This window comes from Archocentrus centrarchus, assembly GCF_007364275.1.
Source record: "Archocentrus centrarchus isolate MPI-CPG fArcCen1 chromosome 18 unlocalized genomic scaffold, fArcCen1 scaffold_23_ctg1, whole genome shotgun sequence".
NCBI lineage: Eukaryota > Metazoa > Chordata > Actinopteri > Cichliformes > Cichlidae > Archocentrus > Archocentrus centrarchus.
Genome location: NW_022060145.1, coordinates 5,928,955 through 6,178,578, shown reverse-complemented (window position 1 = coordinate 6,178,578; position 249,624 = coordinate 5,928,955). Strand labels below are relative to the sequence as shown.

Sequence of the window (249,624 nt, the reverse complement as noted above, 5' to 3'; positions counted from 1 at the left end):
GTGCTGTCCTAATTGTTGTGTGATCTTGTAGGCTGCCCAGTAACAGGTAGATCATTTCCAGGTAGCCCACATTTAAAAGCACATAACAGTATACAAAGAGTTTCAAATGGCACATGCTAAAAACAAAAATTAAACCAATTAAAAAAAAAAGAATATATTTTCCCGAAGGGATTTCAGCGCAGGTACACCCCCCCCCCCCCCCCCCCAAAAAAAAAAAAAAAAAATCCACTGTTTGGCAGCAAAGGGGAGAGAAAGATGGCAATTTGGCGGCATAGCAGGGTTTTCAACGCAACAGCTATGCCAACATCTTGCCTTCCTTCCTGAACCCATGTTCACACACACACATCAGCACGGTCCAAGCTTCAAGGTCAGGTCCGTGCTCTTGGCTATCGGCGAGCGGAAGATGAAAAATGCTGCCGGAGATGCTTTAAAGGTTTGGGGAGAAAAACAAAAGGAAGAAAAAAAAAAAAAAAGAAGGTGGAGGGACGGAAACGACGAGTACAAGATCCACGCTGATCTAACAGGTAGGGTTACTCCATTTCAAATGAACTTCAAAAACATTCAGGGCAACATTTCAAAAATATGATCTGCGTGGTCCTAGAGGAAAACGAGTAAACTCTCATCACAGCTTCAGTTGAAAACGATGAAAACAGAAAAGCCGAAAAGAAAGGATCTCATTTCGTGAATGACATTAACTGCAGACCTATGTTCCTCTTCACTCCAAAGGCATAGATTGCCCTATAGGTGTATCATCACATCTACCTGTTGCGCTGCGGGAAACCGCAACAGCCAGATCAGGCTCTCTCCCGCGTCCTTCCAGGATCCACAGCCTGTGTCGGGCATCAACACGTCAAAGTAAAAGTCGGCTGCGGGCTGAAGAGATAAGTTTGCCTTCCGCCACCCACTTTTGTAGCAGCAGTGTCGGTGACTGACTATGGCAGGAGGTGTGTTCTTTACCCCAAAGTACTTTGGTGTGTGGCTTCCGGCACCTTCGGGCGCTGGCAAGGAATCCGATTGGTCCAGTAAATAAGGAGGACAATCTTCCCAGGAGAAATCTGTCCAAACCTGTCCGGTCTGAAGAATCTCCCCAAATCCCCAAGTACTTCCACTGTAAAATAATGTAACGACTTTTAAAGATAACAATAAAAACCGCTTGCAAACCTGTTCTTAAACTCTGGATATTGCTGCACAGGCATGCAAGCCGGTGGGCGTCTTCCATAAATTCAAACAGTCCCACTTTAGCAGGAAATCTGACTTGCTGATCTACACGCAAAAATAAAGCAGACTACAGGATACGGTTCGTTAATGAATCACACAGAATGATTCAAACACCGTCTAGACCAGAAAGTGGTCGCCATCCACGACAGGAAACGCCGTCAGTGTATGAAAGAGCACTTTCTGACCATTCATCATCATCATCTGTTCCGTGCATACGCGCCTTACCGTTGTTATAACCTGCACCCTAGTTTCATTCATATTCCTTCAGCAGCAACAACAACGTTTCTATTCCTTCTTCTTGTTCTTTGTTATTATTTAACATTATCACTCCTTTACAGCCGTTGTAAATGAGTGAATCATGATGTGGGAACAGTCACCACCAGTCAGCAAAAAGAGGCATGTGTGTTCCTCCAGCACAAGTACTTCACTACAGACAAACAAACAAACAAACAAACAACAAAACAAGCATCTGTTAAGCTTAAGATTGCACTTACTCAAAGCATGTCCAGCTGGAGCTTTTATGCTTTACATTTGTGAGTGCTCCTGGCGTAGAAACATCTCCCCTAGTACCTCAGCTACTGATGTCAGCTGATCCAAGAACATACAATTATCCTGTATTTCACACAGAAAACACACAAAAAAAATGTGTCAATTAGATTTTTTTTTCATCCTCTTTTTTGAAGGGACCCAACCTGTGCTAAAGGCACTGAACTGTTGATTAAGTACATGATAATTTAACACTCGCAGAGTTTTTGAAGCACTTCACTGCTGCGCTTCACAGGCAGAACACAGACTGCCCTCGCAACATTTAACTTTTTAAACTTTTTTTAAAAACTTTTTTAAAATTAAAACAAAGATCTTTAGTTGACAAATGATCAAATCTAAGCCGGTGAACAGATTATGATACTCTCTTTTCACGCAAATGCAACAATCCTGGTATTGATTTTATTTATGGTTGGCACTGATGACTCACTCTCGAACTTTCAACTCCGGACACACCTGTCAACTCCCAGAGAGCAAATACTTTAAAGGAAAAAGACATTTCGAGGATTTGTCAGGGCCAGTGTTTCCATTTCGTACAATAAGCAAATGTTTACCATGGTAACCACGCTGTAAATAAAACTTAGCAGTAGAAAGCAAATGGATGCCATATGAAATGTTAATTTATCCAAAAAGGTAGATCCATTAAGGTGAAGGTGCTTATTTGCAGTAGTTAACAACAAAGCACACTGAAGGAGTTAATTCATACGGCCGGGGTAATAATTACAGGAAAAACACAATGAGGCTCATTCCTCTGAAAAAAAAAATGCTCTCACATACACTCTAAAGAGAAAAGATGGGGATCAAATGGAAATCAGTGGTGAAGTTAAGCATCAAGATACAAGTTACTCTTATAAAGCATAAGAAAAAAGGTTTAAACATGCAGTCATCTGTGTTCAGGTGCTTGGGACTTTTCCACAGGGAAACTGTAAGGCAGGTATTTCCTTTTTTTATTGCTCTTTTAGCATACTAAATTAAAGATTAGTCTCCATAAATATTATAATGTCTATGTTTTTTATTAACTGCTGATTACTATAGGAACTATAGGGTCTTATTTGCTGGTTTGGTTAAGTGGACATCAACAAAAATAAAAAAAAATAAAACAACAATACTAAACACACCATTTCACAAATACCATTCAAAATGTTGTGAAAATGCTTTCACTTCTTTTTCTGTTTTATATTATAGTTTTGGGCTTTAAAATTAATAACTGCCCCACATTTTTAATTCATCCGTTGTGTCAAATGGATCAAATATGTGACCTGCAGCAATATTACTAAAATGTATTCCAACAGCAAAATTTCAATAACAAAGTTAATTTTTCTCTTTTGTTAAAAGTTACATAGTTGTGTTTTAACTGCTATTAATGAAAAAACTAATACACACACACACACACACACACACACATATATATATATATATATATATATATATATATATATATATATATATATATATATATATACTGACATGACACAAAAATTCCTCAAGGACTAGAAAATGATTTTTTTACATGACATCTTTGTTTTTCTACTCCTTTAGTGTCCACACTATACTCCACAGAGTTGTAACCCTTAAAATCAGTTCACACAGTTTGAACTGGCAACTGTGCTTTGTCTGTACACTGTAAACCCAGATTTTGATTTGACTTAAAAATATTGAGTTCATATTACTTAAAATTGCCTAGTATGTGAATATTACTTGTTAATTCTGAGTAAGCTGAACTGTTTCGTGTCCTTTTTAATGTAATTGTGTTTTTAAGTCCAATCAACAGCGCCTACTGAAATAAACTGAGTTTATATTACTTAAATATCTGTCATTTCGCAACATTACTTATTAATGCTGAGTAGACTGTACTTTTTGATGGTCTATCTTATTGTATTTATGTGTTTGAGATCAAACAACTTAATATCATCAGGTTTTGCACCCACTATCTAGGTGATACCGGTTTTAACAGACAGGATTAATGAGCACGGTGGCGTGGTGGTTAGCAGTGCTGCCTCACAGCTAGAACGACACCTAAAAGGTCTAGGTTTGATTCCACCTTGGTCCCAGGCCTCTCGCTGTGGGGAGATTGCAGTAGTAGATATTTAGTGTTTTTGTTCACCCTCTGCTTCTGTACTTGTACAGTTTTTCATTGTTCCATGTACCAGTGTTCAGCAGGGCTGACTTGTCATGTTTATCTATAAATTTAAACAGACACAGTTCAACATTGTAAAAAATATATTTGCTACAGGCAGCACAGTGGAGTGGTGCTTAGCACTGCTGCCTCACAGCTAGAGTAACTATCTAATAATCTGGGTTTGATTCCACCTTCGCCTGGGCCTCTTGCTGTGTAGAGTTTGCATGTTCTCCCCGTGTCTGTGTGGATCTGAAGACATGGAGTTAGGTTAATTGGTCACCCTAAATTGCCCACAGGTGTGAATGGTTGGCTGTCTCTCTCTGTGTTAGGCTAGCAACCTGTATGGGGTGTACCCTGTGTCTAATTGACCAAACCTTAAGTTTGGTCAATTAGAATATACAGATTAGTTCAATTGGTAATGGAGCAGTGCTTTGTTAACAAGCTGAGTTAAATAAATGGGTGGTGAATGATTGTTTAAACTAAGTATCTTCAGTTACTGAAACTCTGACATTAGTACATTCAACTTAAATCTTTCATTCCATTAAAAAAGGGCCTCAAGTACATTGAACATAGTCCACTGCACTTATTCAACTGATGCTCATTACTTTAAAAAATTAAGGCAACGAGTTACCTTGGTTTTTTTTTAAGTAGAGTCAACTTATCCGGGTTTACAGTGTATTTGCTGTTTTTCCACTCTTTCTGACTCAGTTTGAAATCTCATGCTGACATATCAGTGCATGTCTGCTTGCATGGTTATTATTATACATCATTTTCTCTGTGTTGCTAACCAAAACCCTCTTCCAAACCCTTCTCATGCTGAATCACACGGCCACATGTGCAGCAGTTACAACTCAGATCATCAGAGGCCCTGCTGTGAGTCATTATCTCAGGTCCACTGAGACCCCCTTTTTTTTTCTTTTTTTTTTAAATTTGTGACCTCAACTCCCCACGAGTTCCCAAAAACAGCTAAACGGTGCAGTTTTAGTGGTGACACGCCTGAGTCTGACATATTTTTGAAACTATGCTCTCCCTCTGTCTGCCTCAGACGAGCTTCTGCTGCCACGCTTGTAACAGGATCGAATGAGTGTGCAGGATTTGGCTTGCAGTCTCTTCTGAGGTGTATTTTTTGCTGAGTCAAATGTAAGCACACCCTGTAACAGTGAGCAGATGAAGTCACCGAGCAAAGTCTGGTCAGTAGAAAAATTACTTGCTCAACAAGCCGCCCTCGGTGCTGCAAAGCGTGCCCTCAGAAGCACGTGGAATTTATTAAAAGCTGGCAAATGAGCAAGAAAGTGAGCTGGTCTGTCGTGAAATGTGAAAGACAAGAGGGGAATTCCCCACTGACGCCAGCACTGCCACTGACTCACACATTTAAAAGGAAACATAATTAGATTTTCTGCAGTCTTGTTTTTTTTTTAAATATAATTTTATCTACCTATATAGATTATACATATCAGTATACAAATTATTAAACACACGTGTAAGGAAGTCCAGTTTTATTCTAGGGAAATATTTTAATACTTTTGCATTTATTCTAGCTAGTGCACATACAGCTACTCAATTATGCAATTTAAATATGAAACAAATCGTCTAAAATAAAAAATAAAAATCTACAAGTTAAATTTAATAGCAATCTTTTCCTGCAGTGATAAAACAGATATGCCACCTACTGTTACAGGCAAAAGGTTGTGAAAGGTCACTAAAAGGTGTTTAAGTAAAAGTAAAGTATTCAACAGGAACTGAAACTCATTTGAGGTAATCGTAATCCTTCTTTATGCCTTTATAAAGCTCTGGTAGAGGTTTATACTATATTACTGTTACTATGGTTTCATTATTACTGATGCTTTCACATTCAAGTGTTTTGGGGTGCAGCTAATGTTTACCTTATACACCGTGCTACCTTCAGGTATTTGAATAATTTATGAAATAGAAAAGTAATTAAGGCATGGTTGTGCAAGTAAACATCTGCTTAAAGCATTCACAGTATTATTAAAATGACAAGCAACAACAAAGGCAATGAAACCAGACGTTCAAGTTCAACTAAACAATGAAGAGAGATTCCCATGAAGAACGTGAAAAACGAAGCTGCAGCAGATGTTTTCCACAGAGCTGGGTCTTCGTTAAAATAGCAAAAAACACAAACAAGTGCAAACAAGACTGTTAGTGATCTTGATGGCTGGTGACATACATGGCTCATGGCACTTGATCTACACGTGAAAATAAAGCAGACTACAGGAATGTCTGTGCTCTGAACTGAATGTCCCCGTACTTATGAGAATGAATGAGACTAATTTATTATGCAGTGAAATAAATCTCTAGGGTTTAGTCCTGACACCTCCGGTGATTGTAAGATGTTTATGACACTTGAATCAGAGGTGATTTATAGTAGTAAAGCAGACATTGCACCAAAGCATCTTTGAAATGTAGTAAAAATTTATTGAATTTAGTTGAGTAAGTTGAGAAATTAATTATTAATATCTGCCAAAAGGCATGTTCTGTGACCTTACATCTGTTTCAAGCTGAGAAACTTTGACTTCATTTTTTTAAGTAGTGTAAATATAATTTTTGTGCTTGCTTGATTTTTTTTTTTTTTTTTTTTTACAAATTTGGGGCATTAATTTTCAGTTAGATATTTGACAATGGCTATTTGACCACATACTAACCTGCTTTTGCTTTTGTTTAATGTTTTTATGACTATACTGCCTTAACTGTGAGTGCTAGGATATGATCTGATGATATGCTCACCCTCCTGCCAGTGAGCGTTTCCACGAACAGCACAGCTCAGTCAACACACGCATCAAACACCCACCTCTGAATAAGCAACACTTGAAAGATCTCCTTTACATTATTTCATCAGACTCACCACGACATCTTGTCTTTCAAGTCAGAGCTTTGAGTATGTCCAGAAAAAGGTAGAGGAGAATATCTGGAGGATCTTCTCCAGAATTTTGAAACAAAATGCCATTAAAAGCTCAAGACACAAGATGAAGAGTGCCACCACTACATCCAGTCATATAACTCTTCTCCAGGGGAATAACACGTTCAGCATCATAAACTTCCTGAGTAAATTACTGAAGTGATGATTCAGGTTGACTAACATTTTCCAGTGAAGGGTGCAGGAAACCACTCAAAGGGATTACCATGAAAAATCTGGGAATACTTGGGAGAAAGAAACATGCTTCTGGGGAAAGATAAGAGATGGTGTTAGGTACATGATTTCAAAAAGTCTGGAAAATCATGAAGTGGTTGTTTTAGGTGTTGCAGTGACCTTTTGTTTGCACATCTAATTGATTTCTAGAGAAAACTCTTTGATTTGAGTGTGTAGAAACACCAGGCTCTGTTTAAGTGTCTTAGTCAATTTAGTAGGAAACATCAGGGAAATTCTTGGTCTCCTGGAAACACATCAAACAGTAGCCAGTTCAGCATGCTTTGCCCCCATCAGCGTTTGACTTTACCTTATAGAATCTGATGCATGTCCTATCAAGTTCAGTAATCCAAATCTCTCACTATCTCTCATCTCACCCACATACTTGTATTCCTTTTGAGAACCAGTGTCTCGCCAGTCTGCGCCCTGCATGTAACCAGGTGGGTCTCCGGGCCATGCAGAGCTCCACATTTGCGCTTCCTTCACGCTGGCACTGAGTTCAGGCTCCTGGGTTCAAATTCTCTGTGTGGAGTTTGCATGTTCTTCCTGCGCCTGCTCTCCAGCTTCCTCCCACAGTCCAAAGAAATGCATGTTAGGTGAACTGGCAATTTGTGTGAATGCGAGCGGGAAGGTTGTCTGTCACTTTGTGTTAACCCTGCGATAGACCAGCGAGCTGTCCAGGGTGCACCCTGCCTCTTGGCCCAGGATAGTTAGGATCCATTCCACAGCAATCCTAGATTGGATATGTAGAAGAAAAAGGATGGAGAATATAACATAGTTTTTTTCACAATAAAAGCAAAACACAAACAAACAAAAAAAGAAAAACAGCTGTTGTCGTTTGCGGTTGTGTTCCATTTTACCTCAGAAATTCTTTGTGCCTCACACACGACTACTTTTCATAATGATAACACTCATCTGAACTTATCAGAGGAAAAATAAATATACAGTGGTCAGAGAAACGGGTTTCAGTTTTGTTATACAAACCAGTTATAATGAACTTTGGAAACTCACAAAAACTAAATATAGAAGTTCATGGAAAGCTTTGAGACACCCTTCTGCAGAAAGCCAAACACTTTGTAATTCAGTAGAAACCTCAATAGCTGGAGGACAATTTTAGGTGGGTGGACTACATGATTGCGCAACTTTGGTTCTTAGACATTAGGCATGAAGAGTGAGGCTTTGAACAGAAGAGGGCGCCCTGTATCCACAGTTTATCTAGACAAACACAGGAAGGCACATTGTGAAGTGAAATAAAGGAAATCAGGGCCCTTGTATCAGGCTATGCTGAAGCACAGTAAGCAGAATTATTATCATTATTGATGAGCTGAAACAGCGATTGGAAATAATGGCAAAAAATCACTTTTTTTTTCACTGAGGCTGAAAGGGCGGAAAAGCTTGCCTTTGTGTAAGAGCCGTATAGTATTCATATTCATTCTTTGCTCCTCCAGAGGAACTGGAAGCTGCAGCATGCAATGGAGAAAGGATGACAGACAATGGGGTCTATTCTTTTACCAGCCTCAGCAAGTGTTGAGAAGGCCATTCAAAGAGCATTAAAGGTATTACATAAAACTATATAGACAGGCCATTGCCACTCCCAGGGCATTAAAGACTGCTGCTTTGACAAAGATAATGCACAAGTTGCACTTTGACTAGCTGATGTGACTCACCCTTTGCAGTAAAAGTGAGAGGGATGTCACTCCCAGTTTGTCACATGTTGACACTCCTTCAGCAGGGATGTGTCTAAAGAGAGGGTCATGGGGTGGCACGGTCCTGCTGATCTTACACCACTGAATGAGAGCATGGACATGACCTGTGGTGACTATTTTTGTACTATTACTAAAGTAGGATTATAACTATTGCACAAGTAAAAAGTCCAAATACAACAGTATTTATTCGTGATCAAATGCGATTAATTTCCTGTGTATCTGTTGTGGCACCCTATTTAAGAAAAAAAAAAAAAAAATGCTGGACACACCCCTGTTGTTCAGGGTGCTTGGCAACATAGCCACAGGGTAGCATTTTTTTTTCCCAACATGCACAGTTAATATTATGAAAGGGAGTACTTTAACCCAGCCTGTAATATTTTAGTTTTACCCACCCTGTCTACCTCTGGGATCAGAACACTTTGTGCACTGAAGCACATTTATGCAGGTGAACATTTATTTTTACACACATGAGAAAAGTAAGTAGGCTACACCCCTTCATCACACCTTCACATCCATAAAACTTTCCAGGTTAGAGAAAATCTATCTTATTTACACCTCTGACATCTTGGGTCTGCTAATAAGTATGTGGTGTTTTAATGCACCCGACATTTGGATTTTATTTCTCAGTAACCAATTGATTAAAATTACATTCATTTGTAAATTCAGCATAACTCCACAAATTCCCAGGCTTAGGTAGTAATGGATTATGGTGCGACTTAAACATTTTATTACCTTTAATCAGCCCACACTGCATTAAAAACAGTGTATTTACAGTACTTTGTAACATTCCCATTACGTCTTACGTATATAAACAGAGACATTCGGGTGTTGGCATTACTGCTAAGAAAGGCAATTTTCTTTCTTGTGTAACAAACCCTGCATGCCAGGAGTGCCTTCACGAGCCAGCAAAACTGGTTGTCGAGAAAGAGTTTCACAATTTCAAAATTCATGTTGCAAAAGTCCAGAGTTTGAAATGTATAAAGAAGAAAAAGATACCCAAAAAAAAAAAAAAAAAGACATTTGTAAAACTTTTGAGGCTCCATTTATGTTTTAAATACAGCTCAATATTTTAATTTTGATTTTTGAAGCAACCCAAAAGTACTCACATTACACAAGCTGCTGTGTAATTTGCATTCAGTAACCCTGCATGTAACTAGTTATTCTCTAACAGCTCTGGTAAAGAGATACACCTGCAATTCAGTTTTACAATTCTATAAAGTTGTGACCTTACAGAGGGCAAAAAAATTAAAAAGTGTTCGGAATTAAGGGGCACTTTGATGCTCTAGTGTGGAGCTGATATTTCCCATGATGCAATATAGTATTTTTAATTAGAACTGCAGGCCTACTAAGTGGATCTAATGGTGAGAAACTTATGTGTTTATATTTGATCATAACTCCTCTATGAAACATCCATTATTATAAACACTAAATATTTCTGAATGATTAGTAAATTAATAAAGCTACAAAAGATGAACGATATCAAACACACTGTTGCATATTTGAAGCATCTTTATTTGTTTTTATTGTATACTTTGTGTTTTTACATAAAGAGACATTTTCTTTTACACATATAGTTTATATGGTTATTTTGTATCTGTATATATGTACACCTTAAATAAATCTTACAATAACACCGAGAAAAGAAAACATTTACAGTGCAAGAATGTTCATTAGTGGTCAACTTTCATGGTCGCTTACCCTGGTAAACCACAATCACTTCCAAGCTCATGAGCTAAGCCAGTTTGATTTTTCTTTTTTTTTATTAATTTTTTGGTTTGTTTTCTTTTTCCTCTCACCATTCATGCTTTCACTCAAGAAAGGAAAAAAAAAAGACGTAAAAAATTTTGGAAATTTGCGGACTTGACGGAAGGACCTTTGAGTAATGGAAGTGAACACATGTACAACATGACCAACCAAATTCAAATGACCTGCAAACATGTTAAAGCAATAGATTGACATTTTAGGAAACTGGCTCGTTCGCTTTGTTGCTTGTAGTTACACGACTGATGCTAGGCTCCTCATTATAATATAAATGGGTCAAACGGCTACGTGTAACCTCCTCTAGCTTATGACTCATCTTCTTCGTGCTTTGGTGTGCAACGCTTGGGCAAATTGTGGCATGATCTCTGAAAGCTGCCTCAGCTCGCCTGAAACACTGAAGCCGGCTGCTTCTAAGCTACAAACGCCTGTGCCAGCTTGACTTTTTTGAAAGTTGAAGCTGCGTTCCTGCTCATGAGCAAACATAATTAGTATCAAGCAGTTTTCTCATTATTCCTTCTATTTTTCTCATTTGTGGTCTTCGAGTGATGCTTGAGCTGACATGGGATCAAGCTAGATAAAGAGTTGTAGCAGTTTGGGCCTCATTTGCCCACAGCCACATACCTTTGAAACCAGAACCACCAGAGGAAAAAAAAATGATATGATGTCTCTATTCAGGGTCATCCAATCAACCTGTATACCAAGATTTGAGAAGAGTGGAAGAAATTTGCAGAATAGAGTCCATATTTTTATGACACAAATGGACAAGGCCTACATACAAATCTTCTAATTAGGAAGGTACTGGACCTGCTCATCTCTGCGAGTAACTAATTCTCCTGCAATGTCAAACTATTCTTTAAAAGAAAAGGTGTTTGAAGAAACTTGAGGTGAGGTGTGATCACATTAACCGGAGTGTGTGGGCGCTCTGAGGGAAGAGTTTAATGGCAAATGTGCGCAGGATGATTTCAGAAAGTACATGAGTCATTGCAGAGGCCATAAACCGACTGTTTTAATCCGGCTGGTGGAAATGTTCAGAGAACTATAACGTGAGAATACACCAAGCACAGCAGTTTATCGTGAGTGTGGTTTGAATAGGCATTGTAGTTGTGTTTGCCCTGTGCATCTGTAACGGTGGCAGCATCACTCACTTCTACAGATGCTGAATCAGAGGAGGCAATGCGGTATTTAAAGCCCTCATTTTCTGAACTGAAGAGGAATGTTTGCAGTGCAATGCCTGCTAGTCTGATGTTGAGTAGCCTTAAAATGAATACTTATGTTGATTTTGCAATAATATGACACTCAAGGGCCACCAGCCTTTTCTGTCCACTATTCAAAAAATAAATAAAATAAATATCAGTTCAAATAAAAATACATGTGTGAACCGTCTGCAGCTTCAAAAACAAAAAAACAACAACAAAAAAAAAATAAAATACAGGATTTCATTATTTACAAAGCAAAAACCAGTGAGTTCCTAGAGTTCCTCTCTGAATGGGTGAACGTGTATTCTAAGCTTAGCTGTACAGTCGGTGGGTAACCAGCCCAAACTCCTCGCATGCATTTTTCCGCACACATTCAGAGAATCTATTTACTAATATTTTACAGGTAACTCCTACTAAGCTGCTGTACAGAGGCTGTGTTGAGGTAAAGCAGGTGTTTCTGGCCAGCTCTAACAGGAAGGGGTTCATTTTTAGGAGAAATGGTCGCTCACTATATGAGGTGGCGTTTTTTTTCTTTTTGGACAGGACAGCAGGGGGGTGGGGGGGGGAGTGGGGGTACTGATGCATGATTAGGCTGGGGAGGTGGGCTCTCAACAAGACACATGGTATATTGCTGTTGAGTCAGTGATTTCCACATTCTAATGTAGCTTAAAGAGAGTTTGTGATTATGATTTTCTTTTCCCAGTATAAAACACAGATTCGTGTGTATATATATATATATATATTTTTTTTTTGCAGTTAGTTGCAAAACACAGGTAGTATAACCTCTATGAATGGTCATTGTGTCATGACTTTAAATGCAGATTGCACACATGCACACAAAAGCACCTTTGATTTGAAAAGAAATTGCACAAGTTTGATAGATATCGTTGACCATACAATGTTGACATTTTTCTACATAGAGACTGAGCACTAATTTGCATTAAGAAGTTATGAGAGATGTCTGGAAAAGTATACATTTTGGTATACAACTTCTTAAATGTTGACTGGTATAATTCACCTCCAAGTGGCTTTTTTTTTCTTTATCTTTTTTTTGTACATGCAGTTGACTCATTGAAACTTCTACCCCAGGAGCTTAACTAGCCGGTGATTTGAGCCCAGTTCTACTGTGAACAAAGCACTACACACTGACTAATCTAAATCAATCATGATGCTCTAACACAGTAAATTTATTTTCAAATGTATCATTTTGACATTGACCTTGTTATGGAACTTTAATGAGCCTAAGTAATCATGCTTCCCCCCCCAGCCAGTACAAGGTATTGAAGGCTAGCATATATTTTGAGAGGCTAAACTTCATTTAGGCCTTTTTTTGTTCTCGCCTTTGTCCCTCAGTGCACGTGAAATGGAAATTTCTGTACAATCATAACATTTGCTCAATGGGCAAAGGAAAAAATGGAGCAGATTGTCATGCTACAGGTTATCTAATGCTACTTCTAATATTTCATGAAATGAATCTGAAAATTTATAAAGAATAAAGACATCCTACAGGGGCAAGGGGAAGCTTAAACTCTGACTGAGCACAGACAAATTTGCAAAAAAGAAATAAGAAAGTAGAAGTTCATCTGTCCTTCACTGCATTCCTTGTTGTTCAGGCGCAAAGCCCACAAGAGTCTTTTTCATCAACCACCAGACATGCTTCAAAGAACGCTGCCTTCATCCGCACGGCGGTGCCATTTCCTCATTCATTAGTTCATCCAGATCACGATTCGCTCACGATGTCTTAGTCTGTTGAACCAGTTTGTGCTTTCAAAATGTGATCACAAATTTGAGCTCAGCCACCATATCTGTTGTTAAGAGTTTTATACAGTGCATCTCTTGTTTAGGTTTCCCCCCCAAAAAAACTTCACAGGAGGTCATTCTCCTCAACCTACCAGGCGTAGTCTTGATTTCAGCTCATCTAGTGAAATTAATGGCATGCATAATACTTCTATATTTGGCATACACCCATAACCCACCCACCCAAAAACCCCTACCCTTCTCGGCAGCCAGTGAAAATAATAATATATTGAAATCCACTCTGGTTAGGCTTATGTTAAAATAGCCAAGCCACAGTCTTGTCTTGTGCCCTTGTTGGTTTAAGCACTCCCCACCACCACCTGCTTACTGAAAATAAAGGTAGATCCCATAGTTTTTATTAACCTCTTGTACAATTCTTCTTTTTTCTTTTGTTCCTGGTGCAAAGGATCACAAGGGTCAGGTGAGGGAGACAGCAGACAAGTAGGATGGTTGTGGTGGTGAGAGTGACGGAGAGGATGTAGGTCCCTGAAAGGTCCTTAAACAGACACCGGACAGCTAATGACCTTGTCCTCTAGCATGACACTGACCACCAGGAAGACGAAGTACAGCATGAACATGATGAAGCCGAGCAGCTTGCTCATGCGCCACTTGCAGGCGGCGATGGAGATGATGACGAAGAGGAGCATGAGGAAGAGGAGCACAATTGCACAGAAGAGGCCATTGGAGCTAACTTGCACAGGTCTCAAGCCGCTGAATAAGGACCACAGGAGCCAGGGGAACGGCAGTCTGCAAGTACACAAACATGCAATCTGTTACAAGCAGACCATATAAGCTGCTGCAAGTCATTGGCAGGCACAGTACAGGGATACATGTCTACATCCTGGATAAAGTGACCCTTTATATGATAGCTGCTTATTTGTAGTTTACATTAATCCAGCCATTTTTTTTGGTCATCATTAAAACAAAGGTCTTAATTTTTTCAAAGCTTTTTAACAGCACTGCATGAAGTTACACTTGCTTTTCACCTTGCTTATATTACTCTCTATAGAACAAATGACCAAATATATAAAGAATTAGCCATGAAACCAAACCTATTCTAATGTAAAGGCCTTGGAATTACAAGAACAAATACATGTAAATCCTTCATTATACCCTGAGCATAACAGAGACATGTGGAAAGCCATCACTTGTCATGCATATGATGCTACAATAAATTAAAAAACACCTTTCATTCCAGGCTTTGAGAAGATCCTAGGCACTGACAAAGTAAGAAGTACTGCTTTCTCTGTGCTTCTTTTAAACATCACCATAAAACTACTTCAGCAATGGTAGATCCAGACTCAAATCATGCTCAGATAACATACCCAACAGTAATGTCAAAGATGTTGGAGCCTACAGAGCTGGATACAGCCATATCGCCCAGCCCCTTGCGTGCCACAATAACACTGGTGATGAGGTCAGGGATAGAGGTTCCAGCTGCTAATATAGTCAGTCCCATAATCTCCTCTGTAATCCCAATGGTCTCTCCAACCTGCAAAAAGAAGAAGGAAAAAAAAAGAAAGTTAAGCTTTAGGGTAAATAAAAACTAATCTTTTGTTCCAGCTATTTTTAATTTCCTTGTGCTTAGAAGCTGAAGGAGGTGATAAAAGTATCACAGACAATCTTTGTTTTAAACAAGACAGCTGTTATTATGTATGAGTGGATGGGTCTTGCAATACTAGGCCATTCTAAATGTCAAGAATGAGAAATGAAGCAAAATATATTTTACGAGAATTATTCTTATATCATTAGGTTGTTGGAGGACTGCTATGATCTCATATACTGTTTCATCCTACAAAGTAGACCGTGAGTTCTGTGTACCTGATGGGCCCACCACACCATTAGGTAGGAGAATCCTGCAATCCAGCAGATGGCACCCAGGAATGTAATGGGGAAGAACTTCTTTGATGACTGGAAGAGAAAGAAGAAGGAGTACTGAGTAGCGTGCGCACGCACACGCGCACACACACACGCGCACACACACACACACACACACACACACACACACACACACACACACACACACACACACACACACACACACAAAATTCTTGTCCCAAATGCTAAGGAATTAAATTCAGTGTTGCATACCGTTTTCCTGACATCAGGCAGCGTTAGCCACAGGGGAAGGACAATAGGCATGATTAAGAGGTAGGTGAAGCGCTTGCGGGTAGATTCAGGCCAGGACAGGCTCAGAGGCTGGTCCTCTTCCTCTTCTTCCTCAGCCTGACCAAAAAAAGACCAAAAAAAGGAGATGCTGGTTATAAAACACTAATTAGAATGACTATTTCACCTTAAAACAAGTGTTGTCTGAAGCCTTAGTGTTTGGCTCACGGGGGTTAGTAGTACTTGTACTGAGTATTCACCCCTTTGCCAAAACAGCCCTGAACTGTCCAGACATGGACTCCACTAGACCCCTGAATATTTGCTGTGGTATCTGTACCAAGATGTTAGCAACAGATCCTTAAAGTCCTCTAAGTTGTGAAGTGAGGCCTCCATGGATCAGACTTGTTTGTTCAGCACATCCCACAGATGCTCGATTGGATTGAGATCTGGGGAATTAGGAGGCCAAGTCAACACCTTGAACTTGTTGTGCTCCTCAAACCATTCCTGAATCATTTTTGCTTTGTGGCAGGGTGCATTATCCTGCTGAAAGAGCCCACAGCCATCAGGGAATAGTGTTTCCATGAAACATGTGTAACATGGTTTGCAACAATGCTTAGGTAGTTAGTACATGTCAAAGTAACATCCACATGGATGGCAGGACCCAAGGTTTCCCAGCAGAACATTGCCCAAAGCATTACACTGCCTGTGCTGGCTTGCCTTCTTCCCATAGTGCATCCTGGTGCCAGATTTGCCCCAGGTAAGCAACGTACATGCACTCGGCCATCCACACGATGTAAAAGAAAATGTTATTTATCAGACCAGGCCACCTTCTTCCATTGCTCCATGGATGCTCACATGCCCATTGTTGGTGTTTTCATCGGGTGACAGGGGTCAGCACGGGCACTCTGACTGGTCTGCAGGTATGCAGACCCATATACACAATTTGAGCTACAGTAGCTCGTCTGTTGGATCAAACCGCATTGGCCAGCCTTCGCTCCCCACATGCATCAGTGAGGCTTGTGCGCCAATGACCCTGTCACTGGTTCACTGCTGTTCTTTCCTTGGACCACTTTTGATAGATACTGACCACTACAGACTGGGAGCACCCCACAAGGGCAGCAGTTTTGAAGATGCTCTGACCCAGTTGTCCAGCCATCACAATTTTCCCCTTCTCAAACTCACTCAAATTGCCAATTTTTCCTGCTTATAACACATCGACAGAATGTTCACTCGCTCCCTAATATATCCCACCCACTAATCACGTGCCATGTTGAACAGATAATCAATGCTATCTACTTCACCAGTCAGTGGCCATAATGTTATGCCTGATGGGTATAGATAACATAAATAAGAAAACACATAACAGGTCCCCTTAAAGAGAGAGGAGTCTGGTGGCTGTGATTTCTGAGACTGCACTGAGCCTGAAGGGCTCAGTCTCAGCAGTCATCAGGGGCTCATCACTGCTGACTGCTGATGTTGGCTGCACTGGCAGACCCCTGGGGTCTGATTGGACCTGCCACTGGAATGCCAAGTGAACCAAAGGCTGTCACTTCCCTGTGATTAACATGAAATGAGATTCCAGAAAAGATGAATAAATCATCGTTTTATCTACCTTACAGACTCTCAGTTAAACATTTGAGTACTTGTAAAATAGTACACCAACAAAGCCTTTTCTATTTGGAAAGATGCCATGGTCCCTTAGCATCCAATTAAGATGATAAGGAGCCATGGGGACCAGCAGAGAACAAGTCCATGCATGCAGGCCAGACTACAACATATGAGTGATCTAGAATTTATCTCCTGCCCTTGTCAGAATAGCAAGGTGCATAAAAACATGCAGTTAAAGGGTCCAGAAGATGCATTGGGAAGAAAAACATACAGTAAAACCGATGCTGATAACAGATGTGGTACACTGGATAATAATTTTCTCAAGAAAATCATTTCAGGACTTAACAAATTCAATCAGATCAGCTAAATAAGGCCAGAGTGGATCAGAAATCTTTAAAGATAGCTGCTGCACGAATCACAAATCATATGGAGCTTATCCTGCTGTGACAGCTACTGTTGTTGAGTATTGCCTGGTAACCTTGGTAATCAGAGCTGCCAAACAAAAGGGCTTGCATCACTTATGTTCAGCATTCTGATTTTTTCCTCCTCTCCATATCCAGATGGCTGCATTGTTGTCTGTTAAAATGCTCTAAAAGGAAAAACCAGAAGCTTTGCAAAGATCAATTTCGGACCAAATCCACTGCTTTTAAAAGATCCAAAGAAATTACAGATTGTTGTTTGGCTCACTGCAGAATCCAAAATGCAGTAAAAGTTTCTTCTTATATTCTATCACGATACTGACAGTCCACACAACACCGTTTGCTCTGCAGCTCTTTCATGGACATGTTGACTGCATGCAAGCTACTGTTTCTGGCTGACGCTGCTCACCATGAGTCCATCACTTGCCTATTTATGATTTGCTTTACTTGCTTTCTGTGCTTAAGTACCCTATTGAGCTGGTGTTCCCTCGTCTAACTTGGTTCCTAAATGCCAGCCCCTTGGGGGCCTTTCCTGCCCTGTGGTGGCTCAGTTGGTAACACTGCCAACTCTGTGCTTAAAGGCACTGACTTTTATCAGACACCACAGAGCTGCAAGGGGAGGTGTGACATTTGCTAATTTTTTTTTTTCTTCCTGGAGGGAAGCATTTGCTCTGGTACCCGGTGTGAGGCAACAAAGCTACAGTACAAGAATTGAAATGGTTGAAAAAAAAAGTGCAGGCACAGATGAACAGCTGCAGCAGCAAGCCTGCAAGTGCAAATGTTGTGTTTGCATTAGTTTACCCAGAGGAAAACACTGCATGCCTCTGATTGCTGATCTGACAGGTGCTCTTCCATGAGGCATGCAAAACAAAACAAAATAAAACAAACAACAAAAAAAAAAGTACAATAATAGGAAAAAACATCTTGGGACTTTGTCTTCAAATAAAATAAGGTCTCAGTCACTTTAATCAACAGATTATTGTTATTTTCATCAGCAGTAATTTCTGGGAGCACACCTCCCCATCCTTCTATGTGCATGCACAGAAAGCCAGAGCAGCCATCAAAGGAAACTACCACATTAATCAAATCAGACTCAGAATTAAAAGGAGCAGCTGGAGGTGAAAATGGGTTGCAAAGCAGCTTGCAACTATGGGCAGGGTAAAGCAACTTAAATTGCGTGCTGCATAGGTTATTGGGGTGCATAGAAGGCTTTCAGATGAGTCATATGCTGACGTGAGCCGGTATTGAGATCAGCCGATTTGCCAGCTGAGCTTGACTTTGTGGAGTGTCTGAACTAAGGCTATGCTAAACCAATTCTTTCTTTTAGCATATTATAAAAAAAAAAAATACCAAGGATTTTTGGTTCAAAGTGCTTGCATTATTTTGTAACTTTTAACTTTTAGTATGAAGGAATCGACAGAATGCAGCCATCTGTTTGAAAGTGCACGTATTTCAGAGTAAGACGCCTTTACGTCCTATGTGTAATTTGGAAAGAAAGCCTCAAATATACAGTTTATCTTTGAAACTTCACCCATTTCCATTCACTATTAGGCTTTCTGACAGCAGTGTCTCATTCTTCACATGAAACATTCATCTTCATAGATGCCGTAACAGCTGCAATGGCATGAATCCCCCCACCCCCACCCCACACACACACAGGATCCATCTGGATATAAAATTCTCATCCTATTTAGGAAAAGAAAAAGCAAGCAAATCTTCAAACTGAATGTTACTTCCACCCATAAACCTCTGAATACAATGTTTTTTTGTTTTTTTCTAATTGCTTTAGCTGTGATAGAAAAGGTAGGATGAGTCATGAGATCCCGTGGTTATGATTTTCTTTAGTTTTCCCGTATGTTATTTAAAGAATTGATTACAGGAGCTTTATGCTCTCATAAATATTCAACATGTAAACTACTGAAAGCAGAAAATCCAGAATATGTTGTTGCAGAAAGACAATTTGCTGTGAGTCATACCCTGAACGTCCTCATAAAACCAGATACATGCACGCATATATGCATATGCACCATGCAATATTGCTTTTATTTATTTATTTTTAAATCTGCTGTTTTAAGAAAAGTATATGACTATTTTTGTCAACTCGGTTCTCATGTGGTTAGTCAGTAAACTGTGTAAAACTCTCCTGCAAATTTTAATATGACCTTAACTATTGCCTTATTCCTCAGTCCTGGTTGCCAAGACATCCTGGAGGAATTGAACAATTAGTATGATGGGGCCTCTGGCAGCAATATGAAGGTGTGAGCTGTTTCCAGCAACTTCCACGCTGACACAGGCAGGTGCACTATGCAGGATCTAAAAATAGCAGCATGCAGGAATCAAGAATGCCAATAAGCATCCAGGTCTTTCAAAGTTTGTGATTCATCACCTGAAAATGGTGTTTTTTAAGATTCCTGTTCTGCCTTCTGCCTAACATTAATCACATTCATATCATTTTTAGCATCGTATCAGGTTATGATGTTATTCTAAAAATGGGCTGAAAGAGGCTGTGTTGCGTTCACAGAAGCAAATATTTTCAGCTTCAGGGCAGTTGTATGAGTAAAAGCTATTATTAACCCAAAGAAGTGAGAGATCAATCTGAAAACAACTTGCAGAAAAGTAGATCAATACAGTCATGTGGGAAATAAGAGCTGTAGCTTCAGCAGGTTTTTTTGTGCTGTCTGAAGCTTTCCTAGGTAGAGTGCTGTGTGCCAGTATCTGTTTTAGAAAAGAAAAATCTTTATTTTTCTTTCAGTAGCACAGCATACTACAACCTCAATTTAAAAAAATCTTAGGATGTTGCATAAAATGTAAATAAGAACAAAATTCAATGATTTGAAAATCTCATAACCCCATATTTTATATTTTATTCATAATAGAACACAGAAACCATATCAAATGTTCTTCTTTTAACAACAGCCCATAAATATCTGGAAACTGAGGAGACCAGCTGCTGCTGGACTTCTGGGAGAGCAATGGCATCCTGTCTTGTCTGATAAAGGATTCAAGCTGTGTAACAGTCTTCAGTCTTCTTTGTTGCATTTTTCATTTCATGATGTTTTCAGTTAGTGAAAGATCTGGACTGTTAGGGGGCTGGTTCAGCATCTGGACTCTTCTACTATGAAGCCATGCAGTTGTATTAGCTGTATGAATTGCAGTATGTGGTTTAGCATTGTCTTGCTGAAATATGCAAGACCTTCCCTGAAAAAGACTTCATCTGGATTTGTTGCTATATTATGTCCACAGTGGAAAAAAACTACTTCCAGATCATGCATAAATTGAATATCTGGTTTTGTTTGTGTAATCTTCCTGAGAACATCAACATGATGTTTCCCAATATTATTTCCTTATTTCAATTTTTCATGTATTTATGAAGACAGATCCAGAATCAGATTGACACTAAAACAGAATCACTTCTAAGTCTTACCTCTGGTAACCTTTTGACTAATCCTTCCAACTATAACAAAAAACAGACAATAATTTGCATTCAGGTGTTTTCAGTCCCATTGCCACAGGTGTATAAACCCAATCACCTAGTCATGTTCACCTTTGCAAACATTTGTGAAAGAATTGGTCAGGATGCCACCACTGCAACAAGTCAGTTTGTGAAATTTCTTCTCCTAGATATTCCACAATCAGCTGTGATTGATCTTATTACAGATTGTAAGTGTTTAGAAACCACATCGACTCAGTTACAAAGAGGCAGACCACATAATGTTACAGAGCGAGGTTGCCGAGTGCTGAGGTTCGCAGTGTGTAAAAATCGCCAACACTCTGCTGACTCAATAGTCAAGAGTCAAACCTTCTCTGGCATTAACAGCAGCACAAAAATTGTGCGCTGGGAGCTTCATGAGTTTCAAGCAGCTCCTGAAGTTGTAAGTGTAGGCGCCTCAGTATTTTTGTCCATATAGTGTCCTTTTATTTTCATGTTGATGCCAAAATCCATGCTTAATGAAGTGCATCATAACTGTGCAGCTGAAACCAATGTCTCTTTTTTTTTTTTTAACATTTGTTCTTGGTAGCTACCTTGTTTGCACGGTCACCTGACATTCCCAGATAAACTCAAAAATTGTACAGGGATTTCACCCAATACAATAAATTGTATTGGGTGAAATATTTTTTAAAGTTCAAATATAATTTAATAACAGGAAAAACTGAAGATTCATTTGGATTTAGAGGAAACCACTGACTGTGTAATAAAGACGGACAGAATCACAACACCCACAGGTTTTGAACTCTGCATCTTGAAGTCTCAGCGTCAGTGTTCTGATTGCCGCAGTACTGTTTGAATGCCACACTTGACCATGTTTAGAGGTAAAGTTATCACATCAGGCTAGGAAGCTTGGGTACCAAATTGGATCCATAAGCGTTAAGAAAATTAATGCATTGCCTCTTTAAGCAGATAGCTATCAGCTATAGTTGTCAGTGTTGGCAAAACTGTCAATCAAAACTGCCATGCCTCTAACTGAGTGACCCACCAGACAGCAGTTGTGAAGGGGGAAATTATCCACACAGGCCAAAACTGTATTTTTGTATTTGTCTGTAAACATAAAGTTGGCCATTTTAACATGGGAATCTATGAGAACTGACTTGCTTTTGGAGCCAGTCTCAAGTGGCCATCAGAGGAAATGCAGTTTTCTGGCACTTCGGCTTTGGCTTCAATTGATTGCCACTTGGAGGAAACACATTATAGTAATTAAAGAACACAAGTACAATCAGCTGATTGCCTTCTTCTGTAGTAAGTTGTCTGCCCCAAGAGAGTTACAAGCTGTGTGATTTCCAGCATCCAGCAACTATCTGATGTGTATTAAGACAGTTTCAGCATTACCAGTGCCAAGATGAGCAGGAACTGATTTCTTATGGATTGTAACTTCATAAACCTGAGTGATTAATCCCCCTGTGCTACACACTTTAACACAGAAAGAGCAGAATTTTGCAGCTTGTATAAAATGATTTGGTCATTTTTATTTAAGTTTGCAGCTAAATCTCTCTTTTTTCTTCTAATGTTCACCCTGATGAAAAATTGTAGCAGGTTCCAGATTGTCTTGGGACTACTCTTGGTGATAGCAATTTAAAAACTGAAAATCCAGCAGGATGACCGACACCCCCGTCTCCTCTGTCTGTTCTCCTCTCAGTATACGCCTTTTGAGCCATTGCCCGCTTGCCCCAGGACCGTCTGCTGGCTTGGCGGGTTGCTGCATCCTACTGTCATCGTTAATGCCAGCAGCTCTAGCGCAGGTGCCATTCTGAGTCTCTCTGAGCCTGGCCACGTGTCAAAGACCGAGTGCGTGTTTGTGTTGAAGTGTGTGTGCGAGTGTGTTTGTTTCAAGCATCCAGCGGCGGGGAGCAGCAGGTGAGTGAGAAGTGTGATTACAGAACTCAGTGGGAGAAGGCGGGTCTTTGGCAAGTCTGGCTGAAGATGGAGGAACTCGCCCGAGTGCATGCTGGGAAATTATCAGCAGTAGTGACCTGTGCCATAGTTGGTGCAACCTTTGCATCAATCACACTCAAGGTGGAACACCGACACAGATGAGAGGCATAAAATATTCATAAATGCCTCTCTTACTTTGATGTTCGCCTCACAGTTTCATTACCTTCTCACCCAGTTAGGTGGACAGGGGGATGAACTGGTATAAATAGATTTTCCCACATACTGTGGTTTGTGCTTGCTCTTTGATTTCTTACCGTTTCGCCCTCTTGCCCTGCCGTTCCATTCATAGGCGGGGTCACCTCCACTTCCACACTGGAGCTGTTCGGAAGGTTCTTATCTGTGGGAAGTTTGAAAGATAATGAATTAGTATAGGTGCCTCTGAAAGACAGTGTTAGTTGTTATGATCTGAAGAACTGTAGACACAGCACGTCTGCAATGCTGTGACTCTGCATCTTTTTAAGGCTTGGGGAATTTTCACACTGTGCTGTTGCATTCAGGGAATTATGAGGTGTGATCAAAAAGTTCCAAGGCTGCATCTGTTAAAAAAACAAAACAAAACAAACTATACCTGTTTATCCTCATTTTGATTCTTTCAAGGTGGTGTCCTTGTGCATTGCTGCACAAGGACACCACCTTTCTGCTCTGTTTATATTTCTCTCTAGAAGCCCCATTCTGGCAACTTGCAGGTATGCATCTGCGTCATTTGAACTTCTGGTTGCTTCAGGTTGAAATTTATTTTGAATGTTGAAAAAAAAACACAGTATGCTCCTGCTCATGACCTGAAGTACCACCTCTTGGCATGAACATTATATAAGATCTTCTATGGAAGGCGATGTTTTCAGGTCTCTCCGTCTTAGCCATAGACAGAGGTTGTTATTTGCTTTCCATGCAAGCAGTGAAATTGCAAACGTCCAAGTGCAAGGGATCTGAATACAAGTAGTGCAGAGCTGCACAAGGAGATGACCTTGAAGGGGATAGTTTATGCTATATACTAACTGATTTAGCAGTGCTAAGATCTCTTTCAGCCTATCAATCTTTTTTACTTAATTTTGATTTCTATTTTGTATTTAGTTGAAATAACAATTTATGGAACTGGTGGAAATCTACATATCAATGCCACGCATTTAAAAAAGTTCTAACAATGAAAATTGTGATAAAAAAAGTGTATTAAGACACACCCATGTGTGTGAACATATATGTGCATATCTGACACTAATGCTATCCTCCCTCATCGTATGCTAGTACCTGGTATAAATCCATTTCAATTGAGGCCAGACTTACTTAACAACCCTTATTAAAATACAAAGAGCCAAAAGCCATGTAATCAGATGATTAAACCATAATTGCTGTGGAAATTGCTTTAATCCAAGTATGGCTGTGACACAATTAGCAGATTCTCAGACAGATAATGTGCCTTGATACCACTTTGGTCCACCACCTGACCTCACTCCCTCGCTAAGATGTGGCAATATTACAGACAAAAACGGGACAGGAATGTTATCACATACCTGCACTGAACTACTGTAATGATAGTAAATATTCTTTTGCAAAAAACAATATAAACTTTAGATATGTGAGGCCTAAAAAGTGAAGTTAGCTGTGATGGCCACCAGTCAAGCACTTTGATTAAGAGGGTATTATGTTAATGTGGTGCGGTTAGCATAATTTTGCCTTGTTGATCAACAGCTATTCCTCCCTTTGATTTTCCTGCTTTGCCTCCATTGTGGCCATGAAAGTGCTTCCTCTGGCCTCCTGTTTGTTCTTTGGTCCAGTGCTCTTTGAAGTGAAAAACACATAAATTACTCTTGGCAGTGACTCTGATTGATTAAATGCTGCTTGAAGACAACACTTGTAATCAGTTTGGCTACTCTTGGTCATGTCATGTTTGTTTAACAACAGATGATCATTTCAGTGGGGAATCTAATAACCAATCCACCTAAGCTGGATAATGCTTATAGATGATGCTTTAGCAACAGCAGATAGATACAGCTACACAATCATCTTTTAGCTATGCCCGCATATCCTGGCAGATTATCAGGGGCCAAAGCTGATCAGAGGTGAGAATGGCAGTGAGCTGTCTGAATAACCAGCTAATACAGTAATGTGCAAAAGTCTTGAGCCACCCCTCATTTCTTTATACAATGCTCAAAAAAAAAAAGGAACAACAGCATCGAGTCAGTTAAACTTCTAGGATGTTGATCTGGTCAGTTAAACAGCAGAAGGTAGTAGTTAATTAGTTTCAGCTGCTTTGGTGTTAATAAAATTAACAACAGGTGCAACCCCAAAACAGGAATGGTTTTACAGGTGGAGGCCACTGACATTTTTCCCTCCTCATCTTTTCTGTTTTTTCATTTAGTTTTGCACTGGCTAGGGTCAATGTCACTACTGGTAGCATGTGGCGATACCTGGACCCTACAGAGGTCTATCCATGGAGGCCTCTACAGGCTAGGCAACAGTACCCTGACTGTCATTAGGTATCGGGATGAAATCCTTGGACCCATTGTCAGATCGTACATGGGTGCAGTGGGTCCTGGGTTTCCTTCTGGTGCACAACAATGCCTGGCCTCATGTGGCGAGAGTATGCAGGCAGTTCCTGGAAGATGATTGGCCCCCACATTTGCCTGACCTGAATCCAACGGAACACCTCTGGGACATTATGTTTCGGTCCATCCTATGCTGCCAGGTTGCACCTCAGAGCTCCTGGACAGGAGCTCAGTGATGTCCTGGTTCAGATCTGGGAGGAGATCCCCCAGGACACTATCCGTTGTCTCATTAGGAGCATGCCCTGACATTGTCAGACATGCAAAAAAGCATGTGGGGGCCATACACACTACTGAGTACCATTTTGAGTTGCTGCAATGAAATTTTGGCTACACAGACGAGCCTGCTGCATCATTTTTTCTTTCACTTTGATTTTCAGGGTGTCTTTGAATCCAGCCCTCTGTAGGTTGATCATTTTCATTTCCATCAAATGATGTGGCATCCTTTCATTCCTAACACATTGCCCAGTCCATATCAGTATAGATATCCAGCATTCTTTTCCCATTGAGATCATATGTGTTCTCAAAGTGTTACTTCAGTTTTTTTGAACAGTGTATTTTGCTATAAATTTGGTTTGACCACCTTTATTCTTCCACACAGCCTGAACTCTCAAGCAGCTTTCTTGTCATTTCTTTCAGTAATGATCTATAGAGGATTGGGTAGATTGTATCTTTGGGTACTTTGGTGTGGGTAGGTGTGTGTAGCCATGCATGCATGCGTCTGTGTATGCATGTGCATAGGCATGTTTGGATAATAATATAACTAGTTTAACTATGAACTTGCAAAATGACATGGGGACAGGACTAGATAAGCTATTGCTTCTTCCTGCTCCCTTTTCGAACACCTTGAGATTTGTTTATAAAATACATTGCTGGTCATTTTATTTATTGATGTTTGTTTTGTATCTGTTGTATATGTAAATATATGTGCATATGCATATATACACATATGTATGTTTTATTTTCCCAAACGTTTTTTCTTTTTTTTTTTCTTTTTTTATTTTGATTGTTTGAAATAAATTCAATAAAATAAAAATAAATAAATAATCTTCAGGAATAGATCTCCAGGCTTCTTGAAGGACATTCAAAGCTCTTTGGATGTTTGCTTCTTTTTGCTCTGGTTTCTGTAAAGATGATCCCATAGTCTCTATGGCTTTGTGTGTAACAATATTTAGATAATCTTGAGGTCTGGGAAGGCCAATTCATTGCTGTTAGTGTTCCACTGCATATTTTTCTATGTAGGTATATTTTTACTGCTTTTGACAGTCTGTTTGGGATCATCGTGATGCTGAAAAATCAGAGGCTTTCCACATGGTATTTCATGGTGGATGAAAATACTTTTCTACGCTCATAATTCCATCAATTTGTTTTGACAAGATCTCCAACGCCACTGGCTAAAATGCAGCCCCAAACCATGACAGAGCCTCCACCATGTTTTACAGATGGCTGTAGATGCTCACAGATGTATCTCTTTCCTGATGTCCTCTGTGCGTGCTGACAATGATTTGAACAAAAATCTTTTAGATTTATCATTCCAAAGACCTGTTGTCACAGATTTTTAGACCAGTTCTTGTATAATTTGGCAACCTCAGTCTTTTCTCCCTGTTTCTCTTCCCTTCCCTTCTTGGCAGCCACTCTTCTACTGAGACCTGATGCACCTCTCAGGTCTTTGCTGGATTTTTTTTTTTCGTTTTCTTAAGAACATTATTTTCAGATACTGTTGTCATATCCAGATATGCCATGCTTTCAGCTAATAACTCTTTCCAAATCACCTTGATGGTGGAAAAATTGTTTTTTGATCCTGTCAAACTGTGTTATATTTGGCAGATTCAACTAAAGAAATGGGGAAAAAAAATTGTGTGGCTTTGCAACAGATTGCTAGTTACAAAGTACCTAAGGATACAATATAAAATTGGTTCTTTATGAAGCTGTCTTATATGGAGACAGAACACAGGCTCATCCCTTGAGTTAGGTGCCTTTTTAGGCTTGAATGATTCATTGTTTCCTCTGAAAATTATCAGGTACAAGGACTGGAAAGACCTTCAGAAAACCTAGGAAACTACTGCTCGAGGCCATTTTAAAAAAATTACAAGAAATTCAGGCTCCTTGGAAAGAGAATACAAAGAATTAAGGGGTGGATCAAGACTTTTCCACAATATATTTAATAAAGGGAAGACACATTTTAGAAAATATCACACTGATGCCACTTAGTCAGTTGCTGGTTGGCTTAGTGTAACATAATGACTAACATTTTGATTGCACAGACAATTTTCAGCCAGAAAATAAATGTATTTCCCATAATTTCAAACTACTCACTTAAGACCTAAGGAATATCAAAGTCTTGTTTACCTGAGCGGCTTGCTACTCCATTGGCCTTTTCACTGTCCTCCACTTGGCATTTCTTTTTAGCAATCTTGTGAAGGATGGATGCCTTCTCTCGAAATTTACCTGCAAAGAAGAAAAGAAAAGGAAAAACACAGCAATGGTTAAACAAAGCGCTGCACACCGTAGCATCTACAAAGCCTTTCGGCCTCATCCCAGTCAGCGCTCCTTCGTTGTCACCTTTGACCCAAGATGGGTCACATTTCAAAAGCACAGAACAAACAGGGTGGTGGGTTTACACAAAACTGCCATTGCAACAACAACACAGTCAATATGACATAGCATATCATATACTGATGATCCTGCAATGTCCTGGTCCTTGGCGGAGGCAAAGCTGAGAGAATCTCTTGTGAAAAGATCTGCCTTCTAGAGCTCAGATTCATTCCTGGTCTTGTTCAATTCTCATTTCAGATCAAAAAAACTCACAAGAGATGTCAGAGGCTAGCAGGGAACTAAAAGCAAACAAAGGTTTGGGACAGCATGTTACAAATAACAAATTTAAAGGTTTCAGGGACTGTGTTCAAAATTTTAATCCAGGGAGCACCTAATTTTATCATTATTATTGCCCATCTGTTTTGCAACAAGAGACAAAAGAATAACTACACACTATGGCATGTGTGGCACATCAGCTAGTTGGAGAACAGGATGTGAATAAAACTGCTGGTAAGTATTAGTTTGTTGATAACATTAATTGATTCCACAAATCCATTCGTAATGACGTGACGCAGTAGACTGTATTGAACCATGACCTTGTGGCTTACATAATTAGCATGCCTTCGTGATATTGTAAATAGTGGCTTATGCAAAGCAATTTTCCCCATGTTTTAATGACTAGCAATAACTGACTGCTGGCATGTGCAGCAATGAGTTTCAATAAAACCCTTAAAGCCTGCAATCCCCCAACAACACACAGACAAATAAAAATATATATAGAGAAATGTGTTTCTAATACCATATTGTGCAGATTTCAGGCTCCTCTGTGCTATAGGTTAGAGTTTAATATTTGTCAACTCAGCAATAGTGGCTGCTGTTGGTATTTTCTTTTGACACCACACTGTAATATAAAAGATTTTGTCTGTAGCACATACTTTCTGTGTGAACCCTGTCGTGCATTCGTGCTTAATTTAACTGTGCGTGTCAATCTTTGCATGCGTCTCCTGCCTCGTCCAAATCACCCAACTGCAATCAATGTAAAAGATTTTTTTGTTTCATTTCACAAATGCATGGCTGATTCGTCAGTGCTTGGCACAGTGATGCGTCAATACGTACTCCGCCCAGCCATGTGAACGCTGTCTGTGACCTTCTGGCAAAATCATTAACCACCCCAAGTCACTGTCGGCCTTCTTCATGTCCCTTCTATCTCACTCTCCATTTTTCTGTCACTTCAGTTTTTCTCACTCGTTCATCTTTGGCAAACACAATCCTTCTCTCACTTTGTCTTTTTGTTGTTTGGCAACGTTCAGCCCCTCTCTGCCTCTCTGCCTCTTTTTTTTTTTTTCTTCCAAACACACATACACATACACATGCACACAAAGACACACACATACACTGGCGAATTTCACATGACAGCCTCGCACATTCCACTGCCTTGACATCACTCACCTTAGGCGGTCACTGTCAGTTAGTTGTGTTAGCGAGTGTGTGTTTGCATGTGTCTATTCATGGATAAGTGAGTGTGACATCATCATCAGGTTACTTGGGCGTAAAAATGGCAGGGTTGGGCTTTCAGCTGTAGGTATTCAAAGGAAATGCTGAACAAACCCACTCTGGCATGACGTTTCAGTTTTAACTGTGATCATACTTTGACAAAGACCTGTAAAAGCAAAGAGTGGTTACTACAGAAGCTGCAAGAACAAAGAAGTTTAGCATTTTAGTCACACCATATTCCACAGCATCTGAGATCACCTGTTAGCTTTACCAGGAGTTTAGCTAGTTTTTCGTCTAAGTTATAACCAGCGTTGTGAGTAACACAAAACAAAGAAACTTGTTAGGGTACTCTGATTATTTTTTGTTTGTTTGTTTGTTTTAACCAATGACACGCAGTGTTAAAGCATAACAAGTAATCAGATAATTGGTCACTTCTTCAAATGGTAAAGATGACAGGATTCACCTTGTAGAAATATTTGTATTAAATACTGCCATGGTTATAATTTTCACATTTTGAAAAAGCAACTGCAAGCTAAGTAAGGCCTCAGTCACACAGGCCTAGAAACCAGTCAGCGACCTCTCGTTGCAAGGTTAAAATGTGTATTCCCCAACTGGCTGACAAGCGGTTGCTGATTTTCATCAAGTGAACTCATTCAAAAAGAAGGTGCTGTACCAAAACCCTCCTTACAACTGCCTTTGTCAGAAGCAGATTGCGACAGTCGCCAATAGTTTGTGTGGAAAAGACTGACCTGTCTGCAAACATATGCCATCTACTCTCCCAAACCAGAAATAAAGACCATTCACCATCAGAGTAAAAACCGTGCCTTAACATGGCAACCACCAATGCATGTCAAAAGGCACAATTTTTACTTTGAAGGTGAATGTTCTCCTTTTCTGGTTTTTGTTGCACTTTTCACAGTTTTACTAATGCTTAGCAAGTAGTTTGCAAGTATTTGCAGACAATTTGTCTTTCACGCAAACTACTGGTGACTGTGGAAAGCTACCTGTGACCAAATCAATCACAGGGAAGTTTTTGGTGTAGCACAGTATACATCTTTGCAACCAACTGGCAACTGCCAGGAACCTCCAGCAACTACTCACCAACTGGTTGTGGATTACACACTAGTGACAGGCTGTTACCAGAGTGTCACTGAAAGTCACTTGGCCTGCTTGAATGGGGTTTTAGCAATTGATTTCACAGGGAATGCATATTTTTCTGTAGTGAAAGCCAGATGTTCGCTGCCTGAATGACTCAGGCCTAATCTCAGCTAGCTACACTGGTGCTGAGGCGCTGTTGAGGAGGAGAATTATGCAAGTGCCATAGAGCGGCTGGCTTTTAGTTTAGCAAAAGCTGTCATGGGGAAAATTAACAAGCTCAAGTAATGGAGTCCCCATGAAATCACCATGAAATGAGGTAAAGTACGCTTAGAAGATACACTCTGGACAACATAACCACACAACTCAAGTTAACTGTAAAAAGGGTGTTAATTTCTGGCAACACTGGCAAATAACTAACACATTACTTTTCTTAGTAGCTAATACTGTAAGGCAAAACATTACATTCTAATGACAGTGATATTGGAGGCTACTTTTAAAAGTAAAGATACCTGATACATTATTTAGAGATAGCATTTTGCCACTTCTGCCCTATTTATAGTTATCTGGAAAAATAGAGCTTTTACTTGATTAAGTATACTTTTTTCCTTTTTTTTAAACTCCAAATTTAAAAAGATGTTTTGTGTGGTTTTTTTTTCTTTCTTTTTTTTTTTTTTTTTTGCATAATAGTTATTTACACAAATATCAAAAAGTCACACTCCACCAAAGTCATAAATATGTATTTACAACAATGTGCTGTTGGGAGACTATAGTGTAAAATTACATTAAACAGATAAAATCCACTGTTAATGTTTAGTTATATTCTTAAACTTCAAAAACATTTAACAGTCCTGATCAAAACAATGACCAGTTTGTGAAGTGTGGGTTAGAAAATGTTGTCATTTCTGCCTGTTACACAACCACTGGGTGGATTAGTCACTCCAGTTTGCCAAATTCAGAAACGTCGCTTCTGGTGCAAGTGCAACCTCCAAGTAAGTGCTGAGGAATGGATGATGTACTGTATTGCTCAGAAACGCAGATGGGCAACAGTGAAAAACAAGCAAAGAAAAGAAAATTTTCCAAAGACCTTGTGTGTTTTCTGAATGCAACATATACAATGTACGTGTGTTTGTAGTTAAACCTGCCCACATTATGCATGTCTTAATTTTCACAGTCAAACAGAAGAAGCATATAAAGCATATGTAAATTTTGAGATTTTCTTAAAATATATAATAAATAAAAGTTCATAATATCACTACACACAGTAACACACAATATGTATGTACATATTCTAAGGGCAGAAAAAATATATATAAAAAAAGCCAAAAAAACAAAAATGGAGACAAAAAGTACACTTAAAAAAATGGCATGGCTACTATGATTTGCACTTATGCCAGTGAAATCTCAGAGAGGTTATCAACTTAAAGCAAAACTATGCAAACTGTGTATCACAGGCAACGAAAAAAATGGGGCTGAATGTGTTGCTTCATGATAAAGATGGAGGGATAAAAAAAAAACAAAAACAAAAAAAAAAGGAATGGTAGAAGCTGTCTCAAAGAATCAAGTAATGAAAACTTTCAGGCTTACCTTCCTCAGTCATTGAGTGATAATATTTTAGTTTCCCATAAGTCCCAAGCTCTACAACATCACAGCAAAAGACACGGGTAAGGCAACAAACACACAGAGAAAAGGAAAAGAGTGAACATGACAGAACAAGACAGATCTGCTGATTCTACGTACATCACATTGTGTACAAAGAGTCACACAAGCACAAGAAGTCACATACAGAGAGACAAAATCTCCCCAAGTCATCACTGCATAAGTGCAAAAACAAAGCAAGGATTGAATTGCAAATAAAAAACATTATGGGTCTTACAGTAACTCAGTCTGATAAAGAGCCTGCCAATGGCATAGGGAGGGGGGAGGGGCAATCAATATACCACCATTAAAAAGAAATAATAATAATAAGAGGTTCATAAAAAGATATATTGAAAACAAACAGAAGAGGACAGCCGGAAGAGAATATACTGGGTCAACATGCAACAAAATGATGAGTCCTCCTCTCCTCTGCACACAAGCTTATTCAGGGGCTTGATGATTCGGCATTTTATTTCCACAATGAAACCCGAACAATTAATTTGATTCCCTTACTGCTGCAGTTCTTCCATGCTACAGTAAATAGACAGTCAGCACATCGGCATGATGAATTAGCTGGGAATTCAAACCTGCAGCAACAGCTGAACGTGAAGCAGCTGAGCAGAGGACACTGGACCACAGACTTCTGCCTCCCACGCCGTTTCAACAGTAAATGGCTAATGAAGCGGCAATTCAGTTTTTAAACTGTGCTCTATTCAGTTTTGTTCATCATAGATAGATAGATAGATAGATAGATAGATAGATAGATAGATAGATAGATAGATAGATAGATAGATAGATAGATAGATAGATAGATAGAATTTATCTTAACCTAATATCAGAATAGTAGGTTTATGCTAGATTAACTGTGCAGAAGGCATGGGATCCACCCATTTGTTTTTGTTAACTCCTTATCCAAGGCAGTATTTTAACATATCCACAAAAAGCCCCCTTAACATCTTTTGCAATCATGCAGACAACTACCATCACAGCCCCACCTCGGTGCATCACTGTTGAGACTATACATTCACTCTTAGTAGTCCTGGCACCCCCCAAACATGCTGGATCCCATCTGAACTAAGTTATCTTGCTGTCATCTTACCAGAGCATGTCTTCCAAATATTCAACAGGCTTCTTTGCAGGATCTTTATCAAAGTTTAATCTTGCAGTTTTGTGCCAAAAAGCAAGTAATGCTTTTTTGTTTGTTCACCAAGGTGGGGCTTGATGCAAGGGCCTTCTCGCTGTCTACGCTTTTCCAGTGAGCTCTGAATTCCTTTGCCAAATATGAAGCACTTGCCTTGATTTTCAGAGCTAGACTGTACAAGTGCTGTACTGTCCTTGGAGTGTTTTTAGAAAGAAGGCCATTGAGGCTCTGATTAGTGAGACGGAGGTTCCCTCTACACCATTTGATTACTGCCTCTGTATCTCTACCTATTTTTAACCATTCACTGATCATCCTATATCCTTTTCCATCTTCATCAAATCTCACAACCAGACATCAATTCCTGTGGAATTATGTCTGTGTAGGTTCTCAGTCATCTAGGTCATAGTAGTTTCTGGAGCTTGAAAAAAGGGCGACTGGACTTCTTTTTTGTTTTTTGAAGACATTTCACCTCTCAGCTGAAAGACTTCTTCAGTTCTCAGACCAAAAGGTGGAGAGACCCAGGTATTTAAACCCTGAGCTCCCTCCCCAGGCGTCTCAACCCCCATTTACACCTTTGTTCTGGTGACCTCATATAGGTCACATGAAACAATGGAGCGAAGTCCCAAATTGGCTTCACCTGAAACCACTGATTGTAATGACCCACATCTCCTTTCACACCTTGGCGCATGTGATTATGCACATGAACAATAGAGGATCACAAATTCCTCTGGAATTGTTGGACAGGTGTTCCAACCTACTTTTGATTGCTCATAAGAGGAAATACGTTAGATGTTTACATTTTTATGCATCATGCAAAACACATCAGACTTGTAGCAAATTCATTCTACATGGTGACAATAACCCCAAACATGCAGTCACAAAAACTATCCTCAGCACCAACAAGAACAAGAAGTCCTGTAGCAGATAGCCCCCACAGAGTCTGATGTTCACATCATGGAGCCAGTCTGGGATTACATATAGGCAGGGGAGCACACGAGACAGCCTGATTACTGAATCGCCACAAAAACTAATACTTAGAACAACCTACCTGCCATATACCACAAAAATTTGTGAGCAAACATAAGCAACTGTTTTCAGCAAAAGAAATGCTTCCTATAAGAATATGTTCTAGTTACTATAGTAAATTTAACCAAACGCTTATCATTGGAAGGACCTCACTGGCAACAGAGAGGTAGAACAATATGTACCTTTTCATTAAGCCTATTCTTGGAAATCTTTCTGTCTGCTGCTGTAAAATCCACTCTCCTGTTTCCAACAGACATTAGACTGAATCATCAAGGTGGTTAATCTCGCTGATGGAGAACCAAGAGGCTGTTTTGAACACTATTTTTTTTAATATAGTACAAACAATGAGCTTGGAACAAGAAGACAGACTTCATTTTAAACACTACCTTTAAACCACATGCCATTTAAAAAGAATTTAAATGTTTTAAATAGCATTCTCCTTTCATACCTTAGTGATTGTGCTACAGGGTTTTTGTCTGACCTTTATCTGACTTCTTTATCTGATTTAACTGACTATAATAACTTGGTATTTTTGACTAGGTTTACCTTATAAAAGAGCTCAATATAGACTACTTTTTAATTAAATAAAGGTTAATCAAAAGGTTTATATTAAATTTGCAATTACTGGTTTCTAGTTTTGGACATGTTATTATGTATCAGTACAATAAGTACCATGTATGTTTCCACCCACATGCCTGCATCCTTCACACTAATATCCAATAGTGGGCGATCACTCTGTTAGCGTGTGAGAGGATTATGGTGAAAATCTCAGGCCAAATGTGAGACTTGGCAGCCATGAAAACACAATCTAATGAGATGAAATCACATTTCATTGCAAAACGTCTTGCTCATCTGCAGCACTACCCGACAAGTGTTTCAATCCCATATGGTTATATGATTTTGGTTTGAAGTGCACTGCCACTCCAAGTCCAGTCTCTGCAAAGCTGCCCTGAGGGCAATTATCCCAAGACACAATCACTGCCTGCACGTTCTGCCCGCTGCAACTCGAGAGAGAGTGAGGCTTGTTGTCGTTTACCAAGGGACCTCTTGTCCTTGTGGTGTGACCTCTAAACCTCTGGTGAGCCATATGTGAGAGAGTGTGTGCGTGTGTGTGCAAGTCCGCTCTGTCTGCTGGGCATTGGAGTGTCAGGGAAATTCACAGCCTGTGCAAAAGCAAAAAAGGCTTTTAACATTGATTGTCTCACCCATCCAGAGTGGGGTGGCTCAGAAGGCACGGGAAGGGGTGTGACATACGTGGAGGGTTTGGTTATTTTTGAACAGAGGCGGATTAACTACTTGGTGACAGTTTTATGATAAGCTTAATTACCTTAACTTCATATTTATGGGTCATCTAGGCATCAGCAAAAACTCAAAGCATATGTGAAACAATATCTCATTAATGTCTCCTCATTTGACAAACAGTATAATAGTGATTATATCCTACAGTAAATATGCTACCATTTCAGCATCTTGGTGTGAGCTTACTGTATGTGCAATCTTTTGCTATAAATGTTTTAAGAATAGTGTTAAGTTGATACAAAAATCTAAACCAAAATATCAATAGGCTATATCTGCATACATGGAAAATATATTTCCGTTGCCTAAGGGGTGGGAGGTCATTGACAGTGAGTGCATTATTGAGCCATGTAATCGATGGAGTGCTGGGTCACCGTACAGACAGTAGTGCTGGCAGGCAAAGCAGCATTGTGGGGAAAACTGGACATGCTTGCTGGAAGAATGGATTAGCCCTCATAATAAATGGCCGTTAAAATAATAATTGCACAAAGAATTCAGACCCTTATGTAATTTAAGGGTCATTTTCTGTTGTTGCTGTTTTGGTATTAACATCCATGTGGACCTCATTTGCTGCCCTTTGCAAATTTTTTTCCATGCCAGCATCTAAAATTTGAAATAAAGCAACGAACCACACTCTCTTTGGTCTCACTAGTTTACTGAAAAAGCAGGTTGTCTGCTGAAGTGGGCGTATTTTACTCACCCAAATTTAGTGGGTGAGCTTGTCTATTATTTGCTCAACCTATGCAGGACTTTTGTGTGACCTATGCTCAACTAAAACATCAACAATGACGTCTAAACTTTCCATCTGAATCAGGAAAACAAGATTATGCCTCTCCCATTGTTCATGTTAATATATGCTACCACATATTTTTGTGCTGACATATTTGTGCCGATTCTCTTCTGTACTGAGGTCAACTTCAGCTATGGATGAGCACAGACTCACCACCACAGTTCAGATCTCAGAGTGGTAAATTTTATCGACAAGCTTGAGCCAAAGGTATGCACGCAGCCTGAATTCTGAGTACTGTTTTGAGAAGCTTGTTTCAGCAGTCCGCTGAGGGCTCAGACAGTAGAGTTAGAGACACTCTGCCCTTCTCCCTCCCAACCTCTCTGTGCAGTTCAATATTTGATACCACTCCTAAGTGATATTGTTTGTAGCTCCACGCTGATGGAAAAAAAAAGAAGATGCTGGTTCTTGTGCCGGGAACTAAGTGTACCAGACTAATACAATGTTCCCTCCAATGAAAAACATGCACGTTTAAAGGTCTATTATTAAACTGTAGGAGATTCACTTCAACAAGATCAAGAAAACTGCTGTTTTGTTTACTTTTTAGCTAAATTTAGATGCTGAATAAACACCTGAATTATAGTTTTTTGGCCAAAACTAATTATAAAAAGTTGTAGAGTGAAACACTTTCAATCTTTACATTAATTGCTCCATCTAGCTTACATAGAGTTCTGACGTCGGAGATGTAAAAACAGCTGACAGCATTTCTCCCTCTTCCAGTTAGGCCATATCATGATCTAAGCAAAAAGCTGATGTGTTTACTCTCTTTCCTACAACAAAATCTGTGTGCTTAAATATCTGCTTAGCCTCACAGACTTAAACTTGGCATACAATGTTGACAGGAAAACCCAAAACACTTATTTTGGGCCCCCAACCTGTCTCACAAAGAACAGCAATATAAAACTAACATCACAAAGTCGTTCTTAAGAGGAGAGAGAGGATTAGGGACAATGGGGAAAACAATGTAGAAATGGTCACAGAGGGTTTCCAGGAAAAATGCATCCACAAGAGAGAATGAGATATTTGAAGAAGAGAGTCTGCAGGGATGGTGCAGTACAGAGTTGACATACAGCACGTCGGCGCTTAGGAAATGTATACATAAGGGACACACTGGGCACAAGAGTTGCCTCCAGGCTGTTGAAATGAGAACAAACAAATTTTTTTTTTTTGGAGTAGGGGGATACAGAAATTAGAGGAGTAACTCACCAGAGTCAGCAAATTCTGAAGGAACAGTAAACGAAAGAGAAATGAGAAGACAGAAACAGAGACAAGATAAATCCAGGTGATATTTAGTTTGAGAGCGAACATTTTATCATTGATAGGCATCATTTCCAAGATGAGAAATGTGAATTAAATTAAAAGTCAACAGCTCTTTATGCATGCTAATAAATGACTCAAATAATTTGAACTTAAAATAAAAAAACATATTTTGGAAAACATCTTTGCAGAGAGTTAGATGAGAAGCTTGGTACTGCTCTTCTATCTTGTAGCTAAGCGTTAAAAATGGGGCAGGAAATGCTAGTTTAGCTTACAAAGAAGGGGGGAAAATTTGGATTTTATGCTTACCGGCACCAACAGAGATACCTTAAGTGAGTGTAATATGCCATATATAGCTGTGTATGGTTTTTAGAAAATATATATGAGTGAGGTCATTCTCATCTAACTCTGGACAAAAAAAGTGAATAATCATATCCCCATGATATGATAGAAAGACATGCATTCCCACACACACACACACACCCTAGCCATCCATAAACGTGAACAGGGTTTTCCCTGCATGTCAGATTTTGCAAATCACTAAGCACCTGCGTTGCATCAAATGCACTTTGCAATCATGGCACAAGTTGAAGACACAACACAGAAGGTTTATATTCAAAGTACCATTGCCCATCAAAAGCAAAATTAAGTTTGTGTGGTCACTTTGGAGAAAATAGTGCAGAAGAAAGGAAAAAGTGTAAAAAGTGAAGAGTCAGAGTGTTTCAGCCAGGATAAACCCCACAGACAGGCAGTTACGCACAGACCCACTGATTCAGAGGACACGGCATTGACTTGCACTAAACTCATCCAGCCCTAACCTTAACCAGCCTTAAGCCAAACCTAACCATATCCTCAAATAAACTTATCTTCCCTTGAAAATATGATGATTCACATCGTCATCGTCATCATTATTATTGCTTTTTGTCCCCATAAGGAAGAGACGTCCCCGTCATGTGTAGAAAAACATTCTGGTCCCCGTAGTCCACACACACACACACACACACACACACACACACACACACACACACACACACACACACACACACACACACACACACACACACACACACACACAGCTAGCAAACTCTAAATGGCTAAAACTCTAATAACCAAAAGCTAGCCAGTTCTTAGTACTAGCACAGCAGCCTTTCAGGGCTGAGGCCTGAACAACTTATTTTGAGAAAAACCAATGAAAAATGTATGGACTGAGCCCTGCCAGCTCCCCACATGCCTGCTGAACTACACTTAAAGCCTAAGAGCACACAAGGACACGCAGCACAAGCGTCCAACTTAAATGGATGGACCCGTTCGTCTTTCTCTATGCTGTGAGCTCACCCTCTAAGTGCTCCTTTGCGTTAATGTCAGTAAATGTTTATAGAACACATTTGCTCATCTCCCAACAGGGTCCAGCTTGATTGGGCCCTTATAGTCCTGCAGCCAATGAAATTGTGAAGAACTCCAATTTTTCAACTGTACTCGAGTCTTATATCATGGTTACATGTCCATTAGATTATGAAAAAAACTTTCCAGTGTGCCACATGGAAATTTCAAAATAATTCGTACAAATCATCGGAAGCTGAATGTGTTGCTTTTGTTCTTGACAGTAATTAATTCATCGATCGTGTCATGTCACACTGTAGCTGTTGTTTCAGTGAATTCATTTCCAGTCGTTAATTTGCCAGAAGACTTCATCAATCAAATTTGGTATGTCACGGCACATCTGCTGCTTTCACACTAAAGTAGGTGCCTGTTTGACCATTTTAAATCCATTTCAGTTATTATTTCTTTTTGTTTTGTTTTGTAAATAGAAACTTATTTTGGACATAAATCATTAGAAACACAAAGAAAGCAGTAAAGATTCAGTCCAGATCTTGTGCACACAGTATAGCAGTGAATACTACTATGAGATGCCTTGAAGAAGGCACCAGGAGAACAGATCTACAAAGAGCAGCAGGATGGATTATGTAGAACCCTCCATTGTGCATATATGTATAAATAACAGTGGCCATACAGACTTGCACTCAGGCTGTGATTTACAATTAATCACCGCAATGGAATGATGAATACACTCCAGAAACAGAACGCCTTGGATTGAGTGTACGACGGCAATTTGATGCATGTTAATGGGCACTTTAAGGCTTATTAATCTCTCCTGAGCTGAATCATTCCAGGCTTGGCTTTCAAGGAAAGTAAAGTCATTTCTGAAGAAAGCTGAAATGGCTCTGGACTACAGAGCAGCCGTTTGCTAATGCATTCCTATCAATCCAGAAGGGAAATATTTAGTGGGCTGACAGATTGCTCTAGGACCTGTGTGATATTTTCCTGGGTACTGACAGTGACACTTTCTCAATCGAGCAAAATAAACTGAATGCAAACTTTCATAAAAACTTAAAAGGGGGGGGGGGGATAAAAAAAATGACAGTGTCTATTAGGTGGAATCAGCATTTTACATTAATATTCATTTTTAAGGATTAGGATTTGTCACTCTCCTCAAACCCCTGGTGCCTGTTTGCGCTTCCTAAATATGCATTTTTCAATTTTTTCTTCGTCTTTTTCAGGGTGGGCTGAGAATGGGATGACACCGCGTCACCCCCCCCAGCATATTAACACATTCATCCCCTGTGCCGAGCACTGACACTGCTGATTTTTACATTTCCTTCAGCTAAGCTAATGGACCTTCATCTTGGATTAAAGGAAAATGATGTTTCACCTCAGCACTGAGCTCTCCTTGTCTTATAGGGACCTTTTTTTTTTTTTTAAATGGGCAAACAACACAGGGACAGTTCAAGTACATTTCAATGTTAATAGTGGAGCTTTGGAATTTAAAGAAGTATGTAGGGAGCTTGTGAAAAGATGAAAGCCAATGTTTTCATTCTGACGCTCTGCGCTGTTAACGAATGTGAGCTCAGCAGTCGTCTTCCTGTGAAGGAATTACATTTTTCAGTCAGTCCATTTCCACATCTCAAAATTCAATTTTAAGAGTTAAAGACAAGAATCAAGTCAAGATCCAGGTTTGCTCAACCTGCAAACATACATAATGGAAAGTATAAAAAGAGTATCTGTGCTGCGTGTGTGTGTGTTAGAGACTTCTTTCTGTGTGCAGTTTACCTTCACTTAAAGGGTCCAACGTGTGAATCATCAGCTGGAAAATGCTGTTCCTCATCAAGCTGTTGTGCAGTGAGGCAGAACTACCTCCCCTTTGAAGGCGAGGCCGGGCCTGCGAGAGGAGACAAAAACTGTCAGTCAAATATTCTGCTACTGCTGGGAATGGGACTCTTTCATTATCCGGTAAATGTTCTTAATGTGAGCACTACACTAAAGTTATTTCCAATCCAAGGGTATTCAACTAAATGTAGGAAGCCATGCTGTTTTGTAGGCTTGTTCATTTTTACATTATAGGGAAATATCATTTTAGGCATTTGGAGCTTTGAGTGTTCTGAATTCAGAGCATTTTATCACAGAAGGAAGGATTCACGTTACTGCAACATTTGTTCATGAGCATATGATGCGTTACCACCTTCAATTACACTTCTGGTTGAAATATGTTTTTCTAATCCTCTTTTACATAAAAACCCTAAGCGGAACCTGCAACCCAGTAAAAAATCAAAGTACTACAGCTTCTTAAAAATATAAGCCTCGTGGCTTGTGACAGGCATTTATACTTAAAGTGGCATTTTTTTTTTTTTTTTGAGTTCCTTCTCCAAGGTCGCTCCAGCAGTCGAGGCGTAACTTGAGAACTGTGGGAAATTAGGCACCGTTCTAGGTGACAGCTGCTGCGAACATGTCCACTTTTGGCTCCTCAGAGGTGATGCGTAGGCAAAGGAGGTGTCAGGTGCTAATTCACAGGCTCCTGTGGGTGTGAGCGGGAGGCAAGGGAGACAAGCGGAATGGCACGACTTGTGTGAGGGTTAGAAAGTTGTAGATTCTCAGTGTGACTCTGAAGATTGTCCTTCTGCTCTTTTATCTGCTTTCTTTATATTCTGGATGGAAGCTGAACACTCTTGTTCCTGCTGGAACTGCGTAAACAGTAAAAGAGGCTTCCAGAATCTGAGCTTCCTCCTCGATTGCCTTTTACATGCTGTGCACAAATGCAACTGTTGCAAAGGAAGTGCTCTGGGAAACAGACGGAGCTACTCTCTGCACAGAGGGAGGCTGAGGGTTAGAGATAACAGTGTACATGTCTTCTTCACAGTATGGTGGGAGAAACAGAAGTCACTCTAATACATCTACACAGAAACAGGGACAAACACAGAAGAAGACGGGGGAGTGTCAATCAGACAGGACCTACCGACAACTTGCCGTCATCCTCTGGTGTCCCAGGACTTGCCTTCTCATCCAACACAAAGAGAAGAGGAAGTATAAGGGGGGAGGAAGAGGAAGAGAAAAAGAAAACAAGACACAGATGTGAAGCAAGCCTCACACAACCACACAGACAAGACGAAAAGACGATAGAGAAAGACATTACGGCACAGTAACAGTGATGGTGATGACTGACTGTGATGTAAGTGGACAAGACTCGAGGGACAGATTCCTCCCCTCTGCTGTGCCTGCCTACTGTGTCAGTCACAAGCTGAGCAGGATTAGAATGTGTCGACTTGAATTTCCTTGAAATTCATTCAAAAATGTCATTTCGATTTGAGTCATTTAAGTCAAGGGTGTCAGCTTGCATCAGAATTTAAGGTGCTTCTTGTTGCAATGTAAAAGTACAGGTAAAGAGTAAGCCTGCCTGCTATGGTGAGATTTTTTGGTCAATACTGAATAGATACTGAGATTATTAAATATGGTTACTTGCATGTACTGAACTTTAAAAACAATGTATTGAACAAAGAAAAGTACTGTACAAAGCAATACTTAGGCCCACACCATTGACTGTATATAAAAGATGGACGTAGCCACCATGATGTCATTCACTGGCAGCTTAAGTTCTGCTGTCAAGCCTCAAGCTGACTGTTTTCGCATTTCTCCATGTGTTTTATCAAGCAACGGGCAGATCTGACTGAAAAACCGACTCGTAGCTTAGAGATTGGTTGATCACATGGTAACACATACCCTGCTTTATGCTCCTTTAAGACTAATTTACAAAATCGAAATTTTGTTGTATTTAATGAGACTACAAAGCTAGCAACAGAGCCCATAAGCTCATCAGGACAGTTCTTACTGATGTGACAGTCAAGTGGAGTGAGGAATGTTTCTATCCAATCAGAGTACTCACACCGAGTGGCCATTAAAAAGGATTTCAGTTTAAGGCACTTCTTCATTGGCTTCTTTTTTCAGATCCAGAAGCTATGTCCAGCCATTATATACATGCTATGGTCCAGACTAGGGGTATTTTTGGTGTAGATAAGACCCAGGCAGGCCTCTTATATACACCTTGGGAGACCCACAAACACACACACACACACACGCATGCACAAACACAAACTCAAGGCAAAAGCAATCCCCTGCAGGCTGCCTTACAGAAATCTTTGTCGTGACTTTTACTTTAGAGATTATTTACCAAAGGCTTTCTTTCAGTCAGCTCGAGCTTAACAGTGAGTGAGTTTGCAAAGGGCTCTGCTTGATTCACAGCAAAAATTAATGCAGCACAATAATAATTTTACCTCAGTTATTTTGTTGTGGGGGTTAGGTTAATTAGTCATTCTAAATTGCCCGTAGGTGTGACTGTGAGTGTGAATGGTTGTCTGTCTCTGTGTTAGCCCTGCGACAGGCTGGCGACCTGTACAGGGTGTGCCCTGCCTCTCGCCCCATGACAGCTGGGATAGGCTCCAGCCACCCCGTGACTCTGAACAGGATAAGCAGAAGAGGATGGATGGATGGGTGGATATTTTTGTTGTTATAACTGTTCGGAAGCCAGATATCAAAATTAAAAATGTGATTGCACCTACTCTGACTATAGCTATAGGACAATTATTCCTTAATTGTATTTACTTTCTTGCCACTTTTCACAAATGTAAAGGTCAAAAAAATTCAGTTACAGCTGCTTCTCTGTGACCTGTAGACTGGAAAGCAGAGATGCACTGACTGATGATGCTTTCCAAACAATGTTTTTGTTGTTATTTGTTCCCCTTTTTGTGAGTCACAGAAGTTTTTAAGTTTTTCTGCAGTTATTCGCCCTTGAAATCCTGCGAGTCCCTACAGAAGACTAGAGGGACATAGCAGGCTGCCCTGTAATACAAAAAATAAATAAATAAAAAATAGAGGCAACAAAAATCCACCTGCTAGCCACCTGTGTGGCAACTGACACGTTAACGTGAGAAGTTGAGCTAACCAGCCGCTGGCCGGTGCTTCACATTTACAAGTTTGAAAGCCGTACCGTTCATCTCATCTAACTCTCACCAAGTAAGAAAATAAGTGTATTCTGCCAGTTTAATGTGGAAACTTTGCCGGGGGAGAATGTGCCAGATCATGCCAAAGAGACTCCAGTCTTTTAACAATCACTCGATTTTCCTGCCATCGTTCTCAGCAGGCCTTTTTTGGCATGTGCAGCAAGAGTACTGTAACACAGTTTATTTTTGAAACAAAAGCCTTTCATCAACTGCCTGACAGAACTGTGTTCACTTCATCTCCAAAACTGTGTGTGAAATAACAGTCGCTTAAGGCCTCTGTTTCTAACTGCAAGGGAACAAACACAAAGCTTTTGTTCAGATCTCAGAACATCGAGGCTTTGTTTCGCTGCCTACACCATTTCGAACAGAAATGTGTCGAAGGAGGAGGCACTGGTGTGCATTGACAAAGTGCAAGATGCGCAGTGAAATTCAGAAATTGATTCAGTTTGATCTTGTGAGTTTTTAAAAAATGCAGGGCAAATATACAAATTTCGAGACAGGCCCTGCAAGCTTGTCAGCCCACTGATTAATTTGCTAAATGACGCCGCATTGAACTAAAGAAACAAACAGACTTGTGAAGCAAACAGACTTCTAGATTTTTTAAAAAGAGCAATAAATTGTGTTGCTTTAGTTTTTGATAATAATACATAAGTTTTGAACTTTTAAATTAAATAGAATTCACCTTAAAAAAAAACATTGCACTGCTCTATTTATAAGAAAAATCCCCACTGCAGTCACTGTGAACGTCAGTACCCGCCGCGTCCCACCATATCCCACTGTTTCTGTTTAACAGCTCATAATTTACCATATATTAGCTTTGCTGCTGTACAGCAACTGAACAATTGCAGAAATGAGAGGGCTGAAATTAAACATTTGCCTAAAAATTAAGCAGAAGTTGAGCTAAGCCTGAGATTTTCCACAAAGCTGTTCGACTGTAACCCCCTTTTCCCCCCATCTTCAGGGTAATTCACTGCACTGTCTAGTATAATTATTCTATTTAACTCCCTCACATTCAAGTTAGGAGGTTAGGAGAGAGCAGGTGAATGTGCCAGATAGAGATTACGCCATGGGTCGCTCATTAAGCCAGCGTTAAATATTATGACTAATAATCACATAGAGAGATTAGTATGTTCTCTGGAGTTTTTGTGTTCTCTAATACCCCCAGCTCTGCTTTCCAGCTCTTGCGTAATGTCACATCAGGATCATTCTTGGAAGCGGATCAGCTAAGGGAGATAAATGTCCCTCTTCTGCCGTATGCGTGTAACACTGTTTTCTGCGGAATTATCGACGAAGGGTGTGACATCCTGCAGAAATACCTCCACTTTCAACGCTCCGATTGCCCATTGCTGAGGAAGGGACTTTCAGAGGAAATTGAGCAGATGTTGTAGGCAGAGCTGGAACTCCTGAATTTCCAATATTAGTGGTGGATTATGGGTTTTCTAATATGCAATCAGAGAGCACAAAAGTGGTCTATTTCTGGAGAAATTTGATTTGCATTTCCTTTATGCTTTGACACCCAAGCCAAATTACACAGGAGAATAATAATAGCTTTTTATACACTTTCTAGTTTGCCAGTGATAGAGTTTGATTAAATCTATCATAGCTTTAGATGATTCTTTACATCTCTATCCTCCTTATTACACTCTACATATATTACAAAGTGTGATAACAGTAGAGACATTAAATTTTAGAAGCATTAAATTTTATAATTCTTAAGAGCCACTTTTCACATCATCTCCACCTAATTTCCTCAGTTATTATTGTATTATAGTGGATATAATACAGTTTCTAGACAAAATTACACAAGAGAGACCGGCAGATTGATTGTGAAGTTGGTCCCTAACCTATATTTGTAACCATGGTTAAAGACACAAACACTAAATTACATGAATTAAGACCTGTGGAAAATACTTGGCAGAGATTTGAGAAATAATACCACATGAACGCAATGAATAGAAAACTATAAAAAGAAAGCAGTTTAGCTACAAATTTGAAAATTGCTAGCCTGACACTGAGTAATCTTACCAAAGATGTTTTAAAAGTGTTAAAAATTGGTATTGAGGATCATCCACAGCCCAAAGACATGCATGTTAGGTTAACTGGTGATTCTAAACTGCCCATAGGTGTGAATGTGAGTGTGAATAGTCGTCTGTCTCTCTGTGTTAGCCCTGTGACAGGCTGGCAACATGTCCAGGGTGTACCCCGCCTCTCGCCCTGTGACAGCTGGGATAGGCTCCAACCCCCCTGCGACCCTGAACTGGATAAACAGAAGAAAGCAGATGGATGGATGGTTTATCCATACACTGTATGGGTGCATCACACACATACACTGATACCTTATTACACTTCATATAATTGAAATAAAAATGCTCCAAAAGGCATTAACACCACAGTCAAGGCGTGGTTCAGGAACTGGAATTAGAGAAAGCTAATGTCCAAACAGGCCTTTTACATTTCAATTAGTGTCACAAACTAAAGGTGACATCACAGTAAATCTTAGGTTAGCAGTCAAACTATAGTAGAGATGAACATGCTAAAAATAAAGCATTTGTAAGTCTGTCTAGACCGCCCAGCTTGCTGAGTGAACTTAAAAAGTAAAATCTTGCACAGCTCCAGGCATTTGCCTGCAAGTACTTAGAAGGCAGCCTGTCTGTCAGAGCATGACAGAACACCCTTTGAGATTTGTCCATCTAGACTCATCGTGTTAGAGCTAAACTGTTGAACAGCACGACTGAGCAGCATCTCTCTCCCCGTCTCTCTCTCTCTCTCTCTCTCTTTCCCATTTTGCTGGGAGACGATAATGATGATCTTCAAGGAATGGAGAGAAAAGATGCACAACAAGTCAAGAAGCCATCCACTTGCTAATTAGTAACCCCTTCATTTTTCTAACAAGCAGAACTAATTACAGGAGCTGCCACGACACTGATTTCCCACAAGGCAATGCTCACCAGGACTAAGCCAAAATTGCTTCCTCTTCACCCCCCCCCCCCCCCCCCCCCCCTCTCTCATGAACCAATCAGACCCAGACTTTTGGGAGACAAACAGAGCATCAAAAAAAAAACGCTGTGTCATTTTAGCAAGCGACTGCAATCACCCAAAGCTCAGTTTGATCAGACACAAGTACCTTTTGTCATTTTTCTAATATTGTCTATGCTTGTGCTAAAGTCACTTTTTTTGTGTAACAATAATGGAATGATAATGTTCCCCCCCCAAAAAGATTAATTCACTAGATTAAACACTGATTGTGAGAGTCCGATGTAATGTTTTATCTGAATAAATACAAGAGGTGGAATAACAACCTCCTGCAAGACTGATCAAATCTGTGGTTTGTCGTTCCCATCAGATCAGAGCTTGTTTTGATCTGCAGATGGAGAAGAAAACCAAAAAAAAAAAAAAAAAACTGATGTGGGTTATTTGCTTTTAAGACTGAAACAAAAACTGAAAGATTTCTTTGTCTTTTTAGTTGCACTCTCTGGTTGACTTGCAGCCACTAAGAGTTTTTGATAAAGTTTATTCTTGTTTGAGTCAATCTTTCATGTGGACAGATGTTCATTTCACAGAGAGATCTGGCTCACAACCGGGATAACCAGAAAGAACTTTTATACTTGTCCAAATTTAGCTGAACTCAAGCAGCTAAAACGCCCTGCGATGTACATCACTGGAAAACAAATAGAGCAATGCCTGTAAAGCTAGTTCAGGCCGGCAACTCAAACTACACATGCAACATGCCATTGCTCTGCTCATGTCATACACAAAACACAAGCTTCAAATTTGGCGGTCCGTTGAAGGAGCAGAATTTCCAAGTTCTCCCTCTGACACGTCAGCGCCGCTTTTGCTGCCCTGCGTCATTTCCTGCTGTTTCAACCTCCCCCACTCCCCCAGCATACACCTGTAGTCTTTGAGGGGATGCTTACTCATCAGTAAGTAAGTTTGAATTTGATTTTCTCATTGTGCCACTTTTGTTATCACATTGTCCCAATATTTATGCAACATACACAGGAAAAATATGACTACTTTATGTTTTATAGCATGCTGCGTGAAGTCCGGGTATTATACACACAAATTCAGAGGGAGCAGTGGTAGTAGAGATTTTAATACTAGAAAAAAATAATTAAAGAGTAGTCCTATTTGTGCTCCAGGAGCCCAATGTAAACTGAAACCAAGAGACAGCGCCATGCTGCATTAACTTCACCTTTAATGCTGAGATCACTGTCTCACCTGGGATAGTTTTGATAGTTAACAAGCCTAACCTGCAATCTGCTAGTGACCAAAGCAATCATAAGGAGATTTTTTTGGAGCAGCACCCTCTTTGTGACCAGCAGTCAGCAACCTACAGGAACCACTCACCAAACTGGTCAGAGACTTCACATTTTTCCCTTGTGACCAGAAGTTGTATCACAACTCTCAACTCTCAAGCAATGTGCGCATGAGGTCACAAAGGAAACTGTAGGTGTAGAGCTGTAGGTGCTGTGGGACAGGCTGTGTGAACAGCAGGTTTCTTTGTACTTGAAGCTTATATATTTAATTAAATGCAAGAAAGCACAGGCTTGATACTAAGACTGCATTCTTACCGCCAACATACATGCTTGTCTAGAGAATTTACTTGAATCAAATGACCTCCATCACGTGATTATATGTTAATGGATCTAACACATAATCAGCAGTTTTTTTGGCTTATTTTAAAAGCACAAATCTGGCATTATTCTTTTTTTTTGCTGTTGTTGTTGTTTTTTAAATGATATCAAACTAATCTCTTTAGAGGTCCAAAAGCCAACAATGTATTGACCCCATAACTGAGCGCTTTCCAATTTCCTCAGCACATCTGTGGCATTTTGTTCCAAGTCCATCCATTCTTGATCTTCAAAAGTGACTCTCAAATACAGTCTTTTTATTCATTTTTTTTAAATTGTCTCATTTCCTGAAACAGCTGGGCAGTGTCATTTTTAGCAAACATTATTCAAACAGACGTAGAGAGTGGATTTGTTGCAGACTATTTTAAGCTGTGGATTACTGCACATTTGGCACTCTAGTAACATTGACAGAGTTTGTGGGTTCGACTTAAAATAAACTACAGTGATGTTGTTTATGAGGAGCATGCCAAGGAATGCATTGCTGGAACTTACTGATGCTTTTCAATAGTTGTTGTGCACAACGACAGAGCTTTAAGGCACTGAGGAAGGCACAAATTTCTTTTTAGCAGGAGAAATATGTGGCACAGGCGCCTCACAGCAAGAAGATCCTGGTTTTGAATCTTCCGGCCAGCTGGACCTTTCCATGTTGTCCCTGTGTCTGTGCGGGTTCTCTCTGGATATTCCAGCTTCCTCCCACACTCCAAAGACATGCATGTTAAGTTAACTGGCAATTCTAAATTGGTTATAGGTGTGAATCATTCTCTGTGTCTCTCTATTAGCCCTGCAACAAACTGGTGACCTGTCCAGGGTATACCCTGCGTCTTGCCCTATGACAGCCAGGATAGACTTAATAGGCAGTTAAGAAAATCTATGGCTGGAAATTCTTTAGTGGGTTTTAGTCTTATGGGATGTTTTGAAATTAATAAGGGATTTTGTCATTAGTTCGGGTGTGATTTTAACCTCATGAGCAAAGTAATCTTGTCAGGATTGGATGTTGTGATGTCATTTTTTTCCCCATTAAGGCTCCAACTTAATTTGCTCGCACCTCATCCAAATAATATTGGCTACTCATCTCCTTTGTTAGACTGTTAGCAGGCAGTCATCTCCCATCTGACACAAAGCATATACACACATAAACACACACACACACACACACACACACACACACACACACACACACACACACACACACACACACACACAGAAGATCCCTATTTTATAGTGGAGGTGGAGGCAGAAATATGCGTGGGAAGCTTCCTCCGGGTCAGTCCATTTGGCCAGTTGGCATTTAGTGCAGACAGTGTAATATGCTGATAAAAGCCCTTTCAGGTCACCTTGGTGGGACTTGAGTTAAAATGGACTTGGGTTGAAGGGTAGCCACATGTACCATCTGTCTGTGAGTGACGGACATAACAAGTGTCAACCCTCTTAAATGAGAACAGCAGAGGAGAACCTTTCAGCAGATTGACTGAGCCTCAGAGCATTTTCTAATTAGCTCATTAGAGACTGTCTGATTGCAATCACTTCAATTTTAAGAGTTTACTCTCTTAAATTTAGTTTAAAACTCTCTCTCTCTGGTTATCTGTGTGATGTCAGGTCCGTGTGCAGCTGTGAGATCCATACAGCAGCACTGTGTGTGGTGCAGACATCATCAGTCTGGATTTCACAAATTACGGGTATTACATGAACCACAACTCAGAGCTGATGTAATGTTCAGCTGCTGCAGCTTAGCAAGCCCTGATGCTGAGGGTCAAAAATCCCCCTGAGGAAGGAGCTGAGCATGTAAGGCTCGCCAGTCCTCGGCCACCTCCCACCATATGTGCGGTTTCCCTTCTCGCTGGGGTGTGTGTGTGTCATTTCATACACCCATGAGTTAGGCATCTGGATGCCCTTCACATGACATGCTGCTTTTACAGTGCAGGTACATTATTTAATTCAACCCCATTTTAAAAATAGCCCTTGATCAATAAAGGCTTTGAGTTTCTTGCAAGCTTCAGCGGTTCACCTTCAGGTTCTCCCTCAGAAAAAACAAAAACACAACACTCTCTCATATGACATTTTCAAGAACTGCTTTACCCCTATCAGACTCCTGCAGTACTAAATGTGGATATACCTTGACCTTTATGAGCTTTAGTTGTAGACTTAGCAACGTGTGTCAAAATAACCTCGTCATTCTTTTGTAGTGAATTTTAGAGCAAATGCCCTACAGTATAAACTAAAAAAAAAGTGCATATCCTGCTAGCCCCAGGAGCTAAAATTACTCCAAGGTCCACGGGCAATCCACAAAGAAGTGGCCTCCAATGAAGACAGCAGTTAAAGCTGGAGCCAGAGCTATTTAGGCTGTCTAGGTCACATCAGAATATAAACTCATTAAGCATTAAAGACAAACAGCCTCATGTTGCACTCTGTGTCGGCCGTAAAATAAAGCAGCATTCAACAATTTTGTGGTGACATTTTGTGTCAATGACAGTTCTGTAAATTAAAAGGCCCACATTGTGAAAATTCATTTTAACAGCATTTAATTATAAACTCGGAGGTCTGAAAGGAAGTGAAAGTATAGAGGTGTTTACTACCTCTGTTCCTCTCACTGCCTGCTACTTCACTCCCCTAACCCTAACCTTTGCTAGAGCTGCGTTGTCTCTAAACTCCAACTTGAAAATGTCTCAGCTACAAGCAAAGCAAACCACACATTTTGCTGTTGGCTGCAAGAACAAACCCGACACTTCATTCACCCCTGGAACCCAGTTTTTTTATGGCTATTTCCAAACAACTGGAGGAAAGTCTCCTCTCCTTTATGCTGCTGCAATCAGACGACAAAGCCAGTATTAAATAGTGACTGAAACACAGCACTTTAAAACTATGTCTAGCTTCACTTACAAATAATTTCTATAGCCAAGGCTCTGCTAAAAATCATGATTTTTTTTTTTTTTTTACATGCAATGTCATCTGACAAAATTACAATAAATCCAAATTAAAACCAACAGCTGTGCTGTGATTTCAGCTATATTTACTTGTAAAGTAAACACTCAGAGAGAGAGAGCTAAAAGCAACAATTTGTCTTCACTCACGCACTTTTTCATGTCTATGGACCAAACGGTAGTTATACTGCTTTATTTGCTCAGTTGGATTTAAATCTACAGACAGTCTGGATCAAAGCTAAAAAAAAAACAAAAAACAAAACAGGAACATAAAGGCTCGATAGAAAGAAAAATCTCTGGTGGCATTTTGAAATTTGAAAGACACATTTTGGGAAAATGTGAGACTTATATAAACTTGCTCAAAAGGGGCAAAATATGGCAACTTTAAAGAAACCGCTTTGAAAAACCATCTGTGAAAGAAGTCGCCCTAATAAAGATAAAGAACCTCACTGTAGTCACTTATACTTAAGTGTGCAGAAAGAGACGGTGCTGTCCATGGTGCTGCACCATGCATAGTGACTAAACACATAACGAGCCTGTGACGAGCTGCCACAAACGCAGTGACGTGCAGTCAGGGGAGGCAGGTGAGGCACGGCCTCACCTGTCATCGTGGAAATATAAAATTAAAAAATAAATTAAATGGTTATATTCATTCAGTGATTTGTATTTTAAAGTTCTTTTCCATTTAACTACACCATTTTTAGATTAGTTTTTTCAAAATCGCTGAATTTTCGCATTTGCCGGTCAAATACTAAGAGACGAACGGTGAGGCACCAGCCCGGCGAGCCGCACCACGGATTGCGCAATCCGTGGTGCGGCTCAGTATAGTCATTGCCAATGACTACTAACTGTGCTGGCATGCTATGCAGTGAGACCGGATTACTTTCCCTTTGCATGTGGCTATTAAAATGTTCTAACACTTTTACTATATGAACTAAATTTCTATATTTTAGCTGGTGTATATAATGCACAGTTTTTTTTTGTTGTTTTTTCATTAACAACTGTATGTGTGTGTAATGCATTCTTGTGTTGAGCGATCATGAAACTGCTGCGAAGAGACACTAGGTGAGGCACGCAGTTCTCGTGCCTCATGGTAGGGGGCGCTGGTGATCCCAGGGACTCTACGACTCCTCGGTGGCAAGCTACCATAAACAGTTAGCAAGGCCAGTTAGTTTTTCCTGTTGCTTGGCCTTATGTTCAACATGGAAGATTACATAACTCAACTGAAAGAATTTTCTAAACTGGACTTTCAATCGAAGCAGAAGATAATAATTAAAGGAAGACCAACACCGGAGCTAAAAGGTTTGCTTCAGACTATGTTAATGTTAAACAAAACAACTGTTGCCAATCAAATGGTGAATAAGCTATATGTTTGTAAATATGATGTGATGACGTCAGTGCCTCACCAGTCACGACCCTCACCGCACGTCACTGCACAAACGTGGCTTTAAAGTGACTCGCAGAGATTTAGAACCTGAGATCTCGGGCTTTACCGCATGAGCGAAGTAAGAAAGATGAACAAGACGAATGAAAGTGGCAGGTGCAGCACCAACTGGCTACGGCAAACACTGCATTGTTTACAGATTTCTCTCATTCTCACCAGTGCTCAAATAAATTTGAATTTTCACTGCCCCAGACAAACTCTCCACCTGCTCCTCATTATCTAAATAGCCAGATTAGTTTTCTGTAAGTCAGCTAATGGATTAATCAACTAATTTTATGCACTATATTGGAACAAACTTGGTCTTATGAAACTCGCTGCACCGGAGTACAGGGAGAAAATTGCAGTTTAATTACATAAGTGGTCTCTTTAGGTTAAAGCGGAATTGATGTGTGCATCACAGGATGAGATAAGGTAGTCCTGAAGGAGATTTCTGTGCATAAATTAAATTGAAAGTTCTTGGTATCAGGGGCCATGTGCACATTTCTTTTCGCTTTGTGAAGATGTTGGAAGTGGCCCAAATCAGAACAGTTGCACTGTTGGTAAAAATGATAAACTTCAATGTTTCTCCTGTTCTAAGCACACCAGTTTATGCCTTAAAATATTACACAGACACGGTACTGTGTGATGGGGTCACCTTCAAATCATTACCAGCACTGAGAAGGCAGCAAAGAGCCACTGTCCACTCTGATAAGAAAGAAGGGGGAAACCACAATTACCTATTCAGAATGACATTAAAAAAGGAGCGATAGAGGCCTGTGTTGCTAATAAAAACTTCAGCTAGTGCAATTATAACCACTGAATGCAACTAAATTGAGTATGAACAAAAACTGAGCACCAGCAAGGAAGTAGGACACAGCCAAGACAGCTTGCAGAATTATCGCACACAAAGAAACTAAATAGCCCTCCGCTTAAGTCTCTAAAACTTGACAGTGTATGTTTTGATCACTCCATTACTGTCTTCTGAACCCCCCCCCCCCCCTTCTCTATTGACTTGTCTAACAGCCTGACAACAAGGTAAAACCTCCAAAACAGGAAAACTAATTACTGGCTCAACAGTAGCGCTCAGCCCTTTCTCCCTCCTCAGACAAGGAGCCACAGCTGGAACGGATGATAAAACTTGGACTCCTCATCGTCATGGTGAGATCAAAGTTGCAGGCTTTCTATTTTTAAATTATTGGCTCTGTTGTTTGCTGGCTGAGCACTAGCGCTAAAACAATTCCTTCTCTCGCTCTATTTCTGTACTGTACGTGCCTACAAAGGTCTGTGCGTATTACAGTAACAAATGACACGAATGGTTGTAAAAACAGACAGCTAACCTTCCTCAAGGCATTTAGGTATGAAAAGATTGCTGAAACAAAATTTCCTGACATGCTAAACTCTGCTCATGTAGAGTATTTCTACAACTAACACACGAGCATCTCTAACCTTGGGCCTGAAGAGAACACAGAAGCATTATTCTCTTCATCAGTGCCTCTTTTTCATTTTGCTTAAAAGCAAGGTCGTTTCTACAACTTTCCTTTGAAAGGATGCAAACGTAAATCTCACTGCTTTCAAAGAAGAACACCGTGCAGCTCGAGGAGAGGGGTGAGTCGCCTAATCCCCTAGAATCTTACACTTGAAAATGGGGTTAATGTTTCTGGGTTTTACATAAAACAAGCTCTAATTAAAATGCGCATTTCAAGAGGATTTCCCAGAAATTAGCCCGACAACTGCTTTTATTATCCATTCAAGCCTAAAATAGCAATATGAAACAGATGTAGTTTATAATTTGGCATCAGCTCAGCAGTGCCCATCTGGACTTTACTAAAAATGAGTATGCCGCCCGTCATAACGGAAGATAATCCCATGGATACGTAATATCAGGCAAAGATGGAGTTCTCCCAGCACGGTGTGGTATTTCAGTGCAGGAGAAGGAAAGCAGCATACTGAGCAGTGTGCAACAACTGGTTTTCATGTGTGAATATACAGAAGGCGGAGAGAGCGTCATCAGCATGTACAGCACTGGTGCCCGAATGTCCAAATCCGCAGGGAGGAAACGGTCTGCTCCCTGCACAGAACATGCTTTGTAACTAATCTTTGAAGCACATCCTGATGGAAGATCTCGCCTCCGTGACGCTATTTATAGCTTGGTAATGCATCAGAGGTCGCACCTTCCATCTCAGCAGTAGCAACAACTGCCTCGATACACACTGGCTCATCTGACACTGATGATGGCAGGAAACTAATAGTACGGTCGCATGCAGATTCTTACTTTGATTCCAATCTGCAGTATCTGAATGCTGCTGTGATACTTTTTCATTATTATTTAATTATTGACAGCTTTCTATCACTTATCACTCATTTCATGATCTCTGTCGTCACTGCTGCATCAGTTCAGTGGAACAGCACGATGCAGTAGATTGTACAGAGATATTAACTCTAACTGTTTTGAGATGATTTGGCCAAACTCATCCACTGAAAGGCCTCGTCTTTTGTAAAGCCATCATGTAAAAAGTGTTGGCTAATTGGATCTCCCTGAGCCAATATTTTCAAAAGCAGACATTCAGTCTAGCAGCTGAAACGGTGTGAGAGGTCACAAGATAATGTGATAGCAATAAGCCTGGGTTAGCCTGGCACGGTGGTCCAAAGAAGGCAAGTCAGGATGATGATCTGCAGATGGCGAAAGACCCTTTAGATTCCATGTGCAGCCAGATACGTGAATGGTTAAATCAATTACAAATGCTACAGAATGGACTGGGGGAAAAAATGACACTTTTCTATATTCACTGTGGAGTGTGGTTGAGATGCCAGCATTGATTGGCTTGGCTTACTGGGCTGTTTTTTTTTCCCTACACAGAAAGAAAAAAAGAAAAGGGCTGGACAAATGATTGCCGTGGTGGGACACCATTGGCATGCCAATCCAACTCTAGTACACACATATCTGCTGTTTTTGCTGTGAAAAGTAGCCAAAGCTGAGAACAGCACTCATTCATCTTGCAATGCAATGATCATCCAAGCTCGTGAGGCTAAAGAAGGACCCGTTATTTCAACCGCGACCTCGAACTGCGTCTGTACAGTCTGCCCATTGAGGATTTGCTCGATGTGTGGGTGAGAAGCATTCAGATGGGGTGGGAAATTAATCAAGCATGTATGACCTCCCTTAGCCCCAATGCACTTACAAGTGGCCCAGCATTTAGCAACCAGACTGTCCACAGGCTTGAGTTGACTCTGTCACATAAAGTCACCTAATGCAGCGCCACATTAAGAAGCTTAACTGTAACAAAGCATGTAACAATTAACATCAGTGTTACAGTTAAGTGGCCCATCTTTGACCTAAAAACCTTAGTAGCTAAGAGGGCAAATGTGCACAACACTAAAGTTGCCTTTTATAACCATGCTGAGAGGTCTGACTTGTGGCACACAGTATGTCAAACTAACGGTAGCACAAAACATGTACTGAATTATGTAAGCAATATTTCAAAATATAAATTCCTCTAAATTTGAGCAGGCTGTGAGTCAAACGCCAGCAACCACTTGCAAATGGCTGGGGAATATGCACGCCCCCCCCCAAAACCAGTCATTGCCAGATGGTCGCTGATCTGTCTCTGGGCCTGTGTGACTGCAGCCTAAGGCAAAAACAGAGTTTGTACAATTCTAATGAGCTTCATTTGGTATGACCATCTTTGTTCGTTAACACATCCTGAACTCTCTTATTGCTCTGCTCTCTTTCTTGTAATTTCTTTAAGCAGTCTTCAGGAATAGTTCTCCAGGCTTCCTGAAGGGCATTCCTAAAGACACATTGTGAGTTTAAACAGAAATAAGAAGCATAAAACTCGCAGGTAAAGGTCATACCTCAGAAGTTAAGCCTTAAGGTAGGAACCTAACTGTCTGGGCAAGTGTCCTTGTTGTGAGATTAAGAAGCAACTAAGTACTCACTAGGTAAACAAAGGTATTAGGTAACATCAGGAAATGAAAAGGTTAATGCTTCCTTCCAACATCTGCTTGAGTCAAAGTTAAAGGGCATTGACGCACAATGATGTGATCTTACAGTCTGAGTTACTAAGCTTTTAAATCAGTTATTGTAATTAATGTAATGTAATCAGTATTGTAATTTGAATGGAAGGTCGAATATGGTCTGCAACAATGCTTAGGTTGGTGGTACGTAAGAAAGTAACATCCACACGGATGGCAGAAAACCAAGGTTCCCCAGCAGAACATAGTCCAAAGCATCACACTGCCTCCACTGGTTCCCATAGTGCATCCTGGTCCCAAGTGTTCCCCATGTAAGTGATGAAGACACACCCGGCCATCCACGTGATGTAAAAGAAATCACACTTCATCAGACCAGGCCACCTTCTTCCATTGCTCCGTGGTCCAGTTCAGATGCTCACGTGGCACTTTTGGGGGATGACAGGGGTCAGCATGGGCACCCTGACTGGTCTGCAGCTATGCAGCCCCATACACAACAAACTGTGATGCACTGTGTATTCTGACACCTTTCTATCAGAACCATTGCTGAACCTTTTCAGCAATGTGACCTACAGTAGCTTGTCTGTTGGATTGGACCACATGGGCCAGACCTTCACTCCCCACGTGCATCAGTGAGCCTTGGCCACCCATGACTGTATTGGTGGTTCGCCACTGTTCCTTCCTTGGACCACTTTTGATAGATACTGACCACTGCAGACCAGGAACACCCCACAAGAGCTGCAGTTTTGGAGATGCTCTGACCCAGTTGTCTAGCCATCACAATTTTAATGCTTGCCCATTTTTCCCGCTTCTAACACATCGACTTTGAGGACAAAATGTTCACTTGCTCCCTAATATATCCCACCCACTAATAGGTGCCATGATGAAGAGATAATCAGTGTTTTTCCTTTCACCTGTAAATGGTCATAATGTTATGCTTGATCACTGTGTGTGAAAGAAATCACCAAAACACACTGAGCTTCAGCCATTAGCTCTGCAGGCCACTTTGAAAACAGTAAGGTCATTGTTTTTGTTTCACAGCTTGAATCTTTACCATTTTTTTTTCACTTTATTCTCTCATCAGAATTGATAAAAGGCACCATGGACTGTTATAACACCACCATGCACAAAACAACAGACAAGGAAGTTAGCATCGTGCAGTATGGTGAACATAGTGGTGAATTAAGCTGGGGAAGTACAGATATGCTAGCAATATAAACTTAAATGTTGAGCATGGCACGTGAAACTGTCATAACATCTTGTATCAGTTCCACCTGACTGCTTCAATGTTAATGTATATAAAACACATATAACCTCTGTACATATCACCATAAAACATTCTTTACAATCATATTTTAGGTGTGAATGCATCCGTTAACTTGTGCAAGCAGAGTTCATTTTCCACCTCCAAGTGATTCATGCCTACTGGAAAGAGTGTGAAACCGTCCATATGTTTTCACACTCCAAACAATGGGAGATTCTGATCTTGGCAAAAATCAAAAGCTCCTACTCTCCTATCTTACTGCAATTCCAGGTCAGTGTAAGTGCATAGCATTGCAGAGCAGAGCATTCATAGTTGGGAAAATTGGATTAAGAGATTATTGAAAATTACAGGAACTGATGATAAAACAATTGCATGAGTAGAACTTTCAGTCTGTGTTCAGTCTGTGTTCAGTCTGTGTTCAGTCTGTGTTCAGTCTGTGTTCCGTCTGTGACAGAGACAGTTTTGTTAGTGCCATCCTGAAAATGTTAAACCTCAGCCCACAGAATAAAAAAAGGGGGGGGGGGGGGGGGGAAGCCATATGACACCTCTGATTTGTCCAGTGATTGAAAAGCAAGCAATGCTCTCACCAGTTAACGTTGTGCCTGGAAGCTAAAGCATTACTCTCGTGAAAATGAGAGAAACAAAGTCATCTATTTTTGTGTTACCAGGAGCAGAATAAACAAGACACACAAAAGAAACCCTTCCTGACAATACAAACAATCAAACAAAAAAAACCCAGAACGCAATACAAGCAGTTATGTAATGCGATGAAAGGCAGCAGTCACAGACGGTACAAAACTCACTGATGACTTCTAAATGCAGAACACCAGACTGGGGTTCATGTCAAACTCAGAGTCTAATATTTCATGGCACTTACGTCATACATGCATGATTAACAGCCAGCTGCCAATTATCAAACAAGCAGCCTTCAGCCACCACAGGCACCATTTATTTTCTCTTCTATAGCAGCACACAACGGTGACATCCCAATCTCACAAATCATGAAATAATCTCAGGGAAGCCCTTCTAGTCAAGTGTTTCATTCAAGGACATGGGACATAACTATGCACCCTATTGTCCTTCCATTGCAAGACTGGACACCTGAGCACCACTGTATGGAGGATGAGGGACACCTTTGAACACATCCACGCAAATTAATAGATCAGGAGCTACTCTCAGTTCATAGCAGTCAAAGTCACTCGAATATAGAAAAAGAAAAGAAAAAAAAAGCACAAATGAGACTTTCAATCATATTTTGCCTGACATTTTTATGAGTCATCTTCCTCGTCCTTGTCCTTACCTTCCTGTCTTCCCATCGCTCATGTATGAACTTGAGCACACACACGCGCGCGCCTGCTCATATCAATTAATTCTTAAAATAACACTTGTGTCTTGAAATACGCACGACCCCAAAGCGTCAAAGCTTGATTAAACAGGAGTGTTTAGATGATTATGTTCTAATAATATTTGTGTCTTTGCAGTTCTATTAACTCTGTCGACCCAGACTTCAAGATAAAAGGAGGTCAACAGGCAACCCGTATCTAGTAAAATAACAGCATTAGGATAAATTTGTGATTTTCATGCATTTTTTACATCCTTCAAAGGGTGGATGCTGAGATGTCTCGTCGTGGTATTGATGCCCCCCCAATGTATCAGAAAGGAAACAAGCTAAATCTGCTGTAAGAGATGACAAAGGATTTTAATGGAATCATCCATCTTATCCCTTTTTTTTTCTTCTGTCAAAAGTTGTTTTTCCAACAGGCACAACACACATGCTTCTCTTAGCCAAAGTACCCAGAATCCATTGCAGTTCAAGGTCGACTGACTCTTTTCTGGCACTCAGCCTGTGTATTTCTGTTTTCACTCTTTTCTTGTCCATTAGATAATATAGCATAAACAACATACAGGTACAAAAAGTAACTATTAACATGATTGTGTATAACATGGACAGATCAGTTTATTTAAGCATTTAAGTTCTGCGTACCAAACTGTGCTAATGACTTCCTTCAGGGTTTTTCTCAACATTGTGTAACCTGCTGTTTAAATATCCTTTATGTACTTAGAATAAATCCAGATTTAGTGGAAGGTTTACAATGCAACTTTCTCCAAATTTCATTTCCATCTCATGTCACAAAGAAATCTAATTCCATCCGGATAATCTCTACACAAGTATCAAATTGCAGTGCAGTGTCTTTTGCCCTCAAGTGTCATTGAGGGGATGAATGTGAAATGAAGTAACACAGTGATTTCTGCTGTTTATGTCGAGGAAGTATTTGGTGCTTAAGCCTTAAGCAAGGAGCGAAGAGAAAAAGAATTTCCACTTAAGAGTAAATATGAAGAAACTCACACGGCTGCCGCGCCAATCCTGAAGCCATTTATTTCCGTGGTTTACCTCATCAAGCTGTGTGTGCTTTACGCAACACTTCAAAAACTGTTTTTATGTGAGAAATCTTTAACTGCAGGTTAAAAAAAAAAAAAAATAGCTCCAAAGCATTTGGTTGTCAGACTGGGACACAATTTGTAGAGCTTAACCCAGAATTACACATTTGACTGTGTTTTATTAATCCCACAATGGAATACGGTATGCCAGCCCTGCACGGCAGCGACGGGTGAATCATACTAATGTACAATCAGTTTAGCAGTTGAAAGTGCTCCATCCTTAACGCCCACAGAGTCTTGGTTATTTTAAAATAATGAGCGTGTACGACTTAAGCCAGTAAAGCATATGTTTGGCATCAGCAGTTACGTGCTGAAAGATCTGAGAGATATGTGAAGGCTCTGTTTGAAAGAAAGGCGTTAGATTAATGTGATTTAAAGCATGTCTCCACTGACAAATTGGTTTCAAACTATTATCAAAGCAAGTCTGACTTCATTAGAGGAACACCTAAAGCTGCATGGAATGACTGAAAGGGATGAGTGTGCCCACACCAGAGGAGACATCCAAGGTCATTTCTACCAGCCAAAAATACTAAAACTAAATTCTGCACACCTACTGTAACTTTCTCATTGTTTGACACCATATTTTCAACTCACCTTGGGTTGTACCTCTACTTCTACCACTTGGTTCTTGTTCATGCAATCTTTGACCAAGCCCTCGACTGTGCTGTTGAACTTCATGAAGATCACGTAGGCGGCGTAGCCTGAGAGCAGCGTGATACTTTCCCACATGGAGATAAAGTTATCCAGGAAGAAGATGATGAGCATGATGAGATCCAGGATATAGAAGGATACGTCGCGGAAGAGTGGCCACCATGTTAAGTTGAGGATCTCCTTGGAGAAGATGGCACACATCCCAATGACAAAGAGGATGTTGAAGACGGCCGAGCCCACAATGGTCCCGATGCCCACATTGCTGTGCGAGATGAAAACGCCAATGATGGACGTGAAGAGCTCTGGAGCCGATCCTCCTGCTGCCATGAAAGTGGCGCCTGCTACATCATCTGAAATCGTGAGCTTCTCTGTGATGACTGTCAGCGCCGGGACAAAGAACTCGTCGCATACGATGGCTAAAGCGATGAACATGTAGATCATGCCAAACATGTGGAGGGCCACTGCTCCTTGGCGCCTCTGAGCAAGGGTAAAAATGTCTGGTGGGTACTCCCCCTGGCTGTCGTTGCTATCTGCTGTAGATTTCATGGCTATTGGCATGTCAGCTGACACATTGGGGTCTCTCTGGTGTTGGGTAAAAAGTAGGGTCCTGTGTGGGGCCGACTGATGGAGACTCTCCTGGGGGAGCACTGGCTCACCGAGACCTCCCGAGTTCCAGGTCAAGGCACTGAAGGAGACAACACTTAAGGCCACCAGGCTGAAGACCAACCCCAAGATTCGCACGGGCCTCAGCTTTTTTCTCAGACACCGACGGCCAAGCTGTTTACAGGCAGGACCCAATATGGGTCTTGGCTCTGGAGAATCCATACAGGGTTGATCTGAACCCATATCTGTGCAGCTTTTGGTGTCCTCTCTTTCAATAGGTGCGCGGGAAGAGGGGAGAGCGGTGGAGCAAGTTTTACCGGATACAATGCATAATGTCCAGTTTGGTTTCAAATGAGCTGAAAGGACAGTAGGTGCTTTCCAGGGTCTGGTTTGCCAAATGATGTCTTCATATTAGCCTCTGCTGGACAAAAGAAGGAAGAAAAATGATTACTGAGTGAGGAAAAGTAAATAGGTGATCATATATTTTACACAAGCTTTATTTGGTTGGATTTGGTTAGTTATTAGCAGTGCTTGAAAACTAAGATAGAAAAAAAAAAGATTTCAAATTGTCATTTTTGGTCTTAGCAGCATACCATAAAAGCTCCCTACTATTATCAACAGCACCCCACGTTTTCAAGTAAACCAATTCAAACCAAAAGATATGCGAACAGACAGAAAACTTATCTCGCTGGCAGATGATTGCGGCTGACACTGATCTAACCCTTTCAGTTTTGAATTTATCACAACTTGCAGGTGGTCAAAAAAAATTACGATTTTTATTATCATTATTGTTATTATTTATTTATTACCTGGTAAAATATCACGAAATGTAAAAGGCCGACGGTTTGCGGACACCACTCAGCTGCAGTCCACGATTGTAAACATGTAGCCTCTGACGCCGCTGCGCAAGTAAAAGCACATAAAAACACACACACACACACAAACACACCGTGTCCTATTTGACTTTTCACTGATGCTGCACGGCTGTCTGGTACACCAGTTCCACTGACAACTCTTTTCCCCGTCTGCCCTTCAATAATGCATTCGCCCTTTCAGCGGTATCACCACAGAGGAAACAGCTAAAAGCATCATCCCTGAACATTAAGTTCCCTGGCGCGGCGCATGACGCGTGGACAGGCTGCAGACCGCGTCCTTACCTTTGACAGAGGCGTGAAAACAGCCGCACGGCACAGCAGTAGGTTGAATTTAGGAAATCGTCTCCGGTGCCCTCTTGCTCTCATTGAGCAAAGTGTGACCGGTCCCAGCTCTCCGACGACAGAGGAGGAGCTTTAGATTGAGGGGTGGAGGGGCGGTGTGGGGGAGAAACCGCTCTTTCAAATGCGCTCACCTCTCTCCCTCACAGCAGCGGCAGCAGCATCTCTACCGTCTGGGATGAGAGTGAGGGGGGAGGAAATCACCCAGTCGGAAAGATCCCTCTAAAGTGGCAGAATATTATGCTGGGCTGGGCTGACCACGTGAATCTGGCGGTTTATTTATAAAGCCAGGTAAAGCGGCAGACAGTGCATCCCTCCCTCCGCGGATCACGCAGTGGGGGCTTTGGTGATGTTTCATTTTGAGGGAGGAGTTGCCGTGGTTACACAGCAAAGGCAGTATTTCCACAGATCCCCCCACCCCCCGATGGCGGAACAGGTGGACATGCTTCAGCTTCGAAAATGGTTTGCGTGTATGGCTGGGGTCATCTCAAGGTTACGTGCGAGTGATGGATCCATTTCTCAAAGATAACCCTGGAGCCAAAGAGGCAGCAGCACTGATTTTAAAGAGCGTACTTCAGATAGAATTTAGACTTTTTCCATTATACCTCTTTTCATTTTGGGGAGGTTTGGCTTCTTGCCAAGTGTTTAATAAGAGTATTAAGAGTCTTAATGATCTTACAGTGGTCTTAATTTAAGAGCATTGTAACATCTTTATGTTCATCATGTCCAAGGTTTTGTGCAGTATCTGAGCTTGGCTTACCTTAGCATATAGTAAACAGGTGGAAACATCTTCCTACCAGCACTTCTGCTTTCTTTCTTTTGTTTGCAGGTTTAAACTTGACACATGAGCTATTTGTTGGACTGGTTCTTAGTAATGAGCTGGACTGATATATATCGCCCCCGATATTAGCTATATGCTGATATCAATATCGACCTTTATAGTAGTGGATAAATGAGAATGAAAACAGTAAAGAAGAGAGGGAGAAACACCCTTCAACCATGTTGACATTACATGCTTCGTCCACCAGACGGCGCTCTGGAACTTCCCTGTTTGCAACACTGTTCAGAACCACAAACACAACAGCTAGATGACCCAACAGGTAAACGAGGAGTCCACGACTTATTGTGACATTAAAAGAAGACTATTTTTAAACTGCACTGTCATATTACCTTACGACTCATGAATAACTACACATAACAAATTTAGGGAAATCTGTTTATGCTTAGTGTGTCTTAAAGAAAAAAGATATCAGTAAGTGTGTTAAATTTTTAAATCACCAAATATATTGGTCTAAAAAAGCCTATATTAGTCAGACTCGACATCTTGGAGTCTCTCATTTTGTATTTACTAGGCAACAAGGCAAACAATATATTATGAGTTCATTTGCACACTAAAGCAAAGATGGTGACTATTTAATGCCCCTCTAATCATAGTGCTTAACTACCCATATAAAAGAAAAATAATTTCACATTCCTTGAGTAGCAAATGTTTCTTTCATGTCTTTTAAGACTTTTATGTTTCATACAGTGTTTTTCTCATTACTGCTTTTCATTGTTTTATATTAAATTATCACAATTATGTTACCTAAGCAAAACGCAAGAAGAGCCAAGATACATATTTCACAGCACGAGTTATGTATGTCTCGTCCACCCACATCAGAAGCAACTCCTTACCTGGATTAAATATGCTGTATTTATCCTTCATGGTCATCTCCTTGGGCAGGGCTGCACTGCTTCCAGCCTGCCTGGAGGATGACGTTGTAAAGAGACAGTGAGTACAGCAGGTGGTGACTGAAGGTTTTAGTGGCGTGGCCAAAAAACTCTTTTTTTTTTTCAGTGTATAGTAGCGTAGTTGTAAGCATTATAGTTTGAGCTTTTTCAGCTGAATTTTCTCGAACTAGGAATTGACAGCCTGACCCTGAAGAATGTAAAGTGCAGCCCCGTAAATGCCAGAAAAAAACCCAAAAGAAAACCCAAAAAGAATGAGGATGCTCCTAGTCCTGAGTTGTTTGCTGCTATCACCAGTGATGATCTTCAACATGAAAGTCAGGTGAGTTTCACAGAGGTGTTGTCGCTTTGTTTGCTCCATGAGCCAGTTTGAGGTCCACGATGAAATCGTACAAAATGCACATGGGCAGAGTGAGACTTCCATGAAGTGATCTAAAAATAGTAGCTACGCTGGACATGATTGAGAGGTGAATGAGAAGGTGCCCTTAAAGAGGAGACTGGCCAACTTCAAATCAAGTCATGAGAAGAAAGCTGGGAAAACGTTACAGGTCACATGAGCTTTATTCTGGAGGAGACAGTTAAGCAGACCCAGGATGTGCTGGATGGATTATGTCTCTCTGCTGGTTTGGGAAAAACTCAGTGTTGCCCAGACACGACCTGATGAGCTGGAGGAGGTGGCCGGGGAGAGGGAGGTCTGGGCGTCTCTGCTTAGACTTCTGCCCTGCAATTTGGACCCAGATAAGTGGATGGATGGATGGATGGGTGGATGGATGGATGGATGGATGGATGGATGGATGAGATTCCAGTTTGTTATGTCAGCCCATGCCACCTCTTCATCTGACAAACCCCTACAGTCCCCCGAGTAGCCATGTTTCCCCCTCATGTCAAATAACTCCACAGTCACTTAGCATTAGGCAGTGGGACAATTCCTGTTGGACTGACACAGACAAACAATCTTTATACAGTGTGTTTATACAGTGTGACAAAGTATGTGTGACACTAATGGACTGGTGCTGTATGATAAATCATGATTCACTGACCTCATTGACTTCCCCCTCTGCTAACTTCTATTCTGTCCTGTAGCTGTTTCTTGTTACCTAACAGGAAACACAGAGGCACAGAGATTCAACTTACACCATGTTATCAATAGTATATTGCATCGTGACTACTAACCATTACAGTTTTTACTGCTGAGGGGTTTGTTTGCAAAGTTAGCAGATCTAGTAGTAGTAGGTACTGTGTCTTGTGAATCTCCAAGTTCATAGAAGAATGACACAAAATCTGTGGAGTCCCCCTTTGAACTCAAACAAATCTCACAGTTTGAGCAGATGACATGCTGAGAATGGACTGAAAAAGTCAAAACACATGATTTACGTTCACACTAACCTGGACGCAGGTCAGCGTGAAAGTAAATCGAGAACTTGGTGTGAATATTGACTGAATGACACCAAATGGCCCTCACAATAGCTGACTCATTTTTATGCTTCCACACCAGCAGCAGCCCTGGACTGAGGCATCTGGTTTTTGGTTGTCCGTCCATCCGTCAGTCTCATTGGTGGGAAATGGTGAGCCTATTTCATTCACGCTTACAGTCCTGCAGCACATGCAGTAGAGTAGCATCACAGGTGAGCAGATGATGGTGCAGAATCAAGCGGGGTCTTCACCCAAAGTCACAAGTTTGGGAAATCAGCAAACAGTACTGGAAAGGTAAACAATGATCTCATCATTTTCCCTTTAAATATTACATATTGTGTGTGAGTGTATATAGTAGTACAAATGTGAACATATACGGATATTGGAATTCTTTGCTTTTGAAAACTTGCCTGAACAAAATCCAGTATCAGTTTGGCTCTACTATAAACAGGCAGGCAAGTATGTACGTGGTTGATGGAGACACACAACTACAAGGCAGTAAGTCTGCGCAGGCTTTTTAAATGCTTTTGATTTCTTCAGGGTGGTCTGTGTAATGTCTGTGAGCCTGTTTTTCCATTTGTCAATACTATCAGTTGAGATCCTATCCAAGCTGTCAGCTCTTTTTCAACAATAGTCCCGCAGTACACACAGATGCCTCTCCTCTACACCACCGCGCCGAGCGCTCCTGATCTGGCTGCGTTTCTAGCATAAAAGTGATGACTGGTCACGGGTCATTTGGGTTGTGGTGGGGAGGAAGGGCGATGGTGGCAGTTGTTTTGATTTGTCTGAAATCTGTGCTGTGACAAAAACAACAGAATTTTCCACCCTGGAAATGCCACCTCCCCCACCCCCCTCATCCCCGCTCCACCAGGCCCACCCAACCTACCCTCACTTTGGCCTGGCAGCTAAATCCAAGCCTTTGTGTCCCACATAGTTGTATGGATTTGTCAGCAATGAGGCATGGGGGCGGGGGGGTAGATGGGGTGATGATAACCAAGCAAGTTTTCCCTGTAAAGGGGGAAGTACAACTGAATAAAGCAAAGTATTGAATTAGCACTTTTAAGCAATTTTCTTTCATTAATCCCAAACCCAAAGCTTTTTTTTTTCTCTTATAGATTAGGAAAGCAGTGAAACTGGAGAGTCCCAAGATAAGCTTTTTCTAAGAGACTTGCTCCAGATTAGATGCTGAAAGCCCCATATTAATAACCCCACGCATCACAACCACGGGTCTCTAAAAAGAGGCTTGGACAGAGCACCTGCACCTCAGGAAAAGGAGGGCATCTAACCAACACGGACATAGGAATCAATGAGATACTCAGAGAGTTAATAATGAATCAGCGAAACTCATAAAAAATGGCAGAGTACATGTATTCCAAGAAAAGGGTCTGCATGAAAGCAAGATTGTTCCAAGATAATGTGGGAGAGACCATTTTGGCTGAAAATAGGGGGTGGGGTCATATTACCGATGATAATCCACAAGCAGGTTTGACCACTGGGTCAAAGTGACACCCTGCTTTCATGGTGTATGTTAGCACACAGTGCAGCTCACACAGCCCCCTCCAAAACATCGCCAGATACAAACTGTTAGTTAAATGGTTATAATTTTTGATTTCTGATTTCCTTTTGGGTGACAGTGTTACATTGTTAAAATTTAAAGAGTCCCTACACACGGTGTCTGATCGATACACTTACATTGCCATTCTTATTGTCATGTTGGCAATAAAATTCATAAAGAAGACCCAAAAACACCTGACAAATTACAAGGCCAGAGCGGCATGTGGTGAATGAAAAGCTCCTTTAATGCCCTGCAGTGAAAACAAGAAAAGGTGCTGCACACTGAGGCAAGGTGCCATGAAAGCCATGAAATCCAAGTAAACTGGGAACCAAGAGGAGAATGTGACTAGACTCAGTAACACGAGTTAGTTAGAACAAACAACCTGACAAAGACTGAGGGGAAAAAACACAGACTAAACTAAGACACCAGACAGAGGGGTAATTATGCACAGGTAAAGACAAAGATGGTAACAATGAGGGCAGGGAAAGGAATAACGGAGGAAGTTAAAAAAAAAAAAAACGCTAGAGAATAAACTCACACAGACAGAAGATGCAGACAGCGTGAAGACGAGGCCAAAAAAGAGGTTGAAATTAAGGGTAAGAGAATTAAAAAGAATATGGCATGTATTGCCACAGTGCTTTAATAAGACCTACTGTGTGCAACTTTTAATTAGAAAACTGAAACTTTTTTTTTTTTTTATTAATGATAAAATGTGACCTCTCAAACTTAGCTATAGTCCTGAGTGCACCATTTCAATCACAAGGGAAAATGTGTTTTTGTGCCTGGTGAAAGGCATTTAATCTTAAAAAAAAAAAAAAAGCAGTGTTTTTTATGATCATCTTTCAGCACTTTGAGTTTAACTTGAGCCTGTCCTACAGAGAGAATATCAGTGCATTACGGTCAAGATAGGCTTGAGCGTGCACAAGGGCATATCAAGATGCTAAAAATGGAATGATTAAAAACTCAATTTCCTACATGTGCCTTTTATGTCGATCAGTAGAAACTTCAGAAAACACTCCACAGCAGCATTTCGATTTGACTGGAAGCTCCACTCTGCATTAAAGAAAGAAATATGATCTTGAACAGATTTCAGCGCTGGGGTCGTGAGAGTCAGCCGAAGCAAATCCAATCAATCTTTGCCTTTCGTGACCTTACTGTATTTAATAATGGTGGGACAATGCTACAGGAGGACAAGAAAAAAAAACAAAAAAAAAAAACAGTCGCATTGATTTGTTCTCTTTATCCCTCATGTCACATTACTAAAAGCAGCGGGGGGGCAGCATGTGCAGGGTGTCCTTATGACCTTTGGTAGTGGAACATGCCTTTCAATATTTCATGGCTTTCTATCCACGGACATCTGATGAGTGCCGCAAAGCAGTCCAGGCAATGTAAGGATCAGGCTTTGAGCGAATAACAACCTGACAGTGCAGCAAATTTTCTTTGGTTGTTATCTGCTATTGAGAAGCACGGTGTGAAGGGGCACAGCATTGATACAGGATGTGTGCTGCATTATAAGGTTAATCCTTATGTCAACAGACCCACAGATGGACTGACCCTGCTGGGAGTGTGGTTTTTTTTTTTTTTTTTTTTTGGGGGGGGGGTGTCAGTGTCTGTCTGGTTTTGACAAACAGGAGTTAGGAGTGAATGAGATGGGTAAAAAAAAACAAAAACAGACGGCTGAAAATAAATAAATACGTAAAAAAGTCAAAAAATGTTTCATGACCTGATGTCATTAGGAAGGCGAAAGCAGAGCTGTAATCCTATTTTAATCGCAGTGGATTTATTAAACAGGAGCAGCAGGTTTAAATCTCAGCAGATTACACAGACGGCCCAAGGAGATGTGGAGAGGGGGGGTCGGAGAGGGTTGCGTAATCCAGTGCGCTTAAGGTGATATGGTTCATTTTTGAGAAGTCAGGACTGACGGGGGTTGGGGGGGGGGGGGGGGGGGGGGGGGGGGTCAGAGGTATCTTTAAAACGTAAAGAGCCGAGTCCTTTCAGATTGTGACGAGTTTGCCGATGCTTTGTTGGATCAACATCTTAATTTTTAATCTTTTAGGATAATTACTTCTGGCAAAATTAAGACAGACTGCCAGCTGCTGATGTTACCAATTATTTGGGCAGCGCGCGAGCCTCGGTGTCCCTCGGAGTCGGTGCAAATCTTCTTGGCATCCTTTGTAAAAGACTGCGATTCTTGTGAAGAATGGGTTAATCCCAGGTCACGCCACATCTGGGCTTAATCAAGTTGGGCCTTAACAGGTCATGTAAAACATGCTTCGACCTTCAGAGGTCACCGGCAGGAGGAGGTTCCAGAACAATAGCGGTGTGAGTGGCAAGCAAGGAGGGGGGGGGCTATTCTTGAGAGAAGTGGACAGTTACTTCACAAAGTACAAAGGCACCTGGGAGCTACAGTGATTTTCTTACATAACTTACAATTTTTAATATTGTTACTTTAATATAACTGTAAGAAATTCTTTTTACCCATTCGTCTGCAAAGACAGGAAGAAATACTGTGAAACTCGTCACAGGACGAGGCCCAAGTTAAGACAGTCTTATGCCCTTAAAAATGGACTCGTAACATGCCAGCGCACTCTTCAGAGTGCTGTCACTGATCTTTGCCTTTGCCAGACGCTTCATGTAAAAGAATGCCAAGCTCTCCATCTGTTGGCTGAACTTGGCAAACGTCTGTTTGTGACAGAGCACCGCTTTGATGGGGAGCCATTTTGAGCCATTTCTCTCAACTTTAGAGGTCCAAGCAGGTACGGCGCGCTTTCAAATACCTGGACTTTGTTTTCTCACCATCTATGCTGTACAGTCATGTGAAAAAGAAAGAGCATTCAGTGGAAATTGTTGACTTTTTTTTTGACATATTTGAAGAAGCCAAAGCTTTCATCCTCTCTGAAACAGTAACTTCTGATGAAGGTGATGTATTTTATAGTGGTGCTGAGCAGCATCACTAGAAAAAAAAAAAAGTTTTTCAATCAGTGGAGAAAAAGTTCTTCAGTGGAAAAAGTAAGTAAGTCTTTGGCCTGAGATGCTAGCACTGCTCTCATAAGCAGAAATAACTTCCTGTAGGAATTCTGCATGATTTCCCAACAGTCTCTGATCACTGTTTGGTTGAAACATGTTTTCCTCTGGAAAAGGTTCTTTTTCTTCTTCTTCTTCTTCTTCATCATCACTTTTCCTTTCTGACAAATGTCCTGACATTAAGTTCAAGCACTCTCTGCAGTCGTTGAATGAATATCTGCAAGTTGTTCAGACACTGAGGCACTGAAGGCATCCCAAACCATAACATTCCCGGACGGTTATCTTTAGTCTGGACCAAACTGTGACCGGACTCAAATAACAGGTTCCACTTGTCACTCTCTGAAGAGTGACAATGGCACTTTCTTCGTTAGTTTAAACATTAGCATGAGTCACACTAATTCACAAATTCTCAGTCATGTATTGTTCATCTAAACGATTGAGTCAGCTGGTCTCCACTGGCTCTGTTGATCTTGATCTGGAGCCCCTAATTTGAATTTTATGGATTTACTTATCCAGTTCAGGGTTGCAGGAGGCTGGAGCCTATCACAGCTGTCACAAAAGATTTACATTTTACACAGAATCACAATTTTTTGGAATTGGGGTTGTTTGTTTTTGTTTTTTTGCATAATTACACACTTCCTGTTTCGCAGGGTAGCAAAAGGCACATCATATTGTTTTTTTGCTTTGTTTTATTTTGTTTTGTTTTTTTGTTTTTAATTACATTAGAAAAAAAAAAGCCTTTTTCATCAGCTGGGACCTGCTCCAGCACCCCCACGACCCTGAACTGCGGTTGAAAGAATGGATATATAAACCTGTTTGGTTATGTTTTCTTAATAAACTCTGTATACTATGAAGGCATTTTATTATTTTTTTTTTTTTCCAGATGATGACTGACGAAGCTGAAGGACAGACTTACTATTCCAAAAACCACTGCCTGTGCATGTGACCTGTCAGCTAACTACTACCATCTGCTGGATAATAAGTGTATTGCCTTTCCGTTAAACTAAAGCACTCTATATGTACATGTATACATGATGGCTACATTAGAGGGCCTACTGTTGTGCATGGCTCTATATATAACATTTTGCAATAACATATTAAACAGAAATGTAAAAGGCTGCAAATCAGTGTTAATGTATAATACAATTAAATACTGTGCGCCATTTTAATTCAACTGATTTTTGATTAATTTAATTTTTCTTAAAATCTCATTGTGGATATGTTTGCTATTACATTTATTAAGTAGTCTAGGAGTCCCCCGTGATCACTTTATTTCATTTTGTTTATTCACTTTTCTTTATTTTGTGCTTTCCATTTTCGCTTTCCATTTATTGCAGCCTTCAGGATGAAACGTTCATTTCAAATTATAAACATAAATCCGTTTAAAGAACGCATCGTTAGCGTTAATTTCCGCAGCGTGCCGCTGGTAATTACATCATAATTCACTTTATGTGTGTCAGTGCGCGTGTAGTAACAACGAAACACCAGCAGGGAGCAGACAAGAGCGCAGCCGGCATGGAGGCCGTTTAACCTCCATCATCCGCCCGACTCCTTCCTCTTCCGGTTACGGTGACAGCAGGTATGGCCGTCCCTGCTTTCCTCAGAAATATTATGAGTTTAAAATCGACTGTAATCCTACGTTTTAATAAGCAGATGTGGTCGAATTTAAGCAAAGATGATATTCACAGGAACTGTTTGCCCTGAGCTGTGCGGTTATTTCATGATTAATCGGATTTAACGGCACAGTTTTTGAAGCGTCTCCTGTGTTCTGAAAAGGCCGCTCTCTGAATACTGAGCGCAGCCGGCTTATCTTTCAGCAGCGTTTAAATGGGTCCCTAATATATAAACTGGCTACAGGCAATATTTCTTTTAAACGAGGCCGGTTAATGTTTAGTAACCCAGCATTAAAGAAATTGATCGTTAAACACTGTTAGCGCGGTTAGCATGGCAGTGGTGTTACACAGCTCATTGAATATTGTTTGTTTTCAGCTTCAAGATGGTGCAGCGCCTGACTTACCGCCGTAGGTTGTCCTACAACACTGCCTCCAACAAGACCAGACTGTAAGTAAGCTCTCCGTTGTCTGTTCAACTTTCTGCATGCTCATTTATGTAGAGCTGGTAACCTGGCTGTGACACATACATATATGTAGAAATGTGTTCGGCTACCCAGGCACCGTAGCTGGATATGAGCTAGTAGCTAAATCTGATACTGTGCTTCTTCTCTGAGGTTATGTTTTTGTGAGTGGCCCCTCACAATAAAACTGAACTATCCTCTTTGTGCTTCTGTGAAGCTCACGGACTCCTGGTAATCGTATTGTGTACCTGTACACCAAGAAGGTCGGCAAGGCTCCCAAGTCAGCATGTGGCATCTGCCCAGGAAGACTGCGTGGAGTAAGTAAATCCATTGTAACCTGAGGAAGGTGCTTTTCTGCTTCCCAGCACACTGTGTGTATGTGTGTTTTGAAACTTGTGTATTTGGGGGGTATTGTGGCCTTGGATACTGGTGTCCCTCACTGCCAGAGTAGATAAGGTTGAGTTACAGTAAAAAATATTAGTGCAGGAAGCTGTTGAACCAATGAGGCAAATTACCAACAAAACTCTCCTGAGTTTGTCTACATATGTCAGCTTTCACAGGCACAGAGACAAATCACCTGTTGTTGTGTGTTCTGTTGTCTAATTCCTAAGTACAGCATTATCACTCCCTGTAACCACTGTGTAATGGCTCCTGCCAACTCCGTTTTAGAGAGCGCCTCGGTTTTGTAATGGTGCCAGAGTTTGTTTTTGATCTCAACATGTCAGTTCAGGTTCTGCTAACGTTATGGGTGTATGTCACTTATTTTAATAGGCAAGTGATGGAAAATGTGGGTTATGTACTACTTCTCACACTCTGTCTGTAAACAGTCAGGCTGCAAGCAGTTCTGTAGAATTACTGAAGAACTCTTTGATTCAAAATTTAGTAAATGGGTTGCAAATTAACACCGAGGAGGTGACACAGCTGGAGGAATCCACATGTGGAATTTTGAAATCCAGTTAAAAAAGGAATTACAGAACAAAGTTTTAGTTCCTTAATTCAAAGGGGCACGTAAGTTTTAATAAGATGTTAATTCAGCTACTTAAAAATGTTTAAAAAATACCCCTTTGGTTAGTTTCCTCTGCAGTGAGCGCAGCCAGAAAACTGCTGATTGGAGAACTGAATTTGATTCTGGTTTTCAACCTCAGATATGTGGATCATTATCTTCTGCTTTACTGGTTGTCTGTTCAGAATATGAGGAGAAATTAAGGTCACTCCTCTATTAATAAATAGTCTTTATACCTCAAAGTACAAACCTGTTGAGGAAGGTCGTTATAACTAAGTGTTCATACCTAGAAATATGATGATTTCAGGGGTTTTCCTGGTTCAGAAAGGGTTTTCACTAACACCTGTGAATAATTTGCATAGTGTGTTTTAGCCGTTTTTAAAGTAAATAAATAAATAAAATGAATGTACCCTGCTACTGCTCTTCAGTAAATGAAACCCAGACTTGTGATCAAATTTGAGGTTTCTCGATGCAGGAAAATGCTTGGTGTATAAAGTGTAGTACAACTGCAGTTTTAAATCAGATTACTACAGGATCTTTCTATGGTCGTATTAAAAACTCGAGCCCTGCCAGCACTGTAGTGACCGTCATTCGTATAGGAGTGTGTATCAATCCCGCTCTTGCTCCACTTCACCCCTACAGCTTTGTATCATCAGCGCTGTGTGATCCGCTGCAGGCAGGTCTGAATCCAGCGAATCATGTTAGTAAGATAGCAGAATGCTTTTGGCATATAGAAGCAAACACAGGCCACAGTTTGATTGCTTTCAGCATGCAGGTTAGAAACTGTTAACGTGGGTGGCAAAGCTTTTCTCGGGTTGTACCACTAAAAATGTCTTTGTGCAATTACTTGTTACTCTGTTGTTCTCAACAGCCCTGTGTGTGTGTGCTCTTACAGATTCGCGCTGTTAGACCTCAAGTTTTGATGAGGCTCTCCAAGACCAAGAAGCACGTTAGCAGGGCCTACGGAGGATCCATGTGCGCCAAGTGTGTGCGTGACAGGTAAAAAAAAAAAAAAATGCACTTCCCTTCATCTCCTGACTCTTCTTGCAGAGAAAATGGGACTGATTCGGGCGTTGGCCTCGTTTCTGCCCAGACTTCGTTTTGAAGGCGCTGAAAATACAAACTTTTTTTGTAAGCTGTGAACAGCTGACACATTATGTTAAATGCTCTACTTTGCTTTTATTCTTAGGATCAAGCGTGCTTTCCTGATTGAGGAGCAGAAGATCGTTGTCAAGGTGCTCAAGGCACAGGCACAGAGCCAGAAGTCAAAGTAAACTGTGTATTTGTATTGCCACAATAAAAATGTCAAACAAGTCCAATCCCTGTTGTGAGTTATCTTTAAAATCTGCCAGATGACACATGCAGAGCCATCTGCTGTGGTTGGATTAAGTAAGCAGCTGAAATAAACTTTTAGATAAATGTTTAACAAACGCAAAATTGCCACTCAACAATGTTAGAAGCATAAAAAAGGTCACCTGGACAGTCCTTCACAGAGCTGTCACAGGGAGACTTTACAAACATGTCTTTGGATTGTGGGGGGGATAAAGCGAGTGCCTCAGCTCAAACCCCACAGTAGATTTTTGTTGATCGATTTAGGGTAACAGAGGAGTGGTGGTGTGTTTGTGGCATGTTAAGGTGCAGTTCTGCTATGATGGATTGACACTGGTGTAGGTACATATTAACATACGCCAGTGGCAGGTCCCAGCTGAAGTCCCAGCTGTGTGAAGTCTTTTTATTACTGCCTGCATTTCCTGTGATTTCTCTGTACATCTAAGTGCAATATGAGTGTTGGATCACAAGTAAGTACAGCACAAAACATTGTTGCAAAAGCTGCAATTTTTGGGCTCAGGTGCATCCCTGTGCCATCATCTAGATGTGCTACGTAAAAAGTGGCACTGCATGAGAAGAACCTGAAAAATGTTTTAGCATCAACTGTTAACTTCATAATTTAATATTGTGATCATTTGAGTAAAAGCCAAAAACCTTAATTGTACAAGCATTTCAGCATCAAAATGTACCAGCTACATTGAACCTGCACTAAAATGAAGAATTTGAATAAATGTGGCTGTTTCCAACCACCAATTCATGCTGTGATTCAGCAGTGTTGGGCACTGTAAGATAAGCAGCACCCTGGGAGGGAGTCAGGGAGGCCAGTCAGCTTTTAGAGGCACTTCCTGTCTGCGTTTTACATGCCAAAAAATGCATGACTGCAAAAATCCAATAACTGCATAGGTGTCAGTCATAGTAAAGAAAGCAATCGTTTCAATATGCATGTTTCCTAAAAGGGTGCTTACTCTTAGTACATACAACACCAAGTAAATTATAACTGGTCCTCTGCAACTTCCTATGAAGGATGAACTCAAAAAGATTAAATACTTGAATGAAAACCATAAAGCAGGATCATGCTGCCTTTCACAGTGAAAGGAAAAATAAAAACATAAGCTTTAACCAATTAAAGGTGACCTGTTAAATGCACTACAGTGTATCCTATCTGTAAAATGAATGAAGCCGGTTAAAAAGGAGCTTGTTGGTAAGGTTTATTAATAAACTGACGATGGACGTTTTCAAACCCTCTGAAATGTTACTGTCGCTTTAAGACACGACACCGTAAAAACCTCACCCAAAACATGCATTTATTTAATTAATTTTTTTTTACTGAACATTGGGATAATATAAATACAACTACAATATGCTTTTCAAGCTAATGACTCAAAAGTCACGATTAAAAATGTTAACAACAGCATGTTTGGAGAAAAAAAATTATAGTACTTCCGGGACACGTCGACCAAGTGTCTGCGCCTGCGCATCCAGCGGCGGAGAGAAGCTGTCCAGTGGTGATTTGGAAATATATTCATGCGCTATGGAGACTTTATACAGTATACCGTTTGTTGTGCTTGAATGTCCCAACATAAAACTGAAGAAGCCGTCATGGCTGCACATGCCGTCGGCTATGACTGTATATGCGATCGTTATCGTGTCCTACTTTCTCATCACTGGAGGTAAATGGTCCTGCTAAGCTAACGTAAAAGCCTAATGGCTAGCCGGTTAATGCTAGTGGATGTTGTATTTGTTGTATCAGCAAAGTATTTAACGCTAATACACAGTTATGTGCTCTGTTAGATTTTCAGTTTTTTTTTTGTTGCACTTGTAAAACAGCGTGTATTATATCACAAAACAACAAAAGAGAGAAACTAGCATAGCTGAAACTACCTGAAGAAGGTCTGCTGGTTTGCTTTATCTTCATCTTGCAGGAGTTGTAGATCACTTATCTTGTGAGCATTATCTGCTGCCTGTTCAATCAGACCTTATCTTAAACTTTTTATTCTTTAAATACTTAGTGCTTTGTTGTAATTATCTGTGGTCTTAATTCATTGTGAATTAAAGCTTCTTGTCTCCAACCACTGTACAGGTATCATCTACGATGTCATTGTTGAGCCACCAAGTGTGGGTTCAATGACTGATGAGCACGGACACCAGCGGCCAGTTGCCTTCTTGGCATACAGGTGTGTGTAAGATTATTGGCATTAAACGTGATCTAAAGAATTGGCTTGAAGCTGAATCCTGGTTATTTGTTTTCCAGAGTAAATGGCCAGTACATTATGGAAGGACTAGCATCCAGCTTCCTCTTCACAATGGGAGGCCTGGGCTTTATAATCCTGGACCGCTCCAATGCACCCAACATTCCCAAACTCAACCGCTTCCTACTGCTTTTCATTGGATTTGTCAGTGTGCTCCTCAGCTTCTTCATGGCCAGAGTCTTCATGCGCATGAAGCTGCCGTAAGTGAAAACTCATATTCAGATCCATATCCATGCCAAATATTTGTCATTCCAATCTGAGCTTACAAAGTCGACTAAACGAGAGACTGAGTTGTTGATTGCAGTACTGAGAAATGTGTTTTTTATAATTGTTGTCCAAGTTTGTATTATTTTGTCTTTTGTCTTTTCAGGGGATATCTCATGGGCTAAACTCACAGTTTCTCTAGCCGATTCAGAAGAAGACCATATTAAATATGTGGGAAGCTTACATGCAGTTCTGTTAAATTATGGATACAGTCAACCCTTCATCAGCAACAATTAAGAACTGAAAGCACTGACCTTGCTGAAAAAAATTTGACCAAACTACACTGACAGTTACATTGGTTATATCTTTGTTTTGGAACTTCCTTTCCAGTTTTCTCTAAATTTCCCATGAAGCTGGTGCAGCAGAAGGTCTTTACCAGACTTTTGCTTAAATTCAACTCTCTGCCACATAAACTCATCATGACGGCACAGCATCATTACTGATTTTGCCATGCGCCCTTGATAAAAGCAAGCAGATGTTCTGTCAAGAAGGGGAAATGGATCTGGAGAAGAAAAATGGAAAGGAAGTTGGTGAACACTGATGGATGCAGTCACCAGTTTATAATTAGGATGAGCACTGTGTGAACCACTTACATGGGTGTCTGAGTAATATTTCAGATGTACGTTTTTGTATAGAAAACTTTAAACCTTGAAGGCCTCAAACCAGTCACAGTTGCATTTTTGTACAAGATGGTGAAATAAACATTTTCACACCTTCTTTCTGTTGTTATGAACTGTTGAAATAGTTCCTTAATGTTTTAATAGGACAAGACATCGGGAAAAATCTTCTTTTTTTTTTTTTCTTCTGACTCTGAAATTCTTTGATTTGATAAAAAGTCATTACTTTTGAGAAGACTGTTGCACTCAAGTTTGCATCAAGAGCCAATTGTGGTGTCTGAGAAATATTGAATATTTCATTTTCTCTCCAGAAGGTGGCATCATCGGATCATCAGGCAATAGTGTTTTCTGAACCTAAAAGGGACAATGCATATTATGCTTAACAATCCATGCACATTACATGAGGGCTCAAATTCATCATGTAAACATGCCAGATTTAGCCATACAGGCTAATTTTCATCTGCAATCCAAGGCAGCGCTATAAAAAGGCAATACTTGTGATTGCATTTTTTAATTTAACATAAATACAGATGTGATTTTTTTTTTTTTTTTTTTGGTGTGCAATTTTGCCTTAAGTTCAAAATCAGATCTGCTGCATGGTCCTGCAGAGATATTATAAATATTGCGGTTCTGTACTGCATATAGCATATTGCCTTCTGGTAATGGGGTTTTGCAGCTCTTTATATTTTCAAGGAGGAAGAAACAGACTGATCATCCCTACCTGTGAATAATGATCGTTCTGTTCTACAGATGCCTAGCACTAAATAAACCAGCACAAGGCTTTGGCCAGGATGATTCATGTTTCCTCCACTATTAGCAGTGCTTTGCCTTTTGCCTCCAGATAATGCTGCAAATCACTCATTTTTGTATACTCCTGAAGAACACATTGTCTTCTCATATTGAGAAGATCAATAGGGCATGTCTCACAGAAGGAAATTATACAGTTCATAATGAAATCATCATGTGAGTACACATGGTAATACAGGTCACACCTATATGCCCAAGTTGCACTGCTATGACTTGGTCCTACCAAATGTTGCAGCGGCTCATTTTCCTTTTATTCCTTGGGGGGGTTGCTGGTAGCACCTCTCTCCCACTCTGCATGTTGAGTGGGTCCCTGTGGATCCTCTCATCCTTGTCATATTGGACTTCAGCCAACTCTTTGCATCCCGAGCCTGAGAGAACACCTTTATTGTCTTTTACGAACAATGTTTTCCCTCTGCACCGCAAATGAATCACTTTCTATATGAGAACTCCTAACATGCAAGTAATACACTCATTTTTGGAACCCAGTTTAGTATCTGGTAATAAGGAAAATGGGAGCATTGGTAAATAATTGCAGACTTGTCAAACAATGACTATGTTTGGTTGAGGCTCAATAAAACAAAGATCCTATGCAGGTGTATACACAGTACATCAACTTTTCACTTTATTATTTTCTGTGTCTTTGAAGAAGAGCTTCTCCATCTTTGGGTCAGGAATCCCCTTTTATAGCAACCAGATACTACATACAGTATTTTATTTAATACAGTCTAATTATTTCACTGTAAAACATGTAATGACCTATACAAGTAAAGCTGTAGTTTAATGCTAAATGCACAGGAGGATACTGATGCATATTTTGATATATACATATTTTAATGTATTCATTTCTGATTCGCTGATATCGTGAACATTTTACTAAAAATATAAGACTTATGTACCATGCTAACTCACTGTTAGAAAAATTATCAAAGTCCAGAAACACACACACACACACACACACACACACAGCAGTCAGAATAAAGAACAATGAAAGATTTATTTATGTGCACGGGAGCCTTTACATTTTGGTGAGAAACAATGCAAAATGGCTCACTCCGGCAGTCCCTGTTAAGACTGTTGGTGTATTCTTTTGCTGTGATTTACTGTCATACACCAATCAGCTGTACAGACAGGTGCTGGGAGGAGGCATGATAACAATAAACACACATGCTCCAAGTGATTATCTTTTTGGGCCTGCTGCTCTTCCCCAGAATGCTGTGTTCATTTCATCGAGGTCAGCACACAATACAGTTACACATTCTTTCAGGCAAACATCCTCACACAGCACATGACTAAGAGTTAAAAACAGAAGTTTATGGGTGGCTTAGTGGTGAAGCCGGCGAACACATACACATGCAGCGCTGCGGCGCAAGCTCGAGTCCCAGCCTGTCGCCAGTTTGCCAGCGTGGCTTCCCCTGTATCTTTCCCCCATTTCCTGTCTCCCTCCACTGCAGATAAAAGCCGCTGTGGCCAAAAATACAAACAAACCCTGGCAGCACGGTGGTTAGCACTGCTGCCTCACAGTTAGAATACCATCTGGAAGGCCTGGGTTTGATTCGCCCTTCCTCTATCTGTGTGGAGTTTGCATGTTCTCCCCGTGTCTGCGTGGGTTTTCTCCGGGTACTCCGGTTTCCTCCCACAGTCCAAAGACATGCACCTACTGGGGTTAGGAAACTCTAAATTGCCCGTAGGCATGAATGTGAGTGTGGATGTTGTCTGTCTCTCTGTGTTGGCCCTGCAACAAGCTGGCGACCTGTACAGTGTACCCTGCCTCTCGCCCTATGTCAGCTGGGATAGGCTCCAGCCCCCCCCATGACCCTGAACAGGATAAGCGGAAGTGAATGAATGGATGGATGGAAACAAAAAAACCCAGAAGTTTAGCATAATAAAAGCATAATGATTATAAACATTTATACGTTTTCCAACATTCACATAATTAAGTAAATTTTTATGCAGCAAGTCAAAAACATGCTACACATGTTATTATGCAAATATTAAGAAAAAATACCTGAGAAGATAGCGCAATCTAATACACCAATCAGGCATAACATTATGACCACTGACTGGTGAAGTGGATAACACTGATTATCCCTTCATCATGGCACCTGTTAGTGGGTGGGATATATTAGGGAGCAAGTGACCATTTTGTCCTCAAAGTCGATGTGTTACAAGCAGGAAAAATGGGCAAGCATAAGGATTTAAGTGAGTTTGACAAGGGCCAAACTGTGATGGCTAGACAACTGGATCAGAGTATGTCCAAAACTGCAGATCTTGTGGGGTGTTCCCAGTCTGCAGTTGTATCTATCAAAAATGGTCCAAGGAAGGAGCAGTGGTGAACCAGCAAACAGGGTTATGGGCGCCCAAGCCTCTCTCATGCACGTGGGCAGTGATGGCTGGCCCGTGTGGTCCGATCCAACAGACGAGCTACTGTAGTTCAAACTGCAGAAAAAGTTCATGCTGGTTCTGATAGAAAGGTGTCAGAATACAGTGCATCACAGTTTGTTGCATATGGGGCTGCATAGCTGCAGACCAGCCAGGGTGCCCATGCTGACCCGTCACCCGATGAAAGCATCAACAGTGGGCACGTGAGCATCAGAACTGGACCACGGAGCAATGGAAGCAGGTGGCCCGTTCTGATGAATCACGTTTTGTTTTACATTGCGTGGATGGCCGTGTGCATGTTCGTTGCTTACCTGGGGAACACCTGGCACCAGGATGCACTATGGGAAGAAGGGAAGCCAGCAGAGGCAGTGTGATGCTTTGGGCAGTGTTCTGCTGGGAAACTTTGGGTCCTGCCATCCATGTGGGTGTTATTTTGACAAGTACCACCTACCTAAGCATCGCTGCAGACCGTATACATCCTTTCATGGAAGTGATATTCCCTGATGGCTATGGGCTCTTTCAGCAGGATAATGTGCCCTGCCACAAAGCAAAAATGGTTCAAGAATGGTTTGAGTAACACAACAACAAGTTCGGGGTGTTGACTTGGCCTCCAAAATCTCCAGATCTCAATCCAGTCGATCATCTGTGGAATGTGCAGGACAACGAAGTCCAATCAATGGCGGCCTCACCTCACAACTTAAATGACTTTAAAGGACCTGTTGCTAACATCTTGGTACAGATACCACAGCAAATCTTCAGGGGTCTAGTGGAGTCCATACCTGGACAGTTCAGGGCTTTTTTGGCAAAGGGGTGAATACAGTATTATGTAGGTGGTCATAATGCCTCAGTGGGTCAGGACTGTTAAGTCTGACGTCATATCCGGGTCCAAATGCTCCTAAATAAACAGCAATGGCATAACCATTGACTGTTCACTATTAAAGATGATTGTAACATACCTTATCAACTGCAGCCATTTCTGCTTCTCTTTCTCATCGTTAAAATGGCAGCTGAGTGTGTTTTTTTCAAATCGGATCAGTTAAAACAACCAGGGGTACAGCATTGTGGCATATTGATCACGTGACAGTTTGGACCTGGAAATGGAATTCTACGTCATCACTTAACAACCGGATACAGTATTAGGCATAGACATACAGTATACAGTATGTGTATGGTATTAGGCAGGTGGTCATAATGTTGTGCCTGAATGGTGTATATACACAATATATTAGTATTTTTTTTTTTCATTAAATTACGTTCTAAGGCTCATTTCCTTCTAGAGTTGTGCCACCAAAGTTTATACTGCCTTTATCAGTTTATGTCAGAGGCCTAGTGTTTGTTCACAGGCAGCTTTATTTCTTGAGGTTTTTGTTTTGGTTGATTTGTTGAGGAGACCCTTGACAGCTTCCTTTGCTGTGTAACACACCGCCGTGTCCGTTTTCATCAGCAGGCAGCTTCAGATAAAAAAATTGTGAACAAATGAAGTCAAAATGAAAATCAATGACAGAAAATTAAAAAAAAAACAAAAAAAAAAACTTTTTGATATGCAGCAAAGTCAAACTTACCTTCCTTTTATTGCCTCCTTTTTCTAGAATCAATGTGTTATTCAGCTTCAGGCCTAATGCTTCCTCCAGTTCTGGAAACAGACATATTAACACACACTGTATTGCTAAGAGTTTACTAGTCTGTTGCTGCACACTTTGATCCTTTCAAATACACACAAGCCGCAAAGACAATAAAAAGGAAATACCTGTGAGAATAATGTCAATTTTCTCCACGACCAGGTCAGCATCTTCTGTAGTGAAGCACATTGGGGGCTTAAATTTGAGCACATTGCGATGAGGTCCATCGGCACTAAGAAGAATGTACTGTTCCTTTAACCTGGGAAGTATCAAAGTATCAATCATTTAGCACTCTGTTGCTATTGAGTAATATAAAGGTATTTCTCACAGCACATTTTCTGACCTATAGCAGTAAAAGCAGCAGAGGTAGAAGTCATAATATTAACAGGTAAGGCACCCTGATTGGATGCAGCTTTAATTGCTGTTGTTTATTATACATGGGCTTTTCCTGTTGTAAAAAACTGCCAAAATATCTGTTATATCTGTCAAAGCCACGAACTTGTCTCAGTTACCTTGAAGATGTCCTTTGTCAACACTCTGACATGCATCAGTTATAACATTAATGATACGAATACGGGTCTGCCACTCCAAACACATCATTTTTCTACCTACAGTGTTAATGTTGTGAGGGGACGTATTTCAATCCCCCCCCAGCCAAGTAGCTTTTAGCACCTAAACCTCAATCAGTATATTTTATTGCCTAAGCCTAGATTTAGACAGCTCTGCTGCCACAAGGACAGGGCTGGAGTCTCTCAACTTTCATTGTTTGAAAGGTGCGGTAAACCCTGGACAGGTCACCAGACAGACAGAGAACCACACACTCTCACTCTCATAGACACACCTACAGCTAATTACCCTAACAAGCATGTCTTTGGACCATGGAAGGAAGCTAGGCCACTTGGAGTAAAACCATACAATCACAGTATGGTTTACAATCACAGTTACTGCCGTGCCACACAAACTCACCTATATATGACTTCCTGTGCCTCCGCTGTAGCAGGAGTGAGCTTCAACCTATCCCTCACGAGCTCCACGCCAACAAAGAGACCACGGCCCCTGCAGGATGTGACACCATCTGGCTTTTTAAGATATTCATTTTACATTTTTTTTCTAAAATCATTTTCAGGGACACATGTTGTTCTCAATGGTAGAATTAAACAGGAGAGCGAAAACCAAGGAAAATGCGTCATGGATAATCACCCATAAAGCTTGACTACAAATACCTCGCTGCAAGAGCAGTGCTTAAAAAAAGTTTCACAGCTTAAAAACGTTTCACTGTGAAGCCACTCAGATGTGTTGGGCCAGGATTTACAGGAACACAACTTTGAAATACTCTGGTATTAAAAAGTGTCTGATGTAGCAGCGCTGCAGGATTAGTTCTAAAGTACACGGACAGCTTATCAGCTGTTGCACGGTGTCACATGCTGCGTAAGCGCACCTGATATCTCCGATCAGCAGATGCTTCTCTTTCTGCTTCTCCAGCAGACTGGTGAGGTATTGCCCCACACGCAGCGCTTTACCCTGCAGATCCTCTTTCTCAATCACGTCCAGGACGGCCAGACCAATGGCGCATGACACTGGATTACCACCAAACTGAGAACACAGTTAAGCAACAGACAGAGGAAGGATGACACCAAGATCAGGTTGCCATGTCTCATCAAAAAGCAAATCTGCTACACCCTACAATCCATAAAGGTTTTGATACTCTATGTTAATCACATACCTATATGGATTTTTTTTTTTTCGTGTGGCTGATAACAGATCAAAAATCAAATGGAGGATTACAAATCAAAAGAGAAACTCAACTAATGTATTTTCTGACCAAAAACACATCGAGAACTCTTTTTTTTTTCTTTCACAGGAAATCACTACAGTTTGAGACTCTCAATGGAAGAAAAAAGCTGGCCTGAATGGAGCATATTTTCCACATCAGGGGGAAAACAGATGTGTGGATGTGCTTGGAAACTGTAGAAAAATATGTCAAAGATCCAATCTTCTGTATTCTGCTTTTGTATCTTTTATATTAAACCATGTCTTCAACTTTTAGTATACAAAAGTATACAAAAAGTATACAAAACAAAAGTATCACTTGCACAGCTGTTTATTACACTACATAATGTTCTTACTGTATTGAAGTACTCCATCCCAGATGACATGAAGGCCTCAGCCACCTCTTTGGTCGTGACAACACATGACATAGGGTGGCCATTGCCAATGGGCTTTCCCATCGTGACAATGTCAGGCACAAAGTCCTCTCCCTGAAGCTGGAAGGCCCAAAAATGGGAGCCCACTCTACCAAAGCCCACTTGGACTTCATCAGCAATAAAAACGCCCCCTGCCTCGCGTACATGTCTGCAGAGGAGCAGAGAAATCAGCGGGTGCAGAAGTAGGCTCAGGCTGTCAGGAGTGTGATTTCTTGGGTACATACTGTGCCACTTGCTGAAAGTAACCCACGGGGGGAATGACCTGCCCTCCACAGCTCTGCAGTGACTCAGCAATAAAACCAGCAATCTGCACAAGAGAACAAACATGCCGAGTTAAAGCCGGATAAAGAGAAAAACAAGAGGAGACGTCCTGTCATCTTTGACCCATAGCTCTTCATTCAGCTCCACTTTTCAGTTGGCTGTTACAGGAGGTCACTGTGGTGAAAATTAAAACTTCTTGACAATCTCTTGATAGCCACATGTACCATCAGCATAGTATAACAATGTATGTTACCTATAGCTCTCCAGTGTCTCAAAAAGAACTGGAGTCTTAAGCTGCAGTTCAGCTTAAACTTTCATCAGAAACTTCTAAAAGTGTTGTCCTTCTTGCTACTTGGCATTACTAGACATATGATTATATCCACTGACGTGGATATTAAAGGTCAACAAGCTTGGAAACTTGGTAGTCACACTCAAGGAAGGATCTGAAGCTGGGAATCAGGAGAAACTGTGAAAGAGGGCTGAATGGAAAAATCTAATGAGTGCTGATTGAGTAAAGTGTATTCATTCCTGAGGAACTGACATTAAACAATTCAGACTTCACTGTGACGAACGTTTGAGTTTAAATTATACAGACACTGTGGTCCATGCTGCTTTAGAAGCATCTGTGTCCATGCTTAATATCACAGTCCTATAATCATACCATTGCATTTGTATACCAACTCTATAACACTGCACAACTTTCATGATTTTCCTGGGATTGATAGACAAATATTTTTGCTCTCATTAACTGTACCTTGCGTCCTTTCTTGTTGGCTTTGTTTATTATATCTTTGACTTCATCTGCATACGCTTTGGCAGGATCGGGGTGGTCCGCTCTGTATTTGCCTCTGTACACATCTGGACTTGGAGCCTGCAGGGAACAAGAAGTAGTTACATTCCTCAAAGGTACTGACAAATCCTTAATATTCTTTCATTCTAATTGGATTTTAAGTATACAGCACACCAAGTGGCAAGTGGCTAAATGACCTATTATAAAAAGCCCTATGGCAGCAGGGATAGGCTCTTCCACCCCACCCCCGTAACCCTGAACAGGATAAGCGGAAGAGAATGGATGAATGGATGGATGGATGGTCACACAAAAGCAAGTACTCAGTGAGTGGGAGACCGGTGTTGTTCAGGTCACAGGAGAACTCATTTTAATGAAAACTAGCTAGTAGTTTGTTGTGTGGCTTAAAAATGTTATTGAAGAGAGAAGCTGCTGGTCTTCTAACAACATTTTATATGAGCTAGATATGATATTTGATCCCTGGAGATCAAATATGTGAATGTCTTTCCTACTTAGCTGAGCGAGTGGTTCCTTTCCTTTCCTTTATTTTAAACTTCGAGTTTTATCACTGAGCACTACTATCCCCTTACCTAGCCACTTGTCTTTTTTTTCAACCTAAATTGCTCCACAACACAATTCCCCATTGCATGGAGTGTAACATATATATATATGAAATTAAACCATCTTCAATGTGAATGTGTTAAAGATGATCATCCTGAAAATACTCTAAGATATCTGAGTGTTCTAACAAGTAGAATTTAAAATTCCTGTCCAGTATGTGGTGACACATTTGGCTACACTGACCCATCCAGATTTGTGTAGGCATGTGCAGACAAATTTGTGGAAATCTGTGACAGCACAAATTCTGTTGTATTTGTGTTTACATGTCCTGCACAGCCTAAGCAGAACAAGGAGAAATATCAGTCAGCTACTGATATGGCACACAAGATAATCCACAGTTTGATTCCTTGGTGTCTATTATCATGAACAAACTATGCAAGCTTGTGTGAGCAGAAAGAACTGCACGGCCTTTGGCGTGAAACAAGAGATCAGTATTCCACAAGTTGACATATCAAACTACACTAGTGTTCCAAAAGGACAGAGGAGACTGTGGAAAACTTAAATAAAGACTCTGGATGAATAGTTTTGGCGCATTTTGTCACAGGACCCTCAAAAAAGAAGAACAAATGAATCTAAAAATTTGGAGGTACAATGACCTCTGTGTGTGTGTTTGTGTGTGTGTGTGTGTGTGTCACTGCAGGACTGGGCTTTTTTGGTTAATAATCTGCTTTTCTGTACTGCCATTCTTCTCACTGTGTTCCACTAAAGCTACAACTTGACACCAACAACAAGCTTCTGTCTTACAGAGTCACTTTGGCACTTTGGTCTTGTTGAATCTATTCTATTTTTGTGTCTCATTCAGGTTCTCTCGTATCTACACACACACACACACACACACACACACACACACACACACACACACACACACACACACACACACACACACACGTGTGCATGCTGGACACTCAGTAGGCTGCTGAAGCCCAGCAGAGCAAGCTGAGTTATGGTGTTTTAATAGTGTGCATGCGGGCAGCTGAGGCGAGAAAAAACACTCACCACGTGGACAAATTGATTCTGCTCAGCGTCTGACAGCTGGTGGAACTTATATGGACTGATGTCAATGAGTGATGAGACGTGGCCATGGTACGCACTGCAAACAAAGAAAACACAGACTGTGGACCAAAGCAGTCAATTCAATTAAAACACTGACACATGAAGACAAAGCTGCTCTCACCACATGGTGCACAAACCACTAAAAAGTAAGACTTTTACCAGCTCATTATCACCAATACATATTGATCTGGCAGAGGTGGGTGATTTTATAGAACGACTGCGTTACTGCAGCACTTACTTTTCCAAAGTGATGATATCTTTGTGGCCTGTGTATTGCCATGCTAGTCGGAGGGCCAGGTCGTTGGCTTCAGAGCTGAAGTTCAAACAGGCAAGGGTTACTTTGAGTTACTCAGTCACCACAAAATACACAGGTTAAGCTACTGATATCACTTGAACGTAAGCAGCGGTTTGCTGTTTCAGTTTCCACTTTGAGGGTATCCAAGGTTAGCACCTATGTGCAAAAACCTGGCTATGCATGGAGAGCTCTAGGATTTCCTCACCTCTCTGACATCACATGAAGCCATTTTCATCAGTTCAAGCAAGAATGAACCTATTGTGCTATCTTTGCCCCAGTTGTCTGTTATTGTCTGAGACTCGGTGCCTCTGGCTGTTTAGCTCGAAGAGCTCTCAGCGTTGGAAGTAAGGAAGCCAAACCAGAGACTGTCCCAGACTTCTAAAAAACACACAGAAGTGTGTGCATGGCAGTGTGCACATACTTTGGGCCACTGTGTGCTGTAACCAAGTCTGGCTGCACACAGGTGCACTTTTATACTCCTGCACGCATCTTAACAATGTCTGTGTTATGTCACATTTATTTCCCTGTCTGAGTGATAAAGGCTGATAAATACTGTCTGTGTGTATATGGATTACTATCTACAGCGTTATTGCCCTGGAGCGGATAATTCTTGTTCTTAATTGCAGCAAGGGGTGTAAATAGGTCACCGTGAAACTTTGGTTTTCTCAACTTTCAGTGAGCTGCTAAGCAGACTAACAATAGTACTGTTGTCAGTAATGTAGCATCTATATCTATATGAAAATCTAAACAAATAGAAAGCTATAAAACTGTGCGATCCGATCCTCTGCATTTGAGTGAGTCCTCTACTCATACAGGCTTCTTGATTACACTGACAGGACTATATGTTTGCACTTCAGCCTGCACTACTGCAATCTTATAATTTACAGTGCTTTGAGAGTCACAGTAATTTGCGGCAGGACTTTATCGCTCATGTTCACCGCATGCAACATCTCCTGTAATCATCAAAGTCTCTCTCATTATCTGCCTTCACTATGCCTCCCACTGATCCACACCCAAGAATAAAACACGCCTGGCTTATCTTCCCCCATGTCGCCTTTTGTCGTTTCATGAAAACATGTAAACCTACCCAGAGTTGACAAAGTAACAAACAGCCAGTTTGTCGGGCAGTGTGGCCTGCAGCCTCTGGGCATACAGGACAAGATTGTCATGCAGGAAGCGTGAGTTGGTGTTGAGTAGTTCCATCTGCTGAGCTCCTGCCTTCACCACATCTGGGTGACAGTGGCCCACTGAGAAAGGGAAGAAAGAATTAGAATTCCTGACACCCCCCCAAAGAAGAGAGACACACTCATTTGGTTGTAGTTTGTGGTCAAAGAAAAACATGATCAGGCACATAATGAAAGAGTGCTGATTTAGGACAGCACTCTTTCATCCCTGTGTCATCAAGTATAATAAGCTTGTTTTGCTGTTTTGGTGTAAGTGACACCATCAGAGTGTTATTTCTAACACTTCCTGCTTTGTTTCTGTGTAGTTGCTGTATATACCACTGTACGTGTGTTTACCATGAGCCACATTGTTAATGCAGTCCAAGTAGCGCTGTCCATTTTCATCATACATATACTGGCCTTTGGCTTGTACAATCTTGATTGGGTCGTGGCTGAAGAAAATCTTACAAGATGGCCTGCAGCGGAGCAAAAATGAATAGCGGCAAATGCAGAAAGTGTGCCTAAACTCTGGGTCATCTATGGGTTTTTATGTTGTAAAAAGATTCATAAAAAGATTATGAGTCATAGACCCGACACTAAAATTCTCAACTGTTTAATTTGCACACAAACGAACTACTGTTGTTTACAGTTAATGCAGTGCATCATCAAAACTGAATTGCATTATTTTATCTACAAATACAATAAATGTCACAGACATTCTTGAAATTTCCTTATAAACAAAGTTTATGTCCTCTGTAAAAAATGGACTCCTTACAGCTCACATAAAGAAACTTTTTTTTCAGTAACATAAATCTTTTGACGACTGTCACATTCACATTCTGCATTTCGTTGCTTTGTCCTTGTGACATAAGCAATGACAGTAAATTGAATCTAATCTAAAAATGTAGAAACTTGTTGCTGTGGAATAAGAGCAATTATCTTACCCGATGTACCTCTTCCTCAGGTCTATCGTCTCCTTTTTCTCAAATCTCTCAGCAGACATCTTGATGTAGTCCAGCTGGAAAAAGCTCGAGGAACATCTGCTCGAGCCGAAACGGACCTGCTTTATACGCGCGCTCGCACGCGCGCGCGCAATTGCTCAACTGTACCGCAGCTGGCGCCGCTCTCCTCAGCTGCGATCCTGTATGGAAAGTGAAAGTGGCCAAAAGTGCTCAGACTTCACACGCTAACCTACACATTCATGGCTAAAAGTTTCAAACATTAAAAATGCAACAACTTGTAAACAGCAATCTTTCCAGGTCGATGCCGATGCCGTTACACATTTAAAAGGTTTCAGTTTCAGTATGAGAACGAGTAGGAATGTACTGAATTAATCCACTGGTTAAAAAAAAATTTTTTTGTTCATGTGTACATGATGCAGTCAGTTTAGGCGTGAACTAATATGGCAGTTTGCTGCACCTGATCCTGCATTAAGGTCAGTTTGTTTGTAATGAATTAAACACCAGTAAATAATTTACTTGTTTAGAGCAACATTGCAAAATGAAGAGAGCACGCATGTAACGTTCATCCATTCAATAAAAAGATTATGCAGTTGCATTGCATAGATCCAGATAGATCCATGTCGTTTATGCCAAATTCTGACCCTACCATCCAAAACATCACAGAAATTGAGACTCATCAGTCACGGTTACATTTCCCACAAAGTTGGGAGCCTGAAATTGTCCAAAAGACCTTGGCACGCTGAAGCATTAAGAGATTTTTTTCATTGGTACTCCTGAAAAACAATCCCATACCGTGACCACCGCTCCACCAAACTTCACACTCGACACAATGCAGTCAGACAGGTATCCTTCTCATGGCAACCGCTAAACCCAGACTCATCCACCAGATTGCCGGATGGAGTGATTGTGTGATTCGTCAGTCCAGAGTCCAGTGGTGGTGTGCTTTACACCAGTGGTCCCCAACCTTTTTTGAGCCACGGACCGGTTTAGTGTTAGAAAATGTTTCCACGGACCGGCTTTTAAGGTGTGGCGGATAAATACACCACAACGCTCTCTGGACGCCATGGTAACTTTAAACATGCCTTCAAAATAAGATACACCTCAAAATCATGCATACAGTAGAAATCTTCTCAGTCGGGTTCAGATGCCCTATAGAATTTCATCCGAAAAAAAGAAATCCGTCTCAAGTGTAAGTCAGATAAAATCCGATTCTTGGGGTCTAATATCGAATTTCGCTGCAATTGCTTCTGCTTCATCTTTTGATTTGCTTTTGCAAATTTTATAATCTCATATTTTTGCTTGTTAGTTTGAGTTTGTAACTTAAGCTTGCTTCCTGCGCTGCCATGATTGTCTACAGTGAAATGAACTGATCTAGACACTAAAGCGATCTCCAGTCGTTGTTAGTGTGTGCAGTTGTGCATGAACGAGCCGGTGCCTGGAGGTGAGCGGACATGAGCTGAGGAGGGCTTTAGCCTAAACTCATCCGACTTATGGATCACATGTAATTGGAAATGTATTACAAAGGGGGCAGATTTTTCACCCGAGGTAGGCGAAAATCCGACTGATTTAGGTGACATTTTATTGGAATTAACCTCAGGAAAAATCGGGACCTGCAGATGCCATTCGACTAGAGCGAAAATCCGATGTGTGCGACTTCGACTGAGGCGACTTTTGTATAAAATGCATGAAAAATACAACTCACCATAACGCTGAATCAGTGTGAGCCCTGAGCTTGTTTCTCTATCCCTCGCTACCTCGCTGTTTCGCGGGTTTTCAATCAATATTAGTGTAAAATATTTATTGCGGTATTTTCGCTGTTTCTCGGGTTTTTGCGGTACTTGTTCTTCACATGCGTAGTACGTGTTGTACAGTAATGTTTATATATTTTGTGTATAAGTGTGTGGGGAGGGTTTATAAAAACTTAAAATAGTGTATAACTACTAAAATAATGTGTAAGTATTAAAATAAATATAGCGTCCCTACTTCGTGGATTTTCACTTAGCGCGGGTGGTCCTGGAACGTGACACCCGCGATAAGTGAGCGATTACTGTACTAATTTTTGCTGGCTTGTGGGTTGGATGGGTTCGGCCTGCACACACCAACACAAGCTTTGATTTCACATGGAGAGTGGCTGCAGAGCCGCGGTGTCGAGCGCCGGAGAGAGTCAGCTTGATGGCTGGGTCCGCCTTACTGCGATCCCCGTGTTGCTAAATAAAAATGGTAAATGGACTAGTTCTTATATGGCGCTTTTCTACGCTTGTTGAGTACTCAGATATTTAAACGAGCGTAACGTTGATCACCCAACCTATTTCGTTAGACAGGTACGGGAACCAGCGAAGCTTGTGGGTTTAATTTTAGCGGTGACTATCACCTGACCGAGACAAGAGTCCTGACACAAGCCACGTCGAGAGAGTCATAGACGGATGTAACGGAGACAATCCGCCAATTTTTCAAAAATAAAACATGTTCAGCCTCAGATAAGTGAAACGGAAATAATGTAAGTCATTTAGTCTGTAAGCGCAGCCCGGTACCGGGTGTTGTGCCAAAAAGTGATCGGCTGCCAAAAATTGATTGCCAGAAAATGATTGCCCATATTTAAACTGTTGTAAATGACTTGCTGACCTATAATCTGTGAAAAATATGTCAAACATTTCTCTCGTGAATTATATCAAGTCATTTTGAGTGAGAAACAACATTTCTGTCACAAGGTAGAAGCTGCAGTCAGTTTTTGGCAGCGACTTTTATATATTCTTTATTTATCAGGGTAAAAACTGTGATTGGTTTGATTTTAAAGAGAAATCTGGCCAAGAGGGCAGCAGAAATCAGAACAAAACAGCTAATTTCTTCATTTTATATTTAAGCCCTTCATAAATCCTATTGACTACACTCTATTCACCAATATAATCAAAGACATTACACATAAAAGCACATAGAAACATTGGAAATCACTTTATGGCAGCCGATCACTTTTTGGCACAACACTGGTCCGGGGCCCGGGGGTTGGGGACCTCTGCTTTACACCACTGCGTTGTGCTTGGTGATGTAAGGCTTGGATGCAGCTACGTCATGGAAACACATTTCATGAAGCTCTCTACGCATTGTTCTTGAGCTAATCTGAAGGCCACATGAAGTTTGGAGGTCTGTAGCAATTGACTCTTCAGAAAGCTGGCGACCTCTGTGCACTATGACCCTCAACATCAGCTGACTCCACTCTGTGATTTTACGTGGCCTACCACTTCGTGGCTGAGTTTCTGTCGTTCTGCATGCCTTGGTTGTAACCAGTGTTTCCCAGCAGAATATTGCCCAAATCGTCACATGTGCATCAGTGAGCCTTGGTTACCCATGACCCTGTTGGAGATGCTCGGAGTCGTTTAGCCATCGCAATCTGGCCCTTGTCAAACTTGCTCAATCCTACGCTTGCCCATTTTTCCTGCTTCTAACACATCAACTTTGAGGATAAAATGTTCACTTGCTCCCTGATATATCCCGCTCACTAACAAGTGCCATGATGAAGAGATAATCAGTGTTATTTACTTCACCAGTCAGTGGTGATAATGTTATGCCTGATCGGTACATGTATTTGCTTTCAGTGTACATAATATTTTGTGATTCGGTGTTGTTAGGGAACACAGAATAGGTCTTTTTTTTCTCAGGTGTCTGTGTGGGTTCTCTCCACCTACTCCAGTTTCCTCTCACAGTCCAAATGGCTGTGGATCTATTATCCCTGTGATAGGCTGATAATAGGTCCAGGGCCCTATCCTACAAAGCAGGATTTTGGCTTATCCAGGTAACTTCGGGGTTAACCCTGGATTTCACTTCTTACCAGGGTACATCGCCATGGTAACTTATGCTGCACAGGTTAGGTTCCAGATTAGAGATCAACAGGTAAGAAATCATCGCCCACTGACCAATCAGTTCTTCAGAAAACAGCATCACTGACCTCTGCTGGGACAGTTGGAGAGTCTGCATCTGTTCAGTATCTAAAATATTTGGTTTCCCTAATGAGTATCAGTAATAAATATAGATTCATAGACTCAACTTTATTCTTTATATTTTTCTGTTAACAATTTCACTGTTCTATAAGACTTATAGGCTTTATTTATTAGGCAGTGGTACAGTAAGCTTTAATGTTTAAATGTTAAATCACCAGATTAATGCTTTGGTCCGGCATTAATCGCATTGTTGCATTTTACTGATATATTTTTTTTAATGTTCTTTATTGAGTTCTATTTGATAACCCCTCTGGAGTAGGTGGCACTGATGGGGATCATTTTCTGTGGAAGAAAAGCCAACACCCCCTTTTAGATTGGCCAGATGCTACCAACCCCACCCTTTTCATGTGAACGTGCAGGAGAAACCCCGGGTTAATTTAATGAGTTGATAACCAGCTTGCCGAACTCGCTTCCTAGTTCAGGGCCCAGGGTCTATATGACTTTATGAGACAGCTGGGATAGACTGCAGATCCCTGCAACCCTGAACTGGTTTAACCGGTTAAGAAAAATTGATGCAAATTGAGAACAGGCAACTGAGACCAACAACATCAAGGGAAAGTCTGTCATTCTGTGTATTTGAAAGACTGTGTTTATTTGGCTCCAACAGTACAGTCATATGTAATGTCAACTTGAAATATAGTCTGTGAACACAAGGCTCTTCAAAGAAATGTCAACCAAGTGGGCAAAAACACAAGAAATACCAAATGCAGAACAGAAACTGAACATATACCACAACCAAAAAATTAAAAATACAAATCTAACCATAAACTCCAATGAGTCACAAAGTTGATTTTGCTTAATTTCTTTTTTTTTTGCTACAGTCTGCATTTTGCTTTAGAGATGATGTGGCAATAGAATTACTTCAGTAAGGCTGCTGTGCATCGGAGTATATCCACGTTCTCATGAGAAACCAGTGTCTTTCACAATATTAAGGAGGAGCACTGTGGATGTGACTCCATTCTCCTGCTCCTACTCAGGCATCACAGCTCTACTGAGACGCTGTGATGCCTGAGTGAGGGCTCACACAGCCTTCACAAAACCTGACTTTCTGCAACAATGCAAGCTTGCAGATGCTTGAAACTCAATACTGACTCATTCTGGAGCTCCTCGACAGGCCTGTTAACACTGATATGGAAATAAACTGTTTGGCACTTCTGCTAAGAGCAGAATAAATGAAATATTTAACTTCAACAAATGAACACAAAAATCAAACAAAAATCAAATTAAAAAAAAAAAAGGTCTATTAAAAAAAATTAGCTGCACATGCTAAGAATACAGCACCTTGTGAGGACAAATACTGTAACAAAGACTGTAAATCAAAGCATAAAATAAAAATAGACAATTAAAAAACTTAGTAAATATGACACAGTGGAAGTAACTCTATAAAACGATAAGTGGAAGGGCAATTTTAAGCAAAAAAAAAGATGTAAATTGAGATTTACTTATGTTTCCTTGCCTTCTGGTGAATAAACATTTCATTTTTTTTTTAGTGGTATAAAGGGTAGCATGACCGAACAAATGGAGCTACAGAATCACTTTAATGTGATATTTAAGCTGCATTTGATGTTACACACATTAACTAAAGTATAAATTGCACTTTATGTCAAATGAGCACACACAGTACATTAATAATCCACTATACATATATCAAACTACATTCAATGCAAAGAGAAAGCGTGAGAAAAAGGCTGTCATGTTCAGCCGTGTACCGTTGCATTGGCTGTGCCCGTCAACATTCAGGCCTTCAGTACTTTGCTGGGATCGTTAGCTTTTCGACACGCAAAATTAATAAAAGCAGATGCATGTCACGGTAAGGCCTACAAGTTGAAGTAAATGCACAGTGACTACACACCGATCTGTAACGTGTACCATTGTTTTTTGTAACCGCTTCACGGCGCGATGCAGAACTCTCGATGTGAACGGAGATTCGCGGACACCCGCGTCAGAACTGAAAGGAATGCTGTTCAGAACCAAAAATGCCTTCATTTAAGAAATCATAGAAAAATAAATAATGTACCCCTTAAAATACTGAGACAAACACACAAATATATGCACAAAAGAAAAACCCCTTTAAACTGTTACATACATAAAACTCCAACAACAATAAAGAAACTGCTCGTGTAGTCCTTGCCACTGTTGGAGCACATCAACTGCTTTTGACCTACTTATCAGGTAGCACCATAACAACCTTCACTGATGTGCATCCAGTCTTTAAAACGGTGAGATGAACTGCACGCTGAACAGGAACCGCGTGGACGGAAATCCTTCCAGATCCACTGGTGGTTCCTGCTGCATCACATCGGCGCTTACAGTAAATGATTCATGCATATTTCTAATGTTGAAGAAAAATATGGTATTACCTTACACAGCACCTACTATGTCAAAAGGCAATGTGAAGATAGGAAACATGAAAGGCTGTATAAACTATGTTGAGACATAAATCTACTGCTCCAGTCATTTTTTTTTTTTTTTGCTCCATCTGATGAGGAATGTGACACAACTGGCCACCAGTTAGACTGCAGGTGACCAGTTTGTGGTAAATGCCAAATTTTAGCTTTCCTTGCACTGTAGTACATGTTTTCTACATATTTAAGACAATATAAGGTGTTAGAGAGCAGTGTAGCACTAGACTCAACATCATCTGCCTCGATCTGACAAACCAGGGACTGCGTGTGTTCAGATGAAACTCACCGATGAGGCCGTGAAACAAAGCGTCGCGCTTCCTCAAACCGATGCTTCTTTTCAGCATTTAAGAAATCCATATGTGATAAACTGTGAACATGCAGCAAACCGACAACACTGTACAAATAATATCCCATACAACAAGTCCAGAATGAGAAAGTAGCCTATTTGCAACAATGCTGGCTGTGCTTTGTACAAATAGATCGGTGGCTGTACAACTAAGATGAATCTCAATGTATGCTCAGGTGAAGCTTGAAGCTACATGCTGTTTCAACATCCTGGAAAAACATATGTATATGAAAACCAGTGCAGCTTTTCTTTTGTTTTTTTTTACCAAAGTTTTCCCTTCTGAAAACAACAACAACAATAACAAAAAAAAAAGAAGAACAAAACAAAACAAAAAACTCATCGTAATTATTCAAAATGTGATATAAAGTCGTACATTTCTGATAAAGGAATGAGTAAAAGCTTGAGGCACCAAAGGCTATTATACACAAAATACAATGTGTAAAAAATGAGAGGGGAAAAAAAGATAAAAATAGTAAAGAAACAAACATGATGTCTATCAACGCTCTCCATAAACCAGGCGTTGCCCGTCAAGGAGAGGGAGATGCTCCTGTTGATCTTGATGTAGATCGATGAGACTCATGGAGACCCTCCTGCAGAGTTCAATCTCGTGCTCAGAATGGCTCCCGAGCACACCTGTCCGACCTCAGATCTGTGTGAGCCTGATTCATTTTCGTTTCAGTGCAGTGAGCCTGCCAAGTCCCCCACCCCCCACCTCCCTCGTGTCCTGGAGACGTGTGGCTGTTTGGGGGCACCACACTGATGACGAGCGCAACAGTGAAAAACCTGCTGATACTGCACCCTCTGCAGGCATCACCACAATAAAGCAACAACAACCAACAGCTTTACTTTCTGGGGATATTCAGGCTACCAGCCATGGTGTAACTCCCTTGGGAAAATTAAAGGAAAGCAAAAAAATTACTTATTCAGAACACTGGAGGGTTTTTTGTTTTTTTGAGGGGGGTTAGTGTTGCTTTTTCTGCAGAAGCCATAACGCAACCACAAAACAGTGACATGTATGTACAATACATATAAATATAGTTTCAGTACACTACTCATGCTTTTTCAGGAGGGGGCGGGGGGGGGGGGGGTGCAAAATGTTCTGCTTGGCGCAGTCTTTTTCTTTTTTTAGTCTTTGAGTAAATGGTGCTGCATGAATGTGTGGTGAGGTTTGTTGAGACGAAACGACACAGAACACCTAGCGTTGGGTGTTAGGGAGCCAGTCCAGATCCCACCTCATCCACTTCCTGCTTCTCCTCCTCCTCCTCCTCCTCCTCCTCCCACGCCTCCTTCCACCCCACCCCGAATCTGGCCGGGCTGCAACGCTCCAGTCTGAGCCATGCAAAGACTAAAGAGACCAAAGTTCTGCCACCAGCCGAGGATCTGAACTCCTCCACAAGGTGGATGTGAGAGAGCCGACACACACGGGTTTTCCACGCGGCGATGTGAGTAGAAGCAGCTTCGAGCATGAAACTTGGGGACAGTTATCTCTTTTTCTGTAGCATCGTACACACAGATTTTTTTTTTCTCTTTTCGACTTGTTTTCCCATTAAAAAACTATAAATACCATAAAATAAGCGTTATTTACAAACTCCATGCGTTTCAGGTTAGAGTGATCACTGCAAGAAAAACACAACAGAGAGAACGACATGAAGATGGATGTTTTCACAGTGTTTCATGAGTTGTATGCTGTGGTTTTCCACGCAGAAGCAATACACTACTAGGACTAATTTGGTAAAAAAACAAAAAAACATGCAAAGACAGAAGCGGATACACAAGTGAAAAAAATAAAAGCTGACACTGAGTGAGCAAAATATTAGTATGTCTGTCATACTGGAACTAAATATACAACTTTCTCACTTTATTAGATAAGAGATGCTGATTAAATATAAATAATAATATAATCTTAGTGTTTATTATATAATTTTACTCAAGTATGTTCTTGTTTTACCTTCTGCCAGCACCCAGGCATTGGTAAACCATCAGGGCCCTGTTTAAAGAAGAGTAGCAGAAATAAAACAATGAGATCTGAAACACTATAGACAGGTCTGCTGTTAACTTGTGTGATAAATGTATTCACAAAGTGACAAAAAATGATAAATAAGTGGCTTTTATGTCAGAGGTTTAGATTACAAATGGCATCTAGCTTTTTTTTTTGTAGCATTCGGTTATTAAGCACTGATCCCAAAGTGGAACACAGGAACAGAACATCAGCTGCTTTTCCATAATTCTGTCCTTTTTCTCTCTTTGCATACTTAAAAAAATGCTAAGGATGAGGACCCTGTGGGCATCATAGGATACACAGGTAGGTCCGTAAGTTTCTGGAGAATGTTGTGATTTTGCCTCTGTGCTACCACAGTAGATTTGAAATCAAATCAAATAACCCAAAGTGCGACTGAAGTGCAGAATTTCAGCTTTAATTCGGGGGATTTAACTAAAGTGATGCAATAACTGATTACACGTAGTCTCCCATTTTCAGAGGCTTGGATGTAAAGCTTTTGCAGTCAATGACTGGTTGAAGTCTAGAACCCAAAGTGCTGTCATAGTAAAGTCAGCGTACAAATGATTTTTGATGGGTCTAGCTTGAACAGAGTGTCTCTATGGTGTGAACATCTTAGGTGAGACCGTTCTCGAGTTATCGCTTTCACAAGATTTTCTTAAAACTTAACCTCTGACCTTTACCTTTAGGTCAAGGTTGCCGAGATTTGAACTCATCTGAGATTTTTAGTAGATGCATTTCTGGTGTGAATTTGAACATCCTAGGTTCACATCACTCTCATGTTTCGGCTGATGCTGCCGCTTCTATGACACTAGCTCGACTTTTTCTTCAAAAACTAGTTTTGTTTGCATTGACTGTTTAGGTGTTGCACTTCAATCCCATCTTGACCGATTTAAAATCTGTGCTGGTGTACAGAGGCATACTTACAAAAAAACATGTCATTGTCCAAAAACTTAACCTAACGTTACTTTCACAGGTAAATGCAGGATTTCTTGACAATAAGTTCCCTCAGATTTCAAAGTAACACATGGACCTGCAACTAAATGATAACTAAACGATTTACATCATTACGCCTTGTGCTGAAATACTGAATTTGACACTACTGTGACTAGTTTAGAGGAGGTAACGCTGAAATGCAAGTTGCACAACTCTGACCAAGTTATCACAGTCAGGAACTCTACACACAGAAACTACTGGACCTTCCTGGTGCTTAAAAAAATGAGCAGAATAACAGACTGAACTGTGCAACACTTTTCTTTGCTTTGTGTTCAACTGCAACACAGACTATTATGATAACATATAAATTATTACATGCAACGACAACCTCGAGAGCACATTTTCATTCATGCATGTATTTATACGGCAAAATAAAGCTCGGCAACATTTTGATTATTCTACTCCTTCTGATTTCATTATTCGTGCTGCTGCATTTTGGAACATCGGCGAGCTGCGCCAAAAATTGTACGACGTGGGCACGCCATGACATAATCAGCAAGTCTGACCTAAAAATAAAGTGAATGAGGTTGTTTTAAGTAAATGGATGCAGACGTATTGTAAAAAGATGATATTTATGGCATTTGAATGTTTTCGTACATATTCTGGCTCATTCCTACACGCACCACTATGGCAACTTAAAATGAATTCCTTGTATACTTTAAGCACTTAAATTACTCCCCGTAGTGTTAAAATATCCATGCATCACAGAGGCTTGAATAGGTCTAAATCTGTAATGGAATAAATCAGCTCTCATCTTGTCATGGTCTGGCCCAATTGGTACAAAAACAGAAAGGGGTTTGGAGAGTTAACACAGTAAAGGAGGGGGGTCCATGGGTAACTCATCAGTTAAAGAGTCTGTGTTAGCATGAGGTTAAAAGGGAGGTGGTTCATCGAGGAATCAGAAAGACGTAGGGTTTAAGCGTAACGCTTTCTCCAGTTTTATTCAGAGGAATGAAAGGATTCAGTTAGAGGGACAGACTCAAGAATCAATTATTTATTTATTTTGTGTATTTCGCTTATAACTATGTATTGTCTAAGAAAAGAGGCTGCTTGCTGTCAGGATGTTAGTGAAGTATGTGTGTGTGCATGTTTTTCTAACAATTCATAGATGGAAGATGTAACTGTGATGAAAATAAAAATGTGCGCATGCTCGTCAAGCTCTCGACTCATGCAGGGTTTTGTTTCAGTAATGACTGAAGGTGAGCGGCATGCGTGGGAAAGGCGTTTTAGGAAAAAGAGAAATACTGTACCAATTGGCATGGGGCATCCAGCCCGTCCAGACCTGGCTGCCCTGGTTCCCCCTTTTCACCCTTAAATCCCCGGAAACCCTGTTTGTAAAAATGACCTCGGAGTGTTACTGGGAGAGAGGTGGACGACCCTTAACCCCTGCCTCGGTCCACCGCGACAGACACAAGGAGAGGGCGAGGGAGGAGCTGCCCCGTGAGCTTGGGAACCCAATTATATGTTTTCAGCATTTAATGGCATGTTTTTGTGTTTGAACTTAAGAGGTATTTTTTCTTGCAGAGTGATAGACTTGAATGTTATTTTGGTGAGTTTCTTCCTCTGAGGGAAGGAAGCAGGTTCTCAGTGTGCCCACGGGGAGCTCCTTCCTTGTTCAGAGCGACTGCTCTACATGGCTGGGAGGCAACTGCCAGCTCACAGTTAGGACATACCAATGGGCAGGGTGCATCTAATCCTGGAGCACCCTGTTCTCCTTTCTCGCCCTTAGGCCCTTTTTTGCCCTTCTTTCCCTTCTCCCCCTGTGGATACAATGGTTTGGTCAAGTTAAGAATCACTTTTCAACAATAAGGACTTCGATTAGGAGGGATTAAATAAGGGAGGCTATGGGCCACAAAGAGGAAAGACACATAGTCAGTGTTAGATAGGAGGGGATACCAAACAATACTGGCTAGTCTAAATACATTCCTTAGGACAGGAAATAGACAAAAAAGGGAGATAGTGTGGTAGGAAAAATCGGAAAACACTTCATAGCCAAAGGGGTGTCAAGGGCACAAAGGATGAGAAAGTGTAGCAGGGAAAAAAACCTCCAGAAAGACAGAATTAAATTTGACTACACACTGAAAAGTCCAAACTGTATCCCATTAGAACAGAATATTTTCACAAACTGCAATTAAATTATATGAGAAATATCATGTTGGGTACAGTACACTAATGCTTAAAGGTTTGGGGTCATTTTGATAATAAAAGTGTGTTTTTGAAAGAAAAAAAAGAAAAAGCACACTGTTTCCATCTAGTATTACATCGTAAATAAATAAATGTCACATTTGCAGATGACATTGTGAGCTGTAGTGAGAGCCTGGAGGGGTGGAGGTGTGCTCTGGAGAGAAGAGGAATGAAGGTCAGTAGAAGTGAGACAGAAAACGTGTGTGAATGAGAGGGAGACAGGTGTAACAGTGAAGCTGCAAGGAACAGAGGTGAAGGTGGGTGAGTTTAAATACCTGGAGTCAACCATCCAACGGAACAGATAGTGAACAAGAGAGGTGAGGAAGAGAGTGCAGGCAGGGTGGAGCGGGTGCAGCAGAGTGTCAGGGGTGACAGAAGCATAGCAGCAAGAATGAAAGGAAAGGTTTACAAGATGGTAGTGAGACCTGCTGAGACGTTTGGTTTGGAGACGGTGGCCCTGACAAAAAGACAGGAGGTGGAGGAGGCAGAGCTGAAGATGTAGAAATGAGTATATTAGAGGGAAAGAAAAGGGAAAGGCTGAGGTGGTTTGGACAGCACCAAGTATGGACAAACGACGCTGAAGATGGAGCTGCCAGGCAGGAGTACAAGAGGAGGACCAAAGAGAAGATTCATGGATGTAGTGAAGAAAGACATGCAGAGAGTCGATGTGACAGAAGCAAGGGATATTGGCGGCCACTAAAGGGAACAGACGTAAGAAGTTGAAGTAAGAGTGTTCCTGTGAAGGCTTTTCCATGTGGGAAAATGCAGATTTCACACTATACCCTTCACAGAACACCTGCAAATTGGCAGGAATAAGAGCTGGGAGGGCCCCAGTGAACAGCTGCGTTTGGAGGACAAGTACATCAGAAACAGATGCTTCACTGGCATCTTCATGAAATGGTTCCTGTTTGAAGGGATTATCACACATTATTGTATGAAATGTTTTTCACAAGGAAAAGCCTTTTTCTTTTTTTTTTTTTCCTCAGAGTTCAAATACTCCTGATGACCTCTCATTAGGTAACACAATGGAACATGGGTGTGACAGTGTTTGAAAATCAGCCTGTGTAGAAATTCCATTAAATGTAATAAATTATTTATAATGACAAATGTGTTTTCTTTTTAAAAAAAACAAAGACTTTTCAAAGTCACCCCAAACTTTGAAAGGGTAACGTTTGTTGAACTGTGTTCATGCAAGTGTTTCAAAGCCCTTATCAGCACTTATAACTACCACCCATAACTAATTAAAAGCGCAAGTATGGCATTTGATTATTGTGCATCATCCACAGTTTGCCAAATTCTTAGCCGACACTTCCTGCAAAACACCTTAAAGAGAAGCAGTGCTAGAATCTGTTCTGCATTAGAAATACTTGGTAAACACAACGATTCACAGAACACACCACAGAGCAGCAAAGTCTCTTTATATACTGAGCACTAGGATACAGTTTCTCAAAGGCATCTAAGAAACAAATCATGCCTGTTAGTGGTACACACACATACACACACGCACGCACACACTCACACAGGTAACACTGAAAGATACAGACTACTGTAAACACAAGCAGGGAAAAGATTACCAACAGGCTCAGGAACTCAAGGTGAAATGCTTCAAGTTCATGTTCATGCATGGAAACAACAGAAAATAAGTAAGTATGGGTTTTAAGAGCCTGTTGTCAATGGACGTGTTTGGACTAATACACTGAAATCACCTTTAAATGACTTAGAATGATGCTGGACTTGTGATTTTTGAAAAAAAAAAATGAGATGGAACATCATTCAGAAGTGGAGAACAAAAGCTGGTTTGAGAGGACGGGCGATGACGCTTTAAGCAAAGGAGGACTGACATTATATGAAGCTACTATCCAAATGGCTCCACCTATCGAGGAGGCACAACTGCTGTACAAAAGACTGCACCCTAGCAAAACATATTCACAGTATCTGTAAAGGAAGTTCATTAGGGTAATAAGGGCTAATTCAATTAGCAAATTAGAATGCACTGTAGTCAGCCGCTGAGCATGTAAAAGAAGGCGGGTTTAATAATGCCAGTACAGTAACTATTAATATTAAAGCTCTAAAACATCCTGTCACTGTCCATTGACATCAGTCCTCTCTATAGTTAAGGGATATTAATGAGCCATTACAGTATATCTACATCTACCTTTTCTCCTCTTTCCCCAACGTCGCCTTTCTCTCCCTTTAAGCCTGGCAACCCCTGTAAAAGTACAACTCCACATTAAAATGTGATGCACAGGGATCCTGACCAAGGTCAGTATGCGATGAGTTGGCAGTGAGAATGTGTTGGCCAATAAGCACAGACGCAAGAGGCTTTTCTTGCAAAACATTATGATCGAACTAAAAAGAAAAGAAAAAAAAGGAAATCTGAAGGTGAAGGCTATAAAAATTGAGATCAAAAGAAGAAGAAACAGCTGGATCTAGAATAAAAGCTGGCATGATTATGCAGTTAACTTTGAACTTTTAAGCAGGATCTGTAAAAAGGGCTCAGTAACAACTCCCTTGGATCAACTGCACCAGTTTACGCACAAGAGCACTGACTGCACTGAATATACTGTGTATCAGAACAATCAGCCATCTTTCTATCAGTCACCAATTAGATAATTAGCACCAGGTGTGGAGCAGCATTTATTATCCACAAAAGGCAACACAAATGTACAAAAAGGAAAGTGCTTGAGATGACTGATGCTACCATGCTTTAATTTATGATTTTGTGGAACATTTAAAGCAGATTTGATGAGGAATTCCTCCGTTCTACAAAGTAAGGTGTCCTGGTATGGGCTGGCTTTCTTTGTGTATATCACTCAAGAAACATCCTGCCAAAACTCGTAACCCTTCAGTGTGCAACATATGATGCTGCACCAGATTCTGTAGCGATGCTCTTTCTCTGTGTTTTGAGATTTTTGCCAAGTATTCCTGAAGTGGAAGAAGCTGTGTGATTGGTTCATCGCTAATTCTGGTGGGTTTCTTTTTTCTACTCTTTCCCCATAAAAACTGAAGCAAAAAACAGACTTACATCCAAGCCTGGTGTTCCAGCAGCTCCCTGCACATAAAAACATTAGTCGTATTATAATCACAGAATCGGCAGGCTTCTATCAACAAATAGGAGACCTCTAAGCAGCAAAGAGTGCATTTATGTAAATGTAGGTATTCAACAATATCAAACTCACAGGTAGTCCATAAGGTCCTCTTGGCCCTGGCTCACCTGGTGCTCCTTTCTCACCCTAGTTTAAATATATCAGTGTTGTACTTACACAGGCAGTTTAAAATGAGTCAGGGCTAAAAAGAAAACAACACATTCAATGTAGACTAGAGCCCGACCGATATAGGATTATTTAAGACCGATATTGATATTTGTGGATTTAAAATTCCAATATTCTGATATATAGGCCGATATTTTGTTTCTGTTTGTTTCAGACACACCAGACATAAAACAGGTTTACCTAATATTTCTTACATGTAGTCATTTATGAGTTCTTACTCAGATAATATGACAATACAATTTAAAAATAATCTTGTTTTAATGTAACATCAAGTTGTGAATTACTCGTTTGACTTTGTTCAGTTGGTTGTTGTGTTTGTGGCATTCCAAGCAGTGCTGTTAACAGGGAAGTTGCAGAGTGCCCTCTAGTGGAATATCTATGCAACATCAACATTCATAACATGGTTGTTATGAGTGTTGATGCTCCATAGTCTCTTCTTTACTTTTTTAATTTTCATTTATTGATATATAAAAAAGCCAATATGTATCTGCAAATATCTAATATCGGCCAATAAACCTGGTCTACTGATATATCGGTCTGGCTCTAATGTAGAGCATCATTAGTGAGATACAAGATGAAAATTAAATGTTGATCTTACAATGTCACCCTTTGGCCCAGCTGGACCAGCAGGACCTGGAGGCCCATCCATGCCCTGCAGAAAATAGCGTCATCATGATGAGTTTGCATCTTTAGATTTAGCATGTGTTTCAGAATAAAGTAGGTTTTCCAATAAAATAGTACCAAAAGCCACATAAAGTCTCCGCATACATATATAATATTCCTGGTTTGACCTACAACCAGCACACAGAAGTGGTAGACGTGCATTGGCCACAAAGGACGTTTACACTGCTGACACAGTTAATGTATGAGTGTGTGTTAATGCTCAGTTAATGCAACACAGGACAAAACGAGAGCCTTGAAATGCCTGCTCTAACAGTGCTGCGTATGGTCTCTATCCTCTGAGCTAAACTCAGTGCAGACAGTCTTACTCTGATACATAAAAGTCTACAAAACAAAACAAAAATGTCTTTTTGGTAAAAATGACACAGTATGAGGTGGCATGGCTGAATAAAAAAAAATAGGAAAAAGGGGGCTGTATGGAGGGGATACTGTAGAAGTAGATACTGTACAAGTTAGGTGCTGAAGCCTCTTGGTCACATGGCACTCACCCTAATTCCAGGCTTGCCGTCCAAGCCGGACGCTCCCTGTGTGGTTATGGAGGTATGAGTGACATGAACAAGGCGGGATTAGTACCAGATGAACACTGTTATTAGGACAGGTTGATGGCAGGGTTTACAACAACTAAATTACACTGTGTGTTACAGGGCGCTCGGCAAAGTAGTCAGCCCAGGCAAATGAAAATGAGCACAGAAAATGGATTATAGATGCACGCACTTACACACACACGCGCGCACACACTTACACATACAAACAGACACACTCAAATGTGTGTACTAATGCACAATAAAATACAAATGAGGGATCTCTATTGTGGTGTGAACAAATAAAAGGCAGGGCTGCATGGATGTGGCTGGAGGCATCCTGTAGTGTGTGGTTTTACTTACAGGGAGACCTAATGGTCCACGGTCCCCTTTGTGTCCCGGTTCTCCTCGAATACCCTTTGCCCCGTGCAAACCAGGTTCACCCTAACAAAGGCAAGAGAGGCGGAAACAGTTACTACACCCACAACTGCAACCGTGTCTGTTTCTTTTGTGTCTCCCATGCCATCTCTCGTGGATCGCCCTGCTTTAAATCGTTCAGTCATCCACTATTCACTGATTTCTATTCAGCGGGCCTCCTGCCTGCTTGACTTACACTGTAGTTGTTGCAATGTCTATGATTCATAAATGGCCCACACTTAAAGGAACAAAAAGTTAAATCAGCTTTAAAATAGGAGTTTAAATATTTAATCTTGACACTGGAAACAAGAGCTTAACATTTTGTTTTCAAATTTCATAATTAGGTCACAAAATATTTCATCCTCATGACAGCTGAGCAGCACCATCTGCTGAGGAGCTGAGGTTAAACCTCTGGAAACATCAAGTTATAACTATTTAATATCTATTCTTATTGTTCTGCCAAGATACTTTAGAGATTCTATAGGAATAAGCTCAGTAACAACAAACACATATGACAACAAGCTCAGTGTGTATCCAGCACTGACTGAAGGGTGTGGTAGCATTGCTTAAATGTATATACATAATGGACAAAGAGCATCCACGTTCTTACACAGAGCGCTGTCTTAGTTTAATCATACTTATAACAACCTGACTTTGGCTTAATATTGTACATGTGAAGGAGCTGTGTGTTTACTTTCGTGTTGAGATTTACCTTTGGTCCAGGGAAGCCATGGGGACCCTGAGAAAACATTTAAAAAAGTGGCTAACATTAGTTTACAAGTACCTGGCTGAATTCTAATCAACAATTTTCATTTCTGTCTATCCACCCCATATCCTTTCTGTATTCTGCTTGTGGCACGAACCATTGCAAATAAATTGCAGAGAAAGCTGCGATGAAGGGACGGATGAAAAGTAGAACAAGCGCAGCACCGTGAAATTGCTCGCAGCGAGGAATTGACAAGGGCACCCTGTGTTTTATTTTTACTCTGTTCCTTGGTGACTTCATATAAGCAAACACTGCTGTGGAATTAAAGAGAAGTCAAACTAGACTGGGCCACAGACAGATGGGAGATATAATTAGTGACTGACAGTCCATACATGTAGTTTTTTTTTTGTTTTTTTTTTAGCAATTCAAAGTTTTAAAAAGAAAGCCGTAGAGTGTTAACCTGCTGTTAAATGCTCCGTGAGGTCAGTGTAAAAAGGAAGGATTTCAAATTTCCGTTTAACCCCGGGAACATGAACCGCGGCACTCTGCTTCTGTGTTTCTGTGAGTCATTTATTTGTAATGACTACGCTGTGCCGCTGTGTTTTCAGGAATTAAAATGAGTTTGTGAACCACAGAGAGGAGAAACGTTACGAGCCGTCATGCAACGTCTCACTAAGATAGTCGTCTAGTTTTACATTATGTGACTAATTAAGATACTGTATGTATCTGATACAAGTGCAGTCTGTGTCCACTGATGAAAGTAGGTTCTTTTGAGGGCATTACAGAAACTGACCATAGGTCCTGGAGGTCCATGGGGCCCTGGAGGTCCTGGAGGGCCAATAATCTAAAAACATTAGTCAGAGAAATTAAATCATTTAAGTATGACTCAACAAGTTTATAACATTTTATATACATTTCAAAATAACAGTTTGGCATGAAATGTTTTTGTATGCCAAGATCATCATCTTTGGTAAAAGTGAGTGAATTTATGTCATTTTATTCAAACCATTTCTTACAGAAGGACCTTCAGGACCAGGGAATCCTGAATCCCCTTTATCCCCTTTCATTCCATTGACACCCTAGAGAACAAAAGTTTCATTAGATGTGCCATGTCTGCCGAATGGGATGACCGAGTAAATAAACCATTTCAGAGGCTTTTATCTGCATGGGAGTATATCTAGTTCTTACAGGTAAGCCAGGTAAACCAGTTGCTCCTTTCTCCCCTGAAGCTCCGGGCATTCCCATGTCTCCTTTGGAGCCTTTGTATCCCTAAGAGGGGGTGGAAAGTTTCAGATAACGAGGCTCACAAATGTGCAAGTAATCCTTATGAGCCAAAAGCTCAGGCTTCAGGCTGTTTTTTTTTTTTTTCTACTTTTAGATTTGTCTGATGTCAGTGAGAGGGGATATCCTTGTGTGGTCATATGGTCTCAGGCACACAGTTCTGGCTGTGAGCAGAGAAAACCCACCTGCAGTTCAAACAGGGCCAACTAATCAGAAGAAAGCTGGTTTAAAGGGAAAGGAGCTAGAATGGCTTGTTTCAGACAAGGATGACATTTTTGATAGTGAATCATGCAGAGCTACACTACTAGAGTCCAAGAATTAAAATATAATAAGTTCTCTTTGTGTCAGTGATGAGGGTAAACTTTTGACTGGTACATATATGAGATAAACTTACTCTTTCTCCATCAAGTCCAGGAAGACCAGGCAGACCACGATCCCCCTGAGACAACATTTTTATGAAAACAATTGAAATTAAATTTATGCTAGAATAATTTCTTATTGTGACTCATAAAAGTCACCTTTGATGCCCCCACCACCACCACCACCACACACACACACACACACACACACACACACACACACACACACAAACACACACACACACACACACACACACACACACACACAAACACACACACACACACACAAGGACAGCAGAAAACATTTCTTACCTTTATGCCTGGTGGTCCCATTGGCCCAGGAGGCCCAGGAGGACCCTGGACAGAAGAAAAACAGATTTCTAATCAAGTCTGAACACGCCACAGCCGTATTCAAACCTATGAAAAAAATGCTGTGAATTGCATTTAATTAACACTGGAACTGACCATAACACTGAAATGATTTGCAAACCATTAAAAAAAAAAGTTAGCAATCAGTTATGAACTGTGAACAGGACACTCAACTGAAAGACACATGCAGAGGTTGTAACAGTGAGAACAAATGTATGACAGAATTACGTATTGTTAGGATGTGAGGGTCCCACGGCTGTGCTACAACTGAACCATAAATCCTGCCATTCTGCCACCGATTTAGGGTGAAATGGAAAATGTTCATACTATGAAGAATCTGTAGGTTCCTAGCTTTCGAGTAACAAAAATGCAAATGTTTATAGATTCCAGAGTGAAGCTACACATATTTTGCATATTTTTATGAATATTTTTATTTTAGATGTATACATTTTGGAACATACATGGGTATACGTGGCTTACTTACAATTAAACACTAGAATCTATCTCCTCATGTGCCACCTCAGGCAAATTTGAGAAAAAGTTTTCCCAACTCAGTCTAATTGGAACAATATTCATTTTTCATCCGAGCAGCTTTTTGAGCGGAAGGGAAACAACAGTTTGAATTGATTTATTACAGCAGCAGAATAAAGTTAGAATTTGGCATCTAGGTTCTGGTCACATCACTCCCCGCAAATATGACAAACACAACAACTGGGGAGTGACACACAAACCAAGCCTCAACTGAGTGAGTTTTGGAAAACCCTCTTAAGGCTTTTTTTAAAAATTGGCATTCAAGGAGACAACCAGCAGCTCAGGCAGCATGTGAGGCCCATCACAAAGAAGCACAATCGCAGCACTGAACACAGTTTTATTCACTGTCAAGCAAAAAAAAAAACGTCGCTGGGTGAGGGAGCACAGATAGGGCAGCGCAAACGAGTGTTGGAACTGGGTCGGGCCCATGCTCGGACAAAGACGAATCACATTGTGGAGATGAAACAATACACAGAATACACAGAGCCTATTTACCGTAACTGTAATAGTGGTAATCTTCTGCAGTAGGCCAAAGGAGTGGGAGTGGAGGTGAGAGATAAGATTGTAGAGGTCACATAAAAAGAAACCTTTGTGTCAGCACATTTCTGCACACGGACACTCTCAACATTAGTTCTTTAATAAAGAATTTAAATAGTGCTCAAATGAAGGTATTGCACTTGCACTGGATTACATTTTATATATATTTTTGACCCTTTTCAGTTATCAAGTAAACATCAATTTTGAGAGGCAAATACTTGAATTTCCACCCACTGCCTACTACTGTATAGCTCCACAGTTCTACTTTTAATTGGACAAATTATGCAGTGAAAAAGGTCGATCACTTATCGGTAAGTTGTCACACTTTTACTGTTTTACTTCTATACAGAAACAATAAAATGACTGATAAGATTAACAGTAAGTACAAAGTAACCGACCTGTAATGCCTCCTGAATGTTTCCATTGTAGTCGATGATTTCAGTGGCACCTTGCTCTCCTTTCTGCCCAGGGGGGCCCTGCACGTGATCAATACCATTAAACACATTTTTATTTCACACCTGATTACACAATATCAAAGAATAACAAGTTCAACTTCAGTGTAGCTCCCTTTTAAAAACCCTACCTAGGCTTAATTGCTGCCCCCTGATGGTGATGACAAACAGCTACTAACACTAAAGTATGCTTCTTCTTCTTCTTCTTCTTGTTTTGGCTGCTCCCTTCACAGGTTGCCACAGCAGCTCTGTCTCCATCTCACCCTATCTCTAGCATCTTCTCCTGTCAGACCGACCCTCTGCACATTCGCCACAACATCCATAAACCTTCTCTGTGGTCTTCCAGCTCCATCTTCAACAAGCTTTGTCCAATATATCCACTGTCCCTCCTCTGCAAACGTCCAAACCACCTCAGCCTCGCCTCTCTAACTTTGTCTCCAAACTGTTTAACCTGAGTTGTCCCTCTGATGCACTCATTTCTAATCATGTCCTAGCACTGAAGTATGCTACTGGAAATGAAACGTTTTAGAGTATCAGCCTGCGGCATCATGAGATGATTAAGGAGGGCATTAATATTTAATATGCTTGCTTACCCTTGGGCCAATAGGTCCCAAGTCTCCTTTATCTCCAGTCTCCCCCTAATATGAAAGAAAAAAAAATATCAGCGCTCAAGGAACTGTGCCATTATTACTCTACACGATAGATTTCGATAACATGATCTAAATGTTTTGGAATAAAAATGCGTATCTTTAATGAACTGAAGAGCAGCATGTTGTAGTGTTTTATAGCAGCACACAATATGACACTCAACTCAAAGGCTCCTCCAGCATATTAATACCTGCAAATCTGACTGTTTTTTAAGCGTTTGTCTGCAGATTTTTTATAATTAACATGCTTAACAAGGATCTTTATATTCTTAATGTTTGATATTTTCCCCAGCTCAAGATAATGTGATCATCTAAGTGGTAAAAAAAAAAACCCCAAAAAACCCAGCATCACTGCAAAATACATTTAGCTGGTTCTTTCACCCAGGGATCAGCTCATTTCCAGAAAAATTAAAGAAAACAAATCTGCCATACTCACCTTTGACCCTTTAGGGCCAGGTGTACCAGCCTCTCCTTGTGAACCCTGCCACAAGTTTAAAAAAAACACAAGTGAAGAGAATACGCAGAACGTCAGACATGCACATAAAATTGAAAAATATAAAACAAATCCTTTTTTATGGGTTCAGTCCAAATTCCTCATTTAAAAAAAATGATGCATTTCTAAAGCACATTTCCCAAAGGAAATATTATCAGCCTCTATGACTCCTCCTGTGAGAGCCACACACTGAGCTTCACTAAAATAACCAGGTTTTAATATGCTGCAACTGCCAAGAAGTGAAGAAAGTGTTTATTTGAACTCCATCACTGACAAAGGATGGGTTTCACTTCTGGGGCATGTAATAGGATGTGAACCAGATCTCTGTGTCGTCTAAGTTTAGACTGGAGATTAAGCTACCTGCAGGGGCAGTGCCAGACATAAACAACGGCCAACTCATTTATATTTGGTTTACTTTACACGGACTCCAGGGAAAGCCACGAACCTATCACAGACTATAATGTCTTGGCCAGCTTTAAGACAAGAGAACATGAACTCTTGATTAAGCATTACCTTATCTTATAACTCTGAGAACTTCACTGTGTGTGCTTTGACTGAAGAGGCTCTAGATGGCAGCAAAGCAACAAGCACAAAGCTCCAACGATTCACTGCTAAAGGATTACTTTTTAAAAATTCATACCATACACATAGGCATGAATGCCCACTTGTGCCCTTCACTTACTGACCTTCGCTCCAACAGGTCCGATTTCCCCTCGTTCACCCTTCCCCGGTGGGCCGTGGTCACCTTTCTCACCCTATACAAAGAGAAGAACAAACTTCTCAATGACAAAGGTGAGTCTCCTTCAAAAGACCCCCAAAACCCAAAACAGTGTCATACAGAACTGCTGATCAAAGCTAACTTTCATTTTATTGTTAGAACAATGCCTGCGGTGCATCTCCTGAAGAGAAGGCACGCCTTCAGTTTCCTTCATGTCATGCATATTCAACATGACTCCTCAGCCTTTTCATGAGTTTGCTTACTCAACATATTCCATACGATGAAATGAAGATATTTATGCTGAGTCAGCACAAGGTAGACATGAGCTGTGATGAGGCAGAGAAAATCAACAAAAAAAAAAATCATCCAGTTTTCATTCTCCTTTAAGTCGATGATTTAAATGCGCATTTTTATTGCAATGTGAATCCCCCCCCCCTGTTTTGATTTGACTGAAAACAGCCAATAGAGGGAGATGTGGTAAAACTCTGAGCCCATAGTCTCTATTACTTCTTACTGATATTTAGAAACCAAGCTGGATACAACCATTATCCATCAGTATTGATTCAGCAAGGCTTTGGTATTCTCTTCAAAATGGCCAGTTATTGTTTGCATTAGTGTGCTACAGTCTATATGTTACTGCAGTGTGCCTTGAAAAATAAAAAGAGCTAAAACTCAGATGGAATAATCATAATGCCAAACTGTTTTTCTGCATACCATTTTTTTAGCCCCACTCTGCCTGACATTTGATTAAGGAGTAGAAATATGCCAGAGGACAGTGAAACACTAATATATCTCAGTTATCAATGCGCTGCAAACAGCCTGATGCAAAAGGACAATGCGAGCAATAATTCTCACATGTCTGGATTATCACCGCTGGCTCCACAGAGTGATAATGTCAGGACTCAAAGGTAGCGGCAAAGGATTATCTCATTCTGACCACTTCCAAGTGACATTTTGAAGCAACAGAGGTTTAATCACCTCGAAGGGAAGTGATAATAGTAGATAATGAGAGCAGAAACTCAAAGGAATCAGTGATTTCAGTAACGATCACACTGATAGGATGCGATAACAATCCGTCAACGCGTCTGCATCTCATCATTACAGCCTTGTAATGTTCGCCGTGTCATTCGGAGCAGAAAAATACCTCCCACACTGCGATAAACAACATCACAGTGAGAAGCTAAAGGCACCCACCTTAGTTCCTGGGAGTCCTGGAAGCCCTGGCTCACCCTGGGGACCAAGAAATCCAGGCTCACCCTGCAAGCAAAAAAAAAAAAAAAAAATGCACGAGCAACTGTTATTAATTTTTCCACTGGGCATCTTTCATGTAGTGCTCCTAACGAGCACTAAACACACACACAAGATGCATGAACGAATACATTTATAATGACAGGCGTGCACTTACAGCTCGCACACTTGCACATGCACACAAACGCGCACTCATGCATAAATCACACTCCCAGACACACGTTATCAGTGGTTGGCTAATTTATCCCCTGGTTTCTCATACATTAACGATGCTCTCTTATGAATCTTAATAGACGTCACGGCCGACCTTGTTAGAAACTCATCAATACACAGAAGCGTTCTGATTAAGAGGGTCTGTGCCACTTATGAAGACGCATCCATTTCTCTACATTTGCACTTTTGCTCGTGAGGAGCAAGCGTCCAGTATGAGGTGTGATGCTGGATTTGATTTACATTACATCGGCTTGTGAAACTACTTAACTGGAATATATTATTGCACCATCTGCAACCAGAGAGCATCAGGCACTCTGGATGCCCTTTGGAGAGGCGATGGACATTTGGCTTTCAGACCTTTAAACTCTGATGGGATAAACAGCAGAGAATGCAGAGCAGAACAAAGTGCAAGCCCGAGTGCTACGTTAGCAAAAAAAAAAAAAAAAGGTTAGAATCCATCAAGCATACAGGCCACGTAAGTAAAAACAGGAGTATATATAAGTGTAAAATGAAAGGGCTTTTTTTTTTTTTACAAAGCCAGCACATTACAAGCATACAAAAAGAAAAACAAAACAGTAACAAGCGCCATCGTCTGCATGCCTGTGTGAGCATTCCTTACATTCACAAGTCATATTTCAAGCTAATGGTGCTCAGATAAATCGGGGTGGTTGCTGTTCTTTAACATGCACCATTTGTGCATTTAGTTTCACCGTCTGTTCTTAATACAGGAAAAAAATTATAGCTGGAAAAATATGAAATAATCAAATAAAAGTTAAACCTCCTCTTTTTTTCTTTTTTTTTAAACAAGCAGCAGTTTTGACACATTGTGCACCAAAGTCTCCTGATTGCCACCGTCAGGAACCCGACTGAAATATTTGCCTATGAAGCCGGATTCAATCATTAATTCATGGACCTCGATGTTATTCACAAATCCTAATGAGACAGTTTCCTGCTGAACTCTGGCACATTCAGATCAAAAGCGTCGACTGTTTGGTCTTGTCATTTTTTTTGCCTAAACTCCTCACTTTCGCTTCACAGGAGCCACCGCTGCAGACAGAACACCAAAGCTGAGGTACAAATCCCCACAAAGCAGGAGAAGCAAGATCAGACCTTAAAGCGTCATATATGAGGCATGACAGCAGGTCAGACGACTTTTGCTCTGTATTCTGCCACAGACGGACTGAAGCTGACGGACAGGGACGGCACTGGGTGTGGGTGAGGTGGGGGGATGATGACTGGGGATGAAAACAGCGAAGCATTTACCTTTATCCCTGGTAGTCCAGGCAGCCCTGGAAGTCCTGGCTCTCCCTACACAAGAAGAGTGTGACATGTTACAGCCAAGCCAAGCTAAGCTGAGTCAAGCCTCATTTGATTTTGAATAGCTCGACACTTTACTTTCTATTTGTGTTTTCCTCTGGCTATCAAGCTGCTGTACTTCTGAAAAGTGGCCTGCTGTCCAGAAGTGCATTTCCACTGTCATTCACTTGTGGTAAGCATTAGCAGAACGTACTGCACATGCACTTTCATACCTACTCATGCAGCCATGGCTTGACAGTGTGATTAGTATGTGTTATAAAACTCAACCCTTCACAAAGTGCAACGGAGTTTCAATTTTAGTATTTTATTGGTTTGGGCAGGTGTGAAATGTTCGGGTTTCTGGAAGGAAAAACTTTCTGATACTTTGGGTTAAAGTTGCAAGAGCTGTTTGCTGGAAGCTGCCATGGCTTCAAGGTCCTTAGAGTTTGGCAGTGTGAGAAGAGTTGGCGTATTTCTCTATTACCAAGGTCGGGTGATTGTCAAGCTGAGAGCACTGCACTCCCATTACCAATAAGTTTGAGTAACACGCAGTCATTTGATTCGACCGTGGAAAAAAAAATCAGAGTCATGTTCCCCGTGAGAATACTTTGAGACTTTCAAAATAAAAATTCTGACTTAACGGAAAATTACGACCAAGGAAATTTATGGCATATGAATAGAAACGATTAGCGGCGCTCAAGAATAATGAACTGTAATGACACCCGGGGGGATCAGAGAGGAGGCTGTAAACTGCGATTGCTGCTAATGAAAGCATTGTAAAAATTAAGTCCTTCTTGTTGACAGCTGATTAAATGAGTGCCACCCAATGGTAATATTTAATGGGGAACAACAACTCAGTCTTGTGATTGTCATCATTTTTTTGTCCAAGTGTGTCAGCACAAGCAGGATGGATGTAAAAACAAAAGATAAGATTAAGCATTACGAATTAGTTAGGCCACAAGTTTATTTGGCAGCACAACAGGAAAAAAAAAAAAAAAGAGGTATTTGCTAAAAAAAAAAAAAACAAATCTGCCTGGAACCAGTTTGTCCAAATGGACAAAAAGAGAGGAGAAATGAATGTGGTGCAACACATGAGATTAAAGAGCGTAATTTAGATGAGGCACTGGTGCAATGTCAGCACAAGTTTGGTCAAAGGGCGAAGAATGGCTAGTTACTCTTCTTCTACGTGATTGCTTATTAGTTTCTCAACAAACGCTGTTTCTTCAGCAACGTTCTCCTGGCTTTGCTGCCTTGGAAAGTACTACAACAAAAAGTGGTTGGAAGACAGAGGTCATAACAGAGAATATTGCTTGAACAACAAAAACTGAAGCAGCCAGCACAGGATGACCTTGTGGTTTGAGTTTAGGGGGATGCAAGCAGAAACAGGTCACAGTAAAAAAAGAAAAAGAAAAATCCAGATGATTAGTATATCCAGACGTGTTAGTATGAAACTGGAGACCTTACACTGGCTCTAAACAAGAATCCAGCCAAATTAAAGGGAACTGGAGAGCCGTGATGCACTGAGAGTCACCTTCAAATGTCATCTTCTGATCAGTGGGAGCCCCGTGCACAACTATTCTCAATACAATTTAAACAATAAAGTCAGGCTCAGTTTTGAATAAGCATGTCCAAACTTGAGTTTTTCTATTTTGCAGAACTTGTGCAAGTTTAGATGTGTGTACTTGCAATGATGGAAAATAAATAAATATGCAAAACAAAAAAACTTCCATGTTCACTCAGCATTCCTAAACCTGTTCACTGGTGGAAGCACATACTGAATGGACTATAGCTATGGCTAGTCCATATGATTAAAACCATACTACTGTGACTGTTACGCGTAATTATGTACTACTTCCTTTGTGCTGTGTATCGAAAAGCCACGCAGTGTAACATCGTGCAGTCATTACCTTTAGTCCGCTTCTTCCAGGCTCTCCGGGTTCACCCTGTAATACATGCAAACTAGTTCAAATTCAAGTTTACTGACATACATTGTATAAATTGTTGAGAACAAAATTATGTAACAATGATAAGCGGACACCAACACCACCAACCGTTTGAGAGCTGCATTCAAAATCACACCAAAAATCAAAGTGAATTGTTCAAATGTTCCCTTAATTTTTGGAGCAGTGCACGCAGTTCTTTTTGCAGTTGGTTCAGTCAGAAAGTTAATTTGTTGAAATATTGAGCAACAGCTAATCTTCATGTGAGAACTAATTCCTCTGTGTGATGCAGCATCTTTCAAATTTATCAACATGTTTCTTTCCTACATGTAATGCCTGGTGCAACTGACTCCTAATAAGGAGGATAAGGAGCTTCAGCTTAGCTCTCACCTTGATGCCTGCTGCAGAGGAGCCTGCATCTCCCTAGGAAAAAGGTGAAGAAGAAAAATCAGAAAGACACAAAAAGTGACAGAGACTGTTACAAGAATAGATGGGCTTCTCTGTTAGGCCACGAGAGGAGTCAACGTTATTGTGCAATTGCATTTACAAAAACGCTGACTTATGGAAAAGAAGCCCATTTACTGAACAATGCCGAGCATAATTTCACAACTGCTGCGTTTGACTGGATAAAACCGGCAGGAAATGCAATTAGAAGAAAATATTGTTTGCTATTCTAAACAGAGAACGCACCTCTTCACAAAAGTTTGAGACAGCAGTTTTCTGACTACAGTGCTGGGAATCATTTCATTTTTACACTGCAGCTGTGTAGGGGTGATGACATGAGGCCTGAAATCTAACACTATGCACAACAAGAAGAAATCCACAGCAGTATAGGAGGTAAGGTGTTTAAGAGACACACTAACAGCAACCACTGGAAGCTTTGCTCATTGCCTCTCTTTAGGTATGGTATTGAACTAGAAGGAGACAGATCTACTTATATCACATTTTTCCAGGAAAGCTGTCCAGACATCAAGAACCCAGACCCCTTTTTCTATGCGCTGCATCACTACTGCAGTGTACAGTAAAAACAGACATAAAACAAGGGGCCAATAAGTCTAATTATGGGTGGTTGGTGGGAAAAAAGAGCGGGGAGGAGGAGGCTGGGTCTTTAGCTCTGCTGTGGACTCTGTGGTTTCACTACACATACGCCTCGTGCTCAGAAGTTGCTGAAGGAATGCCTCTCGCCCTCAGCTTTTTATGGGAGTCATTATGATGCATAGCACACAAGGCAATGTTTAATTGTGGCTTTTTTTTCTTCTGCGGACAATAAACTGCGTTACTGTTTACAGCTGGGTTTCGTTGCATACTCGAGGGTGCTTCTATCCCAATCTAAAAAATTCATCATTCCATTTTTTTTTTATATGGACATTTTCACAAGTTCTTTTATATTTTATTGAGGTCCAAGATCTAAGTGGATGAAGTTTTACAGTTAACTGCAAAAAAGAAAAAAAAAGAAAGCTCTTCTATATTAGGATTCATGGGAGACAAAAGAAAGGCTTTCACAATCAAATAGAAATGTTTCTGGCCAAATACCTAAAAGTGATAATAAAGAAAGGGAAAGAGGCTCGTTTTCCTGACTTTTTTTGGTGTCTTCACCAAATATAAATCAAACATCAAAGTCAGAGCTGGCTTACACCTGTTGCTTTTTGGCAGGGATGAGAAGGCGTCACGTCTGTACTGAACTGTTAAGAATTTAACAACAGCAACAACAACAACAAAAAAAATTACATTGCGACGCCCATGATCAGTGGAATACATGTAAGCGTCATTAACTGTTTCCACACAATCAATCACAGCAGGATCACAATGTGCTCATATCGTGGAGAAATAAAACACAATAGTTTACAAAGCCTCGCCGAGTGAAGCTGGCACTGAAAACAAGCATGGGAGGATGCTACACGAGCAATCAGCCATTCATTCCTCAGCCGCTAAAAGCAAAAAAACAAAAACAAAACAAAACACACTGACGTTTCAGTCGTGACTGATCTAAAACGAGCGGCACCAAACTCGAGAGCCGAACGAGAGTTTTGACCAAATGAGAGTTTAATCTCTTCCAAATGCAGGAGTATGAGATGGAAAAAGTGGTGGCGCTGGGAGGTGAGCTGAGGTGTGGCACAGAGTGCTGACACGTCCCAACTGGGCCAATTGCCACGGTGAGGCTCCAGAGCGCGATTTAGCCGCGGAGCAGAATAAGATGGAGAGCTGTCACCACAACTCCACTTCATTACAGGCACCCAGACCTGTCGCTGCCCATTGGCATTTGGAGATAATAGCATGAAGGTCTCATAATGTATGACTAGTAAATCATGCCATTTTCCAGCTGTTTGCTCGGGGAATGAGATGAGCGAATTAGATGGCCAGAATTAATCGTTGAGCAATGAACCCATGGCAGAATTGCAACAAATTAATGCCACTGCAGTCATCAAAATGTGACTCTTGCTGCACATTATAGCCATTAGCAGTGATGATCAAATTCAGCGGCCTCTGGCTAAATATTACCCCCCTGTCCCTGAGATGAAATATATGTGAGGCAACACAAATTGTGATTGGCTCCCAGGGCAGAAAGACCTTGCCAGTACTTGAAATGCTGCCAGTTCACAACAGCTTCTACCGGATCTTGGGATTCAAAAATTATACCAACCGCCGTGCCAGACTGGACAGAGCCAAGCACTCATAGCCTGGAACCTCCCAAAACTAAATCAAAAGTTTGCTTTGGTTTATTTAAAAACTTTAAAGAATTTTTCAATTTGTAAAGTCCAACTTTTTCAGTTAGAAGAGTCACAGTTAATTTCACACCTACTTAAATGCTAAGGCAGAATGCATCAGAAGGAAATGGTTTAGAACTAAAGCTTTTAACTGTGGTAATGATTTGTTTTAAATGAGGCCAGAAATGGACATGCAGAGGCTGTTAGAAACATTTCTCTTCGTGCGTAATGATGGCTTATGAATGCAACAGAGCAGGTAATGTGTTATATAAATGTACACTAAATTGTGAGTGAACATAAGTGAGCAGAATTATTACTCAAATGTTTTTCAGAAGTACAATTACCATACCTGTTGCCTGCTACTCTTCCCCTGCTATATTTATTTCATAACTGTATTTAAAATCACTTTTCAGTTCATGATTATATGTATAAATATGATCAGAATCTCCCTGCAAAGTGCAGTATGGAAGATTATAATTATATTATAATTTGTTATTTGAGGTAATTCCTGTAAAGCAAGCTTCAGATATTTTGATGAGTTTTTCTTAATATTTGTATGGAGTTAAGCTGAAACTGTTTCCATTTTATCTTCAAACTAAACTAAAGCCCCAGTCACACAGGCCTAGAGACCAGTCAGCAAGTCCCTGTCACCAGGGAAAAATGTGTCTTCGCTAATAAATTGCCAGACAGTTGCTGGCTGTCTGTGAATTCAATTGCTAAATCCCACACATGCAGGCCTAAAGACCAGTGATTACTGAGGAAAAATGTGCATTCCCCAGTCGGTCGCTGTGAGGTTGCTCTAGGTTGCTGCCAGTCACTAGATGAAATTGAGCTCACATGGTGGTATACGGTGCTGCCTACAGCAACCATGAGAATCGCAAGGAGGTTTTTGGCACAACACCCTCTTTGAAATAGATTTTATCTCCAGCAACCACTTCCCAACTTGTCTGGGAATACGCATTTTTCCCAGCAAATGTGGGGGGGTCACCGACTGGTATCTAGGTTTATGAGACTGAGACCTAAGGTGATTAGTTAGCTGGGTCTAAAAAATTATTCACTGGCATCAATCTTTTCATTTAATACCTGGCAAAGAAGGTATATTTCTGTGCCATACAAATAAGAAACTAAATACTAAATACTAATATTTGGAGCTGTTGGGCCCTCAAGAGTTGATTTGACCAACAATATTAAGAATTAGAACACTAATAATAAATAAATATGTTATGAGCTATTTGACTTGATATTTATTAATTACAACATGTAACTGTACATAATCTAGAAATGTGGTGCAACTTAACTACTAACCAATGCCCGTAAATCTACAGAAAATTCAACTGATGAGCCGCATCCATCAGGTTAGTCTTTACGACGTAAAAAAAAAAGTAAATTTTCTAGCATGTCAGCTTTTTAACCTGTCCTTAAGAGTGAGTGGGCACATCAGTCAGAGTATATCTAACCTGTCATTTAGTCTCTTTCACACTTCACAGGTCCCCCACCGTCAAAACAATCTCTCTTTGTATCATGCAAAGCACAGCCAGAGTGCTCATGCTGCCAATTCTCCCTCTCCGCTCTCTGCACCCCCCCCCGCCCCAGACCTCTCTGCTCACCACACCGAAGCTTTCACTGCTTCACCTTTCACCTCGCATTACCACATTTTCCCCCGCAGTGCGTGCTGCGTATTGTTAACTTTGGCATCTTCGGCACGGTAGACTGAAGATGCCCTCCCGCCCTCCTGTGTCCCTCTATCCTGCGGTTTCCTCTTCCTCCGGTGGAGCAACAATAAGATCATAAAAGAGAAACTGATCAGATGCAAAATTCTGATGACAAGGAGCTCCAACTTGGCAACACATTCCCTTCACTTGCACTGAAAATCAATCAGTCCTCGGTGCGCCTGACATCTGGTAAACTCATCTGGATGCCTGTTGGTTGAAATTCTTCTCGCCATATGTTGCGCGCCACGTTAAACAAAACACTCACTTTTACGTCCTGATGCTGACAGTCTGAGATGAGGTAATCCATATCCATCGTAAACATGGCAAAAAAAAAAAAATCATATTTATTCATAGTCTCGCTTTCACTGCGAAACACATCAGCGCGTACTTGAATGAATGACAGGTGAGCATCTACAGAAGGGTGAATTCACGCAGTATTCAATTCATCTTTTTTTTTTTCATCACTCCTGAAGCAAAAATCCATCATTTTATCCCCTTTTTTTTTTTATTGCACTAAGGTAAATTAGATCAAAGCGGTGCCCGAGCTGCAAAGTTTTTATCACTCTCCTCTTTCCCTTTTCTTCACTCGCTTTCCACAGATGATATCCTGCATCTGTTTCCCTCTGACGGTGTCCTTCTTGGCTGCCGAGTTCGGCAGTCTTTTAAAAAAAAACCACAGTGCCCATAAAATGAGAAGTTATCAAAGTTTTTCTCCACTGAACAGCAATAAATTGGCAGTGACATTTTGAGTACATTGCTTCTTCTTCTGCTGCCGGTCTATCAGTTACATTTTGTTTTTATACCTTGCTCTGTATAAGCACCTCTGATGTATAATACATCACAGTGTGTCTGCTGTGCGGCCTCAGAAACTGCATTTCAGTTTGGTTTTTTTTTTGGCAACTCTGATGAGAATCTTTTTTGTTTCCCACAAGTATGAGAAGCAAAATCAACATTTTCCAAAAATCATTTATTGCCATCCATATTTGAATTGTTTCTGAAATGTTTTACAGCTTATGAAGAGCGAAGAGGTCCAATTTTTGTCAAGAGGTCATCCAATACAAATAAGGCCATGACCTATTTTCATAAATGCTTCTTTAAGAAAATAAGAGCAAAGGCAGCATGGCAAGCATAATGTGTTTCTGGATATGATGTCAGTGTGCTAATATAAAGCAAAAAAAAAAAAACTTCCCGAAAACAAAAGCTTTTTTGGACAGAAACATGAATCTATTAGTTTAGTTCTGAACAATCTGCCCAGCAGAGCTCCACTCTGCCTTTTGTTGGAAATGAATCTCAACTTGACAAGCTGTCTCAAAGATAAATGGTACCAAATTAATGCAGAAGCCATCCAACCAGAAAATGTAGCATCAGCGTAGCATAGCAATTAAGTCCACATTAAATACAAAGGACATATCAACTGCCAGGATGACTGCTGTTTGTGCAGCCTTGACTACAGTACAACTGATGACCCTTGACCCCAGCTGCTTCCACTGAACTCCACAGATCTCCTCTCAGATGGCTGACATTCACATATTTTTTTTTTTTTTTAACTGTTTTCTGGCCACCGCCAGCCTCTCTGCTGGTTTCTCTGTGCAGTGTCCCAAGACATAAACACAAAAGGAACAAAAACTAAAGTGGATTTTACATACCTTCTCTCCCGGTTCACCTTTCGGTCCTTCATCACCCATATCACCCTGTGATGACATCACAGAAACATGTTCAGTCTCTTGAATGCAGGAATGAGTCAGTGCTGACATTTCATGACATAAAACATGATTGCCTAAAGAAGCTTAGCACACAGTAGGACACACTTCTTTTTCTGTGATTGCTGGTACTGTGTAAGATTGTGTGACAGCTGCCTGAAATATGAGCCAAATACAGCGCAGCAAAGACGCCACTTCATCTTCACTTTGGTCTCTGAGTCGTCAGATGTAGTTCAAATATGACTGATTTTATGATGGTTCCAAACTCATGGCCAAACGTCACTTTTCTACATTAATTGGATCACATGCCGTAGCTGTTCCCAGCCATATTCCCAGCTATGATTCAGTGGATGCTATTTGACCGGTAGTTTTTTTGTTTTTTTTTAAATATGAGAAAGGTGGACTTGTTGTTGGAATATCCTTCAAGTGACTTTGCCGATCCAGCTTTTCTTCTACGCCCCCCAAGAAGCTGTCATGTCTCAACTGCACGAGCATTCCCAGGCTCTCGGTTGTGTTTTGTTTTTCCTGTTAAATAGCAACTGTTAGCATACGATACCGAGCTGGTAAATCTATCTGCTCAGCATCAGCGTGTCAGCACGCCGAACTTCGCTCAAAGCACTGGGACTACACGCAGTCTCAGACTCTGTAAAAATGTTGCTACACTCTTGTTTAATCAGTGGATTTTGTATCACAGCACTGCTATAAATCCAGACTGTATAAATATAGTGAAACATTTTGTTTTAAATGAATTTAAATGGGAAACATTTCAAATCATGAGTATCTTTGTTAGATATCCCAATTGTGATCTCAGAATATAAAAAAAGCCAAATGCAAAAATCTTTGTACTTTTCATTTTTATCTGTTAGGAGCCCTACTTTTGTCCTTTCTTATGTTTTTTTTTTTTTTTTTTTTAACTAGCCTACTGGCTAATTAATGAGCAAGCATATCAAGAAACAACTGTTTAATGTTAGCAAGTCTGGCTCATCTCAAAATTAAAAGCTCAGAGTGCTTTGAGCCAAGTTGCCTGGCAGGGAAAAGGTCATTTCACTTCTAATAAATCCACATGATTTTATATTAAGATTAGACTGCGAATCAAATAATGCCTAGCAGTTCCAAGGATATGAAATCAAAGGGTGTCTCACTGTGTATGCTATTAAAAAAGAACTTCAAGAAAATGAGATTATTTTAACAGCTTCTATGCTTCAAATTGATGTTTATTTTTCCATCTAGTAATCTATCATAAGTTAAATTGACAAAGCCAAAAAGCTTTTTTTTTTTTTTTTTGCTAGCAGAACTGGCCTGCCACACAGCATCTATTCCAAACCCGGAGGTCAGGACCCCATTAGTAGTCTGACAGATTTCAGGATGATTAACAGGACTGGAAATTTAAAAACAAAAAAAAAAAAAACAACAGAAAATCTGCAGAACAAATTGTTTATTTTATGGATATTTTCTTAATTAACTGGACGCTGTTTCCTCTTTATCCTCCTAGAACCTGATGAAATGATCTGAAAAAGGTGCATCACTCTTTGGTAAAACTAGTCACGATTTGTAAACATTTAACCTGTGACAAGCCAAGGAAACACAAAACTGGTTTCATACTAATGCAAACTGACAGACTGGATACTGCTGTGCTTTATCAGTCCATTGTGTTCTGGCTACAACTTTCGTGAACTGATACAATCTTGTATCGCAACATTTATTTATTTATTTTTTAATATTTGCACTTTGACCTGTTCTCGCGCATCAGGATAAAGGATGCTCGTGAGGCCGTGAACTGGGATTGCTCGGAGATGGCTTCCCGAGCAGCCATCATCATTACAGTGAGCCAGGTGTGTTAGTGAAAGAGAGACTGCATCTCTGATTCAGCTCAGAGCTGAGATCAACTGCACCCAGGGACAGTTTTGTGCTCAGCAAAGCACACTCAGCTGCTGCACTGTCGTCTCGATCAGCGTTCACACCTCCCGCCCGCTGCCGTCCAACAACAGCAAACAAGGGCACCGTTAAAATTACAGATTGGAGGGACTAAAGCCGCTGTTCCTATGTGTGCCTATTTTATGGGTCTGTCCTTAGGTCTACTTCAATGCCTGGAGTTGGAGAAACTGGATGCAGTTTTGTGACACTGAATAACTGACTCATTGGTGGCTAAATTACAGATTGGAGGCAACTTTAAAAAAAAAAAAAAAAAACAAGCTGGAGCTGTGAGATGTAAAACCAGAGCTGCAGATGTTCTGACACATGGTGAGATATCAGACTGATGCTAACAATAATGTCTGCAGCTCCGAATTAACACCTTACCTTTTCACCTCGTTCTCCCATTTCACCCTGTTAGTGAAGAAAGCAGAGTAACAGAGGCAGAATAAATGAGGATTGGAGGGGAGGTTACTGCACACACTCAGGGTCAGATTGTATCTGGGGTTCAAGTCACATTTGCTTAGAGAAATTCTCTTATGTCATGACTGCTTTTTTCGCCAGACAGACCCTTCACATGAACTTTATTTTTTTTAATTTAAAATTATCATTGCATTATGATTACAAGTGTGAAGTTACAACATCACATTTTATACCATGCATTAAAATTTTCATGGAGAACATATTGTTTCATCTAATCAAAGATGAATAAATGTATAAGCATGTTTTCCACAAAAAAAAAAAAAATGATATAAAAAAATCAAAACAGCTGATGGTTTAAAAGGTAAGATGGAAAATTACTGAAAGCGACAAATTAAAAGGCGAGATGCTTCTGTGAGAGGAAAAGGAAAGCATTCAAAATGACTAACTGAAAAATAAGTGATTATTATATGATTTTACAAGAATATGAGCACACAGAATGTGTGTGCACCCAGACCTTGGCTCCTGGAACACCGTCCAGTCCTGGGATGCCAACATCCCCCTACGGACAGCACAAGATACACACAGTGGCTGACTCAGTGTGCTGTTTAGGCAATTTGAACTAAAGATTCAGGGTCAGGAGATACAATCCCCACCCAAACAAAAAAAAACAACATGTTTGTAATCTCTAAAAATAAGATAACCTTTAACCCACAGAAAAGACCCTGCAGATGGTGCAAGGTTTTGCAGGATAGTTGCTAATGAAGCAAAAGACAGGTGAGATACTTTATACATTATATTGAGAGAAATACTGTAAGTAGTGTTAATGTACAGCTGTATGAATTCTATAACATTCCCCAAAAGTTCAGATGTATCAAATATTAAAACCACAACGTGAATGTGAAAGACGAGAGGATAAACAAGCTGATTAAAAGCTTAATTATCTCTGGTTTGGTTCTGCGTATGAGCAGAAGAAGAAAGCCAAGCCCGTCTCACGGATGCCAGTTTGCTGTTAGTCTCGATCTCTTGTCTCTGCGGCTCGCTAGTCGAGAAACCAACCTCTGCCCATCGGTTGCCAGAAACAATTAACCTCCTGACCTCTACAAACATACCACATCATTACCCTTTCAGAAGTGCAGCAGCTATTCCTCAGCCCAGACGGGCAGCTTTAACCAGATGAAACTGATTAATGTAGCCGGGATGGAAAAATAACGCGGTGCATTACTTGGATTAAAATGCATGTCACTGGGCAGCTCAGCACTGGCCATATTGTAATGAAAATTGTGTTATTAGGTGTCATTTTTCAATATCTTAACGCCATATTTGCTTTTTCCAAAATGCTTTATGTTCATGGGAAACTCAGCATGTCTGATCCACGCTGGGTGTGTCCCTCCAGTTACACACTTGTGGCGATATTCTTCATAAATGCCGGAGCCTTGTATCGTTTATCAGCCCGCATATGGGAGTCATTGACTTAATAATGACACTATATTGACATAATGATGACAGACTCTGATTAGGAACTCCAAAGGTTTGCTTGATAAGATGGCATTAGTGATTTTACTGGATATCGATGTCAAATCAATACGATGTCTGCGAGTGGACCCGGAGCAGCTTTAACTGCTTTAGAGTTCAACTTTCTGCATGAGTGAGACTTACATACCATAAAAGATTCTGCTTTATAAGTGCACCGCACAGCATTGGAGATCTATTTCATGGCTGCTACAAAACCTTACTCCTTTCATTTTGGAAATAGAATTAAACTTTCAGACTTCACTGTATCCAGAGCTAGCATGGATTTGACTTTAAAATGAAACTTCTTTCCTCTGGTTCCTATTACAGCCGTACGTGCCTCTCCTTTTTCTTTATAAATGCATGTTTGAGATTAGAGAAATGCAGCCCTCAAACTGTCTACCCATTCATTCTCCTCACTTATACCATCGTTTCTCCCCCCCCTCCCATTTTTCCCCACATTGTGAAACACCTGCACTGTGTCTTCTTTATCCGGTCTGAGAATGAATAGCAGACATGAGCCGAGTGTGTGAACAGATTCAGAGGCAGCCAAAACGGTACTTTGTGGTTAAGTCTCGAAGAAGCAGCCCAGGGGTATTCTCCTAAGCAGAATAGTGGTTTGAAATTGTCAGAACTTTTTCTGATATAAAAAGCAAAACATATGAGCAGAAAGATTAATGTTCAAGTGTGCCTTTTCATGATAAAGTGCTATCAGGTGTGGATGGAAATGGGCTTTCTAAACTTCATGTGCATATAATTTTTTTTTTTTTTTGGGGGGGGGGGGGCACTTGTGATAAGTGTTGAGGAAAAATTTTTAAAGTGATGAAAGGGACTCACAGATCACAGATCGTTTTTAGGGAGTTGTTTTTTTTCTTCTCAGAAAAGCAGCATTTCACTGATAAATTTCACTGATAAACACTTGCTACTAAAAGCTGTTCTCCAACATCATTAATGTCCTCAGCAAGTGAGAAAGAACTAGTGAAGAGCCAGAAAGTACAGGACTTTACGAGGATTCAGGGTAAATGAGTTTGCTCACCTTCAGTCCATCAACACCAGGAATGCCAGGAGGCCCGAGTGAACCCTAGGAAATAAAAGCAAAGGCTTTTGCGTCATTGCATTCGACACGCTGCTCATACTGGCGTGCCCAGCTCAGTGGTTGCAAATAAACACAGCAGGCGTATCTTCTGTCTAATGTTGTTGCCATCTCCACTGCTGATCAGGGTGTGTGCTGACGTTACAGCACCGGACCAGCATAAATACTGCATATCATATTTTATTATGTGCTCTGTTATGGACAATATAGCCATAAGGCAAGACTGGGAACTGAGCATACTTCTGCCGCAGTTCAAACTGAAAATGTACTGCCTGTAAATAAAGAAATGTTTCATACAGTAGATGTATTCAAGCTTTTGCTGCATTTACTGCTTTAACTTACTAAAAGTTGATTTAGACTCCGAGGACCGAGCATGTTCTAATGAACTCCCACTCTGTTCTTAGTGGTTTGCTTATGTTGGCTATTTGTACTGTTTCATAATAAAAGTGACTTACTGTTACTGGTCACATTTAAAGATGTATTAGAGATGTGTGAGATCGTGAGGTACAGTCGCAGGAAAAGCACTGTATTGTCAGCTTGGGCCTTTTCTAAAAAGACTGACGATGATCGAAAACAATTCTCGCTCTACTTATCGTCACGCAGTGGCACCAAATCAGTCACCGAGCTGATGAAACTTGAATAACCCTTGATGTGGCCCCTCTACTAAACACAGTGCTCCACTAGCAGCAGATCTAATTGAGTAGCCTCCAGGCCTGGCTTATGAGTCATTAACACTGTGGTGTGTCATCATTGACCCCTCTACACACACACACACACACACACACACACCCTCCCACGCCGACGGGAGGCCTTGCCGACAGATGACAGTGCAGACAGGAAGTGTCTGATTGGGTTACACTGAACAAACACTGGCAGCTACCTGATGGTTGGATATAGCTTACATCTGTTCCTCACATCAGCGCCACCAGGGACCCGCAGCCTGTATCACAGCACTTAGCTCCAGGCTCTCTGTTCTCCATCTCTCTCCTTCTCTGTCACCCCTTTTTTTTCCCCTTCCCGTGTTTACTTGCCCTGACTGTGTGTGTGTCTCTGTTGCTAATATGTAGGTAAATATACTCATCAGTTAACACATTTATAGTCATCTGTGCAGCAAGAGTTGCTTTAAAATGAAAAACAATTTGGTTTCAATCAGAATCCAACAGCGGGACTAACCCCCCGTTTATGATGTACTTTTATGTCATAACCAAGTCAAACTCTTCTCATCTACTTTAAGAAAAGTAAGAAATGTCAGCAGAAGAAGAAATGATTTTCTGTAACTTACCTTCAGCCCTTGCGGCCCCTGAGGTCCCTACAAATGAGAAGAGAGACAGAGAGAGATTGAGTGCCAGAGAAACGCAGCAAAAATAGTTCATGTCAGATGAAATAATACAATTACCAGAGCCAACATGGTCAGAGCAGAGAGACTGGCAGAGCTTGTGGTAGGATTTCATGCAGCGCGCACACACCCTTCAGGCAGAATCGAATCACAATCAATCCCTTGTTTTATTCTCCAGCAAAGAATGAAAATCCACTCACTCTGTGCCTTCTTTGCGCTGAAGTGACCCATAAACAGGAATCTCTAATAAGCCCATGAATAACAAAAGCTTTTATGGTTTTATCTTTTATGTTGATCTGTCTTTATTCGTTTTAGCGACTGTAAAAACTCGTCTCGTTTGGCTGCGCTATATTCCGAGTCCACGGTCCAACACATAGAGAGGTTCATTACCGAAATGGGCCAATATTTGGAAAGCTTCACAAAGCTAACAAGTTAGCCAGGGGGGGGGAAAAAGGCGCCACATCTCTAACGCAGATTTAAATCATGGATGAATGTAACTGGGAGGACATTTTCTATTTACAACCTGCTGTTTACCGCAGTGAAACTGGAGGCCATGTTGGATTGTCACCCTCCTCCGCTAGAACCTGCCTAAAACAACACCACTGCATTGTGAAGAAAACGAGAAACCAGGGTGAACGTTACCTCCTTCCATCTTTCTCAAAGACTTTTGAGCAATCGCACCAGCACGGCAGTTCATCAACACCTTTACGCCTGGCTGTTATGACACTTGACGTCGGCCAGCTTCTTTCTCACTTTCGGCCATTTGGCTCTTCACTTGCAGTTGAGTGAAGGCCAGGCAGACCTTGTGCCCCACAAGCTTTCTACAGCAGCGACTTTCCTAGCTTTACTCACGTTGATGCAGCACAACTGGCAAAACTCAAGATATGGTCCCCTGATGTGTGTAAAACCTTTGTGTGCCTGTATTAAAAAGAAGCCGGTGAGGACACGTTCGGGTTGAAAAGTTAAAGACTGTCAGTGCAAATTTCAGTGAAGAAGAAGCCCTGGTTTGATGTTGGCCTACTTGTGACTTAACAATGGTTACATTCTGTGAATAAGCTGATTGTTGGATCATTTTTAGTATTTGTTGTTAAACTGGGCTATCACCAAGTAACTGTACCTCAAAACTTTCCTTTCCCAATTTCCATTTTTCCCAAAATTGGCCTGTTAAAATCCCTGTAGCAACAAGTTCTCACATTTTCAAAAATGGCCCACACAGTTGTAGCTCATTTATAGTGCATTCCATGTGCACTTACAGCAAAAACCTCAATGAACAACTTTCATTATCCAGCCAACCAAGAAAAAAGGTTTTCCTCCCATTTGTCTTTAAAAGCCTTTGTTAGCTGTCCTCAGTAGGGTTTAGTAAACATCTTTATGACCCACTAGGTATGTGAGAGCATGTGCCACTCGCCTGAGCGCTAATTAGCTTGGCTACATCTGAGAACACTCAGAAGCTACTGCTGAAAAAGATTTTTAAGGAAAGTCAAGGGCGTTTAAGGAAGTCTTGGCTCTTTTGTTCTCAACCCTGGATCCCGACTTTGGTAGAAAATGAAAAGGGGAGAATAATCCAAAGATCTTCATGAAAAAGGATCATTATTCCATCTAAAAGTGGTCATCGTCACAGCAGATGTGCAGCATGCACTGGCTTAGCTGCCTCATTTAACATTCATAAAGGAAAAAATTCCACAAATGTGCAATATCAACAGGCTGCCTATTGAAGTCGAGCATCCGAGCACAAATACAAAGCGCTGAATGTTTGGTACTTTCATTCATGATTTGGATGTGACAAACAATGAAGCAGTTACCAGGTCAATTCCCACACTCAATCAGCAGCACTTGAACCTTCAAATGTTGAAAGACTTCCAGAGTGCATGGCTTTTACATTAAAAAAACAAACAAAAAAACTATTTGTCTGATTATAATACAGAAAGACTATATGTTAAAGTTTGTTGGATACATTTTAGGAGCTTCTGTTCAAGGCTTTTGTTTCAGTTATGATGAGTTTTACAATACTATAATGTTAATATTAAATTGTGGTACTTTCAAATTTAAGGGATTTTTTTAACATTAGTCTTTTGTCTTTAAGTTGTAGTTATATGTGCTTACTGTGGATGCGTGCTTTGTCCTTTCTAAGAGCTTTCAATCACACTTTACTGCTGCTGTGACTGTAAACAAAGGTTCTGTATCTTGGTAAAGCAAAAATGCAGAATGGCTTAATTTAAAATATTTTGGTCTTCACCTGCCATGGGCTGAACTAAGGTTAGAGCGTTTTAAAGACGCCTGACGCACATTCTCCTTTGGCTCTCACTAGACTCCAGCTTCTAGTGGAGTATTTTCTGACCTACAGTATGGATGTGGCTTAGCTACCACTGGGGATGCAAAGGCTAGTTCTTTGTCTACTTAGAGGAACTAGACCAGATAAAATTGAGTGCATTGCCCAAGCTTGGCCCACATTAACAGTTGTACATGGGACAGTTTTGGCCTGTACTGACTGTGTTGATTCATGGTGTGTCTTTTGTCCTCTCTCCCTCCCCTTACCCCGACCGGTCGCAGCAGATGGCTCCCCCTCCCTGAGGCTCTTACACGTAAAAGGGAGTTTTTCCTTCCCACTGTCACCAAGTGCTTGCTCATAGGGGATTGACTGATTGTTGGGTTTTCTCAGTATTATTGTAGGGTCTTTATCTTACAATATAAAGTGGCTTAGGGCAACTGTTGTTGTGATTTGGCGCTATTTAAATCAAACTGAAGTAAACTGAACTGGTGAGAATGGCGGCCTCAGCTCAGCCACAGGTCCACATTAAAAGGGCCAGATGTCAAATGTGCTGTGACATTTGCACTTAAATTTAAATTGATATGCTTTACATTCTGTTCAGGTCCAAGAAAAGAAAAGAGAGGCTTTTTAATAGATTTGGTTACTAGCTACATTCCATCTGTAGTCCCTCCAGGTAAACATGATCCAATGACCTCAGCAATTTAAACATTCTGGCTATGGTCCTGTCTGTGGGTTCATTTATCAATCCATCCATCCATTTCCTTAACTACTTAACCATCCCGGGTGGGGCTGGAGCCTATCCCCAGCTGCTACTGGGTGAGAGGAAGGGTACACCCCGGAGAAGTTGCCAGCCCAACACAGGGCTAACAGGGAGAGACATGCAACCATTTACATGCTAGCCTATGACCAATTTAGAATCATTAATTAACCTAGCATGCATGACTTTGCAGCACAGGACAAAGCCACATGCCAGACAAAACCCTGTGTGTAGGTATGCTTTTCTATTTAACAACATAACAAGACCAAAGGCTGTAAAAACAGGAATTCGCCTCTAAGAACAAACAGATTTGTTACACAAAAATTGTTTTGTCCACATTTGCCACAACATTGTTTGATTTCCCCAACCATGTCATAAGCCATTCACTCACATCTTTGCTCCTCATGTTTGGCTTTACAGTAAAGGAAAACTCAGTCAAGAACGCTAAAATATCAGAGGTATGTCTTCATTGAACAGGCTTATTAGACACAGTTACGTATCTACATTCATGCCTGTTGCGCATTTTTTTTTTTTCTTGTGCAAGGTGAGTCACTGGTGCATTGTGGGTAATTTTGGAATGAATAGGTTGTGAAAGGGGATCAGTGAGAGTCTGCTGCATAATTCTAAATTACACCAAAAAGCAGATGGGAGAGGCTTCTCTCAGTTATGGATGGAACATATTTGGACATATTTAGTCTTTTTTGAACAAGCTGAGTTCCAGATGAATACTGAGCGCAAGGCTGCAAGCCACCTTTAGAGAGCTGAAGACCTTCTTAATTTACCCCAGAGAGACCTTGTGGCACTGATGATTTTGAACTTATTCCTGAAAATATTTCCCTTTCTTCTTCTTGTTCTTCTTGTTCTTCTTCTTTCCACCCCCCACTCCCACTCCCACCACCCCACCCCCCCTTGTTTCTCCACAAGAGCTTAATCCTTCTAACCAGCACCATATGTCCTGGAAGGCTGCTGGAAAACTCTGGAATCTACTTTTGCCTCTTTAACAATAGCATCTACATTAAAAAAAAAAAACTAAAAAACTCTGAGCTGTGTCAAGTGGGCGCTAGCTCTGAGAGCACTGCAAAAAAAAAAAAAGCAAAAGTTGGTCAAGTAGTGACCTCAGAATCCCTACCTCAAGCTCACTTGTGCAGATCGAGAAGTGCCAATCACAGAGTATTCTTTCAGCTGGCTGCACAAAGTGGAGACTTGTTGCTTATGCACATCTAATTCAGATTGATTTGAAAAGGCCAACCAAGGGCGGGGACTGCCGCTTTTTTTGTTTTTTGTTTTTGGGGGGGGGGGTTGGATGGGAGAATTTCTTTTTATTTCCTCGCCAGAGGTTTATCAGTAACAGAAACATCTCTCTTTAATCCAATACCTTATCTTTGCTTATATTCACCAAGAGGCAGCAAACATTCTGCTGCTGCCTGAAATCACAGGCCACAAAAACAGTAACTGCACTGTCCCGTCTTTTTTTACAACCACTGGGACATGATTATCTCATCCAGGTTTACAGGGGTGATGACTTTATTCCTTGTTAAAAGTACATTACTGTCATGCTGTGTATATACTTGTGAAAGAGGATGCCTCATTTCAGCAATTACAGTAAGCAGGGCTTAATTTATGTTCAAACGTTTTGTAATTCTCTGTTCATTGGTCATCAGAGATTGTGCAAACACTAGACTTACGTGAGCGCACCTGGGAACATCCATCGCAAAGTGTGCATTCATTACAGAGCGGATTTTCAAACCAGACTTTGCTGCTTGCACGGCTACCCGCCCAAAGTAGGATAAAACACGAAGCCAACAAAAGCAATGGCAACTTAAAAAGCAGAAAGATGGAGTGAACTTTACAGAGGATCGCCAGTTAAGTGGTCTAAGATTGATTAGCACCTTTGAATTCTTTACTTAGTGCATCTCTTTCAGCCTAACTTCAGTTATTTTTTCTGTCCATTTCTCCCCAGTCCAATTTTTTCCACACCACGGAAAAGGTCAGGGGAGATGGAGTCAGAGATGAAAGCACTTGATAGTACCTCTTCTGTCAGCTTCACTACACTTCACTCCCCGCATCCACTGATCTGACATCAAGTGTTTTTCATGTCACGTTTTCCATCCCTGCTCTCTCTGGAATTTGGTTTGACCTATTCATTGCAGCTTTTATGAGGAAACTTTAATCAAATGCTTTATTTACTGAACACCACAAGTGGTATCCGGTTGCTCTTAACGGGAATAGTTCGTCCTTGCTGCGTAAAGGGTTTGTGAGAGAAAACAAACTTTTAGCAGGTTATCATAAAATGTGTCATTCACTGTCATATCTATAAACCCACTTACAAACATCTCACAAATTATATATACACTACCGGTCAAATGCTGCCATTAGAACAACCGAGCCGGCTTTGAGAAATTTTAAATATGAAACATATTTGGCTTTGATGAAACCTACTTGCTGCATAATTTCATTGTTTTTTTTTAATAGTTTTGACGTATTTAGTATAGTAGAGTTGAAAATGGCACAAAGAGAAAAGGCCTTGAATGAGTACGTGTTTTCAACCTTTTAACGGGTACAAGAGAACAAAGAAAAAAAAAACAAAACAGAAATGAAAACTTTTACGTATAATTAAAGAAATACATAAAATGCATCTGCCTGCCCAATGCTTGGACAACTTTGGAAAAGGTTTTTTGGCATTCTGCGCAGTTATACAGTGAGTAATATAATAAATAAGATGCTCATTCGACTTGGGGGTTGGCTTAACTGGAAAACCGGATAAAAGAATCAGCCTCAATCCATTTTGATAATTCCAGCAAGAAAATATATGCACAGAACTCCGCTGTACACTTTGACTTCTGTATGGATTAAACAGAGAATGTCTATAACATGTCAATTAGTGAGCATTAGAGCCAATACAGGCCAATTTCCTTACCTTTGGACAAGCCTAGTCTGGCAGTCCTGCCCCATTTGCAGTCTTCACGCTAAGCTAACTGACTCCTGGCAGTAATTTCATATTTATGAACAAGCACGCAAGTGGTAATTCTTTTCATCAACGTCTTGACAAGAAATCAAATATGTTCATTTCTCAAAATGTCAAACTATTCATTTAAGAATAGTTAAAGCAAACTGTGGACCTATATGGCCTATATTTTTTTAAACAACTCTGCAATGCTACATTGCTAATATGCATGTCAGCGCAACCACAGACTGTGATGAAACTGATTTCAAAAGGTAAAGTTTAGGCTCACCATGGGTCCCGTTTCCCCAGGCTGTCCTGGATCACCCTATAGGAAACATAAAGTTGTTAATTGAAGCAGAGTGGGTTTCAATCTTACCAAACACTACTCAGGGTAAAACAAACCAAATTTTATGGGTTAAATGCTCCTTTTTCCACATTACGTTTGAATTCCCCCATTTTCGTATCAAATAGCCACTATATGGTGCATAGCAGCCAGGTTGAAATAAGAGCTCAGTATTGTGCCCATATACCAAGTTATCCCACTATGCCACCTGTACCCTGTACTGTGTTTTTCCAATTGTTGTTCTAATTTCTGCTTTTCGTTCACGTCTGGCTCGTGGATGTTCCTGCAGTTCTCAGTGCTGTAGGTTCCTATGTCAAAGCGATGCCTTTACATCACTTGATTTTTTTTTTTTTTTACCTCTTAGCGACATTTACAGGTCAATTTTTGTCACGCATTGTTCGTGAAAGGAGATCCAAATCACAAGAGCAATAAAGCAGCCTAGCGTAAGAAGTCCAGTTTTTCGGGAAAACACAACAACTACTGCCACTGGAAAAATTGCAAATCATCTTAAAAACTTGGAAAGAACCAGATAAACAACACTTAATATTTTCACACTCCCACTGTGATCTCTGCCAAGACAATAAAGATCAGCTGGATCCCTCAGAAAGTTTTATAGCTCAATATAACTGACGGCCCCTTTTCTGTTTCTTCTTTCTCTCACAGGCAGAGTTCACATAAATTAGTGTGATGCCAATGACCGTCTTAAAGACATGGAAAATGTTACGTTGTAATGAAAAACAACCAAGTGAATGAAAATCTATACAGTAAAACATTCTCTTGGGAGCCTTTTGATGTTTAGTTATGTAGACATGAGGGCGATAAATTGTAATGTAGTTTGTCTAGTATTTATTAGAAAGGTTTTCATTGGAACAAACCCTCCCAGCAACAAGTCACAATCAAACTGAATAGAAGCACAAACAGAGCTGAACTTGTTTGAAACTTACTGGAAATTATAGCATATTTATTACAGGACGCACTGACAGAATTTTGCTGAATTTTAATGATACATAGAATTAAAAAAACAAAAGACAAATGTTTTTAACAAACTTCCTCAGATGCCAAGCAAAAATCAGAACTCACAGGTAGACCAGTCACACCTCTGGGCCCATCCTTGCCAGTGTCACCCGGAGGTCCTCTTGGTCCAGGAGGGCCTGGTGGCCCTGGGGGCCCAGGTGGCCCTGCTTGCCCCTGATCTCCCTGGGTGGCGAAACAGCACATTAAAGCATCATTACGGTGTGTTAGTTTTGGACTGCTGAGACTGGAGCCACTACAGTGAAATGATAATTAAGAGAGAGTCGTGGAATGTTCTCGTGGGTGGCGATGGGCTGCCTCCATTCATAACATGACGAATGAGCTTTTTGGAGCTAGCATACAGCTTAAGTTAGGAGGAGCTGCAGTGTAATGATTTGTAGCTGAAATATTAATCCTTTAAAATGCATGCAATCCTACAAGGCCATAATGAGTTGGATAAGGACGGTGCTTTAGGTACCGACTCAAAAACGTCCCATTTGAAGTTGACAAGTATTGAGCCACAATAATCAGAGGAAATGTACTGAAAATGTGTGGTCCATTATGATACTGGATTATAAGAAATTCTAAGAAAATATTCCACAATCTAAGTTGCAGGGGAAAAACTTTTGAGTAGTGCCAGGACAGTAATTCATTTTACCTTAATAAAACCTTTTTTAAATGAAGTTTCCATATTTTCCTTTAACAATAACAGAAGGAGCATGAGTGCTTATGACAGGTCTGTCTGAAGGCTTGCATGCAAAGTGGCCAGAGAGAAGTGATTTGGTGAGACTTGGCGCGGTGGACAAAGAGAGAGTGAGGACACACCCACTACCTTAATGAGCCGTCGCTTTATGAGCTGCTGGTCAGCGGAAAGAAAGCCATGATTGATCTTAGGGAAGACCATCTGAGCAGGTGTGTGAGGTCAAGAGGTCGTAGGTCAGAGGTGAGAGAAGGTTGAAGAAGGATGAAGTCCCAGAGGAAGAAGAAGAAGGAGGAGGAAGGCAAATGCAAAAAGAAACAGATTTTGTTAGAAAGGCCTGTGTTCATGAACTCCGGTCCAGCACCTTCACAGATGGGGGGAGAAATCCACACTTTTCCAGCACCGAGGTGGTTTGCTGAGGAAGTCTGGGCTTATTTTTTTGGAGCCAGGGCCCATAATTATCACCTCTGGGGTGCGAGTGTGCCACAACGAGTTCACAGTCCCCTGGAAAAATGGGAATTACTCCTCCACTGTGAAAGTGCCGTCATCATCATCGTCGTGTCTGCTGCTAAGTCAGACCCTGGGAGCTGCACACACTGAAACCAGCAAGGTTAACCCTTGAAGTTTATTTCTAATCTTTTTTTTTTTTTTTTTGGTCTTTCAATGCACACCTTATTCTACTGGTGTCCATTGGTATTTGGCACTGAAACAATCCCAAAGGCCATGCAAGTGGATTGGAGGATTTGTGGTGAACCATGAGCTTGAGCTTGAACAAAAACTTTTGCCACTTTGGTTCATCACTGAGTATTCCTCTGGGAGCTCTGTCCATTCATTTGAGCACCACTGGACACAAGCCAGACCACCTTTGTTTTCAGGATGCTGCTTGTTCCAGTCAGGTACATATTGCCAGGTTGTAACAGGCCACCTTTGCGTTCACTGGCATGTCAAATGGAGAAGAAACCTCTTGAGCAAAAATCTAGTAGCAGCAGTAGTGAGAAGAGGCTAATGATTGACATGCTGTGATTAATTAGATAGCAGTTTTCCTGTGTGTACTCTATCATCGCTCTCTGAGAAAGGCAGCCAACAATGATTCATTTACTTCCAGTGTGTGCTGCAGAGGGGTCGGACTGAGCAGCAAGACAGCAGCACCACCGACAAACCTTGACAGTCAGGATCTGATTGCTGTGCAAAGCAGCCAGCGTAGGGAGACCAGGCAATCCCTGAAGGGACAAATAGCAGAACATGGCACAACACACGCATGATATTCAAACACTGGGTGAACAAAAACAGTTGAAGGAGGAAAGAGACAAGCGTCCTACTTCTAACAGGCCTTATAAATGTTTGAAATATAATATGTGGAATTCTTTGAAATGTATATAAGAGTTTTTAAGAGCCGTAAAAAGCCAACATCAAAGTTAACTGTCAAACAAAGAGTTCTGAGGACCAGACATTTAAATTCAAACCTAAACAAGACCAGGTATTTTATTTTCAATATCTTTGATACAATCCAATTTTACTTTCCTCCATAAAACTGTGTGTATAGTGGCACCAGGACCATCCTGTGTGGGCTACAACGGCATACGTAACCATTTCCTCTTGTTTTCTTCCAGTTATACATTTGTTGAAATAATACTCATACAGTACAATACACTTTGAGCTATAGCATGCTGGTACATTGAGAAGTGGTACTGTTCATTTAGCTTCAGGGAACATAAAGACACTGAGACGTTTGATGGAAATTCAGTCAAATGGTTTCCAATTGCCTTGTCAACAAACTTCATGACAGATGTGATCCAAACATAAAAACTGGACAGAAGAAGAAAACATTGGGCTTTCTCCTTGTTAAAAGATGACAATAGTTTACAGCTGCAAAGAAGAGCTTTCATCTGAATCCAGACATTTTGTCAGCTCAACACGGCTGTTCAAATGGTGCAGTCAAAAATAAATGTATCCCATTAAATTTTGTCATATTGATGGGTATATCAGTAAACTAACACATTTTTATTTCATTGCATTTTCTTACATGTCCATCAAACTAGATTATCTTTTATACTCAGTGTCCTAGAACTATGCACGTAAGTGAAGTAATAACCAGGTTCGTGTGCAGCTAGTTGACTAGATATTGAACTGTTACTGCCCTTGCTAGTCGGTGCCAGAAATACTAGTCCGTTAAATGTATTATTCTCATTTTATGAATGTACAATGACAGCTCCAGATTCAGAAATGTTACGATGCTATCGGCCTCTCAGGGGAACTCAGGCTGACTTGACACCCGAGTTCATCTAGGGGTGGAGGGAAATTGACGTAAACTGTTAGCATGTTTGGCTAACCTGAGCTTTAAACTAAGTTAGTTTTAATTACTTATTTATTTGTATATTTTTCCATAGAATGTATTTAACTAACTACATTCATTTGTGGGGTTACAGCTGCTAATTATAGTACACACCGTACAACAACAGTGTCATATATCCCAACTGTTTGTAAGATATTGCAAGCCCTTTATTGCAGTAGGGAAAAATCAGGAATAAAAAAAACATTAGCCAAAATTTAGCATTTGCCCCACTCATCAGTTCCTCTTCCTCCTAAAAGCCATTAATTTGTATCACTTAAATGGATAACATGTTTAGAAAATATGAGCAAGTTTATAAGTTCAGAAGCCATGCAGAATTATGTTTATGTTTAAAATAGCTAGATGCTAAGGACAGGATTACTGCATTAGGGAACTTGTACCCTAGCTATGATATTATATAGATAGCTAAAAGAGTACATGTTTACAGTCATTTTTTTTTTATTTCTATTTTTTGTTTTTTAACTGAGTCGTATGGATAACAGCATGTTGGAGTCAGTAGTTTTAACCAACTTATGATCAAATAGGTCTCATTTGAGTTGGCAGCAGCTGTTAGCTAAAATGGAAAGCCTTGTCTTTGTGCAGCATTATATGAAACTGAATCCCTACTTAAAATATTTTTTAAAATCAACTTGTACAACTCGAGGCAGTATATCACTGTGAACTACAAAATGAAAAATTGAGAGGTCTAGGATTGGTTACTAAACGGGCTCTTGCTGATATAAATGCCGTTTGAATAACTAGCGTGCGGTCATTTTTTGATGCCGTTCTATGGTTTTGTTATTAAAGCAATCATTGCATATTCACTTGTTTATCTTTATGCTGCAGGTTTGATCCATCACGAATAACCAGCCTGAATGAAATGATGAAAACACACTAGCTGGCACACTAGCGTGAACGTGCCCTGCAAGAGATATATATTCAAGCTGAAGATAAAATCTGTCCTATCCAAACATGGCTTTTGTGCCGTCCCTCTAGATTTCTAAAGATAATTCAAAAAGCATGGCTCATTAAGAATATGGGTTTCAAGGCAGGCTAATTTAATTCAGGTCTGCAGCAGAGCAGAGCAATGGATACTCTTACACTGTATACAATGGCCACGCTGTGCATAACTGTGCGTAAGTATTTCTCAAGTTATTTACAACCTCAAACATTATTTACAACTTCAAATGTCTTGAGGACATAGAGGGAAAACAAGCACTGGATTATGATCAGTGGGAATGGAGAATACAGAAAGTCAAGGCATGAAATGTAGTGTAGTGCATGTGCAGGCTGGCACATGTGACTGCTTTCTGGGATGTAGAGTCGTGAATTTAACTGTACTGTCATTTTGAGATGCCAGCAGGGATAAATGGAAAGAAAGTGGTAGCCATCCTGACAATCTCCCTGACCAGTAAGGAAAAAATAAATAACCAAAAGCATAATTTGGCCTTTCTGAGCAGGAGGTTAAAAAGTAGAAAAGCTTGACTAGGTGTGGGTAAACTCTCACTCTTGCCTCCAAGCTGATGTCAATGTGTGAGAATGATAATGACATGATGGCCGACAGAGAATCCTAACCATTCACAGATTGCCTTGTTTTGCTTTGCTAAACCAAAGCGGATGTTGGTTATTTGGTGAGGACCTTTGTTTCCATGTATTTGCCTGCAGCAGGGTGACTGTAGTAAACAATAAGTCATATATGAGGGCAACAGGCATCCTCAGTTATAGGACACCGGCCAGCTCCAGCATCTCCTCGACCACACCAAACACACAAAACATCCCGAGCAACTGCAGGCTGTGGCATTTTCTGAATATCTATATATGGAGTGAATTACCAGCTCTGTACGCAGATGGCTTTAATACATTTAAGTGTGTAATAACACAGTCATTTGAAGCCCCGGATTTGGCATCAATCGGATACATCAAATTTATCTCAAGTGAAATTCATTTTAATGCTTTTGATTTCACAGACAAACAGACTGCAAATAATTCTTTGTTCATGACTAAAAAGTCAAATCCTGGAAATTACATAATCATGGCCTCTTTATTTTGGAAGAATATTGCACATTGGTCAAATTTGGGCAGTTTTTGGGGAATTTGTCAGGATTTTTTTTTTTTCCTTCAGTGAACCCAGGAATTGTTGAACCTTTGCTTGACAGCTGTAGCTGGTGCCATCCCTCAAAAGGACCACACACCTTTTTCTGTTACTAACTCCTGTTAATTATATTCTACAGTGGTGGCCAAGTATGCGTTTGTCAAAACTGACCAATTTATTAGTCGCTGCTTGGTTAACCTCTTTACGTCTGGAGGTGGCCTTTGACCCTCAGGGCAGACAAATGGCTGGCTCTGACATGTGTGAAACAGGCAGCGGCAGTAAGCATCTATGAGGAAGTTCTCTCAGACACATAGTGAATCTCATACTGTCTTTGGCCACAGAGGGTGACGGTCTAAATTGACCCCCTGATGTAACCTAAGCAAACGCTCAAAAAAAAAAAAAAAAAAAAAAAAAAAAAAAAATGCCCTTAATATTATTTTAAATTTAAATCTGTTTATATCTGAAGGGAATATGGCAAACTGGTGCATACAGGACATACTCTTCACATATTCTCTTGTTTACATGTATCTCCATGTGGCTTTAATCAACTCCCCGCACGCAGTCAATACTGGGCATGAAATTGACTTCACTTCCAGCCTGATAGATGGACTCAAGGTCAGGCAGGACTTGCCCTGTTATGATTTCATTTATTAAGGAAAACCTTCTAATACTGTTACACTACATTTACCTACTAATCTAATGTGCAAAGTCAATATGCTGCTCTGGGAAGGTAATAAAATTTAGTGGTGACCTAGAGGGCTTTTACGCCCCCACAGTCTGTCATATGTGACTACGGCAACGAGTTCATTTGTACCTGTTAAGGGACAATTTTGCCATAACTGGAAGTTAATGAAATGCTCTCTTGAAATAGACAGTTTGTTTATGTAGTCAGTAAGACAAATAGGACCTGGTCCGTCCCTGTAAAAACTCCATCAGCCACACTGCTGTTTCCAAAACATAAATCATTTAGCTGATAGTGACAGATGGCTCCACTTCCGAGGTTAAAAGGTTACAAATTAGGAGCAAAACCAAGAAATTCTATCCAAACGAGGAACTTTTATTCTAGCAAAGATATTTCCTGAGTTTCAGCGCTGCAGCCCTTGCAGCTGTAATTATTATAAAATATCTTTTCTATAACTAAAACTAACTGCGGGGATTTGAGTTGATTTTTAGCGTTTTGTTTGGTTTTTTGGTAGATATTGTGAAAATGGATATCCACATGGAAAACAACAATTCAACACTAACTTAAGGAGCGCCTACATGCAACATTAGATGCACCGCTCGGAGACCACTAATCAAATTTCCCCGAAAAGGTCATTTGTACTGACATTCAAAATCTCCTGCTTTTCTTTTTAGCCTGGAGGTGAGCTGACTAATGTCTGGGTGGGCATCGGCAATCAGCTGGGATCGGATCAGCTTGGGAAATTGATGGTATTCAGGTGACAAGACAAACTGTGTAGTGTTCTCTTGCCCTTTTGTGCCAACCTCAAAGAAATCAATTACAGGCATTCAAAACTACTGACTCCACATGATAAACTCTTGACAAACAACAGCAGACACAGAAGAAGTGAAAGTGTGCATGTGCACATGTGACCCTCAGTTAATGCAATCTACTTTAAACAAACCTGTGCAGTCTGCGTTCCAAACAGGGCTCATTTTCTTAACCATTATTTGAGAAAAATGAGAGCTACGCTAGCTGCTAAGAGGAGATAGAGTAATTAATATCAGAGTCTGTCAAGCATGGAAAAGCACTCACATTATCATCATTTAGAAGCTGCACTTTTATAGAAATGTCAAACGATGGAGCTGGAAATGATTATAGTCCTGAACATGCCATGTCACGTTGAAGACTGAAGTGAATCACAAGTAATTATAGAGACTGAGCTTGTTGGCTTTTGATTATTGCTGAGATTAAGCAGAGCTCTTCTGCTGGTGTGCAAAAGCTTGTACTCATATTCAATTTAACGACAAAAGGTAAAAAAAGTCGGGTTTTTTTTTTTTTTTTGCATCTTGTAAAGGATACCACCCTATGCCTTCCAAAATATTTTGCACATTCGCCTGCCATTTCTTGATGGAGAAATAAGCAGTGCTGAAATGCTTGTTGTATTTGGCCCCACTGGAAGAACACTATCCCAGGAATTTCATGCATCTCAAACCTTTTGCCCACAATTCTGCTGGGGGAGACACACACAGTCACATTCATCTGCTAATCACAAGAAGTCAGAGCAAACCGCATACCCGTGGTCCCTGGTCGCCTTGATCCCCCTGTGGAAAAGCAAGAAAAAGAGTTTGTCTTCAAATGAAAGGGTCAAACAAATACTTCAGTACACACACACACACACACGCGCTAAAGTAAAGCACTAATAACAGACAGACTCTCACCCAAATTACTGAGGTATAATTCAGAACACATTGATAAAGAAAAATAATAGAGGAACCCTCAACTATTCATTGTGGTTGAGAGTAAAATCACTTATGATAACATGGACTGACATGGATTGGATATGAAAGGCAGAAAAGCGCGAGAGCAGTGGTGTGAGGTTTGGTGGGTTTGGTGAGGCAGGGGGGGGCAGACAGCATTGCCAGGCCAGATTTTATGCCCCAGAGATCTCTCAGATGGCTTTCTGCCTTTTTCGGGGGTAAATCCCTGCGGACAGAGAGCAATCCTGAAGGAGAAAACATTTGGTTTCAAATCGAGCTGCGTGGTGAAAACTGAGGCTTTATCACATTAGAATAAAAGCCAAAACAAAAGTACAGTTTTGGTTCAGTATTATTATTATTTTTTTTTAATTGAGTGGAGACGGACCTAATGTTAGACAGTGAAATATAGCTGTAATCTGTCCAGAATCGGCAAAGCGAACATCCTTAAACCATCTCATTTGGTGCTCTTCGTTCTCCTGTTGGCTCAGTTACAGTTTAGCCACAGCGGTAAAACGAGCTGAGCAATCTTTCACACATGGATGGGAATTGTGCTCAAACAAACTTTTAATGCGATGCCTGAACAAATTTCAAATAAAACATCTCCTGGAATTTTTTTGCAATTTTTCATTGGGCCCTCGTTCCAAAACCAGATTTAATGGGAAAACAGTTGTGAATGGCCACGCTGATGCATGCTTTATTCATCTTGGGTGGGAAGAATGCACACAGTTGTTTTTCATTTCATTAAACTGCAGATGAAGCGGTTCACATGAGAAACATGAACGTGCATCTCATCAGCAGGACTCGGTTATTCAAAATGATCATAATCAGTGTTCAAAAATCATAAATCTGCGATTTTTTTTTCTGTGATCAAGCTTCAGGATGTGGGATTTTGGTGGCTCAACCTGGAAAAATAGTGTGCAGTATTCATGTTTCCTCTTAAGTATTCATTTAAATTTTCATTAAAAATCACCTGCAATAAGAATCATCAATTTATATCTACTGCAGCACAGGAAGGATGAATCAAAAGCTGGCTTCGCAGTACAGGCGTTACCAGCACTTTCACACAACTTCAATATATTTCTCCTACAACAGGGCTTTAAATTTACTGGGATATTACCCAAGTTATTGCCCGTTTCTGCATAAATCATTCATTCATGAATGGACTGTAAAAGTCTTAATCTTCCTCAGGAGCACGTTAGATGTTTGCACTTTAAAGTCTCCTTTTCGGGGACTTTAACTTTGGTGTAATTCCTCAGGCCCACATTTTGTCCCCCAGTCCTGCAGACTTATAAAAGAGGCTGTGCGGTTATTTTGCATGCTCAGCTGCTGTTTTATGGAGGAGTGCTCAGTGAGGCATTTAAGGCTTTCAACTGAGGGCTCAAACTTTTGGTCTTTAACGCTCTGTGCTATGGATTTGTTAACTGCAGGCTAATCTCAATACTAGGACTTAAGGTCAGGATGACGTGGAAATGCAAATAATAAATGGCATTCTTTATGGGCAGATTACCGGTGAGAAGACTAAAAGCAAAGATTTTTACTGTCTCGACCTTCTTAAATGGAAATAGGCTGGACATTAAGGGTTTACATTTGACCCTTGAAATTTTATGAAATTCAGTTTATTTCCTCTGATTTTTAGTGTTGCAATGAAAGAAATGCCAAAATGCAACAGGGAATAGTGTCTCGCAGGTGAGAAATTGTTTTGTATGATATTTTACAAGTCTATTTCACAATAATTAACACTAAATTAAACAAATGGTAGCTCATGTCAGGTAAAGGAAAAAAGTTTGAATATTTGTCAATAAAGTATGAGGCGGTATGTGCTGGGTTAAGTAGCCCTAAATTATCTGCTTCTTGGCACTACCACTGACACACCCTACAGTAACAGTTAACTCAGATATGCGCCATAATTGTAGCTACAAATGCATGAAAATATTTTGGGTTTGGTGTGTCGATTCCCAGAAAGTTTGAAGACAGGCACAGAGAGCAGCACTTCTTTCAGGACACGAAGCACAAAAATGGTTTAAAAGATGGAGATATCTTATTAGTTCTTTCTGCAAGAGGACATTACAAAAAAGCAGAATTGTAATTTTCATTTAAAACATTAAATAAAGAAATAATCCCGTTACTTCCAATATAAGATAAAGCATTTAGATGTTTAATCCCTTATCATGAATATAAACCAAACTGCTGAAAATTAAGCTATTTGTGATTATTTAAAACTTCTGTGTAGATCTTCTGCCTCTGCAGCCTTTACATGCATTGGGATTTGTGCTCCAACTGCACAATATGGCAGCTGCACTAAAGCATTTTTGCAATCATCTGTGTATGCATTCATGCTGCACATGAGGGAACATCTTCCCTTGCTAACTAGGTGACTTTTGCTGCCTTTAGACTCTTAACAAAAAAGCAGTCCAGTGTCAGGATTTCTCAAAGTGTTTCTTTAAGCATTTGAACCAAATATCAGATCAGCAGTATAACACAAACACCAAAATATTAAATTACCCACCTTTTCACCCTTTGGACCAGGAGGGCCCTATGAAGAGAGGAGGGGAAAAAAACAGGTTGTTTAAACTATTACAACATTAAAAAAAGAGAATAAACTATGATCCAAGTCACTTGTAATTCTGAAGACAATCATGATGTTGTCAGAAAATGTAAAACCAGGGGGGACCAATCATGTTAAAAAACAAACAGAGCCGCTAAGCGAGGCTTGAACGTCGAGAAGTGAGACACAACTGAAAGATTAATAAACTGACTTTGTGTACTTTCTGACATCTTTCGGGATTTGATTAAAATCCCCTGTCACAGACTGGGAAACGGTGCACTGCAGACAGCAGGGCTTATGCAAACATACAATTAAAGCCTAAAACAGACCCAAATCAAGTCCATGTTTACTTAGAGGATCAAATCCAGCAATCTCCAACCAAGCATTGGCAGGCACGTTCTAAAAAAAAAAATAATGTACCCTGAAAAAGAGGGCTACATTTTTGTTTTTCTGTTTTGGTTTGGGGTTTTTTTGTTTTAAAACAGCAGTTTTTGTGAGGTAGCTTCCAGCATCTGTCAGTCAGTAGGCAGCGCCGCCTGGGTGGGCTCTGTAAGAGATCCCGAGGTTAAATAGAGGGTCTGACAATGAGGTGTGCATCCACATGCTGAGCTTAACGAGTATGTGTTCAAAATTTGTATTTTTTTTTTTTTTTTTTTTTTTTTTTTTTATTCACGTTGGATGGTGAAGGTTTTTTCTTGGGAGGTCAGGCATTTGGGGAAAAAAGGAGCAATATTTGGAAAAAAGTGTATTAGATCATCAACTGACTGACCACCCGCTTAGCAACAATGTTTCTGAGCTCCTGGAGAAACTTAGAAGATTGCTGTGCCAGTTCTATTCTGTATTTCACATACAAAAAAACCAAAAGAATAATAATAATCATACTCACTTTCGCTGGCCATAAATAAAATGTCAATATGAGAACAGATCTGAATCTTCTAAAGCCACATAATTGTCCTCGGGTAAAGGGAACAACTTTTTCACCAGTAGGTTTAGTACTAGGCACGCAAATATGTAATGGTTACCATTCCAGGCTAATCCTGGTCTACCATAGTTTGGTTCCAAATACAAAAAAATACACTGCCACTAATCCATAGATTGATGATATTAGTATAAGACCTGTGTTTGGATGCTGTTCCCTTCAGTCTATGTACCAGTGACCCAGAATAGCAGGCTTGGCCTTCCACTGCGCTGGCACACATGCTCCAGAGGTAGTTCAGCAGTTTTCCTCAGCCAATTTCTGCCACACTGCTGAGAGGTAAGAGAACTGTAGCCAGGTTTCTCCCTGCTGAGTGCCTTTGGATATTATTTTTGATGCTTATTTAACTGTCCGTAACTTTTTAGTTATGTATAGTAGCCCATGCGGTCCCAACTGGATCTGCACAGGGGCTAATTTGCTTCGGTTTGGGGGGGGCTGCGAACCTGTACAGCAAGCTTGTGCACGGCATCATCCCATTTATTCAAATGCGAGGCTTCAGCAAGCCTCAACACAGAGCTTAATACACACAACAAAGATCTAGGGAGGTGCTCCTGCTGCACAAAGAAGCACAACACACTTGTAAACACAAAATGTGAATATTATAAAAACAATGTTTCCGACTGCAGCTCCCTAAGGACGGATAAAGAGGCAGCGCATTGGAATCAAATGTGACTTTTACATTTCTAATGATGCTGAGGCATTCCAAATGGGCTAAATAAGTTTCCAATGTTTTCCTCTAAATGGAAGGCAGCTAAAGGAAATTGATGTAACTTTGCTTGTTTATTTTTTATCAGAGGAAATTGCCTTTGGATAATAGGCGGCTATTGACAGGCTATTACTGCAAACACAAACGGCTGGAACAAAAAAATGAATATAAATATAAGCACCGCGTCTTTTCGCACGAGTCTGCTTAACGTATGATGTTTGGCACGAATAAATGCACTTGGCACAGATAATTACAAGGCTAAATGATTGTGCACCACATTATGGGTAAATGAAGTAAAATTGCCACATTATATGATGTAGCAGCACAATAAATCCAGAACGTAGAGCAACATAATGAAACTTCATCAAGCCCATGTTGAGATGTTATATCTGCATATCTGTATTTTGCTTGTGAGGGAATAAATGAAGAATATGGAGTCAGAAGTGTTGGCTGGATCGGCTGATGTCATCGTGGGGTGTAAAATAATACTCAATATTGTTACGTTTTTAAGTATGAAGGGTCACAGGTATGAAGAGGCATATTTTAAGTCAAATATTAAAGGTTCTCTACATTTACATTAATTTTTTAAGTACCAAAAACTAACCAGCAGGTGAAAGCAGGAATTTAAAAAAAAAAATCAAGTGAAAAATAAACATCAAATGGAAAAATCCATAAATCCAGGTAAAACACAAAAGGGCCCAAATGAGATGTTCATCCTTGCTGATAAACTTGCAACACAACTCCAACCTAATTACATTGTAGATCTTTGAAACATGTTCATTACCTCTCGGCAGCCATCATTCTCATGCAGCTGGTGCACCGAGGCACCGCACCGAAAGGCTTGTAAGTAACGGCAGACTAGAGGAAGTCTTATAGAGGTTCATTTTTAAATTCTACAGATTATCAGATCAGGCCTGTAACTGTCTTTGGAAGCTTTTCATTTCAAATGGCACCTTTTGATAATCAACACTTCTATCATATCAGCATATCAATCAAATAATAAAGACAAGGTAACTGCACTCAGAAGCTTTTTCCTGGTAGGTGTGCAGTTTTTTTATTTTTATTTTTTGTGGAAGTGGAATGGTACTTTTGGCGCACCCGTATCTCACCAAACACTCATTTTACTCTTCCATCTGGACATAAAGCATGTGGAAATGATTTGGCTACACAGCGTGCACCTGCTCATTATACGCTTCATCATTTGCACATCACTTGGAGAGACAACACGTGCTGGAGCTTTTCCAGAAGGTTTAAGCGAGTGCAGCAAGGGTCTTTTATAGACACTATTAAACAGCTCTCTTGCAAAGACTTTTTCAAAGGAGCAAACTGTACTACAGTAGAACTGCAGCGGGTGTCTATTTGTCAAACCATCTCTGCAGCTTTGTGGTTTCAGTCTGCCCTGAGGAAGGTTTCTAATCAGCACCTGTGTATGCTTTTCACATCTTTTTTTTTACTGCTTCTGCTCTGGCTCTTTTTCATAAGCAGCTGCTCCTTGGGTCATCACTGTTCATTAGCGAGTTACTCTGCTGAACACGATTAACCTTCTACGGTGCTTTCAACACCTAGATTGCACTTAACTCATGCCTAGCTCTCACTGCATGCAGAGCTTTAAATAAACTAATTAGGTTTGACAGAGGAGGAGTTCAGCGTTTTCTGAAATACACTTCACGTTGTTCACATTTTCTTCGCTTTGATTTTGAGTAGATGAAAAATATAAGATGCAGCATGTTGACGCTGAGTTAAAAGCTTTTCTTTAGTAAAGCTCTGCCAGAGTTTGAAGCTTCCTAGTTAGTCAGATTTTTGACCGCCACAGAAACTATCTCTTTTCCTGTGTTTCTGGTTAGCACTGTTGCCTCACAGCAAGAAGTTCCTGGGTTCAAATCCAGGCTGTGTGTGGGTTCTCTCTGGCCTCTACAGCTACTCCAGTTTCCTCCCACAGTCTAAAGACACGCACGTTGGGTTAACTGGAGGTGCTGAATTGGCCATAGGTGTGAATGGTTGTTTGTCTCTTTGTGTGTTAACCCTGTGACAGACTGGAGACTTGTCCAGGGTGGACTCCAACTCTCGCCCCATGACAGCCGGGATAGGCTTCAGCCGCCCAGCGACCCTGAACCGGATACGCAAAAGAAAATGGCTGGCTGGAAATACTACAAGAGCTTCTTTTTCTGAGCAGAAATAACCCCCCACTTAGTTTAATGCAGTTTTCTCCTGGTTTAGGTTTGAAACACTGAGAGACACTCATACTCTTGAGTCACTATGCAACCAGCCTGAATGCATTTCAGATGCATCATCTTATATCCTGAAGCCATATTGGTTCAAATAATCCTGGAGCTTGATTGCATTATCTAGCAAACACTGTGTAACGGTACCATCTATATTACTCAAATACCCTATCCCCCAAGAGATATTAGGAGTGGGTTCATTATTGCGGAAGCTTTTAAGAAGAAGAAAAAGCAGCTCTTTTGGGATTTTAAGATATGTACAGTACCAGTCATAAGCTTGGGCACACTCACCCATTCATATGAATGACCAATACTGTATAACACAGCACTCACTCAGTTATAAATGGGCCTAGTATGGCTACACTTATTATTAGCAGTTACCAAGGAGACAGACAGTGAATCAGTTTTGTATTTCTGTCTGTTTGGTTTTTAAAATTTGTGTTTCTATTTTTTTGTCTCCTTGGTTGCCAAAAGTTTTACTTCAACAAGCCGTTTTTTTAACCTTGATGCTTGAGTTTTCATACCTGTGGCCATGGAAGTCATTAGAACACCTGAATTCAACGACTTGGACGGGTGAATGAATACTTTTGGCAGTATAGTGTAGCTCTTTAATTCAGAAAACAGAGCAACTTCTTCTTCTTTTTTTTTTTTTTTTTTTATGAAAATGTTTCACTTAATTTCCAAGAGTATCTCGTTAATTCAGAAATTTTCCTCGTCACGTGAGAGCATCGCGTTTCCGCATGTTTTCACTTTGCGCTCACTCTTTTTTGAACATTTTGTGGGAATCTGGTGTACTGTCTGAGGGATTTCCCAGAAAATCTCTTCCATGAGTAAGATTACTCCCCACATGCGTGTTCCAAAACACTAAACATGTCCTATAAATGTGAGCTGATAAATGCAGTTGCCCCAAAGCAGAAGCTCTTATCCACTTATTGAAAATGACACATATCATGCTGACAGTAAGCCTCACATCATTGCTGCTCAGTGCTGGGCAAACTTATGTCAAATTTCCATCCTGAGATGATTTGTAACAGAACATCCTGTATGCATAATATTGTCAAGTTTATGGTGGACCACTGGATCAAGATTAAGCTTTTTTTTTTTTTTTTTTTTTTTCTGTCCAGACACATGTCTAGCTTCTCATTCAAAGCCAAACCAAGACCACTGTCTCCTGCAAAGGCCTGCACGAGGAAAGCCCTGCCACCTTTAAAAAAAAGTGTGTGGGGGAGAAATATGGAAAGGTCTGCAGGGAAATATAAAAAGGCAAAATGAAGTGAGGCCAAACCCGCAAGCAACATGGAGAACACTGTCATTTAAATCTGACAATGTAACTGACTTCACCTCATATTAGATGGAAAGAATAAATGATGTTCAATAAAATAGTTCTGGCACTGAGGTACATTTCATATGTGCCTCCTGCAGTGGTGATTACTTAGAAGTGAATATATTGTGCAACTTTCCTCCAAAAAGCTTTTCGTCTGTTTGACTGCAGATTGGACAGAAACTGTCGAGCCAGTTTTCATGAAACCTAAAGGAGAGGTGGAGCACAGGCGAAGGAAGAACACATTTCATTTTGGCGCTGGTCCAGATCACGCTCCTGAAAACCGATGAGCAGGGCGCTGACCAGCGGAAGAGGTGCCAGTTTATGTTCTATGTTCTGCTTCCTGTACATTTTGGCCCTGTGTCACTTTCACACTGATTTATTGACCCCCTAATTTATTCATCAGGCAATTTGATTTTTTTTTTTGTTCCATTTTTATGTCAAAGGAATCATTCATATTAATGTGATGATATGACTTCAAGATGTTAGAAACTTTCCTATAGCAGCTGTTGCTAATGTTAGCCACTGAGGGAGCTTTTATTTGCATCGTTTCTATAACAGTCTCCTTTAATATCAGTAATTTTGGTGTTTATAAAGGATCTGGAACTCAGTGACAGATTTAAATACACAAATCACGCAAATGTATTGTTATTCTTGAGACATTTCTTTTTCATACGCCTGCAGTCAGTAAATAAATGGTTTAACCTGACATTCACTATGAATGTCCATGCACAACACACACCAGCACACACACTGAAAAGTACATCTTTTCTGTCAAGCTAATTTTAAACTGTCTTACATAGAAGTCAGGATACCGAATATCCATTCTTCACATTCCTCTTCTAATATAATTTACTCAAAACATGATGGATGAAAGCAACACAAGGCAAGGGGCTGGCTCACGTCCATGGCTTTAGCTGTTGTTGACACGAGCAAAATGACTCTCGTGGGTTTGGCCGCGAGCTGCTTGTACAATCTTGCGAGACAATCCGCGTAATCCAACGGGATGCAAAAAGTCAGGAACGGGGGAACTGCATGCAATCTCTGTCTGGACTTAGTTGTATTAGTTTTCATCACAGTGACCTGTTAAACTTATCAAGGTCCAGGAAATCAATCCATCAAATGGAGCTAATATCCTCTTTGTGGAAGCAAGGCCAACTGGGCTGGCAGCAGTTCCTGTAGCCTGAACTGCCGGCCACATGGATCCAATCATCTCACCCTGGAGCACTGGCATCTCTGAGAGCACAGGCAAACAACTACCGCTTTTACAACCTCTTCTTTACAGGCGTACGCTCCTTTCACACAGCTACAAAATATTAATAAGCACGTGTGTACACAGGAAGTTAAGGAAAGTTATCCTCCGGGCACCAAGTGTTGACGGGGAATGTGTAAGTGAAGAGGTGGGTTTGAAAGGACTGAACCCTGACTGACAGACATGACTCAGCAAAGAGATGCATCGTATTTGTCAAACGCTGAAACTGAAAAGGCTCACAACACTAAAAATCACGTTTAATTTGGCTTACTTAAATAAATCAACATTTTTTGTTTTATTGTTGGTGTGCAATTGGTAGACTTTTTATTCCCAGTTTAACATTTACTTCTAGGAGTTTTGCACAATGGAAGGAATATAATGCAGCATCCCTGCTCTCTGCATTTACTCTCCACAAAGCACAAGCTGAAATTTCCCTTCTGACATCGCAATTATACTCAAATGCAGCAGTGCACGTTTAGCCATTTGCAGCTTCAAGGTGTGCACAGCCACCGCCGGCATTAGAATCTACAGTGCTCTGTTTCGGTTGTGTATAAAGTTGCAACAGAGAGAGACAGACATCCAGTGAAAACACATCTATATGTACACCTCCATCTGTTAGTTCTGCATGAGAACCGTCAATCACACGAGCATGGGCCCCAGGGGAACTTTTCTTCAAGGCAGGAAACTAATGGAGGACAGAGATGTGAGTAATCAGAGCAGAATGGGCAGGGACGAATGACCACAAGTGGCTGGTGCTCGTCGGGGGAATCTAGACGCAGAGGTTAGGCAGGGATAGGAAAACCACACTGGAAAACTGACTTGGGAATGGCATCTGGTTCCCATATCCACAGTGTATCACAATTAGCCGGCATAAGATGACTTTAATGTGTGTGTGTGTGTATGTGTTTGTGAGTGTGTGTCTGCTTGTTGTTATGTGTTTGGATGTTCTTGTGGGAGCAGGGACTCTGTGAACTGAGGAAGCCGATAGCACGACTGATATATTTTATATATATACACACACACACACACACACACACACACACACACACACACACACACACACACACACACACACACACATTGAGATTGTCACTTGGGTAGGATCTCCTCATTCCTGAGGAGGGAGACATTTAAACAGCTTTAACACAAACTGTCAGCATGAGAAGCCAGACATCCAAGCCAAATTTTTCCATGTGCAATAACGTAAGCAAATTTCTGACCCACAAAATTCTTGTTGTGGACATGAAATGTTGAGGAACGGACAATGTTCCAGTTGAAAAAATATTTCTTTCACTTCTTCTGCTGATTCAATCAGAACCACATACTGGCTGCTTTACATTTCTCATCATTTGATGCTGCGAGCAGGAGGGAAATTCCTTTCAATCACAACGCTGTCAAGCTTTTTTCTTAAACTGTGAGCATCGCATTCACACAGTGCTCCTTCAGTGCTACGGTAGTGACATTCAGTTATCCCTGTGAGTGTTCAGCTTGCTCAGCGAGCCAAGGTACACGAATGACTGTTTCAAACCTCGGTGAGGTTGGCCCGAGTGCTGCAGATCGTCATTTAATGACAAACAAGCTCTGCTGATGGGCACAGCGTGTGCAGAGGACTAACATCTAAAAGGTCAAACTCTTAATGTTGTCACACACAGTGCCAGTAGGCTTGTTCAGGCACCGCTGCCCTTATGAGTCCAAATAAACGCTGTCATGTCAGATAGATCCACTCTCAGCTCTCGGCGGGGCCTCTTCACTGCCAAAGCCTGTGTGTGTCTGTGCTCCTGCCCTCGCCTGTGATGTTATGGTTGTTAATGTGCACTTTATTTTAAATTAACATAACTCTGCAACATAGCAAGAAGTGTAAATGAACACAACTTCTGCATATGTAAGCCTTCCTCCAACTTCCTTCTCCTCTGTAGGGCAAAAGTGATCAAAGTCCAGCTGGAAGATGTTTTATTAACAGGTGTGGAGCGGTGGTGCATATCAGATGAAGGATGAAGAGTTGAGGGTGCCTGGACTCCTCTGCTTCACCCCCACATTGCCTCTAATCCCTGTTCTGCAGCTGCATAATTCATACATTGTGACAGATCATCTCCAACCTGCAGCGCTGGAATCTCTGCAGATGAAGCGGGGGTGGGGGGTGGAGGAAACTGCTTGTCAAATACAGAAGCAACCAGATTTATTTACCTCATGGCTAATATGACTAAACTCCTGCGAGGGCCCGTGCTGTACTGTAACTTGCTTGGCCCGGGATCCCAGTGTGGTACGGAGACATGTTTAATGGGCTGAAGCGGGTTTGATGTTCCCAGTTTTGTATCACTTTCAAATATTTCCCCTGCTTTCTGACCAGATTTCAAAGCACGCTAGTTTCTCTCTCTGACTGCATAATTTTAATTTAGTATGGCATTCAGTCTGTGCTAAAAAAAAACAAAAAAATGCAGGAGAGTGTTAGTGGGTACTTGACTGCAGCCTCAGGGATGGTGTTTTATGCTTGATTGGCACTAAATGGTGTGCACACAGAGTGGTGGGCGCCCGGGGTTGATGTTTTGACATGAACCGCCTTTTCAGAGACACAGAAAGATGAGAAAAGATAAAAACTGAGAAGGAAAGACATGATCATTTTGCCTCAGCTGTCATTTCACAGACCTCGAGGATATTTATGTGCGGTAACAAAAAAAAAAGAAAAAAGAAACAGTTCTCTGGCCTCAGTGGCAATGAGAGGCAAAATCCTCTCCATGTAAGCACTCTGAGTTGAAATATCATCTGTAAGGTGTCTCATTTTAACATTTTTCCAATCTGTCTGGAGAATAACAAGGGATCTCCAGCAACACATCACTGGACGGTTGAGTCTGCGACGTGAAACTGACAAATGCGTGCAAATGCTGGAAAAAGACAAGAAATCCAAACAAAGAAAATCACTTTTCCATATCTAAAGGCAATCAGGAGCCGCCAAAGAAGATCTTCCCTGATGAGTTTTGATTGAGGAAAACTATTCTCTTTCTGTCTCTGCAACCACAGGTCCCCGTCCGTTCATCAGTAGCTTAGTAACGATTAAGTCACAGAGATCTGTAATGACTTCTGCAGTGGTCGGTTTGTTTGGCTCACAGGGCTGTGTACAATTTACGCAGTGTTCCCAGAGTTATAGCGGGAGCTGTTGAATATTCATGGCGATGTGTCCCCTGCCATCCACCGAGTGGGCATACCAAAGGAAAAAAAAAAAAAAAAACCTACATGACATCACTGACACCAGAATGGGCTTTTTTATTTCAGAAACAGATCTGGTGAGCTTTGGGTGAGTCACTGTTAGATCACCGCATTTTTTGGAGCCATAAAAGCAGGACCAAACATCTAGAGCACGCTGTGCTACCTATAAATGACTTCATCAGAAAGTGACCTGCTGGCCACAGCTGGAACACTGTGAGGTACTCATGTGCACTCGATTTACTGTCTCACCCAAAGAAGCAGTCTAATGAATACCTAAAAAAAAGAAAGAGGCATCCCATACATTTACTGGGAAATCCAACTTCTGCTATTGTACAAACATTTCAGAGGCACTTCTTGGACTCCCAGTCAACTGTTGAGACATCTCACAGTATGATTTTATTTGTCAGATCTAAGGCCCGGCAAGTGAGGCTGAGAAGTAAGACCACCTGCATTTACTTACGTCCCAGAACCCCAGGAGCGGGTGTCTGAGAAGGCTCGGAGGATTAACTTACAGTTTTTACAGCTCAGTCGGCACACACTATTATACCTATTCAATCACACTAGCCTCTGGAATATAAAAAAGTTTAACAGAGCTCACGCACATGTACACACACACACACACACACACACACATACACACAGACGCAGTACCCGCTTGACCCGGTTTTGCAGTAAACTGTCACAAGCTCTGGCGATTATGTATGCTTCTCTCTTCATCTTTAAGGAAACTCTGAAGTTTTCCATCTGAAAGAGTGAATCCGTGATCACCCGGCAGTGTAATGAGGTGAGATAATCTCTTTGGGTTCAGGGCGCTGGCAGGGACAGATGCTGGTAGCAAGAATTTTATAAAGCAGACTGCACCAATGACGGAGACGTGGGTCCTTCTTAGGGGAAGCCAGTGATAAAGAGTTCATTTTCATAACACAGCCAGACTGCGCGGTGCTGCCGAGATCCCTGCCAGCAGATTTGTCGTCTTTTACATAAATAGCAAAAACACAACTTTGCATTTTGTTTGCTGCACAACTTTTAACTTATTCATTGTTTTTTTTTCTTTATTCTTAAAGTACAGCTACATGTCAGAAATGACCCTCACACACAGTGGACTACTTACCGAAGTCACATTGTGAAATTACACTGCACAGTTATGTCAATCAGCTACATTTTGAGATGTTTAGCTTACCTCAGTGCAGCGACTGGGAGCGAGCAGACTGAAACATCATTCCTCCAAAACTCACTAATTAACATGTTAGGTCTTGTTTGTTTAATCGGTGCAAAACATCAGTGTTTAAACCCCCTTTTAATTGTTTTAAGGAGGATTATGTGCAGGATTATTTCCTGACAGCCTCAAGTATAAATCTTATCTGGCTCTTCGTTTCCTAAAATATCAAACATTTCCTTTAATGTGATCTTGTGCATTTGTTCTTTACAGCACACAGCTGAACCTGCCCTTCTCATGTGCCTTTTACTCTACCATCTTCTATCTTATATAGCAGCATCTTTGTATGCATCTCTGGTGCTCTGTTTTTACCTTCACAGGGTCATCGCAAAACATGTGAAGCAGGCATACTTACAGGAGGTCCTGAAAGAGAGAGGAAAAATACTTGGTTAGTGTGTTTTCAATCAGCGATCAAACGGACACAGATCATCAATATTCCACTGAAACCGCATATCCAAATTGCTAAGAAGAGAAATAAGCCTCTAGCTGAGAATTATTTTTTGGAAAGGACCATTTCACATTTCATCTTTGCCACGATGCGTTCACTGACAGTGAAGAATGGGAAGACGGTCTCTGTCGGTATAGCTCCACTAATCTTTCTACCTTACAGTAGAGAACAAAAGACTCCCAGCTCTTTACCGTGCATTTGGGTCCACAATGGCCACCAGGCCTGGTGATTGCATTTTACATTTGTAAGTGGCTCTGATTTCACTGCTACAAGGTTGTGTGCTTGTTAAAAAAAAAAAAAAATCCCCCCACGTTTTTTTGTGAGGTGACACTCGTCTTTTCTCCAATTACTGCTGCTCAAAGGACTTGGTGCCAGCACATTTCAGGGCTCCCCAGAACCCTGCAAATCATTTTAGGTCTTCAGGTTCTTATTAAAAAGGTACCCAGCTGCTTTAACACTGAAATACAGATTTTTTTTTTTTTCCCGTCCCTTACAAGTCCTATGTCCTTGAACGCTTCTTCTTCATGACTGCTGCAAATTGCTACTACAGCTGGGGATTTTAAGGAGCCGTGTGTTTGAGCCTCACTGGCCTGCTCTTCTGTAGCATTGTTTTATGGATCGTTGAGCTACAGTAGACCACTTAGGTTTTAATAAACCTGCTCCACTGTGTGTGTGTTTTTTTGGGGTTTTTTTTGGACATGTCCCACTGGCGCAGTTCAAGTTTTTAAACTAGTAATTATGGGAAATCAAAGAAAAAGTGTGATAAAAAGGTACAATTTCCTCTAAAGACCATAACAGGCACTTTATTCAGGGGCTACAACTTCTTGATGGCCTGAGTTAAATCAGAAAACACTATTAAATGACGCTGTAGCCTGTGATATCATTTATAATGCACAGCTAAAGCTCCATTTTCTCTCAATCACCAAGGCTCAGTTTCACTTTCTGTTCTCAGACTGACAATTCCAGTCATTTTTATCCACAAACCCTCAACCTCTGGTTTTTCCGTGCACTGGACGCCACGCTGCGACATGGACTTGTTCAACTCGCTTAATCCGAGCATCAATTCCTCCCTTTTTCGTGAGTGCAGGAGTAACAGTCCTGATTATTCACACGGGGGAAAATATGTGAGGAAACGTCTAACACTTTCCAGCATTGCCCACCTGCTAGAACAGTCTGAGACTGTGGCTTTTCAATGCTACAAAACCTTCTTCATCCTGAACTGTCCTGCCACACTTTTCCTTTCCATATGTTACCAGTAAACAAACAAGAGATCCTAATGAAGTATCCCATTCATTTTTAATGCATAGGTAAACATCGCCGTCTCTTTTTCCTATTTGTTCTTTCTGTCAGTGGAGCCAAGTGGTGGGAGAAATCTTCCTCCTACCTTTGTAGATGAGTAAACTGCAAAACACCTCACCGTGACTTTATGGGAAACTCACAACGGCATAGTTTCTTTTGGTTAAAGTGAATCATGAATTAAATATGCTTCCCTTCAACATCCACCAGAGCTGAGAACTTAAAAGAGGGAAATTGGATTTGCAGAAGGCTTACAGTGCAGAATTCAGTATGCCCCTGCCCATCAAGGACTGAATTTCTCCAGTCGCATAAATAATATCTCTTAAATATCTTTTCAGTTTCTCCCCAGTGTAGTTTGTTTGGAGTTTTTCCCTGGGATTCAGACGGAATCTTTTTGACTTTTTCAAGCAAGTCACACATGTCCCACTTGGGAATTTAACAGAAATTACTAAATTATAATTACGCGATAATTTGCAATTACGCCGAGATCATTCAAAGCTGCACGTGAGCACGTAGATACAAAGCCAGTGTGTTAAATCTGTCTCCTGACAAGATACTTCAGTCCAGTTAGTACTTTAATTTGTAATATTATACTGAACGGTGGGACCTGTCATTGCATTTGTTCCCTATTGTCTATTCCTAATAGAGCACTGTACCTCACCAGCCCAGACATCATGAGTGGGCATGATTGCTTGCTTGTTTCCAATTGATTTGTCAAGAGGAAGCAATTCACATTCTCCACATTTGCTCTGGCTGAACAGAGACCAAAAAAAAAAAGTGTCTGCACAATGGTGCCATTTATAGTATGAAAGTTTGCCGGCATGGTGGATGCTTATTGGAAGGTTAAGCACTGCATAACCAAAGCCTGGCGGTATTTCAGATCTGCAGCCGACCGGAACGTTGGACTGTTGTCTGTCTGTCCAATGATTTTGGGTTTTTTTTCTTTTTTATTAATTTTTTAAATCTATTCTGGCTCTCAGGTTGTGGACGGGATCACTCTGGTACTATGAAAATTAGAAGGAAAAGAAAGGAAGTGGGGTATGCCATGCAGATCCACATCTCAAAACAAAAACAGGATCCTTAATTGAACTGAAAATACAGGAGGTAAAAATAATTCTAATACTCAACAAGCAGACCTCAATTGATTTGGTTGAATTCCTGTGACTTCCTGTGCAAATTCTAATGTTTGTTTCTCAGTCTACGAAACCAAAGCAGTTTTTTCAGTCTAACTCACTAAAACTGGTGATTTTGCTTTGCCCCATCTTTCCTCTTTCTTTTTTACACGGCCAATAACTTTTGTTCCAAGCTGCTTTCTGTGCCCTGCTGCCCTGTGCGCTTGATGCAGAAGGCCGACACACTCCAGATCCCATTATCACTTTCCGCCATCAGGTGAGGGGAATGTGGTTGCAGCTCGGCGCCAAGTACATGTTCTCGCTGTGAATTCAATTTGTGGTGACACTTTCTGTGTCTGGGAGTGTCACTGCATGACACGTCCTCCAAGATACTGGAGCCCTCAGCTGAGGATGGAAGAGGGGAGCGCGTGGGAGGAGGGAGGGGGAGCCTGGAGAGCCTGAATACATTACATCAAGTTGGTGCTGAGTTTGTAAAGGCCAACAAACTTGGGATATCATATATACATACCCGAGCTGAGCGTAAGTAAGCCCGTCATGCCTAGAATCAGCAGTGGGGGGACCGGAGTGTACAAATTTTAGTGTAAATGTCAGCAGCTTCAACAGGTTTTTGCATCACTTTTACTGTCTCTGACTTTTACTGTGAAAATGCAGCGTTTCTGTAGCGACCGTAGCTCAAACAATCCAAGCGAACACTGAAACCACCCGGCCACAAATTACACATCTATAACCTATTTTGGCCTCCAAAGATATACAGTGTACTTTTTACATGATTGTAAGTGCAGTGTGATTTGCTCATGTCCTCCTGAATCATTCCTTAAACGTTTCTGAATTGAGACTACTGTGATTCAAACGCACACAAATGCACATACCAGGTTCTCCATCACGGCCTCGTCTTCCCCGCTTTCCCGGAGGCCCTGAAAACAAAAAAGAATACAGTAATGTGATTGTCTTTTTGTTTGTGTAATATGTATTCCACAAGTATTCTCACTTTTGCACACCAGGGTGAAGAAGAGCCTCTGAAAATCTCACATTTGAAAAACAAACATGTCCGAATCTTAAGATATATCAAGTTTTGAGGCTCTATTTATATTGAGGCATAAGTTGAGGTGGAAGAAGGAATCCCAAGGTCTGCTTCCTGCTGTCATCTTTTCATTTCTTTCTCTTCTTTTTAAGGTTTTCTTTCAGCACGAATGCCCAGGTTTTCAATTTGTTTATCTAGACTATGTGTTTCCGTTTGCCATTTTCCTGTCAACACTATCATGCTGCTAAAGCTCAGCTGGAGGAGTAAAACAATTACACGCTTTGGCAGGTTTTACATGTTGAAGGCTTGACCGGATTGCAGGTAATACTTTAAAAAAAAAAAGAAAGGAAAAGGGGAAACTGTGTTATATTTCTTTATATATTACAAAATGACCTTGGGGCAGTACACATAGTCTATTCAAGAGACCAGCAGCTTTCTTGTAACTGGTATTTTGTTGTTGTTTACACCCTAAAATGCATGAATTCCCAGGGTCACCTGGGCAGTTTGAACACTAAAAGCAATTAAAAGCCCCGCTACAATTTTACAGCATTGCCAGGATGAAAGCAAAAGTTCAGATAGGTTATTATTTTCTATTAATTAGCTAACATTATCTAGCTCAGAGCCACAACAGTTAGAATTCATTATATAACAAATCTAGTCAGAACAGTGACAGTTCAAATGAATTATTAACAGCCTGAGTTGCCTTCAAGGAGGCGGAATTCATGTGATGGTCACAGCTCCTGTACAACAGGGTCAGGAGAAGTGTGTTTGCATGCAGTGCTATTTTTTACACTTGGCTAGCAGTTGTGAACAAACAGATTGGCTAGTGTGGCCTCTAGAACCTGACCAATGTAGGATTTTTAAGACCGATACTGATACCGATATTTGGTGATTTAAAAATCCAATGTCTTGATATATCAGCTGACATTTCTTTTCTTTTGGGCACAAGAAACATAGAAATACATCCATTAACATTTGTTATGTGTAGATATTTATTTACTCTGCCTGGTTCTGCTTGGTTGAGGTGGCTGTTGCATTTGTGGTGTTCCAGACACAGGTGTTACCAACAGGAAAACTGCAGAGTGCCCTCTGGTGGACAACATCAACACCTATAACATGAATAAAGAATGTCTCCCCTGTCTCTCCTTTACTTTTTAAATTTTAATTTATCTGTCATAATAAATGCCGATACCAATATATCAGCAAATAGCTAGTATCGGCTGATAATACTGTCCTGCCGATACATCGGTGGTGCTTTAAGTAAGAGTTCCCTTTTTGCCCCCATTCAGTCAAAGACTTGCATTTAATCATGTTAGAGGTTCAAGATAATTACAGTCATGTAACAGAGTTGGTGAAGGTTTCTGAAGAGACTGCACAGCTCAAGATTCATTGTTTCTGACTAGGCCTTCATGTTCAGCTAAACACACGATGAAATCACACTAATTAATAATCTAAATAGCCTAAATTGATCTCCATCCCGTCAGTGCAAACCAGATGCCTTTCTGCATCTGCCAGGCTTCCTTCACACTTCAACATCTGTGTATACATGCCTCTATAAGTAAAGGGGATAAAAGTGACAAAGTCAGGAGCACAATAAAGGGAAAAACCCTGTTTATGCTGTGTTTGGCTGATTTATGACATTCCAGATGTGTTACTGGGGTGCAAAATGCAGGATTATGTTGCACGACTCTTTGTGTGATGCTCAGTCCTCAATTTGATCCCACTGTGTGGCTCAGCCTCAGCGTCCAACTCTGCTCCTTTTGGACCCTTTCCAAGATAATGTCAGCTGCTGCCAGTGACCAGGCAAAGTTTAAAGAATGTAACCACAGGTGGAGTCTGACTCTCACTTTACTATGGTATCAACCATGGTTTCTCTGTAGGTTTGGATTTTAAAAGGAACAGACGGGGGTTTACCGTGCTTGGCAGTCACTTCGTTATTGCTGATTTTGAAATGACACATGACACCTCTGAGAGGAATATTCGGTACAACTGTAAGACATCCTCCCAATTTCGGTAGTATATTTTTGACAACTGCTAAGAAAACACTTCCCTCATGGGAGTGTGTGGTCCAGACAAAATACCCTACATGATTTTCAGATATCATCATGATTCATAATATTCATCACAATGTTTTTTATTCAGATTGTAGACTGTAAGGAGATATCGACATACAACTCAAACTATACATTGAAAGACCTGGTGGGGACTACTCTATGCCAACAACAATATTTCAGTTTATGAAACATTAATGAAAGAATAACATAACAATGTCTATAAGGGCCAGTCCAAACAAGTTTTCAGGTCTATTTAAATTTCCTTAAGACAAAAAAAGTGACCAGAACCTCTTAAAAAAATGAAATCAACAGGGCTCTAACTGGATTCAAGGGTGAGGGGAGACATTAGGCTGCCTGTTAAGGCAAAACATCACTCTTGCACAAAAACATTGTTTTGGCCTGCTGTTTTCTCACAGTATCCCATGTACAGCGGTTTCAGAAAAAAATGTGGCCGGGAATGTCATGACATGGGTCACTAACTACGAACAATCTGTCGAAACCTTTTCAGCAGCTTTTAAAACTGAAAGTGAAATAAATCAGAGTGAATTTAATGTTCATATTAAATGTTTGGCCAGACAAAAATGTTGGTCAGACATAACAAAATGGACCCTGTGGTGTTGAATATTGTGTTTTTACATTGTGTTATTTGGTGGCTTTTATGCTTTAGAAAGGAAGCAGCAGAAAGCCACGTTACAACACAGAATCAGAGAGAAAAGGCAACAGTAAAAGTACGGTTTGGCTTCTTTTTTAACTAGGCTACACTGACAATAAAGTCAGTCAGTTTGTTTTCTATGACTGCTGTACAGATATCCACATTTATCCTAATGGCTGAGGTGATGCCCTTACATATTAAGTAACCAATTACCTGCAGGTTTTTTCCCCAACTGTCCATAAATTTACCATATATATGAAAACTGGGCTGAAAAAGTAAGCTAAAGCTAGAGTGCCAAAAACTGCCCTTTTTAAATGTCCGTCATATCAATGTCTTAAACAGACATTGATATGAAAAAGATTTACCCATACAGTTTATGGATGCACCTTACTAATGGTTCAGTCACACTAGAGTAAACATAGGACAGAAACCTCCTTGTAAACAGGAAAAATCTGTGACTGCACTGAATCTTTTTTGCTTTCAGTGCCCGATTGCAAATACTTACGGCAACCAACCACAGGTTGTTCATGCAACACCCTCAACTCTGGGTGACCACTTTTGATCACAAGGTGATTGCACAGATCGCCTGCTGGGAGGCAACCAAAGAACTGTGGTCTGATTTGGACTGACTGCAATCACTCTGATAGATTGGTGAAAATTTGAAAATAATTGCCATTTAATTTATAAACGCGACAGATTACCAACAAGTTCCAATCAGTCAGAGTCAGTCTGTGCCATTGAGTGCAACTCATTTCTGATTCATATTCTTTGCAAAAGGGGACTCAGCTCAACTGGTTGCCAGCTGGCCGTGTTCTGGTTATATTCCTATATAAAAGCAAAGTTGTCGAGCACCTATGCCATGTCATCCGACAGGAACTAGCAGGAATTTCTAAATTTTTGTTTCAAATCTATGAGGTTCTGACTGGAGTAAAGTAGTAAATGTGAATTTCTGTTTAATGCAAACTTCTGTATATGTAGGACAGCAACAGATTTTCAACAGATGGCAACAAATCTGCTATTTTCACCAATTTATCCCAGTTAATCACCATATTATTACAATCAGATTGCCAACTTGACTCCATTCAGTTGCAAACTGATAGCAGACAGACAGACTTAACATCTTGTTACTTTTTATCACCATCTAGACACACCAAAGGTGCTTTGAAGATGGCAACTGACTGTGAGTAGTTGCAACCATTTCAAAGGCAATGAGATTGCAAGTGCATTGCACACTGTCGCAATGATTTTGCTCATGCCATGGTCTTCAACCACTGTTTTCCTTAGTGTAACTCTAGCTGTAACCAAGCTGCTAGCATCAGGTGATGACTTAAGACTCCACCCTCTTATCCAAACATACAGAGTCAAAAAACGTGGCACCTTTCAATTTGCACAGATTTGTGTAATAATTAGGTAAAGAGACTTACTACATACTCACATTTCAACAATTTAACAGTTCTACTGCTGGATAACAGCAGCACCCACAAATCAAAGCACTAAATGACACCACAAACTATGCAATGTCTGCCGTGCTGTGTTGGATGAAAACATTAGTGGCTATAGCCAATGTTCTAAATGTTATTTGCAGTGTATGTGATGCAGCACGGGAAACAAAAGGACAGAGAATGAGACACAATCAGGAACAACTTTCCAGTATTCTGAATGATGATCAGCTTAACGTCACTGTCTGCAAATATCTCTCAAAACTATGTCTGTAAAATAGTTTACTGAATAGTTTCTGATGCATAAAATCCAAATAAACAACACACTAGTTTGCCCTAAATCCTCATATAGCAAACCTCTGCTAAGAACACACACACAGGTCTAGTGGTGTGAACCAGTCAGCCAGCCAATAAAATTTACCCCCTTAGTGATGCCGGTGACTTATGCAGCTTTAACTCGTGGCGATAACGCTGTGTGGATTGTTCTTGTGCACTTAGTGGAGCATTTTATCAGATATGTAATCATTTACAAACCTGCTACAAGAGACTATTCCACCATTACTGAACCACAATAATTCAAAGACCAGACACAGTTTGACATCTTCAAGTTAAATGTTCCTAGAAAATAAAAGAAGATAGATAAATAAAATATGCTTTACATGTTAATCTAGAAGTTTTGAATTTTTAAGCCTGGGTTTTGCATGCTGCATCTCATATACAGTAGGATATTATCAGTCGTTATAACACACCGTGAAATGCAAGTTTATTGACTAAGATTGTCCTATGGTCATCTATAGGCAATGTCAGTCAGAGCAGACACACTGCTTAAACACAATCACTAGTTCTCCTCACCAGTAATGGTATTGTATTAATTAATCTGATGGTTATAAATTGTGATTTGATTGGTACCATGTTAGCAGTGAGAGCAGCGTGAAAACATCAGCGCAATAATTTTCTGCTTTCTTAGAACACAGCATGGGATTTTTACACCCCAAGGAGTGTTATTGGTCCAAAAATATTGACATTATTAGTCATTTGAAAGCTATTTGGCACAAAAAAAAGAAAAACCAGTGTAATTGGCAGCATTGTGAACCATGCTGTTTTAAGCCTTGGCTGTATTGTTTTTGAATATATCAGCTCATTTTGTTCATTACGACATTATCTCAAAGCTATGCATTGTTTGACACAATAAATTTCTTGTTTACATTTTATGGAATTGAGACATAATTGTCTCTTAGCACTACCCACCATCCATAAAATATAGACTGGTCTGGCACAGCTAACAGTACAGAAAATCCACTTCTCCTCTCCCTCCAAATCAATCAGTTTTAAGTGAACCAGGCCCATTTATAATACTCATTTATAATACCAGCATTGTTACAGAGCTTCATACACATGATCAGACCACTCAAAGCTTCCCTCTCAAAGCTATTCCTTGTACCTTGTGCCAAAAATAGCAAACTGGGTACCAGCTCCAACCTCCACAGTAAATCAGGTTTGACGAGAATTGGCTTTAGATGTCACAGTAAGCCCATTTGCACCATTCCTGGGCACGTTGAACAAATTGAGATGATTTCTGAAACTGCAACCTGAAATCATACACAGTTTGTACTGCACCCTGTTAAAATGTCACCGTGAGTGAAGCTTAAAATTTTTGATCTTCAACACGTTCTGTGTCACTTGCTGTGGTCTCTCTAACTGCAAATGAACAGGAAGGCAAAATGTCCTTTTGAGTGATTATTCAAATGCATCAATGCTTTCTGTTAAAGACAGAACAAAACCTAAAATTGCCCATTCTGAAAGTAAGTAACCTTATTTCCTAATGCTGCGAACAAGATCTGCTTCTTGAAATGAACATACAGTACTGTGCAAAAGTTGGGAGCCACACTGAAACATGTGCAAACCCAAATGGAAATAGTATAATGGAGAATAGTTCTCCAAACTTCTTGAAGGACATTCAAAGCTCTTCTTTGGATGTTGGCTGCCTTTTGTTCCATTCTCTGTCAACATGATCCCACACTGCTTCAATATTGCTGAGACCCGGGCTCTGGGGAGTCCAATCCATGACTTACAGTGTTCCATTGTGTGTTTCTCTATCCTTTTTTATGCTTTTACTGCACTGGCAGTGTGTTTGGGATCATTATCATGCTGAAAAATGAAGTCACTGCCCATCAGACACTTTCCAGATGGTATTGCACGGCGGATCAAACTCAATTTCGACGAGATCCCCAACACCACTGCCTGAAACGTAACCCCCAAACCATGACAGAGCCTCCGATGTGTTTCACAGATGGAAGAGTGAAAAAGCAGCCAATGTCCAAAGAAAAACTTTGAAAGACCTTCAGAAAGCCTGGAGAACTATTGCTCAAGACCATTATAAGAAAAAATTACTAGAAAGACTGGATCATTGGAAGCAAAATATAAAGAAATGAGGGGTGGCTCAACACTTTTTCAGAGTAATGTAGGCATCTGTTCATGATGGATTTTAAGACTATTTGTAAACTGAATTTTAAATAACCAAAAAATATCTGGATACCAAAAGCACCACATACTGGCCTTACTGTTTATTCATAAAAATATAATGTCCAATATAAATATCACATTTTTCCAATACTTCTAATGAGATTGATTCAGAAACTGACATGAAAAAAAAATTGTGGCATTTGGTTCACTTATGCTACATGACACTGGTTTGGTCATGACTGTAAAGTCCCATCACGACTTAAGTCATGCCTGCTTCATTACTGCATTGATAAACACTACAACAATATCATAATGTGGCCCCAAACTGGCCCCAGAACCTGGCTCTCAAAGTTTAGTTGAAATGTTCAGAATAGTTATAATATAAACCTGTTATGATCAATTTATAAAGCATTCCAAGGGTTTAGGAAGATTTGGTCAAAACTGACTTTAATATAGTCCATTTAATCCCACAACATGGATGGATGAGTTTATTAAACCTGGCAACCCTTGGGTATCCAGGTCAGAGGAACTAAAGCTGCACAAAAGCTGGCTTTCTACTGTACAATCATCTGTTACTTTACAAGTACATTTTTGTGGAAACCTCTGGCAAAGAAGAAGACCGTTTTGATCCAAGATCCTCAGTGCTCTGCATGACAATGAATAAATCAATACATGAAATGCTAATTCACGGAACAATGTGTCCACTGTCCAAGGGAGGGAAAAAAATGGAAGTTTAACCACAATTTTACAATCATCCTTGTCCATGAATGTCACTGTTCTCTTCATCTTCGGGCGGATGCGCGTTGTTGTCAAAAATGTGAATTGCAAAATCTAAAAGCATTCACGGAAAAGACTGCTCCTCACAAAAATGCCAAGTCAGCCATTGTACTCTCCTCAATAAAACCAAAGCGCTCAGTGTTAAACCTGACAGACACACGTGAGGATGACTTTGAAATTTTAATAAGCTGCATCTTCCATATTGTGCCACTTTTAGCAAATTCAATACAGCTTGTTGAACTACTGCACTGACCTCTGAAGTCCTTGAGGTTACACAGATGCAGTCCGACGTTAAAGTGCATCTGTGTTCCTCTCACGCAAAACACCTAATTCTAAACAGTGAATGGATTGCTGTAAAAAAAAAAGATAGATGACGATCTGGGTTGTGTCTCCACCAGTTTTATACCCCTCTTGGGGATATTACTCATGGGTATTGTTGAGTGAAATAGGAAAGTCTTCTCAAACTTGAGACCTGCTAAGCGGGCCCCAGAAGGGAGCCCTTGGACTCTCACTGACCTTATCTACTCTTACTAACCCCTCGACTTCCTCAACCTCTTTCTGAGAGAGATAAAGTGGAACAGAGCTTCTTCTCAAAAGGAAAGTTGTTTGGCATAAAAGGCTCCAAAAAAACAAAAAAGGTTGGTACTTAAATGACCATATTACCCAAACGTTGCACAGATACCAACAATAGCTGTACCTGTGGTTGGATGGGCGTGTGTGCATATATTATATGTATGCAGTTCACATTCACACAGCAAGTCTCACTAGTGTCACTAGAAGTTCAAGTCCTGGAAATGAGAGTTAAGGTTCCAAATTCCTGCAATCTGATACAAAGAACAGACTACAGCATGGTCAGCATGTAAAGTTACGCCTTTGCAAAGAGCAACCCTATTATGAGCCGGATTTAATGGTAACGGTTCTTAAACTGCCTTCAAATGGGAGCCATGCTGTTGGGGATATTTTTCTTGTGAGCTAGAACTAAGCTGTGGATTGCAAATGCATGCAGGTTAAAAAAGTTTGTTAACTTGTTTAGAGAGTGCTAAGCTACTAACTCTGAATCCCGACTTCTTTTATATAACAGGCTGTTGAAGGTTTTTGGCAGCTTCACATAAACAGCAAACTCTGCAGAAGAATTTGGGGGCCTATTTTAATTTCCCCAAGACCCACATTTAAATCCCAGCCCGACCTAGAAAAACAGTGTTTGAAAGGATATTTCACATTATTCTCTGATTCTGTGGCATATATCTTCATTATCGTTATTTCCAACTGCATTAACTCCAACGCAACGATTCCCTGAATAAATATGATGATTATAGTCATTTCCTAAATACTTATTTTCAATTATATTTAATTTGTTGCCCCAAAAAGAGGAAGATTGCATCTGATTTTTACATTTACTTATTGTCCTTTCTTTGTCCAGTCACTTTGTCACAGCAGAAAATCTTCTGTATTTATTTATCCAGCACAAATGTTTATTTCCAATGCAGTGCTACAGGGCTATTTCCTGTATCTATTTCAGTTCCAATCAGAAGCTATTACATGAGCATCTTTGCGTGTTTCTCTGTAACGTGTGTATTGTCAAATGTAGATAGATTTGTTTACAAAGTGCTACTCAAGACGGTATAATCACTTAGCTGGAAATTTACAGTAAAGCAAAACATCTCACTGATTAGAGCCCAAATTTAATCGAGTGAGCAGTCGCGAGGAGCAATGAGCAGCGACGCCTGCCTCATGAACTCTAATGAAACTCGGTTCTGTCATTATTAATTACAAGACACCACGAAAACATGTTGTGGTGTTATTATCTTAAAGTTAAGACTAATTTGCAGTACCAACAGCCCACTGGTTAATGCCAGAAAGTCCCGAGATATCACCACGAAGCAATTGAAAACTAATTACACGAAGCAGGATTCATTACTATGCAGAAAGCAGAACCTCGTTTATTTATTTATTTTTTTCCAAACTTAATGAGGCATGTTTTCTGGGAGCATCCCTGTGTACACCCTCAGCAATGGTCAGGGTATGTTGTTATCAACTTCAAATGGATTCATTTCTTCGGCCATCCCTAATGAATAAGGCAATTTTGTGCCTGTGTATGCGAGCGTGCACGTTTGGCTGGGTTCTTCGCTGTGTTTGTCCAGATGCCGGTTATCAGTTCATTAAACCAATCAATCCATTAGGATGCGAGGAATCGTCTGTCGCTGCAGGCTCCATTAACACTGCGTCAAGCAGACTGAAACCAGTATTAAAAATGCATGTTTCTCTCCTCGCACCACAATTAAAAAAAAAATTGCCTCACAGTGTTACACTAGTTAAAGGCAAAGTTGTTTGTTTTTCTAACTTGTGAATCAGTGCAGTGAGCGATGCTCTTAGGACAGTCCTGCAGTTGTCTTTTAAAAGTAACCCCTAAATAAAGACACACTCTCACTCAGACACATGTAACCTCCAGTTCCATGGACTGAAAATCATTGCAGATTTACAGTAAGTAGCTCTTCTTTAGTGCTTTGCCACAGAAGACACATGACATGAATATGACCACGGCTGGCAGGCATGCATGGACCATCTAAGTTTTTGCTCCGGTTCAGTGTCGAGGCCTGAACGCTCCTGAGGAGGAAGCGATGCCTTTGAGAGAACGTTTTCATCACCTTCAGAGATCAATGTGTTTTTCTCTGGCAGCACGCTCAGTTCTGGGATACTTGAGACCCACCCAGTTAGCTGCACACTGCAATTATCCTCCCCACAGAACTGACTGCGGTCGTGATGGAAGCAGAACACACTCCCTGATGAGGGGAGGTCAGTAATAAGCCAATCGATCGGCCAAGTCCTGTCACTTTATGCAAGGAGTTAAATTGGCACAGTTGGCCATCCTGACGACTCTATCAGAAAGCTTCACTGTATCCTGAGGACATTTCTGGAAACATATGCTTGCATTCAAGGGAGTGTTACTTATGGGTAATGTCATAATCGTTAACTATACCACTTCATGTTGTGAAAATGAAAAATAAAAACACCAGGATGAGCCCAGCTTGGCTTGGCAAGGGTGAAGTGTAATTCACAGTGGAAATTAATGGTTTCTTTTCAGTGTTAACCAAGTTATATCTTGGCATGCACCCCCCCCCCAATTGCATGGTGGCTTTGCAATCCACCAGATAAATGAAACCTAATCTAATTGTCATGACAAAGTGGCTGTCTAAAGCCAACAGCCTAGTCAACTTTCATTGAACTACAACTTCTTCCACCTGTGCTTTACAAGAAAACCACGAGGGGCTATTTGCAACTGAAGCTAGGAAAAAAAATAATATTTTTATATATATATATATATATATATATATATATATATATATATATATATATATATATATATATAGTGGAAGAACTAAGGGTCTCAACACTCATCTGTGCAAGCAAGAGTGCAGCAACTTCAGGCTTGCCTGACAAACACTGATTAGCCACAGTCAGAGAAATGATTTAAGCTTCTGATCTGTGTACTCTGGTAGTCAATCATTAGTTGTTATTAGACTATGAAGTGCTTAGGTGTGGATTCTAGCAAAGGAAAAAAAAATCTACAGTGTCCCACATTTATTTAAACACAATCTGACCCCTAAAATGATTTGACTTTTCAGGTTGGGACAGTCCAAATTTATCCTTCTGAAGTGCAGCTCTGTGGCATCCTGTTGAACACCGAGGAAACTGAGGACACATGGAGACGTGGCCAAAACACTCTTCGGGGGATCAGCCAGAAGATACACTGGAAGCTTATGAAGGGTGTGTTTGGCGAGCACTGCACCAAGCATAGTGATGGCGACATGCATAGTAATGCATACTACTCCTTCTTCTGTGTGTGTGTGTGTGCTTGAGTTGCTAAAATAGTCACAAGAGGATTTCTGTAACTGGGACATAACGTGCATGATTAGCTTCAAACGATCCCTCTCTTGTTCAAGTTCAAATGAAATACTTTATCTGTGTTTAAGACGTTTGTGGCTATTAAATGTCACACTGAAATCATGTGTAACTCTATACCTGCTGCTAACGGACGATGTGACTGCTGGCTGACCTTATCAGCACCAGGGATGTGAGAGCCAATATGTATGTGTCTGTGTGTGTGTGTAGATGGATTTAAAAGACATAGGGCTATACAATATGGACCACAGGGCCCCCAAACTGCTCAAGGACAGTTCTTCAAACCAATGAAGTAACTGGAGAAAAGCCAGCAGTGCTCAAGTCAAAAATGTTATTACAATCCTCAGCTATTTTAATAAACTAGCATACAGTTCTCTCTGCCTGAATCACTGACAACACAATTAGCTCAACAACATTTCACAAAAGCTTTAAATCACTTTTTACAGGATATCTGCAGAACACATATCACCTAATTCATAAGGAACTAGAGCTTAATAGAAAGTTGTACTAATTTCAGATATATTGTTTTTCTCTTATAAAATGTGTTCAGATGTTGTAAATGAATCATAAAGATCATATATGATACTTTACAGAGTATATAATATGCAACTTTTATATGGCATAAGGGATGGGTACAGAGCACTGGTATTACATTGGTACCAGTTTCAGACAAACAGTGCTGCTGGTATTTAAATATACAGCCACAGTAAGTAATCCAGCTGGTTACCTATAAACTCTAACTCCAGTATAAAAAAAAAAATCTAAATTAAAATTTCACTGGTTCAAGCTTATAAAATATGATGACTCCTCAAAGTTCACTGAGTTGCTCTTTTATATCACTGTGAATCTATTAGCTTTTGATTTGGAACATTGGTCTGGCACAACAAACTATATATTTTCTTCTTCTTTTGAAATTTAGGTAAACTTATCCTTAAATCTAAACTAACACAATCCCACTGTCTGGTCAGTAAAGCTGCAGTTTCACTCATATGCGGGAGGTTTCCATCCCCTTTGATCTGCCTCTTTGATTGGGACTGCAGTATTGTCTTTTTTTCCTCCCTTCTCTACTGTATTCTGTCTCCCAAGGGCCTTACTTTCGCTATGTTTCAACTTATCGGCCAACATTGGTGGTCTGAAGCTGGTGTTTACTAGAGAGTTGAGCCTTAGTGGATTATCCTGCAACAGTTTGAGCACACAAGCATGACGAGTACAGGCTCTTATGTCACAGATACCCTATCTTGTCAGCAGCAAAGGAAAATGCAAGATAGACAGGCTGTGAGCATGGTGAGCTACAAAGGCGATCGCTTAGCAGAAGAGAGGGATGAAAGATTTAAGAGGAAAATGGAACGTCTACAGTCTAGAGCAACATGTTTTTGAGCCTTCTGCGTGGAGTTGCTGAATTCACTGCCTATATAAAAACTCCTCAGTCAGAGCAGATACTACGGCTGTTACATTTCAGCAACGCAGACTTGACAATAAATCTTTTTATCATTTGAGATTAAAGAATGAGCATGACTCGTATAATCAAAGCCTGAAACTAGAAATGTATTGAAATTAAAATGCTCCACTGAACTCTCAAAACTGGCCTCACTAAAGATGAGTGCCAATTTAGCCCTCTGCTGGGCATGAGCTGCAAAAAAATACAATCCAATTTTTACATTCAGCACTCCAGTGACTCATAAAATAATGGCACACTATGTCAAATCAGCTGCAGAAATATAAAGTCCAACTTGCAGAGAAGCCTCATCTCACCAGACCTGCAGGTGGTGACAGACTGAGAAGGGAGGTTGATGCTTGAGTGGGAACAGGTAAGTGTAGAAGTAGCATAAAAAGAAAAAAAAAAAAAAAATCAAACAAATCATTTGAGATTATCAAAAACTATAGTGATAAGAGGCTGCTCCCGTGCATGTCTGCAACACATCAGATACTATGTGCACCATTGTATCACAAATCCCTTAAGAAGATCGATGAAAACAACCTGACAACAGAATTTCAAGGCTTTCCTAACCGACCAAAATAAACACAGGGTAGCTCAGACAAGCTCTGGCAGAATGCTGAAAGCTCTAAGTGTCTCCCAGCCGTGAATGAGTCCTGAGTGGAAACAAAAATAAAGTGTCATCATCAGGCTGTCAGTCTTAAACTCACTGAAAATCAGCCAGCATGGAGTTTATTTTCCCAAACCCAGGAAACCCCTCTAGATGCTCAGGGATATGCAACATTCCTCTAAAGAGACATGACCAAAACAACTAAATTTAAATGAAACACTCTTATTAGAGATTATTTCAAGCCACAAATCACGGCGATCTTTCCACTATGGACCTTCAAATGATGTGCTGTAAGCAAAAGTAGATGCATCATAACGCAAAACCTTCAGCTGAAAGGGAAATGAGCTGGTACGAAAGCCAAAGCAGCCTGCAAATGAACAAAACTCACATTTTTCTAACCTCAGTAGATCTTTCCTTTTAAAACACACACACACACACACACACACACACACACACACACACACACACACACACACACACACACACACACACACACACACACACACAAACCACTGCACCTTCAGTTGCTTTTGTAAGCCATTAATTTCCCTTAATGAGGGCAATTTTTTCACAAAGCACTCACAGTTCCTAAGAAGCTTCCTCCGGAGCTGAGTCATAGCTGACAACTACAAGCTTTATACATACTTCACTCATTTTACTGCAGTAATTGGTGTTGCTGCATTGAGTCAGGGGAATCTTTATAAAAGTTAATTCCTGCTTCTTACCTTTTTCCCAATCAAAACAAATTGGATAAAACCTACTCACATTACTGCTTAAGCTACAAGAAGGTTTTCTAATGAAAATTATTTCCGTATTAGAACACCAGTTGTTACATTAAGCTTCCATCTTGGGGCAAAATCACTGCTATTAAAGAAACTTGACAACTGTGGTGGAAAATCCTTTTTCATTTTCTTGCCGAAACTTTCCAGGTGCATAGAGTGCACGCCTCAGCCATGGAGAACAGCACTAAGACCCTGATACCAGTGTTAATTTTGACAGCAAATTTTGATTTAGTTTTAATCATAGTCTTTTGATGAAAATGTAATTTAGTTTTAGTCATAATTTAGTCACCTGAATAGTCTGAGTTTTAGTCTAGTTTTAGTCGACTAGCATAAGAATATAGTCGACTAAATCTACAGTCGATTCAGTCGACTAAAATATAAAGGCTGTAAAATGTTAATGCTTTTTCTTCAGTTCCCTTGAATTAGTCATTATACACACACAAAATTAAACATTTATTAAAAGTTATGGAATATTATTAATGCTTGAAAGACCAATATACACACAAATATACTGAACAAACAACATCTTTATTTACCTGACCTTGTTTATTTAGCTTAACAATAAAATATTGAGGAGCAGGCGTGCTCTGCCTGAAAAATTCACAGGCTAGTTTGGCCTTCCCAGGTTTAGATCAAATTTGTGCAACTGTGCGTTTGATTGGATGTTTTCCTAACTTGTCCCCACCTTTCACAAAATGAAATAAGTTCTGACTGGATGTCGTCCCCGCCAAGCATTTTTGTCTCGTTTTCATTCATTGACGAAAGTGTCAATTAATTTCATCATCGTTGTTAATCCTATTAGGTAGTTTTTATTTAGCTATCGTCTCGTTGTCGTCATGAAAAAAAAGGGTCATTGACAAAAACTGTGACAAAAATAGTTCGTCAACGAAATTAACACTGCACGATAAAGAATAGATGTAACACTGATTAAGTCAGACAACTTGAAAAAGAGGAGCTGAAGTGGAGGTGGGTTGCAAAGTGGCATGCAGATGAGCAACAACTGTAGGCAGGTGGTAGATAAGGTTAGCCGCACACTGCTGTATCCTCTACACCAGTGTTTCTCAAACTGTGAACGACCTGGGAGAAAAGTCATGCGGAACAAATGTTGAACATCGGATTAATTCTCACAGTGGAACAAGGAAATTACATTAGCAGACGTTAGCAGGTACATTAGCACAGCAACTAGCAAAACTCTCCACCGTCACAGTCTGCCGTGTACATAGAACCGTCGTGCCGTCCCCAAGGGGCGTTAGAGTTAGCAATTTACTTATGCAAGTTAAGAGAAGGTGGGAGCCTCTTAAGTCATATACAGATCACAAGGTCAATTGGCTCCTCCAGTCTGCGTGTCAAAGTATCCTCGGGCAAGATACTGAACCCCAGGTTGCCCCCAGCGCATCAGGCGAGCTTGAGTGTGTGCCTAAGCTCAAAAGCATAGAATAAAAAAATCAGTGTGAGAATGACTGAACAAGACAAAGAGAAAGCGTGCAAGAGCAGAAGCCACATTAAGTACCAAAACTGTATCAATATTCACATTAAACATTTCTAATTAAATGTGCACTTTAACCCTAAACATCATTTTTAAAAAAGGAACTGTGCAAGGCCAGCGAGATGAAATCGAATCAGATCTTGCTGCCTTCAGACAATATGTCATAAAACTCTTATATCCATGAGCCGTGATATTAATATGAAAGCACCATCCGCCCCCAAGTGCTTTAAGTAAAACCAGTGACACAGACCATGAACCATGGTGTCCACTGCTTTCATGCTCTGAGAAACAACACAATTATGTAAACGCCACCATGCAAATATAATAAAAACATTTGGAAAGCACAACGTAACATGAGGACGCATTAGTGTAATTGTATTAACCAAAATAGTTGGTGCCAAGTAAGACTGTTAGATACCAAAATGACTCACTCATCAAGCAAGTGAAAATAAAGCAAATCATATGTTATGGCCGCCAGCTGGAGGAATTTTCTTCCTTCACTAACAAAGAAATGCCAGACATGGTAACACAATTCCACAAGAGAAATAACTGAAAGAGATTTTTCACAGCCCCTTGAAGTTTGACAGAAAAGACAACAAAGAGTGTTTTTAAAGTGTTCGGGCAAAGTCCCTTCGCATCATGTTTCCTCTCTATGTGTCAGTCAAACTGACCAAGTCAAAGGTTATAGGCGGGGGAGGAAGGGAGCTCATCCTCTTGGGATGATTTATAATCCTGACCTGTAGTTTCAGGTGCTTGCGGGGCTAAAGCAAAGCTGGCAGAGGGGCCCCGGCCTTTCAATCAGAACACATTGTTTCTATTATGATTTTGATCCTAAAGGTTTTAGCAAGGAATCGACTAACAGTGGCCACATTCTTATCTCACAGCCATTAGACGCCTTGATATAAACATTTCCCCCTAAAATGACGGGAAACTTGTTTGGTAATATTGTGTGTATATATGTTAATATATAATAGCTATATAACTAATCTATAGAACTGACTCTTAGTGTCAAAGTAATGTCACTACCTTCATATTGTAGGCATAAGTCATAACTTAGAGTATTTACGTACACAATGTGACAAAGAACAGAATTCTTTTAAAGGCTGGGCTCCTGTACTAATGCATTTCCAGCTACAGAATGTTTTTCAACAAAATGTATGAAGAGAAAGGGCAAAGGGAACAAAGGGTCACATAAAAAAGTGTTGTAAAATCAAGCCTGCATAGTCATTTAGATGACTGCCTGCATCTTCAAACCATCCTTGTACTTCAGCTGTTTCAGTAGGAAAGGGACAGGACCAATTAAACCCAGGATGTAGCAGAATAAATAAGAGGAATCACTTATATAACCAGAGTGTGCATCATCAGCACACAGGAAACTAGAAGTGCACTTGAAAAGGGCAACACCCTAGCGATTCTACAGTAAGTGATCAAAAAAGTCTGTGCTAAAGTTCTTGAGCAACCCCTCATTTCTTTATATTTTGCGGAGGCCTCAACAGAAATGGTCTCGGTGGAAGGGTGGCTGTCAGGAAGCCATTCTTAAGGAAGGGAAACAGGGAGAAAAGGCTGCGGTATGCCAAATTACACAAGAACTGGACTGGAAATCAGTAGCAACAGGTCTGATGGAGTGATGAATCCAAATTTGAAATTTTTGGTTCAAATTGCTATCATTATGTACAGAGGAGGTCAGGAGAGAGGTACAACAATGTTGTAACATACAGTGGAGGCTCTGTCGTGGTTTGGGGCTGCATTTCAGCCAGTGGTGTTGAAGATCTTGCCAAAATTGAGTTTGATCCACAATGCATAGATGATGGAATTGATGGAAGTACCATCAGATTTTGATCCACTATGCAATGCCATCTGGAAACTGTCTGATTAACATGTTTTAGCATGATAATGATCCCAAACACACTGCCAATGCAGTAAAACCAAACCTGGATAGAAACACACATGATGGAACACTATCAGTCATGGACTGGCCTACCCAGAGTCTGAACCTCAGCACTATTGAAGCACTGTGGGGTCATCTTGACAGAGAACAGAACAATACTCAGCTGCTTTGGATTGGTAATGGGGGAGGGAGGGGTGACATTGGGGGGGGGGGGGGGGGGGGGGGGGGGGTGTCAAAGTGCTGTTATTAGTAAAGTCAGTGAACAAGTCAGTCATGTTTGATGATCTAACTTGAACAGGATGCATCTATTGTGTGAATTTGAACACCCTAGGTGAGATCGCTCTCAAATGACCACGTTCACAAGATTTTCAGGAAACTTGGCCTCTGACCTTTAGCTTGAGGTCTAGGTTACCAAGATTCAAACTCCTCCAAGATTTTTTTAGTAGATGCATCTCTGGTGTGAATTTGAACATTCTAGGTCACATCATTCTCAACTTATGGCCAGTGTTACAGTTTTTGTGGAACAGACACCACCAACGTCACCGACATCAAGGCTATGACAGTAGCTCAACTTTTTTTCTTCAAAACAGCCGACTAACAAGAAAGCTGTGTTGAAGAATAAAGACGGTCATACCAAATATTGACTTTCAAGCTCGTGCCTCTCAACTTAATTTGACCACTCAAAGCAGAAAAGTCTGGGTTCTTCTTTTTTCCCCATGCTCCGTCTCTTTACCAGGTTTCAGGAAATTTGGCTTGGCAGTTTTTGTGCAGGCCTGCTGACAAACAAACAAGCAGTACTAAAAAACAACCTCCACCTCAGCTCTCTGGTGGAAACAAGTCTCTTAAGTAGTGAGCACCTAATCTGACCAAGGGTGTATCTGGCAGTGGTACAGAACAATTAGCCATGCCTAAATGAGAAAATGTGGAGAATCAAAGAGGTTATGAGAAATTTGCAGACGTTTTAAATTAAGCTGGACAATCATCTCCTCTTACAACGGCCGTAATGAGAGAGATTATAGCAGATCAAGACTCTGAAACTATTTTGTTCTTTCATAAATCATAAGAAGACATGCAAGAAGATTCAATTAGTCCTGCTCGCTTAACCTTGGCAGCACAGAAACTGCACACCAAACCAGATACGCTGAGCACAGTATGAGAGGTATTTATGAAAGAGATTTGAGGAAGCACTCAGTGCCAGTCAATGGCAAACAAACTAATAAGCAAAGCCAAAACGAAAGGGATCCAGATTGTTATTAGATAAACACTGAAGAAAAAAAAGCAGCAGTGCTTGTGAGAGGGACCTGGATGCTATTTTCAGGCCACCCATTCACCTGAGTCCAAGCCAAATAGAAACCTTTAGAATACAATGTGTTGTGTGAGGCAGTGATAAAAACCTCTTTTTATTTAGAGCTTGTGTTTCCAGCAGGACCTCCTAAGAATGCGTTCTGTTATGGATTACCTTCACCGAGCTGCCGCACTGAAAATGAACACCAAAGCGAGTCTTCTTCCACTGCGGCTGCATTTTTAATGCTCTGGTTCATTACTTTGCTTCTAAATAAGACTCTCATGACTACAGAGCATTGAATGTCACCTCTCACAAAGTTTCTGTTTAATCAAACTACAAAGCTTTTGGTTGCTTCATAACACGACAGAACTAGGCTAGAGATAATGACACTGAGGAAACTTTTTTTTTCGGGTGGAGATCGGATTTGACCAAAAAAAACAGTGATGAGTAAATGTAAGTGGCATCTCTTTGAGTCTCCCGTTGTTCCAATTTCCAAATGCTAATGAAAACAGGATTGGACAGCTTGTGCTGTAGCATATGTGTGTTTCCACATTTAATGTAAGGGACCACTTGAACATCATCTAGGCCACACGCGGGATACGTACACACTTTCCATTTACAGAAAGAAAAAGGGCCGTTCGTTTGGGCGTTTTAATCGTGAGAGATGGAATGATAACAGATGCTCCTTCTTAATGTTTGCTACTTAAAGAAGAGGAAATACATTCTGACTGTTGTTTGTGCCGACTGCTAAAAGAAAAGACAAAAATCTGAATTGTTTGACTGAGATCAAACTGTGTTACCTCTAAGTTGGTTTTATGGAGAGAGAAAAGCCAAACTTCATCTTAATATTGGACACTGTTACGGGAAAGGAGCAGGGCTTGATTTTCTGCAAACAGGGCACTGATTGTAGGTCTGCTGAAGTCAATTACTTGTTCAAGTGGCAGCATACTGTTCACATTAAACTTGCCATGTTACGCTGTTTATTGCTCCCTATGTTCCATGAGAACTTGCACTTTTGGAAGCAGATGAAAGGCGAGGCAATGCGTTACTGTACTCCTAAAGAGAAGTTCAATTATTCAAAGCCTGCGTGTGAAGACGTTCTGCTCCAAATTCAGCACCAAGCCATCCCTGACGACTCTCTGAAATCTATCAACCTCAAAAACCGAGGGGTGCTGCATCTATCTGCCTTCCAAAATGCCACATTCTCACAGCGCTCGTCGTGCACGGCGAACGCTTGTGCACGGGCAGTCGTTGTCATGTGCATGTGCAGCTTGGTTAACAGCATGTAATGTTGTGCATGTAACACCTACTCTGGCAGCCTGCATTTTCCACAAACTCCACTTTATCAATCATTACTGGGAAAGTGCCTGAACAGAGGCCCTAAGCAGTAATTTTGGTGGATCATTTTATGCATGCTAAGGCGGTTGAGATTTACGTAAACACTGAACATTTACAGATGGGCAATATGAAAAACAGGTGACAAAGATTTTAATCTAGTTTAACTCGAGAAGTGCTTCTGCCATGCAGGATTGTAATTATTAAAATATCTTATTTGATTTCATACTAATGTTTTATTTCTAATACTTTTTTAAACTCGCAAAAATACAACATTTTAACGTGAAAGTGAGCTTTACATGTGCTGGTAAGGTGGATTTTGTTGAACTTGGACACAGCCGGACAACTCCGGCGTGATCACTAGAGGGGCATCCACCAATTCGCTGGTACGGCTGGTCTGGATTCAACAGAACTGCACCGATTCAAACAAAAGTCATTCCTGAATCGATGCAGCCTAATTTTGCTATTTACTGGAAGTTGGCAACCGGCTCCTTTCAAATCAATACAGCTGTCTCTGCCAGATCTGGTGGGCCTGTGAGAGCTTTTGTAAGAACAGACAGAGACACACAGTTATTATTCACGGATTAAACACAACTCAATGTCCTGGTGAGCTGATTAAAATAACAGACAGGTAGAAAATCCTCGAGCTGAGTTTGAGAACTTTCAGCAAACTCTCCAGATAGCAGCACCGAATAATCTGACTCCCTTTTTTTCACCTGCAGCTAACATATTAGCAAACATGAGCGGTATCTACATGTTCTTCTATGCTGCCACCGCAGGCAGAATCCATTATTAAAGCCACAACATACTGTAACCAAAAATCCAACAAATATTTTAAAAAAAGCATTTATTTTTCCTACTCTCAAGAAACAAGATACCATAACAGATGCCATGCTCATAGAAACAAAGATGATGCATTTTTAAAAGCACCGCGCCAACATATAGCTTGTTCTTCCCCACTTCCAATAGAAGTCCCAGATCATCAAATCATACTGCTTGGGAAAAAAAGTACATCAAATGCATATCACACTTTCCTGACCCTGTGGGGAAACTAGTCTTGAACTCTCACTACCACTGATCCACCATATGCCTCGTTCTGCTCCATAACTGCTATGTCACTCCTCCCTGCAGCTTGATCCACCATATTCAAAGGTTTTACCATTTCCAATAAAGCTTGGGAAACTTTGTCGAGCTTTGGCCTCAACCCAAGAGGAAAGTTCTCTAATGCGTGTACACAGTGCAAGCACTGGTTTTCCTCTTCTTCTTCTTTTTTTTGTTCCCCTCCTATACCCCAGTTACAGATGGAGACACCCCATCCTGTCAGGCTCCCCTGTGCCAACGCTCTGCCAGGGAGGCCCCTCTGATAATGAGCCTTAAACACTATTTACAGCCACACTACAATAATGCTGCAACAATGGTTTCCACATAAGTTTCGATTCAATGGGCCTTTCTGGGCATAACTAGGCTTGGACCAGGCTAATAAGTGGTTACTGGTGGCCTTTGCCAAAGTTTACCTCACTGTGCTGTGCTCTGTGTGTGTGTGTGTGTGTGTGTGTGTGTGTGTGTGTGTGTGTGTGTGTGTGTGTGTTTACAGGATTTTTAAAAACACAAAATGCACGTATCATTAAACCCAACACAAGGAAGCTCCTGTAGGTTTTGATTAGTAAACTATACATTTTCTAAATTTCTAAAGTGATTTAATTTCATGTTTTATCTCTAGAAACAAGTAACTTGCTTTGTTGCTGAGAGTTAGATAAGAAGCTCGCAGTCACCTCCATGTCTGTGTGGCGAGCACGAAGCTACCAACAGAAGCTGGTTAGCACAGGATTGCAAAAAAGAATGGAAATTGAGGGAAATTGTTCTTTCCCGTTCCACTTCTTTCCAAAGGTAACAAAATCTGCTTGAAGTCCTGTCATCACCACGAGGCTGCAAGGCAATAAGCGGTGACTTGTGGAAGTTCATGCTCTAGGGTAACAAATCATTTGGAACATATTAGAACCGTGAGTAAAACTGTAACTTGTTTTCACACTTGCTTTGAGCAGATTAAATCAACAATATATTATTGGGCCCGAGATATCAGCCAGCCTTTTTCCTCTGAATATTAACCATACAGACAGTATGGGACGCGGTACTAACCTTCCTTTATGACTAAACAAGTAAGCAAATAGTAGAATTTACTGGAGGAATTTACTCAGATGATAAGATAGTACTCTCATGTCTCCCTGATAGAAATGCTACTCAGCTTAGAACAGAGACAGAGGGGTCTGCATGTATCTGGTTTATTAAAAAACTGGAGTGCAGAAATGAGAAGTTGCAGTTTTGGAGTAGTTAAGATTTTGTTCACAGTCTGGCTGTTTGAATTCTTAATGCCAAGAACAGCTAAAAAAAAAAAAAAAAAAAAGCTTCTGGCTATAGGCTTTTATTTGCTGGCACATAAAACAGTATTGTTGATATTCACATCTACAATCAGCAACCAAGCAGCAGTAATGTATTATCACTGGCTCGGTTCCAGCGAGGCTGATGGATAAAACAGACAACGCAAGCATTGAAATGTTTATGCAGTCAGCCCAAAGGCCTCTCCGATACAGGGATACGTTTATCCCAAACTCATTCAGTCTCTGTCTGCTGCTCCCCGGGACTGTAAATGTGGTGTCAATGCACAGCCTGCACAATAGTGCAGTTGTTCAGTTGTTGTACAATCAGTAAACAGCTCAGTTGTTATCCCATCACTTAACAAGATGTAGGACATGAGCGTGACGTTGCCAGAAGACATTACGCATGTGAAACTTTACCACAGAGGGCAGGAGTACACCCCCGGTATGAAAAGCCCCTTTGCTCGTTGTGTGTGTGTGATTTGTGGAGTGGGTAGTTGGAGTTACATCATGGGCGCTGCTTAGGCTGCGCCGCTGCCAGGCATATGATGCAAAGGAAAAAGAAGCGCAGGCAGAAGAAGGGTGTGGGAATTTTGAGCTCAACATGAGTCTCCAACCTTGGCAACCTGTCTTTACTCAATGCTCACCCCACCGACATAGAGAGGAGCTCTGGAGCCGGCGTGGAGAGGCCGGAAGAGATGCGAGCGGATCTGTCTTTTATCACGGCGGAGTGGCAATCCCCCGGGACGCTCTTCTTATTCTTTGAAAGGGACTTCATCGGACAACGTGTGAATTACAAAAATCTTGGTACAAATATAAAACAAGTTCACTTAGAAGGTATCTGACCTTCAAACATAATCCGAAACCGAGAAATGCCTTAAGTTGCCTCATTATATTTCTGAATAATACGCTTTTTGAGGCATGAAACGCTCTGATGACGCATTCATAAAAACAGATGTCAGGCAGCTGACATTTCCCATACTAGAGACGTTTCCTTTTCCCCTCTAAATTTTCCTCCTTGAAAAAGCCTTGTTCCTGTCTTGTCGACTAATGGCTCAGCACATGCCAAATGGACAGGGAGAAACCTCTCCAAACGCTCCGCTTCTGGGCTACTTTTAAAGACTCCTTTCAGGGTAATTGAACAGTGATGGGTGATATCCTGAGTGTATTAAGAGGAAGCTGCAGAGACAGGTGCTTCCCATGGTGCAAAATGTAGTACACCGGAGACCTGTGAGGGGTCAGATGCTTCAGACAAGGTCACGAGTTGTTTTGACTTCACCACTCTGCTTTTCTGAATTCCTTAACAGGTGGCGACAGCTGCATGTAAGCAAAGGGGCTTTCCACTTGGTTTCAATGATAATCTTTACCCTTGTTTATGTTCCTGGTTCTGCTACTGCAGACAGATTATTCTCATATATGTCACATTTATCTTTTCCTTATACAGTGTCTACCGTGTATTGTATTTCTCAAAGCTGAAGCTCCCCCCCCCCCCCCCCCCCACTCCCCAAACTCTTCACAGCAAAATGATGAGTTTGCTCCTGTCAGACTTCTAAGAGTACCTTTTTTCTCGAGCTGCTGTTGAACCGTGACAATATTTAATGGACCTGCTCGCTGCAGTTACTAAGGTAATTATAGACGTCCCAATAAAACAGCAAAAAAAGGTGTCCTATTAAAGCCAGAGTCCTTAGAAATTAATTAATCTCTATTCTCTAGGCCCCTTTTGGCCACCACAGCCATGCATTTGATTACTAAGTAAAAAGAAGTTGGTGTACAAAATTCTAGTCTTCGTTCTGGTCTTTGTGCAGACACTCTGTTCATCCTCTGTGCCTGAGATGACAATATTAAAGATATCACCTTACTCCCCAGTAGCAGAAAAAAACTGTCTGAAGCCTTCAGAGTAGAGCCTGAGTTACTTGTACATATGCTGACCTCATTATTTGAAACTTCTGCCGTGTTTAATACTGTATATACAGTACATCTGCCATTGTAACAGTATATGTGGCAGAAAGTAAGGTCCACTTTGAAAGTTCATCAGGTCATCCAGAAGCACACCTAATAAACCACATATGACTTTAACCTGTACTAAATAAAGCCCTGGCTGGTCATCAACCACCACTGACATTTAGAAAATCAACTCTTCTTAGTCAAGCAACATGCTAACCTGCTTAGACACTTAAATGCAATACAAGCTTTGATACTTCATTAAAGTTTGGAGGTATGTCTGAAATCCCATTTCTACTGCTGGAGATGCTAAACCTGTCTTGACATTTCAATTCTCCAGAGTAATTGCTGCATTTTGTCTCAAGCTTTTTCTGAGAAAAGCCACGAGCTTTCCTGGCTGACACAATAACAAGTCAAATCATCCCTCCTTTCCGATGCTAAAAAAGGGATCAAAACGTTAGATGACTTTATACCAGGGCTGTACATTATTACCTCTGACAGCAATGCATCTGCAAATGTAGCAGCTCCAAATGTCCTCTCAAGAGCACTGTAGAGATGAGGGAATTTAGTGCCCCCCCCCCCCCCCCCCCCATATTAACATAAACTGCTGTTTTGTGGACATTCTGGAAATTAACATTCCAGATGGGGTAAATATTTATAGATGATTTATAGAGCTCTCTGGCATTGCCATTTCCTAATAGTTTATGACACAGACTGTATTTTGTTTTTAAAAAAAGAAAAATGGAGGACCTATTAGGACATCACCTTTTAGTTTTTGGACTACTATTTCATTTTTAAGCCTCAAATTCTGCAGTTTGCTTCAAGTCACCTTTGTTTCTTTGGAACCAGAAGTCACAACTGAGAATTGGATCTGACTGAGAAACTGAGGACACTGCATGCTCATATTCTAGTGTTTTATCAATCAAAAGTAATCACGCCCTAACGCACACCCTAATTTCTCATTTATTTCAGTCTAATATGACCATAATTTACACAATTAATCGCACAAAAAACAAATGACTGAGACTACAGAAAAATGTTCACTACAATGACCTCAGTCAGCGACCCGCTGGTATCCTCCGCTCAATAAAATGAGTGTTCCCCAATGCTGGCTGTTGCCAGGCGAAATTGGTCATCAAGATGCTGCACCAAAAACTTGAAAAGGTGCGATGGAAACAGGAAACTGTATCACCGTCAAACTAAAAGTTTCTTTTTCAAGTTTCACTACAGCTCAGAGAGTAAATTGCAAGTGCTTGCAGACAAGTTGGCTCCTTCCATGCAAACTAAAGGCAACTGCAGTCACAACTGCAGGCACAAGGAGGTTTTCGGTGCAGCACCATATGCCTCTTTCAGTTTTGTGACCAGCTTTCACCCTAGCAACTATCAATTTCACAGCAACTGCCAGCAACCAATCACAACCGGTCAGGGAATTCACATTTTTCCCTTGTGACCAGTGGTTGCCAGATGGTTGCTGACCGTTCTTGAGGCCTCTCTGTATGACTGAGACCTAAGGAAACCATAGGACAACCCCTGAAATTGGGAAAACATGTGTTGACCAGGCTACAACTACATTTGCTAGAGGTAATATGGTAAGATGGATAAATCCTAATACAGCAAGATGATGCTGCTAAAATGTGAGCAGTGTGGGAAAAGATGGTTAGTAAGGCATATTAAAATCACAAATATCCACAGCAATGAGGTGCAGTAGGGAAATCCTTGAGTGTTCAGCCATTAAGAAGTACTATGAAACAAAGGCCAGCAGAGAAAATTCTCAAAATATTTTCAAATGATTTTTGTGGGAAAAATAAATATTTTGTCCTTGACAAGCAATAATTTATAAAAATGCAGTATTGTTGAAAAAGAGCAGTTATGTTTACATCTATAAAGTGAATATAGAGAAACCTATTATGACCAAGATACTTGCTTACATTGCAGCAATACAAAATCTCCCCCACATAACAAAAGCAACCCTACCACAATAGGAAAATATGCAAAAACCAATGCAGGCTGTGGCTAAGTATGAACACAAGTTTCCCCACCACTGAAACAAACATCATGAAGGATCATAATCCCTAAACTTACAGCAGGCAGCAGACGAGGTAGGTGACTCGCATTGCATGAACTTCTGCATGCATATAAAGTTGTTTCTGTCTGTGACTGAGACTGTAAGTTAAAAGAAATTCAATTGAATGAGGACAGAAATTTAAGATATGCAAATACACACAAAGCACCGACAGGAGAACGGCAACTTTTGCTTTGAAGCAGCACGTGTGGCCCAGTAAATAAAAATGAAACAGCAGCTAATGAAGTCTCTGAACCCCTGCAAAAGAGAACCTGGCACAAACATCACCATTCTCCTGCTGACTGTCCTCAAAGCAGCACCAGTGGGGGTTGCGGGTAGGGGGAAACAAGAATGCGATGTGATGTCAGCAGCGATGCAGACATTTTTCACCATTACAGAAGCCAGATTTTGTAAGTGAATAGCTCGAGGTGGCCACATTAGAAGTAGAGCAGCATGCTACAGTAGATTGCCTTAAAAGTTGGATATATAACAAAGGAAGTAAACTTACCTATCTACTTTAACATTTATGCCATATCTGACTGGGGATTTTCTGACTTTGTAACAAAGCAAGAAAGTAAATTCATCATCAACCCGCCAAAGTAAAAACTCACTGGGAAAAAAAAAAAAAAAAAAACAACTTTCAGGTTGTTTAGAAGACGTCCCTTTATGTCTAAATTTGATTCAGAAATACCTCTTTTTCCTCAACACCTCTGCAAACCAGCAGATTCACACTCTTCTTGCTGTGAGCAAACCTTGCTCACCACTGTGCCACTCTGCTGCTCCAGCATGTGGGCACAGTTTTAACTGTCCAGAGGATCTTACCTGGAGTGGGTGCATGGCCGTCCATCATTGCTGTATTAACCCAGAGACTTTTTTTTTTTTGGCAGTCATAACTCTTATTTTTCACATTTCACTCCTCAGCCAAATTTCGATGTAAAGAAACTCCTTTTTAAAAGCTATGACTGTTCAACCATATTTAGCCAAAAAAAAAAAACATCCTTATCCATCCTCGAGCAGCACAGCAGCTACAACTGTTTTAAACAGAACCAGAGCAGCACTTTTGCAGTTGCTCATGACTGTAACTGCATGTTAGGCATCAATTAAATAATATCTGGCAATTTGTGATTGCCAGCAAAGATTAAGACCTTGCCGTCTTGCGCAGGAAGCCAATTAGAGGTGCTGTGTTAACACCGATAGAGCAAGCTCGATAAAATCCAGGCATGTGTATCGATTACAGTGAGGGAAAACCACCAAAGATGTTTTCTCACATTTTGAGTAGCAACGCCTGCCTTTCATCAAAATTACTAATACAGAATAATAAGAGGAAATGAGGCAGCCTCTTTCAGCAGTGATGACAGGCAAGTCAGTGCAGGAGAAGGGAACACGGTTGTCTTTGTTCATTGCTTTGCACATGCTTCAAATTATAGCTATTATTTTGGAGTAAATTTAAAAAAAAAAAAACTTTCTAACTTGATATTTTGAGTTCATAAACCAAACGTAAAAAAAAAAAAATAAAAGGGATGGGATATATTGAAAGTAATCAAATCCTCAAATTTGTTTGGTAAATGGTTATTGGGGCAGTAATTGTATGTTTGTTTACCATATGTGAGCCTACCACCCACAATATACGGGAGAAAGGGGATTTGAGAGGAGAAGTCTAAAAGGGGAAAAATCTTTGCTGAGCCATGGCAGCCTCCAGAAAGAAGGAGTTCGGGTAAACAAGAGTGAAACTAAAGTCTACCGCTGCAAGGGAGATACCGGTGACGACATGACGACGGGGAAGTGGAGGGGGAAGATCAGTGAATGTGTGGAAGTCGAGTGGCTCATTCACGGCTCCTTCGCTTTCCTTAGAATGCAGAAAATAAAGAAAATAACAGAATGCAATAAAAACTTTTGTGACATTTACAGAATTGCAAACATATTTTTAATGGGAAGGATTGCTTTCATTTTAGCAAATTAGTCTGAGACAATCAAACTCAACGATTAACTGAAGTGTCCCGTGGCGATGTTGCAAGTACCACAATAATGTGGCTGACTTTGTGTTTCTGTGACTGTGTGACAGGAGAAACAGGGGGGGCGGAGGACAGAACAAACAGTGAGGCTATAAATCTGAGGAGAGCCCTGTAGAGGCAGCAGGAAGGAAGAGGAAACAGCTCTGACAAAGTGCCGCATTAATGACCGTCTCCCTTCAAAACCCAAACTAATTTGCTAATTACAACCGCCTGTTGCCTCTCGCTTTTCCTTTTCCTGAGGAGCTACACGAGACTCAAGGAATTTCACTTTACCTGTTCAACCTGTACCATCTACTTTGTTTACCCTCGGCTGGTGGACAGCACAGAAAAACTCATGTGATGTGTGTTAATGCTTTCTTACGAGCTAACAAAAAGCTCCACAATGTTGTTCTTTGAAACTGAATGAAAGAGCTGCTTATTACAGCACCACTTTGTCGACCAACTCAACAAAAGGCATTTCATTGTCTTATGAACGACCCACATGAGTGGCACAATAAGACATAGCCACATACAGTGTCTGGTTGCATGTAGGTAGCAGGGTAAGCAAACCCTAACCCCATCACTCCTTCCATTAAAAGCATATTAAATGCTCTGCAAAAACACGTTTGGAACCTTGGGGCTCGTCAGACCCCTAAAGGTCGGTTATCCCGCAGTGAAAAAGGTCCTAATTTGCTCACAGGTTCATCGTGATAATTACAGCAAAAAAAACCCCAAAAAACTGTTATTCTACTATTTGTATAGGCTGGGAACTGATGCTGAAGTGCACAGAATAACTGTAGGCCCCGCTTACTCACACACTAATAACACTCAAGGAACTGTAGTAGTTAATTGGAGAGCAGACGTGTGTTTACTTTGCAAAGAGAGAAGGGGATTGGGAAATTATCGACAGGCAGGTCTGCTGGAGTGCAGATTGCCCTTGAGCACTCAGTCTCTGGCCCAGTGATTACACGAGTGTCTACTTTAAATTCAGGGTAGTTTGCAGATCATTAAGGAAATAGTCTCGAGTAGCTCTGCATCACATGGATAGTGGGAGGAAACAGGAATATGGCAGATTGTTCAAATGCTGAGCAGGATCAAGTGAGCACTTGTGGAAAGAGCTACTTTCCATAGTTAAATTTGGGATTGTGAACTTACGTCCCTAACTTCTAACTGTCTTCAGTGTCCCTGTACATGTGAAATACACACAATACATGCATCTTTATTGGTGCTTTTGCCTTTTGTCTGTCAACCAAGCTTGATTTCAATAAACTTGGAGAGGTGGAGCAAAATCGAAAGAATCAATTACATTTTTCAGTGTATTCCATTCATACCCACCTAGATTTGGTCGCTGGTACGGCCGATAACATGTGCTTGATTTGAACAACTGCATTTTGAAGTCATAAAAATGAGTCAAGCGTAAATTTAGCACTCATTAATTATAAAACAAAAGGATAAAAAAAAGGGCAAAAGCAGTCAGAAATAACACCAACACTCTTCTTTAAATGCTTACATCACTTTAACACAGCATACATGCTTCTTTGTCACATTCTCTTACTTCAAGAGTCTGGTGTTCACTCACTGCAACATTTTTATTCCTATACAGCAGGGTTTGTCTGCTGGTTACATTTTCTATAATTACCCAAGAAGTGGGCTATTGTTAACTTGATTGACATTAGCAGCAAGGCGATAGGTTGGGTACGTAACCCTCAAATAACTCTGTGGTGACCCTCGTGCCCCATCGATAGACCACAGCAGTTATGCTAACAATCAGCCATCAATGTGCCATACAACTCAAAAAAAGGAGGGAAACCTTGAAAGGTGGTGATTTGGGGGAAAAACTTAAGTAGTTGTTGCGCATATTTGCCAGATGCATCCTGTTCATACCACTGCTTGACGAGGACTCAACTGTTTATGTGATATCAGTTCTGCATTTATATAAGGCAGGAGTCTCTAGATGAACACCTATGGAAAGAAAACGTATTCTCAAAGAAGAAACGCTGATGTAACAGAGATCAGACAGACAAGCAGGTTTGGGGAATTGTGTTTGACATAAAAGGCAAGAAAGCTTTGACCCTTCTTAAAGCAGACCGCCAATGCATTAAAAGAGCAGGCTCTTAAAATCTACAACTTTCAGCTCCTGCAATATGGTTTGCAAAGTAGTCGGCGGTGACAACTTCTAACTGGGGATTTTAAAGACAAAAAAAATATACTGTGCACCAAAGCAAAAAAAAAAAGTCTCAGCCAAGCTGCAGTTTGCATCCATGTGGATTGAAGCTTTTAAAGGAATTTAATATTTGGGTTTTGCATCTTTCGTAAATGAGTGCCAAAGATTTGTTTCACCAATTCAGTGTCTGGCAAAATGTGCAATATGGTTACGATCTTTCTCTTTATTCCCGAGTTATGCTGTTGAACAGCAGTCAAAAATGTTTGTTATATAGGACAGTAAGAAAACAAGTGTATTTTGTTTTGAGGTCACAAACTCTGATCTGTTCATCTTTGGGCTCAAGTGAACATTTGCCCCAAATTTGAAGAAATCCCCTCAAAGGGCTATTAAGATTACAAGAAAGGTCATGAACAGATGGACAACCCAAAAAATATAATGCCTCCGGTCACGGCTGTTCCCAGGACAGAGACATAAAGCAGATCTAGATGAAAAATGATTTGTGGCTTTAAAAAATAAATGACTTCGAAAATCTGGAGCTTAGAACTATAAACTATAAACTGCTCCTAACTATGTATATTTCTCACATAGCACAATACTTGGAATAAAAACATCATCCAGACCGGCACTTTTAATACCGCAGAGTGAAGCAGATTGCAATTTATCAGAAAAAAAAAATCTAATAAAATTTGTATTCCACATTATTACTCAACGCTCCCACATTGTCACCCATTGAGTTCTTTGCCCTGTGCCAAAAATATTAGATACATATACGTGTGAGAGGAGAGTGAGGAAAAAAAGCAGAGGAAGACCTCCAAGTTTCTGTCTCCTGTTTTGACAGTATCACTGGAGTTCACTGGACCTTGTGGTGACTTCACAGTAATGATTGTCATAAAAAAATATTTGCTGAATTTCAATTGGCGCCTCCTGAAGCAGCTCGCTGAAACGATGCTGCCTGGGGGCGGGACGGGTTTTTAAAGCGAGTCATTAGTAGGCACTTTTAAAACTCACCACCATTACCATTTTATTTTCCTTGTCAAGATTTATAATAAAATTAATTTTGAGATGTGTAATTGCTGGACAGCGCGCTTCGTGGATATTGACTCTGGCCGCGGAGACAGGAGTAATTGACATGCTCAGCGCTGACTGGATTTATCGGAGCTGAGGGGTGGCCAAAGCGCCCTCTGCCAAAGCCTACCTCTGCCATTCCATTGCTGACATCTGGGCTTGATTCACCAAGGTATTTGCACAGTGCAACAATGTGCAAACAAGTATAATGAACAAAGCTTTGCATGATGCACAGCCTACATGAAATAAATAAACAAACCAAATGAGGACACAATAAGGCACTTCGGGATCCTATTTTTAAATCCAGATGCTTGCGGCCTCAAAATCCGAGCCTTTAATGAGACTCGATGACAAGCGATGGAACGGGGTCAATTTGTGCTTTTGATTCACCAAGACTTTGGCTCTTTCTGTGGTCTAACACAGAAGGGGGAATGGGGATGAGTCCAAGTTAACAAACTTTCTGGAGCTCTTTTTGCAGCCTTTTTTAAAAAAAGAATTACACACTCTTAAAAGTTCCAAAGAAAGTCCTTTTTCCTCCATATCCCGTATCTGCACTGACCAAGAACGTCAGAGGCACTAAAATGTCTGCTGGTAATTTAAGCTGCGTAAGGCTAAACTGTCACAGATACATCCACATCATTAGAGCATTACAAACACTAATACTTTTGTGTTCAGTCAAAATTGTAGCCAAACACAAGAGGTTCATTATTTCTCCTGTCATTTTCAAGAAGAGATGCTGCAAATTTCATGGACCACTGCGGAGCTAACTGGAGTGGTGAGGGATAAAAGTCAGATGAGGTTCAGAGAGAAACCAGATAGACAATGTTAAATCATATTGTCACACTCACAGTCTTAAGATGCTTTAAGAGCATCCTACTAAGCAAATAAAACCTTACAAGTCACATGCATGACCATCTCTGGCTGCTCTTTAAACTGAAAGAAAACAACCTGTCCAGAAGCTGCACGCTTGCGTCATCTTTCATTTGTCACACCACAAGGTAGATTTGACCCTAACCTTATCAGAAAGATGCAGCCAGTGGCTTCACCTGACAATAATTGGTGGATTTCCTGGACTTGTTGAGATGCATTTTAAGAAAATTATCATCATCTGCAGCAAATCATATCCAGTGTCTCTTGGATGGCTCACTTTGCTCATATTTTTCCGTCATTATTTCATTACGAAATGGATGAAGGTCTCTGCTCTCTTTGAATACATGGTAATTATCACAGATGAAATGAAAAGCCTTCCTGTCACAATCCTTTTACATCTTTGCCGTGTTCTGGCATTTGGATTAGGGATGTTACTGATGCAGACCACACGGAAGCATGTAGAAGGAAGTCATTAAGCAGAGACAGCGAGATTCATCGGGAATAGACGCAAAATATAAAGACGCTGGCTCGAAACACCGCTTAAGCTTTGAAATGGTGTTGTTCTTTATGACCCAGGAACATCCAAACACCATTAAAATGAGTGAGCAGGTTTACTCAACAGCCTCTTGGAATAAGTGCTGCTGAATGGACAAAAATAGCATTCTTCATTAACAGACTTTGGGAGCACTTTTCATCCCAGCGGAGCACAGCAGATGCCGTCTGCAGACTTGGAGGTCTGAGCCTCCAGGCTGATTGTGTAGTCTGAGCAGAATGCACAAGGCCACAGGGTCTGGCAATGACACTTAGCACATGTGATACCAGCCGTGAGTGCCAGCTGAAAGTCCATTGCCGACTGCTGCAGGCGATACAGCGCAAGAATGAACAGGCAGCACCAAGCTGTTCACTGACAGACCAGTGTTATTTGGCTGTTAACAGGTCCCCAGCTGGTGTCTGCTGTGTGCTGTATGTGTTAGCCTGGTAGCATGCCACTGTTTTGGTCTGCTGATGTTCACGAGCATGTGTGCAGCATGGATGTTGGCATAAAAGCGCCAGAGGCCCCCCGAACACAAGCTGCCACCAGAATAAAGAGGCAACAGCGAGCATTTATTTAGACAGGCGGAATGCAGACCACAAGCTCCGGGGCTGAAGTGACTGAGAGGGCTCGTTTGTACACAAAAAGCCTCGTGCGCAGATTGGGTTACTACTAGATCAGAGTCTGGGACTGGTAGCAGCATTTTCACTGTGCTGGTGAGGTTTTTTAATGATCTGATGCAGCATCTACTTCTGAAGGTACATGAAAGGCACAAAGTGATCCACGGATAAGAGACAATTATGGCAACATGTTTGCATAATTTTCACTGTCTTGTTAAAATTATTAGACAGATCTCTGGCTTTTGATTTTTTCTTTTTTTGGGGGGGGGGGGTACATGTCTGTGGGAAACTGTACAGTAGTTTTCTTTCCTTTTTTATTTCTTTTTTTTGTTTTGCAGTGGATTAAAGCCCAATTTTAGCACATAGGGAGTAAATGAAGTTGGGAAAGCCACTGAAGCATGTCTCCGGCAAAAGAACTTTCTCATCTCTAAGCGGGAATGGCTGATGGGAATGGCTGATGGGAATGCCTGCGGTTTTGGTTTCCATCCCAAAATCTCCTTGGGTCACCGATATAATTTAATGAATCACTTGGGGTGGCTTCAAATAAGAGTCGACGGGTCCTTGATGGCACCCCACTGAACTGGCTCCCCACCACTGATCATACACCACACCGCATCCATGAACCCCAAATGAGAGGCTGTCAGTGCTTCACAATTCTGCATGTAACCATTTTCCCCACGCTTTTGTCCTGTTATCTTCTCTCAAACTCTTTGATATCAGTAAAAAATAAAAAATAAAAAATTAGCACTGGTTTTGCTTATTTGCTCAGCTAAACAAAGTATGCTCTCATAATTTTGTGACAATAAAGCCTCAAAGAGGCATTTTCTTTAAAAAAAAAAAAAAGTACTTACACAAGATGAAAATGTGCTGTGCTTCATTACACTGTGGGAATTACAAGTCAGTTACAGTAAGACGGGATGTTCCACTAAAACAACATTCTCAGGAGACAATTAATGTCTGAGCCTCTCGCTGCCAGCAGAACTGCGACAGGGCCTCCTAATGAGTAGCTTTTTCCAAAATGCAATTAATTGACCACAAGAGGTAAAGACAACTTTTCCCTAAAGAAAGACATCAGTATTTACTCGTATTAAAGTGCATCAGTCAAATATGGACCCGTGAAAAATGCAGCAGCCCCAGGACGTTCACCAACATCAAGAAATCCCGCTTACAGACTTGCGCTGCGAGCAAGCGACTGCTTGACGATGAAGCTTTGTTTCTGCAAGCATGCCGCATAAAAAAATGACTTTAAAACGTGGGCTTTGTTCTGTTTGCTGACTGTGAAAAAAAAACTTCCACATCCAACAGTGCTTTCAAAGTTTTGGAGACTGTTTCAGTTTTTGGTAGGTGAATATTTCCAAGTTTGAAATGCTGTGACAAATAGGTAAATGGGAACACCGCTTTCTGCTTGCGACAGGAGCAAAACTGTCTCCTTGTGCATGAGAATGAACTAGATCAGCCGAGTCGTCTTTCACAGGAAATTGTTTACTGTTTCCAAACTATATCACAATCACACAAGTTTGGAATGTATTAAAATTGTTCTCATTTTCTCTTTGGAATTTATTTGATAGCACGAGGGTCTCTGATTTCCGCTACATGGTACACCACAGGTCTTATATAACAGAGAATGTATCAAGGCCATTCTGTGGACTGTTGGCAGTGACTGTCAAAAGGGCCATCATTACTCTGTGATACTGGGGATTCCCCGTGAGGTCCTATTCATTAATCTTGTCAAGTGCGAGACCACAGTGGTACTGTATTCCTGCCTCTCACACTGTTGCTATGGGCATGTTATTAATGTGCAAATGCACTTTGAAGGCAACTCAATGGCAGCATGAAGAGAAAGCAAGCCATGCTCATCTCATCAAGATGAACATTCCAGTCATTAGGAATTTTGGGCAGGGGATTCTTTCTAATCACCATTGTCAGGATTAATGTGAGTTGACAAAGTCCATCAGTTTGAACCTTTGCCTGTCCACATGATTGCCTCTGTCTGGCAAACTGTGTTGCTGCTAATGAGCCAGAGCAGGCCCGATACCAAGATGAAAAAGAACAGACAAACTTGCACTGAGCACAGTCTTGTGCTTGATCACAGCAGGAGTTTTAGCCAAGTTTAGCAGGAGATTGTGAAGGAAGGCCCAGCGCCTATAATACCTGAACTCCAGGTCTTTTAATTTCTAAGGAAACAGCTTGTAACCTCACTAATGATTTGTTATGTGTGGAGCTAAAGCATTAACAGTAAGTGATTCACTGCACTTGTGCTGGTTCATAAATAAAAATTTGCTAATGTTGGCTATGTTTTGAATAAATTCTAACTAGTGAGACTGGGTAATTTTGAAAATTACAACTGTCACAAATGCACTGTCACAACTGCCCCCCCCCCCCCCCCCCCCCTTGAAACAGCAAAAATTCACAAGCTACTCAAAAACTAATACATGGTTTTCATGCTGTAATTCTTGAAAGTTTGACATCTGAGAGCCCACAATTTCACATCCTATCCGCACAAAATTGGATTCAAATGCGGGAGGATCATTTTTATACTTCAAAACCAAATATATCATAACAGTTGAACCACAAAGGCTTCACACATAAACAACCAGAGGTGTTTTGTCATCATCAATCCGTCCGTATCTGCGCTCCAAAGCCAACTCAAGAACATTTGGATCTGTCAGCTGCATGAGTAAATGTGCTGTGTGATTAATTTTAAGCAAGTAAACTGCAGAAATGCAATACAGTACAGTGATATATCTATGACAAGAGCCTCCCATTATCACATGTTGCTGTGATTTGTGTTTTTGTAAAAGCAGGGCTCAATGAATAAGTAAATACTAAGGTTAGCATATTCAACAAAAGGAAAACCATCCTGTTACTTTCACTATTTGACATCTTTGTAACTGGCCAAAGAGGGTTTTTTTTTTTTTTTTTAATTTAATTCTCTTTGTGTGAAGGTATTTAATGCCGGCAAAACATTACTGTCTCTGAAATCTTTCATTGTATGGTTATTTATTAGAATTTAATAAGACCAACTGCATCCACTACACCCCATCACTGCTATCCTAGAACTGGCTGCTATTATACTGTTTTTAAACGGTTTCCCTTGTTATGTGGGTGCTGACAGAATTTATAAACCCCACCCCCCATATTATCCGGTCATATGTCAGCTATAAGTAGTCGCACGCACAGAGAAAATATAGCGAAAATAAGGACATGCCTATGCTAATGCTAGAAAAGCGGGGCTGTGATTAGATAAATTGAGACGCAGCCAGCTGCAGTCTATCTGGCTGCCACCTAACCCAACTAGTCTGTGCTAGACAGAGAGGAAGAGGAAGGCCGCCCGCCTACTCCTCCTCTTTGGAGCTGTCACTTGCATCTATTGTCAGAGGTTTTCTAATGGAGTGGGATAGAAGCCCAACAGCCAGTGAGACCTTGCAGATTGTGCTTAGGGAGTGAGGGGGGGGGGGGTTATGGCCAGCAGGAGTTTCCACCTAGCTGTCACACTTCTGAGGGTGCAATTAAAAGGAAAAGGCCTAGGCCTGCTGAATTCATCACTTAACAATTAATTCAGTTAGCAAACAAGATATAAACTGATGTGCTTTTTTTTTTTTTCTGAAAGCCGTACTACAGGCTAGCAGGTAATTCCAGTCCTTAAAACTTAAGCTAAACTAAGACTCTAGCTTCATGAAAAGATGCATATTCCAAAATCTAAGGTTAAAAGATGCAATCTAAACTTGTGGTTAAACTTCAAACTGCAACTTCAGTGACTGCAGGAGCCAAAAAGGCAATTATAATGCTTGCTGTCCTCAGAGTTAAGTAGCCTCTGTAACTTTGGGGGAGGGAAAAAGGAAAATGTCATTTGTACTGTTCAATGGGTATATTTTCAACTGCTTTTATTTTGCTGCACCATCCACCCTTAAGAACCACAATCTTGTATATATATTCAATTCAGAATTAAAAAAAAAAAAAACCTTAGGGACCACGTGCTGCTTTTTTCAGGGCACATCAATGAGGATTCATTATTGCAAATCCCTGACTCTGCAGGAGTGAGACAAAAACATTACTGTACATTATTGTCTGGCAAATCCACCCGCAGCAGCATAACTGCTTTTTTCTCCAAATCCAGAGAACAAGTCGCTCAGGGACATTAACCCCCCCCTTTGATGCCAAATATCTGTGAGAGGACAGAGAGAATATTAATGATCGCATTTGTTTTTATTTACATTCATCTTCACGGGGCTTTGCTTTTATTTGAGCAAGGGAGGAAAACGTGAGGCTGGAAACGGGGTAAAAGTAATGAAACATTGATGGAGATAAAGGTTAACTGTTCTTCTCTGAGGGACTTTTGATGACTAATTGATTTGGCATACAGAACGGGATGACATGGTGTGTCCTTTTGAAGGAGAAAGGGAAGCAGTTTTGTTCCTTCCTGATGTATCAGACAGTAATTAGCAGACGAACGAAAGTTCCCCTCAAGTCAAATATCATGAGAAAACTGATTTTCTGTCCTTTGGAGCCGGGTGGCATTTTCTTCTTTATGGCTGGGTAGCAGACGCTAATTAACCAGCCACATATTTTCCTCCTAGCTAGTAACTCAGATGATTTAGCAGCCAAGTTTGTCACCCCTATGCGTTTGCATAATGCGGAAATGATCATTATCAAGTAGACAAGTCGTGTACGCTGTGTGTGGAAATTTAATAACCGCTTCATTTCAAAATATGCAGGTTTAATTTGCTAGTTGTGCGAGGAACACAGCATGTGATCATCAACTACACTAAATCCCTCGTTCATCATTTAAAAATAACCCAGGAAGACACCTGACACGACAACTGTGTCCGATGACAGGCTGTGGTATGCTGAAAGCCGGTCCAGCCTGCGAGAGCAGCCAGTGCCTTCCATTTCAAAGCCAAAGGAGCCGATGGCCCGTTGTACTCACCGAGGCTATTTGAGAGAGTTGACCTCTGACCCCATCACCCCACACCCTGATCACGTCCCACTGCGCGTGCTTTCAAGCGCTCAACCCTCTAACCCTCGCGCCGTGCCTTTGGCTTTAAAGTGTGAAACGCGTATCGATTACCCGATTCCTCCTCTGAGCATCACCGTCACTTCATACTCGCTTAAGAGGCGATATTAGATTGCAGCTTCGCCACCGTTACAACATGCAGAACATATCTGCACCGAAAAATCACCGCGCTCGTGTCGGCCCTCTTGTCAAAAACATAAATCAACTGGGATTCTTCATCGTCATAAACCCCTGGACGTTTCTATCATAAATGCCGCCTCTGCAGAGAATCAGAGGTTGTTTTAACCTTGGCCTCATTGCTACAGCTTTTCTCCCTCTGGCCTCACTAGCAAATGCATTAGTCAGTGAGTGCCAGGCATAGCTCTCTGTGCCAGTGTGGTATGACTAGCCCAGCCTGGGTACCCTCATTGGCCCGCCATGCTTATTTACAGTTGCATGAGTGTAATAAAGGCCCAAGCCCAACAGGTGGCATTATTTATAGTGAGCCAGACCAGGACAGGAGCCAGGAAGAAGCAGGGAGAGGTATTGACAGAAATGAAGGGGGAAAAAAATGAAAAGAAAACTGAACATAAAAACAGTCATGCAAACAGGAAGAGAGAAAGCGAGGGCAAAGAAGAAAAGATGCTAAATGGAGGGAAACGACGGCATGATGTAGGGAGATTTTTGACAAGAGATGATGTGGAAAGATGCTCAATGGTACGACAAAGATGGATGGGAAGCAGATATTTAGCAATAACCGGCGTTATCTCTGCAAATAGCTCAAACTGCTCAGTGCTCCGTCGTGTGCGCCACACAAACTCTCAGCTCTTGTTTTGTCCACGCTGGAAGTTTAGAAGGAACCGAGAGAAATCTGCAGCTTTTTTCCTGGACCTTTTTTTTCCCCTGTATCCTGGACATTTTAAACCAAATCACGAAACATCAGAATGAAATTAAATATAAAAAAAAAACTCTACAGTAAGAAGGGATCATACTCATTACTCTAATCCACACTGTAATGACCATATAAAGCAGATTGATGAGATTATATTCTGATTGCTCTAGTTGGTACTGTTTGCTGTCTCTAATGGCTGCCAGAACACAGCAATTAAGTCCCTGGGATTAGAAGTCTTTTCAATTGATCCCTTAGTCTCGCTTGTCAGCATTACAGCAAATCGCCTCCCCAACATTCTGATTACCCATTTTTTTTAATTATTTTTTTTTTTTTGTATTTCTCAACTCAATCGTTTTTCCTCTCCACTCTCTGTATTACTAAATTAGAAATACAGGTCCTCATTACACTGCAAAGGAAATACAGGCGAAGTTTGAGGGGAATCCAATACAGCTGAGACCTTCTCCACTTGCCATTTCTGCGTTATTGCATAATTCAGGTCTTTTATTTAAGAAAACATTCCTGCACTGCAAGGGGGATGCAAAATGAGAGTTTGGTTGCACACTACACTTCTTCTTTGTTCTCCGGCTGAAAATGTAGGGTGCAAATTGCCAGTTACACAATATGGAGATACTAAACACATGAGCTGAAGGGTGACTCTTCAGCAAAAACTAAGACAATGTGGGAGACGGGGGGGCATTAAAAGTCTGTGTGGCATTCTGACCACTTCAAAGCCTTATTTAATGTTCATTTGCATTACATGTTTACATAATTATATGCTACAAAATGCCAACTCAGCTGTCTGCCAAGCTTAACAATTGGGTGTAAACGGCAGTGTTTCCACAAGTGAAATTCTGCACTGCGTTGTGCATTCTTTTGTTAGCTCCTCGTACTAATATTGTTTTACATAAACTGAAGTACTCCTTGAAAGAAAAGAGGCTCGGTGGAAGAGGTAATGTCATTAGTTATGGAATAAAGAGATTTGACATACCTGAATTCATTCGAGGCAATCCAAGTTGGCGTTCCGGCAAGAAGCGATGGAGAGAAACAGAGAAACAGAGCAGTGTTACTATTTTCACAAGGCTTGCTACACTTTTATTTCATGGTAAAGCAACTCTGATATAATTTAAAAGCTGACATCTTGAATTCAGACCCAGTGAGGGCGCAACATGCTGTCAGATAAGGATATACACAGTATTCTCCAGCTGTCAACACAGTTCAAAGAAGCATAAAAACACATTGGCCTTCCACTGGACAATATTTGAAGCGAATGCTCTAAAAACACTGAGTCAAAACTCTGTCTTCTCAGATCCATTTCCAAAGAGGGGATTCACCAAAGCAAATGGAAAAAGTTATGACTTCATCCTTCGCCGTTATTGCTCATTATTATTTTCCCGTCGTTTCCTACAATTCATCACATTTTGACGTTTTCTGAGTGCTGTCGTAACAGATAAGGACCACGAGTCTTCCAAGTTAAATATCTGCTTCACTCGTTGCTGCAGCATGCATATGCAAACAGTTGCGGACTGGACAGGGGCAAGAGAAGAGGTGTCAAATCCAGGATATATTACCTGACTGAAAAAACTATCCAGATGGATTTGTTGACACTTTTTTTTTTTTTTTAACTTGCTGGCAGGACCCTGTGGCTGTGCTGTTGACAGCATGCATAAATACATGCAATATTGACTAAACACAAACACAATCCCATCTGATGAGTGCCAGATACACATACTGCAGGGACACAAAGAGAACCAAGATTAAAAAAATTCTCTCTGTTCAGCAGAGGGAAGCTCAGCTCATTCCCGCTGGTACATGTTGTACCAGAATGGCCGAGTGGAGCAGCTCATTATCTGATGGCACTGTAAATGTGTGAGGAAGATCCTCACTGTACAAGTGTCTCGCCTGTTTCTGCACTCACTGAACATTTGCACATTTATGCCCAGTTCTTATTCTGCCCTATTTAATCCTAATGATTTTCTATTTGTAAGTTTGTTCTTACAAGGCAAAAGTATGCTTGGAATAAGTAAATTAGCTACAGTACTTCTTCAGCTCCGTGCAGTCTTCCACTTGGCTGAGCAAGCTGATCGATCCCCATACTGCTGTGCTCTAAAGAATGTATGGTTTCCTGCAGGAGCAGTCTGCACACAGATCTATACCATGTGCATCTGGCCTGAATGTTTTTCCATGCACGTGTAATTGGAGAAACCAGTGCAGGTATTAGCTAGTGTGACAAAAACTGATGTTTTCTGATTCTTTATTTATATATTGTTCCAGAGGTCTTGTGGTTAGATTTGTTCAGATGCCACATTCCTAGCAATTCTAACTGAGGCCTGTAGAGACTGAGATGTAGCTCTTTTTGCAGTTTCTCTGAGCATTGAAAGGTCTGACTGTCACGGCTGCTGCAGGCAGGCAAGGCAGGGAGGACCCCAGTGCAGGATGCAGAGGCAAGAGCGTTACTTGTGCTTCCCTTTATTAGTACAACGCTTAAACAGAATAAGGCTGGACAGGAGCCAGCTATACCAGGAAACTCAAAACTAGAAAATACAAAACTCACAGCAGGCCCATCAACCTAGATGAAAGAACAGCAAGGACCCAACAAAGAACTAAACAACACTGAGACCTTAAATACACAGAGGGAACGAGGGGTGAGTGAAAACAGCTGGGCACAGCAGGTGAAATGACTGAAACTAATAACACAGGAAGCAAAACTAAACACAAAACAGAGGCAACACGGGACTGCCAAAATAAAACAGGAAGTAACTAACATAACACACACAGACTTAACACAAGAAAACCTGAATAACATACAAATAACTAAAAACAAAACACCTAACAATGACAAACTGAAGTTCTAAACAGTAAGAAACACTAAGAAGCACAAGCCGAAAAATACAGCAAAACGGAACTACATGAAAAGGAACTCACGGGGCCCGCGACCATGACAGTGACCTTGGGATGAAGTTGAAGACCGGCAACTGTCTTGAACCTTTTCTACTTGTGAGTAATCTTTCTCACTGCAGAATGATGTACTTCCAAATTTCTGGAAATGTATAAACTCTGAAATTATTGAATAAATAACAACACATATGTGATGTTTTGTTATTCATCGGAGGTTTATTTATTTAATTTTAAAACCTGCTAAGGACCAGATTTTTAAAAAATCTTCTAACATGTATAACTTTGGATTCTTTTCACGTCTGTATGTATATTTCCACATAAATGCCGTCAAAGGATGAATTTATATTTGGTCCCCGAATGAAAGACGAGTCAGCATTTTACTCTGCTATATCCATTAAATATGTAATTCTTTATTTACTGACAGAGATAAGCAACTTGCCAACCAATTTTTAATTACATTCATACATGGTTATCCACAGCAGCTGAACCTTCTCTATCAGGCCCTCAGTAAAAGCTCCTAATCAGCAGCTTTTTGACTTTAAGTTCCCTGAACTTGCAACCCTGTGTTACAATAAATCGCAGGGAGTATTTATGGTAGATTTCAATGAACCGTGCTTAGCATTTAACAGTGGTGTGCAAAAGGATCTTAGCACTCATTCATGAAGCTGGAGGTTTCACAGGGTAGAGAAAGATATACAGGTATTCAATCGTACTCCTAGAGAACAAGATCAGATTTCTAGTCTTTCCAGCCCTGTGTTTGCCTCTATGGTTTGGGATCAGATGAGTTATGCTGCCGGTGGGCAGATACAATGAAAGAAAAACCATGCAGTTTTCAATTTAGCAAAGGCCAATTCACTGCAGACGTACTTACGCTTTACATAAGTGTTTACACATTTCACATAAAGTTCAGCATTGCCAGATGCCTTTAAAAAGCACCATAAATCCAGTGTTTGGATTGCTAATATTTTCTCGTGTTTATGACTAGTAAACCTGCCCTGCTCTGGTTCTGCACGGAGGCAGCACTTTTCCAAGCTCCAGGGTGCAAGTTGCTTTGCACTCCATCTCCATTTACTCATGAGCGGATTTGTGGTGAACTGCCAGGTCAGAGCCTGACTTTCACCTGATTTTCCCAGTTATTTGCTTTACTCATGAGAGGCATGGGATCCAGGAATGTAGCTAATACAGAAAACACTGATTAAATGCAAAAAAAAAGTTAAGTAGAGCTGAAGTTTAAAAGCATCATTATTCCGCTGTGTAAGCTTGCTTTGAGCTTGCCATTATGTTATTGCTGTAATATTTCATATTGTGCAGAGTCTTTGGACTTTACAATGAGCAAAATTCTTGCAGAAGTTTAAACTGAATTTGTCCTTCAATTTACTGGGGTGCTGTGAGAGTTTCTGAAAAGACAGGCATCCCCCATAAGACATCCAAAGGTTTTAAATTTGAAACTCCTTTCTCTGCACTTTACTGCAACTCAATTTAGTCACAGAATTTTACACAGACTCACTACTCTCCCTGGAGCCAATTATGACACTTTCTATCAGACGACTGCCGCGCAAAATGGATTTGATTGTGCATCTCAGCCTGCTTTCCATCTGAAGGCACTGAAATTGTGATAATATACGATAAAAAAAAAAAACTCTCTCAAATGAATACTATACACTCCTGTCTTGGAAAGTTGTAACACAAGGTTGAGCGTCATGTTTGAACAACTACTTCTCCCCCACTTAGAAGACTTTTATCACGCTCTGGTGACGGAGCCAGTAATTGGAGTGCCCTTTGCCTCAGCACAAACCCACACGTTATAGCTGCAGTGCACTGCTTTAATTTACATTCCTTCATTACGCACGGACCCGCCCACTGTGGGTTAAATATGTGGGCGCTGAAAAGTCATCCGTCCCGACCAGTTGGGGAACTTGTGACAGCAGAGCATCCTCAGTGGTTGGCTCGAGGCACTGCTCCAGAATCCCAGTTATCTGCACTGGAAGGATTATCAGAACAGCTAAGGACAGAGTAAACAGGACGAGGGAGGGGCTCGGGTAAACGCGTCCTCTGTTCGCTGTACCACTTTGGTGGCCTCTTTCGTTTCTTTCTGATATTTTCATAAATCAGTACCAAGTGGGGTGGACGGGATAGAAACAGAGAGCCTGAACAAGCCAGAGAGTTTGGGACACCCGAGAGAGCAACAGCTGTCTTTGAGATTGCTCCAATGTGTGAGCGCAAGAGAAAGAATCCTTTTGTTTCTGCGCGGTTTGCCGCTTCACCGAGGGGCCTTTTATCTCCACGGTGCATACAAAGGCTCCATGCATCTCAGATGAGGCTGAAACCTCAGAAAACGCGTGCAGGACAAGTAATGAGTTTGGAGGGAGAAAGCATAAACATGTTCCGGGAAGTAAAACTGCGTGTACACAGGCAGAGGAGAGGTTTAAAGAATGTTAAACAGCACATGAGCTGAGCAATCAATGTGAGTGGAAGAGCCACACTGTTAGGAGTTAATTCATTAGTGTTGTATTATTACACTTGGAAACTCTTAATTCTTTTACTACGTTGTGGGAATTGCAAGGACTTGCATCCTTATTTTAAATTATAATTAAAATGATTTCCAGGAGAGAAAGTAGGAATCAACAATCATTTCTTGTTTGATTGGTACCGTACATGTGCAAAGATACACAGCTCGTGCCGTCCTCCTTTTTGTCACTCACTAAACAGCGCAGACGCGGTGAGGGGTGTGCCTGCCAGACCTCCCAAAAAGGTGCTAGATTAGTTGCCCTGCACTGAGATGTTAGCAATAGTGAAGAGAACTGATCGATGAAGATCACTGCTCCCAACACTGAAACCACATAAATAAACCAACAAACAAATGGTGGAAAACATAGTTAATCTGTGCACCATGCATGCAACGCATACATCTTGTTTGTTTTTGTTTTTTCAAAGTGACTCTTTTGTAACAGTTTTCTTTAACCACAAAGCACGATTGGCAGGATGGGAAATTTAGCCTGCACAAATTATACGCTCTTTAGTTTTGTTTGGACACGCTTTTGAAACTCACTCCCTCATCAATTACACAGAAGTATTTAGACTAAATGAAAGGTCTTAACAGAAGGAAACACACTATCCATATGACAGAAATACTGCCACATCCCACATGGCGGAAAGTAAGGTGTCCTATAATTTCCATCTTTCTGGTTTATACCATCCTGGCACAAAGGAGGGGCCGCTGGCCTGGATAGTTGCAGGTGGCCTACGTAACATATTAAACAGTTAACTGGTGTTTTATATTAATAAACTATTAATTATTAGTTAAACTAGCTAGTGAGGGTGGCAACATTTGATCAGTCAGCTGCCTAAAAAGCCTCATCACTTATTAATGTCTTATGTGATGCTGCATTATTGTGGCTTTCCACAATAATAAAACATGGTTAAAACCTCACCATCAGTGCAGGGGGGAGGGGGGGCGGCGTGAGTGCACCAGATGTTGGTTACCCACTACTTTACAAATTTTCAAAAATATGTAAATAAGCATCAAATATTTGTTTTCTTACAGTAATATTTCACTGGGCCAACAACAAGGCAATAATGTCCCTGCAAAGCATTAAAAAAAAAAATCAATGTAATTAAATTGCACTTTGTAATAACTCAGCAGGAAATAAAATGTTCATTATCTTTCTATCGTGCTTGTCGAGCAGCCACTTCTGTGGCCCCGGTGCCTTCTGGATTTGTCAAAATAAACAAACGACTAAAAGGGAATCTCAGCAAGCAGCTTCCTTCATCTTCTAAGCAAAAGGCATCGCACAGTGTTGATACTTTATTTCAGCAGTATAACAAAGTGTGCTCATGATGAGCATTCAGTGCGTCTCTTCCCTCACAAAAATGAACTCCCAATAGAGAAGGTAGCAAAGAGTACCCACAAAGGGGATGCTCAGTCCTAGAAACCTAACTTCAGTTCCTTCCACTCTACTGAACTCTTAAACAGACTTCAGTTTGAAGTTGCAGTGAAACACCTGTATTGAACAAGAAAATAATGAACTCATAGAAAAAGTAAAGACACATAGTTTGTAATTAGCTGCTAATGCTTTTAGCAGCTAAATTAGTTAGAAACCAAAACATACCAAACCAAAACAGATTAACTCAAGAAGAGTGCGTAGAGAGCTTCATGCAAAGGAGGATGGCCCCTTCTTGTTCCAACATGACTGCACAAAGACATGGATGAGTCAGTTTGGTGTGGAAGAACTTGACTGACCTCAACCTGATAGAACACCTTTGGGATGAATCAGAGTGGAGACTGTGAGCCAGGCCTTCTCGTCCAACATCAGTGTCTGACCTCACAATTGCGCTTCTGGAAGAATGGTCAAAAATTCCCATAAACACACTCCTAAATCTTGTGGAAAGCCTTCCCAGAAGAGCTGAAGCTGTTGTTGCTGCAAAGAGTGGGCCGACATCATATTAAACGCTCTGGATTGAGAACGGGATGTCACTCAAGTTCATATGCATGTGAAGGCAGACGAGCGAATACTTTTGGCAACATGTAACACTGGCACAGAGACCAAACTGGAAACCAAGAAAAATGTCCAACCTTGGAAAAACAAGCCCTCAAAATATACTTGAACTACTAACCTGTTGAATCTTAGATAATAAGCTTTCAACACAGGCTTTCGGGTTACCTATTTCAAACTACGAGTCAGACTTGGATGCAGCAGCTCAGCAAAGGTGTTGGTGATTAAATACAGCCACTGTCTGTTGAAGCAGGACTTATATATGAAAACATGTAATACGGAGTGGAGGTGAGGGTATCTGGGGCAGTTAAGAGGGCACCTGTCAATCAGTTCCCGGGCATATACTGAAGCTAGGCTAACTGTTCCCACTGCTTCCATTTTTTGTGGTACTCTAAGCTAAACTTGTTTTCTCATCTAGTGTAACTCCCTCACAATAAGTCAACAAGCATCGGGCCTAAAATATGAGTATCCCTTCAAAATATTGACATGCAGACACTATAAATCTACTAGCTGCGTGATGTGAATTATTTTGCTCCCTTCTCTAGGTAGACTCTCAATAAATTTTTCCATTATATTTCACTTGGGTGGCAGATATTGCTTTTTATACGGTAATGTCATAATCATCACAATTAATCACCATAGACATGCTGCAACCTACTCCTGTGGAAAACTGTTATATGAGCACAGGGTATTCAAGGACACACTTGGCTGATACTCACTCAGGGCTACTTTCTTCTTCTTCACATGGGTAAAGAGCATCATAGTAAAAAAAACTGGCAGGAAAAAAGGAAGGAAAAGAGACATATACCATAATGTTCCTGCCTAGATACTGGAAAGAAACTGAAACTTCCTCAAGCCATTAAATAAACCAAGCTACATTATACAGTTCATAAAGGGCACGAGCTGCTTAAAACGTGGTAGGTGCTAATAAGCAGCAGTCTCAAGGCTATGAATAATTGAAATTCATAAGAAAAAAGTATAACTGTCCTCACAAGTTATTTCCACTGCTGTGAGGCAAAGAAACTTGGCGAATCAATTCACAAAGCATTACATATTTGTTTTTCAAAAGAAATAAATAGCTGCCTCTCAGTGTCTCAGCTGCAAGCAGTTCAGTTTTTTAACAAAATGAAATGAAGCCATGCTGTGTTTTTCAGTTAATACTGATAGCAACAGAGAGGAAATACTGTACTTTGTGCAAGTATACCTGCTGAGTAAATGCTGTATATGTGCACAAGTGTGCATTTTCCTCTCTTTGGTTTCTCTGTTTTCCTGCCTCACAAGGCAATACTTCTTCAAGTGATGCGTGGGTGACCTCAAAATTTCAGTTAACTTCAAAGGCACGCACGGCAGGTATAACTGAAAATATGAAGAAACTTCTTTTTTACTTTTGATGACAGTTTTGTTTGCATGCATTAGTCAAACTGGATTCAAGGTCAGTAAGAACACGTAACTAAAGAGAAAGTGAAGGAAGAATTTAGTTTGCTTTCTTTCTCACACACACGAAAGTCTATTGTGACCACTCAAAAAGAATTTCTATTTGAATAACTTCACATCTTAAAGCATGCTTACAGAGTGACAGAATTGTAGTGTGAGGTGATTCATTAAAAACAATTATCCTGTTTTGGGCATGTGGCGCCATTGCCTTGACTTGGAAAATAGGCTGTACAATAGCTTCCTAGTAATGCAGTCACTTCCCTAAGTCACCTTCTTTAAGGATACAAAATCCACTACTCAGCCCCCCCACCCAAGCACTCAAGTCCTTAGTATCTACTCAGGCCCTGATAATTACTGATATACACTTCATTAGGTACACTTTGCTAGTACTGTGCTGGAACTGCCTTAATTCTTCATGCCATAGATTCAACAAGGTGCTGGAAACATTCCTCAGAAATTTTGGTCCACACTGACATGGATGTTGGCTGCACATCCATGATGTGAGTCTCCCATTCCACCACAAACCTGCTCTATCGGACTGAGACCTGGTGCCTGTGCAGGCCATTTGAGTAGTTGAGTAGTTGTGGCCTTCTGCTGCTGTAGCCCATCTGCTTTAAGATTTGACTTGTGCTTTTAGAGCGTTGCCTTGCATTACCTCGGTTGTAACAAGTGGTTATTTGAGTTACTGGTTTCCTTCCTATCAGCTCAAAGCAGCCCAGACAACTGCCGCTCACTATTTTCTATTTTTTCTGACCGTTCTCTGTAAACCCTAGAGCTGGTTGTGTGGGAAAATCCCAGTAGATCAGCAGTTTCTGAAACACTCAGACCAGCCCGCGTGGCACCAACAAACATGCCACATTCAAAGTCACTTAAAACACCTTTTACATCAGTTTCCCAGAGTGCGGTTTTCTGAAATTCTTTCCAGATCAGCAGCCAAAAGTATTCAATGCACAATGATAAAAATGGAAAAGTAATAATCAAAATTCATAAAAATAAAAATGCCCAATTCTTTTACTTACAATCCTACTGAAATTAGCCTACTCATACAAATATTTCAGCATGCATTTCAATCTTCACTTAAATATTATGATGTAAAACTATAAGAATAAAACTTTGCAGTGCTACGTCAAACGCGAAGGGGAAAAAAACTGAATGCATGAATAAGTTAGCAGGAGCTGTTTCTCTACTGTTCTGGGTACAGCTATGTCAAAAACTATACTGTCCCTATTTTATTACTTTTAAAAGTTGGAATAAAAACATAAATATATTCTATTTGCCAGCTTTGCATAAATTTAGAACATGTCATCCAATCAACTGTTGCTGGGATACTAATTATTAGAAGACCATACCAATTATAACACTTCAGCAGCACAAGCATGAAAAGGTTACTTTAATGTCAGTGTGTCATTTTACAGAGGAGCTGTTACTGTGAAAATTATTAGTTCTCAGACTCAGGACCCTGCACACCCACACCTGTTTTTTTTTGTCTCTCATCATCTTGACTCCATGGCTACAGCCTTGGCACAGATCCACACACTCCCATCCAGCACAGGTGAACCTAGTAAATAACTGTTCTGATGATAACAACTACCGCCTGTCGTTCACAGATATAGACTTAAAGCTGTCTGCGCTCCAGACATGTGCTCACAACACACGCTAAGCAGGAGGGCTGGGTCAGTTGTTGGTTCAGACATGGCACCTACCATAAAATATAATACATCCCCTTGTCTGTCAGTGGCATAACATTGTCAGGGCTGGCACACGGGAACCCTGACAGCCATCTGTACTCACTCTCACCATCTGCCCACTATATGTCACTATATGCAAGTGAAAGGCACTGACTATGGACACAGAAGCACAGTTAATAAAAGCACTGTTGTTAAAGGAAGAAAAATGTGTTTATCTGTACATTAACATTTTAATTAATGCCGACTAAATTCAAGACCAGGATTTGGGTGACCTAATTTATATCTATATATGAATCTTTCTATCTGTATTGGTATTTGTCCTTTGGTCAAATGGATCAAGAAACTATCCACGGATTTGTTTTGGTATGCTGTATAATGATGGTACACAGGATTAAGAATTTAATATGGCACTAAATAACAGGTGTACATACTGGCTGACTCAGCCTATGAAGCATCCTCCCTGATCTATTCCAATACGCTGCCCTCTGATGTAGATCCAGCAACAGCACTTGGAGAATAAATACATGCTGCAAACATAGTCTATGTAACAGAATCACTTCGTCATAAATCAAAACCTGCAGTTCTCTTGAGGACTCATAGTCGTTAGTGTCAGCAGTGGCAGTGATGAAAAAGATCAGGAGCTCTGGTATCCCGATGCCAGGCAGAGTGTCATGCTCGGTTTACGCATGTTTGTGACCTGGGCTCAGTTGTGACATCTGTGAGTAACAGCCTGGTCCTGTGAGTTTGGGTAACTGTTAAAAATCCAGAGTGAGGTGGTTAGTACAACATGAAACACTGGAGAGTTTTTAATGTCTTTTTTTTTTTCTTTTTTTTTTTTTGAGTGGTGGCAAAGACATTTCAAAGAAAAGGCTCTTCTAGAAACAACTGCTCCTCTGTCAGATTTGAAGAATTCTGGGACAAGCCCCCTGAGCCCCATATGAGCAGCGGTTTGGGCAACAAAAGCGGGTCAGAACAGAAAGGTAATGTTTGTGGTATGAAGAAGAAATGCGTCTGTGCTTACCAATGGACCATGTGGTAAGCAACTGGCAGTTGAGGTCTGAAGTTGACAGCTTTGAGGGGTCTGAAACTAAAAACCTTGTCAGTCAATCCCACTCTCAGCCTTAGGGGCAATGACAGGAAGCGGTTGAAGATTTGTTGCTGTACTTTCCTTTTGAAATGACCCTTTTTCTTTTTTTTCCTGAATGTGTTCAGTGAACAAAGGCTGGAGACTTTGCTGTGCCTGCTGTAAGGCCCTTTTAGGAGAAGGCTCTTTTAGCATCACGGATAGAGGAGTACACTTGCATAAGCCCAAATGAAAAAATGATTTATGAAACTCTTTGACATTACCCTGTGATCTGAACAGTCTGAGTCACAGAGTTTTGAGAAATGTAGTCCAAAGAGTGAACAGTTTCATTTGGGTAGATTTCAACCGAACAAGTAATGCGGCCCTTCCATTAATGGCCTCATTTACTGTATGACACAAGACAAACTAGTTAAAGGCCTTCTGCTCTGCCCTGAGTCGATCAGGCAATTTTAGTGTACTCAGTCAAACAGGGGCTAATTTCCTCACCATTAATCACAGCAGCCTTTGCACTGACAGAAGGGAAGAGCCTTACAGATCACAAAGATTAATGTGACGGCCTGTGCATCTCTCAGGTCCAGCAGATGCAACCAGCTCCAAGTACTGAGTACTTGCACAGATTTTCTTTTGCTACTAACTATAGTCTGTTGTGTGGTACACAACAGGTTAAATACCTTTAGAACTTGGACAAATATCAAAGTACTTATGTCCATTTGTCCAATAAGATATTGCCTTAAGAAAGATTGTTGCACCAGATTCTCAGGCTTGAGATCTAGGACAATTTTGGTAGGTTAGCATGGAACTCTTCTGGTCATTGATAATCTTAAAATGCAAAACTAGGAATATTTTCCTTGGTCTCCCAAATGCCTGTTCATATGCCTGAGGAAATCAAAACACACTTTGAATATTGCTAAATTATGTTTAACTAGACCAAATAAAGAAAACTACATTTTTTTGAAACTCATTGGCTTGCCAATGCAAACTTCTGCTAGGAGCCAAATATGACCCACAGGCCCCCTCTTTGGACAATCTTAGTTTCAACACAAAATAATGTGCTCTCAAACTAGACAGTCCAAATATCCCTCTTCTGAGAGGGCTGGGCCAAAATAGTGTAGTGGCCATGATGGCAGATACTGACCTGGCTGTGTTTGCTCTAGCTCAAAATGAATGGCTGGACTCCTCCATGAGTTCAGTGCCAGACATTTTAAACAGAGTATGCAGTTACCAGCTGCTCTCGTACCTCAGCAGCAACTAACTCTCCCTGCAAAGACAGACCAAATCTCAACTTCCCTGTTAAATCCATCCTTTACACACACTTGCATAGACTAACACTTGATACTCCGAGCTGCAAATACAGTGGATCAGGGCAGACACAAATAACTCCACCAAAGTTTCAAGTGATTCCAGGAGACCTCTAATTCCACAGTGGCCACTTGTTTGCTCCCAGCATCTCCAGATGACGGGATTTGAGACAGACTGTCTCACAATTGTTGTGACACCTCTTTAAGGGCTGTGTCCGTTTTCAGTCTGACAATATGCCTCTATATCAATTTAATCCCTATTCTAAATTTAGCCTGCCTGGGATTACGCTACGGCAGTCTTTTGCTGCAAATAAAGGGAGGAAAAAAAATACAAGAATGTGTCCATATTTACACAGAAATCTCCTTTGAATGAAACATTGAGGTCCAACTATTCTTTGAGCAGTAATTAAACTGTGAGAAGTGCGACACAAAGTGGAACACCGTCTGCCTTCAAAGTAAAAGTTGCACCTTTTGAAATGTGCTGGCTACGGCGCTGAGGCACAACTTCACACTGAAGTTTCCAGTCTGCATCCTGCTACTACCGCGCAGCTAGCAGTTAGCAAGTGTTTGCAGTCAAGTTGGCATCTTGCACACAAGGATGGTTTGCTGCAGCACCCTCTTTGCAATCGATTTCAACTAGGGACAGCCAGCAACCTCTAGGAACCGCTCGGCACTCAGTCAGGGAATGAACATTTTTTTCCTAGTGAGTAGTGTTTGCACTACTAATCACATCCAATGTGGTGGACAACTCTCAACATCACATAAGAAAACTCTATACAGTCTGATATATTTAACAATACTAAAGTTGACGATGGGGAGGGACAGGAAGAGATTAGTAACCAGACACCGTGGAATGTCAGAGACGTTTGGCAAGTTCTAGCGATGACAGGTGAATTAACCAAAGCAGGTCGGATGGAAACCACTTTCAACTGTGAGGTAAGCAACTGCACTGACTATCAATGGGAATAATAAAGAATACGTATGCAAGGGTTACAATCCTGCCAACTGTCTTTCAAGATGTCACCAGGAAGGAGGCACTAGCTTGTGACATAAAAAAAAAAATCTTGTTAGTAAAACATATAACATTCAAAGAGACTTCTGTCTACAGTAGCGACATCATTCTTCTTTTTTCTACACAGCTGAGCTGTAGGAAAAAAAAATCACACTGCTCAACTTCAAGGAAGTGACAGAACTGTTGTAGAAGACTAACTTACTACTCCATGTTTTTTCATCCATTATGGCACACTATGCAAAATAATACAATAAAAGGTCATGCACAATTCCTAGTTTCATGTGTGATCCCAACTGGCACCGCACATCATCCAGATCTGGTCCAGATCGAGATGACTGCAGGTTGCCAGGGGGCCGCTGATTGGTCTCTAGGCCTGTGTGACTGGAAAAATGTATAGTCATGCCTGATGGGAACTACATTATTACATTCAGATTCATAACCTGAAAATGTTAGCTCCGCTCATCCAAAAGTTGAGACTTTTTGCCCAGAGTGGCAAATGTTAACCTGTTGACAGTGTTAAAGCCAATTTCTATGCAATACAGCTACTCCTTGTCCACAAAAAAAAAATTAATCTCATGGTGGTGGTAGAAGAAAAGGCATCCTCTGTAGACTACAAATGCCTGAGCAATTTTAATCTAAGTGACAGACAGATATTACTATCTGTGGAGACATGGCACACACATGGTTAAAAATGTAACAAATGCAATGCTTCATCATATGAGTTGACTGCATGGAGATGATATTAGAGGCAGAAGAGCAGGCAGTGGAGCAAACAGTAGTGAAAGGCCCTCCCGTCGTGAGTCAAACATGCTGTCTCATGAAGATGACAAGGCCCCCCATCAAACATATCCACACACAAAGAGGATCTTTGGGATGCTGACAATATTGGCCTTTCTTTGAACGGCCATGGGTGCTTCAAAAGGGCACCCAGCACACACCCCCACCGGACCTCAAGCTTCAACTTGTTGCCATGGCTTCAACTTAAAACAAAAAAACAAGAGGCCCACCATAAGGCTATTAATCCAAATCCAAATCAAATAGCAATATGTTTGATTACCTCTGATCAAAGTTAGTGTGATGAAGGAGAAAGGAGGCAAGTCTTCAAATGCTGCACGAGAAGGACGGAGGCAAAGAAAGTAAGGACAGCAGAAGGTGGCAAAAGATCATGAAACAGTTCACTTGCAGTTTTGCTGTTTAATTTCAAGCTCTATTAACTGCAGGCTAATAGAAGACTCACCCAGGAATGCTACCAAATCACAAAAGGTTTGCTGCTTGGTCCATCAAGCCTATATCTCACTAAAGTTATTAGTTTCTGTGTACCAAGGGTCAATACATCAGTGTGCAGGCAGAGTGTGTGTTTGCTGGGCAACTTCATTACTCTCCACGAACAATAAAACTTTCTACACGCTTTGCAAGAGCAGCTTCTGCGTTGTTTGTTAGAGACCGAATGCAACAGTGCTTTGCATAAGATGACCAGCATACATGTGGAGCGGAAAGAAACAACCTACATGTTTTTTCTAACTTCCAAAATCCCCTGTGTGTCTTTAAAGATGTGTTCTTTTCAAAACACTCTCCATCATGGTTTATATTTGATTTTGCATGCACGTATTTTCCAGCATTTTATGGGGCATCTCTTTCCATGGGCGGAGTACCTTTGATTTGTGGCTTTCCTAACCTAGGCACAGTATCAATGCTTAGGCTCCCCTCTGTCAAGGCTTTTGCTGCAGCTGAACATCGTGTTGTGCCAGAGACACAATACTCTCCTCAGGGCTTGGACTTGAGCTCACTGTTGGCAGGAATTTGGTTTTGGACACTTTAACCTGCCAGCGAATCTGGGTGGGCAGCTGGTAGTAACCTGAGCTCCATCAAATCATCGCCAAGTTCTAACTCGGTGCCGTCCCAGGAGCACTATTTCTAACCTTACAGCCCGGTGCCCGACCTCACCACGACGACTCTCTCTATGCTTTAGAATGCCACACTGCGCCCACAAGTAGAATTTGTGGGGGGAAAAAAATGGTATCTAAGTTTTGCTGGTCAAAACACCAAAACATTTCTGCTTGAAGAAATCTAATCCCACAATAAGTCAAGTGTGACCTGCACATTTCTCAGCAGTTCTACCAAATTGGCTTAGAAAATCATTTGATTATGATAGACAGATTTCTCTCACCGCCGATCTTGAATGGTGAAACACTGTCTACTTATGTTGGATTTTCTTTCTTGGCTTGGATCGGGACTGGAAGGGCGAGCTACGAGGCATTCCTGAATCTGCTCCCATGGTTTAGTCATTACCAGACCCACACCCACACTCAGGCTCTCTTTCAGGTGCAGAAAATAGAATTGTCTTAACCATGTAAAAACGTACGTATTAGTAGGATGAAGCTTCTGAAGTATTTTCATTATGCTGTAGTTCCAAGAACTTAGTATACTACCTATATTAACCAGACCGAAATCAATTGTTTGACATTGTTTAATGCTACTGACTGTTCCTTCATATATTATGGAAAGAGGTTTTTTTTTTCCTTTCTTTTTTTAAATCACCAATTTATTTTATATCAGATAAAGAAGTTAAGAGGCTTGCAGCACATTACACTATGAGGTAGTGTTCTGGGCGGAGGTATTCAACGGTGCAATGCAGTCACAGACAGCGGGCACTTTCTCTCCAGCTGCCTTTAGTGTACAACTTTAATCCAAGCACAACACCAAGTTGGTTTGTGAGTCAGAGCGTAGCCTTGTCCAGCCTCGGAGTGCCAGTGTTTACAGACAAGACTGACTAATACCTTCAGCGTCGATCTTATGTCATTATGACGAAAGGGTGAGGCTTTGTTGATACATAACTGGCTAAATTATTCTGACCTTGTTTACAGTGTACTTAGAGCTCCCTTGGGAAAATGTTTAAGACCCATTTCTGAAATATCAATATTTGCATAATACGTTGTAAGTAACATGGGGAATTAAGGGTAGCATTTGCAGGGCGGACCAGAAGGACCCAGAGATTCTTTTGTAAAATATCACTTGGTGATATTTTAGCACTGTAGGTTTGTTGTGTTTCGAGAAAAGCTGTAACCAGGCAGATTTATTTCTTATTTGCGTGAATAATCCCATGTTCTTTGTCTTTTTAAACACAGGTCACACACCTGCCAACCACCTATCAGCAGCTGCAAGGTGCTGTAAGCTGCCTGCAGATTGATTTGGCACTAGTGCACAGTTCAGACACTCAACCAGGTCTCAATAATAGCACACATAGCTAAGCAGAGAGCGCAGTTAAGATCCATCTATCCATTTTCTTGCACTTATCCAATTCAGGGTCGCGGGAGGGCTGGAGCCTATCCCAGCTGCCATAGGGCGAGAGGCAGATCGCCCTATGGACAGATCGCCAGTCTGTCGCAGGGCTAACACAGAGAGACAGACAACCATTCACACTCATACTCACACTTATGGGCAATTTAGAGTGACCAATTAACCTAACCCCACCAACTGCATGGCTTTGGACTGTGGGAGGAAGCTGGGGTACCCAGAGAGACCCCACACAGATATGGGGCGAGCATGCAAACTCCACACAGAAATGCCCCAACCAGATGGTGGATTCAAACCCAGAACCTTCTTGTTGTGAGACAACAGTGCTAACAACTGCACCACTTGGCTGCCTTTGCAATTAACATCAGACAAACAAAATTACACTGGGAAAATTATATTATGTGATGACCAAAGTTTAAGGTCAAGGGCAATCTGGGAAATAGTCTGCCAACTTAGCACAAAACGTGGTTCCACAAGATTTACAAAATGTTTTGCAAGCCAAGATTTGTACCACATGCGCAAAAGAAAAATATGCTCAAACAAGCCTAACGTTTTATTTTGGTTTTGGGCAAAAAAAACCTAAATGACACTCCTTCTATATAACCAATGACACTTATGACTCTTGGCATTTCTTGAGAGAGACATTTAATACAAGTTTTCTTACTTTGCTAAATATTTTGTCACGTGTTAATATGTTCTTTATGTTTGTATGCCAATGTTTTTCTAAAGATTATGGGAAAGGGTTTCCATCATTTAATAATAGTGGCACAAGTTCTTACTAAAGGGTAAGCATGCATTCCTTCATATATATACGATTATAGGTTTAACCTAGATATCCAAACCCACTCATCTGTCAATCAAGAATATTGTATATAAAACCCACATATGTTTTGCACACCACTGCTTGAATGTAACTGGCAGGTTAACATCCAAAATAATCCAACTGCAGTTTAACTTAGATGACCCAGTGATCAAAGGAATATTGGCCCCACAGAGCTGGAGCATCAAAAAGTAAGTTTGCTATGAAAAAAAAAAAAGGAAAAATCCACAGCTACTGTTGTGTTCACAGCTGTCCACACCTAGTTGGCAGAGATCAGCCTCCTTGTGCATCAGCCCTCCCCTTTCTCCAAGTGTAATAACAGTTTGTACAAAAGCTCTTGGGCAGGTTTAATGCAAATAATATACAAAGGTTGCCACAACATTGATGTAATTAATTAACTAGAATGATTGTAAATTTTATAGGTGTACAAGGAGAGGTGTATTTTTATTGAATAACTGGTGCTGAAACCCGGTCTCTCTTGTGGTGTTTGACAAAGCCAAGTTCTATTATACACAACAGTGCAATCTGACCCTGACACAATGACTTTACTGAGAGTGACTGAATGAATAAAATCACATCCTTGGTAATTGTACTGCTTTAACTAGGCGGGTAACCTTCCTGCCAAGACGAAATCAATGACTACCTCATTAAACATAATCCATGTGCCTGCTTTGAAGGCTCCTGAAAACCCAAGAGCAGGTGTGAACTCTCTGTAGCATTCCATGAAATTGCTTCTTTAACACCTTTAGGCTTATTCGTAATTCTTTAAAAAAAAAAAAAAAAAGGCTGCATTTCAATTAAAAGTTTTCCACAAGCAAAAATCCCTACATTGCTAAAAGATATTTGACAGGCAAAACAGAAAACGACAGAGGATACATTGGAAACTGATCTAAGTTAAGCCCCCCAAATACTTCTGCTTTAATCCCAAATGCTGAACACTTTGGAGTGATCCAAAGCAGGAACAGGTGCATGGCCATTTTTATTGTGGATGCAGTCGAGCACATGCTTCAAACAAAATAAAACAAAGGTAGATGGGAGACTAATTTCAAGGAGGTGCAAGATGATGTCTGAGATAAACAGTTATTCTGCATGTGTTCAACTCATCAATCATCCGGCTGCGTTTGGGGATCTGACAAAAAAAAAAGGGGAATCAGCTGCCAGTGTGAGTGTTGATCCTCAAATTCAATGGCAGGTGTTGCTGAACGATCCGGTTCACTCGATTGTATCCAGGGTTTGTGTGGGTATACATGACTTACATGCATGTGTCCCCACACGGAAATGAGCATGTTGTACACATGTGCAGCTGTCACAAATGGGGATTGCTACAGAAATGCCAATGCTCAACTTGGGGTACCAATGCGCACATATTCTAGTCGTGTTTTTTTTTTCATTGATCTCTCCCATTATCACTTATATTCCCTTCTGACATCTATTTCAGAGGAAGGATTTGCACAAAGTCAGCCTTAGGGGATCGTACTTTCAATTGACAGCATTTATAGACCTAGAGGCTTTAATCCATACTGAGTCTCCGGTTAGTCTTTCCAGTCAGCTTGGTGCTAGTAACAAGAACCTGATTAGAACATTCCAGCATTACAATCATGTTCTCAGAGCTAAGCTAGACACCATCAAGTAAGCCCATTTACATATTCTTAAAACTCTAGTATTACACTTCACTAAATCAGATACACAAAGCAGTTGCTTCACTGCGAAATTTGCCATGAGCCATATAGCTGGGGGAGCTGAAGTCTCTGGGGTTCGAATGTCCGGGTTCAACAAACAAAAGAAGTATTGATTACACCACGCTGGGTTGTTTCTCCCCGAACATTGCTAATAGCTCCCACATTGTAAACATTTCACCACAAGCCTTCATTGGAGGAAATGTTTCCCAGAAGAAGAGGAAGCCATTGGCACCCATCAATCCCACGGTACAAGAGTGTGTCTTGGCCTGACGGTGTTGGTAACTCATCAGCGGTAAGAAGAGAAGATGCAGGGGGAAAAAATGCTGGAGTGCTGAAAAGGAAGAGAGACTGTGTCCCTGCAGTGCCGAGGCACAGCGCATAACGTGGTTCCACAAGATTTACAAAATGTGCTGCAAGCCAAGATTTGTACCACATGCGCAAAAGAAAAATATGCTCAAACAAGCCTAACATTTTATTTTGGTTTTGGGCAAAAAAAACCCTAAATGACACTTCTTCTATATAACCAATGACACTTATGACTCTTGGCATTTCTTGACAGAGACATTTCATACAAGTTTGCTTACTTTGGGAATAATTTGGGGAAATTATATATTGTATGCACCAGCATGAACAATTCAAAAATGTATATGTCTAGTTTATTCAATGCAGTTTTGAAGGTACAAATTTGACACCGGTGTTTATTGAAATGACCTGGTGTGCAGAGTTGACCGGGGTTGTTTTCAGGATTTTAAAGTCAGCTGGAGACTAATCTCACTCACACTGCCACCTCACCAACACTCCAAGAAATGTAAGGGTTGCATTGCAGGACATGCATTTCATTCCCCGAACCCTTGTGTGGAGCAGCGACAGGAGTCAACATCTTCCAGCCAAGAATGATTCCAAAATCATTTTCCGTTTTTCGTTATGGACCGAAAGTTGCAAACTTTGTGCGCAAAGTTTCTCAAGTGTGTATTACAATGCGGACACTGCAAATAGTATTGTTAGGATTTCTTTCAGCACCTTCTCCATGGGATTTAAGCATCACAACAGATGGCCAGAAATCTCCACCCTCTCTTACTATTTTAGTCTCAAGTGTTGTTCTGCTGCCTGCCTCACAGTTCTGTTGAGAGCTCTCTCAGGTCAGAGGCCTTGTTCACTGAAGGCACCAGACCATAAACAAGCAAGAAGCCTTTTCCCATCTTCCCCTTCTGTTTGTCAGTTCTGACGTCAGAGCATGGTATCTGTGGCATCTCCAAAGAGCCTTGAGAGTTTGGAAAGGTGGCGATTGATAGATGAGCCCAGGGAGTCATCAAACATGCCTCAGCCGTCTGTCTCTGAGCCTTGTCTGTGCCAGACAGCAGAGCCCGTCTGTCTGCCTGCCCACCCATCTGCCTGCATGTCCAGGCTTTGGCAAAGCTTGTCAGCACTGAGTAGCTGACGTGATGGCAAGGTGTTGCGCATAAGTGTGTGATGACCTAAGGTCAGTCCCACCTGGAGCTAAGCCATCAGACACTGTTCACTGCAGTCTGCTGAATATCAAACAGCTGCAATTAAAAAAAAACTGCATTGCTTAAAACACAGTATTTACTGCACATTGCATTTGGATTATCCTGTAAAAATGCTTCAATCACTGCATCGAATTTTAAACTAATCTTTGAGCATCATAATTTTAGGCCCCATCTTCCATAGTATTAATAATAACAGTACTAATAGAAGAATAATACCATTGGTTCCTGTGCCCAAATCTACAATAGCTGCCAAAACTGCCAAGCCAATTACACAAATCTGGGTATTAATCACTCCAGGCTGTTTCTGGTTGGTGAAAGAAAAATATCCATGCAGGATTCTTGCAGCTAGCGGTGTAGAACCTTACAGGATATAGAGCTTAGGGTCTTGGCTTTAGGGCAGCAGAAAAAAAAAAAACATTACATTAAATCATTTGAAAACCCCTGAAAAAACAGAACATGATCCAGCAAGATTTGGGCAGGAGCCAGTTTAGCCCGTGCAAAAGTTGAGGTGGCACAGAAGTCCTAATTGAGACAGTCAGTCTCCTCCCGAGCCACTTTGATGTGGACCACTGCACAGCTGCAAGGCGAGTGGACTGTCAAAATTTTCTAAGCGAGCACAGGAATGATTGTTTAAGTAGGAGATGGGCTGGAGTGTTACACAGGATAACCCAAACATGAATTTGTCCAAGGTGTTTTATTTACACTAAACAATGTGCAGCCTAACAGGTTAACAAATAAACAAAATAATCATTTAAACCCCAAAAAAGAGTTTGTGGATTCAGCTGCAATTCAGCTGCATAGAGAGGTATGTTATGACACAAATAGGTGATGAGTCAGTGTGGGTTTTTACAGCGTGTAACACTGCTGATACATAAGCCAGGAAAGCAGTGCAAATGGATGAACCACAGCATGCTGCAACATGGGTAATATCATGCACAATATGGTAGCCATATCCTATTGACACCCCTCAAGGGTAAACACAGAACACAGACCAGAAAGAACACACGAGCCAGCTTTTCAGCTTCCCCCTCTCTGTCATCTGTTTTCTGTTTCGCTGGCGCTCTCTTGGCAAAACAGCAGCAGCAGCAGCAGCCGGGACGAGGCCTGCGGCACAGCTCCAACACTCTCACCTTCTCTAATCCCCACCCCCCCACCACCACCACCAGCACGGCCATCCCGGAGGTGAAACAGACACGCACCTGTCAGCGAGGATTCGTTTAGTCTCATCAATATATTATAAAAGACCCCCAACACCCACATTCGAGCCTGCTGACAGAGAGCAGAGAAAATGCGGTCTGCTTGTTCATGCACTGTGAATGTGGGGTTATTTCTGCATGAATCCTGGCTACCACTGTACAGAATTAATAATCAGTAAATTGGTTTTCTTTCTTTTTTTTTTTCCCCTTAATCAGTTGATTTAGTTTAATAACTAATTAATGTCATGTGAAAAATAGTAAATGTGAGTATGGAAACGCCCTCCCCAGTTTGCCAGTTTCCATCACTTTCTTTTTTTTTCTTTTTTCTTTTTTTCCTTTTTGCCTAACCAGCAGTTCAAAAGCCAAAAAAAATTCAATTTGCCATAACATGAAGAAAAAGCAACACATGAGAGAGTTTGGTATGTCTTGAACTTAACATGAGGACACATACGAGCAGGCAGGCAACCTTTGCCACATATCACAGACGGGTTAACATTAATCAACTCATCAACACTTATGCTTGTGATAGCTTAGCTGATATTGATCCCCATCATCAAATAATTTTGAGGAAAAAGTGTGACCCCCCCCCCCCCCCCCCCCCCCCCCCCCCCCCCCCCCCCCCCCCCCCCCCCCCACACACACACACACACACACACACACACACACACACACAGCAAGCATACAGGACATATAGTACACTAGCCTGTGTGTTTGCACAGGAGGATTTTCTCTTCTTGATTAAATATTAGCTGATTACTAACCTGTTAGACCTCATTTAAACAAGACTCCTAAATCAACTAAATACCTATAAAGTAATACACTGATTCAGATAGTGAGGGTTTAATACATAACAAATGTAAGGAAACAATTTGAAGGGTGGGACTATAACCTGTCAGAGCTGGCAGACATGAACAAAGTTTATGACACCTTAGCAACACATTTTTAATTGTCTGATAATATGGCAGCGCGGTGGCGCAAACTCCACACGAATTCAGCATCTGGCTGGGAATGGTGTATTCGTGTGGTGTTTGCATGCCCCCCCCCCCCAGTCTGTGTGGGTTCTCTCCGGGTACCCCGGCTTCCTCCCACAGTCCAAAGACATCCACTTAGTAGGGTTAGGTTAACTGGTTATTCTAAATTGCCCTGTGTGAATGGTTGTCTGTCTCTCTGTTAGCCATGACTGGCAATCTGTCCAGGGTGCACCCTGCCTCACACCTTATGGCAGCTGGGATAGGCTCCAGTCTCCCACGACCCCGAATTGAATAAGCGAAATAGGATGGATGGATGGATGGATGGATGGACTTCCTACTCAGCAATGTGCGCTATTATTGAGACCTGGGCATACACTGTTTGTTCCTTCATACAGTACAGTAAGACAACTAACTAGCTAGTTAGTGAATGGGTCTCTAGATGCTGAATGGAGGAATGAAAGACTATTTTACATATTTACAAATCTGAGATCACCAAATGTGAATTACGGAGGTGAAGTTATATTTAAGACATATTGCAGTATGGAGGGATTATTTTGATTAGAAAATCCATTTTTTGATGAACAGATCAGTTTTTAAGGAGGAGTTTAAGTGAAGGGTAAGAAAAGACAATATGAAGTTAATTACAGGGTAACTACAAAAAAAGTGTAGTAATTCAATGTCTTCATACTGCTACTGAAGGAGTTCCATTAAATAAAGTATACCTGTTACAACACTTCCAGCTTGTTTATATAAAATCTGTGAACCACAGCTGGAGGCCTCATAACCATTCCTTAAAGGCACTTTCTGGCTTGCTATTATTTCTAAGTGTCATTTCTTTCGTGAACAGAGGCTCTGTTGTTTTCAGTGACATGCGTGGCGTGCCACATTCACTTAATGAAGCATGCTGACTTCCTTACTCCCCATCGTGCCTGCACGGCCTCTCGGAAGACTGGGGAGTGTGAGGAGGAAGGAAGGAGGCTATAAAAGGACACTAAAAAGACTGCAACACAGGAGTGTTGGGCTGGCAGTGCCCTGCTTGGCTTGTTTACCGCAAGCTCCCACTAATGCGGAACCTTAAATCTCAAGTGTGGCTGATTTGAGTCTCATGCAGGAAGGTGTGTAAAAATTAATGTTGTACACAGTCCATATCTTATTCTAGACTTTATAGAGTCTCACCAAATGTCTGTAATGTCTGTAATGTCATGTGATCGTATTCAGAGCAATGGCTTTTGCGTGTGTTTGCTTTAGGAATCTGTGCACTACTGCAGTTTCTAACATCGACAACAATATCCTTTGGTAACGGTGTATGTTTGCTTTACTGGAAGCCTATTACTAAGCAATATGTCTCCTTTAGTACATTTACAGACTCCCCCCCTCCCGACTGTAGAAGATGAGCAACCTTGAAATTTCTTGTGATGGTCTGTGATAAAGTCAAGGCACTGACTTGTCTTAAAGCCCCGTGAGAGGAGGGTTTGAATGAGCAGACAGGAGCCAGAGCAGTGGCCCACATGAGAGAGTCTGTGATGGAAACCCCTCTGTACACACTGCAAATCAAAGCAAAGCCATCTAAGTGTTTTTCCACACACTTTCAAGAGACAGGGAGGGATGGCCCGAGACACTAGTGCAGTCTGGTCTCCTGCGAATGGCCTGGTGTGAAGGGTTTGAAGTCTTTTTACAGCAAACAGGTTAACAAAAGAAGTGCTGCAAACAGAGAATAACTAAAGAAAGGCAGAACAACTGACATGTGAAAGACTGAACCCGAGGTTTAATATAAAAATTTGCAAGCAGTGTGCAGTAACTGATGAGTTTTATGTGTTGCACATGCACAGTGTAAAAAAAAAAAAAATCATGTGGTTAAACAGACTATCTGAACATTATATCCAAATAGGGTGCACCTTAAGCTCTTAGTATTTAATATGATACCAAAACTATTATAATATCCTGCAATATTTATAAAAAAATTTTGGTTGCCTAGCCCAGTCATTAAGTCAGTGTTTCTTAAACTGCGGGGTGCGCCCCACTGCTGGGGCACAGGGTCACGACTGGTGGGGCGCGAACGACCTGGGAGAAAAGTCACGCAGAACAAATGTTGAACATTGAATTAATTCTCACGGTGGAACAAGGAAACGCTAGCAGGTACGTTAGCACAGCGACTAGCAAAACTCTCCACCATCACTGTGTAACATGGAGCCTGCATGTAACATGTTAAACATAAATATTGTTCCAATAAAATATTACCTGGTGCAGCATTCATGTGGCAGAATAGATAAAAGAGTGTCATTTAATTCATCCTGCTTAATTAATGTTTAATTGATGCAATGTAAACGCATAGGGGCTAGTACACAATATCTAAAAAAATAATAATAATAACAGTTCATGCTAAATTCACAAACAACTGCAAGTGTTTATGAAGTGCAAATCCTGGAGAGGTTCCATCTCCTGAATTCATGGACAAGCTTTCTTCTGTACAGCCTGGTTTTTGATACCAAAACAGGCCCTGCTTTGATACCGAATGCAAATATTGACTTCTCCAGGACGGTTTCGCTGCGGCCTAGGGTTGAAGGGGCTTAGACCTCCCCTGCTCTCGGTGCTGCTCCCCACACCTGCTGCGGTTGACGACCTTATTTACACCAGCACCAGTTGGAAATGTCAGTAGGGAGTGCAGGAAAGCCAGAGATGTACAGGACTCAGACACACACATACACAGTACATACGTATACAAACCAACACACACTCTTCTCTGTTTCATCTCCAGCCCAGGTTTTTTGGGAGTCTGACAGGGGCTGCTTTCTCGGTGAGAAGTAGGAGCCGTGCCAAAAAGGTCTAACAGGAGCACAAATTTTTTTTTTTTTTTTTTTTATGCACACACATCTACACACATACACACAACAGCCAAGCTACAAGCCCTAACTGACATATTCAATATTTGTAGACATCAATAACGGGCAAAACCTGGCCTGCTTCATCTGTGCGGTATGTTTAGAGTTTCAGAGACCTCTAATGAATTTGTTGAGTGCAGGTAAAATCCCAGCTATCCATAATAATACTGTGTCATCAGAGATTCCACACCAAGCGTAACAAGTCACACTCGGGAGAACGAAGGCACGCTAGGGCAGGGAAAACTGCTCAGGATGAAACCAGTTCAGGACTTCGACATTTTGTCGCAGCAGATAGAACAGTATACCATTTACCATCATCAAAGCGTGCTTTACAGAGAAGGCACAGTTAACTCTCAGAGGGCCTGCTATTTTCATGAACCATTTAATGTGGCCTCCAAAGACATTTATATAATTTATCATTCTGCACGGTCACAGAAAACCCTTTTGGAGGGCGCATGCTAAAAACCCTGTTTGCTTCCCGTTTTCTCCCTCCAACTCTGAGGCAAAAAGCCAAATAAATCTTTTTTTTTCTTTCTTTTTTTTTGAGGCCTGTTTGAGGAGGGATTTGGTGACCTGAACCTTCTCATGGGGAAATGCATATCAGCAGCGCGCACACACACAGGCTGCTCTGCTTTAAACAAAGTGAACCCCCACCACCACCACCACCAGTCTGCTGTTTCTGCATTTGTCATTGCTGTTTAATTCTGTCTCGTTTTTTGTCTCGCACAGCTGAAGACCTCAAAAAGCTCGCTTCCCTATGAGCCTCTCGCTGAAGCTGGAGAGATCCTTTGAGAGGAAGACAGAGGCAACTGGACAAAGCAGAGAAGGGGGAACACTGGTAGAGGAAAGGATAAATGTCTCCTGTGAGTCAAAGATTGCATGTAAAAGACAGCTTAGCTCCTGGCCCAAACCGCATAGTTCAACATGTCCTTTATGTAGCAAAGGGATTGTTGAGCAGATAACCCCATCAAGTACTGAATATTTCTGTGCCACCACTGCAAGCGTGGGGAGATCTCATTTGCAGAAAGGGGGGGGGGGGATCTGGCAGCGTGAGTGCAGACACCAGCACAAAGAGGCGATCTGACTGAACAATTATTAGGTCGCACCAAGCTCGACTGGTTTGTGTGCACATGGGAAATTCTTTAGCGCATGGCAGTTAAACACGGGTGGGTTGGGAAGGGCCTTCAGCATGACCCAATTTTGACATTAAGCGGTGGCAAGCAGCGCCGTGATGATGTTTTTGGTGACTTTCGTGTAGCTTGTTTTACAAGCTGCTCGCCTCTGCCATGGGAAACTCTAAATGACACAACAAGTGTTTCGCCACAGATGCACACGGCGTAACACTTTTTCCAACTTTGTTTTATTGGTGTTTTAAGGCACAATTAGTGGTCGACTATGGAAAAGCCACAAATTGTAATGGAAAGGCGTTTATGTTACAGATGAGATCTTACAGGTACGTGACTGAGTTTTTATTTGTTCCTAAGTTTTTCCCAGAGTTACTGTTGAGCGTCAGTGCAGTTCTTATGTTAAACATGGGTGTACAGCCAAATATTTCCCACTTTTCCTTTTCATATGAAAACCAGACATCCTTTCACTTTTTGATGGCTCTCAGTCATCTTTAAACTGGCTTTAGAGGCACTTTATTATTCTCAACCTCTCAGAAATATAAGATAAAATAATACACTCAATGTATTCATTAGATTTAAATTTATTTGAACCCACATTATACATCTCAAAGTCTGCCATCAGATATGAGGAGGCATTAGCAACCTTGGTGCGAATGAGAGAAGTTGTTTCTTCACTCCTCTCCTTGTTGACTTTGGCCAACACACGCTAATCTGAGAACAGGCCAGAGGGGAGCAGTCTACCTGGAGTAGAGTGTCAGAAAGCTATAGCACGAGAGAGAGAGAGAGAGGTTTATAATTTTCCCTTCTTCTACAAGCTCTCACGTTGCTCTTTGTACTCGCAAGTGTTGCTTTTCCCCCTGTGCGTCTGTGTCAGTATTCTTCCAAGCTTGCATGTCCCCGCAAATAACTTTACTTGCTCTATAAAACGACTGAATGTGCGCAGCCTGTGCCGAGTTCTTCATTTATTCAGCAAAGCCTGCGACCATAACATCATGCCCACAGCCGTGGGGCAAATTTGCAACCTAAAACGTTGCCGCTATGACCTCTGTCAGCACTGTACTCTGCCTCAGGTGACACCTCTCAGAGGTGCTGTAGCTTCATATCCAACTCACTGATTTTTGTCTTGCTTTGCCGCCACTCATAAAAACGCAACCAACGGGCTGCAGCCACCTAATGATATAGAGCATCGAGGGTGATGAAGCGTTTTCATCCAACTTTGCATATTTCCTGCCGTTAAGAAGTCCCAAAGGACTTTGCTGAACAGACAGTATCGTACTTTCCTTTTACCTTTAATACCTACCTCAGCAGAGAATTGCTATATTAAATAATAAAAATTTTCAATGATTTCTTTAAATTTAGCAGCTTCGTCTCAAGCTGCAACTGGATCCGGGGCTGGCAAAATGTAGATTTATGGGTTTGACATTCACAAGAGTACATTAACTCCCGTGGGACTCAGTATTTCTTTGGTTTAAATCTTGAGTTCCACTGAGTTATGTCGTGTTATTCCCTGTTCTCACTCAGATGAAACCTACACCCTCATATTACTGAGCCCTGACATTTGGGGTAATGCAGATGCTTTGCCAGCTCCTGCCAACTGACCTCCACCTCAGAAAAGCACCTCCCAGTTCATAGGTGGGATAGCCAATAGCGCATGAATAACTGCTTTAAGAAAACAAGTACATGATCAAGTCTATGTTACACTGGGGATCCGCAAAAGCCACACATGTGCAAGACTTTCCCTCTCATTTATTATGTTACATGAAAGGGAAAAGTCTGTGGGAGCTGACAGCAAACGCATGCTGATGCTGAAATAGTCAAATTTGGGTATCAGTATGTTTATAAAATGTTCTGTATTTCTTAAATTCCGATTACAGATACATTTGGCAACATGGGAAAAGTAAAAGAATGTGTCCCTACCTTTATCTTTGGTACAACATGCAAGTGTGCTGTTACATTTAATCAGCTGAAATGAGCTTCTTGTTAATTCCTATTTCTTCTCTGTACCCCACCACCACCACCACACACACACACACACACACACACACACAAGCTAATAAAAAGCCTCCAACGTTTAACAGTAGCAGCGCAGGTGGGGAGCATGCTGGGAAGGTAATTTGTTTTGAAGTTCAAGGGCAAAGAGGTGATGGGTCCTTACACATCTTTTACCATTTTCACCAGAGAGAGAGACTATCTCTACCTGAAGCGCCTCAAATCAGTCAGCCTGACACACAGTATATCTGCTATGAAGGGAATGTGTTCAAAAGGCTTCTTTTTTTTCGCCTCACAATGGAGATAACCTTGACAACACTCTTAACTGAGTTATGACCATGGGGTGGATATATATGGTCTTCATATTTAAAAAAAAAAATCAACCATCACTGTGTTCAAGTTTCAAAACTATAAACATGAACGCTGGCATTTATAAAAGTCTGCACAGACAGCGGGGGGAGCAGTGAAAACACTCTGAAGTGGACCTATGAAACAATCAATATTTACTATTCGCTAAAAAGGAGCAAAAATGACATCAATTAACTGCAAATCTATAATAGTCACATAAGATTGGACAATTTAAGTATGACATACTTGGACACCATGGGAGTGTATTTTTTGACTGTTTCATGGCATGAATGTGCACTCAATTTGTAGAATATGTTGAATTTATACAGTATATTCTGGCTGAATCGCCATGCGGGTGCCACTGCAGGTGGTAAGAGCATGTACTCTGCAAAGTAAACTGTACTTCCAGTTCAAGCCAACATACAGACGCAGTCGATCTTGGTGAGGCGTTAACTTTGGATCGCTGTAACAGCAACGGTACGAGAATCTCATGAGAATTGGTAACGCCTCAGATAGCAGCACGGCTCATGGGAAGTGTTTCATTAACCTGGATCCCGACAAAGCCCAGCATGACATCATGCTGACTGCTGAGTCTTAAGGGCTAGATGTGTTTTAGAGCATTACACCTGAGGCTTCACTGTAAGTAAACAATACGCGTGATAACTTATATTGTTTCCTTCTTAAGTTCTTCATTCTAACAAAGTCACCGTGGGCACACTTAAGATAAAACCCACAGAACAACAATTAATCTGATTAATACCATAAATAAATTTACATAAATAAATACACACCTGTAAACAACAGAATATAAAACAGTTAAAATGCAGATTGACAGACTCTCTTTGTACGAGTGCATCAACTTGATGTTACGTTCGGCACAGATGAACTTTATGCTTTTATGTTTACAAGTGGAATGTATAAAATATACACGAGGTATTCTGCTTTACAGTCTCATAACATTTCCACTCAGTGGGGCGGATTCATTCAAACCTAACAAACACAACTGCATAAATGCACTCAAACAACCCACCAACCTCAGAGCGAACAGCATGAAGCCAGATGAATGGCATTTTCAGCTGAGATAATCATCCGCAGTGTGCACCAGAGCAAAGACAATATGCTTACCTTTAAATTTCCAGACATATTTAAAATCCTTACAATTTTTATACATGTACAATTTAATACATATGTTTAAAGTCATCATTATTTACTTTGTCTTGCTTCACTTCAACCTATCCTGGCTACAATAAGGCAATTTACAAGACCGTGGCAACCCAGTGACCTAATGGTTAAGGTGCTGGCTTCCTGAGCCAGGGATTGTGGGTTCCAGTCCCGTGCGGGTTGCGAGCTTTTCTGGAAGAATGGCAGGTCATCCATTTAAAGGAAATTCAGTGGTTTAGCACTCAGCTCCACATGCCATTCAAAACTGGTTGGAAATAAACACAATCTTCTAAAATCCTGAACAAAAATGCAGCATATACACTCATTAGCTCTACCAAGTTTTTTAAGTTGTTGCCTTCCTATAAACTCAAAGCAGCCTGCCCATTCTGTTCTGACCTCTAACGTCAACGGGGCACTTTTGTCCCGAGAACTACCACTCACTGAATATTTTCTCTGTTTTCAGACTATTCTCTGTAAGCCCCGGACATGGCTCTGTGGGGAAATCCCTGGATATCAGCAGTTTCTGAAGCACTCAGACCAGCCCGTCTGGTAACAGTCGTGCTCAAAGTGCCTTAAATCACCTTTCTTCTCCATTCTGATGCTCAGTTTGTACTTCTGCAGGTTATCTTGCCTATGTCTAGAGTACTGAGTTATATAGCATGTATACATTACACTGATTAATGATATATTCTACTTGGCAGTGATAGTAGCTATTCCAAGTGATAAGCCAACAAGTAGAGGTCCACAGACACATTTTTTCTTTTGCAATAGGTTTTGCAACCTTTTGCAAAGCTTAAAAAAAACCTGCCCTTTAATGTGTCAAAATACCTGCTGCTGCTGCGAAGCTGTGATTGCAGGGGAACCTGAATTAACAAACGAAGGTATTTCACGAATGTGTATCCCCTTATGTCTTCACCCTTCTAAGCAATTCTGAATGTTACACATAACCTGACAGCAAGTTTTCAAAGTAATAAAAAGCTTGCATAATTTAAAGAAGAGCACTTAAGGATGCAGATGGGCAGTTTTTAAATTTGTGTCATCAAGTTCCGAATTTAGTCCCTGCATTTAAGTCTAGAAATGAGGCCTATTTTCAGGGCACCACGCAGCATTAATGCCATTCATCAAGCTGTCAGAAATTACCATTTAACAAGCCATCTAGCCTGCTTGAACTGTATCATATGACCAGCCAATTAAATTAAAGTGCATAGGGTTGTCTGTCTACTGCTGGGTTTTCCAAGCCCTAACTGTGGCTTACACAGCTGTTTCTACCCTCTTCTTCATCAGATAGAAGAGGAGGGGCCCCTGAAAGCAAGACTGCCTGAGCTGTGACCAGACCTTGAAGCAACTTTCTGCATATCAATTCATCTTCACTGACAGTGATACAGTACATGCATGTACATTCACAGGTAGGCTACATTTGGCAAGTTGCCACTTGGGGCACTGTACTGTTTGTTGTTATTTCATTGCATGTTCTAGATTAATTGCATGCTAAAGGGGAAAAAAGTGATCATAAATATTGAGGGAAAATAGTATTACATAAGCAGTAATTAGAAAACCGCATTCCACACTGTTTTTAACGTCCCAGTTGAAAGAGATTACGAGTGAGTGGCCTCATTTCGTTTTATTCCACGCCTCCTTCCTCTCCTAATTGAGAAAGGACACATAATGACTTAAAAATCTTTCCCAGCAACGACAGCCCAAGCTACAGTGGCTACAGTGAGAGACTCTATGAAGTCATGTTTCTGTGATACTCTTGTCTCTACATTTATATTGTAAGGAGGGTTATTAGCACATTTTGTGGTCCAGTTGTGTTCACAGACGTGCAACGCCATGTTTGCGAGTGCAAAAGGGCTCCAATAATTGCTCAGTGTGTTTATTACCCTCTCAGATCTACAACATGACTCACATTTCACTTCACATTTTGCAGAAAAGTCCCCTGGTTACTGGTCGTGATGAGGAGGGCGTCGAGGACGCCAGGAAGATTTGATGCGGGACATTATTACATCTTAAAATGAAACTAGAAGAAGAGGCAGTAAAAGCAGGAACAAACAAGAAGGTCCCTTCCATTGATAAACATCCAGAAAATCTAGTAGTGTATCAGCCAAGTGGGCGGGAAACACCAACAATCTGATCCAACCGACTGCTTGGCGTACCCCACGGGGACTCTGGGAGCATACATCATTTGGCCAGCCGCTGGGCAAACCCAGCTTGCCTCCATCACTTTTTCCACTTTGACAAATTGCCTGATTCCCTGCTGTCTTTGAATAGCTTGAGGGACCGCCTGCTTGTTTGTGCTGAGACTACATGGTTTAAAAATTGATGAGAGAGCATTTCAGATTATTAGCGCTAATAAATGTTTACAGCTACTATAAATAATATATCTTGAAGTATATATTTTGTTCCAAACCCTGGAAATTAAAGTCCTCCTCCGCTCAAAAAATGAGCTTTGGTCAAGGTTACTTCTCTTAAATGTGCAGAATGATGCATGTTCAATGTGTGAAAGTAAATCCAAGATTCATAATACAGCACAAGCCTGAACAGCAAAAATCAGATGTAATACCTTTATGCAACTGAGAGAGAAAATGCCAAATGAGTGAATACATTTAGCAAGTCAGAAAAATAAAGCTATTGTTTGTAGTGAAGTGTAGGGGATAAATTCATCAATCTGTCCACCTGAGGAAAGAAACTGCTCTGAAATCTAGTGGTACATCAGGGGAATACTTCTATTGATTGCCAGATATGAGCAGGGGGAACAGGCTGTGGCTGGAGTGGGTATTATCTTGTCTTCCTTTGGGCTCTGCATAAATATCTCACCGATATCCCTGATTACCGGGTGCCAGTAATATTCTCACCAACTCCACCTCAGCTCCACTGATGTAAACAGAGGTATGTGTAGTTGCATCCTTTTTTCCAAAAATAATCATCTCTATAAGGCTGGCTGTGTCAAAGTATCCTTACTGAACCCTGAGTTCCCCCTGATGCATCCATCAGAGTGTGTAGATGTAGGAAAAAGTGCTAAGGCACAGACAAAAAGCACTGTGTGAATGTGTGTGTGTTTTTTCTGAGCACTTAAACTGCAAGATTGTTGATTTCCTCCCTACGACCTCCGATCACTATTTGTAATAGTGATCACCGTCCATGGTGGTGGCGTCGTCTGCAAATTTCACAAGCGATTTCTCTCAATGTCACAAATTCTTCAGCTTCAAGAAAGTTTCTCTGTGCTCACCTACAATCTGGATCAGGATTTGCCATTTTAGGGGCTTTAGAAGTGATCATTACATGGAAAAGCTCAGGCTGCAGTCAGACTGTGGACTTAAGTAAATGATGCATAAACAAAACATCGGGCTCAGTAAATGCAATCTATGTATTGTTTCTAGAAAAGCCCATAAATAGTGGGTAGAATATATCAACAATAGCTGGCATGACATGCACTGGCAAACTTGCTTTCCGCCGTGGCACATCCAATTTTTTTTTTTTTTTTGCACACCAGCCTGTTTCATTTGTAGTGACTATTCTTATTAGGCTGATGGAATACAGAGCAGCGGCATCTGTGCCCCTCACCCTCCATCCTCCATGCCTGCAAGGGCTGAGAGGCCTGGGGCACAAAGCCACAGGCGAGGGGCGTGGGTGCAAGAGCATGTGGGGAGCGCCTCAGGGGTTCCTAGTTTTCTGTCTGGAGCCCAGAATTTCCATGAAGTGAAGGCTGGCATCATCGTGCTACACTGATTTGAATTTGATGACAGACACTGGAAAGTCATTCTTACAGTGAGAAGAAATTAAAATGAACTCATTCAGACAGTCAGGCTGGATTGCATTATAAATCAGAGAGCATGTCGGGGATGAGAAAGAAAAATGTAAAATTTACGGACACTGGCAGCAGGGTTGCCAGCCAGTTACTGTGATTTTACAGGAATCTTAATGTAACCGTTTTCGCTCTAATTTATACAGGAAAATACTGTTTTTTGACAGAGAAATATTATATTTTTAAAATAAGTGTATTTTACTGTTTTTAATTATCTTATATACAATGCATATGGCTTAATTGAGCTATTATTTTATAAAATAGTTAAATAATTTGAAGTACTGATACCGTATATTAAACAAATGGATTGCATTATTTAAAATATCACATTCACATTTCGCACAACTACAGCATTTGAATCTGAAAAACAAAGCAAAAGCAATTAAATTATCAGATACTATAGTTTGTGTTTGTTATTTTGAAAGCATCCCACCAGTAATGCTTCACAAACACCAAACAATGACCACTTCAGACGCTTCCCCAGCAGAGGCATTGAAAGGGTATCATACTAGAAGAGGTCTCACTCGCCTATTTAAGTCCGTCTGAATACTTGAAGGTCAGGGATGAGTATGCAGAATCATGAAGAAGGAGACTTTAGTAGTTTTCAGAGGGAGCACAGCTCCAACTTTCAATTGAGTGTCAGAGGGCACCCAGTGCTATGAGGCAGAGGGCTTATAAGTCGCCTTTTGTGGATGATTTGCCACTCTGCTCTGACATAAGCCGGCCGGATCCTGGGAGAGGGAGCATCAAGGGAGACCAACAGCAGTGATTTCACACTAGAGGTTACAGGGCAATGTGAGCAGAGGTTGTCTAAGTGTGCATCGCAACCCATCAAGGTGAGTATATGGACATCCGGTTAATCAGCGGGAAAGTAACATTACAATTCATAATCATGAAACACAACACATCTTTGTAGCGTCCACTTTGCTTCTGCATTCTACACACAAAAAAAAAGACACGAACACCACAAAATCTGAGGAAGAGCTTCCCAACTCAGGAAATGGGACGAGCACATGAGCACAGGCACAAAACCACACCAGTTTAATTGTGCTCCACCTTTATTAATTTGAATCTCAATGTTAAGCTTTATGCTTTGGTAATGCAGAAAACATGTCGAAGAAGAGAGGATGTAAAAAAATTAATAAATAAAAATAAAAGGAGATAATTCTTTTTTTCAATGGTGGGGTATGCCACAGGCTTTTAAAGTTCTGGTGATGGAAACCCCTTAATTTCCAAGTAGTAAGTGTACAAGCAGCCAAGACAGGATCTCCATGCTTCCTGCTTTATTCCACACAAAATGATGACTGAGGATCACCGCCAGGAAACGTTTCGAGGACACATGAGACGAACCATTAGGCAAGAGCATTTGGATTCTGGTCCGTTCCTTTGGCCCCATTCTCCGAGCCCGAGGTGCTTGACTCTCCAGCAGAGTGCTGTTGACATCGCTCACAGAAAAAAAAATCATGTGATCTGCTCTCCATTCAGAGTGCCCCCTCAGCTTAATGTATAGTTAAAAGAGAAAAGTGTGTCACCCTTTCATAGCCCCACAGTCATTTCCAGCGCATTCGACTGACAGACTTCACCATCTGTTGTGTCAAATAAAGAAACCATGTGTTCCTTTTCCAGCATCCTGCCCTTTATGTTCAACCCTGTGTGAATATTGAAAACTAGGCTAAAAGTACCACTTGTGATGATTCATCATGATAAATCACGTCATGTCAATTTATTGGGGACTGATGTAAAGTCTGAGTTGAATGAGTCAGGCTTTTCATGCATAAAATGACCCCAGCAAGATGTTACTCCCTATATGGAGTGCATTACACTCATTTTTTATATGACGATATACTTATATGCAATTGAACAGCAATCAAAAATCACAATTGCCCATTCACCTTTGTCTCCAGGCAAAGTTTCCTGGGCTCCAACATGGCCTCGGACCTCACGTGGTCACAGAAACAGCCTAACCCGACTCACTTAACCAGAAGCAGCTGGCCACAGTGGCTACCTGGAAGTCTGCTTAGCTTTACCTATCACTCAGTAATTACATGGCTATTAGTGCACCTCCCACCACCAAGCCACACAGAGGGCTTAATTCAAAAGCTGTCAGTGATTAATTACCAGTTGCCTACTGAGGTGAGGATATCTGAGGGGATTGGCATGACTGTAACTGTATCAGGCCACTGGGATTACACACTTGGTGAGCCAGAAAGGGAGACTGTAAACCAGCGTGGCCACAAAGAGCTGAAAAGGAGTGATCGGGTGGAGAAAGTTGGGACTTATTTGTGTGTAGTTTTGCTTTTGGTGAGGAAGTCAGATCAAGTCAGGAGATGACAAGGAAGCCAAGAAAAAAAAAAAAAAAAAAAAACGCAGCATGTGCTTGTGATTTTATTTTGAAATCTAAAAGACATAACATCCAGCTGATGCGGCCCCCTGCTGCCCTTATGCACTTGACAAGCACTACTGGGTGTTTGGGGGGGGGGGGCAAAGTCCCACACATTACAAGTAATATGTTCCTGTTTTCTCAAGAGTACTTAAGCCAGTGTTTTGCTGCCAAGCTTTTTGAAGTGTTAACATCAAGAAATGCTGCAGAGTGGGAAAGGGGGATGCATGGGAGGGGGTTCAGGCATATGGGTGAGTAAACAGGGAAAGCGCAAACCACCAGTGCTTGCTGACGGCACATTTTATTACAGTCCCATTAAACAACAGGCCCTGTTTGGAATGCAGATCCCAGGGGAGGAGAAGGTACACACACATTAAAAAAAAAAAAAGGAAAACAGCCCGCCAATGCTGAAACAATTACTAGAAGGGGACTCACTTCAGTGTGGAAAACAGTGTGGGTGTGACTTGAGACATTCTCACATCATGTTGGTTTCACAGGTTTGATTTACTCACTGATTGTAATGTTGGGTGTAAAATATGTTTCCAGAGAATGAGAAATGCAGGAAAACTGACTGTCAATGTGAGGAACAATCGAGTAAATTAGCATTGCAATTCTCTGCTGGACTCACCACCAGTATGCCTCACAGAAGAAAGAAAAAAAATTAAAACTCACCCAGACTGAATATGTTTTAAGTCACACACTGTGTGTCTTCCTCTCGTCAAAACCTGGCACTTGCATTACATACACCAACTCTGTCTGCTGGCTATTTTGGTAGAGGTAGGTGGGCTATTTGGAGGTCTGGTAAGCTGACTTGTTTCAAACTCCCCACCCCAAATATTTTATTCACTTTTAAAATTTGTATTCTTCAGCCCCGACCAACCCAAGCAATGCCCACACTGTGCTCAAAAGCCAAAGTACTTGAGAAAATGTTTAGGAAATGGACAAAAACATCAGCCAATATGTCAACCCCACTGCTGGGTTTTTTTTCCCTCCATTTTTATGTCTCTAATGTCATTTTCTGTCTCCTTAACAGTGTACGAAAAGGTGGTGCCTCCAAAATTTCTGTTGGGTTGAGCTGAAACTGTTCACAAACACCATTCTCATCATGTATGACAAGGTTATGTACAACTGGGGAAATTTATTAATGTTAAGTTCTATAGAAAGAATTTGTTCAGCCTAGTCATGAGCAGCTCTCTTTCACCGGCAAGGGCCAGCTATCCGAGACCAACCGAAGAGCCACAGCGCTTCGGCATCACTGCGTCTAGGTCAGGATTCTGAGGTGCTTAGTCATAATCCCACAGATGACACCACTGGCTCCTCAGGGAAGCACATACACAAAATGTCAGAACCTGTGGTCCCTCTAGTAGATTACCATTGCAACAACACAACATCAGCAGGGTAAATCTAAATCTAATGGACTAAACCCAGCTTACATCCCACATTAGTGGGTGAACAATCCAATGCTTCGTGAATTCTGCTTGGCAGGAAGTGCCAACATTGAAACATCAACAAGCGACATTGCTGTGAATGATTGGTCACTAAAAACCAATTATCCCAGTGGTATCGTTTCTAACATATCCTCGTGAAACATGACCCAAAAAGTCAGAAGGAACTTGATCTCCCGCTTTCACAGTCTGTATTCATACTGAAAATCAATCAAGCTTTTGCTCTTCACAGATTTCTGTCCTCCCTGAGCTTGCCTAAGGACACCTGCACAACATTGTGACAGGTGTACCGCCCCAGACAAACTCCTGTCCCAGATGTGGGTCACACCCAGTGGGCGATGCCATAAGTAAGAGGCTGCTCAATGACAGGATAGTGCAGAAGTCTCCATTTCTGCTTCTTACTGAGCTAACAATCTATCCATGAGTCCATGCCAGGTTAGCTAGCTGTGGGTTTTAGTTTACCACCAAAACTATCACAGGTTATGAGTTATCTGTCTAGATCATTTAATAGGATATTCTAAACCCGCCTGCTTGTTTATTTGGAGGCTGCATGGCAACCTTGATTGCTTCATTAAGGTGTCTTGGCTTGCTGGTTTTGTCGTATAGCATAAAACAGTGATTTTTCACATCGAGCAAATGTGTCCGCACAGGATGTGGTGGGATGTGGGTAGATTATTAATCTTAAATTTCATGGCACTCCATCCAAAACTGTTAACATGCTGGTTGAGGAAGCGGAAAAGCCTAGCAATCAGCAGGAGTTATCCTCTGTGGGCCATAAATGTCACGGCGAAACGTCCTTCTGGTTGAGATATTTCTGCCTGCACCAAAGTGATGGACCGACTGACAGGCACTGCCATCCCAGGAGACACATCTCTAGCTCGGCTACAAACTGTGCCAGTCTGCAGAGGAAAGCTATCCTGTGTCAAAATGGTGTTTGCCCCTCAGAAAGTAATAACTGAGTGCTAACACACAGTGATACCACTCACTGTTAAGATGACAAATAGCACCAGCGAACACTTCACTTTTCTGTGCCAAGAATGACATCGACATGAACAAAACACAGTAGAAGTTCACAGCCGACTTTCTCAGATAAAGATGGCAAAAACTTCCCGCGATTCAAGAACAACCTATAAAATATCCCCCCAAGCTATGGACCATTGCGCTGTCTGTGTAACCACTCCATCTTCTTTGACAGCAATAAAGTGAAGACTGTGAAAAGCACATTAAGGTCCTCCCCTCAAAAAAAAAAAAAAAAAAAAAAAGCCTCATCTGAGCCACAGGCTGTCTCCTACACAGAGGAGAGGGTGGATATTGAGTGAGCCCATTCAGAATTCATAGAGTATAAAGTTATTTGCCTGGAAAGAGCTCGCTCCAAAGCACTAACAAAGTATTACTGAAAGTTGCGTGCGTAATACACTTACGCTGCATGAGCATTCGAATTTTAAAATACACTGCAGATTCTTCAAAGCACGCCGATGATATATGTGTTTTGTATGAAATCACAGTTCAAAAAAAGGATAAGAGACCACGATTAGTTGCCAGCTTCCAGGATGGAGCTCGGTGCCGCCTTGGTTTTAGCGTCGTCGTGCTTCATTTGATGTGAAATGTTTGCATTGTTTTATTTCTGCCCCTTTACAGAAATGTGGTGGGAGAAAATTAATAGCAAACATATGACAGGGATTGAGAACAGAGAGTCGTCTGATTGTGTGCGTCTCATTATGGTTAATACTTTTGCAGTACTTCTGGCTCATTAATTCAGGCATGCCCACTCTGCGGATGAGACATTTGCAGTTGATAAAGTACTTGTGAAAACTAAAGATTAACGATCTTTCATCAGGATTATCACTTGCACCAGTCTTGTTTCTTCTTGTGCCCGTGTCTGATTACGGTATTTAAACATATTTTTTATTGAGTTGCTGTGCAGAGTGAAGCACCCCTCAGCAAAAAAAGAAAAGAAAAAAAGAGGTGGGAGGGTCAACAACAAAGCACTTTCTTCAGTTGGGATTCAACACCTTTATTGCAGCCCTGCAGTGCAGATGCTTGCCAACACCTGAATTTTCCATGAAACCATCCAACTACCACCGTGCACTATGACTTTTCCAGAAAAGGTCACCTACAGTATGTTCACACTTACTGTGTAACATTCCCAGCTGGAGCTGACTGAGGCTGATCCCTCTTCATCAAACTTTAAAAAGTTGTGAAAACATGTCAGCTTCCCGCAGCATGCAGTCTACCTAGTGGTTCAGTGGTGTGCCAGGAAGGAGTGCAAGGTTCACATGTGGTTCACTGAGAGCATGGAAACGTTACTACGGCGCTTTGTAGTAACATGCTATTAGACAGGCAGTGCAGTGTACTTCATTCTGACATCAAGGACCAATTCATCCCATCTGTTTAATAACCATTAGGGAACCTGGACGCTTGCTGCTGACCCTCTTGAAGACATTACTCGAGGTGCTCATAGTGATATTTCACACATGTGTGAAAAAGCACGTAAAGCTAATTAAGACAATCTTAAAGACATTCACGGGATGTTACTTACTTCTGAAGAGCGCAACTCCAGACTGTAAACATTTTAAGGAAGTGGGAAACAAGCTTTGTGACAAAGCAGTTTTCACATGATGAAATGGGTCATTAAGCCTAAAATGCATTTTGTCTTCAGTTTATCTGAGAAACAATTTAAACAGACGTGGGCTTCATTTATCACCGACAGTATGCTCATTCCCCTTTTCTACACCTTTAAGTATATAACCCTTAGCTTATCCACAGTTATCTCCACATAAGTTTGGAGTCGTTGAATGAGTATGAGCTTATCGAGCAGACTTTCAGCTTTAATTCAAGGGGCTGAACAAAAACACTCATTTTCAGGGGCTCTGATATGTTTAACTGAAAAGCTCTTTTAGAGACAGGTGTGGGACATCTCTTTTTTATGTTATTTTTTTCAGCTCCTCAGAGTCCTTTAAGTTCCTCCCTGAGAGTCTTCAAGTCCATATTTATAACTGTAACCAGAACTCGGTAAACAGCTAAAATAACAAAAAATGAGTCAGCATCCAAACATATACGCACCTATCTGTATAACAGACTCACTGATTTCTTTGAGCTGCACTGCCATCTGGATTTTACTTCATAACTGGATATGGGCATACGTGTTGTTTCTGTTTTCTGTCCATGCTGTCAGAAAATGCTATTTTAAAATTTCCATCTTCTTTTTACTTTCTTTTTTTTTTTTTTTTTTTAAACTGAAGCTGCCAGTCCCATATTCAGGAGCAAGGCTGGCTGTTTTTTTCCTGACCGATAACCTGCAGTGATACGCAATAATGGCTTGGCAACATTTAGTAAACCTGATCCTGCAGGTCAAATCCAGAACATTCCCCCTGACATCCTAGAGCAAAAATCTCCCCCCCTGTGATGCACTGACAACCCAGCCTAGGCTCAATCCTAAAATGATCAGAATGCTGAGCTACACTGAGGGGAATAAATGTTTCCATCTACTGGTGAGAAATGTGAATTTCAACCTCCCCTTTTTTTCCAAGGGGACAAGGGAGCGGGCAACATCACAAGTCAGACAATCTCTCAGCACCTCTATGTATAGACGGCTGTTAAATGCCTTTCTTTCTGTTAGGCATAATGACCGTTCAGCTGTCTGCATCCTTCACATGAGACCCCCCCCCCCCCCCCCCCCCCCCCCAAAAAAAAAACTATCAACACTAGTCGGGCAAACTGTCACGTGTCATCGGTTTCAATGAAATCAACTAAAGAACCTGTCCGAGAAAAAGCTTCCATTCATTCTTTACACCAGCCCGTGCTCTGATTCAAACAGGCTTCAACGCCAGTGCCTCACACTCCCACACGCAACCACGCGTCCACACCACAGTGGAAAAGTAGTTTCCTTTACCTGGAGGGCAGTTGCATTCAGGTGATGTTTGTCTGGCGGTCCGAATCCTGACGAAATTCTCATAGGAGCGCTGCAATTTGAAAGGAAATGTCATTTTCATTCATATGCGCGCGATTCTTCAAGTGAACCAGAGTCAATTTACGCGCAATTAAACGGATCAAAACAAACTAACTGAGGGAGAGCAAGTGCAAGCGCCAGCCTTACCTGAGAGAGCAGCTCATCCACTCTTTGTTGTATCAGTGAATTTAAATCATCCACGGAGTAGCCGGAGGCACGGGTGAAGGTGTGCTCGTCTTTCCCACTCTCCAAATCCACAACTCGGTTCTTAATATCAGCTCCGTTAATGCTCAGGAAAATGCAAAAGGCGATGGACGCCACTGAACAGAAAGACGAGAATACGCTCAGCGCTGTTGGGCGGCAATAGTGTCGCTTCTGGGGCGCCACTTCTTTCTCCATTTTTTCCACGCACTTAGATGCTCCTCTTGCCACCGCGTTCTCCATTTAACTAGCAACTACACGCGCTGCTGAGAGCAAACCGCATCTGGCGCGGAGTCACGAATTAATGGCACTCTGCTCTGTGTGTGTGAGTGAGTGAGTGAGTGTGCGTGTGTGCGCCTGCAACGCAGCGTTCACGTACAGTGACTTTGTGGTGACAGCGACAGATGGATGAGTGGAGCTCCGCTCCAGCCGAGGCAAGTCAACCTGTCTGACGGCGTGCTGGTGCTCCTGCAAACTTGTTGCACGGAGCTTTGCAAAGTAGTCTGCAGAGGAAACTGCTGTTATGCACAAAACAGTAGGAAGAGAGACCGTGGAAACAGAAGGCAGTGCGCACGCAGAGGAGACGGCATTACAACTGGAGCCTTTCCACGGGTGCAGGCATGCTCCCCCTCATGAAGGCAACAACACGCCTCCAATGTGTCTTGACTGATTAACATAATTTATAGACCCACTCCTCTTTCAGGCCAATGGGCTGAAAGAAGTGAAGTTCAATAAGCTGTCCAATTATAGACAGCCTCATTCAGCGATGCTGGTTACTTGCAAGTTTTCAGACTAATCTGGTAACTTCTTATAGCGCACAGGGACACATTTAGCCACATCTTTTATTTATTTGGAACTTTTAAGCAACTTTTGGAAAAATAGCCCACATTCTTAAAGGGACAGTGTGTAACCAGCTGAATACCCCTCACCTCACCCTCCGTCTCCAAGCCTGTAAGAGAACTTTTGGTGGTCACCAAAAACTCAACAAAAATGTCCCTTCTGGCTCACAATGGAAACACTGCAAACTGTGTGGAAGCGGACCCACTCCCTATATAAAGATGAAGGGTTCATTCTAAAAGAACCACTTTCAGGTGATTATACACTAGTAATAACATAATAATGTATATTACATTTCAACAGAGCCGCTAAAATCCCACACAATGGACCTTTAAATCAGTAGCGGGGATTTTTTTTTTTTTTTTTTCAGAGGAAACTGCTGTTATGACTTAGATGAAGTAAGCGAAGAGCCATGCATTGCATAACTGTATCAAAACATGATTACAGGTTACAATAATAATATGCATCCTCTTTGATTTTGGGGGGCTGTCTGTGATAGCCTTGATAAAAAAAAAAAAAAAAAAAAAAAAAAAAAAACCTCTGTAAAACATTGATTTAATTTAATGTTATTTTTTTAATGAACTAGAAAGAAAAATCTTGTGAGCAAATTTTGGTTTGGACCATTCATGGGCTCCAATAGAACATACAGGGTCAGGCAGTAGTGCCTGCGTGATGAACATTCATGCTGACCAAGTTCTGCTCAGGATAGAAGGATGTATAGGCTAAACCCTGCATTTAGCTCTAAGACAGTGTTACATAAATAATCAATGTCAATGGGGGCGATGGAACGTATAAAAATATAGTAGCTCAGTGCAGTGGTTTCTATGTGTAACAGTAGGATGCAAGTAACTCATGCAAGAAACTATATTTGCATCAAATTCTCATATTAACTGTATGAACTATGGGTGTCAGGATAACCATGTATTGACAATAAAGGTGATATTTAAAAATGAAATATTTACATTACGGTTAACCCTGTCACTGTTTGTTTTGTATGCTTTGATAGAGTTATGGTTACAGATTTTCTGTGCACTTGTATTTTGAGTTTAATTAATGTGCCATAAAAAGGGGCATTACACAATAAACAAAGTTATCAATGAATTTCACCGAGTGCTTTATTGCTTTTTGTTTTTCAGATTTTCGTTTGATTTTACCGTAATATCATTGTCACAAATTGTTTCTGACTGCAATAAACATGAACTGGTGTTTTATTGTGTCACTGAGGACACTTTGGACATTACAAAGTTGCCAGTGTGTTTTGGCGGTCATAATATTTCCAAATCAGAACACTTTTTCACACGTGCATTATAAACAGGGTCAAGTGAAAAAGTGTTCTGATTTGGAAATATTATGACCGCCAAAACACACTGGCAACTTTGTAATGTCCAATAGAAACACTGTTTTGTTTTTTTGTTTTTGTTTTTTTATGTCCAATAAAAAATGCAGCAAATTGTAATAAGTGCTCCCAAATAATTCTTCTCCAACCCCATCCCATCCACAGACACACCCCTTTCAGACTATGCTTGGTTCAAAGGTCACAGTTATAAAATCATAGAATTTAGCCTGTAAGTAGCATTAACAGTGGTGCTGCTTCTTTAAGCATCATTTAGCAACTTGACCTACCTGTAGCAACTTCCACTGACATTAGTTGGCAGTATTGGTCTTACACAGGGATGTATGATGCATTTTGTAAAACAACAACAACAAAGGTTCCCTCAAATAACCAGATTAAATAATTTGCCTAATGGTTTTCAGTCATTTCTATAGTCAGTGAATGGCCACATTAATTCATTGCTTTGGGAATTGAAAAAGAACTCTATGTCTTTTGAAAAACTAAGTAAAATGCTACTATTTGGCCATAATGCACAGCATGTTTGGCAAAAACCAAACACACAACGTATGAGCACAAACATGTCATATAAATTGTTAAGCACGGTGGTGGAGGGGTGATGGTTTGGACTTGTTTTTCAGCCATAGGACCTGGGGCACCTTGCAGTCATTGAGTCAACCATGAACTCCTCTGAGTACCAAAGTATTCTAGAGTCAAATGTGAGGACAGCTAAAGCTTGGCTGAAACTGGGTCATGCAACAGGACAATGATCCCAAGCTCAGCAGCACATCTACAACAAGATCAAGTGCTGCAATGACCCAGTCAAAGTCCAGAACTCAACCTGATTGAAATGCTGTGGTGGGACCTTAAGAGAGCTGTGAATAAAGAAATGCCCACAAACATCAGTGAACTGAAGCAATGATGGTGGCCAAAATCCCTCCACAACGATGAGTGAAACTGATGAATTGAAGAAGCTTCTACAAGCTGTAGAATCAATGGGTGAACTGTGTAAGCTCCTGTGTTTTCACATGACTATATGTGAATATCACAGCTTATTGACTGGGGTTAATAGTTCTCATTTGGGGAATAAAAAGCATCAAAGTCCAGTGACAGAGTGCCTGTATGGTGGCTCATGACCCCACCGTCTACCCCACATCTGGATAGTTTGAATCCTTGAATTTTGATATTAATCAACATTCCAGGAATTCTTGCACTTTGCATCAACTCAAATCCATATTCAATAATAATGATAATCTAATGCATCTACTAGGCTATAATAACACCATCTGGCTTACTTGTGCTGTATTCATCAATGCTGGAGTTCCCCTAATTATGCATCACATGCTGAAAGCTGCAATAACAACACTGATATGCAGAGTGCTGGCAGTTTTAATGACAAGCTGAACTGTTGGTCTGTCGGATTAAGTGATATTTCCTGAGAACATAGCCTGCTTCACAAAAATAAAAGACACAACGCTTACAGTGCAGGATAAGTGAACCAGTTTCCGCGCATTAAGATTAAATCTGTTTCTCCACATGCTTCACCTGTTTCAAGCTGCCAAAATTAATTCTGAGTAATACTGAACAGAGAATTATTTTTCTCATATGCAGTCAGAAATCCTTAATGGGGAAAGACTTCAAATATCCATAAACCTCCCCAGACTCCTGACTTCTTATTCCGAGCTTCTTCTCTCCAGCTCTCGTGCATTTTAATAGAGTTCCACTCCAGATCAGTCAGACTGAAGGATACGCGTGGAGTTCACAGTCATAACTGCAGATGTCCGTGTTATTGGTGTCGATCTGACACATGATCGAAAGAGCAGGTTTTCTGTTTTTATGCTCCAGCGCTAATCAAGAACTTTCTGCAGTAGTTTGGTTTACAAATTGGCGTGTGACCCCCCCCCCCTTCCCGCGTAATCAACGTTCAAATCTCTGGCCCGTAACCTGAAACTAAAACTACTGGAGATCTGTATCTTTCAGATTAAGCGGTATTGTCAAAATCTGCCTCAAGTAAAAGAAAAAACACCCTTTCTGGAGAACTGCTGTATCATTTTTTTTTTTTTTTTTTTTGTGCGGTCAGTGAATTCATTGGATGACAACAAAAGTGGGAAACTGGATGTGCTGTTTTGTTGCATGATCTGCAAGCTTGGAGTGAAAAACACATACTCATAATACTCCATATGAGGACAAAATCCACGGTAAATGCTCACATGGTCTCTCAGTCCATTTCCATTGTTTTAGCTGATCAGGCTGCTCAACTCGTTTGAGTTGTAGCACAAATCACCACTTTATAATCAGCAGATG

At 40.9% G+C, this 249,624-nt stretch overlaps 5 protein-coding genes across 11 annotated transcripts; 2 read left to right on the top strand and 3 right to left on the bottom strand.

Moving 5' to 3' along the window:
- Nucleotides 1-13,682: 13,682 nt before the first annotated feature.
- slc24a2 (solute carrier family 24 member 2) lies at nt 13,683-63,501 on the bottom strand. Of its 7 annotated transcripts, none has more exons than XM_030722542.1 (12): nt 63,237-63,501; nt 61,420-62,500; nt 42,144-42,191; nt 40,964-41,072; nt 37,805-37,819; nt 32,298-32,348; nt 27,936-28,034; nt 23,301-23,383; nt 15,577-15,711; nt 15,307-15,396; nt 14,811-14,977; nt 13,683-14,232 (listed from the first exon to the last, which is right to left on the bottom strand). In XM_030722542.1, the coding sequence occupies exons 2-12, from the start codon at nt 62,320-62,322 to the stop codon at nt 13,983-13,985; spliced, it is 1,950 nt and encodes a 649-aa protein (XP_030578402.1). In that variant the 5' UTR covers nt 62,323-62,500; nt 63,237-63,501; the 3' UTR covers nt 13,683-13,982. The 7 variants fall into 7 exon arrangements, with proteins under 7 accessions (XP_030578402.1, XP_030578401.1, XP_030578403.1 ...); XM_030722541.1 differs by having other exon boundaries at nt 61,420-62,497; XM_030722543.1 differs by having other exon boundaries at nt 42,144-42,182; nt 61,420-62,497.
- A 9,002-nt stretch (nt 63,502-72,503) lies between these two features.
- On the top strand, nt 72,504-75,409 carry rpl34 (ribosomal protein L34). Its single transcript, XM_030722654.1, has 5 exons — nt 72,504-72,592; nt 73,003-73,074; nt 73,305-73,404; nt 74,986-75,089; nt 75,280-75,409. The coding sequence occupies exons 2-5, from the start codon at nt 73,010-73,012 to the stop codon at nt 75,362-75,364; spliced, it is 354 nt and encodes a 117-aa protein (XP_030578514.1). The 5' UTR covers nt 72,504-72,592; nt 73,003-73,009; the 3' UTR covers nt 75,365-75,409.
- Nucleotides 75,410-76,875: 1,466 nt separating this feature from the next.
- On the top strand, nt 76,876-78,649 carry ostc (oligosaccharyltransferase complex subunit). Its single transcript, XM_030722637.1, has 4 exons — nt 76,876-77,089; nt 77,500-77,593; nt 77,671-77,868; nt 78,039-78,649. The coding sequence occupies exons 1-4, from the start codon at nt 76,951-76,953 to the stop codon at nt 78,055-78,057; spliced, it is 450 nt and encodes a 149-aa protein (XP_030578497.1). The 5' UTR covers nt 76,876-76,950; the 3' UTR covers nt 78,058-78,649.
- A 4,168-nt stretch (nt 78,650-82,817) lies between these two features.
- Nucleotides 82,818-91,657, bottom strand: etnppl (ethanolamine-phosphate phospho-lyase). The gene is made up of 14 exons (XM_030722730.1): nt 91,493-91,657; nt 90,683-90,879; nt 90,096-90,214; nt 89,663-89,822; nt 88,519-88,593; nt 88,224-88,317; nt 86,574-86,690; nt 85,783-85,865; nt 85,481-85,706; nt 84,793-84,947; nt 84,321-84,410; nt 83,483-83,613; nt 83,298-83,368; nt 82,818-83,186 (listed from the first exon to the last, which is right to left on the bottom strand). Exons 2-14 carry the CDS (start codon nt 90,739-90,741, stop codon nt 83,085-83,087), a joined length of 1,482 nt encoding a protein of 493 aa, XP_030578590.1. The 5' UTR covers nt 90,742-90,879; nt 91,493-91,657; the 3' UTR covers nt 82,818-83,084.
- A 3,606-nt stretch (nt 91,658-95,263) lies between these two features.
- Nucleotides 95,264-245,734, bottom strand: col25a1 (collagen type XXV alpha 1 chain). Its single transcript, XM_030722790.1, has 38 exons — nt 245,100-245,734; nt 244,896-244,965; nt 162,741-162,785; nt 159,350-159,357; nt 148,062-148,088; nt 145,373-145,399; nt 139,874-139,933; nt 138,083-138,199; nt 136,949-136,984; nt 130,636-130,662; nt 129,297-129,341; nt 127,266-127,310; nt 126,716-126,742; nt 124,364-124,408; nt 118,691-118,723; nt 118,268-118,303; nt 116,328-116,372; nt 114,798-114,860; nt 113,572-113,640; nt 112,829-112,873; nt 112,339-112,383; nt 111,692-111,769; nt 111,252-111,275; nt 110,169-110,213; nt 109,892-109,936; nt 109,405-109,485; nt 109,233-109,295; nt 109,010-109,060; nt 108,223-108,249; nt 107,457-107,537; nt 107,061-107,096; nt 106,490-106,543; nt 105,799-105,852; nt 105,645-105,671; nt 104,775-104,828; nt 102,109-102,195; nt 99,392-99,430; nt 95,264-98,329 (listed from the first exon to the last, which is right to left on the bottom strand). Exons 1-38 carry the CDS (start codon nt 245,394-245,396, stop codon nt 98,303-98,305), a joined length of 2,085 nt encoding a protein of 694 aa, XP_030578650.1. The 5' UTR covers nt 245,397-245,734; the 3' UTR covers nt 95,264-98,302.
- Between the last annotated feature and the right edge of the window lie 3,890 nt (nt 245,735-249,624).

Bases quoted from the DNA above. Each gene is read 5' to 3' on its own strand.
- slc24a2 (XM_030722542.1), bottom strand. From the start codon at position 62,322: ATGGGTTCAGATCAACCCTGTATGGATTCTCCAGAGCCAAGACCCATA. The intron at 15,397-15,576 runs GTATGCAACACT...TTTCTCTTCCAG, and splicing joins TGCCTGATGTCAGGAAAACG to TCATCAAAGAAGTTCTTCCC. The intron at 14,978-15,306 runs GTACACAGAACT...TTCTTTTTGCAG, and splicing joins TGGTGTGGTGGGCCCATCAG to GTTGGAGAGACCATTGGGAT.
- rpl34 (XM_030722654.1), top strand. From the start codon at position 73,010: ATGGTGCAGCGCCTGACTTACCGCCGTAGGTTGTCCTACAACACTGCC. The intron at 73,075-73,304 runs GTAAGTAAGCTC...GCTTCTGTGAAG, and splicing joins GCCTCCAACAAGACCAGACT to CTCACGGACTCCTGGTAATC. The intron at 75,090-75,279 runs GTAAAAAAAAAA...TTTTATTCTTAG, and splicing joins GCCAAGTGTGTGCGTGACAG to GATCAAGCGTGCTTTCCTGA.
- ostc (XM_030722637.1), top strand. From the start codon at position 76,951: ATGGAGACTTTATACAGTATACCGTTTGTTGTGCTTGAATGTCCCAAC. The intron at 77,090-77,499 runs GTAAATGGTCCT...ACCACTGTACAG, and splicing joins CTACTTTCTCATCACTGGAG to GTATCATCTACGATGTCATT. The intron at 77,594-77,670 runs GTGTGTGTAAGA...TTTGTTTTCCAG, and splicing joins GTTGCCTTCTTGGCATACAG to AGTAAATGGCCAGTACATTA.
- etnppl (XM_030722730.1), bottom strand. From the start codon at position 90,741: ATGTCTGCTGAGAGATTTGAGAAAAAGGAGACGATAGACCTGAGGAAG. The intron at 90,215-90,682 runs GTAAGATAATTG...GCTCCGCTGCAG, and splicing joins CTGAGGAAGAGGTACATCGG to GCCATCTTGTAAGATTTTCT. The intron at 86,691-88,223 runs GTGAGTGTTTTT...TGTTCCCTGCAG, and splicing joins AGAATCAATTTGTCCACGTG to GCTCCAAGTCCAGATGTGTA.
- col25a1 (XM_030722790.1), bottom strand. From the start codon at position 245,396: ATGGAGAACGCGGTGGCAAGAGGAGCATCTAAGTGCGTGGAAAAAATG. The intron at 118,724-124,363 runs GTATGTAAAATC...CCTTTTTCCTAG, and splicing joins AAGGTGAACCGGGAGAGAAG to GGAGATGCAGGCTCCTCTGC. The intron at 111,770-112,338 runs GTAAGCAAGCAT...GATCACGTGCAG, and splicing joins TGGGACCTATTGGCCCAAGG to GGCCCCCCTGGGCAGAAAGG.